At 30.6% G+C, this 288,173-nt stretch overlaps 1 protein-coding gene across 1 annotated transcript; it reads left to right on the top strand.

The window, feature by feature from the left end:
• The first annotated feature begins 96,589 nt into the window (after nt 1-96,589).
• Cht7 (chitinase 7) lies at nt 96,590-287,305 on the top strand. Its single transcript, XM_085949477.1, has 19 exons — nt 96,590-96,734; nt 97,135-97,283; nt 212,357-212,438; nt 223,204-223,442; nt 225,596-225,833; nt 231,325-231,504; nt 254,765-254,888; nt 257,377-257,558; nt 260,902-261,029; nt 263,996-264,234; nt 265,184-265,380; nt 273,896-274,113; nt 275,744-275,898; nt 279,349-279,520; nt 280,961-281,077; nt 283,074-283,209; nt 284,472-284,644; nt 285,381-285,582; nt 286,862-287,305. Exons 2-19 carry the CDS (start codon nt 97,275-97,277, stop codon nt 287,074-287,076), a joined length of 3,006 nt encoding a protein of 1,001 aa, XP_085805603.1. The 5' UTR covers nt 96,590-96,734; nt 97,135-97,274; the 3' UTR covers nt 287,077-287,305.
• Nucleotides 287,306-288,173: the final 868 nt, after the last annotated feature.

Here is a 288,173-nt window from a genome sequence, read left to right as displayed (position 1 = left end):
TTCTGATATATTCTAAAAGATTCAAATGTCTAGCTAGTCGGGAAGTTAGTTAAAAATCGATTGCAAGATTTGTACCGGACAAATAAGAATACGAGCTAAGAAAAACGTTGTAAAATAGTGTGTCCTCACAGGGTACGAACCCAGAGCTCCCGGATTGAAGGACAGCGCTTTACGTACTGCACTACGAGAAACTCCTATAGAGAATGGTTAGTAAATATTGGCACTACCGCACCATGTAAGCACTGGCGTAGTCCGGAAGTCATTGCCTACTCCAGGGTAAGTAGGGTGCATTAAGGAGTAAGTATGCAATAAGAAGACGGTGAAAAATGGTCGTATTGATATATTTAAGCAAACACTTATCCACTTGACCATTACCCCCACCTCCTGAAACGGGCCTCCATGCCAAGATCTTTGCCAGGCCCTTTCTACCTATAGCTAAGATTAAAGGCAGTGTGTGTTCTACGGGTCCCAGGGTTCTACGTGGTAAAATTGAAAGTATTCCGTATGTTTTTTGGGATTTTTAAATAAATCCACGTAAATTATTTAGTTGTTGGTGCTCGGCATTATAATATTATGAAGCACTGATCGCAACGCTCCTTTGAGGAAGCCAAGTTATTTGCGACGCCTTGCATTATTGGATAAATATATATTTTTCAGAATACATACTAAAAATAATTATAAAATAAAATTCTGCACGCTGTGAATTATCATTTTACTATATTAATGTTATTATGTGCTGCAGGTGGTTTTTTTTTAATATCGGGGAAAAATTGTGATATAATGTTTATCTTATTTAGTTGGTCAACTAGCAACGTCGGGGCTCCAGGTTAGAACCTTGTCAGCCCTCTTCCTTATGAGGGTCATGCATTTGACTATTAACACAGTCACACAGTTAAGCATCGTCACTTGGATGAACGCGGATTTGGTACGGTCATAATGTCTTACATATATATATAATATAATATGTGTGACACAATACCAGGCTCATCCATCTCAATATTATTTTTTAATTACACTGATTTGATAACTAATAAGTAGGGAACTGGAAGAAATAAAAGCCCGAATAACCGCTGCAAATAAATCGTACTGCTCATCATTGCTGCCCATATTCAAATCCAGAAATGTCCACAGAAAAACTAAGACCCGGCTCTATAAAGCCGTCATACGCACAGTCGTTGCATATGGGTGCGAGTCATGGACGCTAAATATGAAAACAGTTGAAATGGTGGACTGCTTTGAGAGAAAGATGCTGAGGCGGATATACGGACCCATGAATGATGGTGGGGAGTGGAGAATTAGGTACAACACGGAACTATACCGCTTATACCAAGATTCAAAACTCTCCACCTATCATAATATCATAAAACTCCAGAGGCTAAACTAGGCAAGCCATGTCCAGCGCACGCCTGAGTCACAGATACCGAAAAAGATTCTCGAAGGAAACCCAGTGGGGGAAAGGCCAGTGGGAAAGCCACGCACACGATGGGGTGATAACATTACAAAAGATGCCAACCAGCTGCTAAAAATCAGGAACTGGAAAAGACGTGCGGAGGACCGTTCCGGCTGGAGGAGGCCAGGGCTCGACTTGAGCTGTAGCGCCATCGAAGAAGATGAAGATAACTAATAAATACTAGTTTTTCAGCAATTTGTTTAACAAAAATGTTTGAAAAAGAGGTGGTGACACAAAAAATTATGTTGTAGATGTATATGCACAAAAACCGATGTTATGTAAGTGAACAATGACGAAGATCAACGCATCGAGTGGTGGATTGACATATGCCGATGGGTTAAAATGTGACTGTGTAATATTTTTTTAATAATGCATAATATATTGTATATTGTGCTTAAAACATGAATTAGTGTTCAACCTCCATGTGTTACCAGTGTGCCCATATAAAATATAGGTGCAAAAGTTGCATTAGAAGGCTGGATAAGTTGGATTTCGAAAACTACTGAAAAGAGTGAGAAGATAATAATATTCTTAATTCTATACTTCAGCTGATGCATGGTCTGAAAGGATCGTTACTAGGCGATACGCGGATTGTGTAAATGACGCGAGCCGAATGAAATATAATTTTTCATAAAAATTCAACATGCGTTTTTTTTAATGTTATGTTTATTATTATATTCGTAATGATATTAGTATATTCATTGACATGTTTTATTTTTCAAGTACATGCGGAACGTTTTTTAGTCTTCTTTAATCGATTTAAGAATATACTCCTCCTACGCCATCACAAAACAAATTGACGTGCTCACACCACGACTATCAGTCTCCGATTGGCAACGATTGCGAAATTTCGTTCCACATACTGTTGAAAATTATTTGCCGTTTCACTTATGTACGCTCTTAAATATGGTTTCTATGATTATTCTTCAACAATTATTTAAAGTAAATTCTTAAAAACACGGGGTATTATATTCAACCAATGAGATTAGAACCCTGAACCTCTGATATAATTAGCGTAACTCGCTATCTCAGTGCCTATCTATTATTACTTCCTAAAAGGTACTCAGCAATGTCATTCAAATCTTTGGGTCAATAACTATGTCTATCTCGTACAACAAATGTCTAATGAGTATGTATCTATGTCTGTATGTTTGTTTAAAAAAATAGGATAAATAAAAAAAATAGGAGTTGCGTAGCGTCCCAAGGAAATGTGTATGTTGGGCATAATGACCACAAGATAAACCATTGAATAAATAGGCAGTCATGAGTACTCGATGTGATACAGGTTACCGAATTGATGAAATGAAAATGATATGATCATGATATATCCTTCAGAAAGTAGGCAACTGCTGGACAAATTCAGTAATGCAACGTCCATTAAACAACTACAGGGCCCTAAAATCTGCTAGATTAACGAAATCACCAAGTTCAGCGAATGTAGGAATGTGAATAACTAGAGATCGAGAAGAGTACAGGGCACCATGACGTCTTCATCCAGCAGTGGATTGACTCCAGTTGGTGGTGATAATGATAGTGTAATTTTCATTTCATTCATCTTTAATTTATGTATGAAAATATTTTTAATAAACAAAATATTTACAAAGATTTTCAAATACAAAATTTGAGTGTGAATTTAATATTGAGAGTGTATGCTAAATTAATATCAGACAACCTGCGTAAGATTAAAATAAATGGCAAAGATTTCTTCTGTACAGGTGTTTTGGCAAACGGACAGGTGTCAGTCCTATCAAACGTATACGTACGAGTCTACCATCACTGGTATTAGTTCAGACACTGGTGTAAGTTGTATTTTCAGTATGGGTGTGCGGAAAGTGGTATAGGTGACAATGTATACGGGTGAAAGCGTTTGTATGGGTGCTGAGTTGGGTGTAGTTGGATATACAAATAGCGTAACTACATGTGGGTGTATGGGTGTGGACAGGGCGTTCAACTCGTGGCTATCGATTTGGTAATCGAACACCAATGTTGATCGACTGCGAATTTTCTCGGATACAATAATTTATTTTTACAGAACTGTCCAATTTTGGTATTGATATAAAATAATAAAAATAATCAAACATGAAAAAATCTTATGTTATATAGATAGAGCCTAAACATATGAAAGTGTTGGCAAAAAAGGACCACTAAGGCGACTTATTTGCCTACAAATCCTGGTAAGATACAAATATTTCTTTGATTAAACATTGCATATAAAATTACATAAAATTACATATAATTACATATAATTACATATAATTACATATAATTACATATAATTACATATAATTACATATAATTACATATAATTACATATAAATTTAAAACTTCAAAACTACATAATATATAGTAAATTCTAATGGAATCAAGCTCTGTACTATTCCATTTAGGTCGTTTTTTTGCGACCCGGGTTTCGCCTTTCGGCATCTTCAGGCGCCGTGTACACTCACCAAAGGTAAACACACACTGACAATGAACACTCTTTACTCAAGCTTATATAATAAATCAATATACTAAAGTAGGTAAAAACTCCATTACCTACCTATTTAGTCAGAAATTACAACAAAAAATACAATAAACAAATTATGAATAGCTGAAGTGTCGTTATATAGAACGTTATATAGTATTTTTAAGCGGTCAGAATGCAACCATTAGGTAAAAATATCCATAATTTAAGGTATTTTAAAGAAACACGGTCACTTGATATTAAAATATATAATAATATTCAAATAAATTATCACGAACATTTATCAACTTACCTATGAAACACAATACCATCTTCTTGCTTATCAGTACGGCTACCATATTTTAATACAACATACAGAACCATCTTTTCTACTTAATAAACTAAAAATATTTACCACAGACTTTATGTTTAATACAAAACATATCAATTTTAGCAACACGCGCTCGCAGGTTATCGACCCTTAGTTAACGCATTCGCTGCTGAATAGATAATGAGATTTTAATTGCCCCCTTTAAAATGCACGTTAATTACATCGATCGGCCACCTGGTCATTACGTGCCATGTGCGTCTTCCGCGTCCAAAGTATTAATCAACAAACTAAGATTTGGCGGCGACACCATAGCAAACTATCTCAAACATCTGCAAACCTTTTATAGCGTTTTAGCGCGTGTCGCAGAGATTATAAGGGTGCTGAATACTTTCTCACTCGCACTTATGCATTGTTTTTGTTCAGGCATTGATTGCATATAAAATTGGAACGTACTTCAAAACTACATATGGTAATTTTTATATGAATGCTCTCCATCTGGAAGCATTAAATATTTTTGATTAAAGCCTTGTAGGTATATTTAATTAATTCACACATAAACCCTCCAACTTTGGAAAATAGACCAACCATAAGGTCGCGCTAGACTTTGTGACCGAGATTTATTATTTCGAGAATGCACAAAAACATGATTTTCGCTTCACGAAAAAAGCATTCGAATCTGTTTCCAAAAACAGAATTTGTTAAATTATTATTGGACAGAAAGAAACCCGAAGGAAACGGATTGTAAGAAAATATTTCTCGAGAATTCTCAAGATCTCAAAAATCAATAAGTATTCTCGACTGGAATTCTTGAGAATCGGTTATTCTTAAATTCGAGAATTCTTGATTTCGATGAATTCAAAAGAAGACGATATATTACAAGCTCTAGTCGTGCCACTTTCATTGTTACTTTGTCACGTCTTGGGCTTTCCACTATATGAGAACTGCAGTGCATAGATAAATATTGTAATACCACTTTAAGCTTAGGAAAGGTTTGACAGGTTTTTATTACATATTAGCCGGATTCACTTCTCATAAGGCACAATAACCAATAATTTTTTCATTATTTTTATAAAATCATTTAATTTATAACAGCAGTTTTATAAAATTCTACATTTTTTTAAATCATCGTTGGTTTATAAGGCCTGCCGCACACAAGCAGTCGTCGCGAGCAACAATAATAATTGCAAGCGGCAACACAGACTCCTTTGAAGAGTGAAAGTGAGCCGAGAGGTGGTCTCGTGGTAGTAGATAAGAAGCCGGCGGTCGCGCATTATTGCAGAGGTAAGCAGAGTAGTGTCATACATAGCCACAGTTAGCGAAGAGGTGGAGTATTATTATCAGACACAGTTGCGGCGCGTGGGATGTCACAGATAATAATATTATTATCATTTCTTTTTCATCATATTGCATATGACTGTAGAATATATGTGCAAATAATGAAATTATGCCATATAATAATAATTACAAAAAGAAAACATTTAAACAGCATTTGCAAACCACTTAATAAAAAATGATCATCGCACGAATAGAGTAAATTTAAAAAAAATACAGTTTAGAATTCATAAAAAATTATGAAAATATTGACAGCTAAAATGCATTAATTAACAATATAAAAACCCTAATTGGTGCTCACTCCTTACGATTTTTCACCTCTTGTACAAAATTATAACATGGAAGTTATATTCTTTGTTGGTCATGTCAATATTACTACTTATTCTTCTCTTATTGCCTTTCCCAGGCTTTATCTTAGAATTTATTATGATTATATTAGATTACTAATTTAATTTAATAAAACGCATTTTTTAGTGTTTATTCCACTTTTAATAAATAAATCTGGACTGGTTTCGTCCACCTCAGAGAGACATTTTTAACTGAATACTTTTTATAAAACAGGTATTTATCAAAACAAATTCAAAAGTTGACACAAATAATCTACCAATGCATTGAATTATCCGTTTAATTATACTTTGTCAATAGCAATAATTAAATTTAAATTAATGAAATTGGAAAATGTTGCCTTTTATTAAATTAAATTAATAATACAATGCATTTATTTCCACCATGAATTGACAGTTAACACAATAAAAGATATTGTATTAGTTTTTTTTTGGTGTTGATTTTCAATTCACTTTATTGTATGTACAACACAGTTCTACAGTCGTACTATTAATAATTGAGTGGTTCACAAGCATAGTGAACCAAGTTCTTTCTGGTTATTTTGGAGTAAGCTAGGTTCAAACATAATATTTGAGTATTTCTAATTCTGTAAGGATATGATTGCACATCTGAAGTGTTGGTTTGAGTACATTTAAGTTATTATGTAAGAGAAATCAAACCCTTACAGAATAAGAAATACTCAAATATTGGGTTTGAACCTAGCTTACTCAAAAATAACCAGAATGGACTTGGTTCACTATGCTTGTGAAACACTCAATTATCTTTTCATATCATATAACACCACTTACATTTATTTGCTACAAATACCTGCAATGTACCTACACTACCATTCTCTAAATCCAATGGCACCCAATATAATTTTAGTTCATGCAACATAAAAGATATGTACACAATGTCTAATGTTTTGAATTCAGAATAAAAATTTTCACATAACATTTAATTTATTTATTTATTTATAAAAAGAGTATTACGGCATTACAGCTATTCGCCAATGCGCCATAATACATACAAATGTATAAAAATATCTTAATTACAAATAACAATAAAAAGACAGCATGTGTAAATATTAATGAAATATGATAATTTATACAATTATAAATTTAGCCTATTTAATACGTCTATAAACATTATATAGTTAATAAAAAACAAATCAACCTTTATGGTGCCATCAAATAAGCTAATTGCACGATATACAGCATCATGAAACATAACATCTGTCCTGCGACGAGGTATCTTGACGACCGTGGAGCTACGAGTGATATTGGTGGGAACATGAAAATTAACATTTGCCAGTATATACGGATTGTAAATGAACCCACGAAGAAGTAAAAAGAAATGCTTTAAAAGAACAATCACTCTTCGGGTAGACATAATAATGATCAAGAAAAGTGTCGTTGGCTTGGGCCTATCGTACTCAAAACTACTCGCATCTGAAACCGGTGGTAATCACGTGCTCATGTGCTGCGGACTTTATTTATCTATCTTTGTTAAGATATTCTAGAGCCTCAAATCTCACTCAACGCACTACCGAAAAATACGATATCATTTTTCTTTATTTGATATTTTATAAATGACTTTCCACGAGGAATTGACAGTTATAGATATACTATCATAATTCGCCCGGTGTTTGAATGAACTCAGGTCCTTATGGTATAAAATAATATTGAATGATAAGTCAAATGTTAATACGTGGCGCCCTCATTCAGCGAACAACATAATATACCAGTAGATATATTTGAAAACCTAATAATATTAATTAGAAAATAATTGTATTTTTTAAACTCTCAACGTCACTGCGTTGTGTTGCTAATAAAAATGGACATTATTATTTTTTAGATAAACAAACGATTCACAGATAAAATCAATAATCGGCAATATAAAGCATGAACCACCTGAAGCGTGGAACTATACCGCAAATATTATAAATGCAAAAATAATGTTGCCCGGCAATATTAATATTAATTTGCACGTTACGCCCCTGGCGAGTCGCCGAGTCAAGTGAAAGTAAAACCTTGTTGGTGGAATATTGTCTTCACCGAAATGTAACGCGACAGCAACCTTTACTGCTATATAAATAAATACCTACATATTGTGACCTAATATGGCATGCAGCTCGATAAAGAATCAAAATTGTTTACGATGACTTCTTGATACAGATGTAGGCCAGTGATTCTGCGATCAACGGTTTATAAAAATGTAGGTGTAATTTAAGATTCAGCTTTATTTATTTATTTATTTAGAAATAATTACAAGATAAAAAGAACTTTTTATATACAACGTTTTTAAATTTTCCGTTGAATCATATAAACTTGACTTGACTAACTTAAACGATCAAAAAAATTGTACTTGATAGAAATACTGAATAATAAAATGTCACTTCATATTGATTTCTATAGTAACGCACGTATATATTATTTATTTATTTATAATTTATATAATGATTTAGTTGCTAGGACCCCCTAGTAACCAATAATGGTATCGAAATTTCTTTTCATACAAAACAGAATTAACTAAAAATGAATTCAATTCTACTAAACATGGCTAAAAGTATTAAAAAAATGCATTGGAATCGTGTTCTGATATATTATAAAAGTTTCTAATGTCTAGCTAGTCGGGAAGTTAGTTGAAAATCGATTGCAAGATTTTTACCGGACAAATAAGAATACGACCTAAGAAAAACGTTGCAAAAAAAAGTATTATGGCATTACACCGATTGGCCAATGCGCCATACATAATACATACTAAATACAAATGATAAAAATGACTTAATTACAAATAAAAACCAATATAACAAGAAAATAGAAAATAAATTATGTGCTTATCAGTGGCGAAGGGTGGAGGTAGGCTGCTAAGATTCCACATAAATGGTTAAAACAAAACTTTGTAAGTCATTCTTATTTGTTTTCATTGAACTAAGAATACAATTTGCAGATGGTGCTGGTAAGTTTTTAGAATTCGATTAATGGCTGCCTAACCAAACCATGATGGCTTAGGTATATTATGGGCGATCTGACAAAAATAGTGCACACTTTTTCAGTCATACTCATTTGTTTTCGTTGAATTAAAAATACATAATATTACAGATAGTGTTGATTGGATTTTTTTAAATTCATTAAAGCTCTGGCAATAACAAACTATAATCGATAAAAATATTCTTCTATCTATAAAATATCTAAAATTATGTATGGTGTAATGGTATAATTTTAGATATTTTATAGTATGAACGAATATTTTTTAACTTTTATCTACTATGGCTTCGATTATGCAGGATTCAATTGAATTTTAAAATCTGACAAACACTATCTACACATTATAGTTAAATGATAACAAATACGTTTGACTTCAAAATAATCTTCATATGAAACTTTTATTATATTACAATCAATTATAGTTTTGTATGGTTTTCAATAAACTCTTTTGCACATAATACAAATAAGACTTTGTTGACTTTGTAAACAGCTGTTAAAGTAAGCTGTTAAATAGTTTAGTTAATACACAAACTAAAGAAAAACCACACAGGTCTGTGGGAAATAGTGCTATTAAAACAATATGCCTCTTAATAATCGCTTAGAAATTTATTATTATCCGCTATCCATATTCTAGGAGAAACGCACAATGCCAAAGCGCAGTGGCATTCCCATTACAACAAGATTAATACCATAGTTTATAAATTAAACCTACATATTTACTTACATAATATTACTTGATCATAATATTATAAGCGCGTCATTACGTTATTTTTTTAGACCATAGTCACGTCCTGCGCCTCCCATCATGTGATATCTATGGACTAACTATAATCAATGTTTATATTTTATGGAACTCTGTTCACATATATATTTTAATACTAAACTTTTTGTTAGTTATAATGAAAACAAATTGCAAAGATGATATTTAATTAGCTACAATCACAAAAGTATATCATTCGTAAATTATAACAAATGTTAATATATGCGCCAACATGCATTATATTATCTTCTTTTGACCATGTCTGATTCTAATACGAGCATATGGGCCTCCACAGAAACGAAGTTTGTATTAATAGTTTTTTTTTTATATTTTCGAGAAATGGATGTTAGCCACTTGCTCAACCTGTTAGTTCCATACTCTGACTCTAAACACAAATTGAAAAACAATATGTATATTTTCCAGACTCATGATTTGAACCTGGGATCCATAACACTATAAGCCGACGCGTAAGCCGCTCGGCCATCGTATACCTATATTTGAATAAGAAGAAAATTTGTCTTTGATATTAATTGAGTCAGCATTTACTTCTTTTTTCAAAAAAGATAATATAAATAATACTAAACTCTGCAGTAAGTCGATAGCTATTCAGTTGTAACACCATTATCAAGACTCTTAATAATACTGTTCCAACCGAAATTCTGCTCTCAGTTTCAAAGTTGGAATCCTCCATATTCTGTAATCTTGAGCAAATGCGTCATATTAGTAACGTGAACATCAAAAAAAACTCAACGCTATTACAATGAATAAATAATCTTTTTTTTTAAAATTAGTTATGAAATATACAAAATGGCATCTGAAATTAACTTTTGGTTTATATTCGAATTAACCAAAAAATAGTGCTTTATAAGTTTAATTTTGATGAAAAAGTATTAACACAGTCTAAATCAAGAAAAGATATAAACATAAGTGTAAATTTGAGGTAACCTATTGTGAAATCAACTGTCACAATGAAATTGTATAGACTAATGGTCGAAATTCCTTGAAATGACAGAGCGACTGATGCTGTTCCTTAAACGAATGAGAAAAGACAGCATTCTCCAGATCATACAAGGAATATAGAGCAGAGAAGGATGCCGCAATTTACGTATAAAACAAAACATTATAATACAATGTGAAGTGTTTAAAGAATCCGGACAATTTTTGGTTACATAATACGGTAATAATCATTTCTCACGAAGAACATCTTGTTAATGCAATTAATTGTTTTTTTTTTTATAGTTGCTGAGTACGTCACTGACACTAAGATATATTTTTTATAGTTGATTTGCAGTTCACGCTCAGTGAAGCTGAAATAATTTAGATGTATTGAAAGTTTTTGCTATTTTTGGAGCTCGATTTATTAGAGTTTGTAAGAAATTACGAGCTATAGGCTGGGGAAATTTGTTAAGTAAATTCCTCTTCAGTTAATGAACGAAAAAATATAATAAGCACAGTATTGTATTGATCATTATATAAAATATTATATTGTATGGTATGTACTTCATAAATAAAATTAACTAATCCATATATTCAAAATAAAGAAAAAGTTGTCGGAAAAACATGGCTGAACAACTATAAGCTTAAACTCAAAGAAGTAGCATTTCAATGACTTAAATATATGTCAAATATTAGGTATACGTAACAATATTTGTCCAGTACAGGCGATTATTAACAATAATACATTATCGGTTGCGCTTTTTGCAGTGGACTGTAATTTGAACATGCTTGTGGATAAACGGATCTAAGGAGGGGGGGGGGTTTAAACAGGATGCGGAGGAATTAAGTTGTACAGTTTTGACATAAAATTAGTCATAGCCGAAGCGGCGCCGAGCGAAAGAGAGCGATGCAACAGGGTTGACGTACGTGCAATTGGGAATAAAACCATAATATTATAATAAAATTTTCACAGTATAATTCATGCGCACTGGAAGAAACGGCATCTGCGCACGTTCAAAGTTAAATTGTTCTATTAAAGTGTTTAGTCCGTGTTTAATTATTATTAACATGCTCGTATTTGATTCGAAGCATCTTTATGGCTGTTCAAATTACTGTTTTTTTTACAGCCTAGCATAACTCTCACATAGATTCATTTATTATGAACGCGTCATAATATATACATTTATAACACGGTTCAAACAAGCGAATGGGCATTAAACATTCGAAGTTAAAATACCATCGGTAAAAAAAGTTTATAAAAAAATTGACATAAATACTGTTCTACGATGCATTAAATAGAATATTTCGAAGAAAATCTTTTGATAAAAACACCAACAATAAAATTCTTTCATAACGTTATTGTATTTGCTGGTAAGTGATTTATTGAATACAATTGATTAAATGAAGAGTGTCGCTGGAATAGTTTTGTCAGATAGATGAATAGGTACCTGAAATGAACAAAGCATTCAGTGCCAAAAAGGGAATATAATATAGATAAGTGTTTTAGATTTTAAATGAATAATTAAGTAGGTACTTTAAATTAAGAAAACGCATATTGATTGTAATTTTGTTTTTATTAAAATATTTTTTTATCCACGACTGTGTTGAACATTTATTATTATGTACTGTAAAAGTGTTAAAAGTGAGGAGAGATAGAATGTGAATATAAAAGGGTTTAGAGAAGTTGATAGTTAAGAGTAGAGCATGATTAAGATGTAAGAGTAAAGAGTAAAATATGATGATTAAATAGTTCAAGTCATGTGATCGCGCTGACAAATGGATGTGACTATCAGTGAACTTGTATCTATGGAATATAATAAAATAGGAATTTAAGTAGAGACTAAGAAAAATGTGTATAAATAAGACTTAAAGACTTAAGCGCTAAATGCTGTCTAAGTGCGTACATAACGAAATACCTACCTTATAAATAAAGAAAACACTATATTTAGAGATAACAATTGTTTATTATAAGCTAGAAAACATTGAATTTATTTAAACAAGTAAAAAGATAGAGACATGAAATTCAAGAGACTCGTGATCTTTGCTATGCAAACATAAATAGTTTTACAATAACATTATAATACAAAAAATAGGGGTACTCATCTGCTGGTTTATTTGAAGACACTGATTTTACAAAATAATGGTAATGAAAGTTCAAATGAAGCGAAAGCAATACTGAGAATTAATGTGACCGGCGTCCGTACCGGTCGTCAACAAAAGTAAGTTAAGTGGAGAGCTCCTTCTAGATAAAACGTCAGGGTAAAAGTGAAAGAAATAGAGGTCCATCCCCCATTGCCGCTAAAGTAAAAAAGTGGGATCTCGTGCTGCCGCAGGGTGGTTGGTGTGAAAGACACAATCAATCTTGCATCTTCTTCTCTTGGTCAGCATTTACCTACTATGAATTTAGGTATAGGTATCCACAACGTGACAACACATAATTCACAATATGCAAAATTTTAAAATTTAGCAGTATGTATTTATATTCAAAGCCCATAATTTTGAAAAGCCGCAAAAACATACCCATTAAAAAAATGGTATAATAAAAATATTTGAACGAGTCGGATATGGGTACACATTTTACCATCAAAGATTTTATGCAAATGTGCCTTTCATATAAAAAAACCCATTGGATTCTGCTCTCATATATTTTATTTTAGGTACGGGGTTTTTATTGCATATTTGATCTTTTACAGCAATTATAAAAAAACTGTATGGTCGTGATTTTTTACCATGTTCGATCAAACGATCATTTGGACATTTTCTTCCAAATACACATTGAAACACAACTTGTGAATTTCCCTGACCCGGGATTCGGACTCAGGACCATTCCATTTTCTAACTGTTCACAAGGGAGACACAGTAAAAGTACGGATAATATTATACTGTCTCCGCTGTCTTTAAAAGCATGCTCACAGGAAAGTTATATGCGCCGTGCCATTGCCGACTCAAGTAAAAAGCCGATACATTCACAACGACTGGTCCTACTTTTCCCGCCCCTCCTATTGTTGTCTAAGGATGACCTGTCATTGTCTGTCAATTGTGCTATATAGTGCTCATACTGATGCATCTCTCGTGTTCACTTATAGAGATGAGTTAAATGATAAATAATATACTAGAATTAATAAACCTTTTACAAAATAATGTACAACCGGTTTTCGTTGGAAACACTTGTCTGAATTTGACAGCTGATGAATAACAGGAATGTATATTATTTATAAATAACACTGATAGTTAATAAATATTTGATTTGAGATTTTTTTATAATTCAATTTGAAACGAGAAAGGGCGAATCAATATATTGTCAAGCAATCTGGGATCTGATTTTGACAGCTGAAAAGTGGACCACTCGTTGGTTGTGCAAAAAGTTATGCTCAGGCTTTATGAATCTAAAGATGGCGCAGGCCGTGCACAAAGTTTTAGCAAATTAAATATCACTTTCCAGTAGTACTAATATATATATATATATTAGTAGGTATTGAGAAAGCTATTTATTTTTGTAAGTTGACATTTATAATTAATAACGAATTTACCTTGTTTTATAATTAATAAAAACTATTTTACGGAGTATTGGCAATGGAAATATAATATAGTAAAATCCTAAACATCACCGATCAGTTGTTAAAACTTCTGTGATAATATTGACAAAATGTTTTTTTTACTATTTCTATTTAGACTACATATTTTGCAAAAATCCTGATTATTCTATATAAACAATCACCAAAATCATAGCTTTTTAGTATTTGTTACATAGAAAAATTGAGTTATTCAAATACTCAAATACGCAGTTTTTGTCTTTTCTGTAAAATTTAAATATTGTCACATTGGCGATTTTCACAACTCAATGATATTTTTAGCACTTCTTGCTTTATTTATTTCAGGTATTCAATTTAATATCAATATCTGAAAAAAAATCCGTTTTTCATTCCGTCGAGTATTAAAAAAATATTTCGTAACTCTGTCTTTGCTAAGTAAAGCATAGTGGTTTTTTGTTTGTCAAATTGATTAACCGAAGAGTGCGGCGGCAAGAAGTCAAAGTAATAATTGTCAAGATTTGCTAATTGTTTGTTCTCTAAATTATCGTAAAAATAAACAATAGATTTCAAAAAACAAGAAAGTTTAAAAAAGTTGTGTGGAAATCAGTAAGATAATAGTAATAATATAATTATGATGTAACATCTTTACAAGATCGTAATAGATTTTTGGGTTTTCACCGCGTATTCTTCTTCCTTCTTTCCTCGACGTTTTGGGCTCGTTGAGCCATTGAAGAAAGAAGAAAAAAAAAACCGCGGAGAAAACCCAAAAATCTATTACGATAACAATAAACCATAAAAGTCTCAAAATTTATCTTTATAAGATGCTTAATTCCTAAAATAATTTGGACTTACTAATTAGTGACATTGATTAATTCAAACGTCTATACCTTGATATGTTATAAAATGTCAATATACTTATTATATTTTAAAGTATTAATAATGGTTAAATATTTAAAAGGAAATTAAGATTTAGATATATACAAATCATTACATGTAGTGGAACGTGGCATGAAAATATCGATGTTGAGCATACCACAAAGGAAACTAATGGAAAAAGAAGCAAACATGGGTACGGGAGAGGTTGCGAGGAAAATGGGCTGTAATGTTGCTCGGCGAGTGGAAACCCCACTGAATATACTAGTTTAAAATGTTCGTTTGATGTACATATAAGAGAAGAACTAGGAATCCATAAAAATGGAAGGAGCTACGAGAGGCATTTACCAAGCATCAGATCGACCTCAGCTGACGAAAATAATGATATATACATGAAAAACTATTAATCTATTTTCATTTATTAGCATTTTACTGCTGGCGGATTCAAACTGGGTTGAAATCGTACAATGTTCACGCAGGTTGCAGGCATGCTTTTGAAAAAATCTGATTTAATTTATTGATTTGGCTGTAAACTCAAATCGTTGAAAACTATAAAGAAAATGGTCCAATCTATCTTACGTGAAATAAAGTAATAACAATAATTAAAAATTATCATAATGGTTGAGCTGCATAAACATGTGAATCTATTCGCGCGTGCAATTTTCCGGGGATGATTTCATATTCATTTGAAAACAATTTTTTTTTCTACACCATTATTAAAACAATTTATCAAAAAGTACAAGGTTTCAATATTATAAAATATATACAAATATAATTACAAGATGAAAAAGCACTTTTTATATATATACCACGTTTTTAAATTTTCTGTTGAATCATATAAACATGACAATTCTATGTATTAATAATTTAGGACAAATAAGGCAATTGTCAGAAAAACATTTTTTTGCTATTTTGCAACAAACAAATATAGAATACTGAAATGTAATTTTGATTTCTATAGTAACGCACGTATATATTAATAATTTGGTTGCTACGACCACCCGATTAGCAACCAATAATAGTGTTTTAGTTTTTACGGATTTCTTCCGAAATAACTTTTAATACAAAACAGAATTCACTGAAAATAAATTCAATTCTACTTAAAGATGGCTAAAAGTATTAAAAGAATGCATTGGCAAAGTGTTCTGATATATTCAAAAAGTTTCAAATGTCTAGCTAGTCGGGAAGTTAGTTGAAAATCGATTGCAAGATTTGTACTGGATAAACAACCATCGGACAAACAAGAATACGAGCTAAGAAAAACGTGGTAAAAATATATCTTATTGGATATTAGGGCATATTTATGTATATAATAAATGTAAAAATTGGTCGTATCCGTGTTTGGTTTATAAACTTTATACTTAAAATCAGGTGGAAAAATCAGTACAAAAATAATCAAGCATGGTTTCGAAGCAAAACTACTGAGCAACAAAGGGTTAAGAAAAAATATCTTTAAATAGTTAAGTACAAAACTAATGTACACCAGTCATGGCCAATTATTTATTATTTATAAATTCACTAGTTTTTTTATTGACGAACAGTAAAAGCAACAGCTTAATCCATTGAAAAGCAAACCCATGTGAGTCGAGCTCTACGTTATCTAACTAATAAATCATTACATCGATGAGCTCAAACTTTCTATACTTACAAATATTTCATATTAAAAAAAATGCAATTATTGATTTTGCGGTGTTTTTTTTTTTAAATTTTGTTTTATGTTTTCCGCGATACCGGAAGTTGATCTAACAAAATATAGTAATTAATGGTGTATTTTAATGATTATAAACATTAAAAAATCAATTAAATACAAAAATTATATTGAAATAGATGATTGATTGAAAAAATATGTTAATTGTAATATGGGAGTAACGATATTTTTGAATACGAAATTTAACCATTCTCTTACTGCGCTAATATATTTCGTTCCATAACGTATCATCACACTGCGTTACCGTTTTATTTTTCATAATATAACTATATTTTACCACGTTTTTCTTGGCTCGTATTCTTGTTTGTCCAGTTGTTGTTTATTCAGTACAAATCTTGGAATCGATTTTTAAATCAAATCAAATCAAATTGATTTATCTTACATATAATGAACATAACAAATTATAAATTCAAAGCGTTCACGACATGACATAAAATAAATGTTAATAATATTTAAAAATAAAAATACAGAGAATAAGTAATAAAATAAGAAAATAAATAAAATAAGTAACAAAATAAAAGTAGATGGAAGCACACAGAGTGAACTTTGATAGACCCTATCCTTAAAACTTATAAAACAACGTCCACCTAAATTCACCCTCACGTAAGTGGAATATATCAATATCCGAAGCGATTTCATTAAACATGGTTACTGCCCTACCAATTGACATTACTAATGGCAGGTTAGTTCTGCACCGTGGAAGAACAAACAACGGATGCCCTCGATTTCTAAGGTAATTATCAGAGACACACAAGCCAACACCACCAAGAATGGCAGAGTTCACTTTTACGCCGCACTTTACTTCCCGACTAGCTAGACATTTGAAACTTTTAGAATATATCAGAACACGATGCCAATGCATTCTTTTAATACCTTTAGCCATCTTTAAGTAGAATTGAATTCATTTTCAGTTAATTCTGTTTTGTATGAAAAGTTATTTCGGAATCCACAATTATTGATTGCTAAGGCGATGGTCCTTGCAACTAAATTATTAATATATACGTGCGTTACTATGGAAATCAAAATGACATTCCAGTATTCTATATTTGTTTGTTTGTTGCAAAATAGCAAAAAAATGATTTGTTGACAATTGCCTTATTTGTCCTAAATTATTAATACATAGAATGATTGTCAAGTTTATATGATTCATCAGAAAATTTAAAAACGAGGTATATAAAAAGTTCTTTTTATCCTGTAATTATTTTAAATAGAACATAGTTATTATTAGGTATATATTCTACATATTTTTTTATTTATTTTGTATTTTTACAAATAGTGAAAATATTAGTTTACGTGACATTTAAAATATTTATAAAAGTGTGTACCGTGACCTGACATCACCGAGCGGGCAAGGTTAAAACAGTAATATTTTTTTAAAGCATGTGATGAAATGGGATGTTTGCATAATGTTTTATTGCTTACAAAATAATATATGTAGATTTCTGACTTTAATCTATTATAAATTTATGTAGCAATAAAGTAACGTATATCAATAATTAAAAGAATAGGATGTGTTGAAAATTATTCTGGTAAAAAAACAATGTTTGAAAAATATAATCCTAATCTAGAGACTTAACCCGGGATACATACAAACAACGATAAAATGACAGCTGAAAAAATAGCAACTCAGGCAACATTGCATACGAATTCAGAATTATTCTAGCCATTTTTTAAATTTCGATTTTTGATAGTTATTAAAATTATTTTTTAATTATTTTACGATGGTACAAGAATGCAAATGGCACAATTTATATTCAATAATATAATAGAAACTTTCCATAATTTATACGTTGCTTTATCAGTGGTTAACTAAACTAATCGACCCAATGTGGATGCAGTATGTAGGTACCTATAGGTACCCAGTAAAATATATTTAATTCATATATTTTTTTTTGTTGATATGGCAAGAAATTTGTATATCGTACAGAAATATCGTGTGTTTATAAAAAAGTAAATGTCAATGTTGTATGAGATATATTTAATACTGCCAGTTGTATGTGAGCAACATTCAACTCGATGTGGAATGTCTGGGACTCACGATTGTACTCGGTCAAAACCAAATGCCGCCTATTTGACGCTTGCATTTTGACGGTGCTGCTTTACGGTAGCGAATCATGGCACCTTACGAAGGCTCAAAGCAACCGTATACTGAGCTTCGAAAACAGATGTTTGCGACTAATACTGGGCGTGCGATGGTATGACTTTAGGAGCAACCAGGAGATAAGAGAACGTACCAAGCAGCCTCTCATTACGCTGAAAGTGAAGAGGCGACGTTGGATCTGGCTCGGCTACGTGCTGCGGATGCCAGAAGAGAACTTCAACCTGGCTTGCCTGTTCTTCAAGCCGACCGACGATTCCGGTCTTAATTCCTAAATACAATCTGCAGAGTGTATAAGGCGGAGCTACGGGATGCTGGTTTGACCTGGAACAAAGGAAGAAGACTGGCGAGCGACAGGGATTCTTGGAGGCGCTGTGTGGTGTTCATATGCTCCAGTTAAGGGGCGGATATAGACAAAGAAGAAAGAAAAAGAAAGAAGAAGAAGTATGTATGTACAGTAAAAACAAAACAATGGTTCGGTTCGTGGATTGTATGCGTACGAATACGTATACCGTCGTCAGCGCTACGAGTACATCGGCTGCCAGGTAATGAGTGGCACTAGTAGGGGTAAACATCCGCATGCAAACCATCGAGCAATCGAATCATTATTTTGTTTTTACTGTACATACCTATTTAATCAATATTATAAATAATATTTAAAATACTTGCAGAGTAATCGTGGTTTTTCGGTTGTTATTTGTATGAATACTAGCAAGTCGAGAATAAGAGATGTCACCTGTCACTGTGTTATGGGCATATTATACATGTTTCTTTATATCACGTTAAAGAGCTGATATACGGTAGGTAAATAGCATATAGCGAAAGTCAAAAATATACTGTGTACATTGATATACTACTAGATGAATCATATGCTTCTTAAAATGACGCCCGATTTTCAGCGACTCGGCCAGTGTTAAAACTTACTGTTTTAATATCAGCGGACTTAACTCGATATAAGCTCACTTAATATTTGTCTCGAAAACGACCTGGCAATAATTATGAGTAAGCCCGATCTAGCTTGCATCTACTCTAACTAATAGTCAGCGCATGACGACTTGCTCTGTCCGCTCAGACATGAATTTTTGGTAGCTTGCAAGCTTTGGGTTGCAGTACCCTTAGGGTCACTATTCCAAGAACGCAAATTTAGTTTTACAGCCAGGGGAATACGGGTGAAATTCGGAAATCCATGTTAACGGTCTTAACGCATTATACCTACAAGGAAATATTATAAGACGATATTCGTAATATCTTCTTTTGTGGTACATTTTGAAAATGACACTTGCATGGGAACTCCTCATCTAGTAGTATATCAATGACTGTGTAGTATATTGGTAGTGCACAGCTATCTTAAATGCGAGTTCAAAATCCGCCCTTGTACAGAAAATTAGCGCTTTAATATAAAATCGCTTTAATGTTTATTTTATGTCATGTGTTGTTAATTTTTTTGAATCTAACCTCTGAAGACAATCAAAAACGATCAAACAACATCATAGACGAAGTTTTATTACATTCAATAAATATTTTATTATTTTCAACACGATCTCTCAAAACCAATAAATGGAATGATGTTTATTGCATCGAAATATCACTGGGTTACATCTCAATCAGATAAATGATTCATCTTTAATGATTGCTGTTTATCTATCGGCATCTTGTAGACCGCAAGACCAATAAAATAAATTTGAAATAACGGCTATGGACATGCAATTTAGTTAATGAGATAAGACATTGTTAGACAAATCGTTATCTCAACATAAACTGACGGATATCTTGGTTGTATGTATTGGGTATAATACAAAATAATAACGACAGAAAGGTAACAGGGATTTTAATGGAAAGTGAGCGGTAGTTTTTCCACTGTACTGTTATATAGTTGGTAGGGTGCCTGACTTAAAATAATACATATTTGATCCAGATCCAGAGAAAGAATCCAATCGGTTGAGTAAATGATCTACAACTAGAGGTGAGTTGGAAATACTGTCACCAGTTTGTGTACTCAAGTCTCGGATGAAACTACCCATACTCAGTATGCGTGGCCCAATAAACTTGTTCCAAAAAACTTGTGATGATATCATTGCGAGTCGCTCGCCAGTTAAAGAATAGGTCATAAATTTTGGGTCGCAGTACATTCCCTTATGGTGAGATGACGCACAAGCTTGTTATGAGTATGACCGCTCAAAACATACTGTTTAAAATTTAAAAAACATTCATTGTTATTCATTTTATGAACAAGAATTTTACAACCTAACAAAAAAACTACTCATAAATTTAAAATGTGTTTAAAATTTTATAATAAATGGGACATTTCGAAAAGCAGAGCTCTTTATTATTTTTAGCGACTCTATTGAAGCCGATATTTAAAATACTAATATGGAGTTGGTTTTAGTTACAGTTGAGTATGAGACTTATGTCGCATACGCACGCCAAACACTTTATATAGTATTTTAAATACTAGTAAGTATTTTGGAACAAGTTTTGATACTAAGTATATTTTTATACTGGTAGTTAGTATACTTAGTCTTCAAAATCGACCAGTTTTCCCATCTCTATCAACAACCATTGTTAATACAGTTTTCACTCTGTCGATATCCTCGTGATTTATACATGTTTATACTGTATAGTAATTTATAAAATAACAAAAACACCAATCCAAAAAATATTTACTAAAGATTAAAATATTTAATGTTATTTTAAATAGCCTGTATACATGTAACTCAAAAATGCTGGAAGATAAAGTTGCTAAAACCAATTCCTAATTAGAATTCATGTTGTTAAATTAAAACTAGCGTTTACATGGTACGGCTTCATTATAATGTTATTGAAAGAGAGGTTATGTTAATCATACGTGCTGCTACTTTGATACTTTCCTACTCTATAGTTGCCAAAAGCAGTCGTTGGTTCGGATCCGAGGTCTGGCAAGTACACATAATGTTTTTCAGTTTGCGTATGAGTCACAGTATGGACCTAATAGGTTCAGCAAGACTTTAGTGGCTGAGATCCATTTCTCGTAAATACAAAATCTGTTAATACAAACCTCGACTCTGTGGAGGCCCATATGATCTTATTAGGATCGGACATGGAAAAAAAATGTGTTGACCGGTTAAAAAAGAATGATAAGGATTGTAAAAATTCATTGTTGTGTGGCTTATTTTTATAATATATTATCAATCACGGCAATCAAATTGCACGAGATGTTGTCCGACACGTCATACTGGCGAGCGATCGGAGCGGCGCGATGGGTCACAATAATATCTTATTTACCAGTTCGTACACTTTCTAATTACGAGCAATTTTCTCGCTGCGACACAGGTGGTCCATCGACACATTAACGCATACGTAAACAGCATCTCAGTACAGAGTGCATGAAAAATAACATACTTCTATATACCTACCAGTAGCGAAGGGTGGAGGTAGGCTGTTAAGATCCGACATAAATTAATAGTGCATACTAAACTTTGTTAGTCATACGTATTTGTTTTTATTGAACGAAGAATAAAATTTTATTTTATTTTAAAAATATAATATATTGGGTTATACAATATAGTATCGTGGGAAAAAAAATACACATCACGGCACTGAAAATGTATATATTATCTTTGGGGAGCGGATTGACTAGTCTTGCACCACTCGTAAATGGTATTTAATAAGATTGACACGAGGAAACGGTCCCGACCCAGAATATATCATAGCTGCGACCACGTAGGTAATTGACAGGCGCATGTAAATTCAAATTCATTAAGAAACCAGGATTGGAAACAGGGAACTCAGAATTTTTCTTTTCTGTGATTGGAAACCATCTCTCGCGATAACGCGATTATGAAATATAGCTATGATTTTTCATACAAGTTATTTTTGTTATTCCATTAAGATTTTAGAAGGAGTCTGTATTGGGTACTATATCATTATGTTTCTCCATTTATTTCTTTATTTTCTTAAACGGCCTGAATTAGATGGTGTTTAGTATTTAATGTGATTTTTGACGGTCAATTTCGCGATTATGTCATCTGTATAGAGCTCCAAAATACCAATGGTCCTTTTTTAGTATTGGGCAGTCATTAATGACATGCCAAATTATTTGAGACCTGTTGCCGTCACACGAGCAGCACTCATCATCGCTCAGTTTGAATTTCTTTAGATAGGTTCTGAGCGCTCCGTGGCCTGTTAGTATCTATATGAGTTCGTGTAATGTTTTTATATTTCTGGCAAGGGTGGTGATAGAGATTATGCTTGAAATAAATTTCCGTATTCATTACGTATATCACTGTTGTTCTCCGTGTTGTTTTTTTGTATAACTTAGAGAGAATTATGTTTAAGCTAAAAGTCTTTTGTCTGTTGTGGCTTGTGTATTGTATTCGTCAGCTTCCTCGTTTCCTAAAATGGTGATGTTTTCATCCTTTTATAAGTTTAGTGTTTTAAAACATTTCTTTTTATTTAAATTATTTTAATGTTTATGTTATAATTTTTGGGTCATTCTGTAGAAAAATTAAATAAAAAACGCTTACTAAAACAACACACAGTTCTGTACTTTTATTTCTGTTGCACACATAGTTTTATAATAGAGTGACAAACAGGTGTTGGCTTCGGGCAATTGAAACATACTCTCAATAACATATTGATAAATTAATGTTTATAACATCTACTAACTGTATACGATATTTATATTTTGCAATTATATACAATTATTTTTTTATAACTTTGTTAAATTACTTGAAAATATAACGTCTTATTTTTGGGTACTGGATACCGATTATAATAACTAGAGATATGTTATTAACTTACTATAATTGCACTATAAAAATACTTAAGTGGAGATTTCACCGCTTTTTCAAACCTTATTATGAATGAAGTGCTGACCATTAAACCAGGTGACATATTATAATTTTTCAAAAAGGAAGGATTAGTTTTGACACTAGCACATACCTATTTATAGATGAAATATAATACAATCATGTATCTAAATACATTGTATATACAGAATTTGATATACTCATGGCCCCCACATCCCAAAGCGGGCCCCCAGCCTAGGATCTTTGGCGGATCCCCTACCTATCTACAGTTTCATATTCCAAATGGTGTTAGAGGTAAAAATTAAGGGTATTTTTAGCAATTTTTTGTATTTTTAATACACTTACTTTTATGTTGTTATGCACAATTATGTACTTATCGAATATCGACAATAATCAAAAATTTCATCGCACAATCACATATTATGAAACTTTAGTATGCTTGCACTTTACTTTATTATTAGTGCAATTTTGTGATGTGTGTTTATTTCACTTATCTGGTCGATCTGCCACGCCGCGCCCCCTTAAGCCCGGGGCCCTAGGCCAGAGTCCTGTCATCCCCCTTCTTGTAGGGGCTTTATATCCACCATATTCTCAACATTGGAGTAGTAAATATCATATAAAATGTCGTTAACTATTTTTCTTATTCAATGAATAATTTACAAGATTTGATACACTTGCATTTTTTATTGAACATTTATAATAAATAATAAGATTTATATTATATTAGAAGAAATCTCGATAATAATACGTCACCGAACAAGAATCGAACCTGTATCCATCAGAATCCCGCCAATGTGCTTTACGAATTCGATTCCTGTCCAACGTCGTTATTATTCGTAATAACGATGTCGTTAATTTACTATTCGTTGAGTAAAAAAATATTTTATTGAATTATTGGCACTACCTACATGAAGACTAAAATTTCGAGTGATTCTTATCATTCGTACCTTGATTAAAACCACAAAAGCCAGTTGTTAATATTAAGAAACTTTGTAATTCGCTTCAGTTGCATGACCACTACTTACTTTTGTCGTGATTAGGTAGAACGCAGGTAGCTCAATTTGTAAAGCACATAATATGCCAAAATTCGATGAATTATTTCTAATTTATAAGTTTTTGTGGTGTTTTATATTTATTGTATTAGTATGTATTCATTTCTACCATATCCGATCTTAATAGGATCATATGGGCCTCCACAGAGTAGAGGTTTGTATTAACAGATTTTGTTTTTTACGAGAAATGGATGTCAGCCACTCCAGCCAGCTCAACCAATTAGTCACACACAAATTGAAAAACAATATGTGTACTTGCCAGACCCAAGATTCGAACATAAGATCCACGGCGTGATAGTCCAACGCTTAAGCCGCGCGGCTGTCGTGGGTGTATGTAGTATGTATATATGAACTATATTATAATGTCGTTATTATTTTAGTGACAATCGTATACAATTATGGATTTACACATTTAAACATGAAACACATTAATTCTTTACATAAAAATATCAATCTTTCTTTATTGAATAGTAATACAGAATCATTTGAGAATAATATGATATTATTTAAAGAATTTTACATATTATAGTTGACAGTTGAATAGGTATTTAACTTCGAAGTTGGCTGGGAAGGTAATGGTCACTGTTTTTGAGGTCTACGAAGAATCATTATGATAGATTATTTGGAAAATGGCACGCGCATATTATATATTATTGTCAGATCGTTATAAAAACTATCTAATTGAAAGAAAAACATCGAAAACTTGCACATAAAAGGTTAATTTTACTAAGACAATATAACGTCTCACAAGTTTTCCGTTATAATGAAAAAAAAATAAGGAATTATTAAGCTTTGGATTTATTTTTCATTCAGAATTTTCCCCAGACTTTACTTACCCCCTATGACTAGTTCTGTTCATGAATTCAACAAATTGGATAAAATAAATTACCTTCATGCTCTATTCGGTTTTGTTTAAAACACCTCATTTTACATAGAAAAGGGTGTTTTATAAGTTAAATAATATCAAAATTCATCAATATTATTCAATTAGGTTAAGTATACGCACGGTTGTCACGAAGTCAGTAAAACTGCCGTTTATAAAGCCGGTTGGTAAAGTGTGTGTTTGATTCAGTATAATAGTCCAATGAATTGGGTGAATCGCTAAAAATCTTACCTCAAAAACCTCCACTCATTGCATGCTTATATGCTCTACTTAGCAGTAAAATGATTATTTATTTTTTAATTATTCTAATATTAGTAAGAGCAATTCGATATATAATTTAAAAAATACATTGATAGCTATCAAATCATGTCGTTAATATTACATCAGATTCTGTCTTACATAACATTAATATTTTTTATAAATCACTTATTAAAATTCCAATGACAATCAATATAATTATAATTTATATTCTTTATATTGTTACAACAAATAATATACTCGTCGCTATTATTGTAATATTAATATGAAAGCTAAGCAATAATTGCTTTGGAATATTTATTATATTGACAATAAAAAAAGACCTGTATTAGATAACGCGATCTTAAATAAGCAAAAAATACGTACAATAGGTGACCATTGTATTGTACTTATATTTCGATCAGTTGCCCACTTCCTGGTTTTGCAAGAGTGGAGCGTTTGTTAAATCAGCCATGTATCCAAAATGAATTGGCATCGTTCATATAAGAGGTATTCTACCATGATTAATCAATTTTAATTGATTGTTCCTTAAATAGACATCGGATTAATTGCACTGTTAAATCAAATCAGTCAAACATTCTATTGATTAGAGCATGAAAAACTACCGCGGAAAAGCATTATCGGTTAATTAATAAAAAATAAAATACCGGTTTACCGGTAATTTAATAATGAAAATTAATGTATTAGCACGTCTTTTTTATTTTGGAATTAAAATAAAGCAAAAAAACTTATAGTCGGTATTATTTTTTCGGAAAGAAAATTGGAAAATATAGCTGTAATGTTGATCGCTTTCATATAGTACACTTTAAGAATTTAGTTAAGTAAATAAAATTATTTTTGTTTAAAAATTATCGGCATATTTAACCGGTAAAACGGTGACGAAATTTAGTAATACTTACCGGTTCACCGGTTTACTAAAAATCAATAATCTAGTATTAATTGCAATACAATCCAATAAAAGTTTCGAGTATATATAATAGTATATATAATAGTATAGTATATGTAATAATATCAGATGTATACATCAAAATCCGGGAAATAACGTACTTAATGGGATTTGAATACAAGTCGATCGGTATAAGTGATATTTACCTATTAAGTTATCGTTTACTTCATCATCATCACCCCGGGTCAATCCACCGCTAGATGAAAGTCTTCTTTTGTCGCTCCCTAGTTCTTCGTTGTCATTATATATCCATCGAACTTTATGAGTTCGTCTATCCAGCGGATTTTAGGGCTACTACCACTGTATCGGCATTTTGTTTAGCGGTTGTCCACCGTATCCGGAAATTTGTACGTAAACAGTTCACCGCGGCACTTATTCGTGCGCCACAGTACGTGAAATATGAGTTCGTGTAACATTTAATCATATGACGAGTTCTTCGTTGAACATTTCACCGTGGAGTATATGTGTACGTATGCTACAGCATGTGGCGAATTTTATGAGATATCTTTACTAGGTTAGGTTAGGTTAGGGTTAATCTAATTGGAACAGTACTATTTATAAATTATTGCCGCATTTTGTAAGATACCTATAAATGTATTCCACGTTGAAATATTCAGCGAAGAACTCGTCATTTGATAAAATGTTATACGATTTATTTATGTTTTACGTACTGCGGCGCACGAATAAGTGTCCCACGATGAACTGCATACGTAGAACTCATAACCGTTGTCCACTCGCTGAGTCATAATAATATATTCAATATTTTGCCATTTAATCGTTTACTTACTGTTATCTTAAATCAAATTAATAAAAAAATACTAAGTACCTTTGTTTCTTAGATGGCGCCTAGATCTGCCCAAATTTTCATTTTGACGTACAGTTACTACTTCATAATTTTGCACTCCGGCTCTAAGAATATACATTTTTACATATGAGTGGTTCACAAACATAGTGAACCAAGTCCATTCTGGTTATTTTTGAGTAAGCTGGGTTCAACCGTCATTTTTCAGTATTTCTTATTCTGTAAGGGTATGATTTCCCTTACACAATAATTTAAATGTACTCTAAATAACACTTCAGAATTGCAATCACACCCTTATATATTTAGAAATACTCAAATATTATGTTTGAACCTAGCTTACCTAAAAATAACCACAATGGACTTGGTTCACTATGGTTGTGAACCACTCATATTATATTGCATATTTATTAATTTATTACTACTAACACATATAAATACAAGTGAAAATCATTTGATATAATTTTATGCGAGGTAATCAGGCAAAGAGGCGTATCAGTGTACTAAAAAGTGAAAAGTTAGAAAACGTATACTCTACTTGCTAATATTTTTTTGAGATTTAATGTTAGATGAATTTTTTTTTTTAAATTAATATTACTACTTAACAATATACAATGTATGCTAAAATAGAGAATGCCTCATTCTTAAACTATGTGTATTATTTATTTTATTCATTGAATAAAAATGTAAGTAGGAATTTAGTTTTTTCATATTTTTATTGATGCATTAATAAATTGTGATTGCAGTGAAATGATTTATTTGCAGCCATTATTATTCTTAAAATAATCTTTATTTTTTACTTTTAGTGATTAAACAAACTAACTAAAAAATACAATATTCATATTATTACATTAATAATTATTTTGCTACGTTGATTCAATATCATTCCACAATATGTAATTAGTAAAACTTTAAATGTATATGTCCTAATCACCACGCAGAATTCACCCAACTTTGGTAATATTATAATAGCGTTATATGTTAGGTGGATTATTTGATGAGGTTTATTAGACCCCACTAATTAGAGTTATCAGAACATGTGAATAATTTAGTTGCTCCGGGGAAAACTGTTCCGGCAGCCTTAACAAGACTTTGCCGTTTCATAATGACTTTAGTTGTACTATTCTTTTATTTTAAACAAATCTTTGTTTGCCAGCTTTGACTTAACTGTATTATTAATGTAAACTATATATTATTATTAATTAAGTTAAAACATATTGTGTACTAATAAATATTCGATTTATATGACATACATTGTTCACTTACTTAAGCTGGCGCTACAGAATATTCAAGTCCATAACTGACGATACAACCTCTATTCTGAGCTCTTTATCCAGTCGGCCACACTCAACCTCTCTGCGTCCGACGTTATCCGCCCATCTCTTCTCCTGGCGTGGCTAAGTACCTACAGGGATTCCATCATAAACTTGTTTATATTTTTTTCTTATTAAGCTAAGAATTCATAGCGGATACACATTTAGCTGTACATTTATGAATATAAGATTAATAATGATAAAACAAAAACCACATTAAATATTATTCGTAAAGGTTAAATATTATATAATATTATATGTTAGCTTCAACCATGTGGTATTATAATTACGAGTATTATTATTTATTTTATACTTGAATGTTATATTATTTCAGAAACATTTGGATACAAAAAAACGCTTTGCTGTTTGGCTAAGCTATGAACATCTCAAATTAAATGGTTATTAATATTTTTAATTTTTCAATTTTTCAAGGAGCCTTTAGTAATATCTGCTAAAATTACTAGCCAAGGCAAGACTCAACCCAATAATAGGTAAACGCAGCAAGCTCTTCCTCAGAGGTAAACGTCTTCTATACACAGCAATCATAAGACCAATTATGACGTACGCCTGCCCCATCTGGGCACACGGAAGCCCCAACCTAATCAAAAAATTGCAGACAGTACAAAACGTAGCCCTACGTGCGATCACAGGCGCTTCTAACTACGTCAGAGGGACGACTCTCCACAACGATCTAGAAATAGAGTCCTTAGCAGACCACATACAAAAACTAGCAATTAAATTCTACTCCTCCATGACAAACCACCCCAATCCTTCAATCAGGAACCTAAACGACTATGACGAAAACGATATCACCGAATACAACAGACCGCGAACCATACTAAGACGTAACCCTTCTCAACCACCATAAAACCAATAAACGAACCACTGAAAATAATTATCTAATTACAGATCTACAGACCCAAAGCAGCAACAACTAGACGCCAACAATCTCCGAAGACCATAACAACCAGGACCTACCAACACCTCTTATACTTTCAGATCCTCAGCAGACAATGACGACATACTCCATGGATAACCAACAACCAGGATCCAGCAACACTACCTCTACTATCAGAGGCTAGCAGACCATGACGACCAAACCATCCACGGACTACTAATACCACTTTCTTTTCAGATGAAAATCACAGCGGCAAGGGTTTTTGGCCGAGAGTATTGCACACCCCACGCTCGGAGTTTTTCTCCCCACCGCAGTTCAAATTTTGATGAACAGACAGGTTTTGAAAGGTTTCTTGACAAAGTTGTCACCTTCTTCTTCATCTTCACTTGGAGCTGGTTGGACTAGTGTACGTCCAAATTCCGTAACTCACAACAACCTTCTCAACCCTCATGGCGAAGTCAAAGGACCCGGATGCAACACCAAGGGCTCGCGCAGGCGGCAGGATGATCGCCACGAAGAGGGCAAATATGGCGAAGCGGTCGGTGGGGTGCTGACTGAGAGGATGGCTCAAAATCGAGAACGAGAAGAAAAACGAAATTAACTTATAGAACCGAATCTTAACTTATAGAATTGAATTGAGAACAACACCCTTGCAATTGGAGGCATAAACCTCTCCCGGTCCTCTTCAAGAACCGGGAAAAACAAAACTAAAATCACACACGTAAATTCCTATCAACCTCTATTATAGATAAAAATACAGATGAATCAGATGCGGGACTAGCCCTATGCCCTGAAATTGAGGAATATCAAAAGTCAAGCATGTGTGTATACACCGACAAAATCTATACCATACATCAAAATAAAGCGATTTCTGAAAATTATTTGAATGTATTCACATAAAAAATTAAATTTTCTTTGTAATTTGTAATTTGTATGCTCTATTGCATAAAATATTATTTTTTTAATGATTTCGATACTTGCATATTATATAAAAACATAATGATACCAATTGAGAAACGAGAAAAGATTTAACTTGACTTACAAAGTTTTACAATTTATAATAATATATTATAGCATATTTTTTGTAGAACCATCGCAAGGTGAGAGTATATCTACACGCTGCATGTCTCACGTGGCGAAAGTCGTGAGACGTGGCGGTGGATCGAGAGAAAAGGCTTGACCATGTACTTACCCAATGGTCCGATGTTGAAGAACAGGATGACAGTAAGTAATTATACATTTTGAAAACATGTTTGTTTTTTTTTTTTAATTTCTTAATAATATATTAACTTACATACCTACTGGAATTATCATTTCCTGGTCATTTTGATATTATATCAAAGAGGAAAATCTTAATTCAAAAGGAATCATTTTAAATAAATATTTTTTTATTTAAGGAATAATAATTCACTAGATTTATGAATATTGTAATGTACATTATTTGAAGGGAATATTTTAGTATAAGTATATTAGAAAATTCTGTCAATATACTTTAACAATTTAGTTACCTGCATCCTACATAATTACGTCGAAATAACTTAAAATTCACACGGTGAACATAATACTCAAATTTAATTTTCATTGATGTTGGCTACTGACTTTTGTGGTTATGAATAAAGGTACCAATAATAAGAGAATCCTTGATTGTCAAGCAAGCGTTAGGATCTATTTAAATTTAAACATAACATAATGGACGTAATAATTGCTAATAATTTAACAAACTATGTTTTTAGTTTAGCGAATAATTAATTATTGACAAGATTTATTTAACGCTCTTTATTGTGCTTACATAGTTTGGAAAAACCTCAGAAATATGCCTATTAGAAAAAATCTAGAAACAACTTTAGGCTCGCTAGAAATAAAAGTTTATTGGTACTTTAATTAAAAACCTCAAAAGTCAATCCCCAATACTTAAGATTTTTTAGAAACACTTCAATTGTTTGACCATTACTTACTTCTTCTATCGTATTCGTGCGAGAGATGTACCTAGACTCTTCCCATTCAAGCCTTGGCCATGGTGATGGCTGCGTGAGGGCTGTCATCGATGGTGCAGCTGGTTTCAATGCGCGGAACATCACATGTTCCGCAGATTCCTCGGCACCACCTTCGCAATTTGAATAGTCGTCGGAGTATCCCTACTTTTCATATTGTTTTTTATATTAGCTAATTTCGTCATTATTAAGTGGGTAAATTAGTAAAGCACATTGACCGGAATCCTATGCGTGTGTGTTCGAGTCCCACCCAGCACTATACTGTGTTTGTTTTAAGATATTTGCAAATAATTATTTATGTTTCTGATATATATATATTTTTGAATTACGAAGGAATCTTTTTGTTTTTTGACCTTTTAATCCTTTTATAACGTTTGTTTTTTAAAACATGTTTTTTTTTATTTCATAGCTTATAAATAACGTGATAATAATAATATGTAAGACATATCTAGAAATAAGTCCATTTCCGTGTTAACTGAATAAAATGTCAAATAATGCTCTAGTTAAAATACTTTCATACATCTATAACAGTTCATTTAATGTTTACAGACTTTCACCAGATCACTGTATGACTATTATTGTGCTAAAAGTGCTTTTTATCAGGCCTGATCAAATATTATTAAATTTCGACGAATAGTTTCCAAAATTATGTTTTTTACAGTTTTTCTTACCATTGCCGGAACAGAATAGAGCCTGAAAAGTACCTAGTAGAAGGAACATGGTAAGAAGATTTATAGAAAAAATAATTAAAAATAATATTCGATTCATGGCAGAGTTCTTTCACGAATACCATCTGTAAGAGATCTTGGCATTGCGTTTGAGAATAAGTTGACATTAATTTTGTAGTCATTTGTAAAAAGGCACCACAAAATAATGTTAAGCTTCATCTTGCGTACTTCACGGGTCATTTCGGATGTAACGGTATTAAAAATTCTCTATAACTCCTTAATTAGAAGCCGGCTTAGTGGGGTGATTGTTTGAGCCCCGCATCAGTTGAAATACGACCTTATGATGTAACGAGTTAAATAGAAATTTGTGAGACTCTTTTACTTGAGGTTGTATGGATATTATCCGTGGCTTTATCGAACTGGCTCCCTCTTAGGTATGCTTACATACTGTAGCTTAAACAATAGACGATATTTATATTTGGCCACGTATTTTTTCTGACTGATATTCGGTGAAAATGAGAATTCTGCCATTATTGGTAGTATTGACCTGTGTGTCCTTGATAACTATCATAGAAATAGGAAGCATCAGTGGTTTGTTCTCCCAAGGTGCAGTGCTACCCTGCCATTGGTAATGCCAATTGGGAGAGTAATAACTCTGTTCAACCAAATCACTTCGAATGTTGACATATTACACTTGCGTAAAGATGAATATAAATGGCCATTGTTTTATAAATTCTGAAAATAATGTCTACTTAGCGCATTCGGTGTACTTACTTGTATCTAATTTATATTTACACATTTTCTACTTTTTAATGACTCATAAAATACTGATCTCTTTCTTTTTTATATTATACTATTATAATAATATTTCTTTCTTTCACTAATATAATATTGTGAACGTATTTAATTAATATTATGTAATGTTCACCATAAGTAAAAATGCATAAAATTTGAATTTGAATTTTTTTTTTAAATCTACGAGAGTTTTGCAAAAAAAAAATATTCACAGATGGAAAAAAAAATCATAGGAGTTTATAAATTCATATGTATACGGAGCAACTCTCCAAAGTTTATCTGCTAGAGTTCAACATTTACCTATATGTTTATATATCCAGAAGAGATGTTGACAAGAGAGAACCATACTTCCTTGATAGTAAATTTATGTAGATGTTATTTTATAATGCTTACATTATGGGTTTCTAACCATAGGTTGCGAATCGCAGGGGGCATGCCTCGTGAGATATTTTTTGGTGGTTAGCCAAGTAAACATTAAATTGAAGAAATATCGACTATGACAAAAACTCATTTTTTTGATTTATGAATGACAGAATAATCGAATAACAACAACCTTTTGCGATTGGAGTTTTACGTTTACGTTTAATTATTTTGTTTAAAATTTATGTATGAGTCTAGATTTTACGTGCCCTAAATTCACGTTTTCTAGCTATTTTCGTTTTGGGTACTGTTCGGTTATCAGGAATACAGCGGAAAACACATTTTGAAAATAGCCGATAAACTGGATTATTTGTTAGTTTGGGTAATTTTAGGTTAGGTTGGTTTGGGTTAGGTTAGGTTAGGTTAGGTTAACCTAACAAATAATCCAATTTATCGGCTATTTTCAAAATGTGTTTTCCGCTGTATTCCTGATAACCAAACAGTACCGCGTTTTGTTATATTTTAGTTTACTTATTTAATTCCCGGTTTTACGTTTTTATTTCCCACATTTTTTGTTTGAAATGTATATTCAAATTTGTTAGAATATTTCAAGAATACCTAATAGGAAATATTTATTTAAAATGATATTATAAGTAATTCATTATGTAATCAAAATTCTAATTTTCAACATATGAAAAAGATCGAGTCATATTATATTTGCTTCATGACAAGTGTAAGCATATTAAAATAGCTTTGCTTAAAACACATTAAAGATTGTGTTTTACATTGGAATGCTCTTGACTGGTTTAACTTTAAACTGTCATCTAGTTTAATGGCCCTGCCAGAAAGAATATCACCGAATTGTGAGCGCTTGTTGCAAAAAGTAAAAAAAAAACGGCAAGTTTCGTAACTGGTCGTTATTACGATCCAGATATTTAGTCGTTCTTTATAAGACAACTCACAAGTAATGAGCACTTGCCTGCTTTGAAAAAATACTATTTTTAATGTATTATATTATTACATTTTCGACAGTTACTTATTGTTACCCCACCGATGCAAATGTCCAGATGTTAGGATTTAATTAACTTTATTATAATTTAAATAGGAATCATATTTGGTATACTAAATCTAAAGTAAGCGTAATTTTTTATTGCGAAGTTTGCGCTGAGAAAAATAATAATAAATAATTTATTTTACGAGTGCTGGCTTAGAATATTGTTTTTAAAATTTTACTTTAAATCATTCGATCAAACGGATAAAAAAAGTTTTCATAGAAAGACGTGCTGCCACTTTGGTGGACTTGATTCGAACGCGTAATTCCACATCATCTGAATCATTTCCCAAATAAGAAAAAAAATATATAAGTAGTTATTATGATAAGTACAAATTCTCTGAGCAGGCGTATACTGAGATTTGAGAACATAAGCTTGTTCTCTCCTTGTGGTACAAATTTCAAAAGAGTTTTAACACGGCTTGTCTTTTTTTAGCAACCAGATTCTGCCGTCCTGGAAGGCTGATAAATACCATCCACAAGATGACGGATGAAAACTTGGAATCGCTACATGCACTAACTTCAACTTATTCTTAATATTTCGACGCAAACTTTTAATATTATGTTTGATTGGATAGGTAACTACATAAAATTTGAGGCACATATTTGAGTCATTGAGTTACAAAATCCACCATGAACATTAAAGAAACCTTTTTATTGATTTTTTTTGTAAATTAATGTAATTATCATCATTTTTTTATGGAAGTAAATATGATGAAAAAATAAAATTATATATTATATTGAAGTTGCATGAAGTAAAAATCGTTTTTTGTAATTTTTCCTTAAATAGAAAATTTATTCATAGCAGATTTTGTGACTTGAAGAATCATTTAGTTTATATTCGTAAAAAGATATCTAACATTAAAAAGATTCTTCACTTTATAATATATAATATTTTTATGGCTGTTTTATCGGCGATAAAAATCTGTATAAATTTATCAAAGAGTCTATCTTTTGTCAATTCTTAAGTAAAACAACAGAATGCACGAGCTGTTAAGTGTTTTCCATGCAGGAATATATCGCTTGCCTTATAAAATTGTATGCTCTAATTAATACGTAATGTCGACGTTATGTCTTTGCACAACTAACCAAACAAATAGCTAGTATAACAGTCATTATTAAACCCGACTTTATTTTGATGGATTTTTAATTATATTTGAAATATTTGACACTTTAAATCACAAAAAGGTTATATTATATTTTACTGCAACATTATTCAATTGTTTTTATTCATATGTACATAAATATTCAACAAACTTTCAGATGATAGCTTTTACATGCACAGCTGTGACATATATTATAATGATTATTTTAGTATTTGTAATACACTATCGGAACCCACGCAATAAGTTGGCAGTTTTTTTCAAAATTTACCCAGGAAACAAATACATACGATACCAATCAATGTCTCTTGATAATATATACATATTATGCTATAACTGTAATACTTATTGTTTGATTTAATTTTGCTCATTATGTCTGATTGTTATTGAAATCATTATGTATTCTTTTATTTTATATCTAATATTGTACTTATCCTTCTGTAGCTGATACTGTTGGTTCACTCAATAAATTAAAAAGAAATGATACATTTTAAAGATACATTTTTGGGCATGTTGGAAATGCCATGAATCACACGTATTTTACTTTCCAAGTGAGGGGTCTTATCATTAAGCGGCACTATCCTAAATAACTAACGAATTTTTCATTATATTATATTATGTAAATTCAAATTCTATCAATAATAAGTATATTTTTTGTTATTTAAATCATCGCTACACTATTAATACCTGGATTTGGAAATCTCGTAGCAATTTGATAGCTAATGGCTCTTTGTGATGAAAAATCATCATATTTTAGCTATCATTTGACTATTAGGTGAATTATTTCCTTACATGTATGCTATTCGCATGTTTATTTGCTTTATCATCAATAATACTTTAGACCATATCATTGATGATTGATATTCTATTGATGAATCGACAAAGATTCAATGACCAATGCTAAAAAATAACAATAAATATCTATTTTTTATTATATTAACCTGAAATGTAAAATCATTCTCTTTATAATAAATTGAAACATTTTTTGTTATAAATATGAAGTAGCAGTGTTTAAAAAAAATGCTTAAAAAACTGGACTTTCATATTAATTATATAAAATAATTGCTTACAATTTGTTACAAGGATACAACAAACACAATATATATATATTAACAGAGTATATTATATTTTATTACAGTGAATACTTACATTTTTATTATGATTTCTAGTAATTTTCTAAAATACCTGAAATACTGAACACACCGACAACTCGGCCATTTAAAGAACATGGCATAACTTGCAGCCAGCATTCCACTATCAGTATTATTCTATGCTATTTAATAATAAACAATTAAATTAATCCACACGATTATCATCTTTCAGATTTGAGTATAAGAGAAAGGTTTTCGCGTGTGGTTATTATGAACATCACGAAAGAATTGTCTCAAACATTTTTGATTTTATGATAACTTCACACGGCATTATTATTTTAAGATTTATTACCGTTTCTTTTAATAAAATAGAGCATAATTTCCGGGATATTCAATTGGCTACATAAGAAGGTATTAGATTGCATTAAACCGGAAAATAGAACTCATCGCAAATAATTTATGACATCGTACAAAAAAATACTAGATACCTACCCACATAATAATAAATTTATTATTGACACAATTTCGACATCGAACTGTGGGTCTATTCTATGCTTATCGACCGCTAAAGTGATAAAGTGAAAAATATTATCAAACTTAGGGTAGGTTTGTATCAAAATATTAGCACTTATTGTAACAATTACACGAAGCCGGTTTTTATTGTTGCAATAAGTGCTATATTTTAACAGCACCTATCTTGCTGCTGTTAAAATATCGCACTTATTGCAACAATAAAAACCGGCTTCGTGTAATTGTTACAATAAGTGCTAATATTTTGATACAAACCTACCCTAATTTTGATACTATTTATCAATTTAGTGTTCGATAAGTATAGAATAGACCCACTGGGATAAATATTAATTATTTCGGTACAGAGACGTCTTCTTTATCTTATTTTAATGTCAAGATTATAAAAAAAATGTGTTTCATAATTCGAGGACAATGTGCAGAATTCAGCTATCTGTACAACTCAACCCACACATATTAAATAGATTTTATTATCTATATATAAACCGTTTAAAGATTAATAAAATAATAATGTAAAAATTTTTGCAAAAAATATATCAATAATGAATCTCAATGGTGCTATAAAATATGTTATTATTACAATAGATAGCATTATGGCACACTACATATTGTATTCTGTTGTGCGATGTGATGTTTTGAAAGTCACAAATAAACGATGTTTCCAACTGTCATTTACAATATGACAGAATAGGTTTGGTCGCAGAAAATTATTTTATAGTCATATTAATAGCATTACTATACAAATTAACATAAATATTGTATATCTGATCAATAGACAGGATGTAAAGTACAAAATTTTAGCATATTGATTTTCAAAAAAATTTGAATTAATTATTATGTTAAAGAACACTAATTTAAAGTAAGATGCCAGATGAGACAAGTTGCCCTTTTGAACATGATTCAATTCAATTCAATTCAATTCATTTATTTTTTTAACATATTGTGGACATTACAAATTATAAGTTTAAGACGTTCACAACATGACATTTAGAAACAAAGATATATAAATATAACAGTATTACATAAAAAAAGAGATATATCAGTAGATTAATTAGATAGGTACAAGGAAGTACACCGGATGAGTTAAGCAGACCTTATTTTAAGATTTTATAAAACAACATCCACCTAAACTCATTCTCACGTAGGTGGAATATATCAACACCCGAAGCAATTTCGTTGAACATAGTTATCACTCTCCCAATTGGCATTACCAGTGGCAGGTTGGTTCTGCACCTTGGGAGAATAAACAACTGGTGGTCTCTATTTCTAAGATAGTTATCAGGGACACACAGGTCAACACTGCCCAGAATGGCAGAGTTCTCATTTATACCTTGTATAAGTCGAAAAAAATACGTAGCTAAATAAAGATTTCTTCTAAATTGCAGACTGCAGTATGTAAGCATGCCTAAGATAAAGTCAGTTGGATAAAGCCACGGATAGTATCCATACAACCTCAAGTAAAGGAGTCTCAAGAATTTCTTCTGTACCCTCTCCACCATAAGGCCATACTTCAACTGGTGCGGTGCCCAAACAATAGACCCACTCTCAAGTCTGCTTCGAACTAAAGAATTAAATAAAAGTTTTAATACCGTAACATCTGAAAAGACCCGGGAAGTACGCATGACGAAGCCCAACATTTTAAGCGCTTTGTTACAAATGGTAACTATATGGCTAATAAATGTCAGTTTACTCTCAAACGTAATGCCAAGATCCCTTACAGATGATATTCGTGACAGAACTCTGCCATGCATCGAGTATTGGAAAAACAACACTTTTGAGGCTCTGGTAAACGATAAAAGATTGCATTTATCAATATTGAATTCTAGTTTGTTACGCCTGCCCCAATTTAATACATTATCTATATCAAGTTGGAGCTGACGACAATCGTCTAAGGTGACAACTTCTAAAAAGAGTTTCAAGTCATCAGCGAACAACAAAAACATAGCATTTTTTATTACCAATGCTATGTCATTTATAAAAATCGTGAACAGCAACGGCCCTAAGTTTGAGCCCTGGGGGACACCAGAAAATGTGTAAAAGGTCTGTGACTGATAAAGGCCGTACGATACGTATTGTTGACGGTTCCTAAAATAACTCCCGAATAGTTTCAAAAATCGATCCGACAATCCAATAAGTTGGAGTTTTTCCATCAGGATGTCATGATCGACCTTGTCAAATGCTTTCGAGAAGTCATTGTAAGAACAGTCAACCTGGTGGCCTCTATCCAGTGCCGATGACACATAATCGGTAAATACCATCAGGTTAGTTTCCGTTGATCGGCCTGCTCTAAATCCATGCTGTTCATTTATTATGAATGACTCAATTTTTGGAGAAATCATGTTGTGCATGATCATCTCAAGAACTTTTGCTGGTGCAGAGAGAACAGCTACCGGCCTGTAATTCTCCACTGATGACTCTGTACCACTCTTATGGATTGGAGTAACCTTCGACATCTTCCACGTTTCCGGGAAGATACCTGTCTCCATTGCGAGATTAAATATATATGAAAGCGGGCCTTTAACGAAGTCAATACAACCCTTTAAAAAAAATGTAGGAACATAATCAGGTCCCAAAGAGCGAGTATTCTTCAGTTTTTTAATAAACTGAAGTACATCGCCCTCATTAATTGAAAAAATATCGACGGATTGGGCACCACATGACGGTTTTCCTGACGTTGAGGCAACATCCAGATTTGGAATACTACTTGCGTAGACAGACTTAAAATGACCAGCAAATGCTTCTGCCACTCCATGTCCGGTCACCTCTTCACCCTTCCAACTCATCCTATCAGTAAACCCACCATCTCTTCTTAACGATTTTACGTAATTCCAAAACAATTTAGGATTTTCGCGAATGGAATCTCCTACCGTTTCCATATATGTTCGATAGGCCCGTCGAACAGCTTGTCTCACTTTCGAACGATAGATGCTAAACATGATATAGTCAGTCTGATCATGCCCAGCCTTCCATGCTGTATGATAGTTATGCTTGACCTTAATGTCCCCAATAATCTCCCGAGAAAACCACCTCGGGTATCGCCTTCCACCACGACATGGCGACTTCCTCGAAAAACATTGATCAAATATATTATACACAATATTGTAAAAACATTGTACCGCCTCATTCACATCACAAATCTCGAGCAACTCACTCCAGTCCACTTCACTCATCAATGAGTAAAGTAGCTTGAAGTTTCCGCCTTCAAACCTCCACCCGCCGAATTGGTTGGTTTTGTAAGAGGGAATTGGAGTCTGAAGCGGACGAGTCGACCGAAACCTGAGCAGAAAAACTAAAGTTGGATGATACACATCTTTGCGTACAAGAGGAGATGTGCATCGTGAAAGCGATAAGTCGATATTGCTAAATACCCTATCCAAAAGTCCATTGCTAGAGTTAGAGACATCATTGTGCTGAGAAAATCCAAAAACAGAAGATAGAAATTCAAGGTCATCGCTGACTCTTTTACCACTACGTGCTGAGTTTAGATTAAAATCTCCCATTACAATAATCTTTCTATCTCCAATTAAGTTGACATTAGATAGCATACTCTCAATAAAACACTTATACACCTCCAAGTCACTTGCTGGTGGAAAATAAATGACGCAAACGTAAATAGTGTCTCCGTCGTAGGTCAGTTTCACCCAAAGGTCCTCATTTTGAGTCTCCAAAGCACGGAAACGTTCGGCCTGTAACCCTTCCATACTTCTAACCCCCAAAGGACAACCCCCACCCTGCCTGTGGCCTGCGCCGGAGTCTCGATCCCTCCTAAAGACTGAGTACTCACTTCCAAAATATTCACGACTAAAAACACTATCATTGAGCCATGTTTCAGTTAACCCTATGATGTCATAGTCATCAGCCAAAACATTGCTCAAAAAATCGACAGATTTTGTTTTCAAGCCCCGAACATTCTGGTAGTAGAATAATAATTGCTTATTGATAGAGCTGGTAAGAAAATTTAATTATAATATAAATATTTAAATGAATAGTCTTGATAGTAATTTGAATAAGTACTAATAAATAAAAAAAATGGATCAAGATGTAGATAGTGACTGTTTTGATAACATACATAAATTTCCATAAAAACTTATAGGATATTTATTTTTATTTTCATTATCACAGAGAAAGAAAAGACCCGATCTTGGTTCATTATGTAAGGACTAAATAATATTGTTATATACCAGAATTACTTACTTACCTATCTTACTTCCTATCACGCCCTAGTGTTGGAGCATAGGGCAAGCACAAGGGCACGTCACTTCCGTCAACCCATCGCCACGTCTTGCACCTCCAGCCATGTTAGACACAGGTACGCGAGACAGACTGCGAGTAGATTGCTTTTGTTGCACCGCTGCAGGGCGAGAGATGTCAGCCACGGTGACAAAACCCTATAAGATGCCGAAAACAAAAACAGAACACTTTTAAAATATGCCAAAACCGAACTAGTCCATCAAATTAATATATAATAATTTGCAGAAAAGTTGTATTTTTACACAATTTGTTATTTATAACCTATATAGGTTGATTATTTAATTAAATATTATCATTGGTTAATATTTTTTGTTCTATTGTCTGCTTATTTGACGAAAATTTCGAAATAAGTTTTAATAGTAATGATACAATTTAATTTACCTTTATCCAGAACACCTACTTACCCCAAAACAAATTATACGTGTGGCATACCATAGTAGGATATTAAATTCAAAAGTAAATTTTCAAAAAAGATAGATTAGATAGATAGATATTTAGAAAAATATATTTGAATTTAATTATCCACGTAAAAGAAGGAACATTAATTACGTCTCCTCAATTAGCTCAATAATCAAAAATATAATACATTATTTCAATACTTCATATTTATACAATACTAGCTGACCCGGCAAACTGCGTACCGCCTCTGAATCAGGAAATCTTGTGTTAACTTATTAGCTGAATTTAATTCAATTTTTATGAATACTCAAAATTAAGTTTAATAAATGTGCAAAAATCAAATCAAAATGAAAAGTATTTTAATTACATTAAATGAATGTAATTCACGTGGCAGCAAGGCGTTTGCTTTATTGAAGCGAATAGATATGATTCGCGTAGCATTGTTGCACTACTTTCTCTAAAACTATTTGGTGGATGTGTTGCAGTCGGGTCGATTCCCTTCATTGAAGTAACTTGTGCTAATTAACGACATTTTTCGTTTTGTTGTCAGGTGTGAGAACGAACAAAGTGGGTGGTTTGCCGACACGTGATCATGTTACGTACAATTGACCGTGAGAGAAACATTCATTTTCTAGATTCAGGCCACAAACACTCAAGGATTGGCCTTGTGATTTGTTGATCGTGGTTAGCAATGATGTTCGGGAACACTTTGTTGATGAGGTCGTCCTTCGTTGAGACGAAATTGCAAAAATTCAGCGGAAACGAAATCAATCCATTCGATTCGACAGAAAGACGGCTATTACCGATAGTCAGTAATTGCTTGGAGAAATCTTTGGCAGATGGATCGTTTAGCAATGCAACGCATGTTTGTCGTCAGCTGAAGTTTATTTAGATAGCGCCACAGAGTCGATGATTTGAGGCAAGCATTTATTTCATCGGCTGCGGTCGATCTTGGAATGACTGGTAGTGTTTGGCGGAAATCGCCAGATAGTAGAATCATTGCGCCTCCAAAACATCTTGATCGCAGATCTTTCTTAGTTCGATTGAGTGCTTCCAATGCGCGTTTGTGCGCCATTGTGCATTCATGCCAAGTAATGATTTTACTTGCTTCCAAACCTTTGGCCATTTCTGAGTGTTTCGCAATGTTGCATGTCGGTTTTTGAGTCGTTTGAAGGTTTAACGGCAATTTCAACGCTGAATGAGCCGTTCAGCAGCCTTCTAGCAACATGGTCGCTATCCCGGAAGAAGCTACTGCTACATCAATATCGGATCTTGCATGAACAGTAGCGAAATCATGAACATAAGGAATGTCTTCCCAGTTATAACGGACGCATCGCGGAAAAATAAGCCACCATTTTCATGATCAATTGCCTTCATTAACGTATCGTACACTTCCTTCTGTTGGGGGTTCAACAGTGGTACATTCGTTCAAACTGATTGGTTCAATGCATCTCAATCATATTCACGTTCACGTTTGAAAGAGTCGTTTATTCCACGATGTGGCGTTGGCATTCCTTACTTGACTAACAAACTGCCGCACATGAGGTAACACATGTCTTCGATCAAAAGCAAAGCCTGGTTATGTATCTACTCATTCACCCCGAGATCGGGATTTCGTGAACTGACACGAATTCAATGTAAAATGTCTTCTGACATGTCATCCTTGTACTTGTTTCACAGTTCAGGTCGATTCGATGGGAAGCATGTCGAAATAATGATAGCAAATAATGTGGGTGTCTGACTTGGAGATGCAGAAACAATAATTACTTCAGCGATTGTCATGTCCCAATGAGTATCGTTTTCAAGTAAATTGAGCTGTTGACATGCAGCACGAAATATTGGGCACACTACACCATTAACAGTTCGAAATGATTCAAATGTTGTCGGCCCACGAACATTCACCGGCAACAACCGCAAGTAGCATTCGTCTTTCTTCGGATGAACTGTGAAAATGCGACCAAGAGCATCAGCAAAACGCATATCCGTATGATCAGGAACTGCATTGCCTTGCTTCCGACATTGAAATTTCTTCGATGAAGCATTCCAAGTGTAATAACGTGGCATCTCAGAGTAGTGCAACGTTCGTGCAAACGGATTGCTTTGGCAAATCGAAAAAAAAAACTGGTCAATGTTGTCGCTGGAGGTGTTTCAGCACGTTCAACAACATTCTATGCATTGAAATAAATTCGTTGACCATTCTCCAGATGCACCGCCAAATGTACAACGATGTGATGACGTTCATGAATGGGGAATGAGAAAATACGCCAAATCGCTGCATTGCAGCTCACATATCGACTAACTTAATAGTGCGTGATTTTATCATTGGTATTGGGAGTTTGAACACCAAAAACCGCCATATCGCTGCCTTTGGTGACATATTTGCAGATGTATTTGATGGACTTCACTGAATTGCAATACTCCACGTTACAATGCGCCTTGAATGTTTTGGAAAGAAGTGGCAAATACGGAACAATCCAAGTGTTGTCGACCACGATATCGTTTCTTCTTTCGTTGTGATAGTTCTACTATTATCATCGGGTGATCAACGCCGATATGGTGGTAACCATCGTTTGCAGTGATAGTCTCCGCCGTTAAATTTTGTGGATAATGCTTGTAACACTTGCCGTCGACCATGCATGGTGATTGGGGGTTGATGGTGCCACATGGTCCGTGAATCATGTTAGTAATTACAACATCATGCAGGTCTGGCTCGGTTTCGGGATCAGGAATCTCGTCACATATGATGTCATCTATTTGGTCTGGTCGAACTCTTTCAACTAACCAAATAAGAATGTGTGCATGCGGTAAACCTCGTTTATGCCATTCAATCGAATACATCCAGCATCGAGTAACCCCAAAGACGCGATGATTAACAATGTAGTTCATCAGCGACAGGATTTTTTGTTTGAAGACACGTGCGGTGATGTCGTGTTGATCATTTGATGTTTGTCCGGGGGCAGCAATTGAACAATTTCTATCCATTTCGGATTGCATGTAAAGGTGATGAATAGATCTAGATGACCGTAATGACGAACGACCACTATGCTATAGGTATCTTATCTAATTGCGACGAATTTTAACAAATGGTCCTTACAATACTCTCTTAATTGCTTTATAAATTCTGATATTAATTATTGGCAATCGGATTTTGTATTTTAAATATTTATCTTAAAAATGACCTTAATTACTAGCCGATGTCGGTATTGCTCTAAGATTTTGTTATAACCTACTTGAACTTGCACTTTTTTTTCTATGGGTTATATATTGTTTCTCAGACGTGTTTTAAAATGATGTATCTTCAATAAAAGAATGTGACATTCTTAAATATTGTGAATTATTCGTTTGAATAAAAAAAGAGAACATAAACAATAATTAGTATTTATAGCGCATCACTGAACAAGTCACCAAAATTTCCAGGAAAATCATTTAGTAATAAATTGTGAAAATATTATTTTACTTTATTTTTTAATATACTTATAGGTATTTTTTAATAACATTGCGACGGAACTCAACAAAAATTAAAAAAGAGGAAATTGTGTTGAATCGGAACAAGATAACAATATTGTAATGTAATAAAGTAATAAAAGTGTAACGAATTAGTTTGTTGAACGAAGCATCATTATAAAATTTTACGGTTCACTAAATTGCTAAAAAATAACTACGTCGTCTTGTTAAAAGTGTCGATCTATTTGTTCTTCTTTTTTTTTAATATTAGTAACTAGGTATATACAACTGTTATACTGGGTACAAAAATATGCGTGTACTAGAAAGATTAGCCATACCTGGATGAAAATATATATAACTATTTTTTATGTATTACTAGCTGAAGTACCCGGCTTCCACGCTTCGTGGTTATATTTATCTTAGATATTTAAAAAATAATAAGAGGTAATTATTTTTTTAATATTAAAATATCTGTGCAATACAATATGGCATTTTGAAAATAATTGTAATAGGAGTAAAGGTCAAACAAAAGACCACTAAATTAAAATCGAATCAAAAATATGAAAAAGTTATTAATGTTATTAATATGTAGTAAAAAAAAAATCAAAATTGGATGGAACGAACAAACAACAAACTTTGTATGTTATATAATAATAATTTAGAAACCTTCGCAGGTGTGCGCACACAACTGACAAAAGTTTCATCGCAATCGGATGAATGGTATAGGAACGCATACGAATAGTAGAATAAGATGATTTTCTAATTCTGAAATCTTCGTGGGCATGCGCATGACAACTCACCAAAGTTTCATTGCAATCGGATTAATGGTATAGGAACGCATACGAATAGAAGAAGAAGAAGATGGTTGTACTAATTCAAAAACCTTTGCGGGCGTGCGCACAACAACTGGTCAAAATTTCATCACAATCGGATGAATGGCATAAGAACGCATACAAATAGAAGAAAAAAAGATGGATGTACTAATTCAGAAACCTTTGCGGGCGTGCGCACAACAACTGGTCAAAATTTCATCGCAATCGGATGAATGGCATAAGAACGCATTCGAATAGAAGAATAAGATGATGGTTGTACTAATTCAGAAACCTTCGCAGGCGTGCGCACAACAACTCACCAAAGTTTCATTGCAATCGAATGAATGGTATAGGAACGCATATGAATAGAAAAAGAAGAAGATGTTTGTACTAATTTAGAAACCTTTGCGGGCTTGCGCACAACAACTGGTCAAAATTTCATCGCAATTGGATGAATGGTATAAGAACTCATACGAATAGAAGAAGATAGAATAGAAAAAAAAGATGAAGAAAATGGTTGTATCAATTCAAAAACCTTTGCGGGCGTGAACACAACACTTAATCATATTTTCATTGCAATCGGATGAATGGTATAGGAACGCATACGAATAGAAGAAGAAGAAGACGGTTGTACTAATTCAGAACTCTTTGCGGGCGTGCTCACAACAACTGGTCAAAATTTCATCGTAATCGGATGAATGGTATAAGAACGCATACAAATAGAAGAAGATAGAATAGAAGAAAAAGAAAATAGTTGTAACAATTCAGAAACCTTTGCGGCGTGAGCATAACACTTGATCAAAATTTCATTGCAATCGGATGAATGGTATAGGAACGCATACGAATAGAAGATAGAATAGAAGAAGAAGATGGTTGTACTAATTCAGAAACCTTCGCGGGTGTTGGCACAATTACTGATGAAAATTTTATTGCAATCGGATGAATAGAATAGAAACGAATACGAATAGAAGAATATAGAATAGAAGAAGAAGAAGATAGTTGTACTAATTCAAAAACCATTGCGGGTGTTACCACAACAACTGACGAAGGTTTCATCGCAATCGGATGAATGGTATAGGGACCATACGAATAAAAGAAGATAAAATGAAGAAGAAGAAGAAGAAGATGGTTGTGCTAATTCAGAAACCTTTGCGGGTGTTGGCACAATTACTGACGAAAATTTTATTGCAATCGGATGAATGGAATAGGAACGCATACGAATAGAAGAATATAGAATAGAAGAAGAAGAAGAAGATGGTTGTATTAATTCAAAAACCATTGCGGGTGTTACCACAACAACTGACGAAGGTTTCATTGCAATCGGATGAATGGTATAGGGACCATACGAATAAAAGAAGATAGAATGAAGAAGAAGAAGAAGATGATGATTTTTCTAATTCAGAAACCTTCATGGGTGTGCATACAACCACTTACCAAAATTTCATTGCAATCGGATGAATGGTATAGGAACCATACGAATAAAAAAAAATATAATGAAGAAGAAGAAGAAAGTGATGATTTTTCTAATTCAGAAACCTTCATGGGTGTGCATACAACCACTTACCAAAATTTCATTGCAATCAGATGAATGGTATAGGAACCATACGAATAAAAGAAAATATAATGAAGAAGAAGAAGAAGATGATAATTTTTCTAATTCAGAAACCTTCATGGGTGTGCATCAGTGGCAAAGGGTGGAGGTAGGCTGTTAAGATTCGCTATAAATAGTGCACACTAAGCTATGTTAGTCATATGTATTTGTTTTTATTGAATTAAGACTACAATTTACAGATGGTGTTAGTTAGTTTTTAAAAATCAATTAAACTCTGCCTAAACGAAACCATAATAGATTTGGTCTAATTTGGGCAATACGACAAAATTGTGCACAATTTTTCACTCATAGTTATTTGTTTTCGTTGGATTAAAACTACATATTACACATATTGTTGGTTCATTTTTTTAATTCATTAAGTCCTGCGTAAATCAAACTATAATAAATAAAAAATATTATTCTATCTATAAAATGCTCAAAGTTATGTATGATTTAATTGCATAATTTTAGATATTTTATAGATAGACGTGTATTTTTTGACTATTATCTATTATGGCTTGGTTTTTCAGGGTTTAATTGATTTTTTTAAATCTAACCAACATTATCTGTAAATTGTAGTCTTATTTCAATGAAAACAAATATGTATGTCTGAAAAAGTTTAATGTGCACTATTTATGGCGGATCTTAACAGCCTACCTCCACCCTTCGCCACTGGTGTGCATACAACCACTTACCAAAATTTCATTGCAATCGGATGAATGGTATAGGAACGCATAAGGGACAGACACACAGACAGACAGACATACAGACAGACAGACATACAGACAGACAGACATTCATTTTTATATATTAGTATAGCCTATACTCTTCCCGCAAGTGCAAGCAATAAGTTTACAAAGTTTTATCGCAATCGGATGAACGATATGGCTGCGCATTAAATACGAACAAACAAACACACAAACACACAAATATTAATTTTTATATATTAGATTAAGAATTATAGAAAATTAATAACTATATAGAGAAACAATAATAATGATAAAAGAGTAAAACAAAATAAGTGACAAAAGGTGTAAAGTTAAACAGTACATAATGTATAATAATATAAACCTATAAAATAATAATTATAAAATTATTGCTATACTAGGTTTCCCCAAGTATATAAAATACCTACTTCTCTAGCCTCCTGGATAACTCAAACAGCGACTGCTTTACCCATTTGAGTGTTTCACAAGCATAGTAAACCAAGTCCATTCAGGTTATTTTTGAGTAAGCTAAGTTCAAACATAATAATTGAGTATTTCTGATTCTGTAAGGGTATGATTTCCCTTACGCAACAACTTAAATGTACTCAAAGTAACAATTCAGAATGGCAATTATACCCTTACAGAATTATAAATACTTAAATAATATGTTTGAACCTAGCTTACTTAAAAATAACCAGAATGGACTTGGTTCACTATGCTTGTGAACCACTCATTTGAAATATTTTTTTATACTACAGAGTTGATTGCGATTCTAGAGGGATTTTAGTATGATTCTTTTTTTGGTAGGGTTTATATAATTAATAACGATTTTAGCAAAACACTGTAACATTTAACAATTAATATTCAGGTATATTATATTCTATTATTTAAGATAACTCGTGCTTAATCTTAATAATAATGTTTAATTGACCCTTTTTTCGGAAAGAACACTAGCGCGATATCAATATTTATTTTTTTCTTCTTCTTATTGTGCCATTCCCTAGCGGAGGTCGGCCACCATCAAGGCAATCTTATCTTTGTCGTCTGCTACATGGAACAGTTCAGTGGAGCTGCACTCGTACCAATCACGGAGGTTCTTAAGCCACGAAATGCGGCGCCGTCCTCTGCTACTCTTACCATTGATCTTTTCTTGAATGACAAATTGAGGAATGCTGTATTTTTGTCCTCTCATAATGTGGCCGAGTTACTGTAGTTTCCTGGTTTTGATAATACGTAGAACTTCTCGGTCCTTCCCCATCCTTCGACTGAGAACTTCAACATATGTCACCTGGTCAGTCCAAGGAATTTTGAGGATGCGTCTATACAGCCACACCTCAAAAGCTTCAAGTCTCCGTGACATCTCTTGGTTTAGCGTCCATACTTCCATATCATAGAAAAGAATTGAGAGAACATAACAACGTACCATACGCAGTCTCAGACCTAGGTTAAGATCTCGATTGCTAAGAAGGCGTCTTATTTTGAGAAAGGCGCTCATTGCGATCTCAATCCTAGTTCTTATTTCCTGAGACTGGTCCCATTTCTCATTGAGCCATGTACCTTAATATTTATAATGGGTCACACGTTCGATTGGTTCGCTGTTAATGCCAAAATTTATGTTGGTGTCTGGTGTCGCTATTTTTGATACTAGTAATAGTTTTGTTTTCTTGAGGTTCATTTTTAAACCATAAGATATATAACCATAAGACATATATTTTTTTTAAATCCGTTCAAATTATGTACCATAATATGTTAATTAATTATTGTCTACTTATCAGTAAAAATTCATTATTTAATATCGACCATAGATGGCGATGGAGGTTTTAAAAAGGTGAAACGTAGCACGTATCGCGTGATTTTTCAACCGGCGTGTTGTTTTTAATCCCTATTATCTCAAAATGAAGATTATGCTACGTTTTTTGGAGAAAGGCTTAATTGTGCAACTCATGTTTTTTATATCTCGTCTAAGCATGCTGCAAACGAACATAAAATGAAAAATTGAAAATGGTTTAAATTTACCCAGAATAATCAAGAAACCCTGCTAACTCTTTTTTAGCTTCATTTTTATATTATTCAACCTCCATATTATTAATTTAATATTACTATTGAAGTATTACCAAAACTTTTTCTCATAGAGATCTCAGTGTAATAAATACGTCTTAATAAAAAAAAATCGTTCGTAATATAATGTGACAGGTGTTTAAAGTATTCGGAAATTATTTCTAAACTAAATTCCAGTTAATCGATTATCGAGCATTATATATCTATAAATCACTTCAAAAAAAAGCTTACATGATACCTAATATCCTGTTTGTTTATTGCTCTAAATTATTCATCGACCAATAAATAGTTGATAGTGTGACTGCCTCAGCAAATATTGGCATCCGGATCCGGTTAAAAACAATTCAAAGATTAGTTTTTGTAAGCTTCTAGTTTTAAATTATTTAATAACACTCATAGCTATGTGGGATTGGTTATAGGTGAGTTATCAGTGAAACACGTGTGGACACTTTTGATATTAGATATTTTATTTGAGTCGGTTTAATAAAGATATAATTTTGACTTATGTGCGTGAGTGTATAAAGTTGTAATTATATTGAGATGCACGTTGCGTACTGTCACGTTGTCACGGTGACAAATGTAGTCTAAGGTTTCGTCATTTTACAGAATATTTTGAACGAACATGATCTCTGTAAATTCAATGATGGAGTAACCCAGTAATGAGTCTCTGTAAATTCAATAATATTTTGAATAGAACCCAACCTGCAGACCATATAATATTCAACATTCTTATAGAAAATACATGCCAACCGCTAAAAACAAAAAACATACGATTTTGACATGAGTCAAAAATGTGTAGGCATGTAGAAAATGATAAAAAAAACGTTCATTGAGTCATGCGGGTGTCGATGCAGTGCGGTACACGTGAGGTGGCATCATGTTGTTCTGGAGATTTCAGCTCACTCAACTTCAACTCACAATGTACGCTTAACGGCCCACGTGCTCGTCGAAGGTCAAAATTGAGTTTTTATTGTATTTTCAAACCATGATCCTGGACACTCCTTAAACGTTGTAGATAATCTATTTATTTAATTTTGAAGCCTTATTATCCTTTATAGTTATTTTAAACATTTGGTGACTGCATAAAGTATTTTTGTTACATAAAATAGTATTCTTTTAAACCTCTCGCTCTAATGTTTTAGAATATAGTCATATTTCGGTACATAACTATGCAGTGGTGTTAAGATTTTTTATATTTATTAATTTTTAAACGCATTTATAAAACCATTAGTATAATTTATTACGAGATAATTTTTGTAAAATATTCACGATAAAAAATTATATTGATAATATCTGTGATCCCAAATTTGACAAGAATTAGGCATTTTATTATTCCCCTAGCATGTCCCCCCTTAAAGGTTCAAAAAGTGAGCATCAGTATGATAACATTTTAAACACCAACAAAAATGACATTACACACTTTTTTCCGTAGCGGCAATTTACTGTAACGTCACGTGATGGTGGTGCACGTCACGTCAGGCGACGTGCACCATAATATATTTCGCGCTTAATTCGCATGTGCTACGCCTGGAGACTTGCAACCGAATAAGCTCAGGCAGGACGCAACAGAACCCCCTTAGTAGTGAAATCACTAATGTAACGAGATCGTAGCATTGCAATAGTATATAATAAATACTATGACATAATAACTCTTAACTTATTCAATTTTATACTAGACAAATTCTTAAGACTGCAAACCCGCATCCACTAGTTTCGCGTCAATTTACTTTACTAATTGACCCATGTGCATCCTATCTAATTACGATGAAATAAACTATAGATATACTATCATAAATCGTCCGGTGTTCGAATTTAGAACATATCTCATCACAGTAAAAAAAAAATATTGGATGGTATGTCAAATATTATGACGTGGCGCCCCCACTCAGCGGCCAAATTATGGTGGATCAATAGTAATATTTATATCCTGAAGTACTTAACAAATTGCGTTCATTTCGGTATTTAGCTTTTGTGGCTTAAATCAGAGTATCAGTTATTTTAATAAGTAGCCGACGCCACATCTGGAACTCTTTATATTTTAGTTAGAACGTAATTGCACATTTATTAATAAATTTAATAAACTACAATAATTTTTATTCATAAAATATTTCCCAAGATTTTATAATGTATCAATCTTTATTGAACAATTATATAAAACTTTGAAAAATATTGGATACCAATGTGCTTCATCAAATGAGCCATGTTCGCCCTATTTAATTACGATGAAATTAAGTAGTATTTTAATTGAGAATTTTATAAAAATAAACTCAGCATTGGATTATATTTAATTTATTGTGGAATAAGTACAAATAAAACCTTTAATAAAACATAATATATTATTTGAAAAAATCTCAAGCATAAAACCGGAAAAACCATTTTTGTCGGAATGAAAACTGGAACCGAACCGAAGAAAAATCGTTTTTTTTATACACCCACAAGAGAAAAGACATTTTAGAAGAAACCCGACGGGACGGGACACCTATCTTAATTTATTATAGAAAAACCAATGGTGAACATTATAACGCAATTGACAAGAATTTCATGTAACAACTAGGTACCAGTTAAAATCATCGTAATTAAGTAGGATGCTCATAATATCTTAAGGCTATACTTCAGCTGAGGCATGGTCTAAAAAGATCGTGACTAGGTGATGCGCGGATTGTGCAAATGACGCAAGCCGAACGAAATTTAATTTGTATTACAAATTCAACATGCGGCCTTTTATTGTTATGTTCATTATTATATTCGTAATAATAATAGTATATTCATTGACATGTTTTCTTTTTGCGTACATGTGGAACGTTTTTTAGTCATCTTTACACTCCGACGCGACCACAAAACAAATTGACGTGCTCACACCTCGACTGTCAGTCTCCGATTGGCAACGACTGCAAAATTTCGTTCCATCTACTGTTGAAAATTATTTGCCGTTTCACTTATGTACTGATGTACTTATTATTCACTTATGTACTCTTAATTATTGGAAAACTGGCACGAATCCAGCGGTTAGGTATAGTTTCATGTCCCGTCCAGTGTAGTATGTATTCCAAAAAGATTTTTTCTAGCGTGTATGTGCATAGGATGTATATAAATTATGTATATTCAATATAATGTATAATGTTACATTGTCAAATCTTTTAAAAGTTAAAGTTTTAATTAAACATTAAAACGTTTTTGTTATTACAACGTTTTTCTTAGCTCGTATTCTTATTTGTCCGGTGGTTCTTTGCCGGTACAAATCTTGCAATCAATTTTTAACTAACTTTAGTTAATTCTGTTTTGTATGAAAAGTTATTTCAACACCATTATTGGTTGCTAGGGGTCTGGGATCCTAGCAAATGAATTATTAATATATACGTGCGTTACTATGGAAATCAATATGAATGTCAAAATGACATTTCAGTTTTATTTCTATCGAATACAAATTTTTTTGATCGTTTAAGCTAGTCAAGTCAAGTTTATATGATTCAACAGAAAATTTAAAAACGTTGTATATAATAAGTTCGTTTTATCTTGTAATTATTTTTAATAACATGTTGTTCCATCAAGTAAGTACAGTGATAACAATTAACAAAATTAATTATAACGGCAGATAAGACAGTATTATAAAGATTATTTGAACATATTTTATTATTTCCGTATAATCTGCAATAGTATCACAATACATATAAGTAATTTGCAGTGAATTTTTAAATATTACACAACGTATGGATATAAACATTTAATTATTTGGAACTACTGCTGATTTGTTACTCAAAGTAATTACGTTTTTAATTAAGTGAATACAGAATGTAACAAAAATCTAAGATTATGTAAAAAGATAATCGTAATTTCGTGTTATTATATTGAGTAAATGAGATTCTTTCACATTTTCTTCGAAATAAATTATCAGGTATATGCAAAATTGTTTGCAAAAATTATTCCAAATTATATAGGAAGCTGAAAAAACACGCAAGTATTGCCTTTTTTGTATTCAATATTTACGATGCTGTATATTTATAATATAGGTACATATCTAAAACAATATTAAAATTCTTGCGAAAGGGAACACTTGAAGAAGTACTGTTATTTTGTATTTTTTTTAAATACCATAAAACCAAAATTTATATAAAAAACAGTAGGTACTATAATTAATTTTTTATTTTATTTTTAACACTAATGCGTAGTCGAAAGTTCATGCACGATTTTTGGGTATTGTTATTTTATGTTTTAATTTATATCATTAAAGATATAAATAGGTTAAAATATTAAATTTGAAAACAAACTTCATCAAATATTTGCTACTTTTTCTTAGTGGCGCGTCTTCAATAGAGACAGCTTTTAGAGTATCGTGAAATTTGTATTTTAATATGCACGGCATGCATGAAAATAATGTATATTTAATGATTTATTTTGCACCACGCTTAAAGAATTGATTGACAAATTTTTGCTTAAGTCTCTACCAGTCAATTTAGAGCTTTTGATATTTCGTACTCAAATATTGACTCTATTCGGGGGAGGATGCTGCACCGTTTGTACATTTTTTCAAAGCCTTCAGACACTAAATTCACTCTTTACGCAATCAACTTTAATAATTGCCCATCTCCGGATGAGTTTAGTTGTTGCTAAAAAGTGTATCCTAGATTTAAGTCCTGTTTTGCATATCTGATATCCATACATGCATATAATTTACGTATTATACTTAGTTCAATAATTATTTTCTACGTTAGCTCTCACTATAATTATTATTCTCCCATATTAATTTATTATTTTAATAATTTTGACCATGTTTTTATTAGCTCGTATTCTTGTTTGTCCCGTACAGATATTTTCTTGTTTGTCCAAGATTTTTAACTAACTTCCCGACTAGCTAGACATTTGAAACTTTTAGAATATATCAGAATGCATTTTTTAATACTTTTGGCCATCTTTAAGCAGAATTGAATTCATTTTCAGTTAATTCAGTTTGTATAATTCGGAAAAAAATCGTTTAAAGTAATATTTACTACTCACTATTATTGGTTGCTAAGTGGGTCCTAGTAACTAAATTATTAATATATACGTGCGTTACTATGAAAATCAATATGAAATGTCAAAATGATATTTTAGTATTCTGTATTTATTAATACATAGAATTGTCAAGTTTATATGATTCAACAGAAAATTTAAAAATGAGGTATATAAAAAGTTCTTTTTATCTTGTAATTATTTAATATTATTATTAGTTGTTATACACCTACGATGGCTGCGTGGCTTAAATGCCGGCCTATAGAGTCGAGGGTCCCAGGTTCAAATCCTGGGTCTGGCAAGTACACATATTGTTTTTCAATTTGTGTATGAGTCAGAGTATGGACCTAATAGGTTGAGCAAGTGGCTCACATCCATTTCTCGTAAAAATAAAATCTGTTAATACAAACCTCCACTTTGTGGAGGCCTATATGATCCTATTAGGATCGTACATGGTCGAAAGAAAGAAAGAATTAGTTGTAAAATATGAATTTCTTCAAAATAAAATAAATGAAAATATAATTAATATTAAATTCTACAGGTTTTTTTAAAAAGGTTTGTCGATAGCTATTTCGGTTGTAACACCATTATCAAGACTATCCAGATAAGCCGTTGGGCCTTTGCTTAAATACTATACGCATAGATAGAGACAGAATACATTTTCTTATTCGTTCAAACAATATTACGACTTTGTATACTTATTATTAATTGTAATACTATTAATACTTTGAAACCCTAAGTGGGTTTTTTTAATGGATATCCAATGTATTCTGTCTCTATCTATGCATATAGTATTTAAGCAAAGGCCCAACGGCTTATCTGAATAGTCTTGATAATGGTGTTACAACCGAAATATCTATCGACAAACCTTTTTTAAAAAAACCTGTAGAATTTAATATTAATTATATTTTCATTTATTTTAAAATGGAATTCTAACAAGTAAATGCTAAGTAATTAATGAATTTCTTCGTTCTTGTAAAAACAATATTAACCCTTAGATACATGATGGCAATCCTTTAATTTACATATAACATTTATAATTGGTGATATTCGATGTGTAATATTATATTAATTAATAGTGACATCTACTCGTAATAATAAAAACTATAACTGCCTATTTTGTTAGTATACTTGGTCAATTGCAAAGAACTGCAAGGTTTTAAATAAAAGTTCATTCACATAGATAACTATAAAGAATAGGTAATATATTTTTTTTCTGAAAGGCAACACAATGAAATTAAGGATTAATAATAATTATTGTATCGCTAGTTTCTTGCTAGACTCTTTTAATTTTAAGTCTAACATTTTTTCTGCCATATAGCTTATTTTATTTCCCTACTGGCATATTTTCTGGCATATTTCTGCTATTCTGGCATATTTTTGTGAATGGCAGTTGACAACACTGCTTGCATGTCGTAGAATACTGAAATGAAGGAGGCAGCTCATTGAGAAGGCTATTTGACAAACAAACCATCCAGGTCACGATCCTCAGCCATGAGGTCCTGACTAGGGAATCCAATCCCGATCCAAAATTTTGATCCCGGGATTTTGGGATTACAATTTTACAATCCTGGCATTGGCATTTTTTCCATTGTTAATATAAAAATTTTATATTCACAAACAACATTGATAAAATCGGTCAAAAATAAATCTAGTATACTATTTAAGACATTCATAAATCTAATTATTCAGCCAAATATGAAACTGCCGTAAAACGTATAATATCATGGAGGAATTACTTTGTTAATAGTGCGAAGCACTGTTTTTTCCAATCTTTCTCATTTTTATTAATTTATGTGAAAAAATAAAATGAATCGGCAACTTACACATGGGTATAAATCAAACTTTATTCAAACTCAGTTTATTTCTTATGTAGTTATTTGTTATTAAAGGTATTTTTTTAAATTTTTTTTTCAATAAAAATTGATAAAAAAATCAATCCCGAAAGTTTCGGGATTATGTTTATCAATCCCGGGATTCATAGGTATCGAAAATAGCTCGGGATCCCGGGATTGGAATCCCTAGCCCCGACAAAGAAGAATGAGAAGATGCAATATTCCATTAACTTACTATTGTAATTCTTTCATTCCTGGGGGATGACGGAGGGCATAAACCTCCTCTCCCTTGTGTGCGCGTCTGTATTCTTTCAATTGAGCTTTGGAGTCCTCAATTATCCTCTATCATTTTTCTTTAGCCAGTTAAAGACTCCAAGCAACGCGTCCTTTCAATTTGTATCTAATAATAATTATCACAATAATAAAAATTAATGTCTAACTATTTCAAAGTCTATGGAAATTATTATATCTAATATTATCATTTAGTTTATGCATTATTTAGACCGGAGTTAATACGATATCGTAATACAAGTTTGAGTACAATTTGCATAAATTATCGGCTGGTTGAATTCAAGTAGAACCGTTCGGTAGTAATCGGCCTTCTGGCATTGCTCGAAAATCAATTATTTAATAAACGAGCGGTGTTCCTTGAAACTAAAAGTGGAAATCATATGAAGGAGACCACCGCAGGGTATAAACACTTGAGCAGAAAGTGACCTTACAATGTGAGTGACCATGCGATTCAATTTATGTATTCACGTAATTTGACTTATGATTATTCGTTTAATTCTAACAAAATAATCTATACCAATGTATGTTAAAATAATTGTTACAATTAAAAGTGTTTTATTTTTTATTCTTGTCGTATTATCTATCTAAAGTCGTGTGAGCTGTACTTTATCGTTGGAACACAAAATGTTATAACTTATTCCAAATTACAAACATCATTAATAATTTCAACAAATATGTTTTACTATTATAATACTATACAATGCTAAATGATATACAAATGTTTTTTATTATAATATAATCTCGTAAGGTTGCTCTTATACTTATTTTCCCACCTACGTCAAATCGCTAAGTATTGTCGCAAGATCAAGCGACCAGTAGTCACCGCAGTCAGTAACCGCATTCATCAGAAGTGTACAGTCAAGTGCCGGGTAACCCAATAATGAATACCGCGCGAGTGCTAGTGCAACCAGAGCACGAAGCAAGATCATCACCGTCATAAAAGGTCAGTGCCTTGAATCCTAACTTAATTTCTCCCCCCAGCATCCACATCTACCATAACAATCATTATGTCACAAAATTACAGTCCACTGCAAAAAGCGTTGTATTACACTGAGAATTATATAGAGAATTAATAAATTATGTAGAGAATCGATAATAATAATAAAAGTATAATAAAATAAGTGAAAAAATGTAAAAAGATATAATTTTAGGGACTTTAAGTTATGTATGGTGCTGGAATAAAATGACATATTACGACAAAGACACTCAACAGATATAAGAATATTATAGTTACGTATATCCTAAAAAAACACTTGTTAACAAAATAATATTCCTAAAAACCACTATAATTATGGAGATCTGATGATTTTCAATACGAGGTCGTATACAATAATACTGATTTATGGGTAACCGGACAAAACAGAATGACAAAACAGAACATGACAAAACAGAACGTGACAAAGCAGAACATGACTAAACAGAAAATGACAAAACAGACCATGACAAAACAGAACAGTGACATAACAGAACAACCAGGGGAAAAATGAAACATTAATTTTCGTAGAATCTATTTAGGTTAGGTTAGGTTAGGTCATTATTTCGTTGACCTAGTCACCCAATCATTTTGAACATATTATATTGATTAAGATGAGATATCCTAAGCTTGCCGGCCACACTGAGTTAAGTCCCGTTTATTTGAGGCTTTCTAGCTATTAAGAATGCAGAAATTAGGTATATAATTTGATTTATTATGGCGTTTTGAAAATCTGTGCTATTAAAAATCTATCAACATAATAGAAATAGGACAATTTCAATATTAAATTTATATTTTTCCTGAAAGGTCATAGTTATATTTATCGTTGTTCTGTTTTGTCACTGTTCTATTTTGTCATGTTCTGTTTTGTCATGTTCTGTTTTGTCACTGTTCTGTTTTGTCATGGAACCGATTTATAATATCAATTTAATATTTTATGTCGTTATAAAATATTAATTTATGATTTGAAAAAAGACAATGTACGAGTATCATTTGTATTACAAATATCTTTTATAGAGTCTACAAATTATGTAGGCTAAGTTTGCAAAGATACCGAAAAATTTTAATTTTCAATCTTCACTTAGCACCTTAACCCTAAAGCTACACAATTTGTTTAAATATACTGTTGACCATTTCTTAGTTATTCAGCTGAAAAACGCTATACTTTCATCCTGACATAATGTGGCCGAGGTACTAGAGATGCTTTGATTCTACACGGAATTTGACAGTTTATTCTTTCACATGCGATAGAGGATATCAACGTTAGTCACCATATTCTGGGATGTAATCCCCCCAATAAAATAAGTGACTTATATAATAATATATATGTTAAATAATTAATATATTATATTGATTATTATTTGATTGTAGAGCCAATATAAAACCAATGAAATATAATAAACTTTCCACTAATAGTTGACAGATAAATTAATATCGTAAATACAATTTAAAGAATAAAATTTAATGTATTATCATTATTTTATAAAACATGGTCCCACAATTATTCACGAGGTAAGCCTGGTAAAATGCCACCTACTGTCTCAAAAGGCTCACTACCCGTTTCCTTTCCTTCCGGTCTACGGGCAGGCTTCCATTTTTGAATATTATCTTTTTACCGGAAGCGGTTTTTACGTAACCGACGCGAAGTTGTCGCCTTTGATCGGCCGACGCACCGATCATTCAATTTCATTGACTTGGGCACAATTATTTTTTTATTTTAATTTTATTTCGTATTATTACAGTGATTACCATTCTATAGCTCGTGTGATGCAAATAAACCTGTTCACCGTATTAAAGTTACCACATATTTCTATAGAAAATATTTCAATTTTATATAAACATTACTCAATGTATCGGTGATTTCCCGTACGTACTAGTATGGTACTGAAGGTATCCAACAAATGAAAAGGATTTCTTATATCTGTACCATTTTATATCAAAGATTTTTCACCAAATTACAATACATCTTTCAAACCTGGGACAACCACATAGAATTTACCACCCAACCCATTCTGTCACATAACTGGCACTAATCGGGTGATATCATGAGGTGAGATTGTTACTCCTACATTTTCCCTGGTATCATGTGGTATATTATAGTTTTCAATCCTAATATTTTGGAAATTGGATGAAGAATATTTCCTCGTAGAAGGCTTATCAGGTACTAATAGCGAAAGCTGTGCGGTTGGTTAATGCACTTCCTTTTAGACCTGGAAAGTTAGAAGCAGGAGTTCTTAGTCAAATGCATAAAGCACCGGTTTCTCATCATGGCGCTACGGGTTTGATTACCGATGAGGTCACATACATTAATCTGTATACCAGAGGTAAACTATTGTTACTCAAAAAATCGTGAAATGGAGTTATTGTTATATTGTTACTTCATTACTTATCCTGCATACGTGGTAAACAGCTGAAACTTATATTACTCTTATTATAAAAGTTAAAAATGTCATTGTAACCACATAACTATTAGAGGTAAACAAAAGTAAGAAAACATATAATTCTTTTGATGAAACTTATAATCCAATTACAGCGGTAAACAATTGTAAGTCCATGCTACAATTATTGTTTAAACCTCGGAGCTTATTCCCACGAAGCATCTGTATATACTAGAAAATTTGCTTGTTTTGATAAATAAATAAATTTGATCTTCTTCCATTCACGAATGCCAGAAGTTGAAAGTACCAAAAATCACAAATTCTTCTCTCCTGTAAAGTTGTCATTTTGGATATACCGTAGTTTATCTCTGGTATACAGATTTATGTGATTGTTTCACGTATATTGCTGCAATACTCTATTTTACTACACAACTGTCATTGGGTCAGATGGCCTGCTGTAGTGTTAAAATGAAGAATGAAAGAAGAAGAAGAATATGACATGAAAAAGGATTGTAATTGTAAAAATAAAATCTCTTATTAATAATGATTAAAGTAATTTTCTACGCATAATTATTATTGGTGATAACTTGAAAATAGAAACTATTCGCTGAATCATTGTAAAAAGATAAAACGTAGTATTTTTTATAGAATTTAAGACGTGTCAGTACAGAAAATTTATAAAAAATGTTTGAATACCTAATTACATTAATATTATCGTGTACTAGCAATCAAAAGATGTACAATTTCAGGCAACCACAACCTTTCACTTTGAGATAAGTAATCAAAAGTTAGTTATTTAACGGATTAAAAAAAATATACTTACAATGAATTGAATACTGCTTGCTTTTTCCTCCACTACTCACCACGTTTCCATATCCGTTATGCGGGAGTATACCATCGTGTACCTACCATGATACGTCGGGCCTCCTTTTAAGTCTTCAGATGTCTTGTGAGCATCCCAAGCCGGAAATATATGTGAAATTATAAAAAAATAATATTGTTTACATATTAATTGTTTAATCATATAAATTAGGTGTATTACCTTTCACATTTCCATATAGCTAATTAATTGAATTATATTAATGGATTTTTTATTTTACCTATTCCTGAATAATGTAGAAATCATTAACAAAACAAGAAAAATGATTCATTTTTTTATAATATACCGATAGGTATCTCAGTTCCAAAGTATAACAAGTCAAAAATTAGTTTTGAATTAAGTGTGAGAATGTGAAAATGTAACAAGTGATAATCTATGATTATTTTAGAATGACAGTGGTTATTAAATTAAGACAGAGATGTCACGGAGACTTGAAGCTTTCGAGATGTGGCTGTATAGACGCATCCTCAAAATTTCTTGTACTGACCGGGTGACAAATGTTGAAGTTCCCAATCGAATGGGGAAGGACCGATAAGTTCTACGTAGTATCAAAACCAGGAAACTACAGTACCTCGGCCACATTATGAAAGAACAGAAATACAGCATTCCCCTACTTGTCATCTATCAACATATATTGATTAAAAGTGGAATAAGTACTACAAAAAAATTGTGTTTTATTAAATAAAAACATCAACTCCAACTTATCATTCAAGGAAAGATCAATGGGAAGCGTAGCAGAGGATGGCGCCGCAGATCGTGGCTTAAGAAACTCCGTGATTGGTACGAGTGCAGCTCCACTCAACTGTTCCGGGTAGCAGACGACAAAGATAAGATCGCCTTGATGGTGGCCGACCTCCGCTAGGGGATGGCACAATAAGAAGAAGGCTGGTTATTATTTTTTAGAATTATACGTTACTCTTGTGGAAACCTCTGAAAACTACTATTATTAATATTAGAAACACATAAAATCATGTTTATAATAATATTATAAATATAAATATATGTTTTAGATAATCCTATGATTTCATTAAAGTCTAAATTAGATATCGAGTAGAAGATTAAGCCTTCCCAAAATCTTGTTTTCTAATTATCTCAGAACTATGCTTTAGAGTTGTTACACTTACACAACTGAGGTATCGAGTCATCATTCTTAGAGAAATGAACTATAATGGTACCTAATATTTTTTTTTTTTTAATAAAAATACTATTTTTTATTTGGTTATTTTTTATAAATATTTAATTATAGAAATATCGTTATTTAAATATAGACACCTTAATTAACATGAATACATTGACTGAAGGTACACTATACATGCCAATAATTTCTACTAAAACAACACATCTGAGATATTTTGAAATTTCATCAACAATGGCAAATTAATCTTGGCGACAACATTTATTCAAATTTCAGTATAGCATCTTTAGTTATTTCGGTAATTGTGCCGCAAAGGTGGACACGAGCTTATATATTTTTTTTTATGAAAACAGTTTATTTCATGTAGACAATTATAATAAATACCTTTATCTGATGGCGCATCAGCTTTTCGATCCAATAATCATTAATTGGCAATTTGAAATTTTGATACATTTTGATACACCATTATCACAAACTAAGATAATATGAGGTAATATTAGGTTGGGTTAGGTTAGATTATGTTAGGTTAGGTTAGGTTTGGTCTAAAAAGAAAGTTGTAAAATCTCATGTCCATCTCTGCGGCACATTTACCCTAATCTTGATTAGAGCAAATATGATGTGGTGTTTGTTTAGTAAAACATAAAAATGGTGTAATGTAAATTTCAAATTTTAGTTTTCATATTACATAAAAATGGAATTCATCAATTAAAAAAATATTTGTTAATATGGTAATAATGTATAGTTTTTCCACTCTACTTACATTTTGTGAGAGAAGCCATTCATAATTAATTTATTTTAAGTCGAAAGAGACAATACATTTTAAAAGTTGTGTGGGAGAAAAGTAGTTCTGTTAATCCAATAATACCATCACATGCCTGTCGATAGGTCCAATAGGTATTTAATTTCGTCGTAATCTATAAACAAATATACGTTTTAAAAATGTCATGTCTTTCTGACATTAGAGAATTAATTAACACATAAAATTTTATTGAAGTGATATTAAACTGAACGTTCTATTGTTTTTGTTTTGTTTTTAAATCTTGTATAAAATGAGTGGATAGTATCAAAGCTTAGTTGGAACATTCTATTGTTTTTTTTATTTTGATTTAAAATTTCTAAATAATAAATTTTAAAATTAGAATTATGGGAGCAGAAGTGTTTACATAATATAAATATCAGAAAATACCCCTTACACGTTTAATATAGGTATATAATTTTACCACGTTTTTCTTAGCTCGTATTCTTTTTTGTCCGGTGGTTGTTTATCCAGTACAAATCTTGCAATCGATTTTTAACTAACTTTCCGACTAGCGAGACATTTAAAACTTATAGAATATATCAGAACACGATGCCAATGTATTTTTTAATACTTTTAGCCATTTTTAAGTAGAATTGAATTCATTTTCAGTTAATTCTGTTTTGTATGAAAAGTTATTTCGGAAGAAATCCGTAATCCAATCCACTATTATTGGTTGCTAACGGGGTGGTCCTAGCAACTAAATTATTGATATATACGTGCGTTACTATGAAAATCAAAATGACATTTCAGTATTCTATATTTGTTTGTTGCAAAATAGCAAAAAAATGATTTATTGAGAATTGCCTTATTTGTCCTAAATAATTAATACATAGAATTGTCAAGTTTATATGATTCAACAGAAAATTTAAAAACGTGGTATATAAAATGTTCTTTTATCTTGTAATTATTTTTAATTCAAGATTGCATTTGTATGAGATTTAAGAATGGAGCACTCAGAAGTCTAATGCATAAGGCAATGGTTTCACATTCATTGGGCCTCATATTCTATTGCAATATCAAAAAGAAAAAAAGGCAGGTACATAATAGTGAAATGTATTGCATCAAACAATTATGAATGCAGTATAAATTATTAATGTACAAGAAGAAAAATAAATGCAACGACATTGCATAATTATATTCTGTAACATTTCAATAACACGCTTTAGACACGAAATTTCAGTTAAATACCATCCAAAATGTTCACTGTAACCTGTTTTATTACTTAATTCATACTGTATTAAAATAAATACTTTTTTTTCTAGCTTATGTAGTTTTGTTCGGAGTATTACAGTGATGAAGTAGTTTTATAAACGGAAGTTGTTAAACCACATTAGGATTAATAAATGATATTATTATATTATTAATTAATCTTTCGGATTAGATATGATGTTATGCATGAACATGTATTCTTTGGAGTGTATATAATTAAGAATATATTATAATATTGCGTAGGAAGCTGATTTGTCTCCAAATTTATTAAAAAAATGGTGTGTGTGCTCATGTACGCGCGTTAGAATTTATTCTTCTTTGGCGTAAACTTGTGACAACCTGGATTCTACGGCTAGCTCTTAATTATCTTTTTAAATTACACACTCAAGAAAAAGGGCCGCTTTTTGGAGTGCGGTTGGTTTATTTCTATACACTTTAACTTAAATTACTAAATTATACACAGTACAACAGTAACAACTGTCACGCTGACGTTTAATCGTTTGTTTACGTAAGGAATTGTAAATGGCCGACAATAATTAATTTGTTGCCTAGGCAATGAAACAATTTTACTATCAAACTTGCTTTTGTATACAGATAACTGATTCGCAGCTAACTTCATACTGTCGAGCCCTTTTGTAACGGTGTGCGTGCGACGCTCTCAATTTCACTCTCTACCAAATGCCCCAAAAGAAGTATAACATCAATAATAATTATAATGAAACACTTCAAATTAGTCATATAATATTTAATATAAGGCCAGGTAAGTCCAAAACATTGATCTGTTATGTCTCTCGGAGACAAAGGCAAAGGAAATAAGCAGCTTGGGTTGACAAGAACTTGATATGGCATAATGGTATTACCTTTCCTTTGTCTCCTTACCAAAGACAAGACTTCTGTGAAACTCCTGATGTTACATTTAGAGACCGTCGTCTTGAAGGTAACCGTCAGGTAATTTACCTTCAAGGTTGTATTTAGACTAGAAGGCGAGATTATGATTGGGAAACAATAAGCTTTTACGGATGTTAAAACATAGTTAATAATCTAATCTAATGTTAATGTCATAAAACAAGTATATTCAATCATAAATGCAAGTACATAAAATGGCGGACCCTTAAAATAAATGACAAGGGTGCAAGTTGCTTGGCCCCTTTTATACATTTTTGGTGATAACATTTTAATTAGTTTATTGACGTCTCTCGTATGAGATCCGGCGTGGGTACAATGTCGAATGACTGTCTGACGCTCTTTACATTTGTGTTTATCACGCTTAGAATATTATGTAAGTAACTGTATCATATTACATGGTTATAGTGTATTAACCCTTATAACTTGCAAAGTTTGGTAGGTAAAATATACGCGTATAACAGATCGCGGGATAAATTTCGATCGATCGCACCATAGAATTGATCATAGGAATATAAATCTAAAAACCGTGTACATTAAGTTGTAATATAATAATGTGATTTCATTGATATTTTGAAGGGTATGCCTTAGTTTTAAGCTTTAACCAGCTTACAAAAAATCTATTGTCAAATTAACCACAACAAAGTCTGCATAGTTTTTTCGTATCACATGATGCGCTCTGCTATAGGTGTGAAAGAAATATAAGATGTGCAACCCAGTGCTTTAGACTGAACTGGAAGCAAGGTCAAGGGTTTCTCGCAATTAGGTTTTGGTTGGGCGGCTGAGTATATATTTTTTTCTAGATACAAGGGATGTAACACTTAGGTACCTGCTACAGTGTAGCGCCGCGCGGCTTAAGCGTCGTGGGTCCCAGATTATAATCCTGGGTCTGGCAAGTACACGTCATATCGTTTTTTAAATTTGTGAATGAGTCAGAGTATGGATCTAATAGGTTGAGCAAGTGACTGACATCCATTTATCGTAAAAACAAAATCTCTTAATACAAACCTTTACTCTGTGGAGGCACATATGCTCTTATTAGGATCAGACATGGGCGAATAGGAGTTGTGCATTTGCTAGAAAAAACTAGGTTACTATTTCTAAGTTTCCGATAGAGAATTAGGGCATTAATTTTAGTTAGAAGATTTTTCTTACGTTGCGTATAAGTAAAAGATTGTACTTTTCTATATTATTATGTAGTGACAAAACTTTACAAAAGCTATAACCAACTTTATCCTGAATTTAGAGGATAGAGACTTGGGGAAGATACTGTGTTTTCAGTGGTATGATTTTAATTGTTTTGAGAAGATAAGAAAGCGGATCATGCAGCCTCTAGAATGCAGCAACTTTGGACGTGGTTTGGCCATATTCTACGGATGTCTCAAGGTTTTTTTTAACCTGGTCTGCTTGTTCTTCAATTCAACCGGATTTCTGTATTCTGGAAGGCCATCAAAGATCATTCACACATTGTATAAGGCAGAGCCTTTTCATTTTATTGCTGAATAGTGTCTTAGACAATGTTATAAACTTGAATATCAACTTTCTGGCACTATATTGATTTAATACAAATATTCAATACGTCTTTAATAAAAATCAAGTTTAAACAACCCGTTTATTGAAGAGATTTTCAACTATCATGTATACATATCAGAATTATTAGCCGATTTAGCACACCATATGGAATATAGGTATTACAGTTTAAAACATTGATGACATCAACGTAAAATTAAGAAAGTGTAGAAAATAATAGGAAGGTAAAATAACGAAAATGACTGTTATACTTATATTATAATATGAGTATTATCTTTCACTATCAAATTAGGGAAATTAGATAAACTAGAGAATATAAACATTATTACCTATATACTGATACATTCCCAGCTGGATCCTAAGAAAGGATGCTCGGAGTCCTTTATTTCGGGTGTTGTGTTGAGTGAGGTCTTGTATATACGTAGTTGACATGGATTTTTAAGAATAAATAAAGAAAACTTAGTGGTTGATATTGTATGTCTCTACGTTGCGTTAAATAATATTATTTTAAGCGAAATTGAACATAGAAAATAGGTTTAAATTACTATTATCGTTAAGGGATCAAGAAGTCGAATAATAAACAATGTATAATTACGCAGTCTGCGACGAGAGATGTCTTTGATTCCTGTTGGGCACATAGTGTTACTAAAGGTTGGTTATACTGAGACAACATTTGACATAGAAAAGTTTATGAATGTTTTTTGTTATAAATATCTTATAATATCTACATTATTACCTTAGCTTAAACGGACGCATGTAATACTCTCATATGCACTATTAATAAAGATTTAGGGAAGGAACGTTTTTCAGCGCAGCAGGCGAATAAAATAATCATTTACGAAATATAGAAAGATATTATGACAGAACAACACAAAACCTTATTATTGTTTGTAGAAGTAGGTGTGTACGATATACCAAGTGACTTAATTAACTTTATAAACAAGTGTAAATTAATGTAATGATTGTCATAATAATTTTTGAACTGAAGCGCCATTTTTAATTTTTCCACGAAACGGAGCTGCGCATCGGCGCGTTTCAGTCTATTTGAGTACTTCATTATTATGTACAATTCACCTAATTATTTATCAGTTTTATTAGTAAAATTAACATAAATACGACATTTTATTTTTACGGAATGAAGAGCTTTCCTCTTCACATAAAGGGTAGAAACCCGAGTTTTATTTTATTTTTTAATTTGTGTTTATTTTATCCATCACATTATTCTTTAAAAACAATCGTTATTGTGTTTTTTTTTCTACTATCTAGAAGTTGCTTTACCTACTATAAAAGGCAGTATTAAAAAAAATACGTCAGCAAAGTATGATACGCAGGTTCCGAAAATTTTCCAACAGCTTTTTCTGCTCAAGGGCAGCAGCCTCTAATATTCGATTATTCTATTTGTACGAAGTTTAAACAATTCATGATTTTACTTAGTAAGTATACCCAATATTATTTTTTTTTTGAGTTTCTATTAGGTTCGCGCATAAATTTCTCGTTTTAATTTGATATCAATGCAGGTTTTCAGTTCGTCCTCCGAAAGAGGGCAGTGTGTTACTACCTCATCACAAACATCTTTAAACAGAAGTTAATGGCATGGTTCTTGATTATTTTTCCATAATACTTAGGTATTGAAAGTTACAGAAAATTATCATTCTAACTAAATAATTGAAACAGTCTACGGCACCGCGTGTCCTAAGGCAGTAAAAAATTTGGCGAAATCCTGAAAGTCTCTTTCAAAAATATTGCAGTGCCCTCCACGTCTCTCAAAAACAAGGATATATTATCAAACAGATAGAGGGAGAAAACCTGACGCCGGCTAATGTCCCTTTTTAGGAGACGCATTACTTGAAAAAAACTACAAAATTTCACTAGGTATTTAAATTGATTGAAACTAAAATAGTTTTAATATTAATACTATCGACCGAAGGTACTTGATGCTTATCGAGTGTATTATTGTTAATAAAATAGGGGTTTTTACTAATTACGCTTTTACAAACACTTTAACTATTTATAATAATTGGTTTGTTGTATTTTTTATTGTGACCCTTGACTTGATAGGTAGGTAATGGAGTTTATATTTACTCTATTGTATTGATTTATTATATAAGCTTGTATAATATAATCGTGTGCTGCCTTTGGTGAGTGTGCACGACGCCTGAAGATGCCGAAAGGCGAAACTCGGGTCGCAAAAAGCGACTTAAATGGAATAGTACAAAACTTAAATCCATTAGAATTAGAAATAGTTGTTGTAGGCGGCGCCCTGATGACTTCATTTGGTGATACAATATGATATTAAATGAATTAGTTCTCTGTTCCCTAAAAGCTCTTTCCACTACCCTGACAACGCTGTGCTTTTATATTTCCGTCTGGCAAATTAAAGAAGAATATTTTATTAAATATTGTCTTCATATATATAATATTAAATATATCTTACTTCCTTGTGTCATTCTCTGTCTATTAATTACTATTCCAATCATCGTGAATAATTATGTTGTGTGTTTTATCAATTTATTTTTAGATTTTTTTTAATGACTTGTCGCACCGTTGAATAAAATCAGGTTCTAATTAATTACAGTGACGTTTTTGACTGTGCTAATTTAAACACTTTTGAAACTCACTTTGTACACTTGTAAATTTTTTAATTGATTTATCTGTCATCTTTTTACACTCTATTCCACACTCTACAGCAGTGATGATAAACCTGTAACCCGAGTGTCACGCACTGACCTATGTGATGATTTCAAGTGAGATCATTGGATTACCCCTTAACCGTACACGGTAAGCTTTCTGAGAACATTCGCATCATTCCATTGGAAATACAGCTGACAGCCAACTTCACACACATCTAAATAAAACGGATATAATGAAACTTATTAAATATTATACACAAGACTAAGGAATGTATATGAAAATGACATGAAAAAAACGATAAAAAACAGACGTAGATAATAGCGATTTTATTGCCTTATAACAATGATAAAATTTATAGGGGTCAACAACTCCAGGCCGTGTCAGTAAATTCTCCGTGACTGCAACAACGTGATAATCAGTTAATTCCCCAATTTCGACATATCACTTCATCAACGGTCAGAACATTCTATAAGTGTGACATACGTTGGTGAAGGTCTTATTAGCAAAACGCTGCGAGGTAGTAGCAATGCGGTTGTCAGCATATTACCCAATGACCTTCTTTTTCTTCGATGGTACTACAGCTCAAGTCGAGCCCTGGCCTCCTCCACCGCCGTCTTTCAGTCGAAACGGTCCTCCGCACGTCTTTTCCAGTTCATGATTTTTAGCAGCTGGTTGGCATCTTTTGTAATGTTGTAATGACCTACATCGCAATATTCGTTTCAGTAATAAGCGAGTCACAGTTGATGGAAGCACTCACGCCTCGGATGTGGTACTTACTATCAGAATGCCTCGGACTGAGCAGACCTTAACTTAACTTCATTCCTGTCCTTGTATTTCTTTATCAGTAAATAAAAGCTCCCCACAAATCACTCGAGTAACCTCCAAGCAGTATTTTATCTTCAATATATATAATTTAAAAAATCTGTGTTTTAAAAATATTAGAATCTATAAAGTTTGTAAGCTTTCTTTGATATTATTGTTTGCTCAATTTAAATATTTGACCGCAGTGTGCCGTTCTGATATTTAGGATTCGATATTGACCCACCTAAGGAAAAAAGGTTCGGAACAGCTAGTCACTCCACAGCCTACAAGTAAATGTATCTTGCAAAATGTTTATCGTATTAATTTGCCACCACCTGTGGGTACTTATAATTATTTACGACAAAACTTTCACAAGTCTTTACAAGTCAGTTCTTTTACAAATCTCAAATTAGTAAAAAAAAAAAAACTTTCAGAAATTGTTAGAGAAATAATAATGAAATATTTACTGAAATCAGTGAAAAGAAATAAAAAAAGTGCAAAATAAATTAAGAAAAATAGTTAATTGAGTCGCCTAGAGTCATAACTCATATTTTGAATTTTTTTCATTTTTTAATTAAATCTACCAAATGATTCTAAAGGCATCAATCAATATATATAAATAAAAATAATTGGCTATCAAAAGTCACTCTATGTATAAATCTTTGACAAAGTTGACTGTTGGTATATAACTGAATAAATTTTTGCGTCCCTAGGGAGCGCATTAGTCTTTTAGATTAGATTAGCGCACCTGACAAGCCTGATATAAAACTATATTTTTTTTCCAGAAGAAATTATAGCTGCGACCAGGTAAATAATTTATTGGTGTGTAAAAATTCACATTATTTAAAATATCAAGATTATAGACTAAGCTACGTGAGAAGAAGCAAAAATACTATAATGAGAAATAAAATTTTAAATATACATTAATAATAATAATTTTAAATTGTATAAAATACTCAATTATATGCATAATAATGGATACAATTTTTTTTTAAATAAAATTGGCGAAGACAAGTATTTATTGGATGAAACTCACATATTTCCAAAAACGGAATTGTTTATTCAAATGACACTTGTATTTCTAAAAATATGCGATATAAAACAAACTTTAAGCCTACGCAATAACGTTTATTATTAAATAACAGATAAAGTGGTTTTATTAATGATTTAAAAATGTTATAATACCTAAAAGGTCAACATGTAGGTAAGACGTATACTGACAAAAATATATAGGAAATTTATTCCTTTGCTAAAAAAACATCGTATTAATAATTTTGAAGACTATATAACAAGGTAAAAGAATGACATCTTGTAAATATTGTGCATTATGCATAACTTATATTGTGTTGTCCACGGCTCAAGGCCTTCCTTTAATGTGAAACCAGTAGCACTCTTAATTTGGTTGATACTTCTGAAAGGAACTCTTCCTCATCCCATTTGACATTGGATCTGATCCAATATCAAGAGTTTTCTCATGTTGTTATTTTTTGCGGGCTATATTTGCTGATTATGGAGTTGTTGGTACGTTTGGCCGTCCATGAGGTTTTCATCATCCGCCTGCAGCGCGGTATTACAAAATTATATAAGTGTTATGTATCCATAACTCCCCTCTCTATGATATCTCCTTAATGACAATAAATCGTCTTTTGTTTAATTCATCGACACCCTAACTTACTCATAATTATGTACCATTGTTAAGAATATTTAATATTTGTGATTTAAACTATTGCAATGTACCTACTTAATATTATATTATTGATCAACCCCAATTTATCCACCCTATCTAGCTATATTACTACACATTTATAAATCCTTGTACATGAACTAAGCGTCACTAATAATATTACTTACTTACTATTTCATATTTATAACGTTGTAAATGATTCTAATATCATTCAACTTGGACAATTCAACTTGTTTAAACTTAGTTAAGCTCTACTCTCCAAGTTGTTTCACTGCGGATCGAACTCACTTGAGTTTTTTTCTCTTTTATTTTTACACCATGTAATTGTAAATTGAGACATGACGAAAAAACAACTCTGAAGATTAACGTCCATCGAGTCTTATTACTGACTCGTCACGCGGAGCCCTTCCTCACCTTGCAGCGGTGCAACAAAAGCGATCTACGCGCTGCAGATCTGGGATGGCGGGAGGCGCAAGAGTTGGCGATGGATGGAGGGAATTGTTAATTAACTTAAACCCACTTGTTCAATTTATACTAAAAACAACAAATAAAGACCCGGGGGTTTTATCCCTAGACCAGTGACCTGATAAGCGGAGACGTTACCTGGCATCCATGACAAAAGTATTAATATTTTATAATTCTAACAATTTTAAAAATAAATGTGCTATTTGGTAAATGATATATAGTCATTATGGTCATTAAGGGTATGCGAACTCTGAAACTATACTCTAGTAATCTTTAGTTTTCTTGTTTATGCCATTTTTAGTGATTATGATAATTTGACGTATTTCTGCAAACAAGATCCAACCCACACGTGTAGCACTCTGAAAAAATTCAATATTTGAGAGACAATTGATTTAAAAAATACGATGTGTGATTATTTAAATTATAAAATATCTGATGGGATACTTTAATTAAATTAAATAATCATACATCACTTTGAATCAATCTCACTATATTCATATAATGAATTTTCTAAGAATTACACAGGTGTGGGTTGCATCTTTTTTGCAGGAATACGTCCAATTTATAATGTTATTTACTATGAGATATAATGGTAGAAGCCGCGGAATATAGCGTCGAGGGTCCCAGGCTTGAATCCTGGGTCTGGCAAGTACACAACATATTGTTTTTCAATTTGTGTATGAGTCAGAGTATGGACCTAATAGGTTGAGCAAGTGGCTGACATTCATTTCTCGTAAACTCAAAAATCTGTTAATACAAACCTCCACTCTGTGGAGGCCCATATTATCTTATTAGGATCGGTTATGGTTGAAAGAAAGAAGATAATAGTAGCATTCTAGGAAAGACTACCATGTTATAAAAGTGCTGTGAATAAGGTACAATAAAATATAATTTAAATGCATTTATTACCATGCAAACTTTTGCAATTTCAATTAGGTATGTTAAAATATTTTGTTTATGCATTCATATTTACCCACAGTTTCAATTTGCTTATAATCAAATTATAAAATGCTTGAGTTTTATTGAAATATACGGAAACAGAAGTTATATTAAAGAATAATCACAGCCATTAAAACTTTCTTTTAGATGCAAATCAAAATTAAAATTCTGAAGAATGTTCTCCGCTCATGATTCGTCTTATTTCTGTGAAAATATTTTAACCGATTTGTTATGTCGGAACAATACCTATTGCTGTCACTTGCGCATAAAATTCGTGGGTCGGGATGTGTAGTCAGGTAAGTCACAAAACAGCAAAAATGAGATATGAATGCCACTATACTAAAAAAAAAATAATCTTTCGTTGTGTGTAGTCAGGTAAGCCGTACGTCTCACCATTGGTGAGATGCAGTTTCAGTCAAAACATATTTTTTATTTTACGGGGTGTGTACACAGTTAAGTCACATGAGTAGTCAGATAAGTCAACATTTTGTGTGACTTACCTTACTACTCATAGTTGGCTTACCTTCAAACGTCATACCTACTCAGTGTTGATTTTCGTGAATTTAACGTATTTTTAAAGATATTTTGAGAAATATTTGAAAAATAAATAACAACAGAACCTAAGTAAAATAGTCATAGGTATTATAATAAATTATGACTTATATAAATAAGTATGTGTATTATTTGTAAATAATAAAAAATATACCAAATTTATCGAATTTGATTTATTTAAATCTAAAAACACGTACATAATATCCAAATAAACAATCTTGCTTCTAGGTTCAACCACATACTCCAATAACTTGTATGTTAACGATTCATTGATAGCATAAAAGATCTTGATTTTAATATTCAAGAATTATTACAGTCTAATTTACCAACATTGAAGAACCACGCCCTTCATGCTCAAATAGTGCTTCCACGATTACACATCATAATGATGTTTTAACCTGTTACCCTCGTTCTCGATTGAGAAGTAATAATCACCAAAAATGTAACTTAAGGGATGATACAAAGCCTTCAGAAATGATAAAAAAGTTGCACGAAATACTGGAAAAAGTTACACAATAAGTAAGTACCTATAATGGATGTTATGAATACGAAAAAAAGTCGTATCAGACAAAGCGAACCATGAAAACAACATTTTCGCCAACAGTTTAATATTACTTGACTGTTGAACTGTTACGGAAACCAATTTGTAAAGGTTGTACACTAAAAACATTAAGTGAAAGTCACAATTTTTTTGTTTTGGAAAAAAAAGTGCGACTACTTCCGGTATACTTATTCAAGAATATGCAAGAGGAAAAATATCTCTAAAAGATAGCGAAGAAGATAGGCAAATATCTAAGACACATATTATACTCTCAATTCCATCATTATGAGAGTCATTACTCTAGAAGGAACTGTCAGAAAATACTTACCGCCACATATGACAATAACTGTGATGTATTCTCAATATTTGAAGAGTATTAGCTCTAATCCCATCAATATTCGTTTATACGCAGAAATATTCCCTGGCATGAACTTTACATTCAAACGGCCAAATAAGGATACCTACTTGCCAAACATACGATAAACTTAACTTAATTAAGAATTCCACCAACGATGAAAGAAATAAAAATCATGAGGAATTGAAAGAGCATCATAACGAAGCTGACTTTGCATATTCAGCTAAAAAATTGTGATAAAAAGTACTTGCAAGATTCTTCTTGCCAAATTGTAACATTTGACATGAAGCAAAGTTCCCTGGCCTTTTACAAACGGCATTTGACAGTGCATGATTGTGATAATAACCAGGGATATTGCTATGTATGCCATGAAACTCTTGCTAATAGAAAAGCTAACGATATCGCTTCATGCCTGTTCAAATACTTAACCAAGGGGTACATGATAATATTAAGCATATGATCATGTATTCTGATAGATGTGCGGGTCAAAACAAAAATAGCCACGTAGCTGTAATGTGCATGATAGCAGTAAAACATTCTGAGACTTTAAACAAAATTGATCACACTTTTTAGTCCCTGGCCACACACATATGGAGTGCGATAGTGACCATCGCATAATTGAGAAGAAAAAAAAACATTTGGTGGAACGATCGAACATCCTCATGATTGGGCCAAATCAATGTGTGAGGCTGCAAAGAAAAATCCTTTTAAAGTCACTGAAATGACTCGTGCAATTACAAATTTTTAACTACTCGGATCGATTAAAAGGACCATTGCCACTCAGCAAAATAGACACAGATGGGAATAAGTTTGTTTGGAGAGATGTTAAGTGGCTTCAATTCAACAAACACGAACCGGGAATAGAGAAATTTGAAAGAACTCTCGATGAAACGACTGCATTTTAACAAATTTCATATATAAAACGAGACAAGACGAAAGATTTGATAGACTTACTTCCATACATTTCACCGTATTATAGAGAATTTTATGAGTCACTTGAGACATCTGAGATAGTCAGCGATATTTAACCTGATACTATTGAAGAAATTCATACTGAAGTTTAATGATAACGATTAAACTTTATATTATTCAGGTTTGTGTGCCTTTTCATTACTTAAATAACATTAAAGTAAAAAAAAGTTGTAAAAATGCTAATTTTAAATTTATATAATATTTTGTTCAATAAACCAATAAGATTTATGTATAAAACGTGTGTTTTATTGCTAATATTAGTCGGATTTACATGAAAAAATAACAATATTACTTTATGCGTAGTAAGGTAAGTCAATCATTTTTTGTGCAAATCCAGTTAAGTCAATTCCCTTTTTTTTTAAACCAATTAAGTTTTAATGAAACGAAATAGTTAGAATACTTCTAGGACATATAATTGAAAGCTAATTACATGTACTTTGATCTGTTACCCATAAAAAAACATAACTATAATTAGGGGAATGTGGGGAATTTTTTGAACTTTGTTTTTGCTATATCTCAAAATGACATTTTGTGACTTACCTGACTTCACATCCCGACCCACGAATTGCTTGAAACTGGGTGATTGGTAATATTAATATTCCAGAGACGAATCGGGTTGTATTCAACTATATATTATTTTTATTTTACTCAAAAGTTTTAAAGAGGTACCTACTTAGCCCGTCAAAACTTTATGTGAACGTTTGGCACACAGTAGGCACATTTGATTTTATATTAGGGTATTTTCACAAATAACATGTGTTTTGTTTCTAACATAGAATACCTACATTGGCAGGACCTACTTTCATACATCATTATTGAGAGTTCGGAGGCTCACTCACCTGACTGGCAGGAAAGGTCACTCACCTGACAATTCGAGTCTGAAAATTTTTCACATATGTTTTATTAAAAATTTTATGAAGAATATTATAAAGAATGTCAAACTTAGGATTTAAATAATGTATATTATAGTACCTAATACGTTCTCTTGAGTAATTCTGACGATGACTTAATGTTCTTAGCTGGTAATCAGTCCTTATATTATTTCATCTACTTAAGACGTTAAAAATTTTCTCGTAATTTATTCATTCTCTAGCAATGTTGAGTTTTTTTTAAATATTTTTTTCTTCTTCTTCGGCCATATACGCCCCTTAGTTGGAGCATTTGCAGACCACGAGATGCCTCCAAGAATTCCTGTCACTCGCCAGTCTTTTTGCATCGTTTCAGACCAGTATCCCGTAGTCCACCGTGTACACTGTTTAGATAGTATTTAGAGGCCTTCTAGGATGCATAAATCCGGTTAGCTTGAAAAACAGGCAAGCCGGGTTGAAATTATCTTCTGGCATCCGCAGCAAGTGTCCGAGCCAGGTCCGTCGCCTCTTCACTCTCTTTGTGCGTTCTTTTCCCGCCAAAACTGATTGCTTTCAATGATCCTCGATCATTGGAGTAGTTGGTTACCACAAAAAAAGTATTTATACTGACGGGATGCTAACCAAATAATTTATTATAATAAATGCAAGGCGACCTGCGCTACCTTCACTATTAGGGCCGTTTCAGACGGGACACCGCTGTCGCGCTCGATATACTGTAGGAGGCCTTTGCATTCTAATATAGGGGCCTTTGTATTATGTTTATGAACGCCCCAGAGCTAATGAGTCAAAGCGTATCCGGTACACTTTTCCGTCGGTCGCTACATTCTCAAGTCGCCGATATACCTAATTGTTTTTATTACCGCAGCCAGTTTTATGTTCTAATTTCCAACGCAAAATAACGCGTTGACTCATTAGCTCTGGGGCGTTCATAAACAAAATACAAAGGCCCCTTTATTCGAATACAATGGCCTCCTATATTATATCGAGTGCGACACCGGTGACCTGTCTGAAACGGGCCTTACATTTATCATGGATGGTTTTCAAAGAGATAAAATATAAAAAAACATATATTATAGTGAAGTTAAGTCTTTAAAAATTTTCTATTTTTTTACGATTATACCATTCTGCAACTGAAAAAAATAAAGAATTATCAATTTAAAAAATATATATAGAAATTTTGGTACTATTCGGTTAAAGCGGATACAGCGGAAAACGCATTTTGAAAATAGCCGATAAACTGGATTATTTGTTATTTTGGGTTAGTTTAGGTTAGGTTAGGTTAGGTTAGGTTTGGTTAGGTTAACCTAACAAATAATCCAGTTTATCGGTTATTTTCAAAATGCGTTTTCCGCTGTATCCGCTTTAACCGAACAGTACCGAAATTTTAAAATGGTAATTTTCAATACGCCTCTGTTACTAAATATGCAATTAGACTCAGATATATTTCGCTTTCTTTCATTTTTCTTCCGTCAACAACGTTACTAAGCATCCCAAGAATTATTTTTAGAAGTAAATCGAGTCACGGCTTTACCCGGAAAGCAATTATGCTATCTAAGTAATCCGCAAAATTATATTCGTTACAATAAATTTTCATTCTTGAACAGTTGTCCATTAATTGATTCTATTATGACTGTTAGAAAATTACTCTTACAGCATTTTTTCCGGTAGAAAATCTAATATATTATTAGGAAAATATTTTAAGTTGAAACGAATTTTTAACAAAAATAGTACCTATCATATTATTATATTGTTGTTACGAGTTTCAATGATATCAAGTACCCAGAAGAGATCTTTATTTAGCTACGTATTTTTTTCGAATTATACGAGGTATAAAATAAATGAGAACTCTGTTATTATGAACAGTGTTGACCTGAGTGTCCCTTATAACTATCTTAGAAATGGAAAACATCAGTTGCTTATTCTCTCAAGGTGCAGAACCAGCTTGCCACTGGTAATGCCAATTATTGGGAGGGCGATGACTATGTTCAACTAAATTGCATCGGGTGTTGATATATTCAACTTGCATGAGGGTGAGTTTAATAATTTTGTATACTGCAGGTCCTTAATGACCACCAAAAATGTCATAAGTAAGGAAATAAAACGGAGTCATAACAGCAAACGGCTGCTACTTTGGTATGTAAAATCACATGGAGTCTCACATCCTTTCCTGATTGGACCAATACTGACTAAATCAACACGTGTGACTCTCGTCAAGGCCGATGAGCGTGTTTTCGATATATTCGAGAGGAAGGTATTGCTTAGGATATAAGTGTCCATATTAGGAGTATCTGAATGGCCAATACGTTATAACCTGGACATCTACGACCTCGTACAACAATAATAATATATTTATGGATTCATTAAGCTTGGTAGATTCGAATGGGTGGATCACGTAGTAAGAATGGACAGTGTATAATCGCCGAGGGGAATCCTGGATATTTGACAGGATGGAAGTCGATTGAGGTCGGTAGTTGAACGGTGTCGACAAAGATGGTAGAGTGGCCGACGCAGATTCCTGGAAGACATTGGCTTAGGTCTTATGATAATTGACAGGATAGAAGTCGATTGAGGTCGGTGGTTGAACAGTGTCGATTGAGGTCGGTGGTTGAACAGTGTCAAATAAGATGCAGACGCTTGAAAGACATTGGCTTAGGTCTTAGGATAATTGACAGGACGGAAGTCGATTGAGGTCAGTGGTTGAACGGTGTCGACTAAGATGGTAGAGTGGCCGACGCAGACGCCTGAAAAATGTTGGCTTAGGTCTTAGGATAATTGACAGGATGGAAGTCGATTAAGGTCGGTGAATAAACGGTGTCGACAAAGATAGTAGAGTGGCCGACGCAGACGTCTGGAAGACATTGGCTTATGTCTTAGGATAAGAATGGGGGGAGATGGATACAATTCTTGGAGGAAATTAGGATCCACCTTGGATTGTTGGGCTACTTGTACTTGTCTATATTATTATAAAAATAGCTTATCTATTCTTCTATAATTAGCTATTTTATTCTTTTTTTTTTATTTCATTTTTTTTCTATTTCATGTTATAGAGTTTCTTTACATACTTTTACTATCTTACAAGGCTTTATTAAAATATTATCTTTTATCTAGAAAAAAATTTGTAGTTGTAGTTTTCGAACAAATAGTGCAAGTTGTCCATAACGGTAAAACACCATACCTACAAGCAGTGATACTTCGTGATATAATTTAAGCCGATAGTAGGTGTTAATAATTTATTCTAACAAACGTACCTACATACTATACAATTTAAATAATTATTTTTCAACCATTCTTTATTTTGATAGTGCACTATAAAACTGTTGGCAACACTAATGCTTGCAGTTGATCACGTGGTCGCAAACCAGCGGTTCCCCCGCGAACAAATGAGGCCGTCTAGTTTCAAACTGGGCCACCGAGTCGGTTCGCAAGTGAAAGTTGCTCGTCTGATTAAATTTACTAGTGCGGCGGCGAGCTCGACGGAATCTTTTACCGGTGTCTCTTGACTTTTCCATATGAGTATTTAATTTAGCTTATTTAATGGTTGGACGATTTTGATTTAAAGCACCCCATCTAAATATCATACCTAAGAATGTTATAATAAGTGATAATGCGTACAAAATAAACAATTATTTTATATTTATATCGAACATATTATGATTTTTTACTTAGACATTCTTTATTATATATCATATTTAAATCGTAAACACATTATATTTACCTAAAATTTGATGATAAAAGATTTTTAGAACAAATAAATAAATCACACAACAGATTAATAAATAAAATTCCGATAGGCTATTCTCCAATACACCACATTTTGACGCAGGGTTTCGATTGTGTGTGTATCCTACGAAAATGAACAATACATTATAGACGTGCAATGGTGTGTTTTGAAACTTTCAAATACACCAATATTGAATGAGCGTCAGCGCATAAACCGAAAGCAGTTGTCTGACAACCAATAAGTATGCTTGACAAAGTTTAGTGTGTACTATTTATGTCGAATCTTAACAGCCTATCTTCACCCCTCGCCACTGAGAAACATGCACTCACCTAAAACCATCAATATTTAAGAGTAAATTTGGTGAAAATGCTTCAGTTCTCTGTATTATATGATGTGTATGTAGGTATATTTAAAGTTTTTTGTGTATGTATTTGTCTGTTTGAGATAGTCTAAAATACATCATTATAATAAGGGTAAGTAGTTTACTAACGATTTTCAAAATTTAAATTAAAAATGAAAGGCGACGGCATTATAAATCTGCCTAAAGACATCACTGATAGCTAGACTAGAAAATATAATATACTCGTAACTAGCTGACCCGGCAAACGTTGTTATGCCATATAAATTATTTCTAGTGAATATTTTGGTTGTATGAACGGTGTGTGTCAGCGATGAACTCCAGATTATTGTTTCTTCTTCGAATCACGATTTCTCGCGTCGGTGTGCGGTCGCCAACCATGATTCCAGCAATGTCGTCAACAACAGTCGCATTGAATCGACGTACGTGCTCTCCAGCTGGTGTTTTATCAGGATTGATGACAATAGCGTGATTGTCACTTTGCAATTCGTGCATGTGTGCTTTGAAGAATTTCAATAATTCATTATGCTCATTCAACAGGGCGTCCAGTTCGCCGACGATGCGCCTGGCATTAGGCAAATTGAGGCTATTGTAGCCGCAACGTGCATCAACATGATTTATGTCCTCACCATGAAGTAGATTTGTGTATTTGGTTCGTTTGGCATTGGCAGCAATGAGCCTAATTTGTGGTATACTTGACCTTTGATTTTGAACGTAGAATGGAATTGTTGACCATTCGCCGCAGTATTGTGAACTATTTCTGTTGCTCCGGACGAAGTCATTTGGAAGCATGAATTGAATGTGCGAATGGACTTCAGGAACAGGTTTGAATCTGGAACCGTGCCGATGAGCAAGCCGTTCAATGGTTCTGGTGGTATCTCAATTTCTGGTAGTTGCACTTTTCCTGATGCGCAACACATCCCGGCTGACTCATGTTTGAATTTGAGCGCATGACAATGGGGACATTCTTTGTCCATAGCACCAATCAGCACTTTTGGATGAGCGGAATATTCAATATCTGGCTCGTACTCGAATGCGAGACGAAGGAACGAAGCGGATGTAAATGTTCGATGTACTTGTTGGCGTTGTCGGTCATTTGCTCTGCGTGTGTTAACTACGAACCGGCGCGCTTGGCTCCGTTCCAATTGTCGTTGTTGATTTCGTTCAGTTCGTGCCTCTTGTGATTGAGATGCACGCAATTGCGACATGCTTACACGCACGTTTTTGTTATCTTGTTGGATTTGTTCGTCTGTTCTTTCTGCTCTACTATTTTGCATGTTTGTTGCTTTATTCGTTCGATGGCCCAAATGGCCCCCCTTGCGTCTTGATGGCATTGTGCACTGTAACACACGCACATAAAAATAGATTAATTAAAATAAATCGTACAAAATTTTGCACGCACTGCGTTGGAATATGCCGAATGAAATGTCAAAATGACGCAACGCTTCTCTTGAATTCTTCTCGGACGTAGCGCCATCTGTCATTCAACAACATAAATAATTTCGTTCTGTTTGAAATACGAACGACGGTTTAATTTGTTCATACAAAAATAATAAAATCACGATTAAAAAATGGGAGGGTGGGGGTAAGAGGGTGAAAATTTGGGGTTATAGGTATTTTTTATGCCAAATAATAAAAAAAATACAAAAAAAAATGTCAAAAAAATAAAAGAAAATCTTTCTGGATAGAGATACCCTAATCATCTAGCGGTATGAAATATACTTGTTGACCTATTCTCATACCTAACAAATATACATAAAAAAATTCATAAAAATCGGTTGAGCCATTTCGGAGGAGTTCGACCACAAACATCGTGACACGAGATTTTTATATATATAGAGATGTTTCATTATATTATATTAAATTTGAAGTCAAAATGAGATTACAAAATGAAAATAATATAAAATCAAAAATAGCATAATAAATATTAAAGTTTTGTTTAGCATCGATTTGAATGTTACTTCAGCCATTCCCATTCAGATAGCGAGCTCTCTCTGCAAATACCATCTCCCGTGATGTGGACCCCCAGGTATTTGGAGCTGTCAATGCTCTCGGTGTTTTGCCATTCGCTAATCAGAGAGAAATCTGGATCAGGGCAGGTGCTATTTCACAAAATGTTGGTTTTCTTCCCATTGATTTTCAAACCAACACGAGACGAGTTGTCGAATACTTCAGCGTCATTGGCATATTCCAGGTCAAATAGTTTCACTGTGGGGGTAACAAATATGCCTCGGTCAGGTGGTATTTACTTTCACAGTATAAAGTCAAAGATGAAGAAAAACGGAGAAAGGACACAACCCTGTCTGACTCTGATCATGACCTCGAAACATTCTGTGATAGTGTCATAAATTCTGACACATCATTCGCTATTCTCGTGCAGGCATTTCATTATGACAATGATCTTGGGAGGTATTCCGTATGCTCTCAGTAACCTCCAGAGGGAGGGACGGTGCGGACTATCAAAAGTTTTCTCATAATCCATAAAGCAACAGACCAACGAACTGTTATGGCTCTGCTGGAGAAGACATCGAAGGTTATTGATTTGGTCAACACAAGCTCGTTCAGGTAGAAACCCGGTCTGGTTTTTCCTGAGGACATGTATTATTGGACCCCTTAGTATCAAGAGGATGTTTTCCAAAATCTTTCGTAGGGTAATGTCTCGGTAATTGGCGTAGCTAAGAGGGTCACCTTTTTTGTGAAGAAATTAAACGGCTTCATCCCATATTAACATCAATAATGCTAAACATACTATGTTTTTATTAAAACTATTATATTATTTTTTAGGATTATAGTATAAGAAATTAAGTTTCATCTAACGTTGTCGCTCTTTGAAAAAATTATTGCCAAGCTTATCACATGATAAACATTATCATCTAACAATCTTTATTACAAATCTTTTTAATAAAATAGTCCAATTTGCAGTTTTAACATTCAAAAGATCAAAAACTAAGTAGTTTAGAGTCTAAAATAAATGGTTATAGATATTTCTTCTCAACTTTCATCTAAGATAACATGTTCCGTTAAGATTGTAGATGGCATCAAAAACACAGAACTCAATTAAAAAAACAATCTGTTAAAGGCTGTAAAACGGTTTTCTTTTGTGTTGTTCCACAGGAAGGATGCAAAGTAAAAGTAAACAGTTATATAAATTTGGTGTGAAACAATGTAATATAAATTTTATTTTGGCTGTTAGCTTTCGTGACAGGTATTATAACTCTTAATTTTTTTTGCGTTGAAATGTTATCTTGTTCTCGAGAAAAACATATCGGTTTTAATCGTCAATGTAAAATGGAGATTCACGACTAAGTATGCTAGTTTGTTTTCACAACAGTGCTTGCTAAACATGATTTCTTTTTAGCACTCTTGTACAAAACAATGATAAGAATCCGTAAATTAAATACATACTTCTTCAAAACCGATAAATATACAGAGGAGTTTTGTTGAGTATTTTTAAACCAACAATCACATTTATATAATAGTCATTCGAGATAAAAAAAAAACTCCGTTAGCCAATGGGTAGCGCTTTAGTTATCTTCAAAAGAAACCTCCTATTTTTTTGAAATCAGTGTAGAACCTGTGTGTATTCTCATACTAATAATATGTGTATGTTAAGTAAGGTATATATAGGTATATCTATTAATTATAAACTTTAGGTACCTACTAGGTACGGTGTGGTACAGAAAAGTACATGATGGGTATTTCAATTTAAATTATTTTTTTAACATATTGTGGATATTACAAATTATTAATTTAAGACGTTCACAACATGGCAGTTATAAATAAAAAAATATTATTAAAACAGTAGATATTACATAAAAAAATATTAAACAGTAAAAAAGTGTAAATACAAAAAAAATATATAAATTAGATACAAGAAAGTACGCCGAATAAGCTAAACAATATAAAACAATCCCCACATATAAATACTCATCCTCACGCAGGTGAAATATGTCAATATCTGAAGTGATTTGGTTAAACAGAGTTATTGCCTTCACAATTATTATTACCAATGGCAGGTTCGCTCTGCACTTTGGGAGACAACTGATGCTCCCGATTTATAAGATAGTTATCAGGGACACACAGGTCGATACTACCAAGAGTGGCAGAGTTCTTATTGTCATCGCGTATAAGCCGGAAAAAATACGTGGCCAAATATAAAATATTGTCTAGTGTTTAAGCTACAGTATGTCAGCCTACCTAAGAGGAAGTTAGTTGGATAAAGCCACGGATTATAGACATGCTACCTCAATTAGTAAAGGAGTTTCAATAATTTCTTTTGGAACTCACTTCACCATAAGGTCGTATTTCAACTGATGCGGAGCCCAAAAACTCGACCGACTCTCAAGCCGGCTTCTAACTAAAAGTTGTAGAGAATTTTTAATACCGTAACATCCGAAAAGACCCGGGAAGTACGCAAGACGAAGCCCAACATTTGTAGTGCCTTTTTACAACGAAAGTACGTGGTAAAGCAACGCATAAAACCAAGAGCAGAGCTGGATTTAGACTTGACGGGGCCCTAGGATAACTTGCAGTACTAGCCTAAAGAAATTTAAATCAATAAAACGCAATTAAAAATATTTAGTATAACTATTTTATATACATTTTCTTATTTGTAAATTCTACGCATGTTCAAATTATTGCTGAAAAAAAAAACTACTGAAATGCCACAAAATATTTGATTCGCTCTCAATTATTGACAGCGTTGTTTCAATTTCAATTAATTTGTTGGGCTCCGGGGCCTCTACTAATCCTTTGGGTTATAGCCACTTTAACCTTATGGTAAATCCAACCCTGACCGAGAGGAATAGAATCAGTTTGGATAGGCCTCCATCTGTATCCAACAGCAGATACAAGCTGATAATGCGATAGTATCTTTTACCAAAGATAAAGGTCAAGTTAATATTATATACGAGGGTGGGTCAATAATTCCTTAGAAAAAAGCATTAAAACAGTTTTTATTTTTGTATTTTTTTTTTATTTCTCAACATAATCTCCTTGGAGCTCAATACACTTGGTTAGACGTTTCTCAATTTTTTTTAAACCGTCAGAAAAATAAGTTTTCGGAAGGTCCTCAAAATAAGCATTTGTCCGATCGATGACTTCTTCATTTGAAAAAAAACGTTGTCCACTTAGCCATTTTTTTAAGTTTGGGAAAAGGAAAAAGTCACTGGGGGCTAAATCTGGCGAATACGGTGGGTGGTCGACCAATTCGAACTTCAATTCTTCAATTTTAGCCATTGATCGTAAACATGTGTGAACACGGGCATTGTCCTGATGAAAGAGGATTTTTTTCCTGTTTAAATGAGGCCGTTTTTCTTCAATTTTGTTTTTTAGCTGGTCCAATAAAGATGCATAATAATCCCCTGTTATTGTTTTTCCTTTTTCCAAATAGTCAACGAAAATAATTCCACGTGCATCCCAAAATACAGTAGCCATAACCTTACCAGCTGATTGTACGGTTTTCGCCTTCTTTGGACATGGTTCGCCTTTCGCAATCCACTGCTTTGACTGTTCTTTCGTCTCGGGAGTATAGTGGTGTATCCATGTTTCATCTACAGTCACAAAGCGACGAAAAAATTTATCCGGATTGCGTTGCATGAGCGACAACAGGGCTTTAGAGGCCACCACCCTATTGCGTTTATTGTCGACTGTGAGCAAACGCGGCACCCATCTTGCAGAAATTTTTTTCATGCCCAATTTGTCATGTAAAATAGAAATGACGCTACCTTTTGAGATCCCTGTAACCTCAATTATCTTACTCAACTTTAATCTTCGGTCACTTAACACCATATCGTGGATTTTATTGATCATTTCTGGTGTAGTCACCTCTACAGGACGTCCTGAGCGTGGTTCATCCTTTGTTGATGTACGACCACGTTTAAATTCATTTAACCAGTTATAAATAGTTGCAAGTGAAGGAGCAGATATGCCGTGAACTAAATCCAACTCATTTTTTATTTCCTTTGCTGTTAGCCCTTTTATATTAAAATGTTTAATAATAGCTCTAAACTCAATTTTCTCCATTTTCCATTTTTCCATTTTCCACAAGCAAATTTTTTTTTTAAATGTACGAGAAACACACAACAACCCGACCAATCTGATTGAAACTTCGCAGCATACTGAATCGGTAGTGCCGCTGCATGAAAACAAACCGCTTACAGTACTAGTCGCGCCACCTGTCGGCTTTTCTAAGGACTTATTGACCCACCCTCGTATCCTGTGTCAGTTAGGAGTTTAATAACAGTATAATACGTTTGATAATTGTATCGAAGGCTGACAACGATGAAAGATAATTTTACACCAATGTCAAAAGTAAAGGCTTTATAATGATGTCGTCAAAAGAGACAGGTAAATAATCGAATGTCATGTTAACAAAGTTACTTCCAGGTATGCCTCAGTTATGTCTATAGTTCAAAAACATAAGACAACGCCCTCATGTCAAGTAATAATGCAGTATGCTTATTGTTTGGAATATATTTTTTTTATTCCTCTTGCATAATCTTCTTGTTTAATCTTATTTATGCTAATAACATATTATTATGTACTGCAGTTGTAAACAATTTGAAAGCAATTTATTTAAATTTATTAAAAAGATAAACCATATTGAGTACAATGAACTATTTTATTCTTTTAACTGTAACAAAATTCGTAGCATAATGATTTTGACTACCTACCTATAAAGAGATACGTATTTTGTATTATAAATTTTGGAAGTAGTTCGATTTTTAAATCGAACAATTATAATTTACTAGCTGAGCCAGCTGGCTCTCGCCAGTCTGTCTCGCTAGGTCTTGCAGACAGCTTGGCGTCCTAATGAAATGATATTGGATTTTAATAAAATTGTGAAGTATGCAGAGACGGCGCCGTTTGGCATGTCGCTGATTTGTTACTTTTACAATTTGCAAGTCGTTACTGTCGATATAAATTTAGCGTCATATGTATAGTCTATTATGGATTTTGGCCTTCAGGATGTCATCTGATACCATCCCAGGCTGCTAGACCTAGCATAATACCTGACAATTTGATTGCGATTGAATATAATGTAATAGAAGAAGGTTAGCCATATAAAAAATAAATTTAAACTATTAAGTTGTTTTGTTTCATTGTCTAAAAAAATGCTTGCAGCCATAGAATAATATTTAAAAAAATTAAAATTTGAATTAAAATTTTAGCGATAATATGTTTCACGCTGCGGGACGTTCATATCGAAACAAATGTTGATAAAAGAAGAAACATATAGATCTGAGAGGAAGTAATTATTAGGTTGGAAAAGAATTCGTCCAGCAGTGTATTGATATAAACTGATTATGATAATGGCATTATAAATAGGTAGATTATGTATATTATATAGCGATTATTCATAGGACCAAAAAGAGTAGAATCGGCTTAGAGAAGCCTTCATCCAGCAGTGGATTGACCTGGTCTAATGATGATAACGATGAAATGAATATATTATATTGAAATATTTGATAAATGCAGCAATGTATATATGAAACAGGAATGGAATTAGTTTTGAGAGGCCTTCATCGAGCAGTGGATTGATCCTGGTTCATGATAATAATGACGATATAAATGGGTAGGTAAATTTTAATATCACCAATTTTAATAGATATAGCAGTTCATATGACCAATAGGATTATTGATAAAACCTTCATCCAGTAGTGGAATGCGAATAAGCATAGTGATACATATTAATTCTTCTATATAACCACGCGAATGGAAATAATGGATAATACGACGTAGACGACTCATAGTGTGATTAGGGTATGAAATTATCATAATTCACTATTTTATTTGCTTATACGCACGCATGCATTTTACTTATATTATGTAATAAAATATTTACAATATAAAATGAAATAATATTATATACGTTGTGTAATAATTACCTATAGTAAATGTCATTTTTAATAATTTACCTCCCTAAAAATAATTATGTTTACGTTGTCTTTGAATATAAAAGTTCGAATAAAAATATTTTAGTCTATGTTTGTTATTGTGAATTATTGTGAAGCTGATAAAATAAATGACAGTCGGATAAATGTCGAAAAATGCAATTAATAAGATTCTGCGGTACAGTTCTGTTATGAGGTATTCAGCGGAAAACACATTTTGAAAATAGCCGATATGTTAGGTTTGGTTAGGTTAACCTAACAAATAATCCAGTATCTCAGCTATTTTCAAAATGTGTTTTTCGCTGTATTCCTCATAACCGAACTGTACCAGTATGGACATAATAGGTTAACCGAGTGGCTAACATCCATTTATCGTAAACATAAAAAAATCTGTAGTAAATGTGCCGCAGAGGTGGACATGAGATTTTACAACTTTCTTTTTAGACCAAACCAAACCTAACCTGGAGAGTGAAAATAGTTAGTTTTATCACCACATTTCATGATTGGGGAAAGAGAATAATTGACCTCAATACTTATAATAAATAAATTTACTTCAGTGGGTCCAATTTCAAACAGTTTGAAAAATGTAACACTGATCGGTACTATCAACCATAATTGAAAAACGTGAGCAGAATAGTGCATAATATTATTATTTTAAATAACTTAATAATTTGAAAGTCAAGACAACGTACCTATCACAAAATATGTTATATATTAAATCCATTACAATTTAAATTCAAATACCATCGTTATACATTAATATATACATATCTACGTACCAGTGGCGAAGGGTGGAGGTAGGCTGTTAAGATTCGCTATAAATAGTGCGCGCTAAACTTTTTTAGTCATATGTATTTGTTTTTATTGAACTAAGACTACAATTTAGAGATGGTGTTAGTTAGTTTTTAAAAATCAATTAAACTATGCCTAAACGAAACCATGATAGTTTTGGTCTAATTTGGACAATACGTCAAAATTGTGTACACTTTTTCATTCATAGTTATTTGTTTTCTTTGGATTAAAAATACATATTACACATATTGTTGGTTAATTTTTTAAATTCATTAAGCCCTGACTAAACCAAACTATTATAAATAAAAAATATTATTCTATTTATAAAATATTCAAAGTTATGTATGATTTAATTGCATAATTTTAGATATATTATAGATAGACATGTATTTTTTGACTAGTATCTATTATGGCTTGGTTTCTCAGGGCTTAATTGAATTTAAAAAACTAACCAACACTATCTGTAAATTGTAGTCTTATTTCAATGAAAACAAATATGTATGTTTGAAAAAGTTTAATGTGCACTGTTTATGGCGGATCTTAACAGCCTACCTCCACCCTTCGCCACTGCTACGTACTCACCGTAATTACTATATTACCAGATAAATAGAATTAGGTTGGAGAGAACTTCATCTAACAGTAGATTGATCGAGGATGATGGTGATAATAATAATGAATTGAATAGGTACCTAGGTAAATATTATCACAAATTTGATAACATAATTTGTGAACGAAAGGAATGGAATTACTTTGCTTGAACAGTTTGATGAAGGTTTGGATTGATTCAGGTTTTTGAAACCCACAATGACTGAGTGGCTAACATGTCGGCTTATAATGTCGTGGACCTGACAAATACATATATTGTTTTTCACGGTCTAAAAATATAATATCAGTTATGAATGTGACCGTAAATAATATACGTCAAGTGTTGCATTAAAATAATGTCATAATGACCAGAAAACCAGAATGATGTTTTAAACCAGGAGCATATGCACTTACCTGGCGTATAACTTCATCAACAGTAGATACACAATAGGTATTTGCTTCACAACTTAAATTAGAATGGTGACGGTGACACATCATAAACATACAGCAGCTGTCAGATTGATGTGACATGGTATACTTCGCCGGTAATATGAATCTAATATTATAATAACAACTTCAAACGATTGAATGTATTATTAGGATAAGTATAGTGTTTTAATATAATATAGGTACACATGTATTAGGTAGTTTTATTTAACCACTACTGAAAGGGTAATATTATGTTAATTAAGATCGCACCAAATCGCTTGATTGAGAATAATATCCGGATTAAAAATTCACTAAAACATAAACAATTCGCCAAATCACTTGATTGAGAGTAGTATCCGTTTCTAAAAGTCACCAAAACCTAAATAAACATCTTTTGTTTCTAATACAAAGGCATTATTTATCATATTGTCATTACGATTGACGGAGTAGCCGCCATTTTGAAATATAATATTTTCAGTGTTGCAAACACATCGAAAAAATAAATTCCCTAATTAATATGTGTTGTAAAAAAAGTCACGTGCCGATCGAAAATCTATTGTAAAACAGTCAAAATAACCCTAAAAAACCCTAAAACGCAACGAAATTTATCAAATTCCATACTTTTATACTTGAATAAAGAACGTTTCTCTACTGAATTTTTCATTTAAACCTATTGGACATGACGAATAAGTCACACAATCGCTCGCAAAAACGGGCACAGCTGTAGGATAATAATATATAGGAGATTATGTGGTTGTATTGGTAACAAGTTCATTATTTCATGCTGCTATTGGCAGCAACAAAAACAAAATGGCGGCTAGAGCTCTGGTTTTGAAGTCTGTTGCTTTATCAAGATAACCTACTCACGTATTTCTCCGTGTTTTACGTGATTGTTCATGTTAAAAATAATAGACAATGTATTGATTTTGGCTATATATATGGACTTAAAATTTAAAAATAAGTCTCTTTTCTTTGGTATTTATAGCTAAATTTTATATTCAAACGTTTGATTTGATACGAGAAGGTTATTTGAACATCTTTTTTATATAGTGTAAGTTCTAATATCATGGCTATATAATTGAAATTTTTTTAATTTGTTTAGATTCGGTGTAGTTTCAAATCTAGAAAATAACAATTTCACATAAGAGCATTTTTTTTTTAAATAAATAACTATGAAGTTTTTGTTAGATACAATTAATTTTGTAGCTACGCAAATAAAATAAAAATAAATAATATAATGCTATTCAAATAATATATGTTTAATTTAGTAACATAGAATATGTCAAACAACCCTAAGTCATATCAACCGAATGGTTTAAAATTTGGTTACCTCCATTTTTTATATTTTTCATTATTCTAGTTCTCTAAGCACCTTTCCATCGTATGTATGTATATTCATAAACTATCAAATCTATCTAAACTAATTGTTAAATTGTATAAAATGGTTTGCAAGGTCGGTTATAATTATCAGTCGGCATTTTTTTCATTTCTCCACCATTAGGTCATTTTATTAAGTTACTTGTCTTGATTTATATAATTATTTACTAATATGTTTGCAAAAATATAATAATCTATGTATTTGCAATCCTTAAAGTGCTTTATCTCAAAGTGGTGAAATATGGAGGTAATTGACTTAGAAACTAATAGTTCTATTTTGAAGCTTTAACTGCAAGCTGTATTTTAGATCAATTTTTAATAGCGTAAAAGTGGCTTATTACTTGAGTAATGTAATATTTGCATAATGCCATATATTTATAATATTTGATCTAAAAAAATGTAGCGTTTTAATATTTTATTAATTTCACTAGAATTCTTGTAGTTCGCAAAATTTATTGCTACTTTTCAGTAGGTACTTATAAATGTATTATGAATTTGGTTCTGGTGCATTATACAACTATTTTATTTTTATATTTAAGGACATACGGATTCTTTCTTTATGACAGTTGTGCGCATTTCTTCTTTTACATTTTAACTTTCATTTACATTCCTTAAATACTAGAACATATTATATTCATCATCTCAACGATGTATATCTGCAGTCATCGTGATATTATATTATTAAATGGAGTTATGTTTCATGGTGCTATATGTTATATGTTTAACATATTCAACAGCAGCATTGAGATTTATATTTATAAATATTTTTAAATTAGTATTTTGATTTATTATCTGTAAGCAACCATTCTTCTCACTGATTATTTTTAAGTAGACAATTTATTAGTTTTATTTAAAATTTTACATATCTACTATACATTATTACTCATTTGGCAAATAATGTTATACAACAATATTATTTTAATCTCTTTAATGGACAGATAATTGGCATTCTAGCAACATGAAACTCCGCTGAATATATGTATAAAACGAAGTGTATTATAAGATATTATTTCATACTTTTTTAAAGGATGATAATAGCCAAACTAGTTTCAAATTTTTCATTATTATATTAAGAGAGTAAACATAGTTTGCATTACAAGTTAAACAAGAAAAAATCTTATACCAGCATTTTACTTACGATTAGATTTTCTTCAATTTTTATAAATTGAAGCTTGTTATTTATTATTGAAAGAATTCCAGATTAACTAAGGAACCTAATTAAATAAATACTCTAGTTGACACAGTTTAGATAACGATTGTATGATGCAGAACTGGAATGGAATGAAAAGGCCTGGAAACTGCAGAATATTAGCAAGACAGGAAGTAGTGTAGAGCATTTGTAAAAGAGGCCACCGAGAACCTCATGTGAACTACCAATCTTCATGCGTAATCCCAAACCATGCCATCAGTCGAATAAACCCTATGAATTAATTGCATTTAGCGACTTTTCAGCATGGCGACATCCCGTTAGGTAGTTAATCTGGTTGAAACTCTTGGGACATTACTGAATGAAATTCACTGTCGCACTTCCACCTTTATAGTGACAAAATTATATGGCCCACTCTTTTATTTCATAGTAAAGTAATACCCAATATTTTCAGCAAGCATTTTGTTTACGAAACGGTATCTCTGAGTTTTTGTAAAATAGCATGACTAGTAACTTATAAAAAGTATAAGATACTTTTTGACCGATACTTCGACAATTTGGAATCAATACTTTCTTTCAATACAATACTATTACTAGCGCAGATATTATCACATCCAAAAAGAGCTACATGTGATAAATATATCACATTTATCACTTTACGTATTCAGGCGGTTAATTATGTATATAAGTTAACCATCTAAACTGTCAAAAAGTTCTACCTATCTTTAAAAGGCAGTTTTAACTTTTAGAGCGAGGTAGAGTATTTAAATTTTACATATTGGGAACTGAGAGGCAAGATCAGATTATTTTAAAATATAATAACGTCACGGCTACCATCTTAATTTATAGTTCCCCGCAAGCTGTCAAATATCGAGTGGCTAGTAGCAGGTAGTAGTAATATAATATTTGTTTTAATGCAATTAATTACATTTGTCCTGCAATCATAATGACATGACTATAATAAAATTGTAGGTTATATTGATATATCTGATACTTTAATATAAAATTATTGGGTTCGGGCGTATCCACCAGCACGAACAATTGACCGACATGTCTACCAACCTAAATTTTTGCCGTATTACGATTTTAACAATTATTGTAGATAATCGCATTGCGTATAGAGTGCCTTCCATGTTAATTTGGACCAATGAAAATAACGGAAACATGCTATAGTGATAACTGTTAAGAATCGCTGCACAGGTATTGATACTTTTTCTTTAGATATGAAATCCCTAGTCATGACTTACTATGATCAAAATATGTATGGTAAATTGTACGTAAACAGTTTAACGTATACTTTATGGCTGTAAACATTTATGCAAGCAACATCTTGTAGAGAAGTATTGAGACCGGATGATGCGTTCTGCATCGAACATTTCACGGAGTGGTAGTTTGTAAGTAGTATTTTATAAACAACTGGCATTTTTATTTGTGTCAAATATCTGATAATATTGATATATTGACGATCTTCAGGAGTGACAGATATTTTGAATTGAATTCAATGTTATTCCAGTCATTTATATTTGACTATCAAAGTGTGAATTACTATCCACCACAGAACAGATAATAAATAGAATTCCGATAGGCTATATCAATACGCTACATTTTGATGCAAGGTTTTGAATGTATGAGTGTCCTACGAAAATGAAACACGCATTTGCACGTGCAATAGTATGTAAAATACACCAATGCATAAACCGAGAGCAGTTCCCAGTATTTGACGTATGACGTATTCCTGACACGTGTTTAGGTTTATCCCGGATTATTCCTTACTCGAGATTGGTTACCAGCTACTCCTGCTACTTTTTACCTGTTAGGTATTTTAGTTCCCATTATTTCCCTGCTATCAACCTTATATTTTCAATGCTTTCGATGATCTGTAAGTCGCAAATATTATATTTTGCACTGCTTTTAAACATAAATATTGCAGTGGCGATGGCCATAGATAGTGAACACTAAACTTTGTCAGTCATACGTATTTTGTTTACATTTAAATAAGACTACAATTTACGGAGAGTGTTGGTTAGTTTTTAAAATTCAACTAAGCCTGCGAAACTCAAAGCCATAATAGATAATAGTCAAAAAATACTCGTCTATCTATAAAATATCTAAAATTATGCATTTAAATCACGCATAACTTTGGATATTTTATTCAAAGAATGATTATCTATTGCAGTTTGGTTTAGGCAGGGTTTATTAATTTAAAAAAAAATGAACCAACACTATTGTGTAATATGTATTCTTAATTCAACGAAAACAATAAGTATGAATGAAAAAGTGTATACTTACAATTATTTTGTCCTATCGCCCAAAGTATATCAAAACTATTATGGTTTGGTGTAAAAAGGGTTTAAATGATTGATATTTTTGATATTGATAATTGATGATATTATTGGGTAAGCTAAGTTCAAACATAATATTGGAATATTTCATGTTCTGTAAGGGTATGATTTCCCTTACATAACAACTTAAATTTACTCAAAGTAACACTTCAGAATTTTATTGCAATCATACCCTTAAACATTTTAGATATACTTACTTAAATATTATGTTTGAACATATCTTACTCAAAAATAACCAGAATGGATTTGGTTCACTATGCTTGTGAACCGCTCAATTTATTGCAGTCTTCGTTCAATAAAAACAAATACGTATGACTAACAAAACTTGAATGTGCACTATTGATGGCGCATCTTAACAGCCTACCTCCACCCTTTATTACTGAAATATTTTTACGTAGGTATAGGGTATACTGAAAGAGAAAATTGAATAAAATTTGAATGACGAAATCGCAAAACTCGCTATTTTCAAAGATAATATTTTTTTTGATGAAAAGATTGAAACTGACCAGGCCTCGAAATCATATTATGCTGCTGTCGAATTGCAAGGTGCCTCAATAAGTGCTACCACATCTGGTTTAGTCACACCTCAACGGCGATTTGGTTTTATGAAAGTCAGTCGACTAGCTTTTACGAAACGCGCCATCGAGAGCTCAGTTGCGGTACCACTGTCAAAGCGTAGAGAGCTGTAGCACGGTGTTCGATAACGCGCAACGCATCTATTTTAAAATATATTTCAAATATATATATTTCGACGATTTTTTTTTTAAAACACCGATAGTATACGACGCCCACGTAAAGTACGTTTTGCAGAAAAGTGTTTTTTTTCGTAATCTTATAAAAAAAATATTCGAGTTTTTGTGCTTTTTTAACTTTTTTAAAAAATTTTACTCGTTTTAATAACAACAATAAATACTTTAATATTTATGTGATAATTCATTTTTTTTCAAATACGAAACTACATTTTTTAACATAATTTATATCCACGATATTAAAGTTCTATTTTCTTAATATATTTTTTATATATTTCATTTTTTTTTAAATATATTTACAAAAATGTAATATATTATTTTATATCATTCCAATTAAGTATTTTACTGAATAAATGTGTCAAAAAAACTACACGATTTTTTTTAGTAATTATTTAAAATCATTGATTAATGTAGTGTTATATTTTTTTTATTATTATTAAAATTCTAGGTTGTTATATTAACAAGAGTTAGCAAAACTCCGAGATATTGTTCAGTGTTTGAATATTGTGAAATAATTTGACATTTAACAAGTGAAGTTTTTTTGGAGATAATTTTTGTTTTGTGTGCGGAGCAACTAAAAAAAACGACATGAATATGGTAAGTTCTACTAAACTTATAATAAAAACTTACAAGTCGTTTAAGCAGCGTGGTGAATTTAATGATACCACTAAATGGTATTACAAAAATAATAACACATAACGAGATGTTACGATTAATAATTAATCGTTGTATTAAATAAGGAGTTTATTAAAACAGGTTTTTTATATTACCTACATATGAAATAATATTTATATTTTAACGTTTATAATAGGAACGATTTATTACGATCACCCAGTTGTAGTACCTGAGTCCTAATACTGTGTTTGCTAACCTGAAATTAGTAACACTTTGCAAATTTAAAAAATGAGAATAGAATAATAGTTTGGTTTCTTCATATTATAATTACATATTTTCTGTAATAACGTTGCCAAAAGTAGTAACTTTGCAACGGAACAATTTTTATTGACGAAATTTTGGGATGCATAATATGACATTCTAAACAATCAAACCTCACAAATAAATAATTTTCATGTGATATATTATATATGCTGTGCCCTTTTAACTTATCCGCTTCAATATAGTTAAATATTGAAAGTTAATTCAAAACACATTTAATTCAGCGAACAGTATTTTTTTAAAGTATTTATTAACGGGAAATGGTCAAAATTTAGTAAATATTTTTAATGTTTAAATTTAAAAAAATATATTATACAAGGTCTGACTATTAATACAATAATTTTGTATTTATTATAAAATTTTACCTGCGATTTTAAACTACAATGTTGAATCTCATTGTTATTTATATATTAAATAATTATTTTTGTGTAATCTATAAAAATAAAAAAATAAACGGGGGATATAAAAGATATTTTTGTCAATATCGTTTCTGACGAAACACGTTAATAAACATAAGAATAAAACGTTATCAACTCGGAAAACACATACTTACTTAATTTGAATAATTACTTGATTATTTAAGTAATATTATTTTAAAAAGGTATATTTCAAGTTATTACCACGTTGGCCCTGAGCTGCGAATTTGCAAGCGCGCCCCGTCGAGTTTCTCGCGACAAAACCGATTATAATGGTGAGGTAGTTACATGTGATACTGGTCCTTAGGGCATTTAACAATTAGAGTTATTGTCCGACGAAATCGATTGGTAAAATCGTGTCATTTTGGTTAGCCAACTTTCGCCGGTAGCCTAGTAAAGTCAAACGCGTGAACAGAATAAATGTTCTCAACTTAAACTTACGACTATTATTATGAATACGTTCACGATATTTCACGTCCAAAAGCAAACGGAAAGTAAATACTCCAACAAGGAAGTGTAAATTCTGCTTAGTATTTTTGTTTATTAATTCAATAATTGCTTGAAATTATGTGTTTATATATTATTATATTACTTATATCAGGTTTTGATTAAATTTAGTTTTTTATTAAAAAATGAATCCTCAAAAAAAACAGTTTTTATTAGTATAGGTAAGAATTTATGATATAGTAAGTATATTATGAATGCAACAAATTTGATACAAAGAACGAAAGTAAATTACTAAATTTAGGTAATGAATTTAGGATAAATCGCAAAAAATTGTAATGATGTTCTATTTAGTGCTTAAACGTCACTTTATTTACTAATAAAATACTTAAAGTGTCTGTCTGTCGATTTATTTGATTGTCACCAGGAAACGGTGGGACGAATGAGAAGTGGGTTGTTTTCAGGGTGAGGTTTAAATCTTGTGTGTGGAAAAAAGTATATGGAATACACAAAATATTATTTTATATAGTTATGCCTGTCTTATAATAATATACATTAACGTTTGTCACGTAAGAGACACACGCATTAATTAATATTGGTGGTTTGAGGACACTCGGTGTAAGGACAATGAAGAAATTAATAAACTTAATCCGGCTTCGTGGTGACTGGATTCACATTTCTATATTATTGATGTATTCTGTGGATGTCATTCATAAACTAATCGATATATATTTATAAAATTTTCACAGCTAATAAATAAACAACAATGTTAGTACCAATAAAATAGAGTTTAAGAAGACTCAATTCTCGATATTTACAATGCAGTGTCAGTCCTAGTAATTATAGGGGCTGACTTTAGCATGTGTGCAAAGCCCCTAGCTGGGGCTAATATGTGCCGAAAATATTTTTTTCTATTTTTTGAACTTACCTAAAATACTTACACTATTATTATGATTGTCAGACTGCTCGAATCATTTCTCTACATCTATTGCTAGCAGATTATTTTAACTTAAATAGTTAAATTAGTAAAATTGTAAATTATTGTCACGTAACATGACTTATAATATACATGTATTTATAGCACCCATGGTGGCCGCGCGGCTTAAGCACTGACCTATAACGTCGTAGATCCCAGGGTCAAATCCTGGGTCTGCCAAGTGCACATATTATTTTTCAATTTGCGTATGAGTCAGAGTATGGACATTGGACCTAATACGTTGAGCAAATGGCTGACATCCATTTCTCGTAAAAATAAAATCTGTTAATATAACCCTCCACTTTGTACAGGCCCATAATTATGATCCTATTATGATCAGACATGGTCGAAGAAGATAAAATAGAGACTATTTATAATAATTAAAAAAAAAAAAACGGCCATCTAATATTATATTATTATCTTAGTTAGACGTTAAAATCATAGACCCTCAATATAAAAATGAAAAGTAAGTTTTGCAATGAATGTATCATGGAAAGGTGAAAAATGAGCATTGGGCAAAAGTACTACAAAATAACCAATTAAAATGTAGCACCTCTTGGGTAAGCCACAATGACACCAAAAAAATGATAAAAACTAAGGAGTAAAAGAAGATAAATAAGATCTCCATCGTGCAGTATATTGACCTCGACTGATGATATTACAAAAACATGTGCATTTTATTTTATCTAAAATATATTTAAAAATATCGGTCAAAAGTTCAAAACTTTAAATTGTACTAATAAATTTAATTAAGACATTATAAAAATGACCATAGAATCTTAAATGTTTTTTTGAGTGACAGTAACATTAATAAAACCGTTTATCTGGTTTTCATCAAAGTTGTGAGTTGAAATAACTGATGCAAAATGGTTTTTTTTCTTAAAATTATTGCCAAAATAACAGCGTCAAAACGGTGAACAAGATAATCTGCATATTGAGATTTGTGTGTCAGTTCCTGTTCGCAAAATTACTTTTTTGATTTATAAATTTTATTGCAAACGACGTTGAATTTACGAACCGAAAAATAATCCATGCGAAATTAAATTAAGCCACTTTTATACGACCATAAAGACAATACGATTCGTGTGTTTTCTCTTTGGTTTGCTCTAAATTTTGTGCCATAAACCTGAAATGTCAATTCTTTTTGTCAATCAATATAAGAGAATAGAATTGACAACGCGTTGAAAGTTTTCTTAACCAAAGCATTTATGCAACGATCACTTATTTTAATAAAGTTTGAAAGTAAATTATTATCATTATTATATCCTAAGCGGAGTTTTTTGGCCTACGCAAGGTGCTAACTGTGCACTAAGAGCATTTTTACAAGAAATATTTTTTAACCATTCGCCCAACCTATTTGGATTATTGCACTGAATCAAAGACATAATCAGAAAGCAACTTAGAGCTTTGTATAATATATACAAAGACTGCAGACACTCTACGCACTATATTATCCCAATTACAAGTAAATTTTATTTTAGTATTTATTATAGATGTAGCAGACATTTTAATATATTTTATATGTATGTTGAATTGTTTCCTTTTAAGTTACTATGCAAATGACATTTCAAGCATAATCTTTTCAACCAAGGATATCATGTTTAAGGTTAATTTGGATTTTATAGCGAGAATATCAATGCTATAAAATTATATTTACTGATATAAAACTTATTTATACATTGTCATTCGTTTAATAATACTCTGTTATTATAGCAAAGATTTAAATAACGTGGTGAATAAATAATCACAATATATAAATCAATTAAAATATTATATTATGTTATTCATATTATATATTTGATAATTAAATAATATTTTACAAACTATATATTATTTGATTTATCTAGAACCATCTAAGTTATTTCTAAGCTTATAATATATGTTGTTTATATTATAAACAACTTACTATATTTGTCTAATGTAGCAATATAATATAAAATCCTTTTTCTCTCTCTTCAGAATTGTAAAAATAATAATAAGTTAAAAATATATTCTTCATTACAACTACTGCACTTATTTATTTTTATGACGACATTTATTTTTATTTTTTGACATGTAACTAATATGCTAACTTGTTAAATATATGTCTGTATTAAAATATATTACGTTTAATATGAAAAGCATTTATTTAATTTTAAAAATAAACGTTGATATACATAATGATAGCGCTTGTTTCTTTGTATGGATTTACTTAGTATGTATTTTTAACTGTTTACACGTAAGTAAGTGCTAACTGTCTCACCAATCTCATTTTCAAGAGTAAGTGAGATGCGACGTTGTGATTTTATGGTACTATTTGACAGTCTAAAAATCGGTTAAGCACAAAATGAGTCTCTGTGCGGTGTAGTTCGTTTTTTTCCGGCAGGTTTTCCAATACCGTTCTTTTGCACTGGTACAGATATGAACAAATCTCAACTGCCGCGTGAAAATTCAGAAGCTTCCGAACTTTTTTGATTTATGTATGCAATCTTGCAACTTGCAGGATTATATATGTTTACACGTGCATGCCCGCGATAATACGTTCTATCAGCAGTAAATTTATGCACGTGTAAACGGAGTATAAAAGAAACAATGTTATATTAAATGTTAAAGGTAGATATAATACCATGTTACAATATTATAATTTAATTTATAAATTTTACACAATTAGTTTTTCGTCATTTAAAAATAATATTTTGTCATATTATTTGAAATTCATTCTATATCATAATATTCATTGTTATAGGCAATGACATTAATATGGACGAATCATCTGGAATAGAAAATGACACTCACTTTATTGTCGGGTCTGCCGAATGGCATAATCTGTTCTAACGGCATTACAATAAAGGTGATATTGCTATAAATTACTGATGCGTTTTGTTGGGTCTGCCGAATGGTTCGGTTCGAACGGGTTCGCTCAAATGAACATTGACATTAGAAACACTGCTCTAACGCCATTACAATAAATGTCATATTGCTATAAATTCCCTATGCGTGATATCGCATAATGGAAATTGCGTGATGTCTACCTATACATGCGAATTTACTTGCAAGCTACTGTATTGAGTGCGTCTTCCATTAATAATGTCATTGGTTATAGGTCATATAATTTGAAAAACATATAGTTAACAGTATTAATAATCCAAAAAATCGTTGTTTTTTTTAGCTATAAGTAAAACCAATTTAAAGATTTGTTACAAAATAGTTCGCAATAATTATTGACAGACCATTCAATAAATAAATCATCATTTTCAATAAGTTCGATTGACTTTTAATTAAGTACTAGCAAAAACCAGAAACACAGTAAAGGGAAAAAAAGTTCCATATCCAAAACCCGAAGATTTGGTTTTCACTACAACTGTCATTAAGAAATTCAGGTTTATCGCTGTCCAAATGAAAAGCTAGTCATTATTGGAAATGCACTTTCCTTTTGGCACGTCATGTCTTTAATTGACGCTATCCCAGAAATTATAAAGTTTACTTGGTAGTGTATTGAAATCCTATCAGATCAATGTAGAGTTTAATTACCGTCCACGTTAATGAAAGCATAATCGTTAAATATAAATCATTATTTAGTGTATTAAGTTACTAAAAGAGCAACAAACACTTTAAAATGTTTAGATATAATTTTGACAAACAGTTTCACACCACAATATGTATACAATTTCTCTTGTTAAATAATAGAACTTTAGAATAACTATTATTATTAATTTCTAATAATATAATATCACTGTCGAAAATTAACAGTGATGTATTCGGATAAGCGGTCTTGTCTTAGTTACCGATCCATTTATAAATTATGTTAATTAATTGTAGCAACTAATAAACCATTTCCTTTATTCAACAAATAATTCACAAAATTAGAAAATGAAACATTCCATATACTTAACATACCTACATAACTTTAAAACACCTCAGATAAATATACCCACTAGGAAAAAAATACGACGCCTGATCGGATTTGAACCCGTATGTCCATGTGTATCGCGTCCATATATGTTAACCAATTATAGCTATATATAAGTTACTGGCCTCCCTTTTAATTACAATAATTTAAACTAGTAAGTCCTACATGAAATGCTGGGTATAATTTAAGGTGTTTTCAAGTTGTGTATATGACAACAAAGTAAAGTTAACCAAAGTATCAATAAAGGGGCAACCAGATGTGTAAAAAACCAAAGTAATTATAAAACTAACATAATAGATGGAGTCATGTCTTAAAAGTTATTATTAATTAGTAGATCATACAATGAATATATTCTACAGTATAAAAGAATAAATTGATTTTCATTTCATATTATTATTAAAGTAGGTAAACTTTCCAACATAAATCAATCTGTTTGAACTGATAATAATATTAATATTGATTCAATAATACATTGACACTCTAGCAATATAATGATTTTGATTGTTTTAAAATACAAATTCAATTGATTCGTATAAGAATCGGGCCAGGATTTTAAGATTTTTGGATTCCACTAATAGTTTTTATTATTTTTTTATTGAAATAATTATCAAAGTTGTCTCTATTGTGTTACCAACCGGTTAATTAATATATTAAGAGGTGTATCTTAGTGCAATACAAAACCATATTGGCCTTTTAACCGTTGACAAAAAATCAAGAAAAAAGAGATTTATCCTTGAGTGGTGACTTGTAACAGCATTCGAGTAGATAGACATATATTTTACACCTGGTTTCCATGCGTCTACTTCCTGTTAATTTAAGGCGGTACGCTGAAAAATAAATCCATTATTATATTATATCTGTTTACCTTGAAAGCAGTCCCATTATCACCGTGTCGTGTCGTGATATATTTATTATTTCAGTATGGCAACATAATTAATAACTTATTATTATTAAACCAACTTAAAACATTTGAAATTAAATACGCAAATATGGTTTTTATTTTGCGTAATTGGAATGCTACACATATTCAAAGTGATATATAGCGTGTTATAATTATTCATAAGTATTTAGTCTATATACTATAATGTAATCATATACATATATAAGGAGTCACTGTTACTGATAATAATTGTTGTTTTTATTTAATAAATTGCATTTTTTTGCGTTTTAGTAAATAAAAACAACAATACAATGCAGTTCCACCATGAACTGACAGTTAAAAAAATAAATGAAAAAAAAGTTACTGATAATTTAATGTTTCACAAATTTTGAAGCCTGCAATCTACACGGATCTTCTGAGCAGTTTTAATTACAAAAAACGACATTGGTCAAATGATTACATGATTGATAAACAAAATAAATGAAGACTTTCTTCGCATTACACACTGAAAAAGTGTTATTAATTTTATACGTGATTTGCGCTAGTTACTTAATATATCGGGGAAGATTTTTCAAAGCATAAAAAAATATTGGATGATTTTAGAAGACATTCAGATCATTATTGAATTAACAATTGTGCATATTGTAATACGTTTACATATTCATTTATACGTAAAATCAGTCAGTTCCTATATATAATACGACTTTGTAGTGTTATGATATAGCGAATCATAACATTACGAATTAATATGATATCATCATATTTTCAACATATTATTTCATAGTGTAAATATGTATAAATTGCGGGTCAGAATCAGTTGGACATCTCACTCGATTACAAGTTTCCGTCAAAGACATATCGCACCAAACTACTGTTATATCTATTGTACCATTGTAGTTATTTGAAACAGTAAATAAAACCTCGCCTCCTCCATCACCACGAACGACCACTACCATTTCTAATATGCAATACCTATCTTCCGCCAAACTAAAGAATAACATAATATATATAAAAGAATACTACATTATGAGCATTCAACGTACTATTAACTTTTTTAAATTTTATAAAGTTTTATGTTTTGAAAAGATATAAATACTTAATTATTTTCTTTATTATGGTATTATAATTGTACTTGTATAATATCTAATTTACTGTACATACATAATATGATATTATGAGTGCAATTTTATTTTGAATAATAATTTCACATAACGACAACGCTTGCGGACGACATGTTATTGTATTGGCCAAAAAAACGTGCGCACCTAAGGAAGTTGCTGTCTTTAAACGGCTGAAATAATAATATGTCGTAATAAGATATTAAGAAAATCAAACCAGAAATGTTGCCAGTGACACAACTCGACTCGTTAATTTCGCAATTGCAACAACAAAGGCAACACAGGCCGTTTTAATGCTTTTGAAAATACAACGTACTGCAAACTATAATAATTATATACTATGTTGGTATTATACTGCCTGCGAATGGCTTTTGAGTTATTTTGCAGTCTATATTTTGCAAACACATCAATTTGATCATTGAGTGACTTGTTTTTTTTTTTTTTTGTAAATGTCAAATTAGTAATATCTTCATATTGTTTTTTTTAAAAATAAGTTTATAATAAATTACAATAATATAATGTGTAATATTTAAAAATATATTCTTCAGTTGATATTTAAAATAATATTTCTTGTATTGTGTTCACTGTCAATTCATGGTGGAAATGCATTGTATTAAAAATTATAATTAATATCAAAATAATATGTTATGATACAATATGATTATTCTCACTTGGTAAATATTAAAGATACACTGAAATCTGATACACACAATATTATGTATTATATACTTATATTAAATTATCATGAATTTCCACCAAGTAGTCGCTAAATTTCTTGATAAGATTAAGATATAAGTTATCTAAAACAATTTAATTGTTAGTTCTAATGTCACGACGTTCCATTAATAATTTTGTTTGCAGTGAAAATGATTAATAATAATTATCGCTATAAACAGGAATTTAAGTAATACTATGCAATATTTGTATCTATTAAGACAGTGTAGAGCTACCGTAAATTTACGAATGCATCTAGCGTAATAACACAGAAGGTCATTTATCAATAATTAATATGTTATACTTGTGAATAAGTACGTATCTAATCAACAATTATTATTGCAGTAAACTGAATGGCGTTTCATATTTTGTATCTTATAGCTAGAAGTCCCCGACCAGCATTACACTTCATCTTAATTATTGACAGTCAGGGTGGCCAAGTTGGTTTTTATATTATTTGCTTTTTCTGAAGTTTAGTCACGCAACTAGTAAAAAATACACGTTGTATTTTTAATACGTGTTTGATGCAATTCAAGGATGAATGCGTCAGTTCAAATAGTTCGAATTAAAACTTATTCATTTATATATTATATACCTATTATAAATATGAATTCAAGACGTTTATGACATTACATGAAAAAACAAAGAAATAGTATGAAAGTAGTAATAAAAAAAAAGAAAATAAAAACAGTATAAAAAGAGTTAACACAAAAATTATAAATTAGGTAGGTGCATAAAAGTAAACAAAATATGTCTATTTTTTTATAAAACAATGTACACTGAAACTCATCTCACGTAAGTGGAATATATCAATGAGTTGACAGTAGTCACCAGAAATTTCTGTCAGGTAATATAACCTCGATTCTGTAATGTCCATATGGTCCGCTCAAGTTCAAACATGGTTTAAAAAAATAAACTAATGGATACTGTTTAATTAAACCATTTTTAGTTAGTTTATAGTACAACAGATTTAAGTTTGCAGCATCATTTTGTTATTGCACAAACATAATTTTGAAGAGCCTCATAAATACACATCTTATTATTATAAATAATATTTAGTTTCTACTGTTTAAGTTTTATAAAGATGTGCGTAAGTAAAATTGCATTCAGAAATCGATAGCAAGGAAATGATTAACGAAAATTTAGACCAATATAGTACTAATAAAAATAGTTAGTTATTCTGAAAGAAAATTATATTGGAACCACGTGTTTAGTACATCTGATTGTCAGTAAACTTTTATAGAATGCATTATCAAAAAGGTTAGCAGTTTATAGATATAACGTAATTATAATACGCCAGTCTATCCTTATAATATATTATAATAGTATATTATAATGTTATGTAGTTGATCATAACTTTCCGTCGGGATCACCATTTATAGCCGTCCAACTACGAAGTTTAATTTTACATGGATATATATTTTTGATTAATAAAAATAGAACTTTTTTAATGGTTGTCTATTGTTTCATATATATTTTAATAGTAGGTAAATGATGGTATTGATTTATTATGTTGATAGTTTTCTGTATATTGCGGACAAACACAGTATGATAGGAACGATTATTCAATTGAGAGATTATTTTTGTGAACTGCTTAATTAAAAGGTTTGATATCGACTACTCGTTGTATCTAATACAATATATTATGATAAATTCAAGTGACGAGTACCTCTATATCATCTGGTGATTCTATATCATCAAGATGGCAAAACACGTTATGTCATTTTTTCTGAATTTTTCAGGAGAGCAATTTTAAAATTTGAATATAATTTTTTAAAAAAATGGACATTTATCACAATATATTGACACAGCCTTTCCTCTCAACTAGAAATACGTACTATATTTCAATATCATGTAGATCTCACTGAGAGATATACTTAACTCAATATGCCAAAAAACAGATATATCATGTTTTGCCATCTTACTACAGATTTTATGTTGATAGATGTTATATAATAATATAATCTAGAAATTAATATATTACCAACCATAACCTGAATTACATTACATTGACTTATAGACAATTCTTTGGACCACGTTTTCCACGCTTTAACATATCTAGCCTACTTTCCCAAACTGTTATAATACTCAGACCATTAACAGTTTAAGTACCAAGGTTGTAATGCTTATTACTTAGCAATTTAATAACACTGCTAATGTGTAAAAAATGCCTTACATGCTGTTCTCATTCTACACGACAAGAAACTTGCATAAGCTCATATACCTAATTATTTATTTATGCTATATTGTATTTTTTATACTTAAGAAAAAAACTTTAACTTTAAAATAATGGTGGGTTTATATTTTTAAATTTATATTTCAAAAACAATATGACTGGGACAATTATTGTACAGTTATATATATATATATTGATATTATAAGGCCAGTGGTCACTTATGGCTGTGAGACTTGCTGCTTAACTCAAAACGAGGAAAACAAATTAGCTGTCTTCGAGCGCAAAATACTCCGCAAAATCTTGTTGGAAAATGGGAACTACAGAATAAAAATGAATCGCGAGTTCGAAGAGCTGATTGAACAGCAAACAATCATAAGATACTGTAAGTCCCAAAGACTACGATGGGCGGGACATGTGGAGAGAATGCCTGAAGTTAGAGCGCCAAGGATCATGACGAAGTGGCTACCCCAACGGAAGAGACCCAGAGACCGTCCAAGAAGGAGATGGGCTGACGCCGTAGAAGTGGATTGGCTTCATATAGGAAGACCCGGTGACTGGAGAAGTGTGGCTGAGAGACCGGAGTGAGTGGAGAGCGGTTGTGGAGGAGGCCAAATCCCACCCCGGGATGTAGCACCGTGGAAGAAGAAGAAGAAGAAGATATATTGATATTAGTGTGGCTCCGCCCCTTCATTACCTTTACAGTATAATAAAAATGAATAGTGGTAATATACCATTTAAGTTTCATCATCTCGAAAAGCATATCGATAAAACTATTCACGAGGAATTTATTGGCGAATAAATCAGATCAAAAAAAAATCGTTAAACAAAAACTTTTTTTAAAGAACATTGAATGAAAATCATGTTTGAAGAACCGGGCCGCCCTCAAATTTTACTTAAACGATTTGCATTAGAATCTGTATATTGTGACAAAAATGTTGTAGATTAAATTTTAGTTTACATTTTTATATTAATAATACACGATAATAACTTTGTGTTTTCAACAATATCTAAATCTTATATGTAATTTAAATTGTCATATTAATAACATAATATATCTAATCTAACAAATTATTTATTATATAGTGAACATTGTTGGAGCATATTTTATAGCGATCGCACTTGTAGTAACGCAGCAATGTGAAGCATAGTCGACCACGCCGTCGGAATTCATGTTGCTGTCCTACAAGGGTGTGTGATGTCGTGGGTAAATTAGGATGCAAATTGAAATAGCGTAGTTAAAGTCATACAGTAGGATAGCTGATATATGCAGGCGTTAAGCAACCGGCATTTAGTTATTATAGTACAGCGGTGACCTCCATGCTGTATAAAAATATGTTCACTATTAAAAACATTGTATGTTTTGGTTGATTTAAAAAACCATTGCGTGTGTTAAATTAATTAACAATAATGGGTGCATTGACCTTGAGGTAAATAGTAAAATAATGCTAATTTAAAAACATGTCATGCTTTCACTCGATATGCCAAAAATGGTATCGTATCCGCTATAATTTTGTTAACAAAGATCAACCGGAATACTAAGAATACAATGATTATAAATATTATTAATACAATAAAAATAATATTTGTAATGTATATAATACAATTATTGTACCTCTTTATTAATTTTAATAATACGTAATTCAGGTAACAATAATACGTTGATAATAATAGCTAACGGTGAATTAGAGACGTTATAAACGTTAAATCTTTCTGGACAGTCTATCATCTCCCGTGGCTCGGTCCAGCCATCTTAATTTCGGCCGTCCAGGACTTCTCTTGCCATTTTGGGTTGTGTACATAGCCCACCTCACCGGTACATCCTCCGGCATTCTATGGACGTGGCCAATCTAGCGCAGTCTCTGCATTTTGATATGCCATGTAATATGTTTGCCCCCATAAAGTGTATACAGCAGTACATAAGTCATATAAACTAATAAAATAATAATTATTGATTTACTAGGTTTCCCCAAGGATATAAAATACCTACTCTTCAATGCCTCTTTAGATTTCTATGCTTATTCGATGTCTTAGGTACTCAGTTAAAGCGCACTCACCTGTTTTATCAGTCAAGAGTCGTCCGTTATCAGCCACCGTCTTCAAAGCAGACTGAGTACAAACGTTTCGTAACACAGGGGACAGGCAATATAATTAGATGACATAATAAATATTGTTTATTTAGATGTAAATTTTTGTAGGGATGTATATGCTCAGTTTTCAATTTTACTTTATATTATATTATTTACAGTTAAATATAAATAATTTGAACATTATATAATTTAGAAAAACACTTTCTGAGAGAGTATATTATCACCAATAGAAAAATCTTTTTTTGAAAAAAGTAAGCCATCCGGCCGGGAATCGAACCCTGCATCTCCACGGGTAAACGCCCCAATCGTCGCATTTATCCAATATGCTACGGTGTGACATACTAATAGCGACAAAATTTAACAATTGGTCATTTTTAATACCTACTCATCAGCGCTCTTCGAAATCAAGCTATTTTGGCAATCGATTTTTGTTTCTTAAATCAAAGTAGGTAACTATTTACTATACTTTTGATTACTAACCGACGTCGTGGAATTTCTCCAATATTTTTTAGAAGTAACTACTTGCACTTGCTAATAATTTATAATTAACTATTTCTTTTATTCAAACGAATAATTCACACGATTTAATAATATATCATTCTGATTATTGCAAAAGTAGCTTGATTTCGAAGAGCGCTGATGAGTAGGTATTAAAAATGACCAATAGTTAAAATTTGTCGCTATTAGTATGTCACACTGTAGCATATTGGATAAATGCGACGATTGGGGCGTTTACCCGTGGAGATGCAGGGTTCTATTCCTGGCCGGGTGGCTTACTTTTTTCAAAAAAAGATTTTTCTATTGGTGATAATAATATACTCTCTCAGAAAGTGTTTTTCTAAATTATATAATGTTCAATAATCAGAATGATATATTTTTAAATGTTGTGAATTATTCGTTTGAATAAAAGAAATAGTTAATTATAAATAATTTGTTTTTGCGTTCTTTATTTAAACTAAAAGAATTTTGTTTTGTATTTATATGAGTTTAAAACATGTTGATATTATTATTATATTGGTAACTAAAGAAGGTAAATTACCGTTATTGCTTCAAATCTGAGCATATCGGTTTCCATCTAATGCTAATGGAATTTGATACAATCTCTTAATCTACATAAATAGAATATTGTAAATGCGACATTGACAAAATATATTTTTTGTAAACAAAAAAGCAATAAATAATTATATTATCCAATAATATAATAATATTTTTTCGATCCAATTTTTGTATTCTATGTTACGCATATTAAATAGGCAATGAAATTCTGCAGACAGGTTATTAATGTTTCTTTTCTTTTAAATTCATGAGCAATAAAAAGTGTCTGTTTAGTTGCCATTTTGGTGACATTTAAAGTTTTTTATGTTTTTTCTCTGACAGCAGATGGTCAAACATGATTTAATTAAATTTATGGTGCTAATAAATCATTCATTGACAGCCGATATTATTATCGTATTATGTTAAGATGACATGTGCCATTTTCAGACATTTTCATGATGTTTTATTAAATCTACAAACAATTCATAAATAAAATGATCTTTATAATATACTTTTTAATTATGTGAATACCAAATATTTATGAATAATATTAAAACTTTTAAAAAATCTTTCAATCGCCAATAATTATGAAAGAAACCTGTTTTTATTTTAATTTTCTGTATTGTTACCATAACAAAATATTAATTCTTGGTTAAAAATAGTATAACATTATTAATAATATATTACTATTTTTTCATGGATAGAAACAAAAAATATTTAAAGTTTATTACGTTAGAGACGTTTGTAAAATTATAATAATATTATTTTTAGAATATAATTTTAGGTTTTATAATATGATAAACTATATTATACATTATTGTGTAATCAACTTTAAAATATTGGTATACGTATATTTTAGACATTTTGTTATAAAAAAACCATTCGTAAATCTTTTTTTTAATAAATGTGTGTTGCAAGCAAACGCGATGGAAGTGAAATTTTTTTTGTGTTGCTCTCCATTTTCTGATAATAGATATTCAATTTACTCTCTTCACAGTAAATTCAATCTATATTTTTGAAACGTAACACAATTAAAAATTATTTGCTTATTTTTAAAAATGCCTGAATCCAACATTTTCTTGGTTGGTATATGAAATACTCATATTTGCTTTAGAGTTAATTTAATTACCCACATAACACTTAATATTATCAATTAATGTTGAAATCAGTGTTAAAAAATATATACTTAATCAGTGTTTTTTTTTGAACCATTGATTTCCGTTGTGAAACTGAGCAATGATAGCCATTCATTGAATGAATTTGAAGATACCTTAGATAGCGTAGTAAAACAGCAATAATAGTAATTGAACTCAAGTCGGTAGCTTAATCGATCAAAACACATCCGACAAACTAAATGTTACCTGAAAATCAGTTAACCGAAAACCGTACCCTTTAACCTGTTTTTGATTACGACTTATCTCTTGTAATTGAATCCCAACCTCTATTTTCTGTCGTCCATTCGAAAGGAACATTAAGTACTAATGTTTCAGTAGTTACTTATAATGCAGAACCCCGCACTTCAAATTCTTCTATTATTTAACTCCTTTATCAATATTGCTTACACACATATTTATAATATTATAACGTAAAGCTTTTATATAACGAGTCAATAATTCATTGGCCTGTTACAAAACCAATCATTTTAATCATCTTGTCCAAAAATAGACACGATTGTTAAAATGAATTTATTCGCGAAGCATCAAATGTCAGACTCACCTGTTTTCTATCACACCTTCTCTTGAAAGTAGCGCAGCGTCATTTTCTCTTCATTATTTTCCAGCATACCGCACGTTTAGTATTTTTATGCTGAATGATTTTTTTATAAAGATACAATATGTTAGTATTTTTAGTAATATTATAATAAATATACATATTTTGAAAACATCTCGTTTATCATGGGACTGGCGCGAATCCAGCAGATACAGGTCCAAGTCCCGTTGGGTGTCGTATTTTTTTTTCTCTACAAAATGATTTTTTCTAGTATGTATAATGCATGAGATGTTTTAATATTATGTATATTCAGTATATATATAGAATGTTATATTCTGAAGTATTATGTCTTATTCATTGAATAAAAGAAATAATTTATTAAAATAATATTATAATACGAATTATTTTTATTTGGTAGGCCAGGGATTGATTTTAGCTATAACGCCATTGAAGAAGAAGAAAAATTAATATTAGTACCTACCTAAATACATAGTCGTATTATTATTTGTTGCTAAAGACACAATGATTAAAAATAACAACAAGTATATTCAAATCGGCTCTCGTGGTACAGTGCGTAGGGTATTTATGTATTTTTCTCAAAGCTTGGGTGTTTGTGATTGTTCAAAATTACTAACAACCACCTTGTACGAAAAAGCAAAGACATGGTCATTAATAATTCTTAAAAAAACAGATATGAAAACGCAATGAATACGTAATTTTTGAATACTTACCTACTAGAAAATAATAACAAGATAAAAAGAACTTTTTATACACCACGTTTTTAAATTTTCTGTTTAATCATATAAACTTGACAAATCTATGTATTAATAATTTAGAACAAATAAGGCAATTGTCAATAAATCATTTTTTTGCTATTTTGCAACAAAAAAACAAATATAGAATACTGAAATGTCATTGTGATTTCCATAGTAACGCATGTATATATTAATAATTTAGTTGCTATGACCACCCCCTTAGCAATCAATAATAGTGGATTGGATTACGGATTTCTTCCAAAATAACTTTTCATACAAAACAGAATTAACTGAAAATGAATTCAATTCTACTTAAAGATGGTTAAAAGAATGCATTGGCATCGTGTTATGATATATTCTAAAAGTTTCAAATGTCTAGCCAGTCGGAAAGTTAGTTAAAAATCGATTGCAAGATTTGTACTGAATAAACAACCACCGGACAAACAAGAATACGAGCTAAGAAAAACGTGGTAAAATACTAAACGTAATTCAAATCTACATTCATGCAAAAAGGACACATAGTAATTTTACTGTGAGTCAGAATGCAAGCATTTGATAATGATTCATATTTCCCAATCTCTACCTGCCATGTAGATTTAACTACGATTTATGTGACTTCCATGACTTTAGAAACGTGTATAAATAAAATGGTAATAGTTCTATGCATCCTTCAATCACACTATAAACTTCAGAAGGAAAAGATTTTAGTACTACACTTTACTGTCCCAAAACAAAGCTGCACGGTACTGATAAAGCAATCATGCACCTTGGTACTTAAAGAAAGAGTTTAGAAAATAAATGAGCCTCTAATTCTAAAAAGCGATAAGTCCACATTTGGTCAAAATCGAGAAAAAAATACGCACGTATTCTTTGTATAATGTTACACAATATGTATTGATCTATTAATTCCAAAACGCGACATAACCCTACGAAAAAAAATATTTTAAGTCTCGATTTATTACAAAAAGCGCCAAGTCCGTGTTTTATATTATTTAAAGCTTGTTTGATTTCGCGAGTGTTTAAGTCAACCAATAAGGGATCGTTCAATATTGAAAAGGGCGTCTCCCATGCTGTAGCATCTTGTAAACTCATGAAAGTGCCACGGAAATATGTGCCTTATGCGGAATAAATTAAAAAGTGAGGTACAAGTAGCGCTACGTCTAATTTTATTTTGCCTATATTTATTACATTTAATAGTTTATCGTCTGAAACAAATTGCCATTTGGTTTTAATTTCGACATAGAATACAACGGAAAAAATAAACTCACGTTAAAATAAATAATTGAAGCTTGAAACATAAAAACGTTGTTTCCCGAAAATATTGAATTGTGGACTTGTCGCCTTTTGTAATTAGACGCCTCAAATAAAAAAATCTTGACTTGTTCTATCGGTCTGTTGTCATTTTATCGTTAGCGTAGCGACATGAAGTATCTTCTGAATTCGTGTACTGAAACTATGCAAAAATATGAGTCAAAAGTGATGAATAGGAAGGGATCGGAATTATTCCGCCCTTCATTATGATACAGTAAACTTTTTAAATGCCTCAAAGTTGGCCTTGGTTAATATCAAGTCGACGTAACCTATTGGGTTCGTATGTAGACAGACCCCGGTAAACAGCTCCGGTCGGTCAGATCCCATTAGCGTTGGCAATTCCAGAGAAAATGAATCCGTATGTAACTGATATAACAACCATACATCTCGGTAAATAATCTTCTTGATTTACTTAGATGTCTATTATTATTCTATTTCGGCATAACAATTTTTTTAAATGCCTTTAAGTGAGCATTGCCCGTTTACAATTAAGAGTCCCAAATGAGACGATTCCAGACAAGTCTTGAAAAGGACAATAATTTCATCCAGGTTGAGACTCTTTTAAAGCATTTTTAGCTTAATAAAGATTGTGTAGTTCACTTTTTTATCTTCTTGTTAAAGATAAAATCAAAATATCCGCTGGCTGCTTGCACCTGTTATTGCTTCTTAGCATATTGTTGTTTTGAGTCTTCATAATTTGCCAAAACTCGCTAGTATTAAAATGCAAGCATTAAACATAATATGATTATAAATATATTAACAATTCATTAATTAATTAAAACATAATGTCATATTATTGTGTTAATAATGACGCGTACGCTTTTTTTCGATTGGCGCGTTCAAAAACCTTCAACCGGCGCTATGATACAAGAAGTCTCATGACAATAAAAATAGTGAAAATGTGCAAGATTTTAATATTCTGATTTCGATCTCTCTAGAGTCGGCAAACAAAAACGAGTTTTCGTTTGGAAAAATCACACATGGAGAGGCGAAGGATATTATTGTAATAGTCGCAGCATGCCTAATGCCGCTGGGTCAAGGATTTCGTTCGCTCATTAGTTGGATCTAATTTAGTAGGCAGTGTTGCAACCATTCACAGCGGGAACTTTTTAAAATCACTAAAGAAAACGTGGTGTTATCTAATGATATTAAATCAGAAGTTCCTTAATATTCTAATAATATGTTTAATATACTAAAATACCTTTTACAGTTAATAGATCTTTAATAACATGTAACCATTAGTTATTAGTTTATACTGCTAATAATTAATAAAGCGGGGTCATAATTATGTATACCTATTTATGTATGTGAAAAAAATAGAGATATGTATAAAATGTATATATATAAAAAGATCTATGACTCCGGTGACTGGATGTGGTACAAAAGAACCTTTTTACTTGCGATAAATGGAATATTTCATAGTAATATTATGCTTGAAAATGATACTGGAGGTCACTAGGGCTTAACCATGGCTATACTAACGTCAATTAATAGTACACCATGGCTGCCGTTATAGGTACAGCTGTCTATATGGGGAAAAATTGGAATTATTAATTAGTCTACTAATACAAAAAATCTTACTGCTTGCTTTAAACTCTCAGACATTTTACTTCGGTATATCTGCATATACTGAGGTTGTAAATTAATCAAAAATTACCAGTCATTGACTTTGCACAATTCCATATTTTAATTTTTATTTATGTTCAGACTATTAATATCATATTATAATGTATCGTTTTACAAAAACATATTATATTGAATATTCATAATTTGAAAACATCTTATGCATATACACACTAGAAAAAATCATGTCATTTTAGTTAATTACGACAATTATTTTAAGTAGCAGTTGTTACATGAAATGCTTATCTAATTGCGTTATAATTTTGGCTATCGGTTTGAGTACATTAAATTAAGGTAGGTATTAATTAATTCCTTAATTATTACTATAACCGACCTCGCAGATTACTTCATTATTTAATTTTTATAACGTACATACTTAGACTTGCTAATAATTTTAATAAATTATTTTTTTATTCATCGAATAAGACACAAGATTTAAGAATGTAACATTCTCTATATATTGAATATACATAATTTGAAAACATCCCATGCATATAATAATACACACACGAAAAAATCATTTTGTAGAAAAAATACGATACCCGATGGGACTTGAACCTGTATCTTCTGGATTCGCGCCAATTCATTTTCAAATTATGTATATTCAATATATTATAGAGTGTTACATTTTGAAATCTTGTTTCTTATTCGTTGAATAAAAAAATAGTTTATTAAAATCATAAGTATAATATGTTAGACACCTCGTGAAGATCGATAAATGAAGAAATGGTTTGGTTACCTGTGTGCGCCAGACACTGCGCGCAAAGATGTGATACTTCTTCAACGTACTGAAGTTAGTATAGATTTAGTGTAAAGTTAACTGAACCATTAAGAATATTTACATGATATTATTCAACGAATTACTACTCAAAACAATAGAATAATAATTATTTAGGTGATGATTAATTTCATGAATTATTGAATAAAAAAAAAAACAAAAACTCAATTAGAGAAGTCGCACGGGTTAATTAACTTTAAACGTTTCCTTGCTTTTTGCCACTTACCTAACACGCCAGAACGGCACTCTTCTTAGTTAAGTAACATTTAAGATTTGTTGGATTTAATATCTAATTAATTATCATTAAGCAATTTTATGTAATCACCGTTATTAATGTCAATCATCATCGTGATTAAATACTTAATTTCTTTTTAATCAAACCTCAAAGTGCTTATTTACATAAGCCAGTTAATGTACTAGTGACTTTTGGATAAATAAGAAATAATAAATAGTGCTACGATTAAGTATGACTTATGGTACTGTATGGTGAAGGGTGAAGAGACGTGATTTCAATTTGAGGAACTAGAGTGGTAGGTAATTGATAATAATACTTATTTCATAATCGGATTCGACCAAATACATATATTATTTAGATACCTACTAAACTACACATTCGGAAAGCACATTTAAAATACGGTTATGGAATTAAATTTTAACTTATTGAAAGGGGCTCAAGATTACAACATGGTCTATTGTTTAAAAAAATAAGCCTCGATAGAAAGATGATAGATTTCTTATTAAGTATATGGATGCAAAAGCGCTTAAGTTGGTCGCTTTCACTGAAACGCAGCTTACCATTTTAAATGTTGCAAATTTAAAACAAAAATCAAAGTAGCACTGCTTTTTTCAACTAATTACGAATACAATAATATATCGGTTTATACATCTTATATAAATAAAAAGGATTTCAAGTTATACACATTTATAATATTTTTATGAAAATCGATGTTTTTTTAAAATAAATATAAAATATATTAAATCGATGAATAAGTCAAAAATCTTAACGTAAAAAAATAACTGAAAACTTAATAAACTAAATTTTAATAATAAATATGACCATAAAATATAATGTAATAATAAGATACTCGTAGGACCCAGCAACAAATTCACATTTTATTAAAATTTTACAATTTTTGACTTAAAAAAAATCTTTTTAATGTTTTCCGATACTTATTTATTAATTAATACAGTTGTAACTGTAAATTATCAAAAAAAATCTCAAATTGCAAGCTTCGTATTTTTCCGCTAGGTTCTCTGTCGGCATAAGGATCCCCCTTTTAAGCATCGAATATCTACTCAAATACCAACCTTAAATAGTTTGAAAACATTTAATTGAATAGTCATTAGAGACTTTTATGAATATTATTATAAAAATGCTGGCAATACTTCGCATACGCAAGCGTATTTGCAATTAAAACAAATAAAATATTGAAAATATATATATAGTCAAAATATAGTCAAAATTGCTGTTATTTTATAATTTGATATTACATCAATATTTTGCGTTTTTTTTTTAAATTTTATTAATTTATATTTTAATTAGCAAATTTTCTATTCGTTGAACAATAATTGTTATTCGCTAATATATTTTTTAAATATACTGTAGAGTCTTTCTCGGATGTGGAGTTGGTTCGTCTTCTATAAATTTAGAGATCGTACAATAAGTGAGGTCACGATAAATTTATTTGGTTATTTCCCTTCTATTACGGTACTGTTATTGACCCTTATAACAATATATAGTAGTAGGTATTAAAAAGAATATTTATAAATTTATATTGTATATCAGAAAATTATAAACTTGACTACATTGATTGAGTATTAATATTCACATATTAATACTTGAAAGGTCGATCATTGTCACAATATATTTCAAGCTTTTACTGGTTAAACTTTAATAAATTAATTATTTATCCATTAGGCAATGTCGTTGTAAATAAAACTCGTTGATATTTTGTTTAAAATTAATTAATTAAATTGGAATTTATCAGTTTTGTTAAGTTTCGAATGCGTTTAATAAATAAATATATAAATACAAACCGCCGGCTACTCTGCAAGGTCGTTTTTTTTAAAGAATGGAAAGGTAGATTGGCCGGAGATACTGTATCTGAGTTGCTGTGTTCTCATTGTTAAATAAATGAAACAGTAGTTTAGATCGATTCAACGATACGTTTGGTTTAGTCTGGCTAAAGTGTGTAGTAATAAATTATATTACGGATAACATAAGACACATGCCGTCTATGATTGGCATACAGGAATGCCTTTAATATTTTTATTATGTTACTTTATATTCAACTTTATTTTTTTAAATATCGTGGTTAATAAGATAGTATTATAACATGTTTTAATTATGAACCTCCCTTTACAATAAATATAGTATATTATTCCTTCCGTTCCGGTGATGTCACCTAGCGTTACAACAATATTGACAATATTACAGTACCTAGTTAAAGGGAAATGCATATTATTAATATTAATACTATCGACCAAAGGTACTTGATGGAATTTGAATTAAAAGTCTAATAGATTTTGTACTATTCCTTTTGAGTCGTTTTAATGCGACCCGGGCTTCGTCTTTCGGCTTATTCAGGCAAGATGCCGAAAGGTGAAAGCCAGGTCGCAAAAAACGACTCAAGAAGAATAGTACAAACTTAAATACATTAGAATGGAAATACATATTTTGGCAAGATAAATAAGTCTAATACGGTTTCATTATTTACTATTGGTTTTATCTTCTTATAAAATTATCAAGATGGCATCAAAACTTAATAATTCTTACAGCCTACAAGTTATAATACTATCTCGATCTCACCCTTACTTTCATATCTCTTACTGACAATTAGTCAAATTTTGTCGCATATTCTTTTAGATTTATCGCTTTTGTTTATAATAGAATGCGACACTCATTTTCAATGTGCATTTATGACAGGTAAATGAAATCGGACGGATATGTATCAATTATATGCATTTACTAAATAATCGTATCGATTATAAAAATAATAACATTTTAATTAGATGTAGTATTGAGGACTCTAATAATAGCCGAAATGTAAAGAGGTCGAAGTGTATATTAATATAAATATTTTCAATTTTATTGACTGGGTAATGTAAGGTGTTTCTAACTTAGTCCACAAATGCATCATTGTCTTTTATCTTTCCTTGGAGAACGATTTGGAGAATGATGTACTTTTGTCATATTAATTGAATTGGCGTTTACGTGGCAGAACTTCATTATAATGGTTTGAAAACATTTTGTTACCTATGTTAATTCAACAATAATTGATTCTTTTTCCTAGTGTAGTTTTGAATATGGGTTCGTAGCCTAAAAGGGCCCCGTCAATTTAAATAAGTAACTCAATTATTGTAAAAATAACAAAAACAAATTTTAAAACCATAGCTTTTATCCTCTTATAACGTGACCCAGGTATTGTAGTTTTATGGTTTTGATGCTATTTATTTAGACACAATTGAAGTTAAATAAGCAAAAAAAAAAACATGTAAAAAATGTAGGTTGATCAGAAGGCATTAATAACAATAAACAAAAATATTACGGGATAATTAACAGCGTTGAATGCCACTCGCGTCGGATCACTGTACGCAGACGCGTCACTCGGTATTGCAATATTTTAGTGTGGTCGACGTTTAAATTAAATATTCCAGACTCGCCACAGTGATAATAATTTTAAGTCAAATTAAATACTGTCCAAAAAATCAATTAATCGCATTAAAGTGAATTTTTTTTAAATTACGATTTTTTTTGTCATAGCTTAATGCCACTAATTTAACCCTTTCCGCGAAAGCATATAATATCTTTCAGTATTAGTAAATTAAACTAAATTTTATATATTATTATCTTAATTCGGTTGGTTATTTCCCGTTCTTTCTTGTACCCCGCCCTAGAAAACTTTATTTCAATTATTGTAATACATTTATAATACTTCATATCTGTATTTTAGTCGATAAAACTTTCTCATAAGGTAATTATGTATCAAACAATATTCGATACGAAAGGTAATATAATTAATATTGCAAAAATGCGGAAGCTCTGACATTGGGGTATAATTCATTTCCCAAATTATTAAGATTGGAATGAGGAAGTTGTCAATTGAGGCCAGGTATTCAACCTGTCTAAGTTATCAGCTGATACTTAACGAGCGATCAAATAATTATATTGTTTCATTTTATTATTTGACAATGAAACAACTCGGGGCCATGCCCAATCTCACATCAAATAGTTGCTATTGTTAAAAGTATTTACTTACAGCACACACTTCCGATTTCTCTCATCTAAACTTGTAAATTTTTTCGATACATTATTATTACTATAAAGGAAGATTTTGTTGATGTTAAGATAATAATATGTACTTTATACATATTTTTTTATTCATTATAATAATGCAACGTTAAATTAACGTGTTTACGCATTACCCATAACTTAAATAGAAGAACTGTAAGTAATTTATTGTTATCTGATTCACATAGATTTTTGTGAGACTTATTTTTTAACATTTTACCCCGTTGTTTTGTTTAATAGTATTTTTAACTCTTACTTCCGCAATTTAACAAAGCAATTTAAAAATGTATACATAAATTATCAATAATATATTTTAAAATAAAATCTCTAGATAATATAATATCAGACTGTATCAATCGGAATTTAACAAAAACAGGTAATGATAGTTCACGACATGTATAGTGTCTTAAAAAATTAACCGACGTAATTCTTATGTGCCATGTCGCATAAAGAATATAATATTTTCTTATCATTTAGTAGTCGACCGTCTGAAGGTTTTTGTTTTTCATTAAGAATTTTTTGTACATTTCTAATAGATACAGAAATATCTCAATGGGTGTTGATTACCGATTTTGTAGAAATATCAAAAAATCTCCGAATGTTATGTATAAACATGAAAATTATATAGAGAATTAAAAAAATATATAGAGAAACAATAATTATTAAACAGTATAACAAAATAAGTTACAAAAGGTGTTAATTAAAGTATATATTATTATATATAAACCAATAAAATAATAATTATAAAACTATCGATATACTAGGTTTCTCCATGTATATAAAATACCTTATCCAGTCCAATAGATTCCTCAAGAGTACATAAAATAGAGACTGCATTACCTCTTCGGATATCTTAGGTTATTTGCAGTATCAGGTACTACGTTGAACGGCACTCACATTTTTTATCAGTCAAGCGTCGTAGGATCTCAGCCCACCGTCTTCAAAGCAGACGGTTTCCAGGGTCCAAATCTCTCAAAATCCAGTGGACAGACAATATAATTAGGTGACATAATAAACTTTGTTTATTTAGATGTAAATTTTTGTAGGGATGTATATTACCAGAATTCAATTCCGATTTATATATTTACAATAAAATATTACTGAATAATTATTGACAAACAGTAAATGTATCTAAATTGTATCTAATCTGTTTATTAACCTATTGTAATAATATATTATATTCATCTAATTGTAATAAAAAATAATTATTAATTTTTGTTTTATTATAGACATATTTTACCACGTTTTTCTTAGCTCGAATTCTTGTTTGTCTGGTGGTAGTTTATCCAGTACAAATCTTGCAATCAATTCTAAACTAACTTCTCGACTAGCTAGACATTTGAAACTTTTATATCATATATCAGACCACGATGCCAATGCATTATTTTAATACTTTTAGGCATCTTTAAGTAGAATTGAATTTATTTTCAGTTAATTCTGTTTTGTATGAAAAGTTGTTTCGGAAGAAATCCGTAATCCAATCCACTAGTATTGGTTGCTAAGGAGGTGGTCCTAGCATCTAAATTATTAATATATACGTGCGTTACTATGGAAATCAAAATGACATTTCAGTATTCTATATTTGTTTGTTGCAAAATAGTAAAAAAAAAATGATTTGTTGACAATTGCCCTATTTGTCCTAAATTATTAATACATATAATTGTCAAGTTTATATGATTCAACAGAAAAAACGTGGTAAGTATATAAAAAGTTCTTTTTATCTTGTAATTATTTTAATATTTGTTTTATTATGAGTACCTATGACTTTTCTGAATAATATGCAATTTCTATCTATAACTAAAATCATTATACTTACATTTTATTTCAACTAAATATGCACGTTTTGTAAGAAAATACGTTAATAAAGAGTCATTATTACATATTTTTAATAAATTAATATAAAAAACTTGATAACAGTAAGTAGGTTTAATGTATAATTTTGACTTAAATAATAACTTAGGAATGTAATGTATTTTATTATAAGTGTATTTATAAACTAAAAGCAGTAGAGCTCTGTGAAGTAAGAATTTTTAAGTACTATAATAACAAAGAAATTTAAATATATGTTTGTGTTATTAAATTTCCTACTATTTCAACAGATTAGGGTTTTGAAAGATATTATCTTGATAATTTTATATTATAACAAGGCAGAGGCTATATTGCAAATTATTATAATTTCTGAATACGGAAAAACTTTTTCACGACTATAATGAGGTTAGGATAATCACGTGGTGAAATAAATCAGCATTTCTCTCAAGATGATTATAAAATTATTTTGTAAGATATCTTATCTTATAAATCTGCATACTTATTTTTATAAGAGAACAAATAACGTTTGGAAACTATTTTTCTTACAGAAAGTTTTAAACCATTCAATCTTGGCTTCTTTGGGAAACACATAATTTGTGTGGTATTATTTTCTTGAGAAATGGTTGTTTTTCAATACAATTTATTTTCAATTTCAATTTCAATTTCAATTTATTTATTTTTACATATTGTGGACATTACAAATTATAAGTTTAAGGCGTTCACAACATGACATAAAAAAGAGATAGATAATATGTTATTAAACAAATATGTACATACAAAAATATTAATTATATAGGTATGTACATGGAAATACACCGGATGAGTTAAGCAGACCCTATTTTAAAAATTTATAAAATAACGTCCACCTATACTCATCCTCACGTAGGTGGAATATATCAACACCCGAAGCAATTTCGTTGAACATAGTTATCGCCCTCCCAATTGGCATTACCAGTGGCAGGTTGGTTTTGCACCTTGGGAGAATAAACAACTGATGTTCTCTATTTCTAAGATAGTTATCAGGGACACACAGGTCAACACTGCACAGAATGGCAGAGTTCTCATTTATACCTCGTATAAGTCGAAAAAAATACATAGCTAAATAAAGATTTCTTCTAAATTGCAAACTGCAGTATGTAAGCATGCCTAAGAGAAAGTCTGTTGGATAAAGCCACGGATAGTATCCGTACAACATCAAATAAAGGAGTCTCAAGAATTTCTTCTGAACCCTCTCCACCATAAGGCCATACTTCAACTGATGCGGTGCCCAAACAATAGACATTTTACCATGTTTTAATTTAAAAATTACGCAAACAAAAATTATAGATTAAATTATTAATAACATCAATGTATTTATTTTATAGAAATAGAAAGTGTTATGAAAATATTAATAAAAAGATTGTTTGATTGAGATATATTTAAAAAAAAAAGAATTAAGTAACTCATTTATATATTTACCTTAAAAGGGTTTAAACTGACATGAAGTATTACTGTTGGTAAGTAAATTCGTTAATATAAAAAACTGTCTTATTTAAAAAAAAAATCGTAATTCTGAAAGTATGGATTCTTAAATTCTATATTAAAAAAAATATTTAAAATATAACAAAAAAATAAATGCGAAAGGGTTTCGTTCACTATGCACGACTTTACCAACAGATAATTGAATTTATATAAACAATCATTCCATCAATCCACAAACCGTAATACTATGAATTTAGAAAGTAAAGATACATAGATACAAGATACAAACCATGTTCAGTCCTAAAATTACAATAATATGCGCCTACATAGAGTGGTGGTTGTATTAACAGATTTTTATTTTTATGAAAAGTGGATGTTACCCACTTGCTTAACATATTAACTCCATACTCTGGGTCCAAATACACATTGAAAAACATTAATAATTATCTAATATCAACTATGAAATACCATACTATTGCTTTGTAGATTCATATAAATACATATCATATCGAAATAAAATAGAACTAACGATCTCAGTCGATAATAAAGTACTCGTCATTCGAACTTATCACATTATAATATTCGATAATATAATGAGTAGTTGATATCAAATCTTTTAATCAAGTGGTTTACAAATAATCCATCAATTGAATAATCGTTCCACGCATACTGTGTTTGTCCGCAAAATACAGAAAACTACCAAAATAATAAAGCCATGCAATCGTGTAATATTAACGTATATATTATGAAACATTCTTTCTCTTCTTGGTCGTGCACTCTTGGCTGAGAATCGTGACCACATTTAAATTTAGCCATCCTTTGAGCGACCAAGACTTTCCATCCTTTTCGATCTTCCGCTTCTCTCAGGGCAGAATGGATGGTGCCCCCAGTCAGCTCTTTCACTTGGTCGCTCCATCGCGCAAACGCTCTTCCTCTGCTTCGCCTTCCCTGGAGGCTACCCAAAACTACCAGTCTCTCCAGGTTGTCCGGTACGCGCCTGACAATATGTCCAAAAAACTGCAGAATTCTTCTCAGACATATCGTCGAGAGCCGTTCCTTTATCTTCAGTCTCTGGATGATTGACTGGTTCGTCCTGTGCTCCGTCCAAGAAATGCGAAGCATTCGACACCAATACCACATCTCATAGGCATCAATTGCCTTTCGTTCTCTTGCCTTCAGGGTCCACAACTCGACTCCGTATAGAAATATCGAGAACACTAATGTTTGCACAAGCATCATTTTTGTGGCAATCGAAATTCCCTGATCCTTCCATATAGTGGTAAGGCGTGTCATCGCACTTTTTGCAATCTGTGTGCGCCTTCTTATTTTCGCTTTTCATCCGCCCTTTCCACTGATGGTCGATCCAAAATATACAAACTCGTCGACTGTTTCGAGGTTTTGGAGTGTACTTGGTGTTGGTAGAAGGTTGACCCGATCAACAACCATTAACTTGGTCTTATTCCTATTAATAAAGAGGCCGTATTTGCGACTCTTTTCCTCTACCCGGTGTAGCAGCTCTGTGAGTTCTCTTTCATCAGCAGCGATTAGTGTGGTATCATCTGCGAATCTTAAGTTGTTTATTTTCTGGCCACCAATTGTTATTCCGCCTTGCCAATGATCTAGGGCTCTTCGCATTATATGCTCTCCATATATATTGAATAACTGGGGAGATAAAACACATCCCTGATGATGACACACCAGGGATGTGTTTTATAAAACATTAAATAACGATAAAACAGTTCTGAGTTGATTAATCAATTATCTATCAATATAAAAACAACTAAACTTAGTAGTTGGACGTCATACCAAAGTAAAATAATGAACAACTACAATAATTAATGGTGATTTCGACGGAAAGTGACGAAATACCGAAATACTTTCAATATGTTTTTAGATAGATATATACATATTGTATTTGTATTTTGTACAATAACTGTATTTTACAATATAAATTGAGTCAAGATAATAATGTAATCAAACATATTGTATCACTTCGCATTCATTGTACACAATTAAACTGTTTCAAATACATAATTTTCCAACGTAATACGAATAATAATAATATGTTGATTAGATAAAACTAAGAAATGGTACGTAATAGTAGATAATATTTTGTAAATCAATTTTGACATACACGATTACTATGATGCCCTAGGCAATAATTTTCGATACACTCTAAATAGTATTGCAGTGTCTACATACTTAATATGCGTACAATTTTCCGTTGTGAGTTAACTGTAGAAAGTAATACTTATATTATTATTTATTATAAATTTCGAATATTTTATTTTGCTACTTACTAGCTGATTTACAGAAATTGACAAGAAACGTGTCTTATAAAAAAATTTGTTATTCATATTTATTGTCCATGAACTAACAATCTCTGTAGTTTTTTTTTTTATTTTGGACGTAAAATGTATTTAAAAAGCAATATGTATGTATTTTCAGATATAAAATAAACTGTTCTAATGTAAAAAACATTTGAAATGGTTTGGTATTGAAGTATCACTTATAATTTTATTATACAGATACCAAAATAAACTATTTTTTAATTTAACGAATGATTCATAAGAATTTAACATTATTTTATTGAAAATACTGTGGAATTGCTGCCATAAGTTGGTAAGTCGATAATTGAGGTATTAAGAGTTAACAACAGATCATGTCTATAAATAAATATATAATAATATACTAGAAAGTAAAATCGAGGTCATCCGATATAATATATAACATGCACATAAAGCACATATAAATTAGCATTATGTCCGATTTCATAGAACATTTCAAACTTCAAATTGCAATTACTCCATAACATGATTCCGAGACTTATCAATTTCTGGCAATAACTCCACGATAGACAATTTGAAAATACAAAAATATATGACGACTAGAATTTTTTTTTGTCATAGTGATTTTGCCTGACACGAGATTCAAACCCGAGACTCGCTACTTTATAAGCCGATGCGTTACCACTCGGCCATCACCGGCGCCATATCTATCTTAACCAGATAATGTATCAATTCACACACATTTAGAAAGTTTAAGTTTTCTTAGCATTATTCCTGTAAAAATCGAAGCCTCCATTTCACATAGTACCTACGCACAATTAATAGTATGTAATTGATTATTAAGATATGCCTAACGATTTCAATTTGATGTATTCAATAAAATATAAGTAGGTATAATATATTTTATTTATTACGTGAATTTGAATTCATAGTTGATGATTATTTATTCAATTTATTTATTTTTTACATATTGTAGACATTAATAAACGGGATAAAAATGAACATAATAAAAAAAGAACATAATATAAACATTTAAAATCAGTGTAAATTTATACAATTATACGTATTATAGAACTTCAAAGATGTCCACCGAGTTTGTTAAAGAGACCCTATTTTAAGAATTTATAAAACAGCGTCCACCTACACTTACTCACACGCAAGTGGAATATATCAACACCCGAAGCAATTTGGTTGAACGTAGTTATCGCCCTATTATGTAATTTATTATAATATAATGTTACAAAAAACTCTGTACGAGACTATCAAGATGAATAATTGTATTTAAAAAAAAATGTAATATTGTTTGTTTCCAATCATGAAATTTAATTTAAGTCTCAATTAATATAAGTACAAAATTACATTCATTAATATTAACGATATCTAGAGTTAAAACGTTTTGATTGTTGCTATGGTAGATTTCATTTATGAATTCATGTACAGGGTATAAACGTGCCTATTCAATTGTGGTATTTTTATGTAATCTACTACTTTCTAGTTCCCATGAAGTTATTTAATTTAAGTATTGTACTTACGCTGCTATTTCTTGCGAATGGACGTGTAAAATGCGAATAACGCAATAGAACGTCAGCGCAGCATGATTGATTGCAAGCCGCACGTGTCTATTATAAAATTTTATTGTCGCAATCAACTGTATTACATATGAGCTTTATATAAACGTAAAAAAACATGAATAATTTGGTTTAGTTTTATTAAATTATTATGTGTACATAACCAATAAAATAGTTAGTACGTTTTTATGGCTAAATATTTGCATAAAAATCATCTAATAGGGACTTAAAAACGAAATTATAAGGTATGTATATTAACAACACAAGCATAGATTTTTCCAAACCATCCCGTCTTTCTCCACAAAATCTGGAGTATTAAAAACCCTAACATAATATTATGCATGTGAAATATTCTCAGTATTTATACCTGTTAATGTATCAGGAATAATCATCCAAAACCTAGATCGCTAAAAGCTCAATCAAGTGCATAGTGTCATGAAGACAGCAGAATATGATATGTAGAGATAAAAAAGCCAAAAAATCGAAGTGAAAAGGATCTAGGATTAGGAGATATGAAAAGTACAGGTTGGTTTATGTAGAAAAAAATATTGTATCTTTAAGACTATGGCATGAGGCTTAAAGCGTCAGCTTCGAAGCTGGATCTGGCAAATACGTAGGTATATTGTTTTTCAATTTTTATATGAGTCTGAGCATGGGCTTAATGGGTTGAGCAAAGGGCTGACATCCATTTCTCGTAAAAACAAAATCTGTTTATACAAGCTCCATTCTATGGAGGCCCATATTATGATCCTCTAAGGATCGAACATGGTGAAGTAAGAAGAAAAGAGTGGAGATATATCACTTTGAATTGCCGATGAATAAAAGTGATCAATTATAATACTATAAACATGAGAGATATTTTTACTGTGTTTTATCAAGAGTAGGTATTAAATAAATATTTAAGATTCGATACCATTTTAATAACAGTAATATTATCACATAAATGTAAAATTTTGTTGAAAGAATATTTTTTTTAATTCATGGGCGTGAAAAAAAAAGTGTCCTAATGTCATTTTGACATTTCATATTGATTTCCATAGTAACGCACATATATAATAATTTAAATAATTAATTAAAAATAATTTAGTTGTAAGGACCCTAGCAACCAATAATAGTGGATTGGATTACGGATTTCTTCCGAAATAACTTTTCATACAAAACAGAATTAATAACTGAAAATGAATTTAATTCTACTTAAAAATTACTATTAGAAGAATGTATTGTCGTCGTGTTCTGATATATTCTAAAAGTTTCAAATGTCTATCTAGCCGGGAAGTTAGTTAAAAATCTTCAATAATCCAATACAAATCTTAGACACACAAGAAAAAAATTATACTGGACACACAAGAAAAAATCTGTACCGGACAAACAAGAATACGAGCTAATAAAAATGTGATAAAATATGAAAGGGAATACAAATTTATTTAATAATGTTTATTAAAATGAAAAAGCGTATTATTAAAAAAATACTAGCTCCACGTTTGCACGTCCAAAATAAATTATTCTTTCAAAAAAATCTTTGCAAAACCACTTTTGGTAACAAAACGAGTTTCCATTCAATTTTCGTGTAAAGATGATACTCTAATTTTGTACTAAAAGAAAAATAACAAAAAATACGATGTAAAGTAAATAATATTCTTGAAAAAGAAATCGTGACTCGAGATTCCCCATTAGCAAAGTAATACAACAACAAACTAATAATAAACTTCGTGATTTTGATTTTTCTATTCATACTTTTCAAAAGACGGCAGAAAATCTGCTACTTCCGGTTTCTGGAGAGAAAAAATCAAACACTTGTAAGGTAGTGTAAGATGCAATGCTGAATGCTTAATCGTGACCTCAGTGCTAGTTAAGACATGAGTGAAGGTATGTATATTATTGCACACTTTCCACTATTCCATATAGTACTCAATATACGATCCGAGAGTAGCGTTGTGCCAATTGACATGCATTATAAGTATAGCGTGTGTGTAAACAAAATGGTGGGTTTCTTTAGAATCACATACTTTATAATATGAAGAATATAATATTGTATATTATTTTGTCAATTTTCTTATGTTTTCCCAAGTCATAACCTACACACCCTGCGAATTGTATTTAACAGTATACCAGCACGCCAGAATCCTGATGACTTAAATATTATGTAGGCTATCCTCGAGCCAGGTTCGATGTACTTACTCCTTTTATCTCAGAGTGCTGAGAAGTGCATGCTTCATACTCATATTTCCTAATTTCTGATCACACCGGCAAATACCCAGTAAGAGCGTACTATTATTTTTATATAATATATTATAGTATTTTGGAGTGACTATTCGATAGTTTAGTGCCACTTAAGTATCACTGTACAAATAATTATATTTATCCAGCGGTTTTCTACTGCCAAGTAGTGTCATACACAGTTTTATATTTTACTAGAAATTGCTCACATAAAATAAGGAAGGTAAAAAAGACAGATAAATACCTATAAACCCATATTTTTTTAATTAATAAGATAGACACTGGTTTGATCTATGTGTATCTTATCCAATCGTTCCATATATAAATTAATATGCAGCCAGTGCTATCATACAAGTACATCAGAATCTCACTCGAGTAACATCTTGTGATTGACAACAAGTCGATGTGAGTGCTTGTTTTTCTACCACCACCCCCTCTCAACAATCCACTGCTACTATCTGATCATTTTTGCTATTGTATTATTTTTGAGAAGTGACATATTATTAACTTCAAGAGTTAAAGTTTGTTAAAGTCAGAATTGGTACCTAGTAGTGTAATCTATACGTTGTAGAAGTGACAATAATATTAGTTATGTAGTTTTTCAGTTCATACTAATAAAAAAACAATTTATATTGATTTTTGTCTTTTTTTACAAATTAAATCAATTATAATTAAAATTGAATAGGTACCTTCAGTTGATTGTAATAATTAAAATAACCAAAATTATTATGTAGTTAGGTATCATATAAATGTAATGTAAATCAAAAGGCAAATATTTCGAAATCACACGTACTTTATTTTAAGTATAGATTAATATGCTGTAAATAAAATAGTAAAATATAAACAACTATACATAATTACATACACCCTGTTACAATAAGTACCGCATACACAACTTTTTTTACCTGTAATAACTTTCATTCACGTTTTGCTGATAGCTTTTCAACATCGCGAATACAGAAAATGAGATAACAAATATCTTTATAATTAACGACATTCGCTACGTTTTAAAATGAAATAATAATTAGTAAACTCGCCAAAGTATGCACTGACATTATGTACATACCTTATTATCAATGGAAAAGTACTTAATGCACGTGGATACGTTATAATATATGTTTGTGAACATTATAGTATTATATTTTACATTTATTATTATGAAGAAAGGGAAACTAATAGAAAGCAAAAGTTGTGGTATTATTCTCAGAATATTGAGCATATTATCTAAACCCAGCATCCAGCTTTTTTATGTGCTTTATATTGGAAATAACGTATATCTTTCAAACTTATACCAATTTGGCATTTAATTTTTATGGGATATGGTTATTTTGACTATTTTAATTTAATAACTCAGATAACCTATTCTATTAGTAGGAAATAATCACAACTTTTTTTCGGACTAGACCAAAATTTTAAAATTTAAAGGCGTCATTTTAAAGACATTCATGCTTTGAATAAAATTTGACAAATAATACGTATAAGAATGACAGTTTTTCATATTATATTTACTATATTTAAGCGCAAAATAGTACAATTTATAAAGTAGTCGTAAAATAAAATTACTTAGACATTTCGGTTTGTTTGGATCATGCTAGGTTTAATATATAATATATAATCTAATATATAATCTAATATATATAATCTAATATATAATCATTCCATTAATTTTGTTTATTATTAATCCTTGAAAAAGGTTTTACCGTAAATTAGAAACTAACATACTAGCATAATATTGAAAAATATATATTGAACACTTTTGCAAATTCTACGCTCCGTCTTGTGCATATTTTTTTATGTCTCATAATTGTCAAAATTTATCTTCATAATTTTTAATGAAACAAATCTAAATTTAATCTAAAATGGATATGCACAAGAATCAAAATATTAAAATAAAATGAAATTTAAACGCAATTATCGGACTTATAACGTTTTTATAGGGAGCCATCAACAGTATCTACAGTTCGTCATAAAATCCTCCATTTTAACTAACTCCATTTTTGTTCTAAATTTTCATCTAACAGTAGAAATTTACATAATATTTCACATAACATTTTTATATCAATACGTAATCAGTTGGGTGAAGATTTTAATTGTAATATTTATATATTATCGTCTTTATAGTTTTATTATTAATTATAAAGATTTTTTTTCAGTAGGTAACATAAATAAAGTGAAAGCTTAAAAACCACATTAAAAAGTAATCAATCAAAGAATCAAAAAAATATACGGAAGCCAAAAAACTAACAACTCAATCTTCTTAATGCAGTAACATGGTTATTAAGTACTATTTAATACCAAAAACACTTACGATGTATAATTTTTTGAATTGGTAATGCATTTTTTCACTGAAGTAATAGTATTATTATCATGATTATACAGTTATTATATTATTTATACGAAGGCAAAAAATACATTTTGACAAGTCATAATAATAATATTATGCATGCCAAATTTGCTGTTTTCTAAAAGGGTCAAAAATAATTTAAAATACTATTTTAGCTTCCGAAGTGCTCGAAACTTTCACATTTTAATTACATTTTGCGGTCAAACATAATGGTAGTGGGTATATTTAAAATAAAATATTATATGTATGTCCAATACTAATAGATACTCCTATAATTATTGAAATATTAGAATGTAGTTCAGTAGTAAGTATTTGCGTTTCAAAGTGTGTATGAATTCATAATATGTTCTGTGTGTTTGGACCTAAAGCATGGACCTAATGTTTTGAACAAATGGTTAACATACATTTAACGTAAAAACAAAAATTTGTTAATACATTATCCATACTATAGAGGCACATATGTTCCTAACTGCATTTTATTTGGTTTCATCGTCATTATCAGCCTATTGCAATCCACCGCTGGATGATAGCATATTATTCACTCTTCACTTTTCTCGATTCTTTGTTTTTTGCTGCCACGTAATAATATTTTATTCGTCTTATGTCTCTCGGGTTATACTGGACTACTACATTTGAAAAGTGACTATACAGTCTATACTGGTACAGCTTATTTACATTCAACGGTTTTGGAATACTTAATTATGTTGCGTACTCTCATTTGCTTCCATATCCATTCAATCCTCATTTTGTCTTTACGTGTAATGCCAAGGATTATTATATTCAGGCTGGGACATAAAGTTGAAAATTTCGATCGTAGTGTTAGTTGTTGCTTGGTCTTCAAATACAACGTGGTATACTATTATTTGTAGAAAATAATGATTGTTATAAAATTTTAAAAGATTAATTAATTTGAACAAACTATTTAACCGAAACTCTTCATTTACTGCGAACAAACTACCGCTTTGCATTCTAAGATAATCAATAACTAGCACGACTAACGTAACTCACTATTTAGTAACGCCATAACTATAGTCAGGATATATAATAATATTATGTACTGTAAAAGCACATATTAAATAAATATCCTGCACTTAAGACATAATGGAAAGTCGCTCCTGAAAATAATGTTCAGACACCTTAAGTAATGCACCCCATGTCACATTTCTTTAACGTAAAACTTCAATAGGAATATCACTATTTTTATAGATAGGCACACTGCCATCTATAGGACGATATTACGTCTTTGGTATATGGTATACCTCAAGCATGTCGGATGGATTGATTTGCGATCGACCTGTCGATCGCGTGATGGATTTTCGTCAATCACACGATAAGAATTGAGTCGTTGACAAATAAAAAGCATGTGAAATAGAAAAAATAACGCCGAAATTGGTTTTATAATTCAGACTTCAAAAAGTTTCGGCAAATAAATTGTACATTACATATATTTTCCATTCAAATACAATTTTGAACATTACAGATATTGTAGTCACTATTAATGAAACATGCGTATTGAGTAAACTGTCTCTTAAAAATAAGATATTAATCCTGAAAAAATACATTTATTTACATGAAAGCACTCACCTAGTTCTTGCTTGAAAAGAAAAACAAGCCAAAGTGTCACACTAACGACGGAGATAAGCATATATTTTCAAATACAATTGATTTATTTCAGGTTATGTGGAAGTAACTATATTTTGTAATTATTTTTACCTTAAGCTCAGTCAACTATTATACTAAAAGAAATTTACTAAATTAATTTTGTTCTATACCTATACAGATTGTTTTAGATCTTATAAGTTTCATTTTAAAGCTAATTACTCATCATATATTTTCTTTCTTTTTCAGGTAAGTCATCTGAGCTTTTGAAGAATTTCAATACCCACCCAACTATAATTACACAACTGATGCAGTTTCTTCATTATTTATATGCGGCCATTATTTGGCCAAATATTTTGAGTTTTTGATTCCTCACTATGAATTGCCCCGATTCAACTAAGTACCTAAAAATATCATGTAAGTATTTGCTAACAATATTATTAATTATTCTTTACATAATATTCTAATAATTCGACGGTATATTTATATATTGATAACGCCTTAATAGTGTCTTCAAAAGTGACGTCCTACTGTGCCTAAAGTGCAAATTGTTCAACCAGTTTGTGCTTCCCGTAATCATATATGCGTATGAAACATGGACCCTTAGTAAAACAGAGATCCAGAAACTTAGAGTAGCACAGCGTGGTATGGAGAGGTGCATGCTGGGCATAACGCGAAAGGCCAAAAGAGAAATGAGTGGATAAGGAGACAGACAAAGATTTGCGATTTAATAGAATTCGCAAAAAAAACTTCAAATGGAAATGGGCTTGACACATAGCTCGACGAAGTTACAATCGTTGGACAAATTTAGTCATACAGTGGTATCCAAGAGGTACAAAATTTCCGCAAGGTAAACCTAGAGGTCGCTGGATTGATGAAATGGTAAAGTTCTGCGAAAGTACGTGGCAACGCAATGCACGGGACCGAGAGAAGTGGAATCAGCTTGGAGAAGCCTTCATCCAGCAGTGGATAGATTCAGGCTGATGATGATGTTTTGTCATTACTAATTTAATTTATTGCTTAATAAAAAAGTGTCACAAATATTATAATATGTCTGTTTTGAGAATGACAATTTAATAAGAGAGTATAGTAATAGTATATCACTGTTAGTATTTATTAATAATAAGTAATATAGTAGACCACTTCTTACTTGATGTTAGACATATCTAGTATACCTAATCAGTTACTGTAGTTAAATTTTCCTTATTATACATTGTTTTTTCTTTCCTTATTATACATTTTTGTTTATTCAAATCAATAATACAGTATTAGTTGCATACAATTTAATCAATAAGGCAATATTAGTTGCACATATAACCATGATTGTACATGATAATAGTGGCGATCATTAATGACTAAGAAACATAATACCGACGTATTGATTGCTAGCAGCGACCAGTTCGCGGCTATTGAAGGTCAAATCACGCGAATCTGCGACGACTTTCACTACATTTAATATTGTAACACAATAATCTTATTATCTATGGAAATCGATGTCTATGGTTTGATACCACAATCTGCGTTGGAAATTGTATGATATTTATTTACAGAGAAAATACGTCTTCGAATACATTAATGTTGACATATTATTAAATATATTCAACGCTTGACATACAGCTTATAAGTTGCCATAATTGTTTATTATTAACATAAATGTCAAGTATCATAATTTTAATATACTAATATGTTTATTGGTGAATACTAATAATATACTATTCTTATATATGTATATATATATATATATCCTATAGTATTTTTACAACATTTTTCTTAGCTCGTATTCTTATTTATCCGTTGGTTCTTTGTCCGGTACAAATCTTGCAATCGATTTTTAACTAACTTCCCGATTAGTTAGACATTTGAAACTTTCAGAATATATCAGAACACGATGCCAATTCATTTTTTAATACTTTTAGCTATCTTTAAGTATAATTGAATTCATTTTCAGTTAATTCTGTTTTGTATGAAAAGTTATTTCGGAAGAAATCCGTAATCCAATCCACTATTGTTGGTTGCTAGGGGTCTGGGGTCCTAACAACTAAATTATTAATATATACGTGCGTTGCTATGGAAATCAATATGAATATTAAAATGAAATTTCAGTATTATTTCTATCAAGTACATTTTTTTTGATCATTTAAGCTAGTCAAGTCAAGTTTATATGTTTCAACAGAAAATTTAAAAACGTCGTATATAAAAAGTTCTTTTTATCTTGTAATTATTAATTATTCATTTCTAAATTATCAAAATGGCTCAATTATTGTAGTGAAGTCTTCAATAAAATAAAACATATTATTGTCTTATATTGCGATAATTATTTTACGTTTCTGCGTTGTATTGAATTATAAATAACAGTTAAAATACTGAACGTTTAATGGGGAAAGTTTTATTTAGCATTTTTCTCTTCCTATACGTATTGGGGAAGTTATGGTGAAAATGCACTGTGATTGAAAGAACTTTCTCTACATACTTAAGGTATCATATTTTTTACTGAATACTGTATCAGAATCATAGAGCCTGTATACGTTAATGTATTTACTTAATAGTGTGTAAACTAAATTATCGAGATAATAACTTACTGTTTACACGCAAAAGTGCTCATTGTCTCATAAGCGAGACGCGTTGTTGTTATTGTATTGTGTTATTTGATCGATTGTGAAAATTAGTAAACGTCAAAATGTTCTGCGCAACAGGTTAGCCACTTTTTTAATCCATGCATGCAATGTTGGAACTTACACGATAGTACGTGTTAAACAAGTATATTTTCGTGTTATGGTCGCAATAATACATACTGTCTATGCACGTGTAAACGTGTTAAATTGAATTACATACATTGTTGCCTATTTATCCAATTTATAGCACAATATAAGTATCAAGCTTATTTTAATTGTTGACATACTAAATTGATCCTATTGTGTCAACCGCGGACTTAAAGCCTTGCTGTTTTATTTTATATTAATTTGTGTTTGTGGGTTACAAAATTTATTAGTATATTTATTTAGAAAAACGACACGTCAATTATTTCTCTGGCTATTAACTTTACTAATAATCGAAGTAATTTATAATTTATATAAAAACATTGCACATATTGCAAATGTAAATATTATCGTACATAGTTTTAGAAAATTTGACAAAGGTTTTTTAATTTTATATTGAAATATTATTATGCTTTATATATGCATTATTGTGATATTTTGAGATTGTATTTTTTTAGATATTATATTAGGCGAATAAAATAAAATCCGGTTTCAGAGAATAAAATCATATCTACTAATGTCAAGTTTGACGCTAAATATCAACCGCTCTTTTCTCCTCTATAAAATTGTAAAAAAAGAATCATAAACACAGTTGCATTGAGATTTTTTATGGTTATAAACATATTTACAGTTTTTTGCGTGTATATATATATATTATGAGTTCATTTTGATTTAACCAGTTTTAAGAATATAAATTTAAAAAAATATTGTTTCAATTTGAATGTTTGTACATCACTGAGGTGTAACATAATAAACTAAATTGTGCATGTTTAAAATAATTAACTTCAATACTAATTATAGCATGTATCTTAATATGACCTTACTTTTAATTAGCCATCGATATTTTCATGTATGGTTTATCGATTCGATAAAGTCCTTGATTTTAATGTCAATATTTGCACCTGGTATACTTAATTCAAAGATATTTAATATTAAAAATGCTCATATCTAATTTCATATGTTATAATATAGAAATACATAAAATGATTAAGTCAAAGTATTGTATTTTATTAATATAATATCAAAATATACGATACTTATTTACAAGATATGAAATACCTACTGTATTAAAAATTGCCATACCTTAAACATAATGCACAATTACCTTTAATTAATTTTAGTAGTCACATTAGGATTTGAATTTGAATACTTTTACAATACATATGTCTTGAATTTATTGAAAATGGATGATAGCCGATTCCCATATTAATACCACTTCTTCAAAGAGCTTAGAAGAGGCTGAGGTATAACTAGAATAGCAAATAAAATTTGCAGGTTTTATGACTATATCTTCGATTAACAAAACTTTTTCATATTATTAAACGTCGCAAGAAATATAATATATTTATGTTCTGTACAAATTAGGACATTTATTTGAAAATCCTTAACTCTTATACTAAAGGCCATGTAATATTGAACAATTATTGATTGCAAAACAGGTTTTATAACATTACTGTACTGTAATAATTTAACTTATCATTTTAGAGTGAAATCGTCGATTTTTATTTTTAGACTCAAACGGTAGGTCAACACAGAAACCCATATCAATTATGATAGAAATAAACAGAAGTTTCATAATGTTATGTTTATTACGGTTCATTTATTATATTAGTCATAATATTATAAAATAAGGTCAAGAAAAGTCTGGGGTGGCCGAAATTGAGATGGCTGGACTGCGCCACAGAAGATTTAATAATCGTCGGCCAAAACAACCGGAGAGCGTTGGCGCTGGATCGTCCAGGATAGAGGATTTTTTTTTGAAGGGAAGTAGTGCCATAAATATAGGTAAATGATGATTCGTATAAAAAAAGATGTTTTCTAATTTGCTGCCAATGTATTTATAGCCGCACAACAGTTTTTTTGAAATCAATACCTCATTATTTATTTATCTACCGTACCTATACAATTTTACAAATAAGTAGTGTTTTATTTGTCAGTATTATAATTGCAACCTTCATAGTTACAACATACAATAACGTTATAATAACTTGAAAAACATTTAATTATAAATCATAAACATAATAATATAGTGGGTTTCAGAAAATAAGCTGTCGATCTATGTATCTTGAGAAAGATTATTATTATTATGGTGATGGTATCGTAACTATCTTATATTAAGTATTTCATAATCTGTCAAAAAATGACATTTATAATAAATTTTAATAAAGATTATTTACTAACTTGGTTTATCAATGTTATTAAATGAAAGGCGCGAATTAAAATCACACTCGGTAAGAATATTCGTGGGGTTACTGCAAAAAGTTGGTAAGTTGCAGAATCATGTTATGAAGTAATTATTACAATCTGATGTTTAAAATTTCTTCTAAAATCAGGCATAGTGCTAATATTTTTGCGCTTTGTGTGCATGTACTATAATATATCGGATGGCCTTGCATTTTTTATATAGCATATCTATTTATATATTGACACATAATCCGTCATTAACTCTAAATACCTAAATTATTGACTTAAAAACTTTTGGCAGCAAGCCCATGATTATACTTAAAATAATATCTACAATAAAATTATGTACTATTAATAAATACATTAGATTTTTTTTTAAATCGTGTGTTGATATTTATAATGAATGAAAAATATTTAATTATTAATAGGATAGGTACTGTAACTTTCCAAAATGAAAATGAAAAGTTTTCTCATGACGGTATTTATATGTGGGTACTTCATGATCACATTACAATAATACAAAATTCTCTCAACGCGACTCACGAAGCGAAGTCATCCGATTTCCCGACGAGAACAATGAAATATTTTCATGAGTAACAACAATTTAAAGAGCTGCTTTTTATCACCGCTATTTGGCTCTTTCGAAACATGGCGTGCTTGATGGAGAACATTCCAGTTAAAGAAATAGAGCATGTCGAATGGTTTCACCGACGAAAAATGGCTAGTTGTGTTATATTCCGTACGTTACCTCGCACAATAAAAGAAAGTGTGGCCACGCCTCTGAAAAATGCATATTCATTTTGAATGATTGAAGCTTGCTTGTTCACCGTTCGGAGTTATTATGATTTAATATTTATTTTTAATAAACTGATGTTTCTTCAATGAATAATATGGGAAAGTTACGGCCAAAAGTTCATAAGTTGGTATTTTAGGTCATTTGAATTAATTGTCAATTATGAGCATTCATATACTTAAATAAAATAATATCTATGCTAAAAATGGACCGAATTTAACCACGGGAAGGTACTTTTTTAAGTAATCATACTATTGATAAAAGTTTGTAAAATTTTCGTGTTATAATATTCTATATTCTAGATATTATTGCAGTTATACTTTGAAGTAAGTCATTTTTATGATTTCCAAGTATTATTATTCATCAATTTCATCGTTTTTCTTTTTGTTTTATTGCTTAATTTGGACTAATTATACTAGTTACTAAGTTTTCACTGTAATACATGGTATTTTTAATACATTTTGTCATCTCTGGAAATAAAAATTTACTAGTTTCATTATAATATATAAATTTAAGTATTACAACATGGTCTATGTAACTTATACTGAAATAACTGATATAAATACACTGACAATGGGACCACAGCGATAAGACTTGCGATGATTATCATTCTTAATAATTCCAATAGGAATGCAGATACCAAAATATATTAAATTTTGCCTGCCAAAGGTTCTTTATAAATAACCTATTTACATTTAAACTAATGAAATAATAGAATATACTTCGATCCGTTAAAAAAATGTAAATTTAACTAGGTTTAGCCTAAGACTAATTTTATGGAAGATGCCAATAAAATTGTCGTAACCCCACGATATAAAAAAATAATGTTGTATTTGTTCTTGAATTTAACATTTTCATAATTTTGTAACATACGTATATACATATTTTTTAATAAATGATAATACTGGCTGCATTTCAAAAATTCTTAAATTTGGTGTATGATTCATCGAATTAAAAAAATAATTTTACTAGAATCTACCATCGATTCAAGATAAAATACCTCTATTTTAAATCATTTATAATGGTAGCTAATATAAACTAAATTAGAGAAAACTCAAATACATTGGTTGTATAAATGTTATCTGGATTAGTACGAGTATCATATGGTTAAAATAAAATTAAGTTTCAAATACTTTATTTACGTGGTTAATTTTTCAAAATATCTCGTTCTACTATCCCGATTAAGTATCTCACGATACATCCTTAAAATACTAGTATCTTCATGTATAAAGAGATTAAACTATTGAATTTATCCCATGGCATTCTTTTCTACTGAATAGCATAAATTGTCTACATATAAAGCAGTCTTCGCTTACAAATTAGGGACGCACGACCGTGACCTCATTCAAATTCTTTTATGTCACTGCTTCACAAAGATTCTCACTATGAATATTCAAGCATTTTACCTGATCAATGCAATGATAAACATACTAAGTTTTTAGTGAAACAAGATTGTTATCATTTAAAAAAATATTTACATTATCCAACATTGGAAATTACAAAATTAAATGTTATCTCATGATACGAAAAATATATAAAAAAGAGGTAGATACGTAAATTACAAAGAATTATTTCGATAATTAAGAATATAAGATTCTCAAAATATTACGTAGGTACATGTAATTGAAATTTGTCGGTATTTAAAACAGCAATTGCATTACAGTTTTCCCTATATATAATATTTTAAAGGTAGTCAGTAATATAATAAAATTAATATATTAATTATAAACAGAATGAAAGACACCGCAAAATAAATTAAATTCTCATTTTATTTTCTACACTAATATTATAGTTTAGAGTTGTTTATTTGTTGAGTAGATACACTATAAGAAAATTTGCTTTAAAAATCAATCAATAACAATCTCAACATTAAAAATATATATGTATATTTTTTCTTTATTTTGGTTTGCAAAATATTAATTGAGTAAAAAATGATCTAAACCCTGCATGATAATAAATTGATAAAAAAAATATCCGGTCTAATTATAAAAAAAAAATTGAATATAGGTAATACTAATTGTATATATTTTATAATTCTCTTACTAGTGTGTCAAAAACATTAAACTTGTAATTTGCACCTATTATAACATTTGTATGTTTATTTTAATGGATAGATGTTAATATGTCAATCACTATTTATGACTTGATAGATATTGCATGCTACAAGTCCTGTTTTTCGTATACGCAAAACGCATTAAGTCATGTCATGCTTTTTTCCAGAATAAAAATATAACAATGTGACTTAAAAAATTTATTATTTTAAAACTTTACACCCTATGACTTAATGCGTTTTACCAGGATATAGTGCATATAATTTTATACATTTTGGCATTTAAAACAGACAACCATCAAAAACTGACTCAATGTGTTTTGTCAGTATACCCTCGATTATTATAATACTTTAAATTGTTTTTTATACGGTTTACATTCAATAATGTATTAGAGTCATAACGTAATTCTTACTGCATCTAATATTGATTCATTTTTCTAGAGCAATATTATTGAACCAAAATTTTAAATTGAAATGAATGTTATAAGAGGTTTTTTTATTTGTAATGTGATTTGGCTTCGACCGCAGTCGAAGGCCAAATTACGGTGAAAAGTTATCGCTTTTTTTCATTTGCAAACGGTTTACTAGCAAGCAAGCAAGCATACATTTTGAAAGTTTTATTGAAGCCAAAGAAAAGAAATCCAAATGAAATTTCCTTTGTCCGAAGCTTTGTTTTCACACTGTGACCTGGTATACTTGCAAAACAGTCAAATACGTAGATTCAAATTAACTATTTTCAACAACATGTTGTGAAAAACAGGTATTAGGAAAGGTTTTATATTATTTTATATGTTTTATCGTTTTACGTATTTAAAATAATTCAAATTTAAAAATAATTATTTAAAATATAAATATACTTAAATAAACTACGCATACATCATTGGCAAAGGGTGTAGGTATTTAAGATCTGCCATAAATAGTGCACATAAAACTTTGTCAGTCATACATATTTGTGTTCATTGAAATAATACTACAATTATTTACAGATGGTGTTGGTTAATTTTTAAATTCAATTAAACACTGGGAAAACCGGGCCATAATAAATGATAGTCAAAAAATACTCATCTATCTATAAAATATCTAAAATTATGCAATTAAATAATACCTAATTTAAGATAATTTATATTTAAAATATTTTTTGTTTTTATATTATAGTTTGGTTTAGGCAGGTCTGAAAATCAACAATATTGTGTAATATGTATCATTAATCCAACGAAAACGTATGAATGAAAAAGTGTCCACAATATTGTCGTATCGTCCAAAATATACCAAAATTATTATGGTTTGGTTGAGGCAGGGTTTAATTGATTTTTAAAACTAACCGATATTATATGTAAATTGTAGTATTAGTTAAATAAAAACAAATACGTATGAGTAACAAAGTTTAATGTGCAATATTTATGGCTGATCTCCACTCTTTGCTACTTTTATACACCTTGTATGATAAAACAGGGATGACTAGTTACCATAAGACATTTTCTTATTTGTTTATATCGTAATATTTAACGTTAAAATTATTAATGTAAAAGAAAGTAACTGATCATTAACTATAAATATTATAGCATTTTTATGGCATGGTACCAAATTTCATGGCACATTAAAATAAAACATTTATTACTTAGACTTTCAAATGCCGTAACCACGTATGATTTAACGTTCGATCGGGCAATATATTAAACACAAATTCAGCCTAACGTAATCTTATCTCGAAGCCTGATCGACGGAATCGTAATACCAACAATTTCAAATCACCTTTATGCTAATTTGATAGTTGAAACTCATGTTGTGTTTTCGGTAATAACACGACAAGCGAGCTTAACACGACGAAGATCTTGTAAACGAAGTGAGACGAGATTATTGAAATAAAATATAGTATTATCTTTATGTTCACGTAAAAAAATGTTTATCTACTTAAAACACTGCTTAAAAAAGAAAATCACCATTTTTACTCAAGCAAAGTATAAGCATATTTATAGTTTTTTTTTCACTATGCGTTTACACTCAATTATTATTGATATACAAAATACTGTAGGTACTTATTTCACATACTTAAATAATCATCAAAATCGGTTTTGTCAGATTCATTGGGATATGTATTGTTAATTGATGAAGATTGGTTCAGTTAATAATGATCAATAATTCAATTGAACTGAACCAATCCTGTTATTTTTTAAATACACTTTATGAAATAAGCGTATTTTGTTTAAATTAACATTAACATTGAATTGATGTTATTTTTAGAAATTAAAAAAAATGAATAGTATCCCTTGATCCCACTCACTGACTATTTTTTTCTGAATCACATACCTATGAGTTATAAAAATTACAATGCGTATTTTTTCCACATCCCACTCGAATGGCTTAAAAACCGGGAGATTGCTGTGAATAGGTAGGTTACTTACTAAATCTTTTATTAAAAAATACTTAAGCACATATTTTTACATATTTTTTTCACCTGTTTGATAGTAATTATTATAGTTAAAATACAAAACAGGATAAACACTCCATGTTTTTACTAAAAAAATAAGCATTACAATAATTTTTTGTCCCAGCATGAAAATAGTGTTAGATAATAGCGAAACTCACCCAAAATGCACATTTTTTTACTATAATGAGCTTTAATTTACGTGATTATTGAGAATAAGTGATATTTTAATATATTTAAAATAAAATAAACTACTTTAATGGTGTCAACTATTAATAATTCATAGTTTAGTAACTAATTCCACATTTTTTAGTTGATAATGCCTCTTTGATGCGGATGATACCGGTCCAGCTTAATAATATTAAAAAAGTAGAATTAGTATATTGCAATAGAAATTAGTCATACTTCTTGTATATCCCTCCCTTGGCAGCCATCGTAGTCCAATGCGTAAGGAATTCACCTCACACACTGGGGGTTTTGGATTCGATTCCCATTGAATTCACAATACTTATACATATTAAGTAAGTGATTTTTTCAATTCTGGGTAAATCTGAGATTACTACCTTTTAGGTCCATTGCAACGGTATTTTAAAAAAATATGTCCGATAACTGTCATATGCTAAATTATTCTTATTGTAGTAATAGTAATTAAATTAATGATTTACTATCAATATAATAAGAATACTTATAATACTTATACATAATTTTAAAACACGTCAAAGAAATATATAACCACTAAAAAAAGCTTTTTGAAAACAATACAACGCCCAGAATGATTTGAACTGGTGCCTCCCGGGATTCGCGCGCATGTATATATATGTTGTGCCTTTGAGAACTTAATAAATTGTCATCATTTAACTATATAATGTAATAAGCTTGTTTATTTATTTAAATACTACGCTATATGATGTAATCTAGTATTACGTTTTATCAACTGTCAATAAAAAGCTTTCAATGTATAATAATGGTATATATAATATCATAATAATTATTTTTGTCATATTTTTTATCGAGTCTTTAAGTGTCAAGTCGCCCTCATATATATACGTTGACCAGCTTCTTACTACGTGTTACGTAATTCAAATTTCACCATATGTATAAAAGTGGTGTTACTTAGTATGCAAGAACTGTTTTATGTAATTTAAATACAGCATATTTTGATTTGTATTTGTACCGATCATAATAATGTAATAACTTATTTACTTTTTTCACCTGTAACGCATATGTTTTGGGGAAATGGGTAAGCACAAGATCCCGTCACTTCCCTTAAAACTGCTGCAGAGTGTGAGAGGGTTGGTCACAGTGACGGAACCCTTGAGGTTGTGCCACAAAGCAAAGTGTCACACTCTCTGACAGCATTCTGAATGCGTGTCCCAACCATGTGAAACATCTCTTTATGATTATTTTAATCACCGAAGGCTAATAATATAATAAAAACATAATATATTTAAGAAAAAAATATCAAAATGTGTGCCTAGTAGTAAGTTTTGTCACTCACCTTTTTCATCTTTTTATATAGATACTAGTACGTTGAATCATCGAGATTCAAAAAGTGCTCTGGAAGCTTTTTAAGTTTCTAGAAAATAACATAAAACTTTTTTGCATATATACCAATACAAAGCATTCAGATGTATTTTAAACAGAGTGATTTTTGCAAGTGACCCAAATATTCTAAACGATTATTTGATGAAATATAACACACATTGAAACTCTCACCCAGCTAAGTTAATGAAGTAGATTGCATTTGCGTGTAATTTTCATAAAACATCGTCCAGAATGGTTTTGCAAGTCAATGATTCGGTTATAATAGTGTTTTATTCAAATTTTTCTTTGCTGGCAATTCATCTTCAGTTATTTATGATTCGCTTTTCTATTTGGACATTTATGAAGCGTTAATGTATTTTAAAACAAACTCAATGGACAATTTATGACATTAGACAAGGTATAATAAATATTTTATAAAGATACTTACAATGTTATCTTAGAAGATGTATTATAATATTCTCATTTCCATGTCTCTCAGAATTTAATTATTTAGATATGACGTGGTGAATGACTTTGTCCCAGCCGTGAATATGACTAAAATTTTCTATACACATATTATTATACTGTAACGATTAATAACGGATTTTATTATCACAGTATTGAATACAAAATAACAATATTAGGTAAGAGAAATAATTGTTTCTTAATATAGGTAGGCAATTAACATTTCCTTAATGTTCATATTTTGAAGGTTGATAAGAGGAAGTGGAGATTTATTAAATTGGCGATTGGTCAGCCATTGCACTCGAGTGACTTATTCTTCCGGTACTGTATCCCCCATGGGTCACTTGATTCAGTTCACTTCCTACTAATAAAAAAACGATTAAAATATTTTAATTTTATCGTAACCATTGATATTCTGTGACCCGGGTTTAACCTATCGGCATCTTCAGACACTGCGTACTCACCAATGACAAATACACACTGATGACAACAAATACTGTTATTTGTGAACCAAGTCCATTATGGTTATTTTTGAGTAAGCTATGTTCAAACATAATATTTGAGTATTTATAATTCTGTAACGATATGATTACAAATATAAAGTGTTATTTTGAGTACATTTAAGTTATTATGTAAGGGAAATCATACCCTTAGAGAATAGGAAATACTCAAATAATATGTTTGAACCTAGCTTACTCCAAAATAACCATAATGGACTTGGTTCACTATGCTTGTGAACCACTCAATCCCTCTTTATATATTAATTTAATACAAGCCTTATAATAAAAACCTTATATTCTACTAAGTAAAGGATCAATTAGTATAAAAATAAATTTTGAATATTTTATATTTATATAGATACAAATAATACATTCAGTAAGTAAGCGCATTAAAATTTTATTACTCGTAAACAATTAATAGAACGAGGTATATAACGTGTTGGAATTTAATAAAATTACCTGATGAAAAATATCACTAAAATGTCACTAAAACTTAAATCAATTAGAATTTAAATTCAAATAGTATCAAGTACCTACCCTCAGTTGATAGTATTATTCTTTTATAATATTACATTTGAATTGCATTGTTTGCATGCTTTTATAATTCTTGACAACGTAAAAAGCATTTAAATAATATTGGCAAATAAAACTTAAAATAATGGATTCAAAAAACAAAACGCGATATCACGAATTAAAACGATATGATAAAAGATTAGCAGTTGCCATTGTAGTTTGGGCTGAACAAGTTATATTGTCGTTGTTTTGTTTTAATGTAATATGAAATTGTTTGTATCTATTACTTAGTTGTGAATTTGACTGATTGACATTGTGAGATGCACGAAAACTGGTGAGCCATAAGGATCCTTGGAGCCCTTCTTAAAATGCCGTCCCCTTTCATCTTTAGTTTTAAGTACCTACTTACATGTTTTATTATTTATTTTCGATTATATTAAACATACAAAAAAATACATTTACTGAAAATTAGCACATTTCCGCGAAACCTACTTAGATACGTGGAAGCCAGTGGCTTCGATTAGTTTGCAGTCACACTTGTAAAAATGTTGTCTGTGCGATAAACTACCATTATAATGTTAAGCTGCACTAAACTATTCCGGGTAGCCAAAGACAAGGCTTATAATATCACCCTGATGATGGCCGACCTCCGCCAGGGGATGACAAGATAAGAAGAAGATAATACAATAATAATTAGGTATATTATCAGGATTTTTAATGCTCGGATTTTTTTTTAATATTTTACAATAAAACATTGCATCGTTAGCTTCTTGGAAAACCGTCAGTGTTCTCGAAAGTTGTATAATTTGTATTCGGTCCTTCAGTTGGCTTCCTTTATAATATACCGCCCATATACAATGCATGACCTGCCTATCCCTATGGAACGTCACTGAGTGAAGTATATTTTATAATATAATAATGTCTATAATAAATGGGTGCTTGTAATAATTTTTCAATTCTCACTCTAAAATACGTAGTTAAATCAATAAATAATTTATATGATTAGATATTATAAACTAAAATCCATTATTATTATTTGGCATACATAAATTGTGTAACCGTTATTTAAATATTTTGATTAAAGTATTGATTATTTAAACACAGGCATTTCGCCAATGTATGACAAGTATGTCGCACATTGTTATTTGATTGACAAGCCAGGAACAAAAAATGCATTATTTAACCGATGTAAATAATATTACTCCGCCGTAGGGCAACATCTATTGTTACTTAAGACTCCGATACGTTTTTTTTGCAATGTTATTATTGATTATTGCCCAAGGAACTACATATCGCAAGAGTATAATAGTCAAGCGCCGTTAGGATGTGGGGAGTATTTCCTCATATCATATTGCACCGGTGTTGTTTATTATTATCATATCGATTATGTAGCTAATAAAACAAGTTTTTTTTAACTAAGTAAAATACATTTAAAAAGTCTGATACCAATTAATATATTAGATTTTCTAAACATTTATTTTTATATAGATAATATAAATTATAGTATTATAAAAATAGATAAGTATATTAATTGTATCATAACAATGAATAACGACGTAAAATGAATGCATAACATATTATTATTATGTATAAACAAAAAGTACGCACAAAAGTCTATATAATTTTCTTGGGTATCCTTTAGTATAGCTAGTACATCCTTCAGTCCTTTGGGCATCTATTCTTAACAGTTAGCACTTTAGCACGTTTCCGTTATTTTCATTGGTCCAAATTAACACGGAAGGCATTCGAAAGTCGTAAATTCGCAATACGGTGAAAATTTCGGTTGGTAGACATGTCGGTCAAATTCGGTATGTTCGTGGTAGCGGATACGCCCGATCCCAAGAATTATGTATTAAAACCTCAAACATATCAACATAACCTACAATATTATTAACCATGTAGATAATTACGATTGCAATACAAATGTACTTGCAGTAAGACAAACACTATGTTGCTATTATCTACTCGATATTTGACAGCTTGCGGAAACTATTAATTATGGCAGCAGTAATTTAACGTAATTACTATTAAAAATAGTCGGATATTGCATCTCAATTCTCAATATGTAAAATTGAGGTATTCTATCTCGCTCTAAAAGTTAACATAGTCAAGATAAAGGATGTTAAAATATAGCACTTTTTGACAGTTCATACGGTTAACTTATTGTAATTATTAACTGTCTGAATACATTAAGTGATATATTTATTATCACATGTAGTTATTTTTGTATGTTAAGTGATAATGTTAGAATAGCCTCACTGAATGCCTAAATAGTACTAAAAAAGTCACCGCATTGATATAATATTACAATTATTTAAAAATGGTTTCATGGTTTCGCTACATAAAGACGTATTATTTAAAATACCGACCATCGGGCAAAATGGATATCACTGTCAAATGCTCTTTTCTTAAATATAAAGTAATAAATTTAAATAAATTTTAATGTTATAATATTACCAAACGGCTACTAGTCTAGAGCTTTTTATGGACTGACAAACTAATAATTTTGTTAATTTTATTATTGTTTAGGTTATAAAATTTTAAAAATATATTGGAATTCGTCAAAAAATAAGCTATGTACCAATCAATGAGGTTTGATTTTTTTCGTTGTACTCAAACAGACGTTATTACAAACAAAAATTGTACGTTGACCACCTTCAGTTTTGGCAAACTCTAATTAAAATCTCAACGGCTGACAACTACTCCATACTAATCAGGCTATACCTCATTGGTTGCATACCATTTAATACCAATACGCCAACCGATGAATGAATCCAAATTCTTTACAAAATGTGTATGCATCAAACCTTTTTTTAGCTAGAGGCCCATCTTATATAGAAAATCGATGATAGAGAAAGGATAAATTCTTCTAACATTGCGGTTCCAATGAAATCACTTTAGAACGGTGTTAGTGTCATTAATTTATAAGTAACAATATCAATACGATGAGTTGCCTACATTACTAGAAGAATTTTACAACATTCTAGCAATTTTATTCATTCCCTGTTGTACATTATAGTAAGCGCTACCTAATGAATTCTCCCAAACAGATAGATGACTATGTTTTTTCGATCATGTCAAGTCATTTTAACATTTAGTTTCCGTGTCATAAAAAGTTATAGGGTAATTTCCAAGCGAAATAGTAATCAGCTACTATAATATTTGCGGATCCGGAAATACAGTGCGATCATAAAACAAGTAAATTATAATCGACGTTCAAATAAAATATTATTTAATGAATCACTAACATAAAATGTGATGGAGAGAAAGTGGTAAAAGTAAAATATTTTCATATAATGTTTTAGTGAAAAATGTGTTATTAATAACAGTTTTTTTTTTTAGAATTATTAATAGCCATGTCCTTGTTTTTTCGCACAAGGTGGTTGAATAACAGTTACCACGTTTGAATAATTATTTAAATATTTTCTTTATCGATATTCTAATTTTTGTACATTTATTAATTTATGTGTTTCAGGAGCATCAATTTTAATAGTTATATTTAACCATATTGCTTAAAAAAATTATATATTCCACTTCTATGAGGATGATTATTAAGTCTGACGTTGATTTTTACACTTTAAATATACCTAAATTAATTAATTATAATTGATTGAAGTTTTGTAATTATTTCATTTGAGTCGTATTATTCATACACATATAGTAAATGCACGCTGACAACGTATACAGTTAATTCTCGTGTAAATAACAAGATTAATATGATAAAAAACGTACAAACTTTAGTAGCTACAGATGTAGTAATATAGAAAGAAATTTTGGAAATATTAAGTGTTTGTAAAAACCCGTAGTAAATACATTAGATACTTTCCATTAATACATTCTGTAGACGCATTACAATTTCAATTCGCAACCAATTAGAAATGTTAATATACAATAATAATTGGTGAACCAAAAACATCAAGTGTGGCACAAAATTTTAGGTCTTTAGTAAGTGTATTATTTATTAGTTACAGGCCTTTTCTTCACAATATCGTTACGTTGACCATTTATGAATATACATAGTGCCTGAAGACGCCAAAAGACGAAAATTGAGTTGCAAAAATCGATTCAAACAAATGGAATTTCAATTAAAATGCCAACAAGTACCCTCAGATAATATTATTAGTATATTTAGTTCATTCGATGATAGACAATTTTATTTTTATTGTTTATGTCATGTTGTAATCAGTATTGGCTAATCTATTTTTTCCAGTAAGTTTCTAATTTAAGCATATTGGTGTAATAATTCTATGACATTTACCACTGTAGTTAATTAATTATACATTGTTTTAATTGTGTATGATTTCCGTATTGCAGCATGATTATATTTTTCAAACCAAAACTTTGTTTTCATTTTTATTTTACATTAATAACACGTTATTATTTACAGATTTTTTTCTATACATACTATTAAAACAGCAAAAATTACGTATGCTGAAATAATATGACGATAAATCATTACAAAAGTTAATATGTAATAAAGTCACAATATTGCAACATATTGAAAAAACGTGCGTTCAAAAATTTGCTCGTGATAATCCTGTGATTAAAGTCACTGATAAAACAGGAAGTGACGTCATCAGTAGTGAATGGCAGTATCTAATTGGTCAATCAATCACGTTTGGAGGTCCAATAAGATTGGTGTCAGCTACAGCACTGCAAATATTATATTCGAAATATAAACAAACTTCAGTTGAAATTGTGAAATCGATCATATGTAATGTTTATTTTGTTTTTTTCTTTGATTATAAATTTATTTATCTATTTATACTACAATGTTCGTGACTATTGATAATACCTACGCTGTATTCAATTACGTATACGGTAAACCCTTGAAATATTTAAATATACAAATAAAAATACTTAAAATATTATGAAATTGTTTTATCGTTTGAAGACTGCCTTATGGAATGTTTGATATTTTATTCTCTGGCATATCTCATACAGAGACCACCTTTTATACTCATAGCAACATTAATGCAATATCAGTAAACTTTAGCGCATTGTCTTTGTAATAATAGTCTTTTCATCCAGACCAAAAATTTGAGGGATGAGGTAGTATAATGGCGGCATGGCCTCCACATCCCAGAGCGGACCCCCAAGCCAGGATGCTTGACGGACTTCCCTAGCTATCACGAACATTAGGGACAGTTTGATGTTTATTTATTTAGTTAAGAAAACAAAATATTGTGGACATAAAATATCAAAATTCAGGACATTGACAACATGTGATTTACATTATAACAAATATTACCCTCACAAGAGAGACAAAGAATATAATAAAAAATATTACGAATTTTATACAGTAAAATAGAATGAAATTTTCTATAGTCGTGTTCATAAAATAATTGTATTTCACAGAATCTCAAAATTCCATCGTGTAAAATTATGTTTTCTAGGTATTTTTGTATTTTTCAATGATCATAATATTATAAAGCACTGAGCGCAACCCCCTTTTATGGTAGCCAAATAACACGCAACGCAATCCTTTGCCATATTGGGTAAATAGCCATTTTTATTAGTCAGGAAATATACTATCAATGAAATTCTACACGTAATCATTTAATTATATCAATTATCAAATCACATCAAATTGCATCACACATTGGTAATAATCTTCAAGTAACATAGCGCCACAGGCGACTTTTATTATAGAGAGCAAATTTGAAGTGCCTGTTAATCTTAGTTAACATGTCGACCCACCACGCCGGACTCCAAGACTAGAGGCCTAACATCTCCCCTCTTGTGGGGACCGTGGGTAGTATACATGGTATTTTCTCTCTTATCACATTGATTAATTTTAAGCAAATAACTAATAACGTTTATTTTACATACAAATATTATTCCATAATATAATATATAATCTTATTTTCTTATTATGTGGTGTTATTGTTATAATAGTATAATCCTAAGTTTTTTTTTTATTGGAAACCTATTTCAGTTGCAATACCATTGTCATGACTGTATGAAAAGCTCGTTTCACTCATCTTATATATAATAATATGTTACGTATAAAAAAATATGAAATAATCCCTCTCACTTAACACAGTAATTACTAAAATCAAAACACAATTACTTACTACGGAAATTTTGTGTTGGATTTTATTATTTGTTATCTATTCCATCATACAGGTTATAAATACTGCAAGTAAAAATCCATGAAAAATAAGCTTTAATATAATACGTGTTCCATGACTGGGTCATTGTTACACTTATTTTAACTCAGGAATATTCTCTTTATGACAGTCGTAACTGAATGCAGAACTATTCTAACTCACATTTTGAAATATTTTACAGAAGTTTTCTTAAAAACACCATATTTAAGATATTTATTATTTATATAGACACATTTGTGCATAATTTTTTTCATCGATAGTCCTTATAAAATATGACGTATAAATTTATCAAAACAATTAATAATTTAAATATATTGTTTGAAAAACTCCCTTCTAAAATATTTAAAATGTGATTTTTTTTACGTTGACAGTAGTTAGAGTATATGCTTCATAACTTTTCACTCCGGCTCTAGGATGAAAATTATGTACACAATAATATATTCTAAAAATATATTTTTTTACATAAATTATCTGTCAATTTATTTATTAATACATACAATAATACAAGTAAATATCGTTTGATCTTAGTTTATGCGAGGAGATCAGGCAAAAAGGCATATCAGTATTAGTAAAGAGTGCAAAAAAGTGCAATGTTATAAAACATATTACTCTATTTCAGACTATAAGCCTATCTTTGGAAGAGTTAAATATAACTTCCGACCGTTCTAAAAGTAGGTTTATACTGTTTCTAGTAATATCAACATAAATTACTCAATTAAAGTAGAAATTAAAAATAATAGCTTAGTTTTAAACCCAATATAATGCTGTTCTAGCACGTAAACGCCACATTAATTAATAACTGTTATCTAGCTAGGTGATATTTAACCTCCTATGAGGAGTGAATCAATGCAAAAAAAGGAGATTGCTATAAACTGCATTCGAGGACTATGGTGCAATATGTATGTTTTATATTTAATATTTTGTTATTCTACTCTCAAAACTTGAATGAAAAATTATCTTTTTATTTTTTATATGTAAGATTAGTATAATTAAAAATAATAAACCAAGCTCGATATAATTGCAGATTAATAGTCATAATAAAGAACTTTTATTTTGTTTGGATCATTAAATACCGAAAACTCTGAGTCAGAGTTTTAGATTTATCTAAAAATAACTATACACAAAAAATGCATCAGTGATCGAATAAAGTTTTTCGTGGTATTATAAATATGGAACATAATGCAGGCGACCTCGAGAATCTTGAAAAGGCCTTAAAATGTTTGGGAAGCAGGCGGTAAACCTTGAATGATTATTTTTTTATTTTTCAATTTGTGAGCTTTGTGGATAATATACAAATATTTCGCTTAAGATTAGCCAAATTAATGTGCGACTTCCTTTCAATTTGTGCAATCAATTACTAGACTGACATCAAAAGTAAATGATGCCATTGAATGGACAAAAAATGTATTCTTTCAGGTGGTAATTTAATCTAAAATCGTTTTGTACTGGTTCACATTAATGAATCATTCAAAATGTCATAAAAGCAATATTGGTGTTTTTAATTGTTTTAACATCCTATCTGGATTAATAATTTTACTGTATGTAGTTAATTTTTCAATCAAAATAATATTGCTTTTGAAATCCTTCGTAGTTGTAATAATAATATTTTTTTCCTCTTTATTTGGGGTTTCTAAAAATTGAATTTTGTATTAAATATTAGTCGGATTTAATATTATAATGAAGGTAACCAATTGCAGGAGGTATTTGAAAATATCTAAAATAATTTTAGATAGTAAGAATTATTCAAAAGAAAAATACCTGTGTCAGTAGTTTTATGATTAGAGCAGTTGCACAGTGAGTGAAAGATGTTTTCTCGAATTCCTCTTGGTTAAAAATAACCTGAGATATTCCTTAATATGCACGTTTCTGATGAGACCTTTAGAGGCCATTCATAGAATGAAACCGCATATGGTTTTGTACCGTGTACCATACTAAACGTATGGTTTCTGGTAGATAAACGTATATGTATACGGTATATAAACAAACACGGTAAGACGTATATAATGAAAATATATTTCTATGAGCAGAAATTGTCAGTTAAGTATTAATTATAGAATATGGTACAAACCACATGCGGTTTCATTCTAAGTAAGATAAATCAAAGTGGTGTAATGTAGTATGGAAATATGGATACCTATTGGTGAGAGATTTCAAAATAAACCAATATATAAGAACGCAGACAAAAGTACACGATATGACATAGGTTGTTAATTGGATATCTCACTCAATAAGTGGAAAACTATTTGATATAATATGTCATCATAGAGTGGTAACTAGAGATTCCAATCCCGGTATCCCGGGATCCCGAGCTATTTTTGATACCTATGAATTCCGGGATTGATAAACATAATCCCGAAACTTTTGGGATTGATTTTTTTATCAATTTTTATGAAAAATAAAATAAAAACGAAAATATAACAGAAAAAATACTTTTAATAACAAATAACTACATAAGAAATAAACTGAGTTTGAATAAAGTTTGATTTATGTGTAAGTTGCCGATTCATTTTATTTTTTCACATAAATAAAAGAAAAAAAGAAAGATTGGAAAAAAACAATGCTTCGCACTATTAACAAAGTAATTCCACCATGATCTCATACGTTTTACGGCAGTATCATTAGATTTGTGAAGCGGAAAGGCCATAAGTACACCATGATTTGCTTTACTATTTTAAATCTCGCTAACCCATTCATTAAGTCTTTACTATCAGAAACAGCAATCTCATATTAAATTCACATTATTATTTATATTACAATATTATTTACCCTATTAAACTTATGTATTTCCAAGATTTAACGTATACAATATTAACAATAAATGTCTTAAATAGTATAAATTATACTAGATTATTTTTGACCGATTGTATCAATGTTATTTGTAAATATAAAAATTTTATATTAACAATGGAAAAAAATGCCAATCACGGAACCAGTCCCGGAATCCCGGGATTGTCAAATTAATCCCGAAATCACGGGGTCAGAATTTGGGATTGGATTCCCTAGTGGTAACCAAGGGATACTAAACGACAATAATTCCGACGAACTTATAAATTTCATTAAAGAGGCTGCGACAGTAGGTAGCACATACTAGCGGAGACTTTCATATAGTACTTACTAGATCGATACAGGTAAATAATAATATTGATTATGAGGTATTTACTTATATATTTGGAGCATTTAATGAGTTGAACGAATAATAAAATATTCTTAATATTCAATAATGATAAAATCAATCTATTCCTAAAATTAGTATTCGGTTGTATAACAATATATATATATATATGCGGTATTTGTATGGTGACAAATCAGTGACATTTTCACTAGTTTTTTCGCATATTCATAAACACACTTGTCTAACTGCCCGTGAAGGTCGGCGGTATTCAAATACGGAGCGATTCACATTCGCAATGCTCATTTACATAGATCTTGTCTCAGGCCAATAGTTGGATTGTGCCATTTTCGAATGATTTATTGCACGAGTAGGCGATGCAAATGTTAAGTTATTTCGAAGGCATAATTCGACTCATTAGTTACAAGATATTAACATCTGATAACTTTCAAAATTAGTTTAGATTAGATTAATATTCAAAAATTTGCTTCGATTAAAACCAATATCTAAAGATCAACAGCTATGTCGGTAATTTCGATTTCTTATTTTATTACAAAATATTATTTTGAAATGAATACCTACACATTAATCTATATCAACTTTTAATCACTAATATTTATTATCAGCGAAACGTCAACTGTTGGTAAACTCTGTAGAAATTATAATATTATCTATGTTTTTTTTGTAGCGACATTAATAATATGTCTTTTCCTTTTAATCCTTAAGTTATTTCTTTTTATTACCAAACCATCCCCTTGAGAAGATCGGCAACCATCAGTGGGACTTTTGCCGTATCATCTGTTACCCGGAACAATTCGATTGAGGTGCACTTCGATCACGAAACGCGGCATTGTCTTCTGCTACACTTAGGTACCATTGATCTTTCGTTGGATGACAAGTTGAGAAATGCTCTTCTTATATTGTGGCAACACGCAAAACTTCTCGGTTCTGTTCCATTCAATTGAGAACTCAGTCAAAGGAAATTTGAGGATTCGTATATACCACCACTTCTCGAAAGTTTCATTATACGTGATTTCTCTTAGTTTAGTGTATAAATATACATCCATACCATCAATAGTAAGCATAGCAGAGGACGATGCCGCATTTTGTGGCTTAAGAACCTTCTTGGCTGGTACGAGTGCATCTCCATTGAAGAGTTCCGTCTAGCAGATGATAAGGTAAAAAATTCTCTGATGGCAGCCGACCTCCGTTAAGCCCCGGCTAGACGCTCATGCTTTACCACACTTGTATCTGAAAGGCCGTGTGTATGGACGGGAAAATTGTAGCTCGCGCAAACCGAAAAGCGCTGTAAAGACGCTGACGTTGCATTGGGGGATGACACAATAAGAAGAACAGGCATTAATAATTAAACAATATACAAAATTTTGAAATCTTCATAAACATACAGAAAAAAGTATTGTAACCACGTTGGCCGGAACTCATTGGACGTGAGTTCAAATCTCGCATCGTATAAATATTTCCAAAAAATATATTTTTGAGGTAGTTATTCCAAATTATGTAAGTAGTATTAATTAATAATGACAGATTTTTTTGTCCATGTTATGATTGTATGATTGTCCATTGTATTTGTGTATGAGTCAGAGTATGGACCTAATAGGTTGAGCAAGTGGCTGACATCTATTTCTCGTAAAAACAAAATCTGTTAATATAAACCTCTACTGAGTGGTGGATCATAATATGATCTTATTAGGATCGGACATGGTCGAATATAATATATTGTTTCTTGTTAGTATTTTCTGATTCAAAAAATGAATAACGTCCAATACATTCAAACGTCATTTATTATAGCGTTGACCATAATGATCAAGTTGGGTCTGGCAAGATTATAATATTGTCTATTTCACTTCAGGCTGTCTGTTAGTGACATTTTTATATATAACCATAACCCGATTATGGTATTAGTCTATGATATAACTAACTCGAATATTAGTCTATGGTATAACCCTGGTTGGAATGACGGAGAAGAATACTATCCTATTAAATTTAAAAAAGCGGCCAATTAAATTATTTCTGCCCAAATTTTAATCTATTCTGATACACAAATATTTATACTTGACATTAAACATTTTAATAATTCCCTGTGCTTATTTAAATACTTTCTCATATATTATTTTGAAAACTTATCATTGAGCATTTTTTACTTGCTGCTGATTTTAAATTATTCCCAAAGATTAATAAAATACTTTTATTAAGATAATTCCTATTTTTGAATATGTATACTTACCGAATAATTAGAAGACATTTTTATACTGCAGACGATTTGGTTGAGAATCCATCGTTTCGTGATCTTTGAGCATTAGCAAGATAAGGCATTAAAAAGAAATAAACTTACCGAAAACTGAAAGTTTTAAACAGCATAATAATATTATTATGTTTTTATTAAATTTTACACTGCAAATTTCTCTTAATTTAAGCGAAATTGTATGCAGTTATAACGCAATCTGATCTTATACGCTGATATTGCTTGCTTTCAAAGAGATTTACGTCGTACCGGCAATCGATATTATCATCCACAGCAACTGGCTCTCTACTTACGTACTTCAAGTATTGACCGGTTGGCACACTAACCTCTTATGATTTATACACTCATATAATGCATACACGTGTATTATTTATTCATATTATAGTTTCTTTTTGCAATGCCTAATTAGTGTAGTGTTTTAGGGATTGCAATACCGGTATTTCAAAACCGGTATCTCAGTATATATCGATGCTGAAATATCGGTTTTAAAAATCAGACAATACCGATATAAGTATTCGATATTGACAGTGGAAATAAAATGTATTTTTTTGACCATGTCCGATCCTAATAAGATCATATTATGGGCCTCCGCAGAGTGGAGGTTTTTGTTTTTACGAGAAATAGATGTCAGCCAGTTGATTATCCTATTATGTTCATACTCTGATTTATACACACATTGAAAAACAAAATGTGTACTTGCCAGACCCTGGATTCGAACCTAGGACGACGTTATAGACCGACGCTTAAGCCGCGCATTAATTATCATAAAGGATTTAACAGGACTGTAATTTTTTTATCGGATTACGCGATTTTTGGTTTACTTACGTCACCATTTATCATCTATGATGACCAGCAATGGCGCAAGCTATTAAATATTAATATTTTAAAGAGATTTTTATATATATTATATATATTAATTGATAGTGCTTTTTTCAATTATTTTACGAATACCGGTATTGATATTTTCATTCATTATTATAATCCCTATAGTATTTATCATGTGTATAATAAATTTTAAATAAATAAGGTACCTATTAGATTTCACTTTTTTTTTAAAAAACTTTTGAACTTTACCTATCTATAGAGTGAAACCGTATACGATTTAGAACCGTATGCCATACTAAACTTATGATTTCTGTTCATGAAAATATATCGTCAAAATAATATATCCAACAGTTGTAAAGGGCGAAGGTAGGCTGACAAAGTGTGCATTATTTTTGTCAAATATTTACAGCCTGCCTTTATTGTTATGGCATCCTTGAAAACTAACCAAACCATCTGAAATTTATATTATTAGTTCAATGAAAATAATTAGTATGACTAAAAAATTTTAGTGTGCTCTATTTATGTCATATTTACACATTTTCGCTAATAGTATCCCTATACTGATCTAAATCTAATTAACATAATTAAAGTATTACGTATTAATTACTACATATTATTTATATTGATCAAATTTTACCATTTTCATTTTGACGTCTAAAGTAGACATTTGAATGTAGGATGATGAAGTGGGAATGAATCACATCGATGGCATAACGAAATAATATTTAAATAAAGATGTAAACGTGGAGATTAATATCGTGATGTAATGATGTACTGGTGAGATCTAGATAATCAAGAGATTACTATGTCTAGTGAAGGACTCGTGATAATAGAAGTACGTCTCGTGACGGACTCGGTGAGTTGAGTGACGATTCATAGATTATCGCATCCCCAGACCTACGCTGACGTAAGTCAAAATCAGCCATTTTCCATAAGAGCCGAAACAAACTTTTTAAACCATGTTTATGGTACTTGATTTAATGTCTAATGGCTTTAAAATGTCCATTTTTTGTAGAATTGGAAAAAATATATCTTTCTAGTGGCATTCATTTAAGAGTATCAGAGTTACTGGAGTGTTCTTCTCGATATTTGACTCAATTTATTTAAAATAACACTGGAGTTAAAAGGGTATATTTCGTTAATTATTTCTTTAGAGATACGCCAGCATTCTCCTGAAACAATACAGAAAAATAAATGTAATTGAACTGTATCCATAACTCAAAACAGCAAAATTCACACTTACGTTAGTGTAGGTCAGGGGGTGCGTTGTCGTTCTTATTTACATTAATGAAGTACATAATATATTACAATATATACTGTCGTAATTACCAATCAAAACAGACCCTACTGATCTAGTTATGATTGAGGAATCGCTGACAATTATTATTGCTCTAATGTTTTATTTTCAACAAAACCTACATATTAAAGTAGGTCATCGATTTAATAATGAGTAGCATGATTGCCACAGACATATATTTGATGTTAATAATCAATAAGTTGTAGATATAAAAAAACTGTTTTTGTTTTAAAAGATTGGTTGACTCTACTTTAATATTGTATTTCATAACTTCCTGGATTGTATTTCAATAATATATACCAATTTGTCACAATTTAGTCGAAAATTTAAATTAATTTAATACTAACAACTTGTGATACTGATTTATAAATAATATACTGGATTAATTTAAATGAGTATACTTTTGAATTGCTAACAAATCAGGAAACGAAACTTTTTGAAAGTGCATAATAGTCATCTTTTTGGCATAATTAAACGTAAAGTGAAAATATTCTGCACCACATTTTATTGCGGATATGTGACCGATTTCTGCAGCATTAGCAATTTAATTAATTATAAAACATGATCATATCATGTTAAATACTCATAAAATATATGTATATATTAAAAAAAACTTTTTTAAGCTGTTGTATCCGGTCTCTTTGATATTCTATAAGAACATATTTTGCGTTTGCACTATCGAAAACGGTATATTGATACATTATATTATGTAGAGGTTTCGTCTATAAACCTACAAACTGTCATGTTGTTGTCTATTGTCATTAATAGACCATCGATAACTACGCAAAAACGGAAAAGGAAACGGTTGCATCTTGACCGTCCTAGAAACAGTTGCATTTTGGCCTTTCAACAGTGTAGTCAATTTGCGCGCGCAACTCCGCGTAACATTCATCCAAATTCAAATAATAATATAAACCTTCCAGCCCAACATAAAACTAATATTATAGTCCTTTAATATAACTTTATATCTACAATATAAACCCAAGAAAATACCACCACTGTGTATTATTCATCACTACCCGAATTGACCATATCACGCACACTCAACGCAACCTTCTAAATAAGATAATCTTAGCATCGGGGCTACATCAGCATCTTCGATAACCCCGATAATTCCAGACAAGTTCAGAAGATTTTTTAATCATGACATTTTATATCTTTCTAATCTTCTGCAACCCTCGATTTTGCCCTCCAATATCAAAAACACTATCTGCTATATTGTTATGATGCAATTATATATATAGCGATATATATTACTTCTTCATTAAGACATTATGATTTAGAATAGTGACTCGAATGATATGACAGTCGAATAGTATACACAATAAGTTGACCTCACTCCTCTCGGAATTATACGAGACGCATGGCCTATGCCAGTAGAATACCAGTGTCATATTATACGAATTAGTGCAACCTTTTAAAACATTCAATATTTACTTTAATATTCTGATGCGTTATAGCTAAAAGACAAGATAGCGCGGATGACACAAACAAACACTACGATCCTAATAATTATAACTGTTAGGCTAAGCGTATTCGATAACCACTTCTGTGGGTCTATTCTATGCTTATCGACCGCTAAAGTGAAAAGAGTGAAAAATATTATCAAACTTAGGGTAGGTTTGTATCAAAATATTAGCACTTATTGTAACAATTACACGAAGCCGGTTTTTATTGTTGCAATAAGTGCTATATTTTAACAGCACCTATCTTGCTGCTGTTAAAATATCGCACTTATTGCAACAATAAAAACCGGCTTCGTGTAATTGTTACAATAAGTGCTAATATTTTGATACAAACCTACCCTAAGTTTGATACTATTTATCAATTTAGTGTTCGATAAGTATAGAATAGACCCACTGGTCATTATAACTCGTAGGTGGTCACCCACAGTTATAGCTACAAATCAGGTATTCATCGCTAGACCCAAAGTGCTGCGTGTTTGAGTATGAGAAATTTACCCGAAAAAGTGGGGTAAATGCGGTACATGTCATTGGTACCTGTTAAATCTAGTTGAAACCTCGCATTTATTCCGTCTTAATAAAATCAATAAAAAAATATTATAGGTATTTTTTCAAAATAGAAATCTCCCTGTACGGTTTTTCTCTGTGCCTTGAATTTAATGACTTCTGATGTTGGTGACTATCTTGTTCCAATACCTACATTCTAAGCTCAAAATAAATACTATATAAATGTAAATTGCAATATAGAAGTACCTGCAAGTTGCAATATGTAAAAAAAAAATAATATGTTTTCTTAGCAAATATTTTCATTTATTATTTTTTGTTTGTTACAGGTAAGCTGACATCTCTATATTTATATATATATATATATAAATTTCGGATCACTGATTGAATTTACGTAGACAAGTATGTATTATTTAAATTACTGTGTAACTACAATTTGGTACCTTGTTAAAGTGAGTTATTCTGCTTTAATTTTTCTCAAAATGGAGCTAGTGTTGAGAAATCGTTTGTTTTCTAAAGTTTTACAATACTTGTAACGTACCAATAATATTCATGTTAACCATGTTTTTACTTATTCTTCTTCGATAATGTCTGTCTGTTAGCTGGAGTATATGAACACCACAGGCCACTTCAAAGAATCCTTGTCGCTTACCAATCTTATTGCGTCATTCCAGATTATGCCAGTATCCCGTAGTTCCTCCGTATACGCTCTGATTACAGTATTTAGAAGCCTTCCAGGACACCGAAATCCGATTATATTAAATAAAAGACAAGCCAGCTTAAAGTTATCTTCTGGCATATAATGTTTGAGACGTTTATGGTTATTTTTATTGTTATAGATTTTTGGTATTCCACCATGTGTACTTCTTCCGTCTTTCCTCGGCGTTTCATGATCGTTGCAGAGGCCATTATCAAGGGATGATATGTGTTTGTTATTCCTAAAGTTATAGCACCGCACACCCAGTATCATCGCAAACGTTTGTTATGAAAGCTCAGTATACAGTTTCTCTGAACCTTCATAAAGTGCCATGATTCGCTACGATAAAGCAGTTCAGTCAGAATGTAAGCATCAATTTGGTTTTAGCCGATTACTTAATTGTTTAAAAGCTATTGATATAAACAAGAATTATTGTTCGCTTATAAGCAGGCAAAACCCACCTTTAATCTTATGAAATTACGTGATTTAATTAGATGCACTATACTGTTTGTTTTAAATCTATGTATTCAATTATTTTATTGATGTATTTACAAAAATATGAATATTATTTTATCTAAGCGTTATAACCCGTTTACGAGTGCATGGATTTACTGTTGTAATATCGCGGCTATAACAAGAAAATGTATGGGTAAACATGTATTATCCTGCAGTTTCAAGCTTGCATGCATGAATCAAAAAAGTTTGGGAGCTTCTGAATTTTCATGCTACAGAAGAATTTTTTCGATCTGCGCCTGCGCAGTAGAACGATAGTGACAAACCTGCCGGCAAAAAATGAACTACGAACAAATTTTCAGGTTGATCGATTTTCACTACCTGTCAAATAGTATGAAATAGTACCATAAAATGACAACATCGCGTCTCGCTCACTCTTAAATAATGAAATTGGAGAGACAGTCAGCACTTTTACGTGTAAACAGATATATTGTCACGATAGTGTAAAATATGCACTATTGCTGCCAGTAAATCCATGCACGTGTACAAGCGCTATTATAGTCACTTCATTCTTAATCAGCTAATATTAAATTAGCGTAAGTATTTTTTATACCAGGGCAGTATTAATTTGACATCATCTTAAAATTATGAAAACAATTCATTAATTACCTTTGAACTATGTAATAAGAAGTAGTTTCCAACGCGTCTAAAATAATTGCACTTAAAAATGTTCATATTAAATGCACTCATAACGGCATCAGCAGCGATATGCATTACAGAGAAAATTTTCTATTAAATTCTTTGAATAAGACTTTACCTCGACTCAATACCTTCTTATTAAAATAACTGGTGCTCTGTCAAGTGTAGCAAAATAACTTTTCACTTCTGAAGTCGTGAATGGTAATTCTACAGTTACGCTGTGAATAAATAGTAGGTAGGTATAATGATTCAGAATGAAATTATTTTCTAAGCGCTAAGCGATAACACTATTTTAAAGACTAACATATTACTCTAATTTTTGTCATCGTGTATATACTATCTAACCATATTATGTCCGTATTGAATAAAATTAACACTACTATATTTAGTTGTATTGAAAGTTGCTCACTATTATTCTAAAAGGTATTATGAATTCGTAGAGTACGTATACAATGTTTTTCGACAACAAAAATAATTTAATGTATTTATTTAGGAAAAGTATTTTGCTACCAACTTATCAAGGACATTTGGCGATGGAATTTTTGCAAATTGAATACAAAATAAGTGTTTTAATAACGTAGTCAAGATCTATAATCATACATATTTAAAAAATATATCGGAAACATACCTTCTAGAAATAGTCTTTGAAAAAATACGACGCAATACGGGACACTCGTATTCATTGGATTCCAATCAATGTGTTTCATCAATGAAGCCACACGCATCCTTCCTAATTTCGACGAAATTAACTAATAGGTTATAAAAATGACGACAAAGGTTCCATCGCCGTGGCCAATCTTCTCTTACCTTGCAGCAATGCTACAAAAACGATCTACGCACTGTAAGTCTCACATACCAAACCGAGAGAAGTAGCGCGACCTTTTACCAAATTGCTCTATGCTCCAATGATGTGGCATGATAAGATGAAATAAATAAGAAAATATATACAAATGAAGCGTCTATCATATTGTATGTACTAGTAGTGCATATTAAATATGTATGAACAAAATTAAAAATTACGAATAGCGCAACGTGAAATAAAAAGTTGCATGTTGAGCATAACGACAAAAACTATAAATTAAGTCAATGAATAATGAAGCAGACAACAAAGAGTACGCGATATTAAAGAGGTCACTAAGCACGTCAAATGACAATGGGGTGAACAACCGCTGGAAAAATGCTATCATACAGTGGTACCCAAGCGATACTTAATGATGACAGGGACTCCCTCAAATCTACAGGATAGACAAACTTATAAAGTTTGGTGGATGATGTATCCAGCAGTGGATACAGAGTTGCTTTAATTCATAACTATTTTTTGTACACGTTACACAACTTGATGTGGAAAAAAGTGTTCTCTCTTTACGATGTAACTATAATAACTGATTGAATATGAATTTCAATTAAGCAAACACTAGAGTGCATCAATCAAGATCTTTCAATGACCTAGCACACTTTAAATTTACCCTAATGTCAGTTTCATTACATTTTATTATATCTTCATAATGAATGAGTGTCAAACCTGGCTATTGCTGGAGGAAGCTATTGCAAAATGAATGAAGTATAATATGTATATTATAATCAGTTGGTATTCTCATATATTTAAGGAAATAAAAATATGTATATATAACTTACACATAGCATAACGTTTAAGCAATAAATACGCCACACTTCGAAATAATCCTACTAAATTCCTAGCGTAACTTACATTTTTCGTCAAGCAAAAACACAGTGACGTCTTATAAAATATTTAAGTATAAAATTTAAAATATATTACTAAAGACATAATAATTATTATAAAATGTCAACTTAAATGAAGTTATTAGATACTTTTCCATGATGCTATAGGATCACCACGTTTTACATTTTATATATAAATGTCTGTTTTGATACAGTAATATCTGTGACACATGAAATATAAAATCAAAGCCTAATTTACTTATTCATCATTCAATCCTATTCATATTCACGGTTTATTTTGGAAACATCTGCACATATAATCATGTGTGTATTTCTAATTGTAAATAGTGTAAATATGAATGGGTAAATCTGAAATTATAGTGAAATGCCATAGTAGAATAATTAATGTTAAGCTTTCTTAAATTAAACCAGCAATACAAAGTCATTTGTAGCTTACTTAATTAGTAGACCAGAGGTCCTCTTTTTTCTTGGTTTTAATATATTTAGACTCTATCTCTATAAAAGAAGGTTTTATCTTTCAAGAAAGTCTTTGGTTAATCGAATGTATGCCACAAGTACATTTACGTGCTCTACAATTTTCATACGCGCAAGGCCGGCTATAGAAAATGAGCGAGTATACACGATGTACTTTGCACTCTTTATACTAGCCCTTTTATATTATTTTAAATAAATTAATATATTGTACACAATTGGCGGCTCTCGTGGTGCAGTGGGTAAGGCGCTGGCCTTCCACCCGAGAGTTCTGGGTTCGATTCCCGGTCATGACAAAAACATTTATGTGTTTTTCTCAAAGCCTGGGTGTTTGTGATTGTTCAAAATTACTAACAAACCACCTTGTACGAAAAAGCAAGGACATGGTTATTAATAATTCTAAAAAAAAAAAAAAAAAAATATATTGTACACACACTGCCATCTCTTGGTATCACTTGTCGGAAATATTAGTCATAATAATATATTTCCAAAAAAGATATGTTTAAAAGGTTTTATTTTTAATACAAATTCGAGACCCGTCAGTTAACACCATGCTAATTTATACCTGCCATCATTAAATGGGTGAAGATTTACGAGCTTTCCATATTATGATGTCGAAGACATTCTAAACGTAATTTTACAATCTTGTGTAGTCACAAGGCAAGGGGAATGGGACGATTTGACACCGCGAACTGGCCTCCGCCGATTGGCCTCCGGTTATTGGCCGCCGGTACAATCAGACACCGACCCAATTGGCCTCCGGGACGATCGGACGCCGGTACAATCGGGCGCCGACCCAATTGGACACCGGCCCAACTGGCCGCCGGGAGATTGGACGCCGCACGGCTGAATTAAATGCGCAAAGGAAAAGACCTACGTAACGACTTGGTAGAGAAAGTAGACACGACACTTTAATGTGCTTCTATCTACTTAGTGGTTGTACCTTATACATTTTTCGCTTATGATTGATAATAATTATTACTTATGCTTTATGCTGTTTATAAAAAGAGAAGAATTCTTTCCTCGTCAGAACTTGAAGATGTGCATAATTAAGTAAGTTATTTATTGTGTATTCTATTCATATTAAAAATATATAATATATATTAATAATGAATTGGTTAGTGAAAATAATATCTTTCGGCGTTTTCTCGATTTCATGTTATTATAATTGAACTTTATATTTATTCATCATCCGTAAATAAGTATTTTGAAGTTTATGAAATTACAAACAATATAAGTAGGTAAAATACTTAAAAGGTACCTACATATTACATTATATAATTATTATATTATTGTTTGAAATGTGTTAGTCAATCGATATTTAATAATTAGGTACAATTTATATTAATCAAGGCGTTTACGTAATAAATAAAATAAGTCTCTAATAATTGACAAACTATACCGTATTCAGTACCTACATGTATTCTGTACCTACATTATTATATATTATGTTGACAAAGCGAATTTGTATGTAAGTGCATATTATTATCAATAGACTATCGTTTGAAATAGGTGTTAGGTTTCTTCGGCTTAAAATTGCTTATTCCATTTTTATTACTAAACGTATTTTATAAAAAACGCGCTAACTCACATTAGAAAAATTTCAAGAAAAGTTAACTCAAAAAATTCAGCACAGTACATAGGTAAATGAATATTTTTTCATAGTGTGTTATATTTTTTTACATTATTTTTAAAATAACTGGAGTAGAGTATACTAGATATTAATTTAAGTCGAAATGTTCATATGTTAAAAATTTCACCTTTAATTTAAAATGTGTACACATATTTTTGTTGAAAGATAAATAGTATGGCTAACATCAATACATTATTATAAACATTATTATGGACGCTAAACCAAGAGATGTTACGGAGACTTGAAGCTTTCGAGATGTGGCTGTATAGATGCATCCTCAAAATTTCTTGAACTGACGGGGTGACAAATGTTGAAATTCTCAATCGAATGGAAAAGGACCAAGAAGTTCTACGTAATATTAAAACCAGGAAACTACAGTACCTCGGCTACATTATGAGAGGACAAAAGTACAGTATTCCCCAACTTATTATTCAAGGAAAGATCAATGGTAAGCGTAGCAGAGGACGGCGCCGCATTTCGAGGCTTAAGAACCTCCGTGATTGGTACGAGTGCAGCTCCACTGAACTATTCCAGGTAGCAGACGACAAAGCTAATATTGCCTTGATGGTGTCCGACCTCCGCTAGGAGATGGCACAATAAGAAGAAGAAGATAAATATTTATTTCTGAAGAAAATCTCACAAATGGAAAATTGCAATATGAATACGTATAATATAACAAAAACAGTAAAACAAAATAGTAATAAGTAGCAGTGTAAACTTAATAATTATATATCCTCTTTGACAACAAAAGTCAATACCACCACCTGTCACCTGACCAAGGCTACTAAAAACCATCCACACATTATATATATGGTGGATACAGAATGGTGACATGACTTGGGAAGATAATAAGAAAATAAATAATCTAGGGAAAAAAATTATATTGACTGGTGAAACATTTCACCAAGCATGGATTTATATTTTATGAGTTGTATTGTTTTGTGTAACTACGTCGAAATATATAATACCTATTATATTAATCACTAGGAAGCCGATGTTTGTAATAGGGAATTATTTTTAATTTATCTGTGGAAATACCTGGGTACGTGGGAAAGCCCCAGATATTGAAAAATAATCTGATCTAACTACCTCATTAGCTCGATCAGGGGTTAAAAAATGATTGGCCTTTGTCATGAGAATTATACAACATATTTTAATAGCGTTAAAAATATTTTTAATAGGACAAGAATTTAGAAAAATGTCTAACTCATCGGCCAACAGTCTAAGAGCCGGCTGTCCAGTGAATTCGTCCAAAAATATCAGCCAAATATAATATAAAACATTGGAGTGATCCTGAAATCGATAATTCAATACCTACTTTGATTTAAAATACAAAAGCCGATTGCCAATAAGTAACGCAATTTAGAAAGTGCTTCAGAGACAATTATAAAAGCATTAGCTCACTTCGATACAAGTAGATAGGACTCGTATAGCTTAGTGGCCAGAGCACGCATCTGGGCGCGAATCCTGTTGGATGTCGTATTTTTTTAGTTAGGTTAAATAATACTGGGTAATTATTGAGTTTGGAAGAAAATAAATCATTAAATCGACATTGACTGATTATATTGCAGCACGTTTTTATAAATTAAATAATTAGTATAACACAAATTATGACTTAATAAGTAGAATTGAACAGTAAACATATTATTAAATATATCGATGACCCAATCACATGAACCTTTTTTAACTGCAACCGGTTTCGTCCACCCAGAGGCTAGTCTAGTCAGTACGATAAAAATTGCGTTTTATTAAATTAAATCAATAATAGGATTCATTTCCCCCATGAATTTACAGTTAACATAATTAATAAAAGAAATATTATATTAAACAGAATTATACGAGTGAACACAGTTTGAAAACCCCTTTTTTTGAGAAAAAAATAGGTTTAATAGTATTATTTCGATCAGGGTTGGCGAACCTTTTTACGTACGTGGGCCAAAATTTCCCTATTATAATTGTTCGACTGTCTGACATACCGAGATTCATGAGAAAAAAATGAAAAACAGTTTTTAAGAATGCTATTGAAAAAGTTTAAAGATTATAATTGAGTTCTTGAGATTCTATTTTCACTGTGTTTCTAGCCGAAGGCTAATCTTTTATTCGTTCAATAATTTTTTCCTTGTTTTCAAAATTTCAAGGAGATCGTGGAAGCATTTTAGCAACGTTTCTTTCATATTATTATATTCCTTATCACTAACTAAGCGGTTTTCCGTTTTTAGCGATTATATTTGAGGTAAAATAATAAGCAGCTGTTTATATTTGAATGACTGCCGATAAATTTCACCAAGTTGTCATCATTGTTGGATGAATATTTTTATTTTTAATCTGTCATTTTTGCCTGACTTTCGTTGATTGGTAAAAATAATATTAAAAACCGAAGAAAACATTGCTCTGTCGTCATCATTTTTTAATATTATATACTTACTTATAAGAACAATAATTTATTTGCAAAACTTTCTTGTATATTATTAAATTATTGTAGGTTTTTTTCTCTTTTCAAAATAAAACATTCGCGTGCCATGAAAAATCATCTCGCGTGACACTAGTGTCACAGGTTCGCCATCACTGATCTAGATTCATTCCGCTGTAGGGTTAATGCTTTTAACTTTTGCATTATCTACTTAGTATTAGTATTTTGAGATGTTTAAAAAATACCTAATGATTATTTACCTTTGTATACATAGACCATAATTTCGGAGTATATTTTCGGGGCAAATTTTCATAACAGCTAAATATGGTAAAATAAAAAAATGTATAATCCTCGTCATAGACATTTTCTTTGATCATTGTAAGTGGCAATATGATGCAAATCCTTACTGCTTATTTTAATAATAATCTAGTTTATATTCTAAATTTAATTAAACGTTAAATTTTTTTTTCTAACAGTGCTTTAATGAATTAAATTTACAGAAAAGATGATCGCATATACATTACAAGTTTTAGGTAGATAGGTAAGAAGGTACCTAATATTGTATTATTAGGTTCCTCCATTTATTCCTTTATTTTTATGGATAGTAATAAATATTTAGTGTAGTTTTCGTATGTTATTTTGTTATGAGGTTTTTTGAGATGAATATGTACGTATATTATGTTATTTAAATATCATAAGCAGGATTATAAAATACCCATACGATGTGTATTTATGAACTGCATTTTGTTTTTATATTATTAAAATGTATTGTCTAAAATAGGTTTTCATTGAAAATAAATGTATTATTATAATTGTCGTTTTATTTATCAATTTTGCTTAGCACTGCATAATATTGTGTTTTATTTTATTATTTAATATTGGTATTGTCTTTTCATCAAGGCTTCACTGTGAGTTAATGCCGTTAAAGAAATTCATATGTAAGTATTATTATAAAAATATGACTTAGCAAATAGTAAATATTATTAATTACTATAAGGTTACTTTACATATTTATCCATCAACCTACTGAAATATTTACAGCAGATTATTTTCTTAAATTTTTAAAGATATTTTTATTTACCCTAAAACACACTTTAAAATGTATTGTTTTAATTTAAGAAAAGTCTGAAAGAATATTATTTTCATTCAAACTGGCTCAATTTAACTAATAAACTAGAAACAGACAAAAAAATAAAAAACACACGACGAAATAAATAACAATAGCTTAAGTGTTTTATGGTTGTATTTTAAATCATATACATTTAATAAACTTTAAAAAAATATGTACCATATACGAATACATATATTTTGGTTACTTACTGTTTTTTATTTGGTGTTTTTCCTCGCTTTCTGTAAAGTTGAGTTTCGCATAACATATACTTAATTATCCCCTTTATAGGGACACCTACAGATTCGTAAATATAAATAAAAATACGTAAATTTAATTGTGCACATCTTTAAATTTTTTCCATTATTTTTATAAACATCATATATATACTATACTTAAATAAAAATGACTAAAACTTCCAATAAAGTTACAAATTCGCTTTGTCAACATAATATCTAATGTAATATGTATATACCTTTCAAGTAGTTTACCTACTTATATTGTTTGTAATTTCATAATCTTCAAAATACTTATTTACGGGTTATATACACATATAAAGTTCAATTATAATGACATGAAATCGAGAAAACGCCGAAAGACAATATTTTAACTAACCAATTCATTATTAATATTTGTTGTTTTTAATATGAATAGGTAGGTATACACAAAAATTACTTAATTATGCACATCTTCAATTTCTGGCAAGAAAAGAATTCTTTTCTTTTATAAACAGCATAAAGCATGAATAATAATTATTATCTATCATAATAAAAATATATTAAGCGCAAAATGTATTAGGTACAACCACTAAGTAGATAGAAGCATTTATTAAAGTGTCGTGTCTACTTTCTCTACGAAGTCGTTACGTAGGTCTTTTCCTTTGCGCATTTTATTCAGCGGTGCGGCGTCCAATCTCCCGGCGGCCAGTTGGGCCGGTGTCAAATTAGGCCGGCGCCCGATTGTACCGGCGTCCGATCGTCCCGGAGGCCAATTGGGTCGGTGTCCGATTGTACCGGCGGCCAATAACCGGTGGCCAATCGGCGGAGGCCAGTTCGCGGTGCCAAATCGTCCTAGACCCCAAGGCAAGGCCGATTTTCCTAATGAACGATTTTAGCGGGTTATTAATATTCCTTGGCTATCTCAAAAAACATGATAAAAACCCTGTTAAAGATTTCCATAAAAATAAAATTTGAAAGATCTTTTATTCTAACAATCTGGTAGGTATTAGCAGTAACTCATTGTGTTCATTGATAATTGTATTAATTGTGGGATGCGAAAATACTATCAAAGTAATTATCTCTATCCTAAAAGCATCAGTTCCTGAAGAATTTCCACAGATTTTAGTATTGAATAGTGTACGCACAATTGTGAATAAGTCCTAGTTTGATTTTTATTATTTAATCAAAATATAATAGGCTAAGCAGTTTTAAAAAAATAAATATGATATTTTATGTCAATTATTGTTTCGTACTGCACTGTGAGTTTAAAAACGCATGCAAACGATGCGCGACTATGCGCTACTGCGGTTTGCAGTTGGTAGCGCACAGTGCGGTCGCGTCAGCCGCAAGAACTATTTCACCGCACAAACGCTTTGCAGAATACCGTAAGCACATGCTAAAGACATGTCCGCACAGTTAGTATTCTGTTTATGCGATTATTCAAAACCTTGCAAGAGTTGTAGATTAATACTATATAGGAGTTCATAACGTAAATTCGAGTATGATTTTATTTTTTATAGGGATTATATTTGAGTAAGAATGTATGGTATTTTATATTTTGGTTGTGTTGATATTATTGCGATTGATGAATTATCAAACCGCTCAGATATATGATATATCGGGAATGAGACAACTGGATGCCAGGACAATTGGACGCCGCACTGTCGTAGACACGTATACAGAACGTAGATGAGGAATTTTAACCAGTTTCTATCAACAACTTAGTAGTTTTAATTATTTTACTCTTAACATAATGTTTTTTTTTATTGCGGATTGAGAAATACCATGCCTAAGGCTTTATATAAAAATGATTTTTTCGTTGGAACTTAAACATATGCACGATTAAATCATTATTTACGTGTGCATATTTAAATTTTCATCAACTATTAAATCATAATATAATAATTTAAATATAAATAATAATATTAAATATTTTTTTAAAAGTACCTATAAGTATCAAACGTCTATTTAATTTCGAATTGCGTGGCGTGAATATAAAAACTTCTGATCTAAATCCAATATATTTTAAAACATACAAACTATAATATGCTTGGATGTCTTGAGTTGTCGTTGATTTTTTCTGTAAATTATTGAAGTTAAGTGAAGTTTGAAGTAAATTAACTTTTTATTTACCGTTTTACTAAATAAAATAAATGAAATACATGTTTGATTATAAAAAGAAAGAGTCCACCATAGGTAATAAATGGGGTGCTTTTTCTTACAAGTATAAGCTGATCTTAAAATATTTTCTTCAATTATTAGCGTCTATAAGATATATAATACATTACGTCATATGAAGTTAACGTCTAAAATATGCTATCTACTATCCCCTTTGTTTTCTACTGTAATTACTAAAATATGTTTCGTTCTATTAAATAAATGTAGTATTAAACTATTATACTCTTAATACTATTTCTTTTATTAAAATCAAAATAATGGTCATTACTGGAATTTGTGTTGTAGCAACTCAATGTTTACAGTAAATAATCTCGAATACATCCTACTACAAAATGTATACTGTTTCTCTATAAGTATTCCTTAGTCGTATGTAACATTGCGCAATACACGGGTTATAAGTGTAGTACTGCCACATCTCATATTCGGTTTGTAACGTTTGAACATTTATCATGTCGCGGCACAATACCTCCATACAAATTATCTTGCAGCGAATGCGGTATGAAAGCTCAAAAGCTCACAGTAGAAGGTTTTTATTTTACTTCTTTTGATGATAATAATATAATACTGGTTAATTAAAATATTATATTATTTTATAAGCTCCGTTCATAAAAATATTGTTTATAAGGGTGATTGTAATGCATCTTTGTGTAATTTGACTGACGTTTATGAGATAAAACTTTATTATAATGGAAGGATCAACCGTTCCAAAGAAGTTTTTTATACCACAAAACAGCTATAAACGTAATTAACTCACTTAAAATAAAATTATTATTAATAATTTTGTTGCAAAACCAATAGTTTTGAAAATTTTAATTCAATAAATTTTATGAATAATTTTAATTTTAAATAACCAAAACGTACTTGTAACTACAATATTTTTAAAAATAAAAACAAACTTACAATCGTAGTATATTCTTGGGTTTTCACCGTGTCTCCTTCTTCCTTATTTACTCGACGTTTCGGGCTCGTTGCAGAGGCCATTATCAAGAGATATGTTTTATGATGAAATGTAGTGTAGATATCTCTTGATAATGGCCTCTGCAACGAGTCCGAAACGTCGAGTAAAGAAGGAAAAAGGAGACACGGTGAAAACCCAAGAATATACTACGATAAAAAACAACCGTGAAAGCCTCAAACATTACAAACTTATAATGTATAAAAAAAATATTTTGACGTTTTAAAAGTCAAATTTTTATCAGATAATCATATTTTATGAATATATTTATCGTTCAAATATAATTTCCTTTACATATCCATAAAATGGTTTTTAAATAGAATACGTTAAAATTTTTGAAAACCATTTTATGGATATGTAAAGGAAATGATTTAGGTATATATGTATAACTTGATATTTTTGTATTTATATCGAATCGAATTTTATTGCAGTCACAATTATTAATACCTAAGCTCGGATTGATATACCTGTATTAAAAGGATTTCAATTGATATCCTTTATATTGTTTAAAAAAGAAAAGAGGGTAGAAAAAATGAGAAAAGTAAATAATGAAAAAGAAGTGTACGCATTAGTATTACCAGAATTTATGTTGATGAAAAGATAGCAACTAATTATCATTTAAAAAATCTTTCCATGAGCAGGATATAAAAATCACTTACTTATATTGAACATGTTGTTATTATGTAAAATATTGTTTGAAGTCAGTGCTGTCAAAAAAACATCTCGATTTTATATTTCGATAAAAAACGCATTTTCCTTCTGGTATCATTCCGCATAGTGAAATAAGTCTATTTCTTGTTTTTCATCAGAGATGTCGTCGAAACAAGCTGTATTATAAATTCACTTGGATTGAAATGGAGCAATCATGCAGTTCTCAGCATATTCATTATGTATATCACAATTACATAACAATTTGAAATGATAATGTATTTATGAATCTACCAAACGTTTTTATATTAACGTAATATGTTTTACTAGTTAAAAAATTTAATACACGTGGATAAGTTATTACAAAAATAAATAAATTTATTTTAAATATAGAACTGGGGCTTCGTAGTAGGGTATATATTATTTTCTCATGTCTCTCAAAAACAGTGACGCGATGACTTTGTTTTCTTAATTATTATTTCATAATATAAGTAACTGAACACTCAAATATAGTTGGTATTATCTCCCAAAGAACCAGAAAAAGATGACCGAGACCTATTTATATTTATATTCCTTCAAATGAATGGATACTTACAGGGATTTTTTAAAAGTTTTACTTATAAAAACAACTCCGCGAGGTTAGAATTTAAATAATTTACCATCATGTTCTGTCAATTTAAATCCGATTATAATAATACTTTATTGTACATCCTTTACCAAAGGATTATTTAATTCTATATTTAAATTTTGTACTATTTGAGTCAACTGGACTAGCACAAAACTTAAATCAATTTGAATTAAAATTCAAATTCCATAAGTACCTTCGGTACTCCGATAACTCCGGTAACTCCCATAAGGATTATTAGGCTAGTCACCATTTATAAAGTAAGACGCATGAAGTAGATAGAGCTGGAAACAACATTTTTATTAGCTCGTATTCTTGTTTGTCCGGTGGTTGTTGGTTCAGTACAAATCTTGTAATCGATTTTTAACTAACTTCCCGACTAGCTAGACATTTAAAACGTTTAGAATAACATATCAGAACACGATGCTAATGCATTCTTTTAATACTTTTAGCCATCTTTGAGCAGAATTGAATTCATTTTCAGTTAATTCTGTTTAGTATGGAAAGTTATTTCAGAAAAATCCGTAAAAAGTAAAATACTATTATTGGTTGCTAAGGGGGTGGTCCTAGCAACTAAATTGTTAATATATACGTGCGTTACTATGGAAATAAAAATGAAATGTCAAAATGACATTTCAGTATTCAATATTTGTTTTTTTTTTATTTACTTCATATCAAGTACAAGTTTGAGCATATTGAGCATAATAATTCAACAGAAAATTTAAAAACGTTGAATATAAAAAGTTTTTTTTTATCTTGTAATTATTTCTTGAAATAATACATAAATAATATATAGAATATTTTGATATATCCATAATAAAGCGGTCTTTCCATATTATAATAAATTGTGAATATATTTTTTCAGTGTGTCTACCAATAAAGACATTTTCCATTATGTAGGTGCCTTCTCTTTTTATAAGAAAATATCATAATATTGAACCCACGTACTCGAATAATATATCATGTCAAATTATTGCCTATCGGCAGAAATCGTGTGCTTCAAACTTTTAGGAAAGAACACTTTGTCACTTCTGCGCAAGTGGAATTTGACACTCGGCGAAAGCTATCACAGAGGAATATTTTTTGGAAAAGCTGCAGTAACGTGATTTTTTTCTATAAAAAAAATATTAATATCATTCCTAAGTATTTAATTTTCGTGAAAATACTAAATATCGGTTTTTAATAAGTTATTAAAATCGACGTACCAATATAATAATAGTATTAAGTGATCTGTATACTTAAAAAAAGAGTATTTCAATTGTTATTAATCACCATATCATCTGCTATAGTAGATCCACTGCTGAGAGATGACCTCCCCTAGATCTGTCTACTTTTTTCTGCTCCTAGTTCTACGCTGCTACGTATATCCACCGAAATGTATGAGTTCCCTCTAAATATGAATATGCACATTTTTATGCCACGTTGCTCTTCTTGTATTTTTTTGATTTCTATTATAATACGAGTTAAGGTTTTATACGCATACGTACTAGTAGCACACTTTATAATTCAGTCACAATAGGGGGTTAATTTTGAAGATACTATTCAGGCGTCTAAATAATGATTTCGTCATATATATCACATTAATCTGTTGTCCAAGATAGACATAGCTGTTGACTCGCTCGATGACTGACGCTTTTGGTTCAACAAAGCAGTTTACCATTAATTTTGTCATAAACATTTATATTTAAATATTGTTTCTTAAAAATCCCTACCTAAATAACAATATTAATAATGATTTCACATTATTTATCAATATTGTAAACCTTGATTAGTCATCACTGGTTACATGATTTTCATACTTTCTACTTCATTATATATTGGCTTAAAATTATACTATTTATATCTTTCCCACATTACATAGAGCTTTTTCTACCCCCACTACATAGTTTTCATAATATTAGGACATTATAATATAAACTTAAACGTAAATTTATGCATTTGAGTAGGTTAAAAGCCAAAAGGGTTCTCTCCATTACTCACGAATTTTAAATAGTGACTATTTTGTATTTAAAAATGAAGAAGAGCCCTTTAGCTTTAACCTTATACATTTATAAAGTTCACAATATAAATGAAAACAATCTTCACTTGTGGTAAATATAAAGTGATCTATAGCTATCTAGTGAATAAAGCAAATATCTACCGGTAAAATTTTAACGTTACTTGTTCAGATAAAAATATATCACTGAAGTCGATTGAAAGTGTCGGTATTTAAAATTTCAAAACTGTTCATATAATTTATCAATAGGTACTGCACTTAGCTGTGTCATAAAGTCAGCAATGGAGGTATTAGTGCTAAATAAACATCGTTTATAGAATCGGAATCATAAATAAGCACTGCTACAGTTTTCAAACAAAATTGCATGTGCAACTTCTTGTTAGGCAATGCAGTGGAAAATTTAGAGTTGCTTGGCAACCATGTGAATTACATTATTATCACCCACTCGATTTGAAACACTGTATATATTTTAAAATCAAAAGTGTTTACTATTATTCGTAGGCGTTTATATAAAGATGGTTATGGCAACATTTATTTTTATTAGTTTTATATATTTTAATACATTACGGATATATAATATAACATTTCTTTTAATTCATCGAATAATTAACACAATTTATAATGTGATGTGTGGTGATGATGTGCTGGTATTGAATAAAAATTTATCATAAATTGACAGAAAAAATACATTTTTAAAATTCTCAGAGTATCCAAGTTGTTCAGATAGATATTAAAATGTATAGCAATGAATAATTTAAAAATGATACTTTCTAATATAAAAGAATAAACAGAAGATGGGATAGGTATTCGTTTTTTAAATCTTATATAAAATTAGTGACTACTATGCAAGTGACAGCATTTTTTACCTGCTTTTGTTTTTTTTATCTTCTATAAAATTAGTGGATATCAGAATATTGCATTTTGAATTTGGAATGGCTACATATAAACATATATCGTAAACCACCCCTTTATGATTTTATTATGTATTATTAATTAAATATTACCTAAATGGTCGATCAAGAAAAATATTTACAAAGTGATAGACACATTTTATAAATAATGATGTAAATTAACTTATTAAAATATTTGTAAGTACTCATCACTCGAGTACTAAAGTGTTTTAAATAGTCACCAAGTGGTTATAATAGTAGGGTTACATTATAGATACAACATATAACTTAAATAAAATAGTATTTAAGCTGAGAATATTTTTAATATTATCCATATTGTATTAAAACATAATAATATAATATTATACTTTCTGATCCTTACTGCAGTAAAATACTACTGCGGTAAACCAAAGCTCCACAAACATTATTGTACTAGCTTAAAGCATTCTGTGTACTGTGAAATAATTGCACTAAATTTATTCGGAAAACACTTTAAGTAGGTACCTACCTAGTTATTGTATATTAATATCACACAGATAAACCTTAGTGCAGTTTGTGGTTTTCTTGGAAAGTTGTACTTTTTAGAATTACATTTTTAGTAGCACTATTTTAAATAGTTAAAAATATTTTGTAACGTCATTAATGATAAAACTAAATCTTTATCACCAGGTGGCGTTAAATCACTGGTAAACGAAGGTCTTTCGTACGTTTTTCTAATTTCCTCCTGAAACTGATGATTTTCCCCATCCCCATCCGAGACTGAAAAAATTACACTAGTCAGTGATAAACTATTTTTATTTCGAAATTCGTAAACCAATTATTATCGATAATATCGTAAAAGAAACCCGATTTTACTAAAAATGAAGTAATATATAAAATTGTAATGATAATAATTTGATTTTTTATTAACTATGTTTTAAATTCTAATAGATTCAAGCTCTGTAGTACTCAATTTAAGTCGTTTTTTGCGACCCGGGTTTTGCTTTTCGGCATCTTCTGGCGCCGTGTACACTCACCAAAGGTAAACATACACTGACAACGAACTCTCTTTACTCTAGCTTATATAATAAATCAATGCAATAAAGTAGGTAAAACTCCATTACCAACTTATCAAGTCAAAAAATACAATAAACAAATTATGAATAGTTGAAGTGTCAGTAAAAACCCTATATTATTAATAACAATACACTTGATAGCATATTATAATAAATCGTCAAAACCTAATAATAGATCATTATTCTTTATGAACAATAAAAATACTACATTCAAGAGGTGTAAATCGTCAATTCTAAGAACAATAATTAATGGGGTTAATTAATGAGATATTAGTCTTCAATAATAAGTTTTGTTACGTTGTCAGTGTATGTTTACTTTTGGTGAGTGTACACGGTGCTTGAAGGTGAAAGGCGAAACCCGGGTTGCAAATAGAATAGTACAGAGCTTCAATCCATTAGAATTTAAATTCAAATTTCATCTAGTACCTTCAGTCAATAGTATTAACTATGTTTTATTCAATGAATAATACACAATATTTAACGATATTGAACTGTTTATTGAACATATATGTGATTTGGAATACATCAAAAACAAACGATTGATTAAACATATTTCCGAGAATGAGATGAATTCATGCTTATGACATAGAGCAGTATAAATATTTTTACTAAAAACTATTTATATATATTTCTGAGGTGTTCTAAATAATGTTGTTATTTATTTCAACAACTATCACTTTTTTCCACCAAGAAAAAGCGCTAAAAAATATTAATAATACGAATGTATGAGTTGAAGATTTAATGATATATCATTTAATCGCGCGATCTAGTTCACTTCTTGTACTAAAAACATTATCATTATCTTCAAGCATTAGCGAGTTGTGAAACATGAACAATGATTGCATACAATTTTATCGCCTGGTGAACCAATTTTAATCCGTATAATTTAGGAGGAGTTGTGAGTTTGATTTTGTAAATTTTAAACGATTGTAATATAATACATACTATGTAATAAATAACTTAGTAATAATAATAATATAGTCATAGTTTTTTCTTTTATTGAAAAGGTAATACTATTATCTTGTTGATTTTAAATTCATATAAAATACAATACCGTCGTCATCTTTGGTAAAACAACCCAATATACGTTTTGCCATAATCTACCACAATATCCTTCCATTGCCGTACATTTATGAGTTCTTTGAATTTTTCCATCTATCACAGTTTAAGTCTCTACTTTATTTTCAGTATATTTAAGGGAAAAGTTATGGCAGACGCATTCAAAAAAAGATCAGTCTCTAAAAGAATACTGTATTCTTCAGAAATTTGCCAATACACACAATCTTTCGTATCTGTGTCGCACCAAATCTGACTGAGAGACCTATAATTATATTTCATTATTGAAACTTCATTGACTACTTTCTTTAACTTGTGAGATGAAAGAGTGGTCACTTTTTATAGCGTTTGATATAATATACCGATACACATGAGCTTAAGAATTAGCAAGATTTACATTTATGTTATACGATTTATTGACTTAAGGTGCACTGTCGTAAAATGCACAGAAAAAACACAGAACAGATTAATAAATAGAATTATATATTCTAATCGATTCATGCTCTGTACTATTCCATTTAAGTCGTTTTTTGCGACCCAGGTTTCGCCTTTTGGCATCTTCAGGCGTCGTGTACACTCACCAAAGGTAAACACACACTGACAACCAACTCTCTTTACTCTAGCTTATATAATAAATCAATACAATATATTATAATATGCTATCGAAAGTATTGTTATTAATAAGATAGGGTTTTAACTAATTAGGTTTTATACTGACACTTCAACTATTCATAATTTGTTTATTGTATTTTTTGTAACCTTTGACTTGATAGGTAGGTAATGGAGTTTTACCTACTTTATTGTATTGATATATTATATAAGCTAAGTAAATAGAGTTCGTTGTCAGTGTGTGTTTACCTAAGGTGAGTGTACACGACGCCTGAAGATGCCGAAGGCGAAACCCGGGTCGCAAAAAGCTCTGGAATAGTACAGAGCTTCAATCCATTAGAATTTAAATTCAAATTCCATCAAGTACCTTCGGTCAATAGTATTAATATTAGAATTATTTATATCAATATTAGAATTATTTATATCAATTTAGTAAATTTTGACGCAGAGTTTTGAATGTGTGAGTGTCCTATGAAAATAAACCATGCAATATATATATGCAATAGTGTGTGTAATACGTACAATATTAAATGACCGTCAATGCATAAACCGAGAGCAGTTGTCAGTAGGCAAATTCTTGACACGTATTTAAATTTATCCCGTATTCTTCCTTACTCGAGATCAGTTGTCTGCTTCTCCTTACCTGTTAGTTATTTCAGTTCCCATTGTTTCTTAGGCATGGTAAATTTTATATTTTAAAGTGTTGCAAAATATTTATATTAATCACTCCATTAAAGTATTGCAACATCTTTTATCATGATACTCCCTCTTTACTTTTTATTAGCAAACAAAATTATTGTTATCTAATAAATAATGAAAAAAAAATTGACTCTGAATTCGATATACATAATATAATATGTAAGTTATTGTTATATTCAGTAGGCACCTACTCAATGTGTTGTTAACCAAAACAATAATTATTATCTGGTCTTAATACCATGCCTTTGTTTATTGAGTATTGGTCCAGTTTGGGCAGTTATGAAAAAAAAACTGTGCCCACAGGCTATTATAACAATCATTATGATTCTGAAAATGTGGCTACGCTAAAAAAAATAAAATACATTCAAACTGAATTATATCTTATTTTAAGTTAATAACCATATTTGCATAGTATGAACCTTGAAATTTTCTATGCCTCACGATATTACTATGGCGGAATCTGACAGGCCGCAGATTTTTAAAGACAAGCGTTGAAAGTAGAGCGAAGCTTGTACTAAAATTGCTGTAATAATAATAATTTTTGGCTTAGTACAATAATTATTCAAAAAGATGTCACTGTGTATTTATATTTTTTTAATTATGCAAATCAAACGACAGTGGCTACTAATTTGAGTTTAAAGTCGGACGAGATGCCTCGCGAAATTGTTATGTGCGGCCTGTACAGCGAGATAAAATAATAGAATAGAGGCTATATTAACATTTGTGTTTACGAAAATTATGCAACCCAATAATAGATTAAGTTAAATAAACAGACGTATTGTTTTTTTCCACACAAAAACTAACAAATCAAAAAACAGAATGATTCTACGTTTTAATTATTTTTCTCATAACAGAAGATAGTATCGTATAGCTATGGTAATATGTGCATCTGTCATAATACAAGTTACCCTATTTTAAATCTATATTATGCTATGGTTTTGGTCCTAACCATCTTTCTAACCAATTGAATCCTTACTCTAAATCAAACACGCGTCTAAAAAATTAGCATTCGATTTTTAAAAAAATCACATGCTAATGGGTGAACACCCAATTTCACGACTTTAGAAATTGTCGATGTGTCACTAATCTATCGTGGAGCTTTCAATAATATATAAAAATAATGCCAGGGACAAAGTATCCGCTGATACAGTGACCATTAATTTATGTAAAGTTGATATTAACTATTAACTATTTATATTGTTCACTTTTCACAGTATTTATGACCATTGTATGTAAATTTATTTAAAAAATATATATATATATACGAGCATTCGTAAATATAAAAATTGCAGCACGTTTGATCGCCAAAAGCAATGTTTTCATGTTATTTACTGTCAAGTATTAGGATTAATGGTCAGTTAACTATGCTAATATAATATGGTTGGGTTATTTTTAAATACAATATATAAAGTTAATAATATGCCAATCAAGTTTGAGAGGTTCTGAAACTGATGTAGAGTAAAGTTTACACTGATGGATTTAGTTTATTGCTTTTTCAAGGCGATCACGTCTCGAGTTGAGACGCGACGCGTGCTCTCAGTACCATGCAAAGCACTCGCTGATAGTCGAATCTGCTACTGAACACCTTAAACGCCACATACAAAGTTTTATCAAGATATTACGTTATTCACTAAACTGTTTTGTAACCTTATCATTTTTAATAAATGAAACTATTTATATTAGCGTTATTTTACTACTATTATTTATTTTAACAATCTGTTCTACAAAAGTGAATTAATAATACCAACATTTTTTTTCTTTTATGAATTGTGTCGAATCTGCTACTGAATAGGAAACATAATAAATATGCAATGTTTTTGTAATTTAATTTTATAACTTTGAGTCACGATCCATATAAACTTGTTTGTAGCATTGATATTTTCAGTAATTACTCTGGCATTTAGGTTTTAAAAAAGTATTTTTTTATTCGCGTGCTTTTCAATTTGGTTGTATTAAAAATACGTAAAAAAATATGTTCAGTTTGTCAAATATTTTATTTATTTCGATTGTAAGTTGTGGCAAGGACATTTTATTTAAAGAGTTCTCATTCTTATACGATTTTTGACGCGGGGAGTTATTGACGAATTTGAGTATTTGTCCTAGAGTAATTATTAATTTATTTAAGAGAACAAAACATTGTGAACATAATAAATTAAAATTTAAGACGTTCAAAACATAAGATTTACATTATAACAAAAATGGGTACTGTTCGATTATTAGGAATACAGCGGAAAACACATTTTGAAAATACCCCATTACTGGATTATTTGTTAGTTTGGGTTAGTTTAGGTTAGGTTAGGTTAACCTAACAAATAATCCAGTTTATCAGCTATTTTTAAAATGTGTTTTCCGCTGTTTTCCTGATAACTGAACAGTACCCAAAAAGTTATCCTCAAAAGAGAACATATTCAATTTTATATAGTGGAATAAAATTTTGAAAACAAAATACATAGAAGGTTACTGAAGATATCTATGTCTTTGGGGAGCACATTGACCAGTCTTGCACCCCTTGCTAATGGTAGCTGATAGGCTCGACACGATTATATACTATATCTGTAGTTCACATCTCGCACCTTATTCATTTAGAATGTTACATAATTCAGACATACCTCAAATATATACACATTTAAAAAATCGTGAAAAAAATGGTGCCGGATAGGACTTGAACCCGCATGCATCGATTTTTTCTAATTGTTATCGAATTATTTATGTTTAATTTATAATGTTACATTCCTAAATTTTATAAATTATATTATGTTGTATAAAAATATTGACATGATAATATATTAACGTACGTTGAAGTATGGACGCTAAACGAAGAGATGTCACGGAGACTTGAAGCTTTCGAGATGTGGCTGTATAGACGTATCCTCAAAATTCCTTGGACTGACCGGGTGACAAATGTTGAAGTTTTCAATCGAAAGGGGAAGTACTGTGAAGTTCTACGTAGTATCAAAACCAGGAAACTATAGTACCTCGGCCACATTATGAGAGGACAAAAATACAGCATTCTCCAACATGGCATTCAAGGAAAGATCAATGGGAAGCGTAGCAGAGGACGGCGCCGCATTTCGTGGCTTAAGAACCTCCGTGATTGGTACGAGTGCAGCTCCACTGAACTGTTCCGGGTAGCAGACGACAAAGATTAGATCGCCTTGATGGTGGCCGACCTCCGCTAGGGGATGGCACAATAAGAAGAAGAATATGTTAACTATTTTGTGATCTACCTACAATTTCGACAAACCACTTTAGTTTGACAATTTGGAGTAATAGATATGAGTCAATTTTTTCTGCACATGTGTACATATTATGATATGCGAAAAATTTGTCACTGTGTCACTGAAAACTCTGATAACAGCACAAAGTAGGACAAAATTTGATCGATAATCAAAGTTTCAGGGACTTATGTAAGTATCACTGATCGAGTATTAGCACTTTCTTTCCACAAGTGATTTTCATTTGGCAGATGAATAAATTCAATTTAAATAAAAAAAACGTGAGTATTCAGTTATTGGTGTAATTAATCATTACAAACGCATAAAAGGATTTTTGGCCTTTGTTAAAAAGAGAGTTTGATTTCCATGATAATACTGATACCCGTGTCCGTCAAAACGTCGGAAATAAAGGGACCCATCGGATGACAAAAGTCAAATAATGCCCGAACGTAACAATGGCCGAATCTAATAGCGAATATAAAAGACTTTGACAATACTCTCGTAATAGATAATAGCATGCAAAAATTGTCTTCTAGTATTTAAGCTAACAAAATCTTTTATTATTTTCTACATCTTATTTGAAGTTATTTCTATGGCGTTCGGGTAAAACTTCGTAAATGGAAAACATCGAATTCACAGTGAAGTACATTTGATATTAGTTAAATAATCACAGTGAAGTAGTTTTGGTATACTTATTTTCTTTTTCTTTTATTATGTTAATTGTCAATTCATGGTAGGAATGCATTGCATTATTGATTTAATTTAATAAGACGGGCATTTCACTCTGAGGTGAATGAAAACGGTTCAGATTTATTTATTTAAAGTGGAAAAAGTACTAGAAAATGCGTTTTATTAAATTAAATCAATAATACTTTTACCTTTAACTTTTAAATAACCTTTATTAAATTAATACACTTGTTAAATGTAATTATTGTAGATAGATAAAACTTAATTTTATAGATTCGTACATAGATAAAATACTAATCACAACAAATCTTCATTTTTATTTTATAAATGAAAATGTGAAACATAACCATAAGTCAATATAATATTGTTTTAAAAAGTATTATTCTTTTATTTGGAATTAAATACCATAGAGACGTAGTTACTGACCTGCAAACTTATCTGAAGAATGGGATAGGGGAGCCACTGTCAAAAACTACCCAATCAAGACTCGCAACTGGACAAAATCTAACATTCGAATGAAATTTTCAAAATGGCGTCCTATAGTAGTTCGTAGTTCTATTTTTGGCTATTCTACAGATAAGTTTGTAGATTTGTACGTAGTAAAAAATATATTTTGTAATAATATTGGTGTCCGGTGATACTTAAACCCACATCCATTTTTTTACAAATTTAGCGACATACACCATACGTCATATTCATAACAAAATTAACCATACACATTGTTACCGAAATGTGATAAATTGTATGATGTTTGTAAAGCGGATTGGTCGGAATATTATGAATACTAGTTCAAGTAGGTATCACTAAATACAAACAATTTTGCATATATTTTCACGATGTGTGTGTGATTCAACAATAATTATTATTTTCAGTTTTTTTGGTAAACTTTACAATTCTTTCAAGGTCACAATTTTGGATAACGTACTTGACTCCAGTAAGTCTACATTTTCTCTCCTTTTTCTTCCTGTTTATACTCTGTTGATGACCAGCATTTCCATCATATTATAAAAGAAACACTTTTTATACAACTCTCTCCATCTATTAGTATCCAAAATAACTACTTTCTGAATCAGTATCCTTTGCATACGATCCCCCTTTTATTTCGTCATATAAATCTATCCCATTAATATAATACGAGTATATATGAAATAATGATAAATACAATTTTTTTTAAATGTAGAACATTTTTTTTTACTTATAATTAGACCATGTAATGTCTTGTAAATTATATTGTTGATATATTAAAATTAATTTAAAAATTTTACGTCGTGAATTTCATTCAATGAAATAAAATGATTTTACAATATATTTTTTACTCCTATTATCTGAGCCAAATATTATTGAAAATTATTCTTTTGTATAAGTACTAATGCGAGTTATAAAAAAACGTGATTGCCTCATTCAAGGAATTGCCTTCACTTTTGATTTCTAGATCAATTTATTATAGGTCAATTCAGGACAGCTGACAGCTCGTGTATTTTTTTATTTTTACAACGTTTTTCTTAGCTCGTAATCTTATTTGTCCGGTGGTTCTTTGTCCGGTACAAATCTTGCAATCGATTTTGAACTAAATTCCCGACTAGCTAGACTTACTATATAATAATTAATACTTTTAGCCATCTTTAAGTAGAATTGAATTCATTTTCAGTTAATTCTGTTTTGTATGAAAAATTATTTCGACACCATTATTGGTTGATAGGGGTCTGGGGTCTTAGCAACTAAATTAATAATATATACGTGCATTACTATGAAAATCAATATTACATGTCAATATGACATTTCAGTATTATTTCTATCAAGTACAAATTTTTTTGATCGTTTAAGCTGGTCAAGTCAAGTTTCATATAAACTTTCAAATTCAATAGAAAATTTAAAAACGTTGTATATAAAAAGTTCTTTTTATTTTGTAATTATTTATGTTAAAGTTAATGTTATAATTGTATACAAAAAATGTTTTTGTTATTGGTTGAATTTTATCAAAGACGTATTATTTTGAAAAGGTATGAATTGTTTATATTGTGTTATATGTAATAATTCAAAAAAACAAATGATACATTCGTAAATTCGTTACGTATATGACATTTCTAAATACAATGAAGTTTCAAATCTTGTCGTTACCGATTATAAAGACGCCCATATTCACCAAAATAATACAGAGCCTACTATCAGTTTTGACTACCATGATGTTAGCCGCGCAATCATCTTAAAGCGTATCCTATAAATAGTTTTATATCAATAAACACAATTAATCAAGTTCTCATTTGTATCTAAAATATATAGAGCATGTGTGTATTACATTCATTTTATTATTTAAAACGAAAAAATACAATATTTAAAACCTACGTCTAATTTAATAATAATAATGATATGCGTCGCATTGCTATGCCTTTTTGTGTGATGGCTTGTTATGGTAAAACATAACTGCCAGAATAGACTGAAAAGAGGCACATGTTTGTTATAGCATTGCTTATAAATATAGAATACAAGTAATAAAAATACTATTTTTCTAACCCAGTACTAGCACCATGTCGTGTTGTCAGGATATCGATTGGTTTATTCTACATGTTACTGTCAAAGTACTTTTTTTTTTTTAAGTATTATAAATTTTAAGTTTTAAGATATTTTTATTTACTATAATATGAAATATAACGCACCCACGATGGCCGCACAGTTTAAACGTCGGCCTATAACGTCTTGGGTCTCAGGTTGAAATTCTGGGTCTGACAAGCACACATATTGTTTTCCAATTTGTGTATGAGTCATAGTATGGACCTAATAGTTTGAGAAAGTGGGTGACGTTCATTTCTCGTAAAAACAAAATCTGTTAATACAAACCTCCACTCTGTGGAGACTCATATGATTTTATTAGGATAGGACATGGTCGAAAAAAATATGAAAAAATACTAATACCTAAATTAATAACAAAAAATACGATAAAAACATCTAATTTCTTTGTTATAATAAACGATACATCCACATCCTAAATCAAACTATGGCAGCCTTCCGTATATATGTGTCTACCCAGAAATGTCTTGGTATTTCAAAAGGTTTTGTCTCCCCGAACATCCATCAAGTATTTTCCTAAAGGCATAATTACACCAGCACTCGCAGACCTAAGCAAATTCAATTATTGTCGCCGATTGTTGTATGCAATCGTCGATACCAACTCGATTGTGTTATCGTTTGATCCGATTGCTTATATTATATAAGCTAAGTTGCTAATATTACCAATCATAAGTAAACCAACAAATGTGCATTTCTCATCTTGATGGCTACAATAAACTGTCTTCTCCCATATCATGTTACTTACCAAAATCTTAAATATCATTTCTCCATGTCACTAAAACACCAGCGTATACATCACTATCTTCATCATCGTCATCATCAGGGTACGCGACAGCCCAGTGTGAGTCTAAGCCTCCTCCAACAGCTCCCTCCACCTGTTTCTATCCAGTGTAGTCACTTTCCAATCTGGTACCCTTAGAACATGGCAGTCATTGGCAGCTCCATCCAACCAGCGATTCTTTGGCCTGCCTCTTCTTCTACGCCCGATTGGATTGCTGGACATCACTCTCTTTGCCGGTTCATTGTCATTCATATGGTGCACATGACCTATCCATTGCAGTCTCCCAATCTTAATTGATTGAACTTTTCTGCAATCTTCATATAGCCCGTAGAGCTCAGCATTATATCTTCTCCTCCAATTGGTACCGTCCCTGATCAGTCCATATATACGGCGGAGAATTTTTCTTTCAAAAATGTTTAGAGCTCGTTCATTTCGCAGAATATTAATGTCCAGATTTCCGATGCGTAGGTGAGCACTGGCTTTACAAGTATCTTATAAAGAGTGCTTTTAGTTCGGCGAGATAGTATGCGGGACTTAAAATGTCTTAACAGGCCAAAGTAGTATTAATTCGCAGACATGATTCTCTTGTTGATTTCTTCTGTAATATCATTATTTTGAGTTACAAGAGAACCAAGGTATATAAAACTGTCCACCGTATCAAACTTGTATGTACCAATATCTAGCTTTGGTGCGCCTTCTCGTGATGTGACATAGACAGGCATGTATTTAATTTTTGCTATCACATCACTATCTTAGTCTTGTAAATACATTACTGGACATTAGAGTTAGTACAAGGAAAAAGTAGATTATACTCATTATAGCTTTCATTGATTATTTATAATCTGTTGCTTATGTAAGGTGCACGGTATAAAAGCTTCGACCATTTTAACGTCTTAAGAGATATTAATATAAAAATGATATTATCATGACTCAACGCATATTCCGTGTAACATTTATTATAATAATATTTTGAATACATTGTAAAAAAATATCTCTCAACTTTTGAAAAATACTGTATAATAATACAGTGTCAGATGTGGGTAGAAAATCGGTCTTGAAGCGTTGAAAAAACTTTAAAATAGATCGTTATAAGTTTTAATGTCACTATTAAAATAAATCTATTTGTCTGGCTTTACATATACACAATAGTAAGCATTGTAAGTATGCAATCAGTTTATCGCAGCTGTTTTCAACTATCGTTTTATTTTTGTGAATCGGTTATTGATAAAATTTATAGAACACCACTATTAACATCCAGGTTTTTATTAATATAAAAAAATGTTAGGGGTTAAAATTGCATAGGGATCGGGTAGTTTAGTATATCTAAAATCTAAAGACTTTAAAGTAGAAACAGAGTGTTCTCGTATTTAAACTACTGATTCATCTATAATTCATGTAAATTATAATGAAGCATCCTATATTCTTAAACCTTGTGTGTATTTAGTATTGAATAAAGGGTGGGGTGGACTAAAATAATCTGATCTAAAACTAAGCGACCATAGACAATATTGTAGGTATATTCTTCCCCACCTACTTATTGTGTATGGAAAGATAAATGTGCACTTTCTTGTCATATTCTTAGGTTTTACTTGTATTTTGGCACTTTCATTATATAGTTACTTATCAATATTGGAATTGCTTTTTTTGAGTTGGTTCGTGTAAATATTTAATTAAAATTATTTAAAATTTATTCCAAAGCTGCTTTAAAAAATATAAACCATAATTTTTACAAAATTATGTCACAAGTAAATTATAATGTTTTCTTTAGTATCTCTATTATTTGCAAGACATAATTTGTTTTAAAAAACTGTCATTAATATTATTTAAATAAACATAGTTAACAAAATATATATGTCGACATCCATTTGAACCTATTGTACTTGAGCATTTTAACGACATGCTGTATTCCGGCAAGCCTATATTAGCAATACATACTCCACTTTGCGTACAGTCGACCACCTCGAGATAACTCGGTGGCCTTGCAATAGTACGGACTTAATTGTTAAGCAAATAGCATAGCATATATTATCTATGTTATAGGTAGATTGACGTGTTTTTTTATTATTTTGATGGTAAATTGAATGGACACACGGTCAAATATACCGGAATACGTTTATTTATAACGCAAATTTAAAGTTGATGAACGTGAAAGTTTTAATCAAACTGAGCTGTGTAAAATTGATTATAAATAAAACTTATGGTTTACAAATTCATATATTATGATACATACTTAAATTAAAAATAACCCCATCGGATTCGCGCCAATGTGTTTTACTATTGAACCACCTGTGTCATACTTAATAACGTCGAAATTACCTACCTTATATTCATACATCTGAAATTATTTTCAAATTGTGTTAATCTTGACAATTGGCCTTTGTGGTGTGAATCAAAGTATCTACCCATTATAGGTACTTACTTTGATGCATAGCTGACATCAGGATCTCTCCATTGTATTACTCATTATAATAATATATTAAGTGAAATTAGTGTGTAATTACAACAATTAAATTAATATTTTTACGCGTTAGTAAAACAACTATATTTTTTAAATAGTATTTTTTGTAAAATTGAATTTTAGATTTTTGATGTGAGATGCCATGTCTCACAAACATACATGAGCACAGGTAGCACGTACGCATTGATAAAACGGCATTTGCTCATCGTGACTTTGTTAATTGAAGTTAGTTGAATGTATATCCTGCCATTCTCAGTTAACTTAAAAGACTGTCATTGTCAACAACCGTAGCATGTAGAACCATCTAACCCATTGCCGACTCAAGTAGAAAGCCGATACATTCACAACGAGTGGTCCTACCTTTTCCGCCCCTCCCGTTGCCGTCTACGAATGACCTGTCATTGTTCTATAAAGTGCTCGTACTGACACGTCTGTCGTGTTTACACAGGGAATGGTTTGATTTGGATAGATGAGTTACATGATAAATTATACACGAGCATTAACACACCTTCTACAATAATGTAATGCATAGATCAATGCTACATATTTTTTAGAAATCGATATAACCACCCGTTTTTGTGTGAAAGACTAGTCTGACTTTGACAACTGATGAATAACAGGAATGTATAGTATTTATAAACAAATAACACTGATAGTTTAATATATTTTATTTGAGAATTTTTTATAATTCAATTTGAAACGAGTAAGAGCGAATCAATATGTCAAGCAATCTGGGATCTGATTTTGACAGCTAAACAGTGGACCACTCGTTGTTTGTGGAAAAAGATATGCTCATGTTGTATTAATCTAAAGATGGCGCTGATTTAAACCTGATCATTGCCACAGCTGAGTTAACTCGCCAAAGCATGTACGTCAGCTCAGGCCATGGACGAGTTAACTCGTGCGTTATTGTAAACGTCATAACATAACTTCTAATAAACTGTTTATGTATATTTTCTAAATAATATTTATCACGAAACATGTTAATTTGGTAAGTTTTTATAAATATTTTGCATTCTGTTTCTATTTAATATTTTTAATGGATTTATTTTATTCCAAAAATAGCTGGCCTACAAGTGTCCACCTAATAAAAATTGGCTGGCAGTGATAAAGGTAAACATAGTCACCTACTCAATAGAGATACCAGAAACAAGCAGAGGGTTAGAATTATATAAATATCTAAGTAAGAATGCAATATTACACTCATATTATTAACAGTACAGTTGCGCAATATTATTTAAAAAAGTCTTGAGTAAATAGTAATATAACGTTCCATACTTGAATCGTTTTTCAAAAAAAAAATATTTAACAAGTCTTTCTTTTAAGCCAAACTTAACGTTCGAAAGAAAAAATAACGGCTCTTAAATCTGTAGAACTGTTATATTAAATTACTGCAACATCGAAACGTTTTCGATTCGTCTCTTTCGGAATCGTTCCACATTCCACTAGATCGCTCCCCAGTGGAAGGTTTAGTGGAATTCAATCAGCCGAGTTCCACAAGCCAACGGGGAATGTATCGAGACAAATGTCCTCCAATAAGACATCAGACTGTCATGCTCGGGTTACGTTTACACGAGCAAGTAATTTGATTCTTAAAATGCAAACAGAATTTTGTTAACAAAATTCTTTATAGCACTGTAAAGAATTACTACTTACAACACTCACTTAAGTGTAATAAAGTTTGCTACTTAATTTGAGTGTTGTAAGTTTGAATCTTTCATGTAGAAAATTTATATATAATTTTTGAAATAAGTATTTAAATTCTTTAAACGAATATATGTTTACAATGAATGTTTAAAACCTGTGACTATTATATTATTAAAATTATAAATAACATCATTTAGAATTTTTGCTTCGTGACCCGTTTATGAGGTTCAAATGTTTTTAATACGTGCTTGCATTCATATTTTGGAAACATATTAAACGCTATTTAAATAATAGATAAAATATTACATGAAAATTGGTGCAAGACCAGATTTTAATTTGCGACCCACGGCAACGTGGGTGATTATTCTGCTGCTACGCTACCGTGGGTGCTAATCGATAGATAACATCATTAGATAAATCAAAATAATGATCTGTGATAATTAAGACATAGATCTTATATTAGAAATATTATACAATTATAATATCATCATTTCTATTTACCTAAGTATTTAAAATTACTTATACTTATAAAGAGTACATATCAAATAATTACAAGATAAAAAGAACTTTTTATATACCACGTTTTTAATTTTTCTGTTGAATCATATAAACTTGACAATTCTATGTATCAATAATTTAGGACAGATAAGGCAATTGTCAACAAATCATTTTTTTGCTATTTTGCAACAAACAAAGAACAAATATAGAATACTGAAATGTCATTTTGATTTCCATAGTAACGCACGTATATATTATTAATTTAATTGCTAGGACCACCCCCTTAAGAACCAATAATAGTGGATTGGATTACGGAGTTCTTCCGAAATAACTTTTCATACGAAACAGAATTAACTGAAAATGAATTCAATTCTGCTTAAAGATGGCTAAAAGTATTAAAAGAATACATTGGCATCGTGTTCTGGTATATTATAAAAGTTTAAAATGTCTAGCTAGTCGGCAAGTTAGTTAAAAATCGATTGCAAGATTTATACTGGATAAACAACCACCGGACAAACAAGAATACGAGCTAAGAAAAACGCGGTAAAAAATAATGCCAGCGACAAAGTATCCGCTGATACAGCGACCATTGATTTATGTATACTCTACTGGTTTCCCAAACTTAATAAAACTTGGTTAAAGTTTAAAATAAATGTGATGTTTTTTTAACCTACCTAAATAATACAGAATACGTCCTCAGAAACTTACATATTATTTGAAAAATATGTATACCGGGTGAATTTGTTTTTCCTAGTATATTTTTAAAGTATTCCTGATTATGTTTGTTCAATTAAGAATGTCATATTTTTCTTGCGGTATTATTTATTGGATAAAAATAATTTAATAAGAAACTGATGTATTTTTTTACTCGGTCTATTTACAAATTTATTTATATAGCTTTGAAGCCAAAGCTTACCGTTTCAATATAAACGAATTTCTTGTTACTTTATGTCATGTTATCATTGTGCTTTCACTGTTTTTTTTACTAGTGAAATATCTTATTTGTTACAAATAGCTATCAACATAAGACATATTTTAAAATATATTATAAAGGTAACGAAATTATATATTTATTGAAAAGATAATGTTATTTTGATTATTTTTCCTTAAAATGCATACGTCATTATTATATTTTATGACAGCTAAATCACCTAATATTTACACCAAATTTATGTAAAAATTTTTGTAATATATTAAGCTAATTTTAATGCGTAAACAGTTTAATAACAGTTTTTCATTTGAATTTCAAGTCTGAATCCATAGCATGGATCTAATTGGTAGAACAGGTGGCTAACACTCATTTATTATTGCAATAATATAGAACCAAGAAAAAAAATATAATTGCAGGAATAAAAACACAATACTAATATTCGAATGGATGCGAATTCGATTCTGTCTTCCAGTTAGTAAAGAGTGCAGTAACAAAATAATAACTTAGAACAACCTTAAAAATATAGATATCAGAATCCAACAAAAATAAGACTTGAACCTACATCCATCGCAATCTAAACGACGAACCTTGTCGATTAAACTACTGATATATTTTTTAACATATTTACATTTGAGGTGCTATTTAAAAAAAAAATCCTATTATATTCTGTATTTTTAAGCCAACATTACAAATTTAAATCCTAGATATCTCCAGTGCTTATTATATAACATACGTTGGTTATATTTTATTTTTATTTTAATTATAAGTAAATAATTTCCAAGAGTCCTGCAACATTCTTTATGGAATAAACATGATCAATAAGAACCTCAAACATATCTTAAAACAACGTAGATACAATTTGTATCGAGTAGGATTTTTTAATAAACTAAAACAAATTCGCATGATAATAAAATTATACCGCAAAAAGCAGTCTACGGTGTTGCCATGGCGTAGATGTGAAGAATATAAAATCGCGTATACGAATTCCCCATCGGAAAAAACTGCACATAAAAAATTCACATGGTCATTTCTCGGCGGCGAGTTTCTCGTAGGCTTCCACGCTATCCGCAAACCATTTCCGCTGTATTTTACTTGCGGCGCAGAAAACAAACTTCCCCTCAAAGCCTCATTTTCATCTCAATAGAAAAACCCCGGCTAGACACGTCTGGGAACTGTGTACATAAGTTTTTGTCAAGACAAAAAATCCTATAATATGCTTGCGGTTACATGGTATAGCATACTTTGGGATATAGTTACAACTGTATAATATTGTTATTGTTTCAATATACCTTTTAAATTCATCTTGCTATGCACTAATGATATATCTAAGCTGAAATCATATATCTTTTGATTATTCGCGACAAGTTTCATTATTGTATTTTAGTACAAATAACCACGTTACATTTTTGAGTTTATACAAGGTTTAGCTCGTATTCTTGTTTGTCCGGTGATTGTTTGTCCAGTACAAATCTTGCAATCAATTTTTAACTAACTTCCCGACTATCTAGACATTTGAAACCGATATAATGATAGAACACGATGCCAATGCATTCTTTTAACACAATGCTTACGGGCCCTCTTAATTAATTTTGTAATTAACGTGTTAATTTGCATTTGAAAAATAATTAGCAAAAACACAATTTTGTGCGGCCCGTAAGCATTGGGATATTAGAGATTTTAGCCATCTTTAAGCAGAATTGAATTCATTTTCAGTTAATTCTGCTTTGTATGGAAAGTTATTTCAGAAAAATCCTTAAAAAGTAAAAGACTATTATTAGTTGCTAAGAGGGTGATCCTAGCAACTAAATTATTAATATATACGTGCGTTGCTATGGAAATCAAAATGAAATGTCAAAATGACATTTCAGTATTCTATATTTGTTTGTTTGTTTGATTTTTATTTACTTCATATCAAGTATATTTGAGCATATTGAGCATAATAATTCAACAGAAAATTTAAAAACGTTGTGTTTAAAAAGTTCTATTTGTCTTGTAATTATTCTATCTTCAGTTAAATGGACATAATACATTATTATCATATTAATTAAAAGTTACTCTAACTAAGTGTTATTTCTTACTGATTGTTATTAGTGATAGAAATGATAAAATATATAAAATAGATAGAAAGAGTAGACACTATACACAATGAAGAATTAATAATGCGCCTCATCTCATATTGTTGCAAGTGAGTGAAATAACGAAATAAAATTTTACTGAAATTTACTGTTAATCTGACTATAATCTATTCTATAGACTGTAAAAGTTTCATTACCATTATGCTAGTTGTTTTTGAGTTATAAGCAAAAAGATTAAACAACTGACAAACACTAATCTTGATGTTATTAATAATTGTAGACACAGTGTCAATAATTATAGGAAAGAGTTCATTTTATTCATTAGTAATATTTTTCTATATTGAAAAGAAGTAACTAAAATGATTGATTTATCATTATTTTTTTATTACATTCAATAGGTACCTAATTTATATTTATTATTATTATAATCAAATACCTATGCATAATGTTTTAAATGCAATCACGTTGATTGCATGTACAGAGATTACTTACGTGTGCAGTTGAATAAGAGATGTAACTTATTCAAAAACGCAGTTGGCAATATTTATAACAACTTAAAGATATTAATCCTAAATACCCGAATCATTTGTTTTATAACCGGCCGTTTTAATTATTATGTAACGTATTTGGACCGTTTGAAATGTCCAATTCGAAAGAGAAAGCGGTCTAAATGAGCCATTTTAACAGGTAACACTATGTATAATTGAACTCTGATTACCTGTCAAAAGCTAGTTAAAATAAGTTGTATAATATATTACTATTACAGATTTTTTATAGCCAAGTACCCTGCTAAATCATTCTGTAGTTTTTTGATATTTTAGTAATAACTAAAAATGTTACAATCGTAAATAATAAAAGATTAGATGTTTTGTATTAAATTTATTGCTTTACGTCAGGTATCTAATTGCTCAACTAAATTCTTTCACGAATAAACTATTTAATATTATAAGTAAGTATTTTATTGTAATCGTGGTTACTGTTTTTCTAATGCCGGTTTAGTAAGTGAAATATGTTATTAGTAGTATATTATAGTTCCAATAACGCCCACGGTGGCCGCGCGGCATAAGCGTTGGACTATAAAGCCGTGGGTCCCAGGTTCGAATCCTGGGTCTGGCAAGTACACATATTGTTTTTCAATTTGTGTGTGTCAGGGTATGGACCTAATTAGGTTGAGCAAGTGGCTGACATCCATTTCTCGTAAAAAACAAAAATCTGTCAATACAAACCTTCACTCTGTGGAGGCCCATATGATCCTATCAGGATCGGACATGGTCGAAAAAAAAAATAGTTCCAATATTTTCAATATAGTTTGATACGGTCGACAGTTTCATATACCTTGGATCTCTTGTAACTCGACATAATGATATTACAGAATAAATCAACAAGAGAATCATGTCTGCGAATAAATGCTACTGTGGCCTGTTAAGACATTTTAAGTCCCGCATACTATCTCGCCGAACTAAAAGCACTTTTTAATAAGACACTTGTAAAACCAGTGCTCACCTACGCATCGGAAACCTGGACATTGACTCTGCGAAATGAACGAGCCATGAACATTTTTGAAAGAAAATTTCTCCGCCGTATATATGGACCGATCAATGACGGCACCAATTGGAGGAGAAGATATAATGCTGAGGTATACGGGTTGTACGAAGATTGCAGCGCAGTTCAATCAATTAAAATTTGGAGACTGCGATGGCTAGGTCATGTGCACCGTATGAATGACAATAAACCGGAAAAGAGAGTGATGTCCAGCAATCCAATAGGGCGTAGAAGAAGAGGCAGGCCAAAGATTCGCTGGTTGGATGGAGCTGCCAGTGACTGCCGTATTCTGGGGGTACCGAATTGGAAAGCGGCTATACTGGATAAGGACATGTCGAGGGAGCTGTTGGAAGAGGCCAGGGTCCACACCGGGTTATCGCGCCCCTGATAATGAATACGATAGTTCCAATATGAGACGGGAGACATTCCTTTGATATAAGTTTACATCAAAATTAACAATATATACTTATCTCCAGTCACTGGATACCTAAAGGGCTAAAAAGAAATAAAATAGTGAAATGTTTTTTTTTTAATTTTTAAACCGAATGCAATATGTTGCGAATGTTGATAACAATATAACGTAATAAATGAAGATTGTCGATTGCATATTTCGTTCAAAGTAATACCATTTATTTCAGTATACAACAATCTGATTTTCTGCAAACAGTTTACCATATTTCATTCGAAGTATGAGCAATAACTCGAACTTCGATCAAAGTTTTCAGTTTCGTAACACGATTTGACTAAAGTGGGACTTGCTTAATTGGATAGATCATAAAATGATATTTCATACTGATAATATTAATCGTATTCTAATATTGTAGTCTATTTATTGTCATCAGACTGTTTTAATCCACTGCTGTATTATGGCCTCCTCAAGTGCTCTCCATTAATCTCAGTTATTTTTTATTCATTGCTGTCACGTATTTGTGTGTCCCTGATAATAATCATCTTAGAAATAGAGAGCATCAGTTGTTTATTCTCTCAAGATGCAGAACAAACCTGCCACTGGTAATGCGAATTGGAAGGGCGATAACTATGTTCAACCAAATTGCTTCGGGTATTGATATACATATTCCACTTGCGTGAGAGTGAGTTTACGTGAACGCTATTTTTAAAATTCTTAAAATAAGATCTCCTTAACAAATTCGGTGGACTTCTTTGAACTTCTATAGATGTATAATTGTATTTACACTGCTTTTGTTTGTTTATTTATTATGTTCTCTTTTTATATTTTCATTACTTTTTTTCATTATAATAATGTTTCATGTCATGTTGTGAATGTCTTAAACTTATAATTTGTAATGCCCATAATATGTTAAAAATTTTGAATGTCTTATATCCTTCAAATACCACTGAAGTATCACAATCATCAAGCAGTCATCTTGTCTGTGGACACTGACATTCGATCCTTTTTCTGATGCCCAACACACACCTATTCATGCCACGTTGTGCAACTCTTAATTCCCAACTTTTTTGTACTAAAAAACTAGGTTTCAGTTATGCATACGTGATCACTATAAGCACATATTGGTAAAGCACTCTTTGCTTGAGGCACATGGGAGGTTCCTCTTAAAAATGACATTTAGGTGTCCGAATTCACTCCACGCCAATTTTATTCGGCAAAAAATTTCGTCATACATACCATCACTTATGAAGTCTTCTTATCCGAGATAAATGTGTCGCTAGATTTCAAAATCAGCCAAGTCCATAATAGATGAATAGGAGAAAAACAGCTTTTTGTTTTCTCAAATACACAGTCAAAAGGGTGAAAGTTTATATTATTTCGAGTATAGAATATTTAAAAATTAATAAATTCCACATTTTGATAATGCAGAATTAATGTTAGAATGCAGTAGTTCTTCAGCAATTCACAAAAAAAGTCAAAAATACCTAAAGGTGGACTTGACTGACTTTGAAATGTAGCGACACAAATGTAGTTAGAAATTTGCTCGATTTAAATATCATTGATTTATAAATTTGATATTACAACATAACATTGACTAAGTATTTAGACAACCAAATGTCATTTGTTTTAAGGACTTTTATTTTATAATCTTCTTGATGACATTACAATCGCGGTTTGGATGACTCGGGTAGTTAGGACGCGGACGATTTGTAACAGTTGTCTCAATACGTAAACCTCAGTTTAAATATATCACATCTAGCTTTTTTGAATACATGGTATATATTATAATGAATACCTACACGATAAATTACAAAACAATATAAATACTTTCAGAAAAAAGTTAGTAAACATAAACATATAAGTAATCAAAAAATATAGACATACTTTAACTTGATAGAGTTTTTAATAATAGAAAATTATCATCAACAAATTTAATCATGCTAATATGATATTTCAATTTAAATCTTTCTAGCATAGAACATTTTCAATCGCTAGAATATGTACATGTTAGAACCTTTAGAGAGATTTTAATATAAAAGATAAATGTTAACGTAGAGAGGAAAGTCTGTATGAAAAGTCGCCGGCTCCGTCCTCTGAATGGTCCGGGCGTGCTTTATTAAAAAGGGAATCCTTATATTTATTTTTAGAAGATGGTATTTTTATAAAGATTTCACGTCTCGACATATCGAACGTTATTAGGGCAGAAGGTATAAGAAAAATGTAGGTTATCTAATAGAATAATCAGTAGTAGGGATTCGGGTATGAAATAGTTTGACAATAAGAAATCGGCGATAACAGGAAGTCTATGTAGTCGCATATAGAATACTTCTCAGTGACGTACTTGCCAGGCTTTAAATAAGGTTCAGGTGCGACTCCCTTTCTTCTTCGTAATAAAGTAAAAGTTTACTAATAATAATTCTAACATCACTCCTGATCGTTTAAGACATATCTTTATTATAAAAAGCTCCAAGTTACATAAATTGATAGATCCATACACCACGGGAGCACAAAATGAAATGATAAATTTGGGGACGTTTTTCATATGAAAACGGAAGTGCGATTAGCTGTCACTGGAAGGGATTGTTAGTTCACAGTGTTATATATATATATTATATATATCAGTGGCGAAGGGTGAAGGTGGGCTGTTAAGATCCAACATAAATAGTGCACACTAAACTTTATTAGTCAAACGCATTTGTTTTCATTGAACTAAGACTAGAATGTGTAGATAATGTTTGTTAGTTTTTAAAATTCAATTAAACTCTGCCTAATGCATATAATAGTCAAAAATATTCGTTTATACATAAAATATTTAAAATTATGCCATTAAACCATACATATTTTTAGATATTTTATAGATATAAGAATATTTTTTATCGATTACGGTTTGGGTAGACAGGGTTTATTAATTAAAAAAAAACGTACTAGCACCATTTTTTGTAATATGATGTATTCTTAATTTAATAAAAACAAATATGTATGACTGAAAAAGTGTGCACTATTTTTGTGTAATTGCCCATAGCATACTTAAACTATTATGGTTTAGTTTGGGCAGGGTTCAATTGAATTTTAAAAACTAACCAGCACCATCTGCAAATTGTATTTTCAGTTCAATGAATACAAATGCATACCATTGACAAAGTTTAGTGTGCACTATTTATGTTAAATCTTAGCCTACCTGATGATGACCAAGAAAAACTACATTTTCACCATTTATTGACAGTTACCACCATAAAAGAAAGTAACTTTAACATAATGTTAATCTATTGACGATAGTGTGTCTTAAGCACTATAAAATAAAAATAAGTATACCCTACCGTTATAAGGATGTTCAAAAACGATTTTGTATAAAAAAGGACGAAGCAGACATGTTTTCATGCTGCCTTCTTTACATATTATCGGCTGAAAACTTTCCATTAGTATTCGACTTCCATACGAACCATTTCTTTGTAAAAAAAAAATAGTCCCAAATTCGTCGAAGCTTTGAGCTTTAAGCGGCTGTGCTCATTTTTTTCTATCCTCTAACAAACTACAAATACGTGGGTTGTTTATAAGGACAATACAAACTGAGAAACTTATTTATTTTTTAACCGTATGACTTTAGTATCCACTGATTATGTTATTAACTTTTATTAGAAATACCAACTACCCACTTATATTATATTGAGTTATATTTTTATGTTTATACTTATTTTTATCATTTTTTTTAAATTATAGTTTTAAATCAGTTTTATCCTAGTAGAAAATTTTAATTGTTTAACAGTTTATTAGCAAAATTTTTCTTGTTACTAATATAATATATGATAATTACGACAAATAAATACAGTGTTTGTTATTTGTAAAACATTTTATTATTATTCAAAAAATCATTTCAAATATTATTATTTTGTGATGCAGTTGAAGTCACCACTTTGGCAGTAGGTGAGATGGATGAGCAATGGATGAATGAAGAACTGAAGCTGATGATGATTTAGATTGAGTATTTATTTGCGGTTTATCAGGTATAGTTTACATGGATATTATGTAGAAAATATTACACGATATAAGATAACCCGAGGCTTGGTGATAGTTACACGATTGTGATACCATGAGGAGTGAGATAGTTTAGCCACCAACGCGACGATACTGGGTGATAGTTTTTTCATCATGATAGTATTTTCTGTCTAACCCATTACGATGAAAAATGCTTACACTAAGTATCTGAGGCCACGATTAGAAATACATTTTTAATATAATAAACATTAATATATGTTGCTGAGGTTAAAAAATGCTTACTAAGTAAGTAATTCGATTGTATGAAAAGTGTACGCAAAGAATTTTCCTCACGTACTAAACATACTGAATGGTATGTCATGGATTCTGCTGACACTGCTGGTAATACAACTTAATTTATTTATATAAAGTTTAAATTATTTAAAAAAATTAGATAAACCTCAAGTTTATTTAAATTTACATTATATACCAATAATTTTTATAACAACTTTCAGATGCAATCAATTATTTGACTGTGTGTATTAAACAAAAATAAAATTAATTTAAATATTTCTCAGAAACATAATAATATATTATAATTATTTATCTAAATAAATTCGAAGCTATTTTAACTCCATCTATGAATTGATTTTGTATTGTTAATGTAAAATTATTATGATTTTTAATCGTGTCTTTTAACATTTATTAAATTATAATTTACCGCTAAGTGAAAATCCTACATACCATGAGACATCGGTGGATACCGCTTCTAATTTCGTATTAATATTGTGATAAATTGTTGTTGGAAACAACTTCAGACCTAGCGGGCATCTGAGCCCTTACTTTCATTCGAACGGTTTCCACAAAGCTAATTAACGTATTCTATTTACTACCCCTTCAACACTATCATGGCTTGATACTTTAGCACGTACTACAAGATGTGAAAACATATAAAATTATATAAATAACTATTGAGCACTAAATAGATTTTTGTCAAAAATAATTGATTAAAGGAACTGAGAACCTTTCACCGACTAGACTAGATTACATTTTTTTAAATCTTCAAACATAGTATTACCTAGTGATTACTTTTTTAAATTTAATTAAGCTATAAATAATTAAGTCAATTAAATAAGTTATATTAAAAAAATAAAAATTAGACAATTATCATAGTTTTGATAAAAAAAAAACACCTGAGTCGGTAAAATAGTGAACACACTAGCCTAGATAGTTAACTCTTATTTCTATTTCCGCCAATTAAGTGCAAATTCCCACCTCACATTTTAAATGTATCTACGTTAGTTCAGTTAAAAATGGACTGCCACTAAATTAACATTAAACCTTAAATTCATCACAAAAGTTAACACCAAAAATATAGGGTAACCGCAAACGTCTGTACAGACCGTGCACTCTTAGGCCACAAGCGACATGACCATGAGATCTGGGAGTGGTGCGAAACTTCTTCCGCCCATCATCAATAATTTTCGTGCCCGGAGTTTAAATATTACAGTCCATTAAAATTATCACCTATCTTTTCAAAACCATCCCATCCGATCAAGTTAAGCCAATGAAAAACGTTGTAGATTTTATTTTGTATTATAAAGTAGATATTACAATTGGCATTAGATTAGGCAAATAAATTTTGCTTCGTTTTCATTCCTACAAACTAGAAGTTACTTACAAGTGCGTTGAGGCGATATATATCCGTTTGTTTTCCACAAAAATGAATAATAAATTGAATATGAACTTTGTGTTTGGCCTAATAAAAAAACTATTATTAAACATAAATGGATACTCTCTAACATTTATATGAATTTATTATGTAATAGTTTTAGTGGATTCATTTGTAATATTAAACCTCTTAGGATCATTTCTTGTCAATAGGCATATAAGCGACTTCATTATTTGTTAAGTTACAGTTAGCAAGACTTTAGCTTTGAATGAGAGGGTAGCTCTAGACTTATTGTTGATTCTATATGCTAAGGTCTATTCACATTGATCAAGATTTATTGCACATGCATGAAATCTAGGCGAATTACATACTAAAAACAGTTGTAGATTAAAAAAATGTATAGAGTAGCTACAAATATGGTTTTTGGTAGCTTTTATTAATAATTTTATATTATATATAAGTGAAAAAAGATAGATTTGTCCGTTGATTAATGGACTGTATAGATGGGTAGGAATGGCGGAAGTGTGAGAGCACTTGATGTTGCATTAATGTTAGGTTCCCGCACTCCTTACTTAGTGAACATACATGGTATTGATATACGTAAACGATCGCTTGAAAGTGATGTCTTTATATGATCGGTGACATAAACGATGGTTGAAAATATTTAAATAATCACATTTAATGGCTGCGCGGCTTAAGCGTTGGCCTATAGCGTCATGGGTCCTAGGTTCGAATCCTGGGTCTAGCAAGTACACAAATACTGTTTTTCAATTTGTATATGAGTCAAAGTATGGACCCAAAGTGGCTGATATCCATTTCTCGTAAAAACAAAATCTGTTATTACAAACCTCTACTCTGTGGTGGCCCATATGATCTTATTAAGATTGGACATGGTCAAAAAAAATATATATTTGACAAATTTGTCAATCACTGCATAGTGCTACTTCGGTAACACTGTACTACTGCAATTGACCAGCATTATCCATTTCCTCACATTTCTTCTTGCATTCTTTATCACATTATATAATCTTGCCTGTCTCATTATCCAATGAAATCTATAATACTAATTAGATCACCCACAGTGATCGATTGTCTTTAAAGTTATGTGTCGTGGATTTGACCCGACGGTTAGGTATATATATATTGTGTATTTTTATATGTGTTAAATCTAGTGTAAAAACCTAATAAGTTTGTCAAAAGGCTACTAATCGTTCCATGTAAAAAAGTCTATTTATATAACGTTTGTTCTTTCACAACACACTGAATAATACACACATTTGTATAACAGAACCAACATTTTTGTGATCTGGGTCGATGCTTGAAAGAGCTACCTATAATTTTTGGTTTGAGATACATGTTTTTTTAAAATTAATGGTGACCATTGTCAAAAACGATTGTTGACAAATGGTCAAAGATTCTTTATTGCTTTGTCATTATCAAGTGTCGTTTTTTTTTGTTTTAAATGATAGTGAACATTTCTTCCATCCGGGAACTCTGGGTTCGATCACGGTCAGGACCATGGCCCCCACATCCTGAAGCGGGCCCCAAGGCTTGAATCTTTGTTGGGCCCCCCTACCTATCGCCAAGGTTAAAGGCAGTGTGACGCACTACAGTAGCGTTTTTCAAATGGCGTTCACGGTAAAATTAAGGGTATTTAGTGTATTTTTGAACTTATATCCACTCTAATTATGGAGTTAATTATCAAGTAATGAGACAATTCAAAATTACGTCGCACTATCATATATATATAGTCATTTTTAAAGGAAAATAGCACCGCAGGCGATTTTTTTACTATTACAGCAAATTTGTGATGTGTGTTTATCTCACTTATTTGGTTGACTCGCCATGCCGGGGGCCCTATGACCCCGGGCCCCCAGGCTAGAGCCCTATCAGCCCCCCCCCCCTTGTAGGGGCCATGGTGAGGACACAACATTTATATGATTTTCTCAAAGCCTGAGTGTGTGTGGTTGTTCAAAAAATTACTAACAACCACTTTGTACTAAAAATCTGGGATATGATTAAATAATTAAAAAAAAAAAAGCATTTCAGATGTTGCCATACTAGTACTAATAATTATTTCCTGGAGTTAGAATTTATCTATTAAATATTAAAAGAGAGGTTTTATTTATTTGCATACATTTTTTACAAAGAATTGGGTTAGATATAAATTCATTTATTTATCAATATAAAGACATGTATTTAAATTAATGACATTGCACCAAATTAAACGAATCGTGCTATTTTTAGTAGAAGTTTGAATTTTATTTTTAGTGTGCTATATTTCTGAATGCGTTTTACCGTTTGGAAATCTCTGCTCTACTCTGTAGGGGTCCATTTATATTATCTCCTGTTAGAAGTGAATTTAAAACATGTTAATATTAAAAATCATCGACAATACTAATTAAAAATAAACAAACATAACTAAACATTCACTTAAAAACCAATTCTAAAGAATTAAATTCCGTCTAATTAATTATTGAGTATCTATCGTAACATTTATAAATATTGTTTACTGATATATCAAAGGATCATGGATAACATCGCAATATTATAAACACGGTGAATGCGATCATAAATTTATATGCAAGAAGCTTGTAACGCAAGATAACATGTGTTCATTAGCATTAGAGCCAACTTACAAGGGTGAAACATATCAAACGGGTCAATACGTATTATAATATGACCTATCCAATATTGCCTACTATAATCGATAAACCTGTACAACGCTCTGAATATTGGATGCATAATACTATCTAACGTCTGGTGAGAATTATTATACTTTATCTATTACCCATGTGTAGGGAAATTGTATTTTCCATTATGCGGACGGTATTTTGTATATATAAGAGATGTTGTGTTATATCCGCTTTTCTGTGTATATTGTAAATTGGAAAACCAATTTCGTTATAAATAATTACTTGGCGTTGTGATATAAATTATAAAATATGACAAATAGTTTTAATTGGATGGATTTTGGCAAACAGAATAATTGATTTAATCAGGGCATTTATTTCAGTTAGGACGGTAAGAAAGACGATACATATGAATGGTATTTATCACATCGGCTTCAAGTATCGTGGATCTCAGGTTCAAATCCCAGGCCTGGAAAATTCACATTACCTTTTTTCGTTAAAATAAGAATCTGTTAATACAACCTCCACTCTGTGGATGCCCATATTATGATCTTCTAAGAATCGGATATGGTTAAAAAAAATTTGAATACAATATAGGTGGAGTGACGCACGCCTTTGCCTAATCGTTGTCGATCACGAAGGATAATATGATTGACGAGTAAGAAAAGTGGTCAAATAGAAGCGATGGAGTAGTGGGGTGAGATTAAGATAAAACTACGCGCACTCATATTCAACTGTTGTCGATTACGTGAGCATAGTTAAATTACGGGTTGATAAAGTCGTCAAATAGAGTAATGAGGTGGAGGGACGTATAATATTTTTTATCTAAATCCAACTATCTACACAAATGGATAACGTATATTAAAAACGAATCAGTCTTTTTCTTCATTCTGTATATCTGTGCAATTTTTATTTCCATATCTCATGCGGACAACCTCGCGAGTTATCGTTTGTATCTTATTTTGTATTTAATTGGATAAGTCATGGTATCATCAAATTTTACTTCAATAAACATATTATTATGTACAGTGTGTGCACAGAAGGTTTTCTTATGAGCCATCACTGATTTTTATTTTAATGTCATATAATAACAGCTAAGTTTTATATTAGACCCAGATATATCCTTATTTCAAATCAATAAAATAATAGTTTCTTGTGTTTTATCGATACACAGAAAAAGTTCATACCTATGTTTGATTCTATACATTTCATATTGTAGTTATTATAATATATTATACATGTGACGAAATTTGATTATAATCACTATTTTTGCACATTGATTCTAATTATCGATATTTCTATAGGTATGCAGTATTTTTATAATATTCCCTGTTAATTCCCTTCTAATTTAAAAAAAAAAATAGAAAAATATTTGGTAAGGTATTTTTTAAGATAATTTATCAAATTTATTTAAAATAGCAACCAAAAAATCACAAAGTATTATTTTGTAATACATTAAATGGATTTTTACAAATATAATAGTATGTGTGTTCATATACATATACAACTTTATAATGTGCTAGTAAAAACTATGATTATAATAATCTCTATTACTGAAATGGCTTCCTAGGATCAATTTTGTAATGAAAGCAGATTTGCGTTGCAGATTTTAGGAAACGAGGCAACGCATGGCGTGGTATAATCATTTTGCATGGCGCAGTGCATTTTGTATTAATCTCACCAAACAGAATGCGACGTTGAGTCACCCAACACTGAAATTTAATTGTTCCAATCATCATATTGCAGAGGTGAAATTTAATAATGTATTCAAAGAATCAATTAGCATTATCATTAATACATTTGATATGGGTAAATCTCTACTATTATTACTCATGTCATTGTTATATTATAAATGCATTCATTTTTTCATAAGAAATTATTCTTGATATAACCCAACGCCAATTTAACTGAAGTGAAATTTTATGATGTGTTCAATTGTTCAATTAGCATAATTACTTTTATTATGTGAATACATTGTGTTTGTATAAACGATCATTTTTACTGCTCTTATCGTAATGCGGATGCATTCATTTATTGGAATATAATAAATATTAAATAAAAACAAGTTTTAAATATCAAAATTTATAAAATATTTTTAATAAATTAAAGCAACGCCAATTTAAATGTTTAATATAAAATAATTACAAGATAAAAAGAACTTTTTTTATATACAACGTTTTTAAATTTTCTGTTGAATCATATAAACTTGACTAGCTTAAACGATCAAAAAAATGTGTACATGATAGAAATAATACTAAAATGTCATATTGATTTTCATAGTAATGCACGTATATATTAATAATTTAGTTTTTTTTTAAGTTTTAAAGTTAGTAGGACCCCGGTAATTTGTAAAGGTCGCTAAGTGTGTAAATAAATAAATTTCAATTTTAAATTGAAATTTGAATCTGTATCGCACAATATATAAATTGTAATTAATGTTTTCAACATCACATAAGTACCAAGCATAATATTACATTATGTTGCACAACTAACCCATACGTCTAATTTTAATAAATTTGATCAATTATCTTATTATAGACGTATTATTTATTAATATATTCAATATTTCAATGAGAAGTGATTATTATTATAATACTATGAATAAGTCTTCATTTTTGATTAATTGGACTGTATGAATATATAAATCCGTAGGACCATTTTCGGATTATACTTTCACTTTCGAAGTCAGATAATTTGCAATTATATCATTAGTATATTCTCTGAAGTCGTTCGTAATTACTGTAATTATCATATCGAATAAATAAAATTGTTTTTAATGTTTAAATTACTATCACAAGATATATGATAATAGATCATCCATATGATAAAATACGCGCTACAAGAATTTCTCGTGAATAAAGATAATATAATCTTATATACTACGCAATATCATGATTCTTTTTCATTCATTCTTCTTCTTCTTCCACTCTGTCACGTCCCAACATTGGGATATAGGGCAAGCACAAGCGCCACTTCCCTCGGTCCATCGCCAACTCTTGCGCCTCCCATCATGTGAGACCTGCAGGACGTAGGTGGCTCTTGTAGCACCGCTGCAGGGTAAGGGAGGGCAAAGTTTAAAAACTCTCAGAAAACTTTGTTATTTTTATAAATAACTAGCATGATAGCCTGGCGTGGATCGGTATCTCAACGGATAAGAGCACCCGTTCGGATAGTGAAAGATGGAATCTCATTCTACACAATGTTTTTCTAGGATTTTTCAAAATTTTAATTATTAATTTATTTTTGACTAATTGCATTTTTTCCTTTTTTTCTAGTGGCCTCCCCGGCTGTTGAAATGGACCTTTATGGTGCTTCTCTTTATCACACTTCTCTCCCAAACCACAGACTCTGCAGAAGGTAACTATTATTTATATTAATATATTTTTTTAAATTTTCTCTACAATATGGGGATCCAGGTCGCTTCACGAAGAGGTTTCTTAACAGATTTTTTTTTGATTAAAGAGAAATGGATGTTTGCCATGTTTTCAACAATCTCAACCTATCAGCTACACACATTTGAAAACAATATGTGATTTTTGTCAGACCCAGCATTCGAACCCGAGACCCATAAAATGATAAGCCTAGCGCGTAGCCGCTCGGCCATTGTGGGCATATATGTATGACGTATGCTTAAACTAATCGTAATTTATTTAATCATATGACAATAAACGATATAATGAGGGGTTGCATTACCGGTATTTCCAAACCGGTATCCCAGTATTTTTACAATACTGATATATTATTCTGTATTGAAAGTGGAAACAAATTGTATTAATAATACACATAAAAGGTTTAACATGAGCCTATATGTTGTCGATTTATGCAATGTCTAGTTTACATCCGTTACTCTTCAATGCCTTTTCTGACCAGCAATGTTACGTGCTAGTAGATGCTTCTGTTTTTTCCATATATTTCAAAATAGCGAAATTAATACCGGTATTCAATAATAAATACTGAAATACCGGTATTAGTTCAATAGTTCATTCGGTGTTGCAATCTCTAGATAATATAATAAGAAACAAATCACAGTAAATCAAAACAATGAAAAATGTTTTGCACACATTACGTTCTTCGGTTTCAAATAGGTAATCAATATAAGTATTAATTCATTTTCTCTATTATAGAATTTCCCAACGTTCTTTGAATTGGGCGAAAAGCAAATACAGAATATAAGTAACAATATAAATGAGTACATAAAATTACATTGCCGAGACCGTGACATTATAATATATCTAAATTTTTCAGAAATATTATAATGTCCCATTATACAGACTACTAGGGTCATGCAGGGTCGTAAGGAAATGCCGAAAGAAATACGAAATTTATTTGTTTTTCTGAGCGAAAAATATTCACCTATAAAATATCCATCGCTCTATATCCAAACAGGGTTATAACTCAAGTTAACACATGCACACAACATAAAAGTTCAAAAGGAAATATCTCGAAATGTCACACAACCGACCACTATGTATGTATATTTTTTTGGTATGCTTAACAATGCATTTTATCTTTACATACATAAAATATTTTTGAAATAAGGGTTTTTATATTTTGTGGAAATACGGTGTTTGTTAATCTTACTATACATTTAAGTAAAATAATGATTCAAATCTTTGTAAAATAATTTAGTACTAATATTATAACTACCTAATAATTTCCCTCAAACCAACCCGCCTCGCACCACACTCAGTCTTCGTCAAGCGTATCACGAGGCCCTACATTTGGATGTGAAGCATCAGCAGTTGTTTATTTCTGGGAATATCTTGGGAAAGCAGATGCCCAAGACTTAGGTCACCACTCACTTAAGTGTGCTTTGGCTAAGTTTACAGAGACTCAATTTAATAAAAAGTGCACATGGAAGAAAGTAGCATGGAGAATAATTAATGGAAATAAATGATTCTAATTAATTTGTATATAATATGTAAAAACAAAGCTAATACATCTTTACGTCTGTAATAAGACGCTACATTTTTTTAAAAGCATCATAGTTGGCATTTATGGTGATCAGGTCGGTCGGCCCAAAACCTGGTTGAACCCACTTGAGCTTAGGAGCACATACATACATACTAGAAAAAACATTGACAAAATACGACGCTGAACAAGACTCAAAACTGTATCCATGAGATTCCAGCCAATGTGCTTAAGGCTATATACTTCAGCTGGTCCACGGTCTAAAATGATCGTGACTACGCGACGCGAAGATTGTGCAAACGACGCGTGCAGAACAAAATATAATTTGTCATAAAAATTCAACATGCCTCCATTTAATGTTATGTTTATTGTTCTATTAGTAATAATGTTTTATTTTTCAAGTAATTGGGTAATGTTTTTTTAGTCACCTTTACACGATTCAAGAATTAATTCCCCCATCGCCATCACAAAACAAATTAACGTGTTCACAGCTCGACTTTCACTCTCCGATTACCAGCGAGGCCAAAATTTCGTCGCACCTATAGTTGATAATTATTTGCCATTTCACTGTAGTATGCTCTTAACTAAATTAGCCACATACGTCCTACTTAATTGTTATGAAATTAATAAGTCATGCAACTGAAATGGTTTAAAAATTTAGATAATAATAATATAATATGTTTTTGAGGTGTTTTTAAATAATGTATGTTCAATAACGAATACTATCTTCTATTGTAAATTATTCATTAAATAATTAGCAAGGTATCTATTATTGGTACCTTGATTCAAACCACAAAAGGCAGTCGCCAATATTAACAAAGTTTATAAAACGTTTTAATCACATTACTATTGGTTAATAAATAGCTGAATTGGTAAAGAATATTGTTGAATCATGTTTGGCGCCATATTTGAGAGTTGCCCCAAGAAACTAGTAAAGCATTGGCGTGAAATTTTAATATTATTAGGTAAAAAAAAATTCATTAACCTTTTTATAATCAATAGCGCACTGCTTAGTTTATACATATATACGATCAGTTCACGTCCCATATTGCGCCATTACCGCGGAGTGGCGCTTTGCCCCAAATACCCTGTTTCCCCGTCATTCCCAATCTGCCCACGAATTGCCCCGAAACACCCGCTCAACTGACCCCAGTCTACCCACGCGAGATACATACAAGGGCAAAACATATCGCCCCACTAAATTATAAAGCGGAAATTTATCTTGTATGTAAATATTACCATGAGTATATTGTTATGTGTAGGGAATCCAATCCCGAGCCAAAATTCTGAGCCCGGGATTTCGGGATTACAATTTGACAATCCCGGGATTGGCATTTTTTTCCCTTGCTAATATAAAAATTTTATATTTACAAATAACATCGATAAAATCGGTCAAAAATAAATCTTGTATAATTTATACTATTTAAGACATTTATTGTTAATATTGTACACGGTCAATCTTGGAAATACATAAGTTTATAGAGTTTATGGAGTAAATAATACTGTAATATAAATAATATTGTGAATTTAATATGAGATTGCTGTTTCTGATAGTAAAGATTTAATGAATGGTTTTGCGAGATTTAAAATAGTAAAGCAAATCATGGTATACTTATGGCGTTTCCGCTTCATAAATCTAATTAGTCAGCCAAATATGAAACTATCGTAAAACGTATGAGATCATGATGGAATTACTTCGTTAATAGTGCGAAGCATTGTTTTTTTCCAATTTTCATCGTTTTTACTAATTTATGTGAAAAAATAAAATGAATCGGCAACTTACACGTGGGTAAAAATCAAACTTCATTCAAACTCAGTTTATTTCTAATGTAGTTATTTGTTATTAAAAGTACTTTTTCTGTTATATTTTTGTTTTTATTTTAATTTCCATAAAAATTAATAAAAAAATTAATCCCGAAAGTTTCGGGATTATGTTTATCAATCCCGGGATTCATATGTATCTAAAATAGCTCGGGATCCCGGGATCCCGGGATTGAAATCCCTAGTTATGTATTATACGTATCACAATTTGAAGGAAAGTAGGCGAACAGAAAAATAGATAAGTGCAAATAGACTATTCATTTTTTTCTGACAGTACTTTTATATATTTTGTTCAAACGTGTCATCGCTTATGATAGCTTTGTAAGTTAATTTAATATTATTAAAAATATAATAGTAAACATAATATGATTTTGTAAACATAGTTTCTATATAAACAGAGCATTAATATAATTCGATTCTAAAAAGGAATAATTACAAGATAAAAAGAACTTTTTATATACAACATTTTTAAATTTTCTGTTAAATCATATAAACTTGACTTGACTTGACTAGCTAAAACGATCAAAAAAATTTGTACTTGATAGAAATACTGAATAATGAAATGTCATTTCATATTGATTTTCATAGTAACGCACGTATATATTATTTAATAATGTAGTTTCTAGGACCCCTAACAACCAATAATGTTATCGAAATAACTTTTCATACAAAACAGAATTAACTAACATGAATTCAATTCTACTGAAAGATTGCTAAAAGTATTAAAAAAATGCATTGGCATCGTGTTCTGATATATTCTGAAAGTTTTAAATGTCTAATTAGTCGAAAAGTCAATTAAAAATCGATTGCAAGATTTGTACTGGACAAAAAACCACTGGACAAACAAGAATACGAGCTAATAAAAACGTTGTAAAAAGAAGTTATCCATCAGTTATTTCAAAATAGATTTTATTAGATATTAACTTTGAACACAACTAACTTAATTCACGCCGTGCCAGATGTTAGCTGCAAATGCCAAAATGTTATCTAAATTCAGCTTTTAAAAAGAAAGAAGTTAAGTAGGGAAAATGACTTAACCGTCATTTTAATTGGTTTTTCTTTGATTACTTCAATGATTAATATCAGATTGGGAACATAAAATACCAAAATAATTATCTTCATGCACTTAAGGTCTGTGTCTATTGTACGAGTTTATTTTAACTTTGACCGAAAACCATAACAAAAACGTTTTTGTGCCTCCTGTTAAACTTGATTTATGTGAGTATCCTTGTAATAGTTGATATTGTATGAAATTTAAACAGAAAAATATGTAGATTAAATTTTGTTTAAAACACAAAAAAATAATGAGATAGACAAGGCAGTTACCATTGACCAAAACTTTTACTGTATTTGATTTATAACTTACCAGATCCAGAACAGATCAATCATATTACCATTGAATGCGAATGTCTTTTGGTACACCAGGTATATACCAGGATATACGAGTATATTCAATCTCTGGACATATTTTCTAATATTAAATGTTTAATAGATATCATTCAGAATTTGTTGCCCAATTCTTTTGGGTTTCCGTTATCAAAGCGAACTGTCCAAGATATATTATTTTACATCCCCCCCAAATAAGGGGGTGGTAACATTCTGTGCTAGTTTACTCGATTCCACAGTGGCAGCAATGCCCGTATTACATTCATAAATGTATGAGCTATTCTTTTGTTATTCCAATCTGCATGTTCGCGGAGTTTCCACCCTCATATTTTATCAACTCACACAAAAGCTGTTTACTTTGAAAGCTTTTTCGTTAAGGTGACGATAATAATAATATACTGTCAAGTAAAAGTTTGAATTTTTGATAGCATTTGCTTATATTAATATCCCATGCATATTTTATAAAGAATCCCGTATTATAGAAAAGTTTATTTATAAAATAGAAACACTTTTAACACAAATGGTCTTAGTATTTATTCAGAGTTCATATAGATTAATCAACAATAACAGAGAATACCTCAAACGGTACACGAAAATAGATTAACAAGATAAGATGACTCGCTCGACCCAATAACCAGATGAACTTGCTAAATCAGTTTAGGTATGTATCGCATTTGACAACTAGATAACCATGCTTAATACTAGAAACAAATCTCGGTAGTGTAAAAAGGTGCTTGGTTTCGAAATAAAGGATCTGTATGATCAAAAGGGTCAGAGATAGTCAGATTAAGCTGAGGCTGTGTGATTGTGAGTGAAAATTACGGATTTAATCTTAATCCGTCTACATAACGCTTGCGATATCCAGGTAATAGGCAGCGTCATCTGTGAGTCTCTTTTCAAAGTCATGCCGCTACAGTATATTAATATACAGTACGTAAAATCAGATAAGTGATGTTTAATATACTCACCGGAAACATAAAATTAACGATTTTTTTCAGATTTTTTCATAGCTTGGAAATTATTATAATTATTGTTGAGTAGGTGAAATAATACTATGTCTTGGTTTAATCTAATATTACAAAATTATTTGTTTCTTATTGTCCCATATTCGTAATATAAAAATGGTGATAATTTACAAACATTTCATTATCTGCCATAATGTTTTGAACAGTCAATTGGTAGAATGCTAAGCTTAAATCTGTGTTTGTAAATTTTAAGCCAAGAAGTTCTGTTCTGCTAGAGAATTGCTTACCAGAAATATTCTCTTGGATAATATGAATCAGAAATTTATTACTCAAGGAATTTTGCATTGCATGGCCAATCTATTCTACCTATACAGTTTTAACTTAATCCATTATATAAGTAAATATTGAAAAAGTATTTTACGTCTTCTTAATGTGGTTTATCATAATATATTGTATTTAAATTTCTTGTATTTTGAGTAGTTTAGTATAATTCAAGCATAAATGATGGCCAAATGGTAATGTGTCGAATTATAATATTGTATGAGTCCCGGGTTAGTTTCTCTGGTTTGGTAAATTTGCATGTTTTTCAATGTGTGTTTGGACTCAAGAGTATGGATCTAATTCTATTATGTTAAGGAATTCACTTACATAAATTTTTCGTTACAAGAAACATCTTTTAATACAACTATCCTATTAGAATCTAACATGTTGATGTATATATAATATATATATATATATATATGTATGATATCTTACAGTATGTAGGTATTAAAGTATCATAGCAAAGGGGCCAGATTTATAATTGGCTGTTTATTGGTAAATTTATCCGATTTCGAAGAACTATGCGAATGGGTTAATTTTTAAATAATTTTAATGTAAACATTATTCTGCTAATATGAAGTACAATTAATTACACAAAATATTTTATAAATTAGTAAAATATTTATAAGTAGCATGCAGTGAATTTTATTTATATGGATCATATTGAATTTTAATCATATATTTCTACTTTGTGTTATATAATATATTATTATGGTTGAATAACTAATTAAAATCTAGGAGGTAGATGACGAAATTATGTGAGTATATATGAAATATATAAAGAACCAATAACAATGATAATAGTCGTAAAATAAAGGATGTAAATTCATACATTATATAATATAAGCCAATAAAATAATAATTATTAAACTATTGATATGTTGGGTCTTCCCAAGTGTATAAAATACCTCCTCCAGTCTCCTGGAAATTACTCAAGAGTACCTAAAATAGCGATTGCATTACCTCCTTGGATTTATATGCTTATTTTTTGTCCAAATATCTCAAAACCCAGGGACATACAAACGTATTGAGACAATATGATTTAATTTAAATATAATGAATATGATTTTTTTATAATTGATAAAAAGAAGTAAAATTTTTTTCGCAATAATCTGAAGCCATTCTTAATAAGCTCGCCCTAAAAACTAAAAAAATACAATCCAAAATTACTGAGTTAAATAGAACATATTATTTAGAATAATGCCTGCAATTGTGCATTGTGTCCGTGTCAACGAAAATAATATATTGCTGAAAGCGAGCTAAAATATTATTTTTAACACTCTTTATAATAAAGACACGAAAACTAGTTTGGTTGATGGGAAATTTTAGAATTCGTTCTCAAAGACTTTGAATGGTTTATTGTCTGAAAACTCACAATGCTTACAAAAAGCGTGTGTGACCTTAAATAAAATGTAGATATTCTTTGACAAAAGTAAGTTAATGTAGTCTTATCTCGTATTTATTTCTCTAATTATAGTACTTGCTCATATTTATACGACTATTGTTTTAGATTTGTTATTGTTTAAGCGAGGTGTCAAATCACTAAAAAAAATATTCCGCTTTTGACACAATACATTTTTGTTTTTCAATTAACATTTCACCATCTCTGTTACATTCATTCATAATATAGTAGTACGGTGTTGAATATAAAAAAGATATAATTGCTAATGGAAAGGCGGTTTTTTTGACGCAAATTACGCTTAAAAATATTCATACATTTTTTGTTTAAATTTAAAATTTTTGTGGTTGGGTCAGAATATGATTGAGCAAGTGGCTATCACCTATTTCTCGTTAAAATATCTTAGAACAAACCTCCACCCTATGGAAACCCATGTGATTTTATTAGGATCGGACATGGTAAAAAAAAATATTATGTGTTGTCACTGGCATCCTCAATAATATGTATTTTTAATTAAATGTTTTTTTATTCAACGAATAACTTACAAGATTAATGTAACATTCTAATTATTGAACATTCATACGAAATAGTAAATTAAAAATTATTAGCAAGTTCAAGTAAGTTACAACAAAAAATCTTGGAGTGATCCGTGACGTCGGTTAGTAATTAAAGTAATACCTACCTACTTGATTTAAAATACAAAAGCCGATAGCTAATAGTAGCTCAATTTGGTAAGCGCTTTAGTGAATATTGAAAGCCATTAGTCAAAATTTGTCGCAATTAAGTATGGCTCCTTTAGAATATTGGTCTATGTACGTGAGCGCGATCCGCGAAAGATGCAGGTTTGATTCTTTCAAATTCAAAAAGATTTTTTCTCTTGGTTATAATATGTTTTCTCAGAAGTGTTTTTAAAATTATCTATTTTTGGTTAAATGGTGTGATGTATGCCACTGCACTAATGCAATATTTTCTTATTCGTTGGATGCAATCTTCTTCCAATGGAAATTCATGGTTTGATACTGAGTATGACTTGTGCATCTCTCTTCATACTATATTTCAGGTGCATACGTAATCGACGCTAGTCACATAAAGTCAAAATATCTTAAATTATTCTACAAAGCCATACTGGCAGTCTTATTCCATATTAGGGCCTTCAGATTGAATAGATATAAGTACTTTGTACAATAATCACTTGTAAGAAGTCAAGCTTATTAATAAACAATAGATAACAATTTAAGCCGAATGGATTTTCAATCAATCAGCCCAACACGCAATGCAAACGCAACACACACATTTATTTAAAAACAATATTAATTACAGATTAAATTTAAAATTCAACATTAATATCTTAATAAAAATAATATTATCTGTTTGTAATCTGAATAAATTAAATATAAATTTGTTAAAATATAAATGTTAACAGGACAGAACAGATTAAAAATTATTTCGGCTTGAATGCTATTCTACTATAATATGTGAATAATTGGTCTTATAGTTTCGGTCAATTTTATACAAATTACTAGACACTCTTCAATTTAGTTTGGAATATAGAGAAAAATCATCTTATATAGGATGCATCTTTTAACAATTTTGATCAGTAGCTAATATTAATCTGAATCACACACGGAATATTAATGTATTCAATTACACTCTGAATATTCAATAGTTAGATACTTCCTCAAATTCATAAATGAAAGTCTCTCATCCAAAACACCTCTGATTTAATTCAACGATCTCATGCAATTAATATTACGTTTTTATTAAACAGTATTTTCACTGCTAAGGAAAGATTTTTCAATCTATTTAATGGGTAACAGAATATATAATTATCTAAGATGAAGCAAAAATTTTAATATTTCTTTCGAAGTCTGAATATCATTTTATCATTAATTATTTTAGAGCATGAACTTTCTCTATTTTTTCAAGTGAAACTAAACTATTTGATGAAAATACCTATGCACCAATAGCTGCGCTCCGTTATTTATAGCTTTACAAATATATTTGACAGTAGCGGGTCGTCCATCTGGATTTATTTGTGTGTTCTACCCGCTAGCATGTGACATCTGTTTGGAAAATTGCGAAACTCTCCGCCCCATAAAGTGCATTCGGTGATACATTTGGTGCAACTTTTAAATCCTGATTGATGGATTCATTTTAATGGAATGAACATTCGAGATGCGAAAAAACTAGGTACTATCAATATGAATGCATATAATATATAATATAACCGGCGTTACTAGAGTCAATTTAATTAAACCATTATATTATAATACTTTTTTGATATTATGTGTCTTATAATGTACCTTTTGCTTATGATATGTATTTTTAAAGTAAAATTATTATTACCTATTAAACTTGTTTGAACAATAAAAACTGGGTGTTTTAATGGGTTGATTCCCAGACTAAGGACTATTGCCTCCTTCGAGGGTGCTAGAAGTCTCAAGAGAAAGAAATAGGATAGTATAGGGCTCTAATATCTATACTCTAATAGGGCATAATATAATATAAGTCTATATCTCATTGGAGTAAGCATATAATTATAGTAATAACGATAGTAGTTTTATTTTTGTAATTTTATGTATTTTAAGTGGTATTACGCCCTACATATTGTATACAATTTTTATTAAAAAATTTTCCCCTAAAATAATGTCATGAACAAAAATTAATCGTGTATTCTTCGAATGTTTATGGTATTTTTGAATTCAGAACTGTCTTGAGAGATTTTAATTTTTTTTTTTTTAAATCAAGTGAATCTTTTTGACATTTGGATCAATTGATTTTGTGGTTATTAAAATATTAACACTATTTAAATATTCAATTTTCCAATTCCTATTTAATCAAACCAATCGTTAAACCAAATTAATTTTAATATACCTATTCAAAGGCTTCTGGTTTTAAATCAAATGTTCATGAACAAAACATCAGTTCAAAACCTTTTTACTTGTAATCATAATATATTTTTGTGATTTTCACCGCTCCGTGTAACTGTTCATATATTTTTTAAATTCCAATTTTGTTATAGCAATATATTCTAACACGAGTTTTATAACTGTGTGATATAAATGATCGATTAAAATCAATTTCAGCTCACTTTAATGAGTTACCATGAGTTATTAAAATACAATATGTTAAAAAAAGCTATACACTGAAAGCATAATATAATATCATATAAGGGAGAATGTAGATTCTTATAATAAAACATTTTGCATCAACAATCATTATAGTTATCGTAATATTAAAATAAATAATTAGGAAAACGTATAATGCACAACTTTTCCCTTTTTTAAACATTAATACTCATATTAATGATTTTCCACAGCTACGAAACGAAGAATACGACGCCCGTCGAAAGTGACGACGTCAGTGTCGAGCAGTAGTAGTACGAGCGTCGTGGCGCGTCGCAGCGGAAACGGAAGTGACCAGCAAGCAGCTGGTAGTGCGCCGAAGCCTGCATCGTCACGCTTCCGGCGACCACCGGCGGCCCGGAAGTCCTCCGCGGCCCTTGATAATGCTGTCCTGGGAAGCTCCAAAGATTTAAAAGACAAGGATGGATATAAGGTAACCTATTATATAAATATTTTAGAAAATTTATACGCTTCTTTTTTTGTAATTAATTTATGATGTACCAAATTTAACTGTTAATAATAATTTATAACTGATTACAATGTTGAGTTCAATATACTAGATTACTTTGAGAATCATAATATTTAAGAAAATGTATTAATGCAATATTTTTGAACCCAATGGTTAAAAAAACAATGCGCTTTTTTAATTATGATTAATTAGTTAGAATCAAATATCTTGAAGACAATAATTCTTTTTTAAGTTGTGATAACTATTAAAATATTATCATTAATTGAGGCTGTTATTTTTCTAGTAATCGCAAGTAATCACAAAAAATCGTCAAACGCACTGTGACTTCAAAATATATAACATTTTCTTTACATATTATATTTACATATATATTATTATACATATTTACATATTATTAATCAAACGTATAGCGAATTAAAATATTATTGAAGTCATAATTCTATTTAACTAGCAAACTGAGCTTCATTATATACTATATAAAAATGTACTTATAGAATCAGAATCAAGAAAAAAAGGAAATTACCGACTTTGTAACTTATCAATTTTCCTACATCTTGAAGTGTGAGAAATTAATCATTTTTCTTTGATTTAATTAAAAACAAACGTATGTCTTCTTTTAATATTTAAAACCAATAACTACGTATATAATACGAGTATATATCAATTTTTAATAAATTATTTTTTTATTCAACGAATAAATCACAAGATTTATTAATGTAATATTCTAATTATTGAACATACATAATTTTGAAAACACTTCTGAGAAAATATAATATTATAACAAAGAGAAAAAATCTTTTTGAAAAAAGTAAAACCCCCGCAGGAATCGAACGTGCATCTCTCGGGTATCGCGCCCATACACATAGAACCACTATGCTAAAGCAGTCATACTTAATTGCGACAAATTTTAACTTATGTATTTATTCACTGAAGTGTTTTCCAAATTCAGCTAATATTTGCAGGTTCGATTCCTGCGTCTTACTCTATTCAAAAAATGGTTATGATATATTTTATAAGAAGTTTTTTCAAAATGTATGTTCAATATCAATTTTTATTATAATATTTCACATTTTAAACAATTGTTTTCTCACTATATAATGATATTATAATAAATTCTAATGGATTTCAGTTTTGTACTATTCCATTTAACGGCCCACATACTCAGTGTAGGCCAAAATGGAGCTTTAATGGAATTTTCAGAACATAACCCTGGACAGTCCTTAAACGTTGTAGATAATCTATTTATATATTTTGAAGCCTTATTATCCTTTATATTTATTTTAAATATTTGATGACTGCATAAAGTATTTGTATTACATAAAATAGTATTCTTTTAAACCTCTCGCTTTAATGTTTTAGAATATAGTCATATTTCAGTATGTCCATGTGAAGTGGTATTAAGATTTTTTAGTTTTATTAATTTTTAATCGCATTTAAAAAACCATTAGTAAAATTAATGTTCACATTATATAGTGACATATTTACGATAAAAATTTATATTTTATAATTTTTGTGACCCCAAATTTGACAAGAATTAGGCATTTTATGGGCACAATTAACACATTTGAAGATAAGTCTAAAGATACTGATTATTAGCTATGACTTTGACCATTAAAGTATGATAAACATCCTATAAATAATGATTGCTTTATAATAATTATTGACCTTAGAATAACGTAGTATTTTTTTGAAATAAGCCATTTCTATTGGCATTTCCCAGTGGTTAAGCTACAACATACGGCCGCAGCCATAAATTGACAAACAATAAATGAAGTAAGGAGTACGATCATGTTAATGCACGTGTTTGAACATGTACCTAACCGAAAAAAAAATTTAGAAACGTTTAAGTACCTACTCAAAATGGAATCAAGTGGAAAAGTACAAAACTTAAATCCATTAGAATTTAAATTCAAATTCCACCAAGTACCTTCGGTTGATAGTATTAATAATATTATATCAAAAGATTCGATAAATATAATGTATATTATGTTGACTGCTTTTTAAATATATTATATATATATATATATATATATATTATAATTACCTATACAAAATATACAACTAAGTAAATAACACATTAAAATTGCTAATTATTCTATTGTATGTGTCTCTTGCAGATTGTCTGTTACTATACCAACTGGTCGCAGTATAGAACAAAGATAGGAAAGTTCCTTCCCGAAGATATCTCACCAGACCTCTGCACCCACATCATCTTCGCCTTCGGATGGCTGAAGAAGGGACGCCTTAGCACATTCGAAACCAATGACGAGACCAAGGACGGCAAGGTTGGACTCTATGATAGGATTAACGCACTGAAGAAGGCTAATCCTAAATTGAAGGTCCTGCTTGCTCTTGGTGAGTTAACTAACTGTTATATTTTAATCATAGAAAGCTTTCAAATAAAGTTCAAGTTTTCGTGAGAAACTTTTGATCCCCGATACCGTCTCCCTATTGATATATGTCAATCATTATGAAAGTGATATATTATTAACCCATTGACATACGTAACTTAAATTTTCATTTCAATACTTTTATTATAAATACTATTCATATTATGCAACATCCAATTTGACTATCATACATTCTTTAGATACAAAGCGCATTTTAATTTTGTAATATTTTGCACTAAAAATAGTATATATTTATTAAATAGGTCATCTAGGCCCTAGGTCTAGGGTACTAAACTAAGCACAAAATATTCAAAATTACTCTCTGGAAAATTGTAGCACTCTAAATTAGTTGTTATATTTTTTGACAACCTAATTGCGTTGTGCATATTTTGTTGATATATGTATTTTTTTAAAAGTTGAGATAATTGTCTAGGTACTTATAAAACTTTGTATTTTCTTAAATCTTGATAACAGAAGTACACAAACTTATTAAAAAGTATACTATTTCAATGGAACCAGAGGCCACTAACTAACTTTTAGTATTTACTTTCAAAATGTTGTGAAAATATACTGTACCATCATTCGCTTGCCGAAAGCATTCTCTACATCAATTAACACATTGACTTCTGACTAGATAATTAGTTATTAATTACCAAATTTAAACAGCATGCTAATTATATCTAATGGACACCTAATCGTTACGCGCGAGGCACGTCTTTAGCATCCAATGAGGCTATCGACACAAGTATCCTTTTTGAAAATAATTTTTACAAACTTACTTCAAATTTCATCAAGAGATGACTATGACAATATGACTAACTTAAATATGCTTTAAAATTGTTCTCAATCCTAGATTGTTTTTATGATTTTTAAAATTGGAATATTTTTGAGGATTTTAAAGTTATGTACATTTATATTCCAATCTAATTGTTTTAAAAACGTTTTTATTATTGAAATTATTGTTTCTAATGAAACATTGTTTTATCTAAAGTAATAATACAATATCTGTAAACGCTGTTACGTCAACGTGACGTTCATAATAAATTCTGAGTACAAAGTAAAATATTTTCCCACACTTTCTACCGTTTACAATAATATTTTCCAATACAAATACTTCATTCAATACTGATCACATACTAATTAGCCTTTTTGTCCAGCCTTTGTGAATTAAAATCAGTATCACCTGTTATATAAAGGAAAATATGAGAGGCTGCCATGACACAATACTTAGCACGTTGATTTTTTAATCATGTTTTTAAAGTGTGAAATTTCTATAACTTAGGAAATACTTGTGTTTAGCTACGTTAAAAGAAAACGTTCTCTAAACAGCTCTCAGTACCGTTGCTCTTAAATACAATGATAGAGAACAGAGTAAAGTTACCTAATTGCTAATATAATAAAAAATATGTTAAGAATAGTAGTAGAGTTTTAATAAAATGAAAACACGATATTTGGCGACACTTCTTACTTATTCCTGTGGGGAGACGTATATATCCAAATCGATTCGAAAGGCAAAGGTTCTATGAAGGCTTAAAAAAATAAATTCAGTAGCTATATTTAATATTGAAAAAACAGTGGCCGTGGGCTTGCTGATGGGATAAAATTGGAGCGACATATTGGAGAGAAAACGCATGTCACTACGTCTGCCATATAATAAAAAATCTACTGGTATTTAAACTGACTAAACTAATTTGTAAGTAAAAGTAATTAAATAAAAATTATTGGCAAGTTCAAAGAAGCTACAACACTACAATATCTTGGAGAGATCCGTGACGTCGGTTATTAATTAAAGTAATACCTACTTTACTTTAAAATACAAAAGCCGATAGGCAATAGTAGCTCAATTTGGAAAGCGCTTCAGAGAGTACTATACATTATGAACCATTAGTTAAAATTTGTTGTAATTAAAGATGGTACCTTAAGCATAGCGGTATATTATGTGCATGGACGTGAAACCCGAGAGATACGGGTTTGATTCCTGCGACGTGTCATACTTTAAAAAAAATCTATTGGTTATAATATATTTTCTCAGAAGTGTTTCGAAATTATGTATGACTAAACTAAGTTTATAGTGTCGGCTGCACCCTGTTTTGTGTTAATTTGCTGAAACTTTATAAACGGAGCCTACATATTATAAGAAACTGAGGTTAAATAAAATAATTATTACGATGCAAGATTCACTTAAAATATCAAATTTCATACTACTGTCTGCAACTGTCATAGACAGTTAGCATTTCAATGCAATCTTAAATTCACTGAAATAGTAATTTTCATACTATATTATTAAACATGCAGATTTTACAAAGAAGATAACGCAGGCTTTAAGTTTGCGATGTTTATTTCCTCAATATAAAATAACAACATTTAAATAATTCAGACAAATTGGTTAAACGCGGAAAGTTATATAGCAAGTTGCAGTTGAGTATAAATAAAAATACAGAAAACAGAAACCAAACCGCTTGTATCTGACCGCATAGGAAGTGTTGCATCGCTGGTGTCATATTCGACGTGAGTGCTGTTTTTAGTTGCCACACGGCTTCCTAGTACCCGTGCTAAAAAAATCATTAAAAGTTCGCGTCATCACTGCTTTATTAATTTATATTTTGAGGATGATAGATTTTTGAATAAAATTGTGTATGAATCAAATTTTCACAATATCATGCAAACTTAGTTATAGATGCATTTAAAAAGACAGACATAATCCATTATTATACTATAAAGATCGGCAGTCAAGTAAACATAATAATATTAGTTGCGCTTTTTACAGTGGAATGTAATTTTAATATGTTGGTGGATTACAGATTTAGATGATGGGGTTGGTTTAACAGGATGCCAGGCACTGACCTTTTCTGTTGAGAAGTCCTGCGCGCGCTGGAGCTGGTTCGGTGCTCACGCACTCACGCACTCACGCACTGGTAAACGGACGGTTCAGAATGTCACTCTCACGATTTCGCTTGGTTTTTGATAATGAATGCTGTTGACAAGCTCAGGATGGATGATAGACGCGACGTTCACTCAAACCATAACGGATTTAATCGAACAGTTGTGTTTTGTTTGAGTCACTCTGTGGTTAATGACAGCTTACCTGCAACAAGCCTACATGCGCCTGTTGTCTTTATGTAACTAAACTTCACTTGGAAACAAGGTCGACTTATAACCCGTAACTGCTGACTTTTAACGATATCTCGTGATTCGAGGTAGGTGGGAAGTAAGGATTGAGTGCCACACCATAATTGGCCCAACCAAATAAAATTTAGAATATTTAGATGAAAATCACAAAAACTCACATAATACTAAAACACCAAATTGGCAACAAAACCTTTTTCTCCAGCTATCAATCTACACACACTAAAAATGTTGCGAAATTAGCAACAAGTATTGTAAAATATGTTCATAAAAATCCTTCTATAATATACATTATACTACTTCAAACTTTTTGCCTGTATCTAATTTATAAACTGATACGTTTAAAAATTTACTGCGCATAGAATTGACATTCAAATTAGTTAACAACTGAATAAAAGTATAATTTCCTAAATGGATTAGGTATTAAATTATATTTAATGTTATATCTTTTCAATATATTTTTATTAGTTACATCAGAAAGATTAAACACCTATGCATTTTTATGACTCAATCGCTAAAGTGTTTCAATTTAAAACGTGTTAAACTGGTTCTCAACATATTTGCTGAGAAGACATTATTTTATTACGATTATAAGACAATAAACAGATACAAATGGATATTACCATTTTTTGCGGATTCATTTAAGATGGCAAACATTTTTTTATTAGTCTGCTATTATAATGAGGAGAAATAAAATTTCCTAATATATTATATTATACAGCGTTATCTATTCTATTGGTAAATTTTAACAATAAAGCTCTTTTATATTCAATAAAAAGTTAACAAAACGGTGTTAATATTAAAAAGATAACTTCAAAAAGCTTATTTTAACTACTTGTATTACTATTGTATGATTAACAGAGATGAATATAACGTTGCAACGTATCAGTTTATGGATATTGGGAGTCAGGAATTCAAATTATGCATCTGGTGAAAAATTACAAGGTGTTCTTCAATGTCTGGTGATAATATTATTTTCTTTGTGAAAGAAGCGGCCAAGATCCATGTTGGATTATAATAGAGCCAATTAAAAAAACACACGAATTGAATATATCCATATTATAATTCTGTTAACAAAATATTTTGTTAACAGAAACTAGAAAAAAGCAATGCGATATTTAACATATTATAATATCATTTAAAAGCAGATTAGATATGGATGAATACGAGTTTAAGTCAAACTCGATATGTTCAATAAAGAATGTTAAATTCTTAAATCATCTGAAATATTACTCGTTGAATAAAAAAATAATTATTATATTAAATAAAGTATTGTTGATGTATAGGGTAAGAGGTACAATTGTGGGCCACCCTCCAGTGATGGGCCACTCAGCAGTAAAACATAAAAAATAGGTATTTAAAAACCTAAGTTATGGGTATTTGTCCCTACATGTGACTCACAACATCATATACTTCGGTTCTAGCACATTATTTCCTGTTTCCTAAATACATTTAATGACATAATAGCTTTGCTTGGTACTGCTTCCTATAGATAAATAATTACAAGATAAAAAGAACTTTTTATATACAACGTTTTTAAATTTTCTGTTGAATCATATAAACTTGACTTGACTAGCTTAAACGATCAAAAATATTTGTACTTGATAGAAATACTGAATAAATATACTAAAATGTCATTTTGACACTTCATATTGATTTTCATAGTAACGCACGTATATTATATTAATGTTAATAATTTAGTTGCTAGGACCCAATTAGCAACCAAAAATAGTTTTATTTTTTTACGGATTTCTTCTGAAATAACTTTTCATACAAAACAGAATTAACTAAAAATGAAATCAATTCTACTTAAAGATTGCTAAAAGTATTAAAAAATGCATTGGCATCGTGTTCTGATATATTCTAAAGGTTTAAAATGTCTAGCTAGTCGGTAAGTTAGTTGAAAATTGATTGCAAGATTTGTACCGGACAAATAATAATGCGAGCTAAAAAAAACGTTGTAATAAAAAATAGCATAGTGTTGGACTTTGATAGTGTTTTTTTCATGTTTCATTAACAGTCTCCCATTACTTTAAAAAAAGCAACGTCAACGTGTATTTTAATTAGAAACCAATGACAGCGACACTGGATTAATTTCTTTTAAAAATCTGCTATCATTCAGCAAAACTAATGTATTTCAAAATTTTAATATCTAGCGTGACAAAAATGTCACATCTAAAAATATCCATTATGATTTAGAACAGTATTTCCGATCTCTAAAGATACCGCATGCCATTGATTGATATATAGTAATTTGTACGAAAATAGTAACCAAATAAAAAAATAATGGAATATTATGATTGTAATATTATGTTTTTTTTTTTCTACAGGTGGTTGGTCATTCGGTACACAGAAGTTCAAGGATCTGTCAAGTAGCAGATACGCTCGTCAGACCTTCATCTTTTCAGCTATTCCTTTCTTGAGGGACAGAAACTTCGATGGACTCGACATGGATTGGGAGTATCCCAAAGGAAGCGATGACAAGAAAAACTTCGTGCTTCTTCTAAAAGGTAGGATTTTATTTATATTGTTATTACGTCAATGTAACCTCAAGTATTCTTACTACTCGTATTTATTTAAAAATAGTTACAACATATTAGACATAAAGGACTCTCGTAAGCGATACTTTTAATATACTTACATCTAAATCAGAGCATATGAAATGAAAATCAACGCTTACACATGTTATTCTGACAATCCGTCAAACTTTCTTGTTACTGGTAACAATGGTTGCCGAAATCTAGTGGACAATACATAATATCCTGCTATAATTCCGCGAATATGTCCATTGACATATTACCATGTATAATATCATGGTAATAATTGAATACGTGTATTAATTAAGGCTCTAAGTACCAAAAAGTAGTATTGCCTGTAGTTACAAAATACCGAGTCATTGCAGTAAAATTTCATGAAGCAGACCTTTTGAAAAATATGGTTTTACAGTGTGAAGCAATCACGGCAGCTTCTATAATTTTAGGTATTAAGAACTCGCAAGTGTCAACACACCATCGTCAGCCATTTTATATTGAATGAGGTTGACCACTGTAGTGCTATTTACACCATTATAAATAAAACAGGCTAACGGACTTACAACGTCGACAGGTTTAAATATTTTGCTGTATTTTTTTGACTTGCTTGAGACACTTAGACCATAGTTGAAGTTATTAGCATTAGTATGTAGAACACTTTTTTTATAAAAATGTCAGTTTTTTTGTTTTTGGTACTTAGCGCCTTAAATATTAATACACGTATTCAATTATATCAATGGTTCTGTCAACACAAACATAGATCCCTCTATATTCTGCATTTTTGAATATGAGTCGATTATCTGGTGTCCTAATGAGATTTCTTATAAGCTTATTTTAGAACGCGTTCAGAAGAAATTTCTTCGATATCTTTATTTTAAAACATTTAACTATTTTCCTTTCGATAATTTGTCGGATGATTATTTTCCGACTGCCTTTCTACGAGTCATGCTTACTTTTCACTCTCTTGAATCTCGTCTGTCCCTTGAAACACTTTTGCCTGTTATCGAGAGGGATGGTTTCCAATCCTGGTGTCTTAATGAATTTGAATTTACATGCGCCTGTCAATTACCTACGTGGTCGCAGCCACGATTTATTCTAGATTGGAACCGTTTCCTCGTGTCAAGCCTATCATGCACCATTTGCGAGGGGTGCAAGAATAATAAATGCGCTCCCTAAAGACATAGGCATTTTCAATGATCTTCTTTGCATTTTGTTTTTGAAACTGTATTTTCAGTATAAAATTGTATGTTTTTTGTTTTCAAAATTTATGTTATCTTTCTATATTCTCTTTTTCTCTGTGAGGGTAATGTTTGACTTATAATGTAAATCTCATGTTGTGTACGTCTTGAATTTAGATTTGTTATGTCCACAATGTTTTGTATTCTTAAATCAATAAATAAACCAACCCGCCCCGCACCACACTAGATCTTAATCGAGCGCACAGGCATAATTTTTGTGTAAATTGAGATATTTTAATCATTACAAATTGATAAGACGTGTCATTACATCTTTTGAAATCCGTGTGCACTTTTTAATTTCTGCTTCACATCCATCTTTTCCACCTTCCACGGGTAAGAAGCTAGCCCAATCAATAACTATTAATTTGTTCTTATTTTTATTACTACTGCTTGTGGCTGTTTTCCTCTACCTAACATTATTATTGATAGGGAAATACACTACGTTAAAAACTGATTTAGTTGTACGTTGTAGGAAATGGTTATGCATTCTTTAATGATTGTTCGAGAGAAATTAACTTTCTCTTCTATCTGAAACAAATTCAGATAATTAACATAATCGTCAGTTTTTTCCTCGCAGTTGTACGCAAATTATCATTGTATACGATAATAATTAAGCATCCGTTTTCCTATTAAGTCTCTATTGTTTGTAGAGTCAACTAATTACAAGCGTTTATTCGTCATGTCATGTCATGTCGTACCTAAGGTTATTGTCTTTTACTACATTATAATAAAATCGTTCAAGACGCACTACTAGAAGTACTTTCATGGTTCAATGCTTACAAGGTATTATGTTAATTAATAGTTAAGAAAACTACAATTTTATATAATACACTGTAAGTAAAATTGATATTTTATATTTCTACTAATTGTCATTGCGAATATATTAATATAAAAGTAAATGCATGATTCTGAAGTATGTTAAAACTTACGAATAATGGTTAAAGCCTTAAAGTATTTCTTTACAATATATAAAATTTTATTTAAACTACTAAATTATATTCACACAAAAAATAACATAGACTTTGTGTTCAATAGTAATTTTTATGGACATTTTTTATATTTCGATTTGTGGTACTTATATAATATAATATACTAGTCAATTAGTGGGTCTTTGCCTCCTGGCCGTCTTAGGCCTCCTGAACACCCACCAGACCCCTACCCCTTTAACTATACGAGTAAAATGATATCGCACGTTAATTCAATGCTGAGATTATATTATCTCGAAAAGCATATCGACAACACTTATGAAGTTGGCAGTACCAAACAACCCCTAAGATTTAATAAAATAGATTCCCATCATATGAGCACCTGTTTATTGAATTTAATTTTTTTCAATATTATACAGAAATCAAACGAACTTGGAAAGTTTTTAATTGTTGTCTTACTTATTTAAACTGACGCTACAGATCAGTTAATAAAAAACATAATATCTACTATTTAAAAACATATTATTTATAAAAGTTCCTTAACTCCTTCCTTAAAAAAAGAGTTCCTTATACGTCTAATTAAAATCCTAAAATTCTTAACAAAAATTTAGGTACTGAGAAATAATCACCTATTTATGCATGAAAGAAATAATGATATGTAACAAAGTATGTTGTTTTAATATTTTAATCTGGATTGTCCTTCTTTAAATACTTAACACAATAATTTTCTTCGTGAAAAATCAATATTTTCTGTTGGATTTATAATAAATAATCATTTTAGAAAAATACCTTATTCATGAAATATGGAATGTAGAGATTTTATAATCATATTTCATTCTTTTTCAATTCTTGGGTCTTCAAATATAAAAAAAACATAACAAAACATTACATTTAAAATATATTTGCAGATAAAACCAATTATTACCTTCTTTTAAAGAGTAAAAAACATAAATATTTTGATATACAATTATATAACACAAATGTCGATCATTATAACCTTTGTGATAAAATTTCGCAAGATAAAATTTATTTGTTTTTATTTTTAACGTTAAATGTCATTTTATAACATATTATTAAATGCGTCATGTCGTAAAAGGTTACTGAACAGGTTGGTTGATCATAATCACATTAAATTGACCACTGACTATAATATCACCTTGTAATATCGAATATGTTATTAGGCTGTATGGAAGTTTGTAATATTGAGGCAGGATTCTTTGTAATTCCATAGATAGTCACAAATATTGAGGTATGTTATATGTAGTTACAAAACTTAATGTTAAATGTAGTTAACTGACAGAAATTTAATCTTACATCAAAGAAAATTTATAGTTAATATCAAATGTAATATTGAATAAACATCACACATATTGAATTAGACTGATTGCGTTATCTACATAATATGTGTGGTGATCAACGAGTCTTGTAAAAATAAGCATTGTCAGAAAAATCCGTGATATATAGAAAGATGTCTCAGATTAATATTATTTATATACATTTGTCACAGACCGTCAGCGATATCGGTTAGTGCTTAAACAGTGAGAAACGTGGATAACGAAAAATAAGATCAGTTTACTAAAAACATTTTTAACTTCACATGAATCTAATTAACAATTATTGCAACCAAGAACTTTTACCCCGTTATCATTTATTAATATGTATTATATTAAAATGCATTTCTGTTAAAAGGAATGTGATACTCTGTGTTAGAATTATCTATCACAATTGAATGAATATCTCACTACGCATTTTATATTGGTAGAGAACTGTCACTTTGTATCATCGTAGCTCGAGCTAAAATATCTACCTCGCTGTTATCTTTTATCATTGTACCTATGTTAACTGCACTTGTCAATCCGTCAAATAAACACGCAACCGCTCTCAACAATCATATTTAAATTCTTCACTCATCTCCTCACCTCACTATTATCCGCTTACTGCCAAAAATATGTGTAAATCAAGTAGTAGTATTAGTCCAAAAAATGTCCTTTTCCTCGGCGGCTTTGCAATATTTACTTATGTTGGTTAAGTTGCTTAACTTTACTAACAAAATATATTATCTAAGGAGGTACTAAGCTACTACATAAATATAGCACGTATAAACTTACGATTAATCAAAAACATTTATTGTTTATAATTTATGATATAGATACATACTATACATTAAACTTAAATTGGTTACTTGTTGTTTTATTCGTAACGTAGTGTATTTTTATCGCATTTAATTCATCTATACCGACGCCAAGATGACATTTGTTCAGTAGTTATGACATACAATTAGTGACGTCATATTATCATATTACCAGTAAAAGTAAACTGCGAGTAGTTGTGCGATGCGCGCGCGGCATGAGAAGCGTGAAAAGCACAATATGCTTTGCATACTACGCCATGCGCTAAGCAAGTACCATCCAGGCTTCCTGCGCCATGTGCGCATTGCACGGCTTCTTGTAATGTGTTTCGCCACTAGGTCTCAAATATAAATTATCAGTGGTATTTATTATGTTAATAATATTAGGCAATAGAAATAGTACCTACTGTCATAATAAACACAAAAATCGAATCAGTAAAACGAGTAGGGATATGTCTGTACCCGAAAGTCAGTGTATCACTGCGTCCAACGCTACTGGTGCGTTGCCCATCAGGTGGCCGTTAGATATAATTAGCATGTTATTTAAATATGGTAATTAAACATTAATTAAAAGTTCCGCAGTGAATGGGTTGTATAGAAAGAAGCCTTTCGGAAAAAACGTTAATTAGAATGTTTATGTCATTTAAATATGAAGAAACTTAAGACGTTGTGGTTTTAAAAAAATAACTTTTTGCTTTGAATATACACACAATCGGAATATGCTCTAAAAGATATAATACTTTAGGTATAAGATCTGTAGGTAATTAATTATTTTTTGGTATACGTTGGCATGATATTTAAAGGCAGTAAAGTAAAAATTATTATTATTTCTTCGAAATAAATGTAATTTGCGTGATTTACAAAATATAAAATTGCAAGTAAATGTTTAGATTTGATAATTTGTTTCTTATAAGCATTGTTGTAAATTTTTCCATTGGAAAATAACCATTAATGTCTGTTTTGATTGACGAGTCATAATAATCAACTCGTGTGATTGATTTGTAGAATATGTGCCTAAGGTTAAGTAAATAATGATATGACATGAAAATATTCATTACAGCAATTTGCCAAAATACTGACCCGAATTTAAAGATAATGTCAAAACAATTACTATTTCATATTAGGTACTTGATTGATTGTTCAATAATACCTAGTTATATAATTCATAACATAATTACACGTGTATTGTGTACATCGAGTATTCTGCCTTGCGATAGGCATCGCTCAAAACGTTGGTAAATACAGTACTATTTTCCTCAGTTTCTATAATCTCGTTAAAGTTTCGTTTTAGTGAGCGTATCTTATATGAAAACATGTGCATATTGCTTTACAGTTTTCCGCGCAATGTGCAGACTTGACCATAATAATTTAATACTTAATACACATAATTTGAACACACTTTTGAGAAAATATACAACCAATAGAAAAAATCTTTATATATATTTTATTAACCACGCCCATGCATTCTCGTACAATATGGTTGTTAGTAATTTGAACAATCACAAACACCCAGGCTTTGAGAAAATCACATAATTATTTATTAAATTGTGTCCTCACCGGGTATTAAGCCCGGAGCTCCCAGGTTGAAGGCCAACGCCTTACTCACTGTACCACAAAGGCTGACATAATATGATTGCTATTATCATAATATACCTAATTATTTGATTATTTAATCTGCATAATACGAGTGTTAATATATTTTTATAAATGTTAGAAACATTACAAATTAATAATTGAAACCCACATTATACCACAAAATAAATACTGAATGACTCTAAAGAGTCTAAATGAACTATTATCATGATAGAGTTTGTCTTGGATCCTATAATAGAGATTTTTTAAATCATAATATTTTATTAAGACATTTTCAATACACCTGATAAAATTTTATACTAAGGATATTATTTTCTTTAAATTTGTTTAGTTTGTTTTATTTCACGGTTTGGGACTGACGAATAAATTACTTATTTTTCCAATATGTTTTATCTCCCGTCATGCACCGCGAAAACATCGTGATTTTAATCAATATGTAGACACTGATTTTGAAATAAGATGTATGACAAACCGACCTCATTATAAATTAATCAACACTGCACGTAAAATTTCACGTCTTTTTGCCAGTTCTTTGCTGATATCACAAATGTAGGATGTCTCAGAACTACGTGTGCATTACTTATTGTTAAAATATTATTATATTAAGGGTATAGTGTGGAGACAACTACCCCGTTAATATAATATGTTCAGATAGGTTGCGTTTCGATGTGTAGATGTGATATTATTATGGGCATTTACAAAAAAAAACGAACGTGAGCATTTTTAGCGTTTTATATTTCGTATAAAGCACAATTACTCTTTTGATGATATTACACGGCACGCTTTGGTCAAACCACATATGTATTCTTCATCCAATAAATGCGTATTCTTTCTAGTAGTCATGGGTAACGAGTCATTTAAGTATTCGCGTCAATTACACATCACATTTTATTCTTACTGTTTAGGTAATTTGAGTCACAAATAACAAAAATTCTAACGTATTCACGAACGTATAGCCTCTGCTACAGAACGTTCACTATAGATTTTCTGACTCGCTACCACTTTCACACCATTCGCAAAGTACCTAGTGACTTACTCATAATTTTGGAGCGTTCACAAAAGACGTTGACTGGATATAAACGTACTCTTTAGCATGGTATCCGAATCAGTCATGAGTCATGACGTATCGTCAGTAATTTTTGCCAGTTATGAGTTGTTTGATGTAATGAATTCAGAATTTGAATACGCACATATTCTACTAACACCTATCTCAAAACATACTTTATAACATAATAGATTTAAGCAATTACAAAACTCGTATCACAATAAAAAACTTTTATAAATATTATAAACTCGTTTCTTAAGTTACGTATTTGTAAGAATACAGAATACTGAACCCCGACAGATGATTATACTGAAGCTTTTTCTCGTAAGTCAAGATACGTGTTTACTGCAGTAATATTCACAGTAAAGTTGCAACGCATTCTCGTATCTTCAACAATATGACTGATCGGTCGAAAGTATGGTGCGATAAATTGAAGAAACAACAGTTTTTTCATGAAAATATGTGTAACTATACTAAATGGATATTTCATAGAAGAAATTTTATTTCTAAATTAAAAACTGAGAGAGTAAAGTTGTTATTTGCCTCTCCTGAAAAGTTGTGTTTTTTGAGATACGTGTTTGTAGAAAATTAACGACGGTATGTACATAAAGCCTGACTATTTCACGGGTAGTCTCTGACTCGTATGTTTCAAAACAACAAAATAAAGTAACATCTTTTACTACAAACACATTTATTTATGAAGTATGAACTATTTTTAATTCATAGATTATGTGTTATGAGTAAGTGTGAACATTTTGTATCTGTCTGTATTATTTTGACTGCCTTTCCAAGATGTGTGCCATGGTCGCCTCGCTCGGCCGGACAAAGCGCTTACCATTGAGCAACGCTAACTTTTCGTAGAGTAGGTATTTGTTTATATGAATGGGCCATTGTTTTGATTTTAGACTGATTGTTATTATTGTTTCACTATCATAAATATTCAAAATGCAATTATTACGATAGTATTCTTAATGATAATAATTATTTCGGTATTTAGCCACTAGGATATACAAAGGCATTTTTTTTTTGTTAATTTGTGAAAAATGATGAAATTAATATATTGTGAGCAAAGTAAAGTAAATCACAATGTAATAGAACTTAAACATGAAACATAGCACGAACTTCTAGTGTGGTTTAAACGCTTTTTGAATATGGTTTTTTTGTGGTGTATTCAAAATATATTATGAGTGTACACCAAATTCAGTTTTGTAATTTTACAAGACTTCTTAGATCCTTAACTATCTTTTAAATCAAATGCATCTGTTGTCTATTATGCAAAGTTTCCGAGATATACCGTCATTGGTATTTATAATCAAATGGGATGGCAATAAATGCGTTTAAACAAATCACTTCAGATATTCCACTTGCTGAGATTTGGTCTAAGTTTAGGTAGAAATTACAACAATACTTAGTTCATTTAATGTTTATATATATATTGTATAATTTTAAAATTCTTCTGCGACATATAACCACTAGAAATCAAAAAAAAAATACGATAACCAGCAGGATTCAAACCTGTGCCTCTCGGATTTTGCGACCATGTGGACTGATCATAGCTATACATGTCCTATATAATTAGGACACGTATAGCTTAGTGGTGGGCACATTTATAAAAATCCTGCTGGTGTCGTATTTTTTTAAGATTTTTTTATGGTTATATTATATTGCTCTGAAGTGTTTTCAAATTATGTTTATCACAAATATTTATCATTATGTTCATAATACATATTTTTTAAAGGATTTATTTCATTAAAAAAAAAACTAGCCTACAAGTGTCCACCTAGTAAAAAGAAGCTGGCAGTGAAAAGAAAAACGTTCAAAAGATGTCATTTAAGAAAAAAAAAATAGATGCAGTGTTATAATAACAGTTAAAAGATTAAATGCAATAATTATTAAAGTAGATACATGAAAGTACACCGAATGAGTTAAGTAGACCTTATTTAAGAATTCATAAAACAACGTCCACAAATACTCATCCTCGCGTAGGTCGAATCTAGAGGTGGCAGGCTATATTATGAGCGTATGGTGAAACAAGCTGCTATGGTGAAAAAGTATGGTGAGGCGGGCTGGTAATCAAGTTGCGGTAAAATTTCCACGTTAACATTATAAAATATGGGTACGTTATAATGACCAAAGTAAATCCTCCGTGATGCCCTGATTTTTTTTATCGCGTCGCTATTTCTCGTAAGTTGTCGGCTACTGTTGGCCTGCTTCATTCAGTTGTATGAAAAAGCCGATTTCTTGCCCCTCTTTTTATTTATTTTAATACCTCTATGGGTATAATATCAACATCCAAAGCAATTTGGTTAAATAGCGATATTGCCTTCCCAGTTGGCATCACCAATGGCAGGTTAGTTTGCATCTTAGTAAAACAAACATCTGATTTTTGCGATTTCTACCATAGTTATCAGGAACACACTGGTCAATACTATTAAGAACAGAGAGTTCTCATCTACACCTAACTTCCTAACACCAATTTTCTAGTATTTAAAATATCTAAGAGAGCCAGTTAGATAAAGCTACGGATAGTATCCATACAACTTCAAGTAAAGGAGTCTCAAAAAATTCTTTTGAACTCGCTCCACCATAAGGTCATATTTCAACTGATTTACGGCACAAATAATCGACCTATTGTCAAGCTAGCTTCTAAGGAGCTATAAATAATTTTTAATACCGTAATATCTGAAAAGACCCGGGAAGTTACTAAGACGAAAAACAACACTACGTTTCTATCTATAACATCAAGCTTGTCTCATCCATTATTAAAATTTAACAATTGATCTCCTATATATTATTATCCTAAGAGATTTTGGAAAACCCACTAACAGCTAATTTAAGCGACATTTTATTGTTATTTTTACATCTTCACTTCAATATGTACGCTACCGAATTATCTACCAATTGAATTGACCAAATTTGAAAAATATCCGATGATTTTCCAGAAACGTGACGTTTATATCCGATATATTCTTATATACCGTATACGATTCGCCATATTTCTTTTAACGCCCAACAGAATGATGTCTTCGTCACTTCAGACCTTATAATCCTTTATTGACAAACGGAATCGATTATTTTTATTCAAATGTCATTATGTATACATTAGAGCACTTTTTTCCGGTGTGAAAACCATAATTTTGGTACAATTCACTCCGTAAATTATCTTCTGACAGCCGCGTTCACCACTGCTCCTAATTTCAAAGATTCCAAATTTGATTCACAATTAATCACAATTATTATTTTGCTAATGACTGTTAAATATAGGGATGTGTCTTGTTGCAATTTTAATAGTGTAATGATGCCATGATGATATTTGTTTCGCGCAAGCTAATCTTAAATCATTCGCTAGGTATGTCAATAAATATTATGGATAATCAGTGCACGATTGAAAATCTATACGTAAATACGTGATTTATCAGTTTAATGAACTTACCGTCAATTTAGTTGCTCACGTTTTCCTGGTGAGTACGGTATTATAATAATATACATGTTACACCGGTCGACCTTCACGATTGTCAATTTATTGTACATTCACTATCTAGTTCAGGCATTGCAATTCGCTTATAAATCAAAATAAAAATGTAATATCCGTATTACGAATAATACAAAAAAATATTTTAACTATTATAATACCATCATACTATAATATCATAGTTAATTATATAGTTTGTACTATTATATTATATTTGCCTTGATTTATCTGTCAGTATGTCTGTAATTCAGCGCAATATAGTACAGACCACACACGTATACACGCATGTACGTCAATTCGCATGCAAAATTGTTTGCGTCTTTGTTGCACGATCGCATAAATAGAATAGCCACGCTATACTTAGATAATCAAATGAAATTTTAGTAAAAATTACCGCTTTTATCAAAATAGAAACTACAAATACGTATTTGTATTTAAATCTACTTGATAGGACTCACTTAACAATATGTTAACATAAGTTTGTTTTATTAATATTATAATCAATTAATTACAATATTCTATGTATATATTTTAAATAAATAATTACATAAAATAAATTGTATTTACTGGGTAAATAAAGAGAACTTTACGGAAAGCCTCTTTGTTAATAGGGATAAAAGCAAGTTAATGGATATTGATCAAACTAACCTCCTGTCTTCAGGAGCAAATACACTTTGAGATCTGGTAATAATGGATTGGTTTGTGTACCTAGGATATACCACCGTTAATGGATGTAAAATAAATGTAAGAAAGCGTACACAGATTACCAAAAATACTATGAAACATCTCACTGCTATATGGAATGGTCAAAGAATTTCTCATTCTGGTTACTTAGGGTAAGGGAATTCAATGATAGGTGTTTGATTTAATTTGATTCAATTCAATTCTTCTATTTTACATATTGTTGACATTAGAAATTATAAGTTTAAGACTTTCACAACATGAAATTTAGAAACTACGAAATATTATTAAAACAATATTGGGTAAGTACATAATAAAAGAGATAGATTCTACAGTATAAATGTGTAAATACAAAAAAATATATAGGTACAAGGAAGTACACCGGATGAGTTAAGCAGACCTTATTTTAAGAATTTATAAAATAACGTCCACCTATACTCATCCTCACGCAGATGGAATATATCAACATCCGAAGCGATTTGATTGAACAGAGTTATTGCCCTCCCAATTGGGATCACCAATGGCAGGTTAGTTCTGCTCCTCGGGAGAATAAACAACTGATGCTCCCAATTTCTAAGATAATTATCAGGGACATGCAAGTCAATACTACCAAGAATTGCAGAATTCTCATTCACACCACGTATAAGTCGAAAAAAATACGTGGCCAAATTTTGATATCTTCTAGCACATTTAACATGATCAAGTTCTTCAAAAAATGTTGTATAGGTCAAAGTAGTACTTGGAGATTTATTTCATTGCTTGTATTTATGACAGAGAAATTATGTTAAACAAATACCTAACTACAGTTTCAAAATTTAATAAACAATGTTCGAATATGAAATACTTTATAAAAGTCTAACATTCAAAATTCCATCTTTAAGAGTTATCTAAACAATTTTATTACTTTGTCGGGAATATGTATATAAATTTCATTATTATTTTCTATTTTTTATTATCCTAGAAATCAACATTATATGCCCATATAAAATAATATTACAATAAATGATGTTATTGAAAACGTCGTCGCTTAAAATTGAAAATAAAGCCTTATTCATACTACATCAGATGTCAGTGATTATTGTTTTTTATTATTATTTTGTTAATAAATGCATTATAATTTTATTCATACTCAAACAATGTTATAACCTAATAAAACCTAACCGCAATTAAAGATATTGAACTGACACTTTAAATGCATCTTGTACAAAACACTGATAAGACCAGTTGGCATATATGGCTCGGGGAGACCTGGTGCATGATTAAACACATGGAAATGGTGTTCGGCTAATTTGAACAGAGAGTGCTCCATGGTATCTTTAGACCCATCAATGACACACAGAAATATACAGCTATGAGTTATACGCTTTGTTCGGGGTGGCGCACATCGTATACTTCATCAAATTAGACACCCTTAAGGCGAACAAAGACATAATAGAATTCATACAAAATGGAGAGATAATGTCGAGTTGAATTTAAAGACCTTACGCGTCCTCAACTGAAGGGAAGCTATTTTTGATAGACCTTAATGGGGACAGATGTTGAAGGAGGCCGCATAAGGTTATAGTACGAATAAAAAGAAGAAAAGTTTCTTTTGGAGTCTAGAATTGACTCTTACTACTTTGTCTTTTGTATTTTCCATAATGAAAAAATATATTTTAAGACGGTTTAATATTGCAGATTTCAATTATTTGCCTCTCAAAGTTACCCCTATTTTTTTTTTTTGATTTTTATGCATATATGCATAGTCTATACAATTATCTATTTAGAATAACTAAGGTAATAAAACTCAATAATCCCATCTTGGCACATTCCACTTACAGTGGGTACAATAGAATAAAGGCACTGGGCCTTTAAATATTATTTAATCGTCAGTCCAGCAAGCTTTCGTGCGATATCTATAGTGCGCCACGTCATAACTTAACTACCTATGTACATAATATATTTTATTACTTCCATGATGATGAGAATCAATAACCTATTAACTTAAAGAAGAATGCAACATATCTTGCTTAAATAGATGCATCTCTATAAATAGTTCTTATTCATTTAACTGTAAAAAATGTAAACAATAGAGAGACGTATAATACTCAGCAGTAACATATTTCGTGACTCAAGTTTCCTTTCTAATGATCATCTTTGCTTACAGAAATTGTTTTGTAAAAATGCACTTCTGTTAGCATGGCATCAAACTGCAGCCTTCATCTGAGATAAACTCGTGAAACTTATTTTAAATATTGTAATTAAAAATAGATTTATTAATATTATTTGAAATAATAATTGAATGATATTTACGTTCTCTTATTTTATTTTGTGATATTATAATGAATATTTATATTGTAAATTATTGTGTAGTCAAGGACAATTCATTGCAAAGGTAGTTTTAGTATTTTTATTGAAATTTTGTCACCGTTAATTGACTTTAAAAATTAAATTCTAATGTGTGTGATCGTGTTATATATTATGATAAAGTGGAATGTGGCAATAATACAAGCCTTTTAATAAACTATGCCAATACCTAAGGAAGACAGACCAATATGTATTACATACATTTTGTAATAACTAATGGTAATTCGAAAAGGTATTTTTCTTTACATGTTAGAAAAGTTGTTGATATTACTATGCCTAAACTGCAAGCAATTTGAAATTAATGTAACGATAGTTACATAATATTCGTTATTATCCATAAGCTGATAGTTGTAAATAACCAATTAGTTTTGGGAAATTCTACTTGTTATTTGTACATTATATATTTAAATATTTGGAAAGTTTCTTTTCTTGATTGATTAACAAATATAGTATCTTATTATTTTATGTGATGACTTCTAATCAAAATATGGCTATCATTTTTACGAGAAATATATGTTACTTGCTCAACTCATAGATCCATACTCTGGATCCAAGCACAACAACAACATGTAAACTTGCGAGACCAAGGTTTCAAACCCGGAACCCACTACATTATAAGCAGACACTTTACTACTTTGCCATCGTATGCCTGGCTTTTAAAACTCTTTATATAGAGTACTACGTTTCATTTTTTTTTATTTACGTGGTAGATATTTAAAGGAAATACCATTCAAATAAAAAAAACTCAAGAAACTCACTCCTCTAGTATTATTTTATATAGCGTAGAATTGCAGACACTGACTCTACTATAACAATGACTTTTGGCAATATATTATTGTAATAAATAATAAAAATATAGTAAGATAAGCGCAATGTATAGAATATTTTAGTAAAAAATGAGTGCTTACATACTTGTACTATTGGCTGAATATTAATTTTAACTATCAAACATATTATTTCGTTTTGGCGTGAAAATTCGGCAGAATCTTGTAAGTAAACCAAAGTAAGTGTGCGGCCATTCAAAATGAATTATCATTGCTTAAAAATACATAAAATAACAATAGAAATTATCATCAGAGGTATTGCCATAAATTAAATACAATCTGACAGCAGGTGGTGTTAATTGAGCAACCCATTAAAATAGGTTTTTCACATTTTCTTGCCGCATTCTTCTAAAAACAAAGCTCGGATTGTATTATACTTATTTTCTGCTCACACGCGATTTATTCAAAATGGTTTGCATTCTAACTTACAATAATACACCATATGTTTTTATTGGAATTTGATATTATGCAAAGGAAAATACAATTCTAATAGAGAGGTACCTAGATTTGAAAAATTCTTTTGCAACGCGTTCTATAATAAATTAAACGCTTTATACCGACTTTTTAACTATATATTCTATTCAGGCAAAGTTACCCAAGCCGAAAATATAAATTTCAATGAAGTGTACTTTGACATGTTAATAATAATTATGCAGCTGTACATAATTATATAAATTTAAATTATATACATCAATACTCGCATAAAATGCTATTCTAATATTATAGTTATATTTAAAAAAAAAAAAAAAAAAACTTATTCTATATCTTATGCTTAATGTTGAATAAATGAATTTTACTTATACAGTTTGAGTATTAATTTAAAATCGTGTTTTATTCTTTTTTTAAATGTTGGTAATATAAAATAAACTGTTCTTTTATGAAACAAATTTGTTAGATTTTTAAGCTACGATATTTGTCTTTTTTATGGACCTCTTTTCACAAGGTTCCAAGATGAGTGCAAAAATTTAATTTATTATTAATTGGCTATACGTTGTGATCGAAAATAATCTCGAGAAATCAAGAAATTGTCATCAGGGTAAGCTGGCGACCGCAACCGGAATTTAAAATAAACACAATAGAATTTATCAAGATAATATCATTTCTCGGTTGAATAAAACTCTCGAATTTGATTCTCAATGGAATTCTTCCAATTATCAAGAGCTAAACAAAGCTTTTCACTTTCACTCTGGGATGTTATTACCGAAAGATCTAAAAAATGAAAAAAAAAATGAAGAGCAAGGGTAATTTCGTAATAATGTCGATTTCTTGAAAATCTATAAAATTCTCGAGAAAACAAAAAATCTTGATTTCCTGGACAATACTATAATATTAACTTTACATACACTAATAACATAGGATATAAGTACAGAGTTATATTACTATCAAAATTTTTGGTGCTATTGTCCCAATAAGCCACTGTGTAATCCTAGGAAAACCAATTATTGTAGCCATCAGGGAGTTGTGATTATTTATGTCTGATTTTTATTTCTCATATAATTACATATAAATAATATATTCCAAACAACGCTAGCAATTTCATGAGTGAGTTGGTATTTAGAGCAAGCTGCATACCTAAATTAATAGTGTTCGCACTTTCTATCATGTCTGCAATTATGGTCTAATTAAACATCCGTATTATATGAATAAATATATTATAATAAATTAATCTTGACACGAAATGTATTAATATGTACATATTTAGTAATGTGATATTTATAATATCTACCGGTTGTTACCTTTTGTCACTTATAGCCAGGGCATCCAATTAACCTATCTGGTTTTTGGTTTATTTAGGTTCGGTTTAAGCCATCTGATTTAAAACTATGTCATTTTTAAATATGATTTGGTGTTTTTATAGTGCATTTGCATACGGCAAAAAGGGCAGTCGTTAAATTATCTATTGCATTGTTGAAAAATTAACTATTCTGCAAGAACCATATACAAGATAACTGAGCTACTTGACCTGCGTAATAAATAAACACAGATAAGGCACATCAATTTTACTATATTTCATTGTATCTTTCATTCAATTATCTACTATGATTTTGGCCGGTTAGCCGAGTAAAATCAGCCTATTTTCAGTTAAACATTTTTTGCGGTTACTCAGTTAGATGGTTTTGGTTTAAGCCGGGTTGAAAGCTCTACTTAAACATCTAATGGTGTAAGAGTATATACCTATATATATTTTTTTATAAAATAAAGATTTTTTTAATATTTGAAAAAAGAACGTAGGTAACTTTAAAAATTGTTTTCGGTTTAAAAAAATGACAAGTGGATAAATGTGGTATTAAACAATGTTAAAATACGTTTAAAACCTGAATTTCTAGTCAATTGAAAATTATAGTATATAGTTTTACCGAATATAATTTAGTAAGTGTATTATTCCGTGATGTATAGTAATCGTCTTGAGAAAAAAATCAAAGATACTTAATTTTCGACTGTTATACGACATCAGCGGGTCTATTGTATAGACAAGGCGACTATCGACCGCTAAAGTGATAAAGTTTTAGTATTTATTATATACTTGTATTGAGGTATTATAATTGTTACAATAAGTTAGCCGTCCAAACAGTCAAAACTGTCTATCTCGCTCTAAATTTTATCATAGCCAAGAGAGGTGCTGTTAAAATATAGCACTTATTGCAACAATTACAACTAACTTATTTTAATTTTTACAATAAGTGCTAATACTTTGGTACAAACCTACCCTAAGTTTGATAATATTTTTCACTTTTTCACTGTTTGTAGCGGTCGATAAGTATATAATAGCCTCGCTGGGCTATTAATGAAAAAAAGGACAGAAAAATATGTAGAAAAACAAAGACAATTTATATTAAAAAAAATATGACTTTCTTTTGATCAATTTGATGGTTGATATTAAAAACAATGCAATAATATTATTCAATAAGTAATATAAATAAAAAATGGTTTTCTGGGTAATTGTTTCTGATTATTATTGGTTTTATTCGCGCTCACGAATATTGTATAACCGCAAGTATTAAGTGGATCGATCGTGACTGAAAAAAAATGCCGTTTCGCGTTTTAAATTTTAGAGCATCACTTTTACCCACTGCAGAAGCGAATCCCGATTAGAATGCAACATTAACAGAGTGGTCAGAAAATAAAGTCTACCATTTTTATAGATATATTTACGAATTAGATTATATTAATGTGACATTTATCAATATTACGTAATATTATTATAAAAATGTACATTTTTTGTGAATATTAATTATTTTGTGTTTTACGGCATTATCAAGAGTAAAGTTATGTTATTTAATATGTCATTGGTTATAACTATTGACTATTTTTTTATAAAATTATCCCTAGTATTTTGAATACACCATTGTATTAAACTATTGTAAAATAGAATTGTACCAAGTAAATTATATTCTTTATAATAATTTCGAAAACAAAGTTTTTTGTTAATTGTACACTATTTGGATCATTCATTGTGACAGTTGTTTCGGCCTATAAACTTCTTCTTTATAACAATGCTAAAATAGGTAACTCATTATAATAGATATTTATCACGTAAACGTTCTCTCATTCAAAAAGTATAATCGTATACGACCCCAATTAAATCATTTTATAAATAATCTGTTAAATACATAACATGCAAAAAAATATAGTGTAATTTTAAAAGAAATATTTTTTTAAATATAGACTTATAGAAAGTGATATACTACTACTAACTGCAATATACTTTTTTATAGAAATATACGATTATAATTGAGTACCTTGGTATCAAAGTGGGACATAAGCCATTTACAAAATTCTACAGGAGACTCACAAACATGTGTGAAAAGTGTCCGTTTTTCATATAACATACCAACTTTAAACTCAAAAATCTCTATGAAAACTACCGTTTTTGATACTTTTGGTAGGTTTTTTGAAAAGAGCATCACTTGCACTGCCATAATCAATTAAAACATGAATTTAGTGGGAGGTGGCGTTTGTCCCACTTTGATACCAACGTACTCAATTGTTAGCATTTCAGCAAATCAGATATCAACATTCATCATATTAATGAATGTGGGTGATTAATAGCGTATATGAAGCCTGCATGTGCCAAAAGATCAAACTTAGGTTGTTAAAACTCGATTCTTAGGAAACATACGGAATTTGCACCAATTGTTGTAGTTTAAATTAAATTTCTACTAAGTACCATTTGTTAACAGCATCAATCTATTATCAAATACTACTTCTTTCGACCATATCCGACCCTAATAAGATCCTATGGGCCTCCACAAAGTGGAGGTTTATAATATTAACAGATTTTGTTTTACTATAAATGGATGTCAGCCACTTGCTCAACGTATTAGGTCCATACTCTGACTCATATACAAATTAAAAAAAAAAACAATAATATTGTGCATACTAGCCAGACCCAGGATTCGAACCTGTAACCCATAAACACTGTATTGCTTATTATTGATAAAATATAATATGTAAAGCAAAAAAATAATACATTGATTTGTAAATACACTATACGTGTACTTTTCAATACTAAATTACAGTCGTCTCATAACGGAAATCTTTGTAAAATAGCTGTATTAAATTTAATACTGTTTGCATTGTGTGTTGTAATATGCAACCCAGTTGCGAGTGATCGTGCAAGCACCCATCGGTAGAATTCCGTATATTTTCTTGCACAAGTTTTCTTTTATTATTATCTATTAATTCATATTATTATTCATCATTATGCCACCGCTCAATGAGTTTAGGTACTCCACTGCGCCGCGCAACTACCGGTTGAAAGACAATTTAAAATTTAATTTATTGGTTCGAGTATTATGTAACACAGTATAAGGCACACTGACCTGTAAGTGGTTTAGTTGAGACAATCTATCTATCTGATCTAAAGACAATCATCATCAGCTGGAGTGCAACTACTATTCGAGGGTAAATGCCTCTATATAACATATTTTACTCTGCTCGGTCCTTAGTACTTTGATACTACCATGTACTTCTACCAAACTTGGTTATTTCGTAGATACAATCGGTTATAAGATGATTCTGCGGTCATTCAACATTTCTGGTCTACTTGTCGTTTTTTTATGCCCTCAGGGATGAAGGTAAAGGAAACAGGTAGCTTGGGTTGACAGGAACCTACTGTGGTTTGATAGTGTTATCCTTCATTTGTTTTCTTACTAAAGACTGGACTTTTGTGCAACTCCTGAGTAGTATTCACAGCTTTTATGTTTAAAAACCGTCATCTTGAATGTAATTGTCAGGTGATTTACCTTCAAGGATGTATTTAGACTAGGTGGCGAGAAAATGTTCGGGAAACAAGAAACTTTTACGAAAGTTAAAACATTAAAGTTTATTCAACGGAAATGCGAGTACATATACAGCAAGACATACGCGAGATATACGCGTTCCAAAGATTTAAAAGTAAAGGACATAGGGCGTGAGATGCATGTCCCTTTTTATACATTTTTTGTGATATCATTTTAATTAGTTTATTAATTGACATCTTATGTGTGATATCCGGCGTAGCTCCATGGTCAATTGACCGTCTGATGTCCCACACTTGTGTTTATTATGTTAAAATATTCTGTAGGTACTGCATTACATCACATGGCTATTGTTTATTAACCCTTATAAACTTGCAAAGTTTAGTAGGTATAACCTACTCTGAAACTTGGGAAGTTGTATAACAGTTTCATCAAATTGGTAAACTCTATTACATTGCATATTCTTTTCTGCCTTCATCTATATTCGATTACTTTATAGCATATTCGCATTACTCCCAACATGCACGTTTCTATGCTAGATTACAGTATCCTATATCTATTAAATCTCTTGGATAATATACTAATTTATTATAATATACACTTTCACTTTGATTTATCCACTCCCAAAATCTTTTTAATTTGAATCGTGTATATTCTTGTAAAAATTCACATTTTCAGATATATACCACTTTCAAAATCGTGTTTTTCCTATCTGACACCATATACTTCATTATACCTTTCCGTCATCAGTCACAAATTAATTGTAACGTTGTTTAATACTTTATAATATATACTATTCTTGTGATAACCGTTTTGCAAGCATTTGTTAAACTATTATGAGAATATTTTGTTAACTGTCGATTCATGGTGGAACTGCATTGTATTGTTGTTTAATTTAATAAAACGCATTTTTTTTGTAGTAGTTATTTCACTTTTAATCAATAAATAAGGACCGGTTTCATCCGACTCAGAGGGATATTTCCTAATTTATTGATTAAAAGTGGAATAAATACTACAAAAAAATTGCGTTTTATTAAATTAAACAACAATATTATGAGAATATCATTTGTTTTCTTTCACCACCCGATTAAAATAAGCGATCCCTTTAATCCTATATTTTTGAAATCTACCGTTTACGTGTAGGTATATTTAATACGTTTTCTCCCTGTCATACATTTTCATATGTCTCCTCTCATGCGTTACAAATTATTCAAGATTTAAATTATATATATATATTCAAAGTTGCTTTATATATAAGGTAATATTGAAAGTATACGAAAGGTTATGATACTGCACTATCTAGTCTACTTATAACAACAATTGTACTCCACAGAATCGATGATATATGAAATTGTCTATTCAGGCATTGCCCCACAGAGAGCACTTTCATTTTACTATACCTTATTCAATATTACATCACGATCAAACCAATAAAACCAATTATATATTATTGTTTCTCATGTCAATGATTAACTGTATCAATTTATATAGATAAGATTTACAGATTTTTTTTTTATTCAATGACCGAATGAATACTGTTTTTGATTATATTATGTATACTTGCTTATGATATTCTGATTGTATCAGTATATAGTTACATATCATAATAATGTTTTTCTTTTGATTTGATAATTATTTACATTATTTATTCTAATATTAATTTTAAGAAAAAAAAATTTAAATAATTGTTATTACTTTATTTTAACTTACTAAAATAAAATTTTTCGTCACTTAAAAATATGTGCAGTGGCATTAATATCATTTTGAATTTTTTCTAATCAAAAAAAGAACGAATTACTTAATTTCTTAAATTGAAATACGGGTTTGAAAGCGATTGAAATATTAGCGGTTAAGAAAAATGATGTAATAATGTCCAAATTAACAGCAACAATATAAATTAACTTTAATTTATTTTACATGAGATTAAATGTAACATTATTACCACGTTTTTCTTAGCTCGTATTCTTGTTGGTCCGGTGGTTGTTTATCCAGTACAAATCTTGCAATCGATGTTTAACTAACTTCCCGACTAGCTAGATATCTGAAACTTTAAGAATATATCAGAACACGATGCCAATGCATTCTTTTAATACTTTTAGCCATCTTTAAGCAGAATTGAATTCATTTTCAGTTAATTCTGTTTTGTATGAAAAGTTATTTCGGAAGAAATCCGTAATCCAATCCACTATTATTGGTTGCTAAGGGGCTGGTCTTAGCAACTAAATTATTAATATATACGTGCGTTACTATGGAAATCAAATTGACATTTCAGTATTCTATATTTGTTTGTTTGTTGCAAAATAGCAAAAAAATGATTTGTTGATAATTGCCTTATTTGTCCAAAATTATTAATACATAGAATTGTCAAGTTTATATGATTCACCAGAAAATTTAAAAACATGGTATGTGAAAAGGTATTTTTATCTTGTAATTATTTCTTATGTATATACTATGTTAAATAAAAATGTTACATTCTAAAATCTTGTAAATTATTCGTCGAATAATAAAAAGAAATTTTATACTAAAGATATTATATCTTAGCAATCCATATTATTAGGTAATATTCAACCATAAATTAGAATACTACCTTATTTTTTGCAATAAATAAAAGTGAATGCCCGAGTACCTGACTAGCTTTTTATAGTGAATTCTGATATATTACTTTTCCAAATCCAAAGTTCCCTCACTTTACGTAATGCAATGTCTCAATATAATCAGAATGTAGTATCACATAGCAACTTATCAGATGAAAATTATGTCAATAGTACAAACTTACGACATTCTTACATACAATAAGGAAGCGTAACCTTTCCGTGCATTTAGCTGATTTATTTTACCCGATATGATCTCTATGTCGTTACATTTGCTAGATATTGCTATCGTTTATCTTTAGAAATTTATGACCAAAGTAGGGAATATTTGCTCAGTTATTATTATTAAGTACAAATGTTTCATTCGATATAGTAATTTAACTGTGTTACAAAGATAATCCAAATAATTTATTATTATGTACTCTTTTAGTATGTATATCATTTAGCAGTATTTAGGAGTGAATTTTTAAAGGAGGCAGTCTGTGTGGTACGAAAAAATAATGTAAACTTTGAAAAAACAATTAACAATAATAAAAACCTCCTGTATTGATATTTGCTACAGATAAAGCTAAAATTTTAAATGAATTGCCGCTAGTTTAATCATTACCCTTAGTAATATTTTGTTTAGTTTAATTATTATGTACAATTGTATTCGTAGAAGGTTTTCTATAACATATTCTTTGATTTAACCTAGGGGATAGAAAAATAATGGGAAGTTGCCTTCTGGGTGAGGTTATATCAGGATTTAAAACTTGAGTGTAAAAATATATTAGATAAACATAAACACGTTTTTAAGAATATTTTATTTTTAATAATTACGTATGTATCATGGTATATAATAAAGTTTGTCATATAAACGCATTTAATATTGGTATTTTTTTTGGACACTCGGTACGATTAATGTTTCTTGGGTTTTCAACCCGCTGGATAAATGAAGTCATAAAGTATAGTAAATGTACATGACATCAAAGAACTAACGACCGAGAATAGTAGAAGGAGCTAAGGGAGGCTTTTATCTAGCAGTATATCGACTCCGGCGGATGGTGGTCACATGAACGACATTATTTTTCAGCACCATAACTATAGTTATTAGAGTACATAATATGTGTTTTAAAACTATGCTTTAATTGATGTCATTTTCTGTTTTCTTTATAGAACTGAGGGAAGCTTTCGAGGCAGAAGCGCAGGAAGTTCGGCGACCACGTTTACTATTGACTGCTGCAGTTCCTGTGGGACCAGACAATGTAAAGGGCGGATATGACGTACCAGCCGTAGCAGGGTAATTACCTAATAACTACTTCCGTTTAAATAATATTAAAGTATATTTTTTTAAATGATTGTCAGTCTATAGTACCTACGTTGGACGAGTGACGAAATAACCGATTCTTAAAACGTGCATTGCGATTTGAATCCTGCATAATTTGATAGATTTACATGTGTATTTAAATTTACAGTATAAACTTAAGAGATTGAGCAAATGGTCAACAAACATTTTTATTCAACGACTAAAATCTCTTCGGGAGGCAGCCAATATTTACATAGGATTATAATTCAACTATTGTTGATAATAATCGCTTTAAAACAATTAAATACTATACTAAACTGCATAATAGGTGAAAAATAATCCAGGTTATTTGTTTCAATATCGATTATTTCCATATTTCGCCACATTGAGATAATTATATTATGAACTAACCGGCAATCGTATGAGCTAAAATAAAGTTTTGAAAAATAGATCAGTGACTTTAATTTATATCTGTAAACTATACAAAATGTATCATAGATAAGTTTCTATAACGATAGCAAACGGTGTATGGGAATAGTGACTCTCACATCCTGAAGTGGGCCTCCCTACATCGTAAGGTTAAAAACAGTTATATTTAGTACACAAGTAGTATTTTTCAAATAGTGTTCGAGGTAAAATTAAGGCTATTCGGTGTATTTGTTTGTATTTCCTAATAAATATATTTGAATTAAGGAATTGTTGAGTATAGACACACAAAATTCAAAAATTTTATCGTCCAACCATATATTTTAAAATGTTAATAATCAGTAAGTAAAATAGTGCCTCGCTTTTTTACTATTAGAACAAATTTCTCATATTGTGTACTTCACTTATTTTGGTCGATCCGCGACGCTGGGCCCTTCTGAGTCTGGGCCAGGAAGCTAGAACCCTATCACTCCTCCTCCCTCTTGTGAGGTCAATGACTAGAGTACTGAACCACCAAAAATATTAATAGAATAAACTATGACCCTATTAGCACATTTTTAGCACATTTCAAGTTTCTGAGTATATGGATAATAAGTAAAGGGTATTATTTAACATTGCAACTTAAAGAAATGCATATTATATTATATTATAGAGTAAATAGTAAACTAATGTAAATATCATATAGCTTCTAGTCTTTATTTACTTAAACAGAAGTTGGCGTTTTACGTAACGGATGTAATACATAATTAACATTCACATAATTAACCATTAACATTTTGTCGATCCCAAAACTATAAACACGAAATTATTTCGACTTGTAAACAACAGAGCGTAGTTCACTGTTCATTGTTATGTCCTTAAGCAAGTTACATTGCCAGACAACTTACAGCCGAAAGTTTTGCAGTAAAACCGAACTCGGAAACTAGCAAACTTTGACATTTCCAGATATTTGGACTTCATCAAGCTGATGGCTTACGATTTTTATTGGGAATTAGGAAAGGGAAACCGGACAATCTGCTGCGTCAATTTATAAATGTTTACTAAGACAATTAGAAATCAAACACGTTTTAAGAAAATTGTACTAAAATAGAATAAAATAAAATATGTAGATATAATATTTTGTTTATTCAAATATATACTTGTATTAAAAAAATAGTTTTTAAATACCTCAGAAAATACACTATAAATTTTCATTTAACTTGCTTGATTATAATCAGTTCTATTTAATAATTGAGTTAGCATTTACTTGGTAGAATTCCATTTTACAAGAAATGAAAATATAATTAATATTAAATTCTACAGGTTTTTTTAAAAAAGTTTGTCGATAGCTATTTCGGTTGTAACACCATTATCAAGACTATTCGGATAGGCCGTTTGCCTTTGCTTAAATACTATACGTGTATAGATAGAGACAGAATACATTTTCTTATTCGTTCCAGCAATATTATGAATTTTTACATTATTATTAATTGTAATATTATTAATACTTTGAAAACCCTAAGTGGGTTTTTTAAAATGGATATCGGAATTTTCAAAATTTATCAAAATTACAGTGTTCGATGGTTATTTATTGACATTATTAATCAATTAAAATATTATTAGTATAATTGTCTTAATCGTGTGTTTAGATTATATTTAATAGTGGCGACGAATACATTACCAAATTTTCATTAATTATGTGATTACTTTTGGATAATTCGCGATTAATTTCCAACTATTCAAGTAAATTTAATTTTAGACCTTTATTACACAATGTTTGCATATATCTTTAGGGGATGACACTTTTTAGTTTTGACATAAATTTAACATCCATAAATCTGTTACTCACGTAGAAATAAGTATTATTATTGAATTCATGATAATACTCTTTAAATTTTTTAACGTTTTTTGATAGAGTTTGATTAAGCTGTACTGTTTTTCTCTGTTATGTTTATTTACGTTTCTTCTTTAGATAATGTGACAACTTTATCTTCTTATAATATGGCCGAAATACTGCAAATTTTTAGTGTTTTTAAATCTTTCTTAATCGCAACATAACAAATTTGGTTGTTTTCAGATACTTGGACTTCATCAATTTGATGGCTTACGATTTCCATGGAAAATGGGAAAAGGAAACCGGACACAATGCCCCACTATATTCTCATTCTTCCGATTCTCAATGGAGGAAACAGCTGTCCGTTGATCATGCTGCAGGCTTGTGGGTCAAACTTGGAGCTCCAAAGGATAAACTTATTATTGGTAAGACAATATTGACTGTAATAATATATTTTAATAATATGCTCCATAATAATATATTCTCTATATCACATGGTTACATATAAATTATGGGTATGCAGTTCGCTGTATACATTATTATCGTGAGCTCTTGTATCGATACTATATGGCAGCATAGCATTCACACTAAGTTATATTGTACGAACCTGCGTTTATTTAGATACAATTTTTATTTTCTTGAGTGTTAGTAATCTTCCAATTAAATTAAAATAAATAATTTTACATTAATTCATAATTAATATTTTTAATAATTTCCGTAGGTAATAACGCGTACTACAACTTTTTCATTCACAAATTTGCCGGTGCTTACACTTTCGTTTTATTATAAAATGTTTGAGAACGTAGTATTCACTGTCTACTCACTTACCTATATTTATTTATCTTCCTAGCCGATTCCATTACGTGTGTGTTTAATAATGTAATATAATATATGAATTATATATCTGAATTAGCTATAAAGTATTTACTTGATATTATTATAGTATCCTGAAACAAATCATTTTTAGTAAGTACCTATTATCAGCAATCAGGGTCAGGCTGTTTCTGAATGACGGTCTCTCCTAGCTTCTCTCACTTTTCTCAATCCTCAGTTCTTTGCTGCACGTACATATAATAAAGTTTTTTTTTGTGATTTTACCGAGGCTTTGACTGCGACTAGCTGTCATATCGCCTCTTCTCTTCTAGAAGAGGATCCGTCGGTCAGGTCCTCACTCCTATTCTGTTAAATAACTTTACAATTTTGCCTAGCTCTCCCGTCTTACCCACCGCCAGGACACCCTTCAATTCGTCGACATTCTCATATATATCCGCAATTCGCAGCTGTACTCTGTAAATTTCATATTTGGGTCATTGCAGAGCTATAATATGTGCAATGTCCTCTAAAACATGACATTCATCGCAGAGCTGCGATTCGCTTTTTCCCATGAGGACATCAAATCTTTTGTCCATGGTGTGCCCTGTTCTTAGCCTCAGTATTAACTTAAGCTCATTCCTCGTCAAAGAAGACTCTACAAACCAGGGCACCTCTCGTGGTGGTGGTAGAATAGACTTACTCCATTTCCCCTTTTCTAATGATGCCCTATGGTCAAAATCTATCCACATACTTTGGCACATTTTCTTTATAGCCTCATTCCAGTCCAGGTTTTCTGGTATCCACTGATATGGTACCCCTGAATGGCCAGCTTCCTTCGCCAGATCATCTGTCCTTATATAATAAAGTTATTATTAGACATCGGTAAATTTGGTCTTTAGTTTTTATTTCATTGATACTCGATTTTAAATAAAAAGTAATAATCAAATTTTACATAAAAATTAAAGAGCAACTAATTAATATCTCTATAAAATTTTATATACTGTATATAAATAAATGCATCGTTTTCAATAAGTTTGAATAAATCGAGTTATATGGCATACCTGTGGTGGCTTACTATGCTTTTATAATAATAAAAAAATACTTGTAAAGTATTTAAACTCTTGCTCAACTAGTGTGAAAGAATATACATTTTTTTACTAGCAAACAATCATTTCAGTAACGTAATATTATGCCAGTAATGTATGAAAGCTAACGAATAGGGATGAGTTTAAAATTTTGCCAGCTTTTATTATTATAAAAAAGTATTTATAATGTAGTCGATCTTTATTATGCATTTAGTGAGACATAAAATTTACTTCTTTAAGTACGGTCCGTTAGAATTTTTATTTTGACGACGCTATTGCAAGTAGCATTTTTATCCCGTATTTAAATCCACGGGAGGGAGTTACCATCTTATGTAATATCTTTCTCACTTTGTTTTTAATCATTGCTTGTTTGATCCAGAGCAAAACCTCACTGGATTAGGCGAATAACCAATAACCATACCTTATAAAAAGAAGTACCTATGCTAATAGAATCTTCACTCTGTATAGGATATACTTTATCTAAATACTATGGTGGGAAAATAGTCAGTTATATATTTTGATTGGTATTGGATTTTTGGTTTAAGAATTACCGCCTTTCAGGAGAATTGCAATAAAATGTTTTGATAATGTAAATTAGTTATCTAAATATAGAACAAATCATAATTACGTACTAAAATACGTTTTTATGCCAAATAAGTATTTTTTAATGAATTTTTATGACGTGCAATGCCATTATAGGTTTTGCATCCGCTATAATTAAGATATTCGAATCAATTACAAATGGAGCAATCAATAATCAATCAGTACCCACGTCTGCATAATAATACATTATTACTTTATGACGTAAGCTACTTTAGATAACTTGTCACAATCTGAATTATTAATGATTGAGGACTTAGGTGCAAAAAAGACCAATAATGAAAAATGGATATTATTGCAAGGTAAATTCTGAAACTAAACATAATATTATTTTAACGTAGTATTTTTAAATTATTATTTAGTTATTTTATAAAGAAAGGTTATTAATAATAATTATCTTCTAATTTTTTTTCCCAGAAAGGATTTTTTTTTATGTCTATTGAGAAAAATGTATAAATGTTATAAATATTCTATGATGAACATTGTGCTTTCAATTTTAATATTATATGACGTGTATAAATTTCAGTTTTATAGAAATAGTTCCCTAAAATTAAATTATATGATATTAAATCACTATTGGACTAAAATAATAAAAAAAAACGAATAAATATAACAAAAACATGTTTAGATGTTAAAAAACCTATATATTTTCGACTTTAAAAAGTATACATTAAATCGATAGTAGAAGTATTATTATTTCGAACAATATCACAATATTTATAGCCATATATCTGTATGCTGACCATTGTTTTATAAATAGATTTTTATTTCATTTTCCACGTTGTCTTATTTTTTGATTTATTATCGTGCCATGCCAAATTTTTATTTTCTTGGAATTATTTTTATATATGATTGATGAATCAGGTAAAATATTCTATAGCATAGTCATACTAGAAATACTGTTAATAATTATCGAATGATTGGCGGCTAGTATCTACGTATTACTTAATGTTTTTTTTATTATAATTACTTTTCATATAAAACAAATCACAATAGTTTGACAAATTAAGAATGAAGTGTAATATAACAATAAATTAAAATGTGCTTAATGTACTTAATATGTAAGACAGCCATTTACATATTATTTAGTTAGATACGACTCTCATAAGGAGGCTTCGCTAAATATTGATGTTAATATTACTTTATAATATATTATGCCTTGGAGTTGTTGCAATTCTAATGATAGCAAAAACGACCTATTTTTAATTGAACGTTTCTCTAACTATGTCCTCAATTGTGACTCATGTTAGACTGGTATGCCGTTTTGCAGGAATGCCAACATATGGAAGGACTTTCACTCTCGCAAACCCAAACAACTTCAAGGTGAACTCCCCGGCCACCGCCGGAGGCAAAGCTGGTGAATATACCAAGGAGTCTGGATTCCTTGCATACTATGAGGTAAGCTGCAGTTATTATGAATACATTACAGACTTTTTGAGTAAAGTAATAATATAGAATACCTACTCTATCGGCTCACAAGTCAGTTGTAATATCAGACTTAGAACTTACATCAGTTCATTAAATTTCCCTCGGGGAGGAAGGCAAAGGACACAAGTAACTTAGGTTGACAGGAACCTGATGTGGCGTGATGGTATTACCTTTCCTTAATCTTCTTACCAAATACAAGACTTTTGTGCAATCCTGGTGTAATACTCACGTTTAGAGACCGTCGTCTTGGAGGTAACCGTCAGGTAATTTACCTTCAAGGATGTATTTAGACTAGATGGCGAGACTATGATCGGAAAACAATAAGTTTTTACGGAAGTTAAAACATAAAGTTTATTCAATCGGAAATGCAAGTGCATACAATGGCGGACAGATTATACGTGTTACAAATACCTTAAAATAAATGATAAAGGCGCAAGTTGCGTGTCCCCTTTTATACATTTTTGGTGATATCATTTTAATTAGTTTATTGACGTGGGTACAATGTCGAATGACTTCTGACGCCCTTCACATTTGTGTTTATCAAGTTTAGAATATTATGTACGAAACTGTATCATATTACATGGATATAGTTTATTAACCCTAATAACTTGCAAAGTTATGCAGATATAATATACATAATAGTACCGTAAAAACAAATTATACTTGCAAACTTACATACTCAATAAATCACACCAATCGTCTAGCGTGATTAAGAAATGTAATTTTCAAACTTTTTGACAGGGCGTGGCTGGAATATAAAAACAACTAAGTAATTTAGATTTCCATATACTGTAGGACATCAGCCGGAATGTACATGCGGGCACGACTATCAAGACGCTGAATACGTCCTGTTAGACCGCCCGCTGATGGAATCCGATCAAGCGGAGCTATTTGCCAGGGTCCGTCCATACATGAGCCCGAGATTGGCCACGCCGACTTGATATCAACCAAGGCCACTTTGAGGGATTTGAAAAATTTGCTGCGTCATACGGAGGACGGAATAATTCCGATCCCTCCTTAGATTCATCACTTTTAACTCCTGACTCCTTTGTTTCGGTATAGTTTCAGTACACGGGTACAGAGGACACTTCATGTAATTAAAAATAAATGACGGTAGAGCAAGATTTTTTTTTTATTTTCTAAAACTCTTTCTTTAAGCACCAAGGTACATTGTTGCTCCATCAGTCCCGTGCAGCTTCGTTTCGAGACAAGGAAGTGTGGCACTAAAATATTTTCATTCTGACATCTTCATAGCGTCATGAAAGGTGGCCATACACAACTTGCGGCTGCATATACATGGCGGGTAGAGATGGGATAACTTAAATCATTGCCACGTGCGGGCGCGTCTATTTGGTTTTTATACGATATTTTGCCAGACTATTCATTATTTTATAAGACAATACTACAAATAATTAGTAAGATACTTGTAAATACAATCAGCAACTACTTATTAAGTAAATGTACAAACACTATTGCATTTTGAAACCAATATTTTGTTTATTGTTCAAATAGAATTTAATTTTTAATTAACACACATTTTGTTCACTCACCTGTCGATATATACCTATATATTATTATTATGATAAATATTTGCTATTAATTCTTACATGTGTATTATGGGCTATTGCGTCTTTTTATATAATAAATGATTTACAACCAAAGTCGTAAAATGAAATTCACTCATATTGTATTGAACAGCAATTTATACAACTATTGAAAATAGCCAACACACAGCAGTATGTAAAAGTAAAAAATATTTTACTTTGATTATACATCATTAACTCATTAACGTGTTGAAAGGAAATAAAATGTAAATGACCCTCTAACCTCCACAGCGCTAAAAAAACCTGTTCCGAGAGTGAAAGGCAACATAGCAGGGTTAATACAAAATTATAATCGTGCAATTAATTGCAATGCTTATTTAATATTGTAAAATCCGTAATATCTAAATAACATGTGTGGCCCAAATGAAGATAGTATTATGGTTATTTCGTAATTTTATTTTTATTTCGCCGCGTGTTAAAATTGAATACAAATAATAATGTCTTCATTATATTTTTAACACTGAATTAATGTTGCAAATGTTAAAATAATAACGTAATTTCGTTAGATTAAAAAAAAGTTTTAAATCGCAACTTTAACTGTGTTTTAAGTAGACTTAATTTTAAATCTATTCCATCTAACATAATAAGATGATTCTTAGGTAAAAATGTAATATAAAATAATATGAAACTACTACACTAATTTGTATAATTTCATATATTATTATATTTATACTGTATAACTTTCAAAATCCGCCAAAATTATATGAAAAATATCTTTAAAAACTTGCCGTGTTCAACGATATGTCTACTAAGGTGGATCGCACATATACCTACAATCGACACAACCGTAACACGTCGACTTTATCAATGTAATTTATGCATTTAAAATATACGAGTACATATTATAATATGTAACAAAAATTATCACCGCACACGTCGTTGGTGCAATGGTGTTGGTTGGGGGAAAAAATGTGGTTCAAAAAGTCACATAATTCATACTATTCATAGCGCGTAAGCTATTTTTTAAGCTTGACCTAACTTTGAATTCATTCGAAGAAAGGAAATGATATTTTGAATTTAAAAAAAAATCTTTTAGTCGATTGAAAAGTATTTTTTTTAATGATTAATGTACCTAATATTGACGTATATTATTTTATTTTCTTAACAGATTTAAATATTTTGAGAATAAAGTTTTTGGTGTTTTGACTTCGCGTTTTTATGTGGGAGCTTAGAAGCAACTTTATAGGCATTACTGAGTTAGGGTTTTGTCTATGTCGAGTCAAAGGTCAGTGTTCATTAGGCGTAAGAACTCACTTTACTAAATCATTTTTATAATATAAGGCAATAACGACAATCCTACCTACCTAATCATATATTTTCTTATCTATTCAGGTATGTGACATGCTCCAAAATGGTGCAGCTTATGTATGGGACGAAGAGATGAAGGTGCCTTATGCCATCCATGGAGACCAGTGGGTAGGATTTGACGATGAACGCAGTATCAGAAACAAAATGAGGTGGATCAAGGATGGAGGTTATGGTGGCGCCATGGTGTGGACTGTTGATATGGATGACTTCAAAGGAGATGTCTGCGGAGGAGGTGTCAAATACCCACTCATCAGTGCTATGAGGTTAGTCATAATAATCACGTAAAATATGTTAATAATTTTAATCTACCAAAGTATTTTTTATTAAAAAAATAACATTGAAATAATGATAAATTAAACCATCACAGTACATAATATATAAAACGTGAAATTAATATTGCAATTACTTAAAAATCTATTACAAGTCATTGAGTAAATTGTGAACTGTAATATAGACAATGTTTATTGCTTGTATTTTACAATGATTATTTTTTTATTAAAATTAATAAAGTAATGACGTTTTTGACACGCGATTTTTTATTATTCAATACTGAATATACATAAGGTTTTTATAAGATTATTAGATTAACCTACCTCAGTTTAAATATAAATTTAAGAAATAATTTGCAAAAATCATAGATGGATCAATAGCTTAGAAGCCAAAGTATTCACCCGGAAAAGAAAAGATATTTGTTTGAGTCCCAGTCGGTTTAACTTTTTTCCTAGAATATTTTCTAATATGTATGTTTTTGAGGTTTTTTAATATGGTTTTTTTCTATAATGAAGAATCTATTGAATAAAAAAATATATACCATTAATCATAATAATCACAGGGTGCGATACCGAAGAGACGCAGGTTTGACCTGAAAAAAGATTTTATCTATTGGCTATATTTTCTCATGAGTGTTTTCAAAATTATGTATGTTCAATAATTAGAATGGAACATTGGTACATTCTTAAAATTTCATGAATTATTCATTGAATAAAAATAGTTAATTGAAAAATACATGTTATTTATTTCCAATTATTTTGTTCTTATTAATCACTCGCGTAGCCACACGTGTACGAGCACCCCCAGTTACGTATTACTGGAATAGATAATAATATTGTCCCAATAACCGTTTTAATAATTAATGGCGTATTACGCAATACTCCAGTCGTAAATTGAACTTAATTCAAGTTACTGACATATTGTTTCACTGTACACAAACAGGGAAGAGCTTCGCGGAATATCTCGAGGAAAGGACGCCAAGGACGTCGACTGGGAGAAGGTTGCGCAGAGCGTCGTAATTGAAGAGACTGAGAAGCCTCAGCCCATCAAGATTAGCGTCGCGGAGGTGCTTAACAAGGTTCGCAAACCCCATAAGAGGATCAGCGTGAAGGCTGGGTCGGCTTTAGACGAGAAGAATAGTAAGTGGTTTAAGAAAAGCTTATTTATTTAGGTTTTAATTGAAGTTTATTACGTGTTAGAGATATTTATTAACGTGACTATAAGACATGCAATTTAATTAAATTAAATTCATGCAATATAAATCAATAAAATTCCACCACAGCGACTAAATTGACTACCGTCAAATGCACGATAATATTATAATAAAGGGTTTCTTAAATTTTAATTGTCGTGTTATAGATTTGAAGTTATCATTTTTAGCATGGATACATGCTTTTGTCTTGACCTCCCGGGTGAATTCGTTACAAAAAATCGGACAGGCGTAACGTAAAATAAAGTCACAAAAGTAGCGCGGCCGCCAGAGACTCTAGTTGGCCGCGAACGTGCGTGAACGGGGCTTCGGGAATGACGCGTAAACCCGCGCCCCGCAATTTATTTTATTTTCTTTCGAATTTGGACAACCGGCATTCGAATAATCAATGGGCAAAGCATGTTCCATCTTTAATAATAATTTTATTATTATATTATACAAAATATATATTTTTCATTATTTTCATGTATCAGAATATTTATATTCATTGGAATGAATTTTTTTAAATCATGTTTTGTTATACTGTATCATTTACAAGTATTATTAAAGTAAAAGAAAACTGCGAGTTAACGTCTAAAATGGGAAGGCTTCGCGCATTTTAATTTTTAATTTTAATTCTCAGAATAATAATATAATATATGATGTATTTTCAATACAATTAAATCAAAAAATAAAATAGCTGTATTAAAAAAAATGTTAAATAATATTATTTATTTATTTATTTAAGAATACAAAACATTGTGGACATAACAAATCGAAATTCAATGAATCAAATTCAATTATGCAATGCAGTTAGCATTAAAAAGTAGACAATTATTTGTTTTATTTATTTGTTATTTTGACGCAAACATACGGTGTTTTATTTTGGATGGTTTATAAAAATAATAATCTTTGTTTTGAAAACAAGTGTCATGAGACTTTTGTGGAGCCTTTTGATAAAAAAATATTTAACACAACACAACTAAGACTTTACTAATTACGTTTTTTATAAATTTACAATCACTTTTTGTAAGAGTACAAACTTTCTTGAGTGTCTTGAGACACATTTTTTTATATTGGTTGTAGAGGTAGGTACGGGTGAATCTTTTATATGTATATATAATTATACGTTATAATAGACATGTGATAGTATGAAAACTGCTTCTTTCTTATATCTTACCTGTACACTTTTAATGATCGGCCCGGCCCGTCAATTAGCTAAAGAATCACTATAGAATATACTAAAATTTAAACGTATTTCAAGTACTCGTCATAGTTGGATATGAAACAAAATAATGATATTTCTCTACACTATGAGCAAGACTATGTAGATTATATTATTTTTTGACATTGCAAAAAATATGACTAAATTATGTAGACTTTCTGATCTAGACAGTAGCTAATATAGGTGAAGCTGTGATAAGCTTTAATTCTCAGGAGTGGAAAAATATTGAATAAATTTAAGAGCGTGTTAAAAATATTGTACTTACATTAAAGTTTGTCACTTAAACGAGATGCGCATTTAAAATTCGTAATATTTTTTTTTTAAATCAGGCGGAATTTATTTGTCATGGGTTCTCTGACCTAGCCGTCATTAAGTCGTAAATCTAAGTGACTACACTTCAAATCCTTGTCCATGGCAACTAGCTTTCACATTTATACCGTTTCCATATATGCTGTAGCATATGACCGCTTTACATCGAGTGCCCAACTAGATCTATATCTTATAATCGGTCAGGATCTCGTGGTCTAGGCAAAAATATTTAATTAACTAAAATAATTGTACACATTTCACGTCCAAGATAGAACTGGTGCTAAAAACATGAATGAGAAAATAAAATTAATTCTATTTTTGTAGCATAATGATCCTCAAATTTGCATAAAAAAATATTTATCATGCATGCCTAGCTTAGTATTAAATTATTTAGCATAAAGTACTTCCTTATCTTCTTTAGATAAAAATGTGTTAAAAAATACCAACCCTTTGTTAAGTTCGCGTTTTAAATCTTTTCACATACGCCGTATTTTGTTTGCCGGTTGACCTCTTTCCGAAGCGACTTTGACCCTTATCCACGATAGCTTTCTCATATTGTACGAATTAAGTATTCCAAAATCGTTCGATGCGGTATTTGCTTCCGCGTGTTGAGTCCTTTGGACATTGCGTACCCAAATGGGGCAAGATTTATTTTTATACTGCATATTACCTTCACAGAATGGAATATATTATTAAGGATTATAATTTTAAAAAAAGGCATATCAATTCTAATACAACGATATAGTAATGGTCTTCCTGTCTATTGCAATATATTCTAAAATAACACATCCGAATCCAATGTCCAAATTTTATATTATATTATTATATCAATTTTACTACATATATACTACAAAAAAGCATATTGTCTAAACTCAAAAGTAATTACAAGATAAAAAGAACTTTTTATATACGTTTTTAAATTTACTGTCTAATCATATAAACTTGACTTGACTAGCTTAAACGATCAAAAACATTTGTACTTGATATAAATAATACTGAAATGTCATTTTGACATGTCACATTGATTTCCATAGTAACGCACGTATATATTAATAATTTAGTTGCTAGAACCACCTCCTTAGCAACCAATAATAGTGGATTAGATTACGGATTTCTTCTGAAATAACTTTTCATACAAAACAGAATTAACTGAAAATGAATTCAATTCTACTTAAAGATGGCTAAAAGTATTAAATGCATTGGCATCGTGTTCTGATATATTCTAAAAGTTTCAAATGTCTAGCTAGTCGGGAAGTTAGTTAAAAATCGATTGCAAGATTTGTACCGGACAAATAAGAATACGAGCCAAGAAAAACGTTGTAATAAATAAAAATTGGTGGAAACAGTCATAAAATGTTAGAACTTACAAGTCATCCAAAGTACTGGATTAATGTAAAATATCGACATGTTTTTGAACACATGCCCTTTAATTATGATAATATATAAATTTGAAGGCCATGTAAAGATTTGTTAGTCGCTAACTTCGACTAAAAGCAATTCACGAGAAGAAAATGAATTAACTACATATTATTATAAAATACATTCATTAATAAATCATAATTTAGGATAAACATTTAGCTAAATTTACATATATTATGATACATACGGAATTTGTAAAGCATTGAGGTCGATTCATTGGTCGGTCTATTAATACTTTGGACGCTGAAGATGCACATGCGCGTAATGACCAGGCGGCCGATCGATGTAATTAACGTGCATTTTTAAAATGCTAATTATAAAATCATTATATAGTCAGCAGCGAATGAGTTCATATTGCACGGTATGTAGCTAATGAGGTTATGATGCAAGTTTGCCCAACCTAAAAGTGGGAATTGTACAATTTTTGGTTTTTAAGGGTGTCGCCATGTGCACCTAACCTTATTGGTTTGACCAATACTTACATATCGTAGATATTCTGAATAATTATGTCATATCTGCAAAATTCTTAATTGTTCAGGATAACAAAAAAACCAATTTAAAAAAATATGGTATTATATGGAGCTATTAGTTTTTTTATCCATATGATTTAGTTAGTGTTTTACCATGGTTTAAAAAACGCATACAACAAGGCAGCTATCATATTGCCGCCAATTTTATTTAATGATTTGTTAGGACAAATTGTTTTTTCCGTATAACTTTGGAAATAGTTTTTTTAACACATGGGACAAATTATTGCAAAATATCCGCAAGATTATTTGACATTGAATTGATATAAAATACGAGTTTCAGTAAAAATGACAGATAGAATAGCTCACTTTAACAAAGCTTACCTACACATTTATATCATACTTGATACATCTACTATTAATTAATGTTGATGAAAAAAATATTGTAGAAACCGCTATCCATATTAATAACAAGAGAAAATACTAATAAATATAAATGTAATTGATTATTTATTTGTACATACATTTTTTTAAGGTTAGACGTTTAATAATTATCGTGAACAATTCAGATAGCTCGTGTTCATTATTTACAATGTAATCATGTAAATAAATATAAATTGGTACACTTGAATTAAATATTCATTCAGTATGAAACAGTACTAGGTAATATTATCAGATAATAAGGAATCTCAAACAAAATTATTTTGAAGATAGGCACTATTTTGAAATATATTCTGTCACGAACACTCTTTTGTTTTAAATTACTGAATTGTATTATGAAATAAATAAATGTGGGCAATATTTCTAAATGTATAGTAACTTTACATATATTATTATTATGTGTGTATATGTTACAACGATAGATATTATTTTGGTTATTATTATTCATATCACGACTTCGTACTGCGGTAGACATTTTCACTTTTGTCAATAGACCAACAGGATCTTTACAACTCGGTTATAAGCACATTATAATAATTTGAATGGCCAACTTTATGATGACACTTTTAGTGTAACAAATATTCTCATTTTTTCCATTATAGCTGCTGTAATATTATAAAGCATTAGATTACTGTCATAATTGTAAGAATCTGTGAGATAACATTGTATATTGCTTGTATCATATTATTTGAAGGTTACAAGTAATATATTGATACTAAAAAGTTCATTCAACTGAGATTCTACTTATTATTGACTAGGGCTGTTTCCTAGTATTTACTTCCAAGTGCACAGTAATCTGAATGTATTTTAACAGATTACGATTAATAATTGTTATTGATTAAAATCAATATTTATACTAATTGAACACAGGTTGAAAAAGGAGGTAGAATTTCAAAGATATCCATACCTTTGATCAAACTTAAAAAATGTAAATTTAACAACCCAACTAGGATTTGAGCTGGCTTAACACAAGGGCTTCTCTCGATTTTTTAGATTCACAACAGTCACTCTCTGACATGATCAAATTATACTTATTAACAATAATTTTTATAGAAATTTTTGTTCAATCAATAGTCAAAGTAGTTACGTATACTCTATTAATATATTATAATATAATTTACTATGTATCAAAACAAGTTATTAAAAGGGGTTTGAGATTACAACATGCTTCATTGCACCGAAAACAAGCCTGGAGAACTTACATTTGGAATTAAATGCTTGCCTATAATGTTCGAAGTAGAAAAATGGTCAAAAATTGTTATGTCAGCAACTGACTGACTGCTTTTGTCGTAGTAGATTTTTGGGTTTCCACTCTGTGACCTTCTTCCTACTTTCCTCGACGCTTCAGGTTCGTTTCAGAGTCCATTAACAAGAAATTATATCGTCTCATATCTCATATTTTCTCTTGATAATGGCCTCTGCAACGAGCCCGAAACGTCGAGGAAAGAAGGAAGAAGGACACACTGTGGAAATCCAAAAATCTACTACTATGAAAAACAACCGTGAAAGCCTCAAACATTATATGACTGCTTTTGTTGTGTCATTTTACGCTAAAACACGAGGCATGCTGAAAGGCGCGAGTTTAAAACAAAAATCAAACTGTCTATGCTTTGATCTTAAAAAAATACATCGCTTCACAAGTCTTACCCATTGTTACAATGGTTACTATATATTAAAAAATACATATGTAGTACTGTTGTCATAAATATTATATATTCCTAGCATGAAGTTATAAATAAATTTGATATATATATTTCTAAAAAATGATATCTGCATAATATATACTATACGTTAAAGTTTAACTATTTTGTAGTTAAGTAGTTAACGATATTTTTACATGCAATAATTCAACCGGTTTAGAACCTACTAGTTGGGTGTAATTTTCAATATTTCATATCAAATATTATGATTCATAATGACGTCATGAGTTAACGAACAATTTTGATTTGAGAGTAAATTACTCCATATTGTAATATAAATATAATGTAAGTATTGAACATGAACAAGAAAATAAGCTATTGAGATTGAGAAATAGTTAAAAAATCACCCTTCATAAAACACAGTAACCTAAATATGCGCTATATTGATAACTGGTATATTAATGCTATTAACAAGAATTTTGACTTTTCATTATTACGTGATAAAATGTAGAGATGTTTGTTTTTACACTTAAAGGCGTAAAAAAATATCATATTGAGATAAAAAAAAAACTAGTGTGTGTATTGAAGTTAATTTCTTCTGACCTCAAACTTTCACTGCGAAAAAATCTCACACTATACAAGTCATTTGAAAGACTCATTACGATTATATTTTCTCAACAAATCGGAGAAAACAAAATAATATCTCACTCTTCGCAGTAATTTGTGCGTCTAACAATAATAAAACACATAAGTAATAAAGTTTCCCAGATACGTACAGATGTAGAAAGCATGGTAAATTAAGTACAGGTTAACTTTTTGTGAAGGTTATTTTTTTTTTACCTTATTTTTTAATCATAGATGAGTTCTACAATTAATGTCATGTTGAATATTTTATAAAAGTGTGTTTATTACGTCTATTTCGTTGATTTTATGGCAGTTTATAGTTTGATCATTTTATGATTTCTGATTTTGATGTTTTTTTAAGTATCAATAAAAAAACTTTATAAAATTTTATTGCACGCATAACCATTGATATTTTTCTCTTCTGTCATTCTCAATGTTGAAAAACTTTTATTATTGATTGAACTTTTTTTAAGTGGACTGTAATTATTTTAAGGGAAAATGAGGTCAGATCTAGGGGTGGGGGCGATAAAACAGGGTGCCAGACACTGACCTTTGTGATGATGTATGATGGCTCCGTGATCTGGTTTCAACTTTCGCTCGCGCGGTAGTTTTGGGTCACCCGGTTCGTACACTAACGCACTTTCTGACACAGTTTTATGGATTATATTATGTGAGGGTGTATGAATGATGATAATTATGAATGAGTCTGTGTATATTGAGTCAATCACTTTAGCGACGGAAAGCTATTAGAAGCTCGCACACGTCCGCTGTCGAGATAAGGAGTAGAATGGGAACATAAATGGCCCAACCAATTATTATTAGGTATTGATATTAATATCTTTATTATTACTATTACAATACCAGGTGGCATTTTCACTTTTCATGTCAACATTCTTGTCGATGCGCTCAATAATACAATCCACTTTCAATGTATACATTCTTTATCCCTTTCTCATACACATTTACATAATATGTTGCATTTCACCTTATCCCTTTTATTACGTATTATTCCTAACTCCAGCCCTCTCTCATACGTATACGTTTTATCTTACCTTACTACTATATAAATATAATATTTCTTCCTCATTAATGTACCTACTGTTAATTTCTCTCCATTTTTAACATTTATTATTTCTCTCTCGCTCTCTACCGCATAGTGCCGTATATCTATTAATTTTTTCTCCCTATTATATGCTATGCTACATACATCGACAGTTTAACACACATTACACATTGTTATTATTTTTTATTATTTTTAATTATTTGTGTGATTTGTATAATCAGTAGTTTTATAAAATTGTTACACTACAACAGAATATGAGACCCAATAGCAATAGTAGGTATACTGAAACAGTGTTAAATTAGTGTAACACAATTACATTAATATCTTTGTTTTATAAAGTCGAATAAATTAATGTATTGTGACCTAACTGATAATCGAGCCCGGAGTTCTCAGATAAAGGCAAATGCCGGACGCACTAGACTACGAATGCCAATAGTATTATGTTACAGAGACAAAAAAGCCTTATTCTATATACAATACTTATTATTTACTTAACGTTGTCTTTACTGTATAGTGTCGCAAATTTGCGACATTTCAAACTGTTTGGATATACTCAATGCCATCTGTGTAAATTATCAAATAATATCCTTTTTCGATGCCTAGAAAACTGTTTTACCATAAACATCCTACATTACCGATTTTGTTTGGACATTTCAAGAAATAAAGCATTTCTGCATTATAGTCTCTGCATTTCTGCTTTGACAGTTGACGAATTCGTATGTACGCAAAAATCCGCATTAATTGTAAATAAATATAAAAAAATGTACAGAAGATTGAAATTGGTTAAATAAAAATTTCTACACATCAAATAAGGTGTGTACATTAGTTTTTTTATAATTGTTATCATTTGTTTTTGTATTTTGTCATACTGAAATGTAAGATTTTCTAATGTCGTAAATCTGCGACACCACGCAGTAACATACAAAATTTAATGGATTTTTTGAAAAAATAAATTATTTTTCCTTCATTCACAAGGCATTTAGACACAAAAAAAAAAATTTTTTTTTTCAAAAAAAAAATCATGCAGTAAAGGGTTAAGACAAGCACAAAACCATACTCACTTCCATGGTTTAGCGTCATTTTATTTGCTATGACAGATATGCAGCTAAATATTGATCATGTACCATTATTCCAGGGTTAGAAAAGAACGACCACGATGACATAATGTATATTGTTGTATGTACTCTTTGATCTGTTATTTAAATTTAAAAAAATCTTGCACATTCTCGATAATATTTCGATATACTACAGTTTATTGATCATTTTTTTGTACCCAGAACGCGAGCCTCAAGTTTTCTGCTACATGACATCGTGGTCCCAGAAGCGTCCCGGCGCCGGAAAATTCCTGCCCGAAAACATCGACGCCCACCTCTGCACACATCTCATTTACGCATTTGCCACTCTCAAGGATAACAAGCTTGCCGAAGGGGACGAAAAGGATGGCGATATGTACGACAAAGTTGTCGCGCTCAGGGAAAAGAACCCCAATTTGAAGGTTGGTAACTTTTGAATTTTTTTCATATTGCGTATTTTGTTTTTGACAGAAATAAATAAGATATTCACAGTTGTATGGCAATATTATTTGGTTGTTCTATTGTTGTCATATTTCCTTTTGCAAGGGCACGTTTTTTTTAGATATAATAACTACAGTGGCGTATATAATGAAGATATCCAAATTGACTCCAGTCCATTAGAATTTCAATATGACTTTTCAACTTTTTTAACTTAGCCTAATCGTATTTTAATATGTAATATATTGTAATACCGATCACATCCCTGTGCTTGTCAAGTTAGTCCGCCCCTCAATTGGACAAGCCGGGCATTGAAACTTTATTTCTACACTGGTAAATAAATCGGTTTCAAAAAATTTTGCAACGTCATACGGTGATTGAGAATGTCACTACTAATAAAGGCTTGGCCATAATCTATGGCAATAAAACTCTTGCCAAATCTTGGCCTCCTTCAAAAACTTCCTCCATTCTGGACGATCCACCACCGATACTCACACGATTAAATCTCTTATGGCGCAGTCCAGTCATCAAATGTATGCCGTTTAGGTCTTCTCTTGCCCTCGAGTGTTGCGTACTTAAATGATTATACCAAATCATAATTAATAAAAATCTAATACTACAAATACAATTATTGGAACCTAGCTTAAAAATCACAAAAAGCTGATTGCCAAAAATCAACGCAATTAAAATATATACATATTAACTAATTTCATTGTAACTACGTATAACGCAGGCGCAAATTTGATAGATGCGGGTTCAATTCTCGCTCGATATCGTATTTTTGTGAAGATTTTTTAAAATAAGTATATATAATATATGAGGTGTTTTCAAATGATGTAATTATTTTAAATTAATAAAAAATCATTTTAAAATTTTTACAATTTAAAATCATGTTATTTTAATAAACACCCACGATATCCGCGCGGCTTAAGCGTCGGACTATAGCGTCGTGGGTCCCAGGTTCGAATCCTGGGTCTGGCAAGTACACATATAATTTTTTAATTTGTGTATGAGTCAGAGTATGGACCTAATAGGTTGAGCAAGTGGCTGACATCCATTTCTCGTAAAAAAATCTGTTAATACCTACAAACCTCCACGCTGTGGAGGCCCATATGATCTTATATCAATTTATCCAAAAAAATCTTAAAACTCATTCACTGCTGACTAGATAATGATTTTTTAAATTACCACCTTTAAAATGCACGTTAATTACATCGATTGGTCCCCTGGTCATTACGCGCCAGGTGCGTCTTCAGCGTCCAAAGTATTAATAGCGTAATTTGTTTCATTTCATAAAAAAATAAAATATATTACCTACAATATGTCTATTTTATTAATTAGTCTTACTTATACTATTTTTATTCTAAGCTCGTTTTATTATGCCATATTATAATATTAAATATGATATAATATCAAATCATATTGATTCGTACCTAGTTAAATTATAGTAGGCAATTTGATAATTAAATTAACTTACAATATTTACCTGATTTTTTTGCGATGTCTGTTTAAACCTTAAATTTTGTTCGTTAAAACAATATAGAAATAATTATACTTAGTAGTTTTCACTGTGCAAATACATAATATAATGCGAGTGCTTTAATTTATTTTCAGATCCTCTTGGCTATCGGAGGATGGGCTTTCGGCTCTACGCCATTCAAAGAACTGACATCCAACGTCTTCAGAATGAACCAGTTTGTTTACGAAGCAATTGATTTCCTCAGAGACTATCAGTTCAATGGGCTCGACGTTGACTGGGAATACCCAAGGTAGGCTGATTAAGATATATAATATATATACGATCTACATATTGTAATAGGTTACTAGGTATTGATGGAGTTTTTAGGGGTTAATCTTGCGTGGAAGTTAAGATTATTCGTTTGTTTATATGAATAGAAAAAATATTTTTAAGTTATAAGGAATACAATAGTATGACATATCATAGAGCTACATAAATACGAGATATAAATACAGTATTTATATTATAAAAATATAATAACAGAGTTAATACCTCATCATCAGGGACGCGACAACCCGGTGTGGGTCCAGGCTTCCTCCAACAGCTCCCTCCACCTGTCCCTATCCAGTGTGGCCGCTTTCCAATTCGGTACCCCCAGAATACGGCAGTCACTGGCAGCTCCATCCAACCAGTGAATCTTTGGCCTGCCTCTTCTTCTATGCCTTATTGGATTGCTGGACATCACTCTCTTTGCCGGTTCATTGTCATCTATACGGTGTACATGACCTAGCTATCGCAGTCTCCCAATCTTAATTGATTGAACTGCGCTGCAATCTTCGAACAGCCCGTAGAGGTCAGCATTATATCTTCTCCTCCAATTGGTGCCGTTCCTGATCGGTTCATATATCCGGCGGAGAATTTTTCTTTCAAAGATGTTCAGGGCTCGTTCATTTTGCAGAGTTAATGTCCAGGTTTCCGATGAGTATGTGAGCACTGGCTTTACAATTTTAGTGTCTTTTAGTTCGGCGAGATACTATGCGGGACTTAAAATTTCTTAACAGGCCAAAGTAGCATTTATTCGCAGACATGATTCTCTTGTTGATTTCTTCTGTAATATCATTATGTCGAGTTACAAGAGATCCAAGGTATATGAAACTGAGTTAATACCTACGTTTTGAAAATAAGAACTTGAATTAATACTAAACGCCAGTGGCAAAGACCCCATACTAGGCGATTATTTGAAGCCTACCTTCTTAAGAAAAATATTTTTTGATTGCATATTGACTTATTTATATAATCACTTGATTGTATATTCTATAAAATAATTTATTTTGCCAACGAGAGATGCCGTATGTGTAGGAATGTATTACACAGATAAATTACAAAACAATCTGCAAAGGTTTTAAAAAATATACCACAGCGCGCCGTCTGTCTTGACTCTTGACGTAAATAAAGGTCGGATTATGTTTCAAATAATTCTCAATTTTTTTCATATGGACTTAACGTCACGTAGCCCCGCCCAGTCTATCGAATTGTATGAACTAAGGTAAGCTCCGATCGCAGAGCCTAAAACTAAATAATTAGATAATTTAAAAAAATAATTTCTATGGTTATTTAATCGAATATTAATAAATAAACATAGACTGTTTTTAAAAAAAAAAAAAACTTTTATCTAATGATTTTTGATGTGTATTGTGTTTGATGAAAAAATACGTACTTAATTTAAACCGATCGCTTAAATTTTATGTCGTCAGTGAGTTTTTGAAGTTTCATTAAATTAGTGTGTCGTTGTTATTAGTGTGTACCTATTCATTAGTAGTAATATCGTACTATCTTATTATTTCTCGTAAGTATACCTGACAAGTGTGTTCTTTTTATCAGATCTCCATAGCCTACCTCTGTCCAAAAGTCACCCTTCGCCACTGCTAAACGCTATAGTCTAAGTAAACGCATAATTTTTATTTACTTTACTGCTTCAGTATCTTTGCGAATATATTTTTTAAATATGTCAATTCACAAATATTAGAAGAATAATGAATTCTGGGTTTGGTAAATATAGTATGTAAAAGTTTGATAATTAAAATCATCGTTGAGTCGTTGAGTGGGTCATATGGATACCTTTATCAAGTGAATAGATGGCGATGAACTGTGCCGGCGACTTCTGAACAGTCAAAATGTAATTGACAGTTTTTAAATAACCACAGTTTGACGTATTGATTTTAGCTATTTAATAAATTAAAGAGGTTATTTTAACTTTAATCACATTAGATTAGTTAGTTTCAGTAAGCAGCTTTGGATTACGTGTATAATACAATATCTGAGTGTATTTAATATAAGCTTTATTGGAAGTTAACCAAATTGTAGAAATGTAAAAAATTGTAGAAAAACAATTTTTATTTATTTATGAATAGAAAACATTGTGGACATAACAAATCTAAATTCAAGACGTACACAATATGAGATTTACATTGTAACAAATATTATCCTCACAAGTGAGAAGAAGAGAAAATAGAATATAATAATAATTATAATAACAGAAAAACACAGAAAAAGAAAGTTTCAAAAACAAAATGCAAAGTACATCACTGAAAATGTATAAGTATGTCATTAGGAGCGCATTTACTAATCTTGCACCCCTCGCTAATGGTGCCTGATAGGCTTGATACGAGGAAACGGTTCGGATCCAGAACAAATCATGGCTGCGACCACGTAGGTAATTGGCAGGCGCATGTAAATTCAAATTTATTAGGACACCAGGATTGGAAACCATCCCTCGCGCTAACAAGCAAAAGTGTTTCAAATAGTCTAATTCCTATGATATAAAAAAAATGATATATCTAATTTATTATTTCGAAAGTATTTGTATAGTATTCATTACATACATTTCAAACGGATATAGTTATCTTCAAATAAAAAGAAATACGTTTATTTTCGCATCATAAATAAATTATCACCGATATTATGGAAACAATATAAATACAGTTGTAACAAATAATCAACGTAGAAGTGCTAAAACAACATATGTAATAGTAATAGTAATTTAATGATCAAACCGCTAGTATAATTTCATAACCGGAAGAGGATGCCTGGTCTGTTTAAAATATTAATTAATTTTGTTAATCGAAAATATTATCAATCATAAATTTTATTTCGTAATATTGCTAATATGTAATTTACTGTGTTTTATTGTACGTAATGTATCGCTTGCGATGGTAGGTTAGTAGAATTTTCAATTAATAATTCTTATATCCTGGATTAAAAGTCCGCGTCCGAAAAACAACACGTGTTATTTTTACAGAGTGTGTTTCGATCCGGTTATATAAAATATAATGCATTCTTTTATAATAAATAACATACGTAAAAAAAGTTTAATAAATTGAAGAAACGTATAGTATAATGTGTAGATTTTTTTTTTTTTTTTGTAAAGTAATATTAAACTCCCCAGCTTTATCTATTTACTCATATTTTTTACCCATTATTTTACCCATGGTGGCCACGCGGCTTAAGCGTTGGACTATCACGCCGTGGGTCCCATGTTCGAATCCTGGGTCTGGCAAGTACACATATTGTTTTTCAATTTGTGTGTGAGTCAGAGTATGGATCTAATAGGGTTGAGCAAGTGGCTGATATTCATTTCTAGTAAAAAACAAAATCTGCTACACCTCTACACTGTGGAGGCCCATATGATTCTATTAGGATCGGACATGGTCGGAAAACTACATATTTTTGATGTGGCTTAATTATTTTTTAAAAATTACAGAGGCGCCGATGATCGTGCTGCATACGTTTCCCTGTTGAAAGAACTTCGATTGGCTTTCGAAGGAGAAGCGAAATCATCAGGCCAACCTCGTCTGATGCTCACAGCTGCTGTACCAGCATCATTTGAAGCCATCGCTGCTGGATACGACGTTCCTGAAATATCTAAATACCTGGTGAGTAATGGTTATTTTAATTACCTACCAAATAATTTAATTTAAGATTGTTCTGTCTCTATAAATGAATCAATGAATTATTTTCTTGAGTTTTTGTTCCTGAAGTCTATGGGACCTATTATAAATGTAAATAGGTGCCCTGCAATATGTATATATCAGTGGCGAGGGTATTTATTTCTTTTCATGGAACTAAGAATACAATTTTCTGATGGTGCCGGTTAATTTTTGAATTCAATGAAATCCTGCATAAACCGAACCATAATAGTTTAGGTATGCTATTATATAGGCGATCCGATCAAATTAGTGCACACTTTTTCAGTCATACTTATTTGTTTTCGTTGAATTAAGAATACATATAACAAATGGTGTTGGTTAGTATTTTTAAAATTCGTTAAGGCATTAACCAAACCATAACCGATAAAAAATCTTCTATCTATAAATTATCGTGGCAAATTGAAGATATTTTATATATAAACGTATAATTTTTGAGTATTATTGACTATGGTTTGGATTAAGTAGGGGTTTTTTTTAATTTTAAAAACTAATAAACACTATGTATGCATTGTAGTCTTAGTTCAATGAAAACAAATACGTGTGCAGACTTAATAAAGTTCAGTGTGCAATATTTCTGTTGGATCTTAACAGCCTACCCTTCGCCACTGGTATATATTATCAGGGTTGATTATTACCTAATCATTTAACAATTATTACTGTTTGACTTAACAATGGAAAACACTTATGTATATTTTCAATACTAGACCTTCATTAAATTATATTACGAATATAATATAGTGATTTCTATCTATAATGTGAATACGTGTATTAATTAAGGCGCTAAGTACCAAAATAATAAAAACTGACATTTTTATAGAAAAATGTTCTACATACCAACGCCAATAACTTCAACTATAGTCTAAGTGCCTCAAGCAAGTCAAAAAAATACAGCAAAATAATTAAACCTGTCGACGATGTAAGTCTGTTGGCGTATTTTATTTATAATGGTGTAAGTAGCACTGAAGTGGTCAACGGCATTCAATATAAAATAGCTGACGACGGTGTGTTGATACTTGCGAGTTCTTAATACCTAAAATTATAGAAGCTGCCGTGATTGCTTCACACTGTAAAACTACATTTTTCAAAAGGTCTGCTTCATGAAATTTTACTGCAATTACTCGGTATTTTGTAACTATAGGCAATACTACTTTTTGGTACTTAGAGCCTTATTTAATACACGTATTCGTTATCCATACGTTTCAAATTTAACATACTATTACTTCTGTCGTATTAAGCGGTGTCCAAACTGGCAACAAGTTGTTGGCAACCTCATTAATTTTTGATCGTGAAATTTAATGAGGTTGCCAGCAACCTGTTGCCAATGTGGACACGTCATTGATTTATTTAGTGTCTATAATATGATAACATTATGTTTTATCTTTCCAGGACTTTATAAACGTAATGACCTATGATTTCCATGGCCAATGGGAAAGACAAGTCGGTCACAATAGCCCACTGTTCCCATTGGAGAGTGCTACTAGCTATCAGAAGAAACTGACAGTGGTAAGTAAAAGTTTAATGAAAAGAAACCCTATAGTACTTTCAATAACTTACTAATCAAACGTCTGTTATAGATAATTATTTATAAATAAATCTAGAGTTTAAAAATGTAAAAATTTCAATGGAGATACTTTGTGATGATAATTTTACTTAATAAACAGTGTAAATCGCTTTTACGGTTTTGTTGAGTCGTTAAAACAAATTGCTATTTTTTTTCACGTGTTTTTTGAATATTTACTGTTAGTTGTTTATATATTATTATTTATTATACTACATATACTAATAACACATACAATGCTACATAACGTATAATTAATTATAGTTGAGAACATCTCAATATTTAGATAAATAAATTCTTTCAGATACTTTTTTTTAATCCTAATTTTTGAGCTTATACAGCATTTTTTTATGTCCATCTGTAAAATTTTATTTTTATATACATACAAGTTTCAACTGTTCAATAACAAAAGGCATTTATAAATAATACATATTATGAGACATGTAAAATAGGGTTTAAGTTAAATGTAATTATCTTTTAATATAAACAAACATATTTTTTAAAAGTGTTATTATATAACAAAACATCAGGCATGCAATGTTGTTACTTTTAAGCCATATAAAACATCTTATTAATCAAATAAACACTCGTATAAACTATCTATGCTACGAAATGTCGTGGGAAAGAAAAAAGATAATATTACAAAATAATTATTCACTTTCCAAAGTTTACGCGCAATTTTATTTTTACTATTCTGATGCACACACACATTGTCTAGATAACATCCGTGCCATTAAAGTACACATTTGAATCAATTACACGTGGAGTTGTCTACATTCAAAGATTTTTTAAAGAATAATTATTGTATAATAAATACAATTTAAATAGGCGAAGAAAAATTTTCATTGTTTCGCAATGCTTATTTTTTTAATTGTGAGAAATATAAAGATAGATAGTAGGTATATAAAGTAGAAAAGAAATTTTTTAAAGGGCTATTTCTAATAAATGTAACAATTATTATAAAAAAAACTATTGTTAGAATATCTCAACTTATATTTTAAATATTTCTGTATCGCTCGAGTATATTTATACATACAAGTTGACTGAGGTTAAGTTCAGTTTTATATAACATTTGATGATACTTATATTATTCTTTGGAAAATTACGCAAAAATTTACTTAATTTCAGGCTGTTAATAATTAATTAAAAATACCTAGTACACCATCAAATAATAACTAATATTCCTATATGAATATAAAATGATTTTTTTGCCGTTTCTATTTCACTAAAAAAATGATAATGATTGAAAATGATTTGCGAATAGTGATACACGTCTATGTGGGTATAAATGTATTTTATTTTTTTATCTAAAGATGTATCTAACAAGAATACTCTCAAGATATATTATCTAAAGTTCTCATCTGTGATATTTATAATTGTAACCTATTATCCGAAGAGAGTTTTATTCAAATACATTTAACTAGCGTAATAAATATTAACTATTTTTACAACGTTTTTTTAGCTCGTATTCTTATTCGTCCGGAGGTTGTTTGTCCGGTACAAATCTTGTAATCGATTTTTAACTAACTTCCCGACTAGCTAGACATTTGAAACTTTTAGAATATTTCAGAACACGATGCCAATGCATTTTTTTAAACTTTTAGCCATCTCAAGTAGAATTTATTTCATTTTTAGTTAATTGTGTTTTGTATGAAAAGTTATTTCGATACCATTATTGATTGCTAGAGGGTTCTAGCAACTAAATTATATATACGTGCATTACTATGAAAATCAATATGGAATGACATTTCATTATTAAGTATTTCTATCAAGTACAAAATTTTTTGATCGTTTAAACTAGTCAAGTCAAGTTTCTATGATTCAACAGAAAATTTAAAAACGTTGTATATAAAAAGTTCTTTTTATCTTGTAATTATTTATACTAAATGACACGATTTTTTTTTATCAAAACTTGACCTACATTATTTTTTTTCCTTTCAGGACTTCTCAGCCCGCGAATGGGTAAAACAGGGAGCGCCTAAAGAAAAGCTTATGATCGGAATGCCAACCTACGGAAGATCATTCAATTTGGTTAACATGACGCAATTCGATATTGGTGCACCTGCGTCAGGAGGAGGTAAATACATGATAACATAATATATCATTTGTAAGGGACTTATATGCTACCATTTTTGTTTTTAACTAAATATATAAAATAAAACAAAGTTTTTTAATGGTAAAAAACTAACAATGTATTACATATTTTTGTACATTTCTTTTAATGCAAAGTAATTATTAGGTTCCATAATGAACGAGTATCGCTGATTGCATTTTGTCCAGCCTTATAGTGTCTGTATTCATTGTTGTAAAGGAAATATAATATTTGAATTCATTTTTCGAACTTGGTATACTCGGAATTAATAAATCGCAATAAGGGACAGTCGTTATATTTTTTGGTTCTTCTTTTTTTATTACTTTTCACCATAATAGAGTTTGTAAATATTCATAAATAAGGCAAAATTTTGCCCATTTCATTTAATAGTCAATTTCGCACATTCGGCGTAACAATATATACAAATATATTGATTTTTACACTACCATTAATAGGCGGACGCCCAATAACAGTAGTGTAGTAAGTAGAAGCGAAACAATCAAACACTTAGGCTATGAGAAAATTACATAAATATATTGTGACATCATCAGGAAACAAACATGGAGCCTCCGGACGAAAGGCCAGTACAGTTAGACTCAATTGCCAAACCTTTAAAGGTATACAGTTTACGTTTAGGGGTCACCTATGGAAATATTGGTATAGAATCATTACGTAATAACTTTTAAATTCCTGCCTATCGGTTATCTAGTCTATTTGTTATTGGGCTGTGTATTTTGGAACTGTTAACACAATAACGTAATGTCTTATAAATAATTTTACGTTTTCCAAATTTTGAAGATGAAATTGCGCAGTTCCTATTTCACAAAACTTATTTTTATGTCAAAAGAAAATAGCATAATTGTAGGCTTTCGCATTATGCGCTGAAAAATAGTTGTTAATTAAGTTGTATGTAAATAATTTATTACGTGGCGGATCCTTAAAATAATGGGGAAAGCATTAAAGAGATTAATTTATTATTGGAAGGTTTAATAATAAATTCTGAATATTATGCTACATAATTCTTTTAAATATTTAACATTAAAAAAAAGATAATGAGATTACGTACCTGTATTACTACTATACTTTATATGGAGAATTTTGATAATCTTTTTTTATTATTTTACATGAGGTATGTTCTTTAATTCCTTAATAATCATTACCAATAACTTAGGTATTTTTTCGAACATCCTTGGATGGAATATCTACTTAGTTACCAATAATTATTTATATAATATTTTTCTTTACAGGTACCCCTGGAAAATACACGAACGAAGCCGGATTCATGTCTTACTACGAAGTGTGCGACTTCCTCCACGGAGACAATACAACCCTGGTTTGGGATAACGAGCAACAAGTTCCATTCGCCTATCGAACAGATCAGTGGGTTGGATTTGATGATGAAAGAAGTTTGAAGACAAAGGTATTTATAATACAGAAAAACCGTACTTTTTACTCAATGCAAATTATAATTATTTAGTATTAAACGTAAATTTAATAAGGAACACTGAAAGTTCTGCATGAAGACTTTATTGCATACCATCCGGCATCTTTCAATCATCAATTCTCATTATGTACCTATAGTTAGTTATAGTAAAAAAAACTGTAAGTAGAGTCAAATAGGTGGTTATCAAAATGTCGTGTTGTCCATTGATGAATCACAGCTGATGTCTAGCCCGTGTCTGTAGAATTTTTAATATTATGACATATAAATTATAAATAGCCATCTATGTATTAGAGTTAAAAGCATAATGTATGAAATGTGGTAGTTTTATCTGCTAAATTTTGCAACAAAATCGAATTCAAAACTTCAATAATAAATAAAATGTTTTAGAAGCTAAAATTTAGATTATAATAAAAATACGGTTACGCTATTATATTATGGCCTAATTAAATAATAAAATTGTTTAGTTAGTCAAATAACATTTATAGATACTTACATATTTGTACAATGATACACAATTTTATACGTTTTATTTTGTATGCAATTTTAAATATATTTTTCAACTTCAAATCTAGTAATTGGTAATAATGAAGGGAAAAAAATGTTGTTTGATTAGATATATCCTCGGAAATCAATATAATAGTGATTTTGTATAATATTATCAGTAAGTGACTTTGCTAATCTTACAATAATTAAATTATGATTCTCTCAATAGATGGCGTGGTTGAAAGAAGAAGGCTTCGGGGGCATCATGATCTGGTCAATCGACATGGATGATTTCCGAGGACAGTGTGGAACCGGAAAGTACCCTCTCATCACTGCCATGAAGCAGGAGTTGGAAGGATACAAAGTCAGACTCGAATTCGATGGACCATTTGAGAGCTCTAACCCTAACACACAGTACACAACGAAAGACCGTAAGGAAAAAAATATTATATGTTTTATTTTTTCAACGACACATTGCTCCCCTATTAACTAGTAGAAAGCGCTATAATACAAAAATTAGATGCTATTATTCATTATTAAACCAACAGACATACGCTTTTATGTTACATTTTTGAAGTTATACTTCTTTATGCGCGTTTGGAAAATCAGATCAGAGTGTATTTTTGGCGTGTGACATGTAACACATAATTTATTTTTTCACACGAAAAAAATCGCAGTCGATTGGCTTCGAACCACGGTTGTTCGGTTATCAGCCGAACGCACTGCCTTTACGCCACAATATGATAATATTAATGAAATAAAAAATAATGATAAAATGATAATAACGATTATACAGTATATTATTTTAGTTTATTTCATTGCCTAGCCAGTGAATTTATTATTATATGTACGAAGAATTGTTCCGTTGCCTAGGAAATGAATTTATTGTTGTAGGCCAAAATAAAAAAAAACAACGAGAAATAATTAAATAATTTATTTAGTGTTATAAGTTAAAGTGTCTAGAAATAAACCAGTGGCACTCCAATAAGCGGCCATTCTTTAGTTTTTTAATATTGTGTAAGAATTAAATATTTTCTTGTTTGAACTACTAAATGATACTAAAAACTTTTAAGTTTCGGCAGAGTAGACGGGACTAAAAATACGTAAATATTTTTTTCCACCATGTCTGATCTTAATGCTCAACCTATTGGGTCTATACTCTGACTCCAAACACAAATTGAAAAACAATGTGTATTTGCAAGACCCAGTATTCGAACCTAATCGAATATAATTTACCGAAACTTTACATTACAACGTGTTTTAAATAATCAATATGTCATCATCATCATCATCAGCCTGAATCTATCCACTGCTGGATGAAGGCCTCTTCAAGTTGCTTCCACTTCTCTCGGTCCTGTGCATTGCGTTGCCACGTATTTCCGCAGAACTTTATCATTTCATCGATCCAGCGGCCTCTAGGTCTACCTTGTGGACGTTTTGTACTTCTTGGATACCACTGGATGACTAGATTTGTCCAACAATTGTCTCAATCTTATGTAGCTATCTTAAAATATGAAATAGAAATTAAACATCATTATCAATTTAATGATTCGCATACCCACCCAGAATAATTACATACATGTATTATAACCTCGCCGAGTTTGAGGCTTTCGGATGATAAGTCAATTCCACTACAAGAGCTGCCAACATGAGGACATTGTTAACTTTAAAAATATTAAAAATTTTATGTTTTTTTACAATTATTTACAGCAAATCAAGTGACATGCGAAGAAGAAGAAGGTCACATCTCTTACCACAAAGACAAAGCCGATTGCACCATGTACTACATGTGCGAAGGAGAGCGAAAACACCACATGCCATGCCCTTCAAACCTTGTCTTCAACCCCAACGAGAACGTCTGTGATTGGCCAGAGAACGTGGAAGGATGCATGCAACACACCGTGGCACCTCCAGCAAAAAGATAGTTACAAAACACTATTAATTTTAATTTTTAAAATATCAAAAAAATCGGTCCTAACCTTCGCAATAAAATGTTGGCAATGACTGACAATGTGTATGTTGTGAAGACATCAGAACAGTGTTCTAGTGATATGACGTAGGAGAGTTTGTTTTAAAGAAGTTGTGACAAACCGTTTTTTTTTTGGCAAAATATACAATAAATAAAAATACAATATTGTCAAAGCTTCGAATGATAAAAAAGTGAATATTTTTTTTTGGTAAAAGTAAATAAAAAGTTAATTCTGTTAATGCTTAAAATAAGAAACCACAATTTTGCAATCCAGTTAATTATACAACTGCAAATTAAAATTTTATTATTTTACCGATAAATAAAAAATATATGTATTTATACGTCATACTAAAATATTTTCCATAAACATTCAATATGCTACGCTCTCTATAAATTTTCGGAATTAATGATCTGAAATTCAATCGTATTTTTTATTTATATTTTTAAGCGTACCTACCTACTAATATTTTTTTATTATAAAGTGTGCAATGTAATTTTTTCCATCTGCTTTATAAGTGCATTTTAAAAATATAATAATGTAATAAAAATTAAACATTTTTTAGATTAAACAGAATTCTTCTGCTGCAATGGAATAATTTAAAAAAAATATATAATGTTATTTCGTTACCTGTCATTGTCAATGAATCTGTTATAAAAATAAATTATGTTCATTTATTTTATGTTTAAATTAAAATTTTAGATTAATAATATTTTAAAATATTGTTCATTTTAAGTTGTGTAAATATAATGTAAGTAAATAAAACCTTATTTACAAAATATACCTGATTTTTAATTATTACACTACCCCTTTCAAAATACTATCATTCTTCTTCTTATTATGCCATCCCCTAGCGGAGATCGGCCACCATCAAGGCGATTTTATCTTCGTCGTCTGCTACCCGGAACAGTTCGGTGGAGCTGCACTCGTACCAATCACGGAGGTTCTTAAGCCACGAAATGCGGCGCCGTCCTCTGCTATGCTTCCCATTGATCTTTCCTTGAATGACAAGTTGGGGAATGCTGTATTTTTGTCCTCTCATAATGTGGCCGAGG

This window comes from Rhyacophila brunnea, unplaced genomic scaffold (genome assembly GCF_057557595.1).
Source record: "Rhyacophila brunnea isolate RB1 unplaced genomic scaffold, BYU_Rbru_1.0 scaffold_22, whole genome shotgun sequence".
NCBI lineage: Eukaryota > Metazoa > Arthropoda > Insecta > Trichoptera > Rhyacophilidae > Rhyacophila > Rhyacophila brunnea.
The sequence above is the reverse complement of the archived record's forward strand: the minus strand, read 5'-3'. Positions and strand labels throughout refer to the sequence as shown.

Excerpts from the sequence above, each read along its gene's own strand:
- Cht7 (XM_085949477.1), top strand. Across the intron at positions 231,505-254,764 it reads CTTCGTGCTTCTTCTAAAAG|AACTGAGGGAAGCTTTCGAG; the intron begins GTAGGATTTTAT and ends TTTTCTTTATAG. Across the intron at positions 264,235-265,183 it reads CCACTCATCAGTGCTATGAG|GGAAGAGCTTCGCGGAATAT; the intron begins GTTAGTCATAAT and ends GTACACAAACAG.